A 285,692-nucleotide genomic window follows, 5' to 3' on the forward strand; every position below is an offset into this window, starting at 1 on the left:
TATTCCTAAGAGTTTGTGTCAATCTTGGAACTGAGAAAAGATATGAATATGGCAAGAAACAGATCTCTAAAGATCTCCCAAATGTAATCAACATATGTATTCCTTATTCAGTTATTGACAACTATGTACTTGATGTATATGTGTGCAAAGTGAACATGTCGTAACAATGCTTCTAAGCTGATCTTGCTGAATTTGGCAAGGTCAACTCAGTACACTAGCTACAAGAAGATGCAGAGGCATTGCAATGATCTTGTGTACTATTTCAGCCAGGATATCTGTATTAGTGATCACATTTCTGTTCTTTATTCATTCTCTATTTTTCCAAAAAGCTTATTAGCTGTATTTATACACATCCAACTAAATGCACTTCTGCACTTGCCAAACTTTGGGTTCAAGCCTCACTTTTAGCACAAAATCTAAGCTAATATTCCACTGTTAGACAGATAGAGAGTTACACTGTTGGAGCCAGGGAGGACATTACATTGAAATAATGCTTTTTGCAACAGTGAACATGAATTTCAGGGAAAGCAACTAGTACAAATAAGACACCAACAATGTTGATCATTTAAATAAGTAACTATTTAAATGCTCACTTAAAAGTACCAAGCAACAGAGCAGTGGGAAGGAAGCGTTATTGTGGTTACACCGCTGCAGTAATGATCTCACAACCTAACTTTGGGGATGTAGCTTCAAATTCCACTCTTGTAAACAACAACATTTGCATTTAATAAATCTGGCATTTAAACTAAAGATAGTCTAACGGCTAACTGATAAAAGCTTCTTGCTTGAGAAGAAGAGATATGTCTAGGCTCCAAGTCTTAATCACGAGCATTCAGTGATATTGGTGGAATCCAGATGAAAGCCACCCACATACACACATGCCTGGGAAATTTGGCTATTAGTGTTGTTGAGGAGAAGTATGGGATAGCTGAGACAGAGAGTGCAGTGGTAGTGCAGAAGGTCTAGTTTCGAATCCCATATCTCTCTGGGGTGTGTAACAACATGTCTGAACAGCTTGATTAAAAATATGCCTAACATGACCTTTCTCTTAACCAGTTTGACATCCCAGCTGTGCTGGTGCTGCTTCTCATGAAGGCTGTGCTCCCACCAGGCATTCTTCTTTCCCTCCTGGTCATTGTTGGACTCATGAGGTCTGTCTTCCCTACTTCTAGTCTGCTCTTTGTATTAAAAAAAAACACAATCCTTCTGGGCTGCAACTGGAAGGTTGCTCCTCACCCCTTGGAGTACCGATCGTCCATTGACAAAACGCTGAGAGCCTGGAGAAATCCCATTTATAAGAGATTTGAATGTTTAAATTACTACCGTGCGGCATAAGTCATGTTCAAAGTTGGGCCCACCATTGGCTGAATTCTGTTCTGTGTCTCAGCATAATTCTCCCCATCGCTCACCATCTGGGGAGAAGGACATTAAATAGCTCTCAAGTTTCAACTAATGTTGCTTTGCTAAGGCATTGTTTCGACTTGCATTTAGGGTTACACCACTCCACTACCCCCACTTCAACAAATCATGTTGGCTCGGCCACAATGGCTCAACTCACACTCTCAAATCCCAAGCTAGTATCTCTCCCAGTCCCCATCCCAAAGGTTCATCACCGCAAATTCAGGCCTTCAGCTGACCGAAAGCATTCATGTCGAATTGCTGCTCCAATGACAGACTGGTCCTCTGCCAGAATTGCTGCTAATAGGCACACAATTAAACCTTGGTCTCTAGGGCCTCACAGCACCAGGAACCCTGGTTCGATTCCAGCCTTGGGTGACTGTCTGCGTGGAGTTTGCACATTCTCCCCGTGTCTACGGTGGGTTTCCTCCGGGTGCTCCGGTTTCCTCCCACAGTCCAAAGATGTGCAGGTCAGGTGAATTGACCATGCTAAATTGCCCATAGTGTTAGGTGCATCAGTCAGAGGGAAATGGGTCTGGGTGGGTTACTCTTCAGAGGGTCAGTGTGCACTTGTTGGGCTGAAGGGCCTGTTTCCACACTGTAGGCAATCTAATCTAGTAAACATGGAAACAAACTGGCCTCTGATAGGTGGAGAGGATCCTTCCAAGATTTCAAACTCAGTTGCACTGACCTATATTTTGGGCAATGGTTGAGCAGGCTACAGACAGACCCTGAGCAGTGATTGCTGGGTGCTGTCTGTTGCACAAGCCTGCCTTAAGCGAACACCCTGTCCCTTTCTCAGATGACTGCTAAGAAGTCCCATGGGAATATTTTGAAGAAACACAAGGGAGGAGTTATCCCCAGTTCCCTGGGCAATATTTATAATCAATATCATTAAAAATATATGGTGTGCAGATGCTGGAGTTGGATTGGGGTGAACAAGGTCAAAAATCAAATGACACCAGGTTAGAGTCCAACAGGTTGATTTGAAATTGCAAGCTTTTAGAGATTGGCTCCTTCCTCAGGCATGGTATGACAGAGAGGTATGAGGCACTATTTATCAGCAAAAGGTTAACAACTTTAAAACTGACTGCCCTTGTTGAATCCTTGAATAAGTTAGGAGGGAGGTAGATTGCTCATTACGCTTTGTGTAACTTGCTGTGCACATTTGCTGTGATTCCTACATTGTAACAGTGGCTACATTTCAACACTGAACTGCTTTGTTATATTCTGATGTTAAGAAAGGCACAATATGAATGCATTTTTTTCTACTCCTAATTGACCCTAAACTTCACTGTGTCAACTACAGATTTATTAATGTATATCCCTGCCTGACGGGTGGTTAAGTGGACAATGTGGAATAAAATTTATTACAAATATAAGACTGATTTTCTGATGATTCCACACTCCTCTCAGAATAGTCAAAGCATCTGAAATGCATTAGCAAGGAGTCAAAGGTCCTCTCACTTGCACATAACGGAGTGGAATAATATTGCTGTGCTCTGCTGGAAGATCGGAGATCTGGAAATGAGGTCATTCACTCAGTCTTTAAACCATGCCCAAAAACTGTTAGAGAGAAAGAAAAACAGCATACATGCTTCATTCTACACAAATGCCTAATTACAAGTTTAGCCAAAGGTCATTTACTTATCCATGTTCTATGAGCCTTCTACTTCCAAATGTTTGGATAAAATGGAGTGGCTAACATGCAAACCAGACACAGAATTTCCCAAATTTGTTGAAATAATTTACATGTATGCAAACAATGGAATTAAAATAAGGAGGTCTATATTAAGGAGAGAGAGACAGAAAATATTGGAATCTCTTGGATGCTATGCCAAGATGTTGTATGAGGCTTCCAGACACATCCAATTAACAGGGAATGAAAAATTCCAGGATACTTTAAAACTAGTGTTTGGGAAACACAGCAGGTTGCATAGCTACTGCTCCTTCGGGATACATCATTACATGAGGAATTTATTTGAAACCAAGTTTAGACTCATTATCACGGATGAAACAATGGCAGAATGGGTTGCTGGCAGCAATTAAAGTATCCTGATAGTGATTCCCAAAAAGTGTACTTGGACTATCAGGATCTGTTGAAATCAGCCCTGAACTAACTGCACACTGAAAGAATGGAATGTCTTGTCATTCATTAAGGCTATAGTACTGAAGCCACATGCAAGCACTCTGCATTTTGTTAGATGGAAAGGAAAACTGCAATTGCTTTGAATTTCAGATCCCTATCTTACTGCTTCCAAGCTCCACAGGGAAAAACATAAAGCAACTTGCTACTGCAAATGAGATGCTGGTCACTTTCTTGACATCTGTGTAGATGGCAGATTGAAATGGAAAAATGATGAACAGTGATCATAATGGTTTGCACTGCAGCTTCTTTGAACAGACTTTCTGTCTGGAGAAGTGCAGGCCCTTAGGTTTTGTTCTTCAGTTGATTTCCTTGACACTCTGCACACATGGTTCAGAATGTAAACTTAAAATGCTGACGTGTCTGCTCCCAATTCTTTGCTCTCCAGAGATTTCTTCCTGTGCCTTGAAATTAACCAAATATGTCAGGAATCCAGGAGCTAGCACTATAGATCACTGAGTTTGGCTGATACTCAATGAGCAAACTATGATCACTTTGCAAAGCTCATTCTCCAGGAAGAATGTTTCTAATGTCACTAGCTGTGATGATAACAGTTTTAGAGCAGTTTGGTAAATTACTGCCCATGGGACTGTGTATATAAATTAACAAAATGAGCATGTCAATGTTACAGATTTCTGCTGACGTTTTGATGACATAACTTTGGCTGGAGTTACCTACTGAAAGACAATGCGTCATGTTTAAACCTGCACTGAACCTGAGGAGCATGCAGTGATAAAACCAAGCTCTGTACTTGTTCATTAGATGTATAACAAAGACATTGAATGTCAATAGCAAATCCTGGAAAAAGTGACCAAGTGTATTATTGTCAGGTCTTCTACGCTAACAACTTTAAGGTTCTTGTCTTTGCTTTCAAATCCACGGCTTTTCACGACCTTTTTATTTCAATCTCCTCCAGCTCAGAGCCCTTCAGGTTATCTTTGTCCCTTTAATTTTGAACTCCAGGGTATCACTGATTTTAACCTTCAGTTACCAATGGTATAGGATCTGGATTCTCTCATCCTTAATGCCTCTCTACCTCCCTTGTATAGTTTCTTTCAGATTTTTACAGAAGATTTCAGCTTATGCGACGTTAGAATGCTCACCATTTGCTATAATAACCAATTCCACCATAACAATAAAGTAGATGTATGGATCTGTTATAATATATCCACATTTGGTGATGATATGAAGATAGAGGTGAAAGTAAGATCTGAGGAGAGTTATCTAACATATCAAGCTGGAGTCTGAAGCTATATAGTTAAAATAAGGATGTAATCTTTAATCATCCACTTTAAGAAGAGTGGAAAAGCAGGAAATTTTTTAAATTGTGGATTATTAGCAAATGCTGGCAGTCGGACTCCTTGTATGCAGATCATAGATGGTTAATATGCAAGTGTAATAAGCAATTAGGAAGGCAAATAATATTTTAGTCTTTATAGCAAGTTGCTGGGAGTATAAAATTAATCAAGTAGTTACTTGGTGGGTGTGAGAATTGCTGAGAAAAGACATATGTTATCTAAACCTTTTGTCTTGCACTCATCAAGACAATTCACAAAAATACCAATTCAAAAAAAATTAAACATTTATCCTGCATGAGAGAGGAATGCTGATTGGTTGGCAAATGGACTCTGACTGGTACAGGTATTGCCATGGAGAGTACAACAATTAATGATGATTGACTTTTAACTGCAGGCTTTGTTTACCTTATAAACTAGGTTGGTTGACACTAAATGGTCAGGGATTGCCCTGAGAAATGAACAAGTGAATAGCTGTCCCCTGTTTTGTTTAGTTGAAACAAGTACAGAGTGTACAAATAAGTTCTTTTTGTCTGTAAACAGAAGAAGAGTTTGAATTAAAATAGATAGTTTCCAGTATAAGCAAGTGCACCAGACTGACTACCCTAAATTATATGCCAGTGTAGTTCTTTGCACTCTCAAGACTTTCAAGCAAATATCGTCCAATTGCCAAACGATATCCAATATTGGACATTGTGTTATGAGTTTTTCAAGAACAGCAAGGTTGGATGCAATCAATATCTTGCTTGTTGTGACCAGCTGAAGAGTTTGATATGACCCATTAGTCTTGGGATGTATGGCCTAAAGACCAAGTAGCACACTGGCACTGAAATTCATACATCATGTTACTTGTGTGTGATAGGTCGAACATTTCTTTGGCTTGATGCAGCATCTTGTTACTGGAGAATTCCAGTCATATTGCTACTGCATAGTAGCAGTATGAAACAGCTGGCTTCACCTGTTACTCAAACCTTTGAAATATTTAGATTTAGATTAGATTACAGTGTGGAAACAGGCCCTTCGGCCCAACAAGTCCACACCGACCCGCCGAAGCGAAACCCACCCATACCCCTACATTTACCCCTTACCTAACACTACAGGCAATTTAGTATGGCCAATTCACCTGACCCTGCACATCTTTGGATGGTGGGAGGAAACCGGAGCACCCGGAGGAAACCCACGCAGACACGGGGAGAACGTGCAAACTCCACACAGTCAGTCGCCTGAGGCAGGAATTGAACCCGGGTCTCTGGCACTGTGAGGCAGCAGTGCTAACCACTGTGCCACCGTGCCGCCCATCTGTGGTAATCTGTGGTATCTAATGCATTAAAACCTTGCTCTGATCAGCTATCCTGATCAGATCACTTCTTGCTTTATGTTGCACAAATTCTATGGCAGTCATTCTTAGTTCTGAAAAGTGGCCAGATTACCTCAGCATTTGGCAGTTATCTGCCAATCTTCATTAGTTGCTGCATTCTCCATGGCAATGTCTCTATCAATCAAAGTCTCTCTCCTTTCTTGCAGTACATATGTTGGTTATCCTCTTGAACTGATATTCCTATGAATTGACAAAAATATTTATCAAAATATGCCTTTTTCAGCAATAATTTAGCAATTATTATCTACCATGCCTTTATTGAATCCACATCCAGGATACTGTCTGCAGTTTTAGTTTCTTTCTGAAGGAATTGCCTTAGAGAGGAATGTTGACTTGATTGATTCTCTGCAATGAGAGGGATGTCCTTTAAAGAGAAACTGAAAAATGTATGTGGTATTCCAGAGTTTTTATTTTTCTAGAAATGTAGAAATAGACTCAATCATTATACATTTTTACAAGCATTTATTTGCAATTCCAAATTACAAGCATGGATATCCAAATTCAAAAAAAGCATTTCAATCTGCCTACATATGGTGACACGTGTAAATCTCCAGCTACTAAGTCTTCATCACCAACATGTAATTGAACACAATTCATATACATCTAACAGTATGAGTTAGATATTCTCTGATATCGAGGAGAACGAGAAGATCTGATTGAAATATTGAAAATTCCTTGAGGGCTTGACAGGACAGGATGTTGAGCGATTAATTACTGTTGGCTAGAATGACGAGAGCTAGAAATTATTGTGTCAAGGTAAACAGTTGGCTATTTATAACTGTGAAGAGGGAATGAACTTTAAAAGGGGTCCATTTCTCAAACCCCATGTCCAAAAATCAATCTGAAACATGCCAATTGGAAACTCAACTGGCCCACAGTGATAACATACTGGTGAGCATGGGACTTCCACCCTCAGGCACAGGAAGTCCTGGTCTTCAGATTTGCCAGTTGTTCTGATTAGCTGATAGCTCTGTATTATCAGCTGCATTGGAAAATATTAGTGAGCCCCTCCTAGGACTAAAAGGAAACAAGGTGGCCCAGGAACAATTACTGATGTCTCTTGGACTTAGGGTAAATCCAATATTTCAGGTGGGTGTATTTCTAGCAACGCGCAAGGCATTAGAATTTACCAGCCAGGCATGGAGATATGAAGGTAGGGAATACTTTAACAGCATTCCCCCAACAGCCATAAACGCTTCCACAAAGCTGCTAATTCCTTACCCTACCTGTCCAACTTTAGCCCACCCAGTGAATGTGGAGTTCAGGTAGAAGCTCATTCATGCTTAAATTCAACATGGAGCACCATGAGATGCTAAATGGCAAACTGCTGCTCACATTTGCTATGCTCTAAAAACCTACCTCCTTTACCAAGCTTTCAGTTAACTGTCTTAAAAACTCTCAACGTGGTTCTGTGTCAACTATTGCTTGATAACATTCCCGTGAAGCTCTTTGGGACATTTTACTACTTTAATATTTTATAGAAACACAAACATTTTCATTTTCTGTTTTTAATTCTCCTTCTCGCTCCACAGGTGCTGATATGCTCAGTAATTTTTGACATTTCTTGGTTTTTTTTTGGATTGTCAGCATCTGCAGTGTTTTGTTTTTGTGTTTTAATTGGCTTAATCAAAAAGGTTCTTGAAAATGAAGGAGCGCACAGGTATATCATTGAACTCCCCCACAAAATTAAAGGGGTGAGCCATTGGACAGAAATTCAGATTAGAGTGGTGCTGGAAGAGCACAAGCAGGTCAGGCAGCATCCGAGGAGCAGGAAAATCAATGTTTCGGGCAAAAAGCCCTTCATTAGGAATCCGTTCATTCTATGTTAACTCTAAATCAATAATTTCGATATTGCTGTTGCTTGTGAACTGCGTTCTGTTACGTTGTGAAGTAGCTGAGCCTTATCAGACTGATCTTGTAAAAAACTGCTATATTTTACATGATTCCAGGTGTCTACTCAACGTAAGGGGAACGGTCTTTTCTATATGCCATGTTTACCACTACTTTCAATGTATATATCGTGCTATCTTCCCAGTATTAATAAATTTAAAGATAATCCAAATTGCATCAAATCTGTCTATCAGGAATAGATTAAAAGGCTTCTAATGTCACAGCTAATAGCTTCTTAATTTTCTTTTCAGATATATTCCATTCCACTTTGTCTGGTGATCCATTTTGCATGTTGATTATTCAAGGGCTTCTTGATGCCAGACTCAAAGTTATATTTTACTAACTTGAAGCTGTATTTAATCCTTAACATTTTAAGCCTTATTTTTATGATCACAGTTTAATTTAAAGTCACATTCTAATTTAGTCTTCCTCACAACATTTAAATATACAAATTAAAGGCAGCACGAGGCCATTCAGCCCCTTGAACCCACTTTGCCATTCAGCACGACCATGGCTGATGTGATTCTGGCCTCAACTCCACATTCCTGTCTACCCTGATAATCTTAGACTCCCTTGTTCAGTTCTGACTCATTATTATCCAACACATGTATGTTTTCAATAGCTTCCTTCCAGCCTGAAAGGTGTGAATTTATTTGCTCCCATCCTCATAACTCAAATCCTTGACATGAGGGGCCAGTTCCCTAGCTCTCCTGTGCAGCCTGTCTAGTGATTGAATCCTTCCCCTGTTTCATGTTGACCAGATTTAGACATGACTGAGGGAGCAAGCTAATCGTACACTATATAGTTTGATTACAACTTGTTCACATTTGTATTCTGCTGTTCTAGCTATCTATTCAAGTTGGTTGACACGTTTGACATGTACCAATGTCTCTAAGTCTGTTTCAACTTCTCTTTAGCTATTTTAACATTGTTGAAAAAAATATACATTTTGCCCAAGTTTATGACGTGCACTCATCAGGACAATTCGCAAGGAACACAAAAGTAAAGGGAAAACAACATTTAGATTGTACGAGAGGAGAGTGCTGATTTTGTTGGCAAGGAACCTTTGATTGATGGTAGTGTTGCCATGGAGAATGCACCAGTTAATGATTATTGGCAGTTAACTTCAAGCTTTGCTAAAATTCTAAACCAGTCAGGTTGACTCTGATTAGGAAAGACCTTGCCCTGAGAAATGAACCAGAGAACATGTGCCAGATATTTTGTTGAGTTGAAATAGGTGCATTTTATGTATGCATTCATTCAGTCTGAAAACAAACAAGGCCTGCTTATTATATGCAACTTCCAGTACAGTTACTGCACCGCCCTATGAACCCAACTGTCAACTCCAATTCTTCACACAGTCAGGATTAATTAACAAATGCTGTCCAATCACGGAATCACCTCTAATGTTGGATGCTGTTTTGAGCTTTGCAAATACAGGCAAGTTGGATGCGGTTAATAACTTGCTTGTTACCAATAGACAAGGGGATGTGCCATTAATATCACCTGCACTATCTTTAAGTTGTATGGGTCTCATACCTGACATCACACCAGCACTGAAATTCAAATATTATATTATCAATTATGAAATTGGTAAAAACATATGTTTAGCTTGACAGCAGCAACCTGTTAATGGCGAACATCTATTGTTTTGCTATTACATGATAGAAGTGTGCAACAATTCATTTCACCTTTTCAGCCCATTGTAATTTGAGACTGACAGAGCACAGTTTAGGATCAAAACAGAAAGCCTTAGGCCCATTCATGAGTCTGCATGATATACAGTGAATAGTTAACTGAACAAAGTAACTATTATTCAGCAGGATGGCTTTGTTGTGACCTATTTCAGCAATAAGATTGTTTGATGAGCTAATACTTTGGGCCTTATTTCTGAAGTTGCTGATAAGGCCAATCTTAAAATGTATGGAAATGTAAAAATCTCAACGCATATATTGACTAATGAAGGTAGCGTTGTCATCGTGAAACTCCTGGCCATTTTTTCAACTGGGGCATAAAAAACAGGAAACTCATTTGTTACATCTTAAAGATAAATTTGAGTGCAGGATGGTGCCCATTAAGACATGTAAGGAAATTATTATATATTGCTGCAGGTTGAAATATAACAAAACTACCATTTACGTATTGGAAATTTATGCAAGGTAAGAAGTTGAGTGAAATCCCAGCAAAGACACATTTTCATGAATCCAACAAAGATGTCATGAGAACTGGGCCAAGTGGGATCCCATGGAAACAGTAACCATTTGGCCATAATATACCTTTAAAACTCAACTCAACTGTGTGAGTTGCTGAGCTCATAAGAAAAAAGAACAGTACAGCACAGGATCAGGCTCTTTCAGCCCCACCAAGCACGCATTGACACAATGATGCCTTTCTAAACTAAAAAACTTTTACCTGTACTCGGCCAAATCCCTCTATTCCCTGCTTTTTCATGTATCTGTCAAGATGCCTCTTAAATAGTAAAAACAATGACTGCAGATGCTGGAAACCAGATTCTCAATTAGTGGTGCTGGAAGAACACAACAGTTCAGGCAGCATCCGAGGAACAGTAAAATCGACGTTTCGGGCAAAAGCCCTTCATCAGGAATACAGGGGTCGGGTGGTGAGGGAGCGGCGGTGAAGGAGGCCCAGGACCTCCTTCTCGGCAGAGTGGGAGGGGGAGTTGAAATGTTGGGCCACAGGGTGGTGTAGTTGATTAGTGCGGGTGTCCCAGAGATATTCCCTAAAGCACTCTGCTAGGAGGCGTCCAGTCTCCCCAATGTAGAGGAGACCGCATCGAGAGCAACGGATACAATAAATGATATTGGTGGATGTGCAGGTAAAACTTTGATGGATGTGGAAGGCTCCTTTGGGGCCTTGGATGGAGGTGAGGGAGGAGGTGTGGCGCAGGTTTTGCAATTCCTGCGGTGGCAGGGGAAGGTGTCAGGGCGGGAGAGTGGGTTGTAGGGGGGTGTGGACCTGACTAGGTAGTCACGGAGGGAACGGTCTTTGCGGAAGACGGAAAGGGGTGGGGAGCGAAATATATCTCTGGTGGTGGGGTCCGTTTGGAGGTGGCGGAAATGTCGGCAGATGATTTGGTTTATGCGAAGGCGGATGACTTTGTTTATGGAGGTCCTGGGCCTCCTTCACCGCCGCTCCCTCACCACCAGACGCCTGGAGGAAGAACGCCTCATCTTCCGCCTTGGAACACTTCAAACCCAGGCCATTAATATGGACTTCAACAGTTTCCTCATTTCCCCTTCCCCCACCTCACCCCAGTTCCAAACTTCCAGCTCTGCACTGTCCCCATGACTTGTTCTACCTGCCTATCTTCTTTTCCACCTATCCACTCCGCCCTCCTCCTTGACCTATCACCTTCATCCCCTCCCCCACTCACCTATTGTACTCTATGATACTTTCTCCCCACCCCCACCCTCCTCTCATTTATCTCTCCACCCTTCAGGCACTCTGCCTGTATTCCTGATGAAGGGCTCTTGCCCGAAACGTGGATTTTACTGCTCCTTGGATGCTGCCTGAACTGCTGTGCTCTTCCAGCACTACTAATCCAGCCTCTTAAATAGTGCTCATGCATCTGCTTCTACCATCTCCTTTGGTAGTGCATTCTAGGCACTTATCACCCTCTGAATAAAAAACATTCCTCTCACATCTTCATTAGATTTTCCCCCTTTCGCCTTACAGTTATGTCCCCTAATAATTGCTATTTCTACCTTGGGAAAAAGATTCTAACTATCCATTTTATCGACGCTTCTCATAATTTTGTAAACCTCTATCAGATAGCCCCTGAGCCACCAATGTTCAAATGAAAGGAATACTGTTTCATGCAATGGAGAAGGATTTAGATCAACATATGAAGCTGCAATACAGATGTCTTCGGCTTCCTTGAGTGAATACACAGGCAATTTCAAATTAGCACATGCACATTGATGTACAAGTTCTGTTTGGATTTCACAAATGGAAAACGAGTTACATTGAAAACCTATTTAAAAATAATTGCAGCAGTCTGCCATAACATTTGGGCAGTTCATATTGTGCAGAACCAATGCTGCGTGTATGAATATTGCTTACTCTTTATTTTGGTACTTCTTACAAATTGCCCTGATGAATACAAAATAAAAAGCTTCAACAAAATATATCTTTTTTCCAGTTATATTCAAGTTTTGTGCAACTCTTTGCAAATGTTCTAGGTCAGTGCCTTCTTATTTCTCTGGCACCAAATAGGCAAATGAATTAGAGTCACAGAGATTTTATAGCACAGAAAAAAGGCCATTCGGTCCATCAAGTTAATTTTAGTCATCAAACATTTATCTATTTGTATCTATCCAGCACTTAGCCTGTATCCTGTATACTCTGGCATTTCAAATGCTCATCATTATACTGCTTTAATATTTTGAGGGTTCCTGCCTCTTACCAGCCTTTCAGACAGTGAGTTCCAGTTACACACCCACCCTTTGTGTGAAAAAAATGGTTCTTCAAATCTTTTCTAAATCTACTGTTCCTTAATTTAAAACTGTGGCCCTGGTTATTAACCCCTCTGCTGAAGGTAAATGTTTCTCGTCATCTACATTAGCTATTCCCCTGTAAACTTGTTATGAAAAAAACCTACTTACAGTGGATGATCATTGCTCACCTCTATTTAAAACAAATAAAACCCTTTGAGATCTCAACTCCTCTTCAATCAGCAGGTTGATTGTTAAATAATGAGAATTGATGGGGTATGAATTCCACAGGGGTATGGGTCTAGATTCTCAATAGATTATCCTATTATCCCCTTTCCCACCCTTGTAAAACATAATTTGGCTAAACATTGTTCTCAAAGAGCAGAAACACAGTTGAGAGCTGGCTCACTCATGGTACACCTTTTGATAGTTATCCTTAACCAAGCAAACCAAGTTGCCTTGCCAAACAGATCGTAACTGGTGTTTCCAGTTTCTCAGGCCTGAGATGCTTCCTGAATCCACCAAAGACACATTTCCTTGCACTGAAGGGGTTCACAGAGCCGATTACTTCCTTTTTCTTACTGTCCCTTCCTAACATCATCACCTGCTGCCCGGGTACCAGTGGACAGAACATCCTGGCAATTTGCAGGATGCTCAGAGAATGCCCTACATATGTACCCAGCCCCTTCTCAAAGTCAGAGCTCATATTCTGGGTTTAGCCTGACTCCCATGCCACACTTGCCATGTGTGACACTGTACATTTCTGATTTTTCAGTTATTTTGTCCATTCACAGTTTTTAGCTCTTTCAGTAATTTTTAGTGTCCTTGCTTTGATTCTACTATCACCTCTAAGTTGGTCCCAGTTTCACCAACTTGCTTTGATTACCTGAATGTAAAGCTTGCTGGTCACTACCACAAAATGGAGGAATTTGAAGGTTATCCCTTAGGGCACACAAAATGGTGATCACAACCTGACGTGAAAGCTCCTGTTGCCTTTTGTACAAAGAGCCTGGAATTTTCATTAACATCTTTAAATGCGCATTTGGGGGCCTGACTTGAATTGAATTATTCCTCAAAGCTTGGGAAATCTGGTTGTGAAATGGATGCATGAGCTGTCAGTTCCAGCAGGGGCAAACCATTTTAAATGAGCCTTTGAAGAAGCAGGAATGTTTCAGCAGCCCCTCACTGAGAACCTTGGGCCTCCACCCTGCCAATTGTAGTGTTGCTTCAGTCCTTCCCAGAATTGTGGACCTCTATTCCCAATCATTCTGCCCCTATCAAGCCCCAAAAAGGGAATTTGCAACAATTTCACCAGTTGAAAAATGAGGTGTTGAATGTGGAATTCACACATTATTGTGAAGACCGTGATAGTTATACTTAAGGGAAAATTAGGCATGTATATCAAAGAAGAAGGTATAGAAGATTATGTGGACAGTGTGGCATAAAAGGAAGCAGAATGAAGCTTGTGTGAAACATGAATGTTGCCATAGACTAGGTGGGCCAAATGGCCTTTTACTATGTTGAATTTTTAAAATTAATTCATGGGATGAAGGTGTTGCTAGCTCGGTCGACATTTATTGCACATCCCAGAGCGTAGTTAAAAGTTAAGCACATTGCTACGTGCCTGGTGTTACATATAGTCCAAACCAGGTAAGAATGGCAGTTTCCTCCCTAAAGGGAATTAGTGAACCAAATGGGCTTTTCTGAAAATTGACAATGGTTTCATGGTCATTATCAGACTCTTAATTCTAGAGTTGACTTTAATTACAATTTCATCTTTGTGGGATTTGAACCCAGGTCTCTGGATTAAAAGTCCAGCAATAATGCCACTAGGCTGTCACTTCCCCTAATCCTGTTTGTGACCTTTCAGCTTATTTGGAACTTCAAATCAAATATATTCTTTATCCTCTGTCTTCTTTCTGTACTCAATCCCTCAATATGGAAGTAATTGGCATTCTTTGTTTTCAATCATTGTCTGATCTTCCCAATAAATAATTATTCCCAACTGTCACAACTGTTTCTGAACTTGCCATCTTATTTTTAGTGTTCCCAGCATTGATAAATGAGCATTTTAATGTCGATGTCTCATTCTCTAGAGGAGGTGGTTCTGCAATCTATAGTTCCAGTGTGATGTGGGACTCTAGTACACTAGCACACTGCAGGAAACTGTGGGCCTATAGATTGTAATTTTTCCATTCATTGAAACAGGACACTTCTTCAAGATGTGCAAAATGGAAGTGATACTCCCTATTGGAATTCACTCCTAGCATTCACAGCAATCTGGAAAGTCAAATGAATAGATTAGCATATGACAAATGCAATTTTATTTCAAAAAATACAATACACAGTTACAGAGTCTTGGGGTATTTCAATCCCAAAATGGTGGGTTGGAGGTAGGGAAGTAACAATATAAATTTTAAAATTCTCCAACGCCTGCTTCCAACCTATTAGTTTCTGCTTTAAAGGAGACAGGTCAATGGTAGGTAACCAATTCACCCTCAGAATGCAATCATTGCATGCATTCAAAATAGAGGTATTTTTGTGTGAATTTAATGGATGTTGAAAATCCAGGGCTTCGGAAATCCCAATGGAGTAAAGGAGAAGAGAAGGGCCAGATCCGTGAATTAAGTGCCTTGATTACTGTTGGAAAGAAAGAGAAGAAAGAGTGATGCCTGCAGTCCCAACATGGTTATATCCTCATGATCAGGACTCTATGGTCAACAACCCAGACCAAGGAGAACCACATGGGCAGTGATGCCAAACTAATTATACACTGTATCACATGTTGGACTAACCTCCACATGATCAATGATTCCTGTGTAAAGTATACCTCCATTGCAATGTCTCATTCCTTGCATTGTCCCATTTTCTTGTACTGTCACACTCCCTCTAAATGCCCTAATGCTCACCATGTCACATTGCCTGACAATGTCATACTGCCTTAATAAGCCCCATTGCCTCATCCTGTCTCATTCCCTCATGATATCCCACCCCTTCATGATCTTCCACTCCCTTGCGACATTGCATTCCACTGAATTGTGTGACCCCACTTGTGATGTCCCACCAATGTTCCACTATGACATCAAACTCAGATGCACAGTTGCATCCGTGCCCAGCGTGCAGGAAACCTGTCAGCTTGGGCAGTATTGGATAGGAAACCTGGTGACAAAATGTAATTGCCGTTAATTTCAGTAAGATATCTGGGAACCCTATCTTTTCAAGTTTCCCATTTGAACATCCTCTCCCACTTCGCTCTCATCCAATCTCTCCACAGACTCAAGTAAACCTTGAAGCCAAAGCATTAGCTTCTTGAAGAATGAGTTAACTTTGACTGTTGCTCATTTACCAACACAACAGCAATGTGCTTTTATGTTTTGAGTTGGATTTGGCATAATCTGTTACAATTGTATTTGCACAAAAACAATTAGAAAGTTGTTTTGTGCAGCCGCCATTTACAGCGAACCAGTCCTTGATGAACACACTAAACAACTATGTATTTACTTGACCAATAAGTTCATCATTTGTAGAGGAGACACACAGGCCAGATTTTAATGCCCTCTTCTGAGGTAAGGTACTGGAAAAAAGTGTATTTAATCAGCACAGTTTCAGATGAGCAAAAATATTTTGAGCATGAAGCGTGGAGAATAGAAGTCTGGCCAGAAACTTAGATTAATTAAGTCTATTGATAAAAGACGCATAGATGGGACCTGAGGTTGTTGGGGAGGTACAAGCAGAAGACAGAAAATTTACAAGTAGAAACTTGATTTGCTGTGAACTAGCGTACTGAAGTTGAATATAGTTTTGTTCAACCTGAGGTAGCAATCAAGGAGAGGGGTGAAATTATCTGTTGGTTGATGTGACAAACAGGAAATGAATAGTCATCATTTGTTATATCATTTTAATCCTTGTGAAAGCAAATATGTGGAGGAAGTAACCAGTGAATGCAATGAGGAATTTCAGGCATTGTCAATACTTGCCAAGTATATTTAATTCTAGGACAAGAAATTATATTTCCTCATTATCATTGAATAAATTATGCTTGGAATGTTGCAAATAACTCACATTACCTTTCGTAGAATACAAATTCAGTCTTTTGGACCTTTCTCAGGATGGAAACCATTGCTTTTCTTGATCTGTATTGGAAACCTATAGGAGTTCTTGTCCCAGCTAGCATTACTGAGCAAGAAGCTCTCAGGTCAGGTCTCAGCTAGCAGTTCATGGCCAAGAAAGGTGTCTTCATAATGTGGCCAAACAGGCTCAGAATCAACTTGTAAATCCTTCCAACACATTCCTGATGAAGGGCTTATGCCTGAAACATTGATTCTCCTGCTGCTCGGATGCTGCCTGTGTCCTGCTGTGTTTTGCCAGTGCCACACTTTTCGACCCTTCCAACATATGTTAATGGCAGGTAAAAGCGAAGATCAAAGTGGCAATTAAAGTGGAGCCAGAAGACATTGCTGAAGTTTCTAGATGAATTGTAAATTTTAGCCCTATATTCATTGTAGAGGAGGATGATGCTAGTATATAGATCAGTGAGGGAGATTATGGTATTCTTGAATGAGTTAGTGGTTTCACCTGGCCCAGACTGCAGCCAAGATTGCTGTGGGAGGCAAAGGAGGAGATTGCAGGGTCTCTAACATTAATTTTCAATTCCTTGCTAGCTACAGGATGGTGCCAGTCGACTGGAGGGCAGCTAATATGGCACCATTATTCAAAAATGGTAAGGATAAACCAGGGAACTACAGACCGGTGAGTCTAACATCTATGGTAAGGAAACTATCAGAAAAGTTTCTATAGGATAGAATTAATCTCCACTTCGAAAGATAAGGATTAATCAAGTATAGTCAGCATGGCTTTGTCAGGGGAAGATCATGTCAAACACATTTTATTGAATTTTTAAGGAGGTAAGGAGGTCACAAGGTGAGAGTGGGGAGAATGTGGGGACCCTTTGAGGAGAGAGTGTGGAACCCCAAAGAGGGGGAGTGTGGGACTCTGACAGTGCCCGCTCCCTTGGCATTGACTCTCTGACAGTGCAGAGCTCCCTTGGTATTGACCCTCTGACAATACGGAACTCCCTCGACGCTGATCCTCCGACAATGCTGAGCTCCCACGGCATTGACCCTCCAACAGTGCAGAGCTCCCTCAGCGCTGACCCTCCCACAGTGTGGAGCTCCCTCAGCGCTGACCCTCCCACAGTGTGGAGCTCCCTCAGCGCTGACCCTCCCACAGTGCGGAGCTTCCTCTGCGCTGACCCTCCCACAGTGTGGAGAACTCGCAGCACTGACAGTCTGATAGTGCAGAGCTCCCTTGGCTAACCCTCCAACAGTGTGGATCTCCTTCAGGACTGACCCTCCGACAATGCGGAGCTCCCTCGGTTCTGACCCTTCGGTGTGCTGGTGAGGATAGTGCATTTGATGTAGTCTACATGGATTTCAGTTTATAATGACATCTCACATGGCAGACTGGTTACAAAACTCAGGGGATTCATGGCAATTTAACAAATTGAATGCAAAATTAGTGCAGAAAGCAGAGGATAATGGTTGAAAGGACTTTTTGTGTCTGGATGCCTATATCCAGTGATGGACCACAGTGTTCTGTGCTGGGTCACATGATCTTGTTGTGTATATTTATAATCTGGAAATGAATCTAGGAGGTATGATCATGATGCCATGACAATTAGCGGTGTCATAAATAATGAGGAGGAAAGCGTACAACGACAGGACGATATAGACAGACTGGTCAGATGGGCTGAACTGCGGCAAATAGAACTTATTTTAAAATGTATGAGATCATATATTTTGAGCTAATAAGGCCAGGGTGTGTACAGAATTCACAGTAGGATGATAGGAAGTGCAAAGTATTAGATGGACCTTGACATGCATGCCCATAGCAGCAGGACAGGTAGATAAGGTGGTTAAAAAGCTTGTGGGACATTTGCATTTATTAGTCAAGGCACTGAATACAAAAGCACGGAGATTATGAATACAAGAGCAAGGAGTTGTATAAGATATTAGTTAGGCCACAGCTGGAACACTGTGTGCAGGACTGGTTGCCACACTATAGGGAGGATGTGACTGCACTAGAAAGGGAGCAGAGGAGTTCCACCAGGATGTTGGGGGGCTGGAGCAATTCAGTTATGAAGAGAGACTTGATACGCTGAGTTTGTTTCCTTTGGAGCGGTGAAGACTGAGGAGGAATCTGATTGAGGTATACAAAGGTCTAAGGGGTACAAATAGGCTAGATAGAGAGAAACTTGTCCCCTTAATTGAGGAATCAATAACTAGGGGCAGAGTTTAAAGGGAAGGAGCAGGAGGTTTAGAGGGGATTTGAAGAAACATGATTTCCCCCAGAGGGTTTTGTGTAACTGGAACTTAATGCCTAAAAGGGCGGTAGAGGCAGCAACTCTCAAAATGTTTCAGAAATATTTAGATGAAAACTTGAAACACCATAGCACACAAGTCTATGGGTCAAATGCTGGAAAATGAGATGAGAAAAATGGCTGCTTGATGATTGGTGTGGACACAACAGGCCAAATTGCTTCTTACATTGCTATAAAAACTCCATGACTCTCTCGTAGCATGGAAGTTATGTTGACCCTGAACTGATTCAAACTTACCTGGAATATTAAGTCAAGATCTAAGCATTACATTTCAGAAAGGATTGTTTAAGAAAGGGTGCTGAGTCGGTTTATGGGAACGTTTCCAGCCATAAGACGGTCTGGTTACAAGGATGGATTGGAGAAGCTGGGGTTGTTGACTTGGAGAAAGAAAAGTTCAGGAGGAGAATTGGTGTGTGAGTTCAAAATCATCAACAGTTTCAACAGTGGATAAAAGGAAGCAGCATGCTATTAGTAGAAGAGCTGAGAACCAAAGAATTCAGTGGCAAGGGAGCCAAAGAGGATATGAGGATATGAGGAAAAATATTTTTTTACACTGTACATTGTTAGGAATTCACATGTACTTCCTGCTTATGTGGTGGAGGAAGATTCAATCACAGCTTTCAGAAAATAATTGCTCTGGGACTGGAAACAAAAGAAAGGTTGTAAGACTACTGAATAAAGGTGAGGAAGTGGAATGAACTAAGCTGCTCGTGCAGAGAGCCAACATGGTCACAATGGGATGTGCTGTAACCAATATATGATTCTCTTCTAATGTCAATCTTCCAAACTTTTAAAAACTAAACTCAGCAGCACATTTTTGTTTGACAAAAATACCTTCTGTTTTAAAGTACTTATCTCTTGTTGATTTGATGGTATGGACTAGAATCAAATCCAATTTATTTCGATTTTTAGCTTTCTGGGTATTATTGAACCAGTTGGGTTTGAAGATGTTGCAGCAATTTTCATGGGGCAGTATTTCATGATCTCCTGTGAGAATGTGACCATAGAATTAATCATTGGTCTTTCCACTATCTTCAGTGGACTAACCGATGAAGGTCTGTCATTGTCCCCAGTGGGCCATTCCTGCCTAGTCTTGCCATCACAACCACCAGCCCTCCCTTCCCTCACTGACCCATTGTGGATCAACTGACATAATTGGGCGTGTGTCTCCCATCAACACTTCCTTTAGCATGGCATGAAATCCCACTATATGAAACATCCTGCCTGTGGTTGTCTCTTTCTCGTATTGATCTAATTTATAAATGGCAAACATAACTTTGAACTCACAAACTCCAAAATGATAATCTAGTATCAAGAAAATTAATGATAGAATAGATCATGGAACCCCTACAGTGTGGGAGCAGGCCATTCTGCCCATTGAGTCCACAATAACCCTCCCATCTAAACCCAACCCCGACCCTACTGCCCTAACCCCACATGTCCCATTGGCTAATGCAGCTAAGCTGCACATCCCTGGACACCATGGGCAAGTTAACATGATCAATCCACCTAACCTGCACATCTTTGGACTGTGAGAGGAAACCATAGCACCCGGAGGAAACCCATGCAGACACAGGGAGAATGTACAAACTCCACACAGTTGTCTGAGGCTAGAATTGAACCCAGGTCCCTGTGAGGCAGCAGTGCTAACCCCTGAGCCATTGTGCCATCTTTGGCCTATGAACCCACACCCCACCCCCAATGCCGCATAGGATTCTCAGTCCATCCTCACTTGACAATATTCCCAGTCCTTGCTACTGAGCCTCAGCGCTGGAAGGAGTGGTCAAACCAAATTAGCACTCGCATGAACAACTTGGCACCAAGTCAGGAGAAATGTCGCCTGTGCACAACATATTTTCAGGTAAGTCAAGGAATATAACAGGTTGAATTTTATTTGTTCCTTCACATGTTATGGATACCATTGTCAATGTCAATATTTGTTGCCATCTCTAAATATAGGTAACAATTCCACTTGAAAGACGGTAGCCCATCTTTGCGGGTATGCTTCCAATGCTATTAGGTTGGAGATTCCATGATTTCAATGCAGTGACAATAAAAGAATGACAATGTAGCTCCAAGTCGGGATGGTGTGTTGGCTTGGAGTGGAGCCTGCAGGTTCTGGCGTTTGCATGATTCTGCTGCCCTTGTCCTTCTCAATGATAGAGTTTGAGTGTTTGTCAGGTGTTGTTGAAGGAGGCTTGGCACATTGCTGTGGTCCTTCTTGCAGATGGAACCAATTGCTCACCGTGCATTGGTTGTGAAGGTGATGGATAGGATAATATTAAAACAGGCCGCTTTGCCAAGCACAGTGTCAAGCCTCATGAATGATGATGGATTTACACTCATTCAGGCAAGTGAAAAACATTCCAGCACACTGCAGACTTACACCTTGTAGACAGAGGACAGTCTTTGGTCAGTCAGGAGGTAAATTCTTTGCTGAAAACTGATTGACTCTAACCTGTTCTGGTGGATCCAGTTAAGTTTCTGACTAATAGACAGATGCTGAGAGATTCAGTGACGGTAATGTGTTTGAACATCAAGGGGAGATGGTCTGATTCATTCTTCTTGGAGATTCTGTGTTGCAGCATAAATGGATGTGATCAAATTGAAGTCTAAACAAAAGTAAGAGTGGGGATAAGGAACTGAAAGTGAGAGGATATGGACAAAGTAAAATGAATTGTATTTACTTTCTGTTTTACTGTCATACCATGGGTATATTTTGGAATTGAGTGCAGTTCCAAGATATGACGAGGTTAAATAATCATGCCTTAAAATGTTTGAGAATTGGTACAAATGAAACTGAAAGAGCTGCACTGCAGCTTGATTTGGCTTTCTAAGTCACTTTGTGCAGTCTGTTAGTCCCCAGTAGAGTTGGACATAAAAACTCCAATAATAATGTCTCCATTAATTATTTCATGCCATAGACTCAGGCTGAAGATCAGGTACTGGCAACAGCATAATTGACATTTATGCAGTGCTTGGAAAGAGTGATTCAAGGGGAGGGGCATGGGCGAGCTCAATGAAATGGAATTTCATCTGTCATTTAACAGAAGAATTACATTTGCTTTTAGCAATATCCTCCAATGAGTAGGCTGATCCTCGAACTCATTACTTGTCTCCTCTGAAAGCATGAACAGGAATGAATAGTACACTGTACAGAAGAAGCGTTGCGTGAGAACACATTCTGTACATGATACGGACAGTTCCAATCTGCAGGCGCTTCCTCAGCTGTAAGTGATCAATTCATATCTTTGATTAGACAGCAGGAATTTAGTTCTCTTGGAAATAATTTGTGAGAATTACAGCGTTTGTTTTGAAACTTTCTTGTGGCATTTATTCCAAAACCTGTAAGTGTGTTCCACTGTAACTCCTTAATTTTACCAAGAAATGTTGAGAAAACAACAGCTTGTTAATAACTTGCAATTGGACCAAATTCACTTTCATTTCTTTAAAAAATCAGAAGTTTTCAGAAGATTTGATCATTTCGATGGGTTCTGAGTACTGGTCTTTTTAGAACTTGTGTTAAATAAAGAAAAGATTGGACAGCAGTGTGCAGAATTTAAATCTAAAAACATGTTTCACAAAGCTGTTCTGGGATAAGATACCACCCAGAGGCTAGTGGTTTCCTCTGCATGGTATTTGCAGCAAAAGTGTAAATGCATTTCATTACATACAGCAAGAAAAAAAGGAACTCTTTACTGTTCTGGTGCTTTTGTGCCATACAGTCTATGTTCTGTGCTGAGTTGGACAAATTCAGTTCGGGCTGCACTGCATTTGGCAGCAACAATCGGGACTGCACGAGGCGAAACAGAAGATGCCAGGCATATTTCTGACGCCTGATTTCCATTGATCCTGAAAACCGCAAATGCTGATGCTGTACAAAAGCAGAATTGTGCAACATGATGCACTCCATGGTTGAATATCCGACAAAGATTCACGCTGTCATGTTTGGATTAGCACCATTTGGGGTGAGATCCCTGAGGGTTACAGTTTCCTGTGGAACCACCCAGAGTCAGAATCATGTTGTCGCAGAGGATGGAAGCTATGAAGAATTTAATTGAAAGCACATTGGCAATACAGAGCTGTTGAATCATAAAGTGGCTACAATAAAAAGGACACTCTTCATTCCATTGTGTCCAAGCTGACTGTCTGCAGCAACAGGTTATCTCCCCACCTTCTCTGGTGGCCATGCACATTATAGCTTTTGAATAATTTTCCAATTCTCTTTTCTCAAGGAAGTACCAAAATTGTAGATTCCAACCATTCGCTACATTAGGAATATCTTCTTTATGTTGCTGTTGCTTCTTTATTAATTACTATAAATCAGGGTTCTCTGCTTCTTGACTCTTCCCCATTATTTTGAACACCTCTATTGAGTCTCCCATTTTCTCTCTCTCCCTCTCTAAGGAAAACAGTCCCAGTTCCTCCAACTTATCTACAGCACTGAAATCTCTGATTCCAGGAATGTGTCTCATAAATCTTTTATGTCCTCACATTCCTTGTAAAAGGAAAACACTTGTTCATTTTTAAAAAATGATTTCTTCTGAAATGTGCTCACGATTGTGTTGTAGTCAGAGCACAGCACACTCACACAAGTACCAAGCAACATGAATGTCCATGTTTGCTGATTGAATCAAATTGGATGGACCTTCTAAAATAAAACTACTTAGTCTTCTTCACATAGTGCCAAGGGATGTTGTACATCCACTTGAAGAATCAAATAGATGTCCTTAATTCTCATACAAAAAATAACGGTCTCGGCTATTGCAGTCTTTGAATGATGGAGTGTTCAAAATGTGGACCATACAGGTTCATCTGCTTTAGTACGTGTTTCATCAGCGTAAATTGGCTGTAAGGCAATAGACGATTGTGGATGTTGTTTGGATAACGCAAACTTTCTCCTGAATGGATATAGTGAATTTATATTAGCGAGCTTCTACAGTGCTATTTTCCATAACAGTTTTCAATAGCTCAATTTTCTATAGCGCGAGGTTGCAGAGGAACACAACTGTCACATTGTAGCAGAATGACCCTGTATTATCATCAATGGTTTTCCCCAATGACAGGCACAATAAAATGACTGAAAGGTTATACAACCTCTATCTGATTAAAAATCTGCAATTTCTTAGAAACTTCAGTGCCGTCTTTGTAAATAATATGTGAATAGATGCAGGCCGAAGCAATTTGGATTAGTAATGATGTGAATAAACAGCTGAAATAAAATACAAGTGAGAAAACAAGTAAAAAATTCATTGACAAATTAATTGGCACACTCCTACTGCATCTCTTGTTTTTTTCTATAATGAAGCTTCACTCAGCTGACTCTTTTGATGAAGAGTTTTCATACATTAATATATGTTTTAACATGTCTTTCCTGTTTTCAGTTGCTGGCTATCCTGTTGGTCTATTCCAGTATTTTCTGATCTTGTTTCATATTTTGAATATTGATATAAATAGTTTTAACTATTTGCCTTTGATATCTGCTTTGAGTTTAGTTGGCAATTCGACTTTTTTACTCATCAGTGATATGTCCTGAGCTAATGTCGATCTTTTCCTCTCTTTAGGAGGAGCTGTGCTTTAGTTAATATTTGAACAGAAATTTTAGCTTTGTGGTTAATGGTTAGTGCATTTTTTTTGTCTGTTTTTAATCAGTCACAAACAATGTTCATTCTTTTGATCAAGTTGGAGAAAACAATTGGAGTACAGTAGTTCAAGTTAAATCAACTTTTTGTGGCTAGTTGATGTTCATGTATCCTGGTGGCTAGTTTTCTACCTGTTTGCCCAATGTAGTGTAGAACATCAATGAGCCACAAAAATACATGATCCACTCTCACTAGTATCCTTACATATAGATGAGGAAAGACACTACTCGACTGAGACAACACATCTATCCTAGGACAAGCCGAACAGAGTCACACATGAGAGTTCCTAGAAGCATGGCATTCCAACCGGAACTCTATCAACAAACACATTGACTTGTATCCTGATGACCGCCCTCTGAGAAAAAGAACAGGAAATGACATTGCCAAAGGAAATGACATTACCAACCCAAGGAAACCCAAACACATAAATAGGGAAGTGAATCACTAAGACCAGTGCTTCACCGGACACTCTCATTGATGATGTTACCTAGTATGGTGACGAAAAGTCTGAAAACAAACCTTTCAGCTCAGGGAGCAAACTTACATCGTTGAGGAGTCTTTGAGGTGTAAGGATTTTATCTTGAGGCCATGTTTGTTTAATTGATCTCTTGCATCCTCAGCAAGTATAAATATTTAAGTTGTCCGTTGAGCTCTTAGTGTTCCAATAGTTCTTTTTAATCAGCTTTGTAACCAGGCACTCTTCGTTCCTGATAAGTTGAGAGAAAGAAAATTTAATCCAGCTGGTTCTAGTCACAAATTTCCCTCTCCTTCTCTGCCAAAAGCAGCTCCCTGAAATACATCTGGTTTGTATATTCCAATGTCCAAGTTCCTTTTTTCCAACTTTGATAATTGTACATGATGTTTTTAACTTCACTATGTGGCATGTATCAGACAGGTGAAAATTAGATTAGGAGCGGAGGGTTTCATCATGCCTGCCCATTTCTATTTTTCAAGATCATGCAATGGGATCATTTGTATCTACAGAAGAAGATAAACTGGGTCTCAGCTAAACATGCTATTAAGTTATAAGGGAAGATGATGGTCTAGTAGTATTATTATTGGCCTATTAATTCAGAGGATCCAAGTGTTGTTTCATGGACTAAAGCTCAAATCCTACCATAACAATTCAATAAAAATCTGGCATCGAGATTGATGACCATGAATCAATTATCAGGAAAAACCCATCTGGTTCACTAATAGCTTTTGGCGAAGGAAACTGCAATCCTTATCTGGTCTGACCTGTATATGACTCCAGACCCGCAGCAATGTGGTTGAGTCTTAACTGCCCTCTCTGTAGCTAGGGATGGGCAATAAATGTGGGCCTAGCCAGCAATGTCCACATCTCATAAATGAATAAAAGAATGTTATATTACGACCCTGGTTTGTAAATCAATTAAAGCTAATCTGTTCTACTTAAAGCCAAGCTGCACCCCATAAAGGGTTAGTTGTGTTCATTTTGGTGTAGAAGATACCTGATGTAGTCAATAAAACATTCAAAGTAGGAAGAATGAGCATTGCATAGTAGGGCAAAGGCCTAGTAATAATACCACAGGATGAAGAGAAATCAAATCTAACAAACTTCATGACTGATTGCCTCTTTCCTTACACTAATCATTACTCACATTGCAGGCAGAAATAATTGGGTGAGTTTACTATAAAGGGAAACTGTAATAATTCCTTTGAGTGGTCAATCTATCACCACACAAAGACCTCAAGACACCATTGCCCCAATCAGTTGCCTCCCTAGCGGGTGAAAAAGGTGGCGAGTTCTGGCACAGAAACCAAGGTGACATGCTTGCAAAGTTTAGGGAGATTGCCTCCAATTGCCCCAGATTGGGAGAAACCAGAGGCATGGATGGCGGGCAAAGGGATGGCCTCTGTCCTTGCCTCAGTACCCCCGTCCCCTACTTTTTCTGCAAACCCCACCCTGTGACAAAACGGAAATGAAGAAATCTTCCTTTCCATTTCCTGGATCTGTTCCACAGTAGGCCTCAATCGGTGATCCCCAGGACCCAGAAATTGCTGCACTTTAACTGGCTCACAATATCTAGCAACCTGATGCACCAGTATCGAGGCACCTGATAGGACAAGGAACTCACTTTGTGGTGCCTGTCAGTACTTCATAAGCTGATAGGCAGGCAACAGACAGGCTGAGTTACCATTGTGTTGGGTACAGTATATTTATTAGGAGAAAGTGAGGATTCCTGAAGAAGCATTTATGCCCGAAACATCGATTCTCCTCCTCCTTGGATGCTGCCTGACCTGCTGCACTTTTCCAGCAACATATTTTTCAGCACAGTATATTTATTGCCACCTAATGGATATCCCCATATCCATTCAAGTCATTAGTAATAGAAATCTATTGAGTTAAAAAGCACTAGCTTTCGGAGCACTGCTCCTTCATTAGGTGGTTCATCAACAGCGCTCCAAAAGCTAGTGCTTCCAAATAAACCTGTTGGACTATAACCTGGTGTTGTGTACTCTTTAACTTTGCCCACCCCAGTCCAACACCGATACCTCCAAATCAAATCTATCGAGGTCTGACTCAAACGTGCTCAAAAACCCAGCTTCTACCACATTATGGAGTAGAGAATTCTAAATGTTTTCCAGCCTCTGGGTGAAGAGGTTCATCAACATTTCATTCATAGATGGCCTGCTCCTTAGTTTGAGATTACGTTCTCTGGTTGTAGACCTGCCAGTATTTGCATCTACCCTGCTTATTCTTTTAAGAATATTGGTTCAGATATTCCGGTCGCCAGAAAGTCATTTCAATGGCATGGACTGGAATTGTGCACTGACACTGTGGAGAATCCCAGATACATCTGACCTTTTGGGAATTGCCCTGGGAATAGAAGATTCTGGTTGACAATCCCTTTAAATTGGACCCCCCCCCCCCCCCCCCCCCCCCCTCCCTCCCCCCCCTGCAAATGTACACATTATGTTTGGGGAATTTAGAGGGTTCTGATACAGTTAAGTTAATACTCATCCAGGAAAGGTTGGAGGATTGAAAAACTATTAAGAATCTGAGGTAGCCATTAAACTGAATGCTAGACTCACTGTTTACCCCCCTAGCATCATCACCTTGACCTTATACATTCCTTGGACACCTGCACACCAAATCCCTCTCTCCTATGCTCCCCATCTCTAACACAATTTAAACACACCCTCAAGACCTGGCGTACGTGGCTTTTCCCTAACCTCCCAGACTGGATGGCTGCTGGCTGGTGGTTGGAAAACCTGGATCTGACAACTACTCCTGCACCTGACACCGGTGCCCCAAAACCAATAGCCAGAGAGATACCCCCCCTCCACCTCAGACCTGATAACTGTCTATCACAGCCACAACACTTCCCCTCAACTTGAAATTTCCACTTCTCTCACGATACTTTGTAAACATCAAGAAAAGGGAAAACAAACATAATGTAAGTGGCAGCGCAAGAATGGACATATTGGAACATGAAGATTTTTAACTGGGATTTGCAGATGTTTCCTCGAAAAAAACTGTTTTCTAATATACGTGTTCAGAGATGTTTATACACACCTCTGGCATAGGTGAGATTTTGGGATATGGGGATAACACAGCAAGTGGTAATGAGGTAGAAGATTATCCATATTGTAGAAAGGCAGAGCAGGTGTGAGGTGTTAAAGGTCGATTCCTACTACTTATGTTCCTAAGTTTCTCTTTTCCTATTGACCCATTTTGTATGGGAATTCCGTGCTGCAACAGTTTAAATGAGCAGTTAAATAGCAATTTTGTTGCTTAGGGGAATTTGATAGGAACATTATTGTATAAAGGCTAATTTCTCTGTTGTTTGCAGTAATTCCATTTTCTCTTCAAAAGAGGGAATAATGGCTCACAGTCTAGGACTTAGAACTGCTCTTTCTAAAAGAGAAACTATCCATTTCTGGTACAATACACTGGACAATTTTCCATCAAAAAAAGTTTAGAACAAATGACTTTAAATCCAGTTGAGTGAGCAAAATTGTTTTGAAGCTAAGTCTGGTCAGTGTGATTAGATTACTTCATTATGTGGAATCGGCATTTTTTCAACATATGTTTTCAATAATTTCTGGGATATGATAAATAGTATTAACATATTCATGAAATGGCACAATCCAAACCATGTGCCATTTTTGCACCACAAAAGGACAGATCACACAAGATAAATGAGGGCCATATGATTACTTTTTTTAAAAACCACATCTCAACCAAATTGCCATTTATATACAAGATTAGATTATAAGTGGAGAAAAACATTTTTGCTGAAGACAAAAGGACACAAACCAACGAATGCTGATAGGGCATCCTTCCTGCCTGAATGTATCTTTAGTCAGAATTTGCACTGAGGTTTGTATTCATGTGATGAATGCTGAGACCAATGGTGGGTGTTAGTGTCCATTCTTGGAGGACTCCATTCATAAATTCATTATTCCTCATGCAACAAACATAAGTAGTTTTTAATAAAAGTTATAAGGATGCTAATCAGCTTCCAAATACTTTCTAACTTTGTTCAACAACAAGAGCAATTTAGTCATTGGGACATTGGACGCATCTTCCAGAACAACCAAATTTTTAAAGCACATGCAATGTGTCATGCCTCGGATGGGAAGCTAGCCCCATTAGTCCACAAATTGTCACATTCTGACCTATTTAGTCTCTTGGATCATAATCTACAATTAAAAAAACTCTAGGTTCCATCAATGAACATGGAATAAAAACTTAATTGTAACAAACTTGTCCACTAATATGTGGAAAAAAAGACTATTAATTATGAGCATGTAAATTAAGTTATACCATCTTTAAAACCAAACATGGGATGGCATGGTGGCTCAGTGGTTAGCACTGCTGCCTCGCAGCGCCAAAGACCCAGGTTTGATTCCCACCTTGAGCAACTGTCTGTGTGGAGTTTGCACACTCTCCCCGTGTCTGTGTGGGTTTCCGCCAGATGCTCCGGTTTCCTTCCACAATCCAAAGATTGCCAAATTGCCAATAGTATTAGGTGCATTAGTCAGGGATAAATGTAGGGGAATGTGTCTGGGTGGGTTACTCTTCAGAGGATCGGTGTGGACTTGTTGGGCCAAAGGGCCTGTTTCCATTGTGTAGGGAATCTAATCTAAGAAAAACACGAGCACATTCATTCACAGATAGGATTGACACGGTCATTGAGACAACCAGGATTTTAGGAATATCATGAGTAGAAAACGTAAGCTACAAGAAGCAAAGTCTGTGGACTGAGATTCTAAATCACAATGGGAAATAAGTGACTTTCTTACAATGTCATTTGATTTTTGGTAATGGTGTCACATTTACATCAACTGTGGTGATCCTGAATTGAACGCATGGCTTGTTTTGAGTTAGAAGTGTCTTCTTTTTGCAGAGTCTATGAGTGTTATCTCTTTTCCACCCATGGAGGGAGAGAGATGGATCGAGTTTGTTTGCAGACATTTGGAGGTTTGAGTGCCCACTGCTCTCTTCTTTCAGTTCTGTGACAACACTATCTCTTGCACCCAGTATAATACTACTCTTGAGCAGTTTCTCTTTTCAACATAAAGTTGCACAAACATATCAAATATTGTTTCAGTATAAGTTATATACCCTGTGTAAGCAATGAGTAATAACTATGCAGTTTCACTTTTATTTTGATTTTTAAAAGAAAATATGGCTCTTTCTCTATCATGAACCAATTTCCAGTTTATATTTCAAATAAGATATATGTTGTCCTTAAATACCTCCACCTTTGGAGAGATGATATATAACGTTAAACCTGTTTCCTCACTAGGTAAACGCATATACAGTAAATCACACAAAAGTGTTTCACTTCAATCAACCTTTATCCAGGATTTGGACAATTTCTTATTTTCTTTTCTTAAATTTTCAAACTATTCCAGCATCATTATACTTTTGATGATGTGTGTCTGTAGTTGCATTATCCTTTCAAGCAATATGAGCAATTCTTCCATTAAAGGGCTGAAATGATCTCACAGTTTGTTTTTAAATTTTCTATTAAAGCCAAGGGGCTATGATTCTTTGTGACTGTGATGGACATAAACTCCAAAATGTCTAAGGTCCAGTAACAATTCCAGTGTCTCCTATTCCACTGTAAAGTACTTCTTTTGAAACTGCTTCACTTTCTTAGAAAAGTGCAATACCAGCTTCTTTATTCCTGATTCATCATCTTGCAGTAAGATCACACCCATTCCTAAGTCTAGCGCCGATTGTTGTTTTAAAAGCTTTTGTGAAGTTAGGGAGAGCCAACACAAATTCATTTATTAAGAATGCCTTCAGCTTCTCAAAGGCTATTTGACACTCGACCATATTACCTTGACCTGATTTTGTTATAGATCTTTAGGTAACTAGATTCAATCGAGCAATTTTGAGCGTATATTGAATCTCCATTTCAAATGAGATTTTCCAGGCTTAAACTGTAAGGATGTTGTTTTATTGTGCTGATTCCTCTACATCCACATTATGCCTGACCAGCAATGTACACCTTGATGTATCTCTACAGATTTCCTTCAATTTCCTAAGTTAAAAATCACACAACACCAGGTTATAGTCCAACAGGTTTGATGAAGGAGCAGCGCTCTGAAAGCCAGTGCTTCCAAATAAACCTGTTGGACTATAACCTGGTGTTGTGTGATTCTTTTTAAGTTTGTACATCCTAGTCCAACACCGGCACCTCCAAATCTTAAATTCCCTAAGTTACTTTAATTGATCTTTGAAATATTTATGCGACATAACCAATCTTTCTTCCTATAATCTGGAGTATGTTCTAAGTAATTCACCTTATTAACCTTCTTAGTTACATGGATCACTGAATCTCATTTTCAGAGTTTCATATTGTTAAGGGAATAATACGAATACTTTGTCTCCTCTTTGAAATATTCTAGTGAGCGCATGTTTGTCTGCCTATTCCTTCATCTTTTACCTCTGAAGTTTGTAAATACTTCTGAACTCCATAGTATGCTCCCGTTAGTCTCTCTAGAAACACAAACACACAATCCAATATTAAGGATTCATCTTCCTCTCTTTAAAATACTTTCTTGATCAAATTCAATGAATCACTCATCTCATGACCTTAGATCAATTTTAATGGGGAGCTTCTGGTAACATTTAACAAAAAAAGGAATCATTGGCGTATTCGATATTAGTCATTGTATTGAGAGTCTGATGGTGTCTCTCCAAAGTTCTCTGTATTTGTGAATGATAGACAATGAAATTGTTTTGATACCAAAACCACTTAGTATGTTCTCAAAATCTTTGAACATAAAGTTGGAAGCTTGGGTTGAATGTAGTCCATAAATGATTAAAAAAAGAACTGAATTCGTTTTTGCATCACTAGTTTGGCTCTCACTGTCCACAAAGGAATAGTTTCTGGATATTGGGCTGTCCTATCCAAGATGGTAAGGACATACTGTGTACTGCTTTTGTCTTCAGTAATGATCTGACACTGCACACTTATACTTTACTGAATAGTTCTTCAAAACCTGATGTGAGTATTAAGGGTGTCAAGTTGATTACAAGTTGAGGTTTACCCACTTGCTGACATGTGTGGGTTTCTTTTACAGAACTGCACTTCATTCTTATGAAGTTTTGACCAAGTAAAATACCTGGTTATTGATGCTTGGGTTTTCCAAAAATCTACATGTTCTGCACAGGAATTTCAAGTTCTATTTGCAATACTTCTTTCGAGTATCTGGATGGTACTACTATCTGATGAACAACCACCCACTCCTCATCCATAGATCTATGAGAATGTTTCCACACCTCATCACTACTTTGAACATAACATAGTAAGCATTGGAATTCCTTCAGCCTCAGCTTCAGTGTGAACTGATTGTTAATTTGCTCAATTATGGATGGATTATCTGAACCTCAATTAATGAAGACATGCTATAACTTATTTTCTGAATCATTCCCAAGTCATACGAACACATGAACACATGAAATAGGTGCAGAAATGGTACATTTGGTTCCTCAAGCCTGCTCTTCCCATCAATTCATCAGAGCTGATCTGTTTGTGTTTCAAATTCCACATTCCCATCTAACACAACAATCCTTGATTCCCCTGCTCTATCTTAAAAATATTTCATGTCACTAACTCCACTGTCTTCTGAGGCAGAGAGTTCCAAAGCCACACAAACCCTGTCTGAGAGAAGAAAACAAAATCATCCTACCTCCGTTCTGAAAGCATGACCTCAAATTTGTAAACTCCTAGTTCAGGACTAACCCACAGGAGGAATTGTCCTTTCCTTGTCTACCTCAACAAGACCATTCAGAATCTTATACACTTCAATCAAGTCGCCCCATATTCATCTAAACTCCAGTGAAAACAAGCCCAGCCTGTTCAATCTATTTCTTCACAAGACAATCTATTCATTCCAGATATCAATCTGGTAAGCCTCCTTTGCGCTGCTACTGCACCATACAGCCTTCATTAAATAAGAAGACTTAATCTGCATAAATATTCGTTATGTGATTCTCACCAATAACCTGCATAACTGAAGCATGACATCCTTAGATTTATGTTCAATTCTTGCCATAATTAATGAGAGCATTGTATCCTTGATCAAGTGCTGTACATGCATCCTAACATTTTGTGGCTATTGTACCAGATACCTAAATACCTCTAGACCTTGGAATTTGGCAGTCAATTTCCATTTAAGTAATCATCTTATTCTTCCTGCCAAAATGAATAACTTCACGCACATTATACCCTATCTGCCAGAATTTTGCCCACTCATTCAAGCTGTCTATATCTATCTGCAACATCCTTATGTCTTCTTCACAACATATGTTCCTACCTATCTTGGTGCCTTCTGTGAATGTAGCTTCGATGTCGTCATTCTCTTTATCTAAGTTATTGTAAATTTCAAAATGTTTAAGTTCCAGCACAACCCCCAGTGGGACTGCATTTGTCATATCTTACCAGTCAGACAAATGCTCACTTATGAGCCAGCCAATCTTCTATCTATGCTAATGTTTTCCCCATACCGTGAAATCCTATTTCCTGCAATAACCATTAGTATGGCACCTTATCAAATGCAAATGAAATCCAAGTGTAATAATATCTGCAGGCTGTCCCTTATCCAAAGTGTATGTTATTCCGTTAAAGATTCCAATAAATTCATTCAAAATAATTTCCCTCATTCTCTCCAATTATCTTAATGTGTGCAACTATAATCTCATTCATGTTCAATTCTAACACCTTCCTCATAATAGACATCAAGTTAATTGACCTATAGTTTCCTGTTTTCTGCCTCCCTTTCTTCTTGAATAAAGGTGCTACATTTGCATCTTTCCAGTTTGGTGGAACCTTTCCTGAGTCTTGGGAATTTTGGAATATTAACACCAACACAGCTGATACCTCTTTGCTCAGTCCCATTTCCCTCATGATTGTAGTTTTGCCACGTTCCTCTCTTCCTTCCACCTCTTGATTTATGATTATTGTCAAGACAGTGTCTGTACTTACGAAGTTGTACAAAGCTTAAGTGGCTCTCCACATTCAGAGACTTTCAATTGATCTCCATATGCTCAGCACATGTCTGTGTCCAACTTATGTCCACCAGGGAAATGATGATATAATGATTAACTTATTGGAACAGTGATTCAGAGATCTGGACTAATGCTCTAACAGCATGAGTTCAAATCCCACTAAAGCAATTGGAGGAATTTAAATCCAAGTAATTAAGAAATCTGGAATAAAGCTATGCTCCCAGTAATGGTAATCATAAACCCACTGGATTGTCATAAAACAAATCTGTTTTATTAATGTGCCTTTGGAGAAGGGAACTTGCTCCCCGTTACACAGACTCGCTGACATGTGTCTTCAGATCCTCCATCATAACATTAACAATTAACTGTCTCAGAGGTGGTTCAGAATGCCACTCAGTTGTACTAAACTGCTATTTTTCAACTGATTTAGGCTTCCAGAAAGCATCTTAAGAACAAAGATTGATATTTTCATTCAATTATGTGCTTTTGGGGTTAAAGTTAATGTGAACTTGGTTGTACCTATTTGGCCATTTTGTTCAGCATTGTCAGCATGTCCATGCTTATAGACTCATAGGGTCATAGAGATGTACAGCATGGAATCAGACCCTTCGGTCCAACCCGTCCATGCCGACCAGGTATCCCAACCCAATCTAATCCCACCTGCCAGCACCCAGCCCATATCCCTCCAAACCCTTCCTATTCATATACCCATCCAAATGCCTCTTAAATGTTGCAATTGTATCAGCCTCCATCACATCCTCTGGCAGCTCATTCCATACACGTACCACCCTCTGCATGAAAAAGTTGCCCCTTAGGTCTTTTTTATATCTTTCCCCTCTCACCCTAAACCTATGCCCTCTAGTTCTGGACTCCCCAACCCCAGGGAAAAGACTTTGCCTATTTATCCTATCCATGCCCCTCATAATTTTGTAAACCTCTATAAGGTCACCCCTCAGTCTCCGACGCTCCAGGGAAAACAGCCTGGACTGTTCAGCCTCTCCCTGTAGCTCAGATCCTCCAACCCTGGCAACATCCTTGTAAATCTTTTCTGAACCCTTTCAAGTTTCACAACATCTTTCTGATAGGAAGGAGACCAGAATTGCACGCAATATTCCAATAGTGGCATAACCAATGTCCTGTACAGCTGCAACATGACCTCCCAGCTCCTGTACTCAATACTCTGACCAATAAAGGAAAACATACCAAACACCTCCTTCACTATCCTATCTACCTGCGACTCCAATTTCAAGGAGCTATGAACCTGCACTCCAAGGTCTCTTTGTTCAGCAACACTCCCTAGGACCTTACCATTAAGTGAATAAGTCCTGCTAAGATTTGCTTTCCCAAAATGCAGCACCTTGCATTTATCTGAATTAAACTCCATCTGCCACTTCTCAGCCCATTGGCCCATCTGGTCAAGATCCTGTTGTAATCTGAGGTAACCCTCTTCGCTGTCCACTACGCCTCCAATTTTGGTGTCATCTGCAAACTTAATAACTGTACCTCTTATGCTCGCATCCAAATCACTTATGTAAATGACAAAAAGTAGAGGGCCCAGCACCGATCCTTGTGGCACTCCACTGGTCACAGGCCTCCAGTCTGAAAAACAACCCTCCACCACCACCCTCTGTCTTCTACCTTTGAGCCAGTTCAGTATCCAAATGGCTAGTTATCCCTGTATTCCGTGAGATCTAACCTTGCTAATCAGTATCCCATGGGGAATCTTGTCGAACGCCTTACTGAAGTCCATATAGATCACATCTACTACTCTGCCCTCATCAATCTTCTTTGTTACTTCATTAAAAAACTCAATCAAGTTTGTGAGACATGATTTCCCACGCACAAAGCCATGTTGACTATGCCGAATCAGTCCTTGCCTTTCCAAATACATGTACATCCTGTCCCTCAAGATTCCCTCCAACAACTTGCCCACCACTGACATCAGGCTCACTCGTCTATTGTTCCTAGCTTGTCCTTACCACCCTTCTTAAACAGTTGCACCAGTTAGCCAACCTTCAGTCTTCATGCACCTCACCTGTGACTATCGATGAATTAAATATCTCAGCAAGAGGCCCAGCAATCACTTCTCTAGCTTCCCACAGAGTTCTAGGGTACACCCGATCAGGTCCTGAGGACTTATCCACTTTTATGCGTTTCACAACATCCAGCATTTCCTCCTCTGTAATCTGGACATTTTGCAAGATGTCACCATCTATTTCCCTACAGTCTATATCTTCCACATCCTTGTTCACAGTAAATATTGATGCAAAATACTCATTTAGTATCTCACCCATTTTCAGCGGCTGCACACAAAGGCCGCCTTGCTGATCTTTGAGGGACCCTATTCTCTCCCTAGTTACCCTTTGTCCTTAATGTATTTTTAAAAACCCTTTGGATTCTCCTTAATTCTATTTGCCAAAGCTATCTCATGTCCCCTTTTTGCCCTCCTGATTTCCCTCTTAAGTATACTCCTACTTTCTTTATACTCTTCTGAGGATTCACTCGATCTTTCCTGTCTATACCTTACATATGCTTCCTTCTTTTTCTTAACCAAACCCTCAATTTCTTTAGTCATCCAGCATTCCCTATATCTACCAGACTTTCCTTTCACCTTAACAGGAATATACTTTCTCCTGGATTCTTGTTATCTCATTTCTGAAGGCTTTCCATTTTCCAGCCGTCCCTTTGCCTGCGAACATCTGCCCCCAATCAGCTTTCGAAAGTTCTTGCCTGATATCATCAAAATTGGCCTTTCTCCAATTTAGAACTTCAAATTTTTGATCTGGTCTATCCTTTTCCATCATTATTTTAAATCTAATAGAATTATAGTCGCTGGCCCCTAAGTGCTCTCCCACTGACACCTCAGTCACCTGCTTTGCCATATTTCCCAAGAGTAAGTCAAGTTTTGCACCTTCCCTAGTAGGTACATCCACATACTGAATCAGAAAATTGTCTTGTACACACTTAAGTAATTCCTCTCCATCTAAACCCTTAACACTATGGCAGTCTTTGTTTCCAATGTGGGCAATGATCTCCTGCTGGCCTCTCCCCCATGAGAACATTCTCCACCCTCTCTAGACATCCTTGATCTTGGCACTAGGGAAGCAACACACCATTCTGATTTTTCTCTGCTGGCCACAGAAATGCCTGTCTGTACCTCGGAACTAGAGAATCCCCTAACACAATTGATCTCTTGGAACCCGACTTACCCCTCGTTGCATTAGAGCCAGTCTCCATACCCCCTATGAAACTTAGCTGTTCGTGCTACGTTCCCCTGAGAATCCATCACCCCCTACATTTTCCAAAACAGCGTACCTGTTTGAAATGGTTATATCCACAAAAGACTCCTGCACTCTCTTACCTTTCCTGGAGTTAACCCATCTATGTGACTGTATCTGAGACTTGCCCCCCCCCCCCTTCCTATAACTGCCATCCATCACATACTGTTGCTGTTGCAAATTCCTCATTGCTTCTAACTGTCTCTCCAACCGATCCATTCGATCTGATAAAATTTGCAGCCAGCAGCATTTATGGCAGATATAATCCGCAGTAACCCTTAAATTCCCACATCTGACAAGCAGTACATATCACTCTATTAAAGGCCAACTTTGGTCCTTCACAATCTATAGACCCAGAAAATAACACCGTCTTATTCCTCTACAAACACTGCCCCAGGTTAAATTAATAGTTATGGCTTATAGTTTAAGTTTAACCAAGAGACATATCTCCAAAAATATATAATCAAGAAAGAATCTACTCTACTCGCTACTGCAGATTCTCTGTAGGCCACACGTAAAACAACGATTAACTTATCTGATTCTGTGCTGTGAACTTTGCCCAACAGTTCCTCCAAGATTAGTTGTGAATTTCACTGTTTGATCATTTTCCCAGATGCACTCCGATGTCCAGCAATACACGAATTCAAACATCAAAGGCAGTAAACTGTGCAGGTTTTCTCTCTCTGTCTTTCTTTCTCTTCTGCACTGACCTCACCATGTGCTTCCTTTGTCTGTTCTTCTCCCTTTTAAAACTGCTGTTGTTTTGACTTTTTTTTCCAAAGTTCCAAAGCAATGCAACAGCATATGAAGCAGTAATTGCTGCTCCTGGAATTCGAGAAAATCACCTCCAACACCTAAAATACCTCAAAAAAATGAGCAGCTGTTACAGCCAGAAATTTTTCCCATCCTTCATCTTGGATTACCTTATCTGTGTACTTTTGACCTCTTTTTGCATTAAAACAGTATGATATTGTACAAAACCCACACATGCTCATGTAGAAAAATGATCTGTAGAAATATATAGATGAAAGTTTGCTCAGTTGATATTCATCCATGATAAAGTAAATGAATTCTAAGAGTTTGAGAGAAATTCAAATATTAGGGATAACTGCAAGGATCTCCTGGAAGGTAATCAACAATGGGCCAAAGACTTGCTTGAAAAAACTCTAAATAAGTGTAACTGATGTTGCCCATGAATTATTAACAATGAGGCCGCAATTTGAGACATTATAGTTGACACAGAAAATATACAAGAGAGAAATTGGATTTGTTGAATACCGTAGCAGAACCAGACTTGCTGAAGTCTAGAACCATAGAGTGATAGGAATGTACAGCATGAAAACAGGAAATCATTGCAGATGCCGGACCTATGATGGAATATTGCAAACATCTATTCTGGTGTTAAGATAAGATTTTCTTCCTGTGATTGCAATTATCTCTGTTGTAGAACAAATAAACTAGTTATTTTTAATCTTATGATAAGTTGCAGCTAAATTGTATGAATAAGAGACTTTGGAAGTATTGCTGGGTTTTTGTGATAATATTCCAACATGCTGAAGCCTTCAACCATTGAAATTTTGCTAATATTAAGTTAAACCTAATTTAATCAATTATTTACGATTACCTCCTAAAAGAAGCGAATGGCCAATGTATATTTTGATGCATCACCGACATTGAAAATTTTTGGTTAGGGTGAGTTAATCAGGAAATAATGGGCTAAATTAAATGCTGAAGACATGTCTTCTACTCACAAGGGCAAAGTCAGAGAACAGCAAACTGACAGGACTGGATCAAGTGGATGTGGAGAAGATGTTTCCATTAGATGGAGAGACTATGATCAGAGGGAACAGCCTCCGGGTGAAAGATGACCAATTAGAACTGAGATGAGGAAGGACTTCTTCAGCCAGAGTTTGGTGAAACTATGGAACTTATTGCAGAAAGTAACTGAGGTCAAATCATTGAATGTCTTTAAGACAGAGATAAATAGGTTCTTGATGAGTAAAGGGATCAAAGGTTAAGGGGAGAAGGCAGGAGAATGAGGCTGAGAAACATAGCAGCCATGATTGAACGGCAGAGCAGTCTCAATGGGCCAAATGGTCTAATTCTCCTTCTATATCTTTTGGTTTTATGAAACGAAACTCTTCTGAGTGAAATGAGCGGCACAGTTTTTAATTAAATAAAAACTGAAAGAACTGTGGCTGCTGGAAATAAAAAAAAAACAGAAATTGCTGGAGAAGCTCAGCAGGTCCCCCAGCAGCGGTGGAGAAAAAATCAGGGTTACTGTTTCAGGTGCAGTGACCCTTTCTCAGAACTGTGTTGAACACAAGGGCTTTACTGAAGTGAAGCTTAAGATGGTGGCCTACAGGGTGTATGCCTCAAGGGAGAGATCACATGACCCTGCCAGACTGAGACAGACATATGCAGGTAATTGTATATCAATCCAGAGTCCGACTTCTCTCCTGAGCACCTTCTCAGCTTTAATTTGTCAGCTGGCTGGCTTTTATTTATTATGAGCTGAAACATTTTTAAATTTGCTATAAATTCTGTGTCTTACAACTGTGTACTCCACGACCACCTGATGAAAGCACAGCGCTCCGAAAGCTAGTGCTTGCAATTAAACCTGTTGGACTATAACCAGTGTTGTGTGATTTTTAACAATGTATTGTTAAGTAATGTGGACTCTGGGAAAGACTCATTTGAGGTGAATCTTAATTTCAAAACAGTGAGAATCTTACTTGACTAAATAAATAAAATGTACATGTACATGTTAGGATCAGATGGTCTGTGAACGTGTTATGTAACCTGTGCAAAGTTTTTAAATACGATTGAAATTTTCTTTAATTCCAGCTAGAACAGCCAATGTTTTAACCCAACAATGAAAATGTACCGCACAATGCCCATGCTGGCTGTCTTTGGTCTGATCCTTTCATTCTTCATCATTGATTCCCTTCAGCAAGGTAAGAGATAAAAATGCAATGCAATATATTGAGGTATTGAAGGCAGAGATGTGAATATGTCTAATGTGGTAGACAGCTTCATAGATCTTGGGCTGAATTTTTAATCAATAAGGGCAGACATGTTTAGGCCACATAGGAGACTAACATCTTAGAAATCTGATTCCCAACTATAACGTACTCTGATGTGGTTCAAATGAAGCTGCAAACTGAGCTGGGTGAGTAATCCAATCCCAGGAGCTGGGTTACGGCTGTACGTCCCATTGTCCTTCTGCTTTCAAAATTTTACAAACACACAAAATCTGGTAGTTTCTCATTGTGGATTCAAGAAGTAAATGCCTATGAATTCCAGTATCAGATTGAGGAGCCTCCATAGTTGGGGGCCCATAACTACCTCACCCAAAAGGTGCCATTCCCGGCTTCGCCACTCATCTTTTCTTTCCAAAATGTCACCAGGCGCCAAACCCCTACAACATCATCACCAGGCCCCAAACTCCACACCATCACCAGGTCCCAAACCCCTACAACATCACCACCAGGCCTCAAACCCTGACAACATCACCAGGCCCCAAACCACTACAACATCACCACCAGGCCCCAAAAACCTACAACATCATCAGACCCCAAACGCCTACAACATCACTACCAAACCCCAAAAACCTATAACATCACCACCAGGCACCAAATCCCACAATACCACCAAGCCCCAAACCCCACAATATCAACAGTGCCCAAATCTTAGAACGCCACCAGGCCCCACATCGCACACCATCACCAGGCACCAACCCCGAGAACACCTCCAAGCCCCAAAGCCCACAACATGGTAGTAGTGATTGTCAGCTAGGTTGACCTCATAAAGTATGAAATCCCCCTTTTGGGACAATTAATCTGGTTGAATGTGGTGCCACTGTTTGAGAAGGGTGGTTAGGACAAGCCAGAGAACTAAAGACCAGTGGTGGGCAAGTTGTTGTAGGGAATCCTGAGGGACAGGATGTACATGTATTTGGAAAGGCAAGGACTGATTCGGCATAGTCAACATGGCTTTGTGCATGGGAAATCATGTCTCACAAACTTGATTGAGTTTTTTGAGGCAGTCACAAACAGGATTGATGAGGGCAGAGTGGTAGATGTGATCTATATGGGTTTCAGTAAGGCGTTCGACAAGGTTCCCCATGGGAGACTGATTAGCAAGGTTAGATCTCATGGAATACAGGGAGAACTAGCCATTTGGATGCAGAACTGGCTCAAAGGTAGAAGACAGAGGGTGGTGGTGGTGGAGGGTTGTTTTTCAGACTGGAGGCCTGTGACCAGTGGAGTGCCACAAGGATCGGTGCTGGGTCTTCTACTTTTTGTCATTTACATAAATGATTTGGATGCAAGTGTAAGAGGTAGAGTTAGTACGTTTGCAGATGACACCAAAATTGGAGGTATAGTGAACAGTGAAGAGGGTTACCTCAGATTACAACAGGATCTTGACCAGATGGGCCAATGGGCTGACAAGTGGCAGATGGAGTTTAATTCAGATAAATGCAAGTTGCTGCATTTTGGGAAAGCAAATTTTAGCAGGGCTTATACACTTAATGGTAAGGTCCTAGGAAGTGTTGCTGAACAAAGAGACCTTGGAGTGCAGGTTCATAGCTCCTTGAAAGTGGAGTCACAGGTAGATAGGAAAGTGAAGAAGGCGTGGTATGTTTTCCTTTATTGATCAGAGTATTGAGTATAGGAGTTGGGAGGTCATGTTGCAGCTGTACAGGACGTTGGTTAGGCCACTGTTGGAATATTGCATGCCTGGTCTCCTTCCTGTTGGAAAGATGTTGTGAAACTTGAAAGGGTTCAGAAAAGATTTACAAGGATGTTTCCACAGTTGGAGGATTTGAGCTATAGGGAGATGCTGAATAGGCTGGGGCTGTTTTCCCTGGAGCGTCGGAGGCTGAGGGGTGACCGTTTAGAGGTTTACAAAATTATGAGGGGCATGGATCGGGTAAATCGACAAAGTCTTTTCCCTGGGATCGGGGAGTCCAGAACTAGAGGGCATAGGTTTAGGATGAGAGGGGAAAGATATAAAAGAGACCTAAGGGGCAACTTTTTCACACAGAGATTGGTACATGTATGGAATGAGCTACCAGAGGAAGTGTTGGAGGCTGGTTCAATTGCAACATTTAAGAGGCATTTGGATGGGTATTTGAATAGGAAGGGTTTGGAAAGATCTGGGCTGGGTGCTGGCAGGTGAGACTAGATTGGGTTGGGATATCCGGTCAGCATGGATGGGTTAGACCAAATGGTCTGTTTCCATGCTGTACATCTCTATGACTCTATGAATCAGGGAGCCCTGACTGACAGATGCAAAGAAGCATGTCAGAGTTTCTGTTCATTCTGGAACCTGAAGTATCAGTGTCAAGGGAGGGTAAATAGAGGGTGACTTTGTGAAAAGATATCAGCCTCTGTAGCATTTTTTCAACCTCCGGGCCACAGTTCTCACAAAACCGTCAGGTCCCAAACATCGGAATACCACCAGGACACAAACTCCATATCACAGAACCTTGATTTTTACTCATTCATGGGGTGTGGACATCATTAGTTAGGCCAGCATTTATTGCCCATCCTCAATTGTCCAGAGGGCAGTTAAGGTCAACCATATTTCAGTGTGTCTGGAGTCACATGTAGGCCAGACCAGGTAAGAGATGACAGTTCACTTCCCGAAAGAACATTAGTGAATCAGATGGGGTCTTCTGACAATCAACAATGGTTTCATGGTCATCATTTGACTCTTAGTTCTAGGTTTTCTTTCATTGAATTCACATTCCAACTTCTACCATGGTGGTATTTGAATCCAGGTCCCCAGAATATTGCCTGAGTCTCTGGATTAAAAGTCCAGCAATAAAACCACCAGGCTACCACCTTCCCATAGGGTTATTCACACAACATTGCCAGTTTCTCTCCTGCTGAGAACACAGCTAGTCAAGGAAGTGATAGGATGAAGCCCTCAAGAGGTTGTTGACCAACCACTTAAGGACCTTAACTGATGGCATGTCAGGAAGGCTGACCATGGGCCTTCCCATCTAGAGGTTACTTTGTCTTGTGGTCAGAACAGAGCAGGTATCTCCCTGGTGCCAACCCACCCGATTATTGACTGTCTCGCTAACTGCCCCATTATCTCTTAGGAAAAGGAAGTGCTGGCTGTACTGCCCAATGCTGGCCCCGCATTTTAAGAAGAATGTCAAGGTTCAGGAGGAAGTGCAGAAGAGATTTGCCAGAATGTTATATGAGAGATTTCAGTTATGTGGAGAAATTGAAGAAGTTGGGTGTTCCGCTTGGAGTTAAGAAGGTTCAGATGAGAATTAAGGTATTCAAAATCATGAATGGTTGCAATTAGTAAAAAGAGAGAAACTGCTACCGGTAATAGGATTGTCAGTAACTGGGCAGTATAGACTCAACACAACAGAAAATCAGGAGAATCAGAGGAGAATTGAGAACATTTGTTTTACACAGTGAGTTGCAAAGATCTGGAATGTGGTATGTTAAAAGCTGGTGGGTACAGATTCACGATTAAGTTTCAACAGTGAATTGGACAACAAAAATAAAAGTTAACAGTACAATGGAAAAAGAACAGGGGAATTGGATTAATTGAATAGTGTTTTCAAACAGCTAGCACAGGTATGGATGGGCTGAAAGGTTCATTTTGTGTATGTATATATATTTAGTTGGATTTACAATAAAAAGTATTCTATTCCCTATATATATAAAATCTATATCTTTCTTTAACTGTCAAAAAATTATTTAAGATCAGATTTTTCAACTGCTCAAATTATACTTCTCTGAGTACATCATTTAAATTAATCATATTTGTTCGTAAATACAAGTCCTTTCAAGACTTGGCAACCATGCAAATAAGGAGCAGAAGTCTGAACATAACCTTTAAAAATTCAACCTTCAGCTTAATAGAAAATTATAAGCCCTCACAACATGAAAAAAGAGATGATTTCCATTCATTCTCCAATTAAAGCATGTGGTGCTGCTTGGGGATTCTTTAAAATCCACACACTCAGATTACAAACTGCAAATACTCACAACTCTCAGATGTATCTTAAACCTTTTTCCAATTGCTATAGAAAAGAAAAATTAGCCTCATTCTACTTTGTACTTGTTTGGAATGTGAGTGATTCCGAAACACAAACTTTATTGTTCTTTTCTGGTTTTAGTGAGGCAGCCCTCAGAGTTATATACGGACTGGACCGAATAAGGGTGTCAGGTTTTATAAAAATTCCACAGCTTTCATGCAAATGTTTCCAGTAGAAGCCACGTTGGGGTTTGAACTTGACAGCTGGATTGTGAAACCGGTATTATAACCACATAGTCAGAGTACAGTATCTTTGTCCTCAGACACAGTCTTGAAACTAAACCAAAGATTAACCTTTTAAAGGATATTCAAACAAATACACAAACTGATAAATGTAATTGAGTTAATATTAAAAAGAGTTTCAATTTTTTAAATAACTCACTTAAAACTTCAATTTTAATTTCTAAATACAGTAAAAACTGATATTTATTTGATTAGCATTGTAAGCATGGTCTATCAACAGCAGGTGATTACTTAAAATTAAAATGTCGATATTTTCCATTGCCTTCCCGGTCTATAACTGCAGGAATATCGATAATTTCCATTGTCCTCACTGTCTATAACCGAAAACTGCAACATCTATGTAAAATGTGCATGTTGCTCCAGCAACCTGAACTCTCTGATTAAATTGTAACACACCACCACCACCACTGTCATCTAGCCTGAAGCTACTGGGTTGGTGGGAATGGAACATTTGAAATTTAACATCACACTGTCAGATCCAACTATTCAATAGCCACAAGGATTCTACTTCGCTATGTTGCTGCCTATTCACTTGCTCACTGTTTATCCTGACCATGATATAATTCACTCTTCGCAACAGCTTCCTTGCATGCTCCATAATTAGTATCCTCTTCAATCCTTCATCAGCAAATCATCACATCATCATGCCTGCTTGCAGACCAACACCCCCCTGCACTCGACCTTCAACACTTTAGAGTTTAGGGACTATAACTATATCTTTCATGCTTCTGCTATATCACTTTGCATGCAGAGGTATACACATCTCCTGCATCTACAGAAGAAGCATCTTATGGCTCTTAGCTTGATTTCTTAGAGCTAACTGCATTGACTTTGAGACTGCCAGCCTCTGTATACTTCTCATTCCTTTCATGGCACACACTTACTGACATCACCGCTTTACAGACTGTCAGATTCTGTGTGGGTCACATTGCTTTCTTAGCACTCAGGGTCTTCAGTGCTCGGTTATGGCTTGCCTAGCCTCTGTGACTTCCATTGTTTCTTTAGCATAGACAGAGAGGTAGGTGGTCTGTCATGGTGGGGAGCACTAAACAGCTAAGTGGTATCAAAACCAGAAATTGTTGGAAAACCTTAGCAGATCTGTGGGCAGAAATCAGAGTTAACATCTGGTGATCCTTCTTCAGAACTCAGTCAAGTGATCATATCACTGCGCACATCAATGTTACTCATGCAGCTTGTACAGACAACTTATGCAAAAAATACTGCATGCATTCCAAACTAACAGCTAGGTGTAACAGTCAGAAAGTAATAATGCTTCCTGTGGTGAGGGGGGGGACTACAATCAGTCATTGAATGCTGACACAGTCAGTTGAGGGGCTCACCTTATTCCAATCCAGGGATATGGACTAATAGAGTCTGCAAACCCATGTCCTTGCAGTCTGGGGATTTGGCAATGAACAGGTATATCAGTCACAGAGTCTTAGAGTCATAGAGATGTACAGCATGGAAACAGACCTTTCGGTCCAACCCGTCCATGCCGACCAGATATCCCAACACAATCTAGTCCCACCTGCTAGCACCCGGCCCATATCCCTCCAAATCCTTCCTATTCATATACCTATCCAAATGCCTCTTAAATGTTGCAATTGTACCAGCCTCCATCACATCCTCTGGCAGCTCATTCCATACACGTACCACCCTCTGTGTGAAACGTTTGCCCCTTAGGTCTCTTTTATATCTTTCCCCTCTCACCCTAAACCTATGCCCTCTAGTTCTGGACTCCCCAACCCCAGGGAAAAGACTTTGTCTATTTATCCTATCCATGTCCCTCATAATTTTGTAAACCTCTATAAGGTCACCCCTCAGCCTCCGACGCTCCAGGGAAAACAGCCCCAGCCTGTTTAGGCTCTCCCTATAGCTCAAATCCTCCAACCCTGGAAACATCCTTGTAAATCTTTTCTGAATCCTTTCAAGTTTCACAACATCTTTCCGATAGGAAGGAAACCAGAATTGCATGCAATATTCCAACAATAACCAATGCCCTGTACAGCTGCAACATGACCTCCCAACTCCTGTACTCAATACTCTGACCAATAAAGGAAAGCATACCAAACACCTTCTTCACTATCCTATCTACCTGTGACTCCACTTTCAAGGAGTTATGAACCTGCACGCCAAGGTCTCTTTGTTCAGCAACACTCCCTAGGACCTTACCATTAAGTGTATAAGTCCTGCTAAGATTTGCTTTCCCAAAATGCATTTTTCTTAATTAAAATCCACCTGCCACTTCTCAGCCCATTGGCCCATCGGGTCCAGATCCTGTTGTAATCTGAGGAAACCCTCTTCGCTGTCCACTACACCTTCAATTTTGGTGTCATCTGCAAACTTAATAACTGTACCTCTTATGCTCGCATCCAAATCACTTATGTAAATGACAAAAAGTAGAGGACCCAGCACCCATCCTTGTGGCACTCCACTGGTCACAGGCCTCCGGTCTAAATAACAACCCTCCACCACCACCCTCTGTCTTCTACCTTTGAGCCAGTTCTGTGTCCAAATGGCTAGTTCTCCCTGTATTCCATGAGATCTAACCTTGCTAATCAGTCTCCCATGGGGAACCTTGTCAAACGTCTTACTGAAGTCCATATAGATCACATCTACTAAAACTCAATCAAGTTTGTGAGACATGATTTCCCACGCACAAAGCCATGTTGACTATCCCTAATCAGTCCTTGCCTTTCCAAATACATGTACATCCTGTCCCTCAGGATTCCCTCCAACAACTTGCCCACCACCAAGGTCAGGCTCACCGGTCTATAATTCCCTGGCTTATCTTTCCCGCCCTTCTCAAACAGTGGCACCACATTTACTAACCTCCAGTCTTCCAGCACCTCACCTGTGAATATCGATGATACAAATATCTCAGCAAGAGGCCCAGCAATCACTTCTCTAGCTTCCCACAGAGTTCTCAGGTACACCTGATCAGGTCCTGAGGATTTATCCACCTTTAGCCGTTTCAAGACATCCAGCACTTCCTCCTCTGTAATCTGGACATTTTGCAAGATGTCACCATCTATTTCCCTACAGTCTATATCTTCCATATCCTTTACCACAGTAAATACTAATGCAAAATATTCATTTAGTATCTCCCGGATTTTCTGTGGCTCCACACAAAGGCCGCCTTGCTGATCTTTGAGGGAGGAGAAAGTGAGGTCTGCAGATGCTGGAGATCAAAGTTGAAACTTTATTGCTGGAACAGCACAGCAGGTCAGGCAGCATCCAGGGAACAGGAGATTCGACGTTTCGGGCACAGGCCCTTCTTCAGGAATGGGACCCTATTCTCTCCCCAGTTACCCTTTTGTCCTTAATATATTTGTAAAAACCCTTTGGATTCTCCTTAATTCTATTTGCCAAAGCTATCTCATGTCCCCTTTTTGCCCTCCTGATTTCCCTCTTAAGTATACTCCTACTTCCTTTATACTCTTCTAAGGATTCACTCGATCTATCCTGTTTATACCTGACATATGCTTCCTTCTTTTTCTTAACCAATCCCTCAATCATTAGTCATCCAGCATTCCCTATACCTACCAGCCTTCCCTTTCACCCTGACAGGAATATACTTTCTCCTGGATTCTTGTTATCTCATTTCTGAAGGCTTCCCATTTTCCAGCCATCCCTTTACCTGCGAACATCTGCCTCCAATCAGCTTTTGAAAGTTCTTGCCTAATACTGTCAAAATTGGCCTTTCTCCAAATTAGAACTTCAACTTTTAGATCTGGTCTATCCTTTTCCATCACTACTTTAAAACGAATAGAATTATGGTCGCTGGCCCCAAAGTGCTCCCCCACTGACACCTCAGTCACCTGCCCTGCCTTATTTCCCAAGAGTAGGTCAAGTTTTGCACCTTCTCTAGTAGGTACATCCACATACTGAATCAGAAAATTGTCTTGTACACACTTAAGAAATTCCTCTCCATCTAAACCTTTAACACTATGGTAGCCCCAGTCGATGTTTGGAAGTTAAAATCCCCTATCATAACCATCCTATTATTCTTTCAGATAGCTGAGATCTCCTTACAAGTTTGTTTCTCAATTTCCCTCTTGGCTATAATGGGGTTCTATATTGCAATCCCAATAAGATGATCATCCCTTTCTTATTTCTCAGTTCCACCCAAATAACTTCCCTGGATGTATTTCCGGGAATATCCTCCCTCAGCACAGCTGTAATGCTATCCCTTATAAAAAACACCACTCCCCCTCCTTTCTTGCCTCCTTTTCTATCCTTCCTGTGACATTTGTATCCTGGAACATTAAGCTGCCAGTCCTGCCCATCCCTGAGCCATGTTTCTGTAATTGCTATGATATCCCAGTCCCATGTTCCTAACCATGCCCTGAGTTCATCTGTCTTCCCTGTTAGGCCCCTTGCATTGAAATAAATGCAATTTAATTTATTAGTCCTACCTTGTCCTTGCCTTCCCTGACTGTTTGACTTACTTCTGTTCTCTACTCTACCAGTCTCAGATTGATCCCTTTCCTCACTATCTCCATGTGTCCCTCCCCCCCACCTTACTAGTCTAAATCTTCCCAAGCGGTTCTAGCAAATTTCCCTGCCAGTATATTAGTCCCGTTCCAATTTAGGTGCAATCTGTCCTTCTTTACAGGTCACATCTACCCCAAAAGAGATTCCAATGATCCAAAAATGTGAATCCTTCTCCCATACACCAGCTCCTCAGCCATGTATTCATCTGCTTTATCCTTCTATTCCTGCCCTCACTAGCTCGTAACACTGGGAGTCATCCAGATATTACTACCCTTGAGGATCTCCTTTTTAAATTTCTGCCTAGCTCTCTGTAATCTCCTTTCAGAACCTCAACCTTTTCCTTTCCTATATCGTTGGTTCCAATGTGGACAATGACCTCCTGCTGGCCTCTCTCCCCCGTGAGAACATTCTGCACCCTCTCTGAGACAGTCAGGATGCTGAGGGCCAATATTTCTTGCAATGAGACAAAGGGTGGAATTGAATGTGGTAGAAATGGTTGGAAGAACAGTCAGTAATGATGTAAAACTGGAGAGGAGGTGAAGTGTCCCCACTGAGGGAGTAGGGAGTGCAGAGGGCTGGAAAAGTTAACGTTTTGAGGGGATGAAAAGGATGAGAGCCACTGAGAGGTCATGATACATGCAATATTGAGAGTCATCGTCGATGAGCCTTGGAGATCGATGTATGCAATGGCAGTGTTAGAATGAATGGGTGGTTTGTGACTGTGAGGTAAAGAGAGAAGATGTTGGCACTTATCCTTTCGGAGTGTGAGAGTTTGATCCAAGATGCAGCACTGACCCAGGCTGAAGCTCGTGTGCAGGTTGACTTGTTCTGTAGGTGAACCCTCCTGTGGTGGTCCACAGGTGAAAGGACTGCCCTCCTCTCCACCGCTCTGTCCACTTTGACATTAGGGAGGTCCCCAGAGTAGGAGGCTTGCTTGTGTGCTATGTCCTCTATGCTAAGGTCAAGCCCCACAGTGTGAAGGCCAGTCCCTGTCTTGCAACATCTGAGAAGATGGGCCTTAAACATGGTACTGGAATATCAGGGAGACCCAGGCAAGAGTGAACTTGTACCTCCCTGGCCACATGATTTGATGAGAAAGTGAGGTCTGCAGATGCTGGAGATCAGAGATGGAAATGTGTTGCTGGAAAAGCGCAGCAGGTCAGGCAGCATCTAGGGAACAGGAGAATCGACGTTTCGGGCATTAGCCCTTCTTCAGGAATGAAGAAGGGCTAATGCCCGAAACGTCGATTCTCCTGTTCCCTAGATGCTGCCTGACCTGCTGCGCTTTTCCAGCAACACATTTCCATCACATGATTTGATGGGAAGGGTAACCAAGATCCCAGTTGCCAAATATAGGAGGTGATGAGCAGAAAGCTCTCCAAGAAAAGTCCCTCGAGGCCATGACACCCTGAATCCCATTTGGCTAAACACTAACTCTAACTCAACATGAGAAAATGCTGCCCAAAGACTTTCATCTTATTAATATTCATTTGGAGGAACTTTCTGCTCACCCGGCCTCCATGTCAGCCAAACACTGATTGTATAGAAATAGCTGTGGAGTTGCTGGAGATGGTGGTATGTAAATGTGGGTGTTGTCAGTTCATTTATGAAAACTAATGCTTTGTTTCCAAAGATGCCACCCTAGGTCAGTAGCTAGATGAGATCTACAAAAATTATGAGGATACATCATTGGGGATACTTGTGGTTATAGGAGTAAAAAGAATCAGCAACTGAGAGGTAAATTTACAGCTATGATTAGATAGTTAATAACAGAACCAGAAAAATGTAATCAGATCTAACTTGACTACAGTGGAGATACAATTCAGGATGATGGTGTGCTCAACTGGATGGATGATTGCAGTTTGAGAAGGAGACTTTGTCATTGTAACAGAACATGAGAGAAAGCTGATGGGACTATCTCAATCCTGGAGAGAAATCTGTGAGCTTTGTTTATTTGGAGGTGAAGGTGGAAGAAACAAGAGAGAAGTGTTTCAGAAAATGATTTGCTGGGGTGAGGGGAAGCTGGGAGTTCTTTCTGCAGTCCAACATGATGTCAAAATAATGAGCGGCTTTGGAAGATCAGAGCAGGGCCATCGAGTTACTTTTGTAGTTGTGTCAGATATGGCAGTTAAGTAATTAAGTCTATTAACCACAATTTACAATGAAGTCCATGTCCCTTATATTAAGACAGTGAAGGCGAAGGGTTCTGCCTGAAAGATCAACCAGGATGAGGGAATACACCATTGACAGGGGAGGTGACACTGTGGTTGACCACTTACAGCAGAGATGTCTTGATGAAATAGGGCCAAATATTGCAGATACTGAAAACATAAAAATGTAAGAAATGAATGCAGGAGTAGAAAAAAAATTAAGCCTTTGAATTTGGGTTGCCATTTAATAAGGTTATCGCTAATCATTCACTCCATCTCTATCTTCCCACACCATCCCCAGATCTCATGAATCACTTTAGACTTAAAAATCCATTGATATTTGTTTTGAGTTTACCTAAAGACTGAGCATCCAAAGTTCTCCAAAATAGAGAATTCCAAAGACTCGGAATATCTTGAATGAAGACATTTCTTCAGAAGCTCACACTTGCTGGAATTGCGAAGCAATAGTTGAATTGCCATTCTTATATAACCCTGTTATAATCAGTCTATGTATATGATCAACTTGTCGTGTGGGTCTTGGCTTTTGTAACCAATTGCTTAAGATCCTTGAAAATGAAATCAAAAAATTCTTTGAAACTATTTATGGTGGAAAGCAATACTTTTTTTCCCCTCCCCAGCATATTTCCACTTGCATTAAATTTTCAACTGTTAAACTCTGCAAGTGATGCTCTCTGTCCTTTAAAGCCACAGTGGTGGACATGAATATACAATTAAATAAACTGAATGATAATGTTTATAAATAAGCTAATGAATTTATCTAATCGGAGTTCCTCAAATAATGTTCTTATTGAGCACCTTATCTTATCAATGTAACATATTTAATTTTGAACTTCTGCAGCCAAGAAGAGAGATATCGTTTTCCTAATCGATGGCTCTCCTGGGATGGGGAGATCATTTCTTCATGTTCGTGAGTTTCTCAGTAACATAATCCAGGAGCTCGATATCGGACCTGACAGAGATCAAGTGGCTGTGGTACAATACAGTTCCGGCCCAAGACTTGAATTTGCCCTCAACACTCATTCATCAAAAAGTGAGATTTTGATTGCAATTAAAAAGCTGAGACTGAAAACAGGGAGACCCCTCAACACCGGTGCTGCCCTGGACTATGTCACAAGGAATGTCTTCAGTCCATCCGCAGGGAGCAGAGGCATTGCTGGAGCTTCACAAATCCTGGTGCTCATCACTGCTGGGAAATCCAAAGATGATTTTAGACAGGCTGCAGATACAATGAAACAGGCTGGTATCGTGCCCATTGCTATTGGAGCCAAGCATGCAGATGCAGCAGAACTACAAGAGATAGTGTCTAATCCTGACTCTGCTTTGAAACTGGGAGAGTTTGATGAATTGAAAACTATTCAGACAGAGTTTTTGTCTAAAATCAGAGCAGTGTTTGTGGTTGATGAACCAACCCCCTCTGTTGAAGGTAAAGGTCTGTCTAATTTACTTGCACAGTGAGCACAAAACCTGTAAGACGTCGGTTTGATTTTAAATGATAGTAGATTAGAAAGTGCAGTCATGGACATTGGTAACAGATAGTAATAGTATCACTTGACGCTGAATCTCTTCATGGTTCCAAATTAAAAATCATAAAGACCGCTTTAAAAACAACAGAGGTTATAAGGATAGATATAAGGAGCAGATTTCAAATTACACATCTGGTTGGGAACCTTGCATATCAGAGTAGATACTGAAAATTCAGTCATGCACTTCACTTGATTTTCAATTATTTCCTATAGTAGATATAAAATTATGGACAGCCTGATCTATCCATATGCATTCAGGTGGTCTGGCTTCCCATTGGAACCTCAAAGACAGATCGATAGGCTCTGCATTATCAAACATGGATAATATGGATACAGGAAAGGTTTCTGATGGGAATGTTTGACTCTGGGTTTGCCTGCATGCTTTGTTGTTTTTATCTTTTGTCATTTGCTTTCCCCATCCCAGAATCAGCTTTATTAGGCTTGCCGTTAGATATAGCATATTCTTAAGTTACCTGGGGAAGGCCACAGATCTGATCAACAGGCTGGGCAAGGGGTCTGGTCCCCGCAAGGAGGTCAAACTACTGATCCTCTGGTGACTGAAGTTACTCTGATGCCCCATCCTGGAGTCAGAGTTGAGGGATTGTCAGATTGGATATTTTGTTTGGGGAGGGGGTTGGGAGTAGTGATGGTTCTTATGGGGGAAGAAGTGGCAGGAAAGTTTGAGAGTTGAGTACAAGCACTTATGTCACCCATTGCAAGAACTGAAAATCAGCTTAAATCAGAGAATGGTATCCTTTGTAAAGCATTCAAAGTGTTAACCTGCCTCTTGGGTGCAGTTTGGGTATCCAGCCTGTTTACTAGAATCAGGTAGGTTAAATGTGGGCTTGGGTCAGAGTTCAGATTGTTAATATTTTACTACATGCCTTTGCTATGCCTTACGCTGCGTCTGGATTTTGCATATTAGTGTAGTATCTCAGTAAACTCCCGTGCATGTAGATTTTAGTTCTCTACTGCTGGAGCAACCCATATTTGGGAGAGCTGGTTATATATGTCAGGGTTGACAAAAGACTTGAAAATGAATGGATAAACTGAAAATTTCCTTTCATAGCTAATGAAATTCAAGTCCTGAGATATTTATGAAGGACTGTCTCCTGGGTGATTAACTGGGGTAGTTATTAGTAATCATTTGTAAGCGTAGATGTGCTGGAAGGTTATCTTTCCTAATGAATGGCAGATATGCAGGGTAGGAGGCTCAGATGTGTTTGTACGGTAGTTACTTGAGTTACTGGGCAATGCACTTGGGGTGGAACGGTGGCTCAGTGGTCAGTACTGCTGCCTTACAGTGCCATGGATGTGGGTTCCATTCCACGGGCAACTGTCTCTGTGGAGTTTGCACATTCTCCCCGTGTCTGCATGGGTTTCCTCCGGGTGCTCCAGTTTCCTCCCACAGTCCAAAGATGTGTAGGTTAGGTGGATTGGCCATGCTAAATTGCCCATAGTGTCCAGGGATGTGTAAGTTGGGAGGGTTATCTTTGGTGAGTGCAGGTTTACCGGGACAGTGGGTAGGTCTGGGTGCGATGCTCTTCAGAGGGTTGGTATGGACTAAATGGGCCAAATGGCCTGATTCTGCACTGTAGGAATTGTGAGATATTTATGATAGACCTGTCTGAGGGCATCCAGGGTGGGGCTGGCCTCAAGCAATGGTCCTCTTGATGTGCCCACTGGATACCATCCCCAATACATCACAGAATCATACAAGTGTTACGGAACAGAGGAAGCCATTGAGCCCATTGTGTCTAGAGTAACTCTCAAAAAAATGAGCCTTGTGACTTAGTGACATTCTCCTGCATTGTCCCCAAACCCTTGCACAGCCTTTCCTTTAACATTTTCAACTGAAATAAGCATCCAATGGCCTTTTGAATGTCTCAACTGAACCTGCCTCCATGCTACAGCAGGGCAGTGTATTCCAGAACTGCACAGTCCTTGTGTGAAAATGACTTTCTTTTGTAAGTCTCTTTAAATCTATATTCTTTCATTCTTTATCCTATTACGACCAGAAATGTTCTTGCTGTATCGACTCTATCCAATCCCTCATCATTTTGGAAAGTTCTGTCAAGACTCTTTTCTTTCTTCCCTCCAAAGAAAACAGTCCAAACCTCAATCCATCTCTCATAACTGAAGTTTCTCATTCCTTCATCCAGTCTTATAAATTCCTTCTGCAGTCTCTCCAATGCATTCACATCCTTCCAATATTGTGACACTTAGAACTGTCCATAATACTTCAGCTAAGATCTAACTAGAGTCTTATATAAATATAAAATCACCTCCTTGCTCTTGTACTCCACACATCTACCAATCATGTCCAAGATACAATGTGTGTTATTCATTGCTTCTTTCTCATGTCCAGCCACCTATATTGATTTGTGTGCATGCACATCCTGGTCTTTTTGATCCTGCCCCTTCCTTTGTATTTTACCCTTATTTTCTATTGTCTGCCCATGTTCTTCCTACCAAAATGCATCAGGTAACATTTCTCTGCATTGAACTTCATCTGCCGCCCATCTGCATACTCAAGCTTTTTTTCTACTTTTGTTTTGAAGTTCAATCCTTTCCTCCTCACAGTTGATAATTCTTCCGAGTTTCACCTCATCGACAAACTTTGAAATTGCCTCTTGCACACCAAGATCCAGATCCTTGACACATATCAGCAAAAACAAGGCCGTAATACCGACAACTGGGGAACTCCACTGCAAACCTTCCTCCAGTCTGAAAAATATCCATTCACCACCACTTTCAGTTATCTACCACTCAGCCAATTTTGTATAATGTTGCAACTGTCCTTTTTATTCCATGAGTTATAACTTTTCTTACAAGTCTGTTGTGTATCAAATGCTTCCTGGAAGTTCATGAATACTACATTAACAGCACTACTCTTATTGACTCTCTCAGTTACCTCTTCAAAATAATCCAGCAATTATTTAAACACGATTTCCCTTTTATAATTTCATGTGGACTCTTCCAATCAAGCCACTTTTTTCCATGTGATTATTAATTCTATCGTGAATAATTGTTTTTAGAAGCTTTCCAAAGACTGAAGCTAAACTGTTCTGTAATTGCTGGACTTGGCCTAATATTTTTGAACAAGGCTATGATATTTGCAATTCTCAGGTTTTCTGACACCTTCCCTGAGTCCAGGGAAGACTGAAAAATCATGGCTAATGGCCTTGCAACTTCCACTCATTTTCTTCAATATCACTGGATGCATCTCATTGAGCCCTGGTGCCTTATCGACTTTTAAGTGCCCACAATCCATCCAATGCTGCTTTATCAATTTTAAACACTTCTAGTGACAGACTTTCTTCCTCTCTCACCATGCCTTGGATAACATCCTTGGTAAAGATAGATGCAATGTATTTATTAAATACCTTAACCATTACCCCAGCCTTTGTCTGTAAATTTAATTTTTGATCCCTAATCAGTTGTTCTTTCCATTTTCCACTCCTCTCTTATGTAAACCTGTGAAAGACTTTGGAATTCCCCTTTATGTTGCTGCCCTATATTTTTCATTTCTCTCTGTGTCCCCTTTATGTTGCATTCAGCAGTCGTTCAACAATTGCTTGCCTCTTTATTGCACATATGCAGTTTCTTCTCATCGTGAAGATATGATCCTTGATCATTGTGTGTCTACTCAGTCCAAATATTTTGCCCTGTACATGGGCAAGGTGGCCGCAAAATGAGTAGATTTCCCATCATCCATGCATGAGGACGAATGATCATGCATGTGTGGTGCATAACCTCCGTGTACAAGGGGAAGACTATATGAAGCAGACCTGCTTCCCAAGACTTTCATGGCACACGTGTCACCTGCTGCAGCACACCAGTATGCCACAACACAACAGCTGAATACCTCTGGTTACAGACAACACTGAGCAATGTCATTGCACCTTTTTTAATTCCTTAGCTCCAGATAAATTGATTCTGTACTAGAAACATCTGGGACATTCTCTTTCTTCAGCAATGCAATGCCTTGTTTATCCAATTTAGCTACCCCTCCTCCTTTCCTCTTGATCTTTTCTGATCTCCTTGTGGCCAGGAATGTTTAACTCCTTGTCCTGTACTTCCTTAAGCCGGGTCTCTGTTATTACCACAGCGTCATATTTCTATTTGCAATCTCCCCGTAACTCCCCAATCTTATTTACTGTACAGCTGGAGATATAATGGGAACCTAGTTGCAAAATGCATTAGAAAATAACGCACCATAGATGGTTGACATATATTCTTATCATTGGAACAACTTACCAATAGATTTTGAAATAATTTTACAAGATTTCTACAAATTTGTAATACCCAGTGTACCATTGGATATGCATTTCTTTCTAGTTACATCTGAAGCTGAGAACAGGAGAAATATTGTGCTTTTAATCAATGGATCAGATAATATTGGGAATTCAAATGCACCAGATGTGTGTGACTTTATCATAAGAATAATTGAGACCCTGGACATTGGGAGTGACAGAATGCAAGTTGGGTTATTACAGTAGTGATATTCCTGAAACTGAGTTTTACCTAAGCACCTACCCATGAAGGGATGAACTTCTGTCTCTCCTGAGACTGCTAAGATTTAAAGGGCATTGTATGGGCAAGCACATCATTATAATCATCAGTAATAACAGTTTGTATTTTTGGAGTATTTCAAATTAAGGCATTGTTCCTAGGTGTTTCTGAGCAGAAATACGGATAGATGATGCATGAATTGTAGTTCAGTAGCAGCAGTATGAAACATTAAATGGGATTAACATTGTGAGATGGGAAATCTTAAAGGATTTAACAACTTTAAATGTAAATAAATCAGTGGCTCCTTATGACAGATTTCCCCGTTGTTAAAAGGAATAAGCTGGGAAATAGAAGAGGCTTCAACCAACATTTTCCAATGTTCTCTGGCAGTGGGTCTAGTACTGGAGGGCTGGAGGACTGACAAGGTAGCATTGCTTGCATTGAGAGAAGGAAATAGACGGAATAATGTCCAGCTATTAAACCTAACCTTGGGGATGAGTAAATTATTGTGAGGAATACAGTTAATTTCTATTTAGAAAAAGCACTGATTAATCAGATACAGTGAACACAGATTTGTTAAGGGAACTTCATGTCTGACTATCTTGATTGAACTTCTGAAGAGGTAATAAGAAAATTCAATGAGGGTATTTTATAGTCCACACAAATTTTAGCAAAACTTTTGACAAGGCCCCATGTGGCAGATTAACCATTTAAATAAAAACAGATGAGATTCAAGGACAAATAGGTCAGTGACTAGAAGTAAAGTGGTCAATGATGTGTTTTGTGAGTATCAGCAGTTATTTGATTGAAAGGCTTTGTAACTCGGGTTTCAATTACACTTAAATGTAGGAGGGAGGATGAAGAAGTTTGTTGATCATACAAAATGCACCATGTTGTGATAATAAAGAGAATGCTACGTGCTGCAGCAAGATATCAATGGACTATTCAAGTGGGCAGGAAATGGCAAAGAGAGTTCAATTCAGAGAATTATGAGTTAATGCATTTGATGAATAAATTGTAGAAATCTGAAGTAAGTAGAGCATTAGAAGAACTTGGAATGCATGGGCACTGATCCCTGAATGTTGCTGGATAGGTGGATAGGATATATAAGACCGTATACAAGATACCTCCCTTTATTAACCATGACATAGAATGTAAGACCAGGGAGATTATTTTGGAAAACTAAACACTAGTGTGACAACAGTTGGAGTACTGTATACCATACAGTTTCTAATCACCACATTAAGGAAGGGGATGCAATCACACAGGAGCACAACCAAAAGAGTAAAGTACCACAATATACAGAATAGTTGAACACGTGAGTTTTAAGTAATTTAAAAAAAAAAACATATTGGGAGAAGAAGAAAGGGAGAATGGTCTAGAAATGGATTCCCAAGTAAATGGATTCCCATGGCAGAAAAATGTGTCAAAGGTGCAGGAGGGATGTGCTAGAACCCAAAGTCTGAGATCAAAGGGTTAGGGTGTAGGAGTGGTGAAGTTTGTCAACATAAAGCGGAATGTAGATGAGGTGGGTCATGGATTTTGAATTCAATTCGGTGAAACAAAAGAAAACAACTCGACACGATGATAGCACTTTTCATGTCTTTAGGGTATCCCTATACACCTCACAGATGCCAAAGTACTTCGAAATGTACTCTCTGTTGTAATGTGTCGAAAATCAATTGTCAACTTGTCCCCAAATAGCACAAGAAAACTGTCAAGACAATTTGACTTCCTAGTACTGGTTCAGAGATGAATGCTGGCTATGACATTGGGAAAACTCCCGTGTTATGTTCCAAACACTGCAATAGAATCCCATTCACCTTTAGAGGAAGACAATGCTAATTTACAATTTCAACTGAAAGACTGTGAATGCTGGTTTTGGAGTGGATCTTGAGCTCCCGCACTGTCTGATTTCGAGGTTTAGAACTTTGTCTCTGGACCACAATCAGAAAAAAGAGCTTAGGTCATCGAGAGTCAGTTGGAGAAACATTCCTTTAGGTTTGTTCAGAGACAAATTGCTGAAGAGGCTGCAAACAGAAACACAATAATGCAGACCTGCAAGCATAGGTGGGGTAGAAACAAAGAAACATAGAAAATAGGAGCAGGAATAGGTTGTTCAGTCCATTGAGCTACCTGATTCCTGAAGATGGGCTTATGCCCGAAACGTCGATTCTCCTGCTCCTTGGATGCTACCTGATCTGCTGCGCTTTTCCAGCAACACATTTTTCAGCTCTGATCTCCAGCATCTGCAGTCCTCACTTTCTCCCAGTCCATTGAGCTACTCTACCATTCAATATGATCATGGTTTGTCCTTTATCTTATCGCCATGCTTCCACTCACTCCTTATACCCCTTTAAACTGCTAGCCTTTAAAATCTGTATTTACATTCAATGAGTGGTCTGCACTTCCTTTCGTGGTAGAGAATTTTACAGGTGCACTTGCCTCTGAGTGAACAAATTTCTCATCATCCCAATCTAAATGGCCTATCATGTAACCTGATCTTATACCCCTTTTTCTGGACCATGCACCAGGGGAAAAATCAATCCTGTATCCATCCTGTTCAGCCCCAACAGAATGTTTCAATGAGATCCCCTCTCATTATTCTGAACTCCAGTGAGAGCAGGTCCAACTGACCAATCTCCCTACTCCCTCTGTGTTATGTATATATTTTCCTCGGTAAGGAAACCAAATCTGCACATAATACATCAGGTCTGGGTCTCATCAAGGCCCTATTCAGCTACAAAAAGGCTTCCATGCTTTTGGACTCAAACAAGGCCAACACACAATTTGTCTTTCTCACAGTTTGGTATGCATATATTTGCTTTCATTAACTGATGTACAAGGACACCCAAGTCTATTTGTGCATTAAATCTAGATTACAGTGTACAGTTTTAGTCTCCCTGTTACAGGAAGGATATTATTAAGCAGTTCAGAAAAGATTTACCAGGATGATGCCGGGAATGGAAAGTTTGAGTTATAAAGAGAGGCTGGATAGGCTGGGTCTTTTTTTCACTGTGCAGGTTAGATGGATTCTGGATCTTGGATTGCCCATCTTAAATTGCACATTGTGTCCAAGGATGTGCAGGCTAGGTAGATTGGCCATGGAAAATGCAGGGTTGCAGGAAAAAGATATCGAGGTGGGTCTGGGTAGGATGCTCTTCGGAGGGCTGATGTGGACTTGATGGGTTGAATGGCCTACATTCACACTGTAGAGATTCTATGGTTTCCATCAAGACTGGAGTGTAGGAGGTTGAGGGGTGACCTTATAGAAGTTTAATAAGTTATGAGAGATTTTAGTAAGTTGGATGGCAGGTGTCCTTTTCTTAGGGTGCAGGATTTTTAAGGTGCATATTTTTAAGGTGAGAGGAGAAATATTTTAAAAAGACATGTGGGGCAATTGATTTTTACACAGAAAGTGGTTTGTATATTCAATGAACTTTCAGAAGAGGTGATGGATGTGGATAAAATTACAACATTTACAAGACATGAATAGGAAACGTTTGGAGGGGTATGGGCCAGGAGCAGGCAGGTGGAATTAGTTTAGTTTGGGATTATGGACTTGTTAGACCAAAGGGTCCATTTCCATGCTGTATGGCTCCATGACTCCACAATATGTCTGACTATATCACCATAATACCTTACCATTCTGATTTCTCTCCTTAAGAGGTCAACTTCATATTTCAATGAGTTATACAACATCTGTCTTGCATTTCCCCACTCAATCAAGTCTTCTAAAGAGATCAACAAGACTCTTTATATCCTCAGTTGAAACTTTATTGCTGGAACAGCACAGCAGGTCAGGCAGCATCCAGGGAACAGGAGATTCGACGTTTCGGGCACAGGCCCTTCTTCAGGAATGAGGGCCTGAAGAAGGGCCTGTGCCCGAAACGTCGAATCTCCTGTTCCCTGGATGCTGCCTGACCTGCTGTGCTGTTCCAGCAATAAAGTTTCAACTTTGATCTCCAGCATCTGCAGACCTCACTTTTCCTCTTTATATCCTCATCATCACTCACATTTCCACCTAGTTTTGTAAAGTCAGGAATATTACACTTGATTCCCTTCTTCAAATTGTTGACGTATAGTATAAATAGCTAACGCCTGAGCACGAATCCCTGTGGTATTACACTCGTCACCGAGAGCAGGATTTTGGACAGAAGAAATATGATGAGGAGTGCAATGTCTATGACAGGTCAGAAACATGGCCAGGCCAAAAGGCTCTCAGATGCGCGAGGATGGGGGAGGGGAGGGGGGTGCTACGTGGAGTCAGCTGCCAAACAGCACATACATTAGGCAGCCGGAAATTAAATTGTCAACCTGGGGCCAAAACAGCAAGGAAGCTCAGAGAATAGGTTGCAGGCAACTGAAGAAATAGCCTCACACTAGCAGATTGACATTGTTGAGGCATTGAAAAAGAAATTTATGTTGTATGTTCATATTAGAAAGAAGCTTGTTAAAATATTTCTAGATGTTCCTCAAGGATGGTTTGCAGTTCCAGCTGAGACAGATGAACTAAAATTGCTACCATGAGATTAGATTAAATTCTTTTAGTCCATTTCTTAAGCATGTGTCTACAGTGCTACACTGCTTCAAGTATGGTGCAATTTGGCGTTTTAACATTGTAGCATCAGCTTTAGCTGTTGTGACAAATAATGGTGTAGAATTATCACTGAGATCGCAGAGTAGGAATGGAGTGTAAAAGAGAAATGATATCTGACGGGTTTCTAAATTCTGTGCAAGATTTTTAATAAATTTATTGATAACTTTTTATTGGTTTTGCTTTGTTCAGTTTCTGCATCAGTGAAGAGAGACATTGTCTTCCTAATTGATGGCTCTCCTGGGATGGGACGATCATTTGTTCAAGTCCGTGAGTTTCTCAGTAATGTAATCCAGGAGCTCGATATCGGACCTGACAAAGATCAAGTGGCTGTGGTACAATACAGTTCCGGCCCAAGACTTGAATTTGCCCTCAACACTCATTCAACTACAGATGCAATTTTAGATAGAATTAAAAAGCTGAGACTGAAAACAGGGAGACCCCTCAACACCGGTGCTGCACTGGACTATGTCACAAGGAATGTCTTCAGTCCATCCGCAGGGAGCAGAGGCATTGCTGGAGCTTCACAAATCCTGGTGCTCATCACTGCTGGGAAATCGAAAGATGATGTTGGACAGGCAGCAGATGCAATGAAACAGGCTGGTATCGTGTCCATTGCTATTGGAGCCAAGTATGCCGATACAACGGAACTACAACAGATAGTGTCTAATCCTGACAATGTTTTGAAACTGGGGGACTTCCAAGAATTACAAACCATTCAGGAAGAGCTCCTAACTAAAGTTACAGCAGTGTCTGCGATAGAGGAACCAATCCCTCCTACCGAAGGTATAATTGTTTGCTAAACATAGTAAGGTTTTGTCAAAATTGTGTGAAAGAATATAAAAGATTGTTTTTGATATTGCAAGAGTGACCTCACCAGGACTGAGATTGCACAAGCTGTACATTTTACAACTGAGTTATTCCACTAACTAAATTCTAAATATTTACTCCATAAATACTGTCAGCATATTGACACAGTTACGCTCACTGTACTCGAATATGCTATAATATGGCTGTTTCTCATAGACATGAGTAGCATAAAAATATGTAACCTCTGCCTTTTAGTAAATGGGGATGAGATTTAGCCATCGAGTTCTGACTTGGATTTGACACTGCTTAATCAATTTTTAATCGCTTTCCCATAATTATAAAGTTAATAATCAGAATGCTCTGGGCCCAGAAGTACAAAGTAACTTTAGTTGTCAGAATGGTAGTGGATCCAAACCTCAGCACCTTTGTAATTGCCCAAATTACCAAGATTAACAGGAAAGGCTTCCTACCCCACTGCCAATTGAAGTCCTTAAAATGGTCAACTAATGGCTACTTTTGGAGTGCCATTCCACTTGAGATTCAACTCATTCCACTTGGGCTTCAGAAAGAGTCAGATTAAAATCAACCAGGTGAAAGTAAGGACTGCAGAGGCTGGAGATTAGAGTTGAGTGTGTGGTGCTGGAAAAGCATGGCAAGTCAGTCAGCATCCGAGGAGCAGGAGAATCGACGTTTCGGGCAAAAGCCCTTCATGCCCAAAATGTCAATTCTCCTGCTCCTTGGGTGCTGCCTAACCTGCTGTGCTTTTCCAGCACTACACTCCGGACTTGAGAAAGGGTCACCTGCTTGACATTAACCAATGTGACTGCTTTATCAGTTATAAAAGGGGTGGGGTTGTCCCTCAATCTGCATTAATCTGTGCACAACGGAAAGACTGGTCCAAGAGCCATTGATAGTCCACCATTGCCTGACCCCACTGTCCCATCCTCTCCTCATGGACCCAATCCATGAGCCTCCACCAAACATATACTATCTTTCCTGAGGGCCATCCTCCACCCTGGGAGTCCTGGGCCACGTTGACCCAGCAATAGTCACAACCACCATCACGCTGACATCTTGGTCAAAGGTCCTGTTTCTAGCAGAAAGCCCGATGACAACCCAATGATCACTGGAGGATCCTGTGGACTTTCTCTTCTTTAAAGGCTGCAAGTTTCCATCTAGAAAACTCACTCGCTTTAGGGCAAAAATGGTCACAGTCTCACATGAGGCAAAAAGGAAGCAATTTGGCATTGTTGGATCTCTGCTGAGTTGTGATGGCACCATCAAATTAGTCCAATTCTCATGTTCTACCTGTGTATCACTGCAAGTTTATCGTCATCAATTCCTTCAGTATTCATCATTTCTGTCACTCTAGTGGGCTGGAAGTTCTGGATCATTACCACTTGCTGTATGAAAATATTTCGCCTTGCAACCCCCCAGCCCTTCCTTTTTTGCTCATGACCAGCGAATGAATTAAATTATCATTAGAATGGAAAACGTTAAGGGTAGCTATGCGCAAGAGATAGAAAACTCTTAAGACTTGAGAAGTGTCACTCTGTTACCTCAGGTAGCAAAGTCACCATAATCCCATCTCTCATTCGAGAGAAACAACTGGTGTTGGTTCAACCGAGGCATTACCACGCCTTAGTCAAGGAAAGAAATTGAGAAGGAGGGACCTTCTTGGTAACAGCAGTTAGTACAGGAGTTGAATCCATACTATTGACATCAGTCTGCATTGCAATCCAACTAAGGTAACTGATCCAAAGTACAAAACTGAGTGGCGCCCATTGCATTTGAACACTTACTGATCCAGAAACCTGTGACTATAGGATTGGTACTATTTTCCTTTTCAATATCTAATGTAAGTTTTCCTCAGGTCTGTAACTTAAAGCACATTCTCTTTGTGATCCATGGATTTAGTTTGATTTAGGTCTCCCTGGATCACTGGAGAAGTCGAGAGGAAATATCAATGATTAAAGTTCGATTTGTTGTAGAATTCAGGAAACTTTGCTGGATCACACATGGATAGGATGGTTAAGAAGGCATTTAGCAGGCTTACCTTCATTACTCAGATCTTTAAGTACAGGAGTTGGGATGCCATATCGAGATTGTAAAAGGACATTGGTGATGCTTCTTCAGGAAAATGGTGTGCAGTTCTGTTTGCTCACTTATAGGAAGGATATTATCAAATGGAAAGGGTTCAGAAAAGATTTACCAGGATATTGCTAGGAATAGTGGGTTTGCGGATAAAAATAGACTGGAAATGCTGGGACAGCTTTCACTAGAATATAGGAGGTCGAGGAATAACCATATTGAGGTTTATAAAATCATGAGGGGCATAGATAAGATAAATGACGAGGGTCTTTTCCCTAGGTGTGGGGGAGTTCAAAATTAGGGGACATATTTTTAAGGTGAGAGGAGAAAGATTTAGCAAGGACATGAGGGGCAACTGTTTTTACATAGACAATAGTTCGTACGTGGATTGAACTGATAGAGAAAGTGATAAATGCAGGTACAGTTGCAATGTTTAAATGACATTTGGATAAGGCTGTGAATAGGGAAGGTTTGTAAGGATATGAGTCAAACACAGGCAGATGCAACTGGGAACATGGTTGGCATGGACTGGTTGGAGCGAAGAGTCTGTTTCCTTGTTGTTGGACTCAATAGCAGCTTTTCTGGGTTTTATTTAATGTTTCGGGATTTTGTCTGACCTGGTGTCTATTTTTAGTTCCAGTCGTCCGAAGGGAAATGAGTGAAAGAGACGTTGTCTTCCTTATCGATGGATCAGACAATGTTGGAAACACCAATTTACCTTACGTCAAGGACTTCATCACAAGAATAATTCGGAACTTGGATGTTGGACGTGACAGGGTGCGAGTAGGTCTGGCACAGTACAGTGACGACACCGAAGCTGAATTCTATCTAAACACGTACACTTCAGAAGCTGACCTTCTGTCTCATATCAGAAGCCTTATATTGAGAGGAGGAACAACGGTCAACACTGGTTCAGCATTGGATTTTGCCACTAAATATTTTTTTTCCAGGGCTGCAGGAAGTCGAATAAAAGAAAACATCCCTCAGTTTTTGATACTTGTTACTAGTGGAAGGTCCGATGATGATGTGGAAGCACCATCAGATGCATTGAAACGAGCTGCAGTAATGACCTTTGCTGTTGGAGTCAGGCACACAGACCCAGCCCAGTTAGAAGAGATGGCAATTGACCCAAGTTTGATCTTCAGTGTAAATGATTTCCACTCTCTGCCAGACTTACTGAATCAGATGATAATACCACTGACCACATTGACAGTTCCAACAATAATAATTGAAGAACCAACAATAAAACCTGAGGAGGAACCTGTTTCTATTGTCAAAGGTACCTGAATTGATTTTGTGTTTTTTTATTATTATGATTGTAATACTAACCATTGTCATTTATTTCTAAGGAACTTCAAACAAGTGTCGAATTACTCCAGTACTGACAAACAATATCACACGTGACTAGTGATACTAGGCGGCTGTGAGTAATGGGTTCACTAATTTGTCCCTGACTCTTTGTTAACCAGATACTCACTGTCATATTGGTTTTCCGGGTCCACATTCCTGTGCAATTATGCACCAGACCACTTCACAATAACTCTCAAATCCTGTGTCCTGGGGAGTGTTGCTGAACAAAGAGACCTTGGCGTGCAGATTCATAGTTCCTTGAAAGGGGAATCACAGCTAGACAGGATAGCGAAGAAGATATTTGGTAGGTTTGCATTTATTGGTCAGTGCATTGAGTATCGGAGTTGCGGCTGTACAGGACATTGGTAAGGCCACTTTTGGAATACTGCATTCGATTCTGATCTCCCTGCTATAGGAAAGATGTTGTGAAACTTGAAAGGGTTCAGAAAAAATTTACAAGGATTTTGCCAGGGTTGGAGGGTTTGAGCTATAGGGAGAGGCTGAATAGGTTGGGGCTGTTTCCCTTGGAGCAACGGAGGCTGAGGGGTGACCTTATAGAGGTTTATAAAATCATGAGGGGCATGGACAGGGTAAATAGACAAGGTCTTTTCCCTGGGGTGGGGGAGTCCAAAACTAAAGGGCATAGGTTTAAGGTGAGAGTGGAAAAATTTAAAAGGGACCATTTTTCATGCAGAGGGTGTTGCAGATATGGAAATACCTGCAAGACGAAGTGATGGAGATGGGTACAATAATTACATTTACAAGGAATCTAGGTGGGTACATGAATAGGAAGTATTTAGAGAGATAAAGGCCAAATGCTGGTAAATGGGACCACATTAATTTTGGATATCTTTTCAGCATAGATGAGTTGGACTGAAGGGTTTGTTTCTGTGCTGTAAGTCTTTGTGACTCTTTGACAAACCATCTGAGGTCAAAGGGAGCGATCTTGTGATGTAGATTTATTTTGATACAGATCATCATATACCAGTGCAATTTGAATTGCAGACATGACTGAAATGAAATTCCTTCACTTGGTATTAATTGCAAGTCCAATATTCAACTCAATTTTCCTGTTGAATGTACGCTAACATGGAGAGCATCAACTGCAAGATCTCTCCCTGTGTCTCACCTCTTGTTTCTAGATGTACCCACTTTCTGATGATCAGCACCCTTTCCTTAGGGCATAAGCCAACACTTGGAGAAATATAATGTCCTCTCCATGTCTTGTTCTTGCCAATTATAAACAAACTACAAAGTTCTGCGGGATACACAAATCAAAATGCTTCATTCAAGTTATGGCTTGAAATGCTCCACATACACATGAAATGCATAATGTACCTGAATTTTGCTGCTTTCTGGAGTATTGCTGATTTATTTTAACTTCTATTGTCTTTTTTCATAAACTTGTAGCTGTGCAGAAATATCGTCATACATAATTTCAGCTTATTTTTAAACGGTTTCAATTTCAAAAACAATTTCCCTCCATTTCTAACTATACACCATATCTGGTTTTAAAAATATGCCAATTATATTCCTTTTGTCCCCAAGCACTCTATCACAATAATATATTCAATCAGACCACAAAAGATGTTTTGCAAGGTTTCATTTTGTCTGTAGAATTTGTGCTCTATTTATGCATTTCTCGCTCCAATAAAAGCACACACAAAGTGATGGAAATACACTGCAGGGCAGGCAGCAGAGAAACAAAGTTACTATTTGAGGTTGATGGTATCTCTTCATCAGAACTGAGAGAAATAGAATTGGAAAGGTAATGGCTAGGAAGAAGGAAGTAAAAGTTCTGTAAAATTACAGGAGCGATTAAATGACAAAAGGTTCAGTGTTAATAATCAATATTTTTTTAAAAAATGTGTCCAGATGAGGTGCAAATGACTAGATAGCAGCAAAGTGAAAGAATAAGAAGAGAAACGACAGGAAATGGGCCAGTTAAAAAAAAGATACAAGTTGGAGGTAGCGATTACGATTTCAAACTGCTGCACTCGGCATTGAATCCAGAAGGTTGTGGACAATATTTCCCAAGTTATTTCCCAATGCGACTGCTTTTACATGTTTGGAATTTAGTCAAGAACCCAGATGCCAATAAATACAAAGCAGCCATTAAGCAGCATAGTAAGATTTAATATGTCATTATTAATGTGTAGAAATTATAGTTCAAGTGGCATTTTTATATTTTATGTATTCCACTGTCTTTTACTGAGCCACTTTTGCTCATGAATCTTAGTTAAGAAATAGCAAGCGTTATTGAATTTTGTAGTAGTATTCAACATGTTGACGTACCCCAATATCACAACAAGGTTCCCCAAGTGAGGGGATGAGCAACAAAAGCTAGCCTCATCACTGATGGACACTTCCACCAAAAAGTGAAGAGAAATAAAATTAACTTCCCTGATTGTGAAGCCAGGTTCCTCTGACTGCCAGACTGGGTTTTATGAGGAAAGTGGAATGCTTCTGAATGGTGATATGAACCATTGATGACCCATGCACTCTAATCAGCCTTTTCTCCCTAACTCCCTGTACACTTTAATCAATCCCACTCCTCCCCACACACACTGTAATCCATCTTTCCCTGATACTGTGTAATCAACCCTTCTTCCCACTCCTCACCCATTGCAATCACTCCCTCTTCTCCCACACACTGTAATCCGCCACTGATCCAAATGCACTGTAATCAGTCTCCCTTCCCCACACACTGTAATCAGTCCGTCTCTCCCGCAACCAATGTCATGCCAGGTCAGCCAACAGGATGGTGTAGCAGCTCCGAAGGTGTCAGCCTAGGACATGTCGGTGAGCAACCATTTCTAAATTAGCTTGAGAAGAAAACAAAACTCTCGTGATAGTGAAATGAGGAAGGCAAGCATAGGGCAGGATGCTTCCTAGGCCTTGGTACCTATAAGGGATATAATCCTGGAGGAGGAGGTATACACAATTCCCTTCGGGAACCACTGCTGTAGAGTGTGAAGATGAACGATAAGGCTCTGTCCCCTCACGCCTGCAGCGAGTGTCATTGGAACAGTCCAGCAGGCCGAGGACAAGAGAGATCAGAGTGGGAGCAGGATGCAAAATAAAAATGACAAGCAATTGGAGGCTCAGGGTCATTCTTCAGTGGAAGTGTTCCACAAAGTAGTTGCAAAGTCTGAATTTGATCTACCCACTGTAGAGGAGATCACATTGTGAGCGGTGAATACACTCTATTACATTGAAAGAAGTACAACTAAGTCTCCAGTTCACCTGGAAGGAGTGTTTGGCACCTTGGATGGTGAGAAGGGACAAGCTGAAAAGGACAGTTATCATATTTCCTCTCTTTGCATGGAAAGAGGTCATTCGGAGTGGACTGGGACTGAGGAAGGGGCAACAGTCTCTTTGAAATGCTGAAAAGGGAAAAATGGTGGAATTGGTGAAGGAATACTGTGGCTGGAGGACTGAAGGGTGAGGACATGAGGAATCCTATTATTGTTCTGTGAGGGAGGGGAAGGGGTGAGATCAAAAGTGCATGAAATATGTTATTCATGCTGGAAAGAGTACCAAGAATCTATGGCAAAGGATAAGACTTGAAGAAGAGATGGCATAAGAGGGAGGGGAGAAAGGATCTGGAGGAGGTGGGGGGGAACCCATATGTTGGGGAATCTTCTGCCACTTAAAGCCTTAAAGGAAGATAACATGTTGTTTATTTTCAAAAATCTGATTGAGGTGAAGAATGAAATGGAACTGTGGGCAGGATATTTTTGAGCTAGGCAAAAGTGAGTACTGCAGATGCTGGAAACTAGAGTCAAGATTAGAGTGGTGCTAAAAAAGCACAGCAGGTAAGGCAGCATCTGAGGTTGCAGGAAAATCGATGTTTCAGGCAAAAGCCCTTCATCAGGAATCATTCTTGAGCTAGACCTAGTTAGTGCTCCTAAGACAGCACTCAAGGGTGTTCACTGTGCAGCCCTTTAACAAATAGGGAAGAAGAGTCAAGGATTCAAGAAGCCACTCCCCCCATCTGACTATTTACACTATCATTCATTGTGGGCATGGTGTGGGGTTACTCCCCACAGGACATGAAATGTCTGCTTTGCTGTCCCCGTTCTCTGACTCCATGATCTTCGATGTCACAAAAGTTTTGCTCGATTAAATAAAACCGTTCACATTATCTCAAAGCTGAGAAGGAACTGGTAAATGGAGAATGGACAGTCTGAACATATGTCATTTAATCAGTTATCAAACATCACCAATCCTCTGCAGATCAAGCAGTTCTGCTCAGTATTGCCAAAGATTGTTTGAAAAAAAAAACTAGAGAACAGGATGTGTGTGTGTGGAATCTTATAGAGGCCAGTTCCACATGACAGAAAAGTCCAACAAGACCTATAGTGACATTGGGAACAACTTGCTGCATATTTTATGTATTTTCTAAGAACAGTAGGGGGATGAAGTGTAATACTTCATAGACACTGGTGAGTTGCAAATCGAAGGGAATTATAATTTGTTAAGTACATTATTAATGGCTTGATTCTCATCATTAGTATTTAACTTCCTATCTTGCCAAACATGCTGAACAAGCTAGACATTGAGAATTCTCAACATCGAAGTCAGAGTGGGTACCTGGTGATTTCAGATTGCCACTTACTCCAATAGAGCTTTGTGTTGGGCACCAGGAATGAAAATCTCAAGGCATGTTCCATGGACATAGGCCACACATCCAATGCACATCCGCAGATGTTGGCACCAATGTGAGCCAGTATCTGAGAACCCCGACAGTACATCTCTGATCCACTTACAGCATGCTTCCGTATTTCAATGCTACACCTCAGGCTGTAACTATCACTATAATGTTAAGCAAAAACATTGCTCTCAGGGATATGTACCCAGATCTCCAGCTTGTGGGCTTCCTCTCATAGCATTGGCTCCCTCTGGGCCTACCTGGATGCACAAGGCATTCCTGCCTTGCCTTGCATTTTTGCACTTTGCACCCCTCAGCCAGAAATATCAGGCTCAATATACGAACTGTGTTGTACCTTCTCCCCAGGCCTGTCTGTGATGTACCTTCTCCCCAGGCCTGTCTGTGTTGTACCTTCTCCCCAGGCCTGTCTGTGATGTACCTTCTCCCCAGGCCTGTCTGTGTTGTAAATTCTCCCCAGGCCTGTCTGTGATGTACCTTCTCTCCAGGCACAGACATAAAGCCAAGAAATTTATTAGTGTTGTTAACAGTCTTCAGTTCACTCAAAAGAGAGTGCTTTTGGTCAGGGGTCCCAGCGCAGAAATTCAGGGCAGACTTTGTCAACAGTCTAGGGGTTTGGAAATAGTCAGTAAGTCACTTGGAACAAATGCAGTCATGGAGCTATCCAGAGATGGATGAGGAGGCAAATATTGGGCTCCAACCACCCATCTTGACTCTTTCTGCCCTATTCTGGACTGCTTCTATCTGGAATAAGGGAACAGCGTGTAGTATGGAAGATAGATATCAGTGGCACAGATGCAGGTAGTGGAGGTGCCTTGAATGAATGGGTGGCACAGAGCACACAGAGTATTAATGGTGTCAGGGGCTGGGTAGGTGACAGTAAGTGAGGGATGGTGTTGTAGATAGTTGTGAGAGTGATAGAGGATGAGCCTTGGTTGAAGGTTGGTGGAGCAGAGATAAAATGAGTGAAAAGTATCCAGTAGAGGTTAGTGATACTTACTATAGTGAAGTGCAGAAGGTTATAAACCTTCTTCCTACATAGCTATGCATTTTCCTGGATGGCAGAGACTGCACTGACCCTTGGACTAGACTGGCATGGTCTTGTGTTGTGGCCTCCTCTATGAGTCCTGAGGGAAGAGGAAGTTCCTTCTCTGCATTACCCCATCCAGCAGTTCTATCAGGTCCCTGCACCCAAAATGGGGCACATAATTTTCCTTGTTTGCATAACTGAGGCAACTTCAGGAACTTTACAGGGAAGCTCCAGACTAGCAATGCTCCTGGGTGCACAATGGTAGTTTAAAGGTGGCACTGGTGCTGGGAATGTTGATCAATTCCAAGATATCCCAACAGTAGCATGTTGTTCTGGTGTTGGCGCATAGTAAGATGGGACGAAAATCGGGTTTGAGGGGAACCATGGATGTGGGATAGGTCGTTAATAGGGTGTATTTGGTGAAATATGGCAAGGAAATTCACTCCAAAACACTTTTTGCAAATCACTCTGAGTCAAAGAATGTAAGATTTGACCTGTGTGGTTACGTCTGGTTGTAGAAGTAACAACAGAGAGAGAGAAATGTTAGTGCTCTGATTCTACTCCGATTGTACATTTACACATCTCTGGAAAGTTCAATCGTCTGACAGAAATAATGGTTGATCAGTGCTGTAATGGTCCCATTATGTTTTTGAGCAGGAACCCAATTCATTAATGGATGGGCCTTGTTTGTTTTTAATTCATCAACAGATGTTGTACATTCCTGGCTAGGCCAGCATTTATTGCCTATCTCTAATTGTCTTTGAGAGGTTAATGGTGGACTACCTTCTTTAACTACTATGATCTCTGATGTTGATAGGGAGGGATGTCAGTAACAGACAGCTGTTAGGGAAGGAATTCCAGGACTTTGACCCAATGACACTGAAATAATTGTGATATATTTCCAAGTCAGGATGGGGAGTGGCATGGAGGGGATCTTGCAGGTGGTGGTGTTCCGATGTAACTGCTACCTTTATCTTTCTAGCTGGTGGAGTTTTCAGGTTTAGAAGTTGCTGTCAAAGGAGCTTTTGTGAAATGTTGCAGTGCATCTTGTAAGATGACTGCAGCTCCAACAATACTCAACAACCTTGATACCACCCAGGGCAAAGCAACCTGCTTGCTAGGCAACCTGAAACATTCATTCCCTTGACCACTTGACGTACAGTGCCAGTGTAAGTACCATCAACAAGATGCACTGAGGCAATGTGCAAAGGCTTCTTTGACAGCAATCTCTACCACCTAGAAGGGCAAGAGCAGCATATGAATGGAAGCACCATCACCTCCAGAATACCCTCAAAGTCATTCACTTCCCTGGCTTGGAATATTGTCTCTGTATCATCAATGCCACTGGATCAAAACCCTGGAGCTCCCTTCCTTACAGCAATGTCAGTGCACCCACCCCCGTGGTCTGGATTGGTTCAAAAAGGGAACTCATCACCACCTTCTCAGGGACAACTAAGGATGGCAACAAGTGGTGGCCCTGCCAGGAGGACCACCTCCCATGTTTGAATAACAGAACATAAGGCAATATCCTCAAGCTGACCAGTTGTGGATGAATCTAGCCAAAGGAGTGTGCTGTCTTCAACTTGGAGACAACTCCTGAACCCAGGAGTTAGAGGGTATCACAGTGAGCGGTATAACAATGTTAGGACCAAACCCTATTCTTGCACTTCCCCAGAATTCTCCTGTGCAGCATTGCAGCCTCAAGTTCTGTTCATTCCTGTCTGTGCAGGCACCTCACATCTCCAGATCCGTCAATGGACAGACTTTCCCTCATCCTATTGTCCTCTTGCATACATTCCTCACATTCCAGCTCCACAAATGGTACTCATTTTTCCTCTTAGCACTGGCATGATGACTTCTGAGCTCTCTCTGCTTTCTCTCCTCCTGAGGAGAAGACAGCACACAATTGGCAAAAGTCAGAGACCCTGGGAAATGGTCTTCTATTGACAGGTACTTTATCAGCTACAGCCACTAAATGTCCAACTGCTCCACTGGGGAAGGAGCTGTTACTCCGGAAAACTGTGGTGATCTTCATGAACCATCAGAGGTACTAATGTTAAGAGATCTCAACAGAGCTGATCCTTTGACTAGAGACACTATGTTGGTGACCTTACTTCATTAAGCTGATACTCAAGGTTTCACCCATTTCCCCAATTGAAGGTATGCATCTGAAGAGATGTTGGTGTGGTCTGTGTTGCTGTTGCTGACATGGTTGACAGTGGTGTGGTCTATGCTCTTGCCCCTTAGCAGTTAGAACTGCAGAAATGGCTCCTATGCTGTGCTGAAGGCTAGCAGCAGTGAAATGAAAGTGAAAGTGAAAAAAGTCCTGGGCAGGTGCAGTGTCTTCCAAGAAGAAGGTGCTCTCGCCCGACAATCAATGATAGCACTACTTGGAGTATAAATGTATTAATATATGAACAGTTGTGGCAAGCACTCAAACTGTTGAGGCTAAAACATTGAAGACTTTCAAGAATGTTCTCAGGTGGAAGGATCTTGGGAGTGTTTTTGAACAAAGAGACCTTGAAGTGCAGGTCCATAGTTCCTTGAAAGTGGAGTTGCAGGTAAACAGGATAGCGAAGAAGACGTTTGGTATGCTTGCCTTTATTGGTCAGAGCACTGAGTATAGGAGTTGGGAGGTCATGTTGCTGCTACATAGAGCATTGGTTTGGCCACTTTTGGAATACTGTATGTAATTCTGGTCTCCCAGCTATCGGAAGGATATTATGAAACTTGAAACCGTTCAGAAAAGATTTACAAGGCTGTTGCCAGGGTAGGGGGGCTTGAGCTATAAGGAGAGACTGAATAGGCTGGGGCTGTTTTTCCTGGAGCATTGGAGGCTGAAGGGGTGACCTTAGAGGATTATAAAGTCATGAGGGGCATGGATAGGATAAATAGACAAGGTCTTTTTCCCGGGGTGGGGGAGAGCAGAACGAGATGGCAAAGGTTGAGGTTGCGAAGGGGAAAGATTTAAAAGGGACCTAAGGGGCTGCTTTTACACACAGAGTGTGGTGCATGTATGTATATAATGAGCTGCCAGAGGAAGTGGTGGAGGCTGGTACAATTACAACATTTAAAAGGCATCTGGATGGATACATGAATAGGAAGGGTTTACAGGGATATGGGCCAAGTGCTGGCAAATGAGACACAATAAATTTAAGATACCTGGTCAGCATGAAGAGTCTATTTCCATGCTGTACATCTCAATGACTCAATGAAAAGGTATAGAGAGAAATCAGGAACAGAGTACAGAGTTGGATAATCAGCCATGATCATATTGAATGGCAGAGCAGCCTTGAAAGACTAAATGACCTCTTCCTGCGTCAATATTCTATGTTCGTGTGTGTTTTTTAATGCAGCTGGTCAGAGCCTTCCCAACCTGTCAGTTCCACTGAAGATACTCTTTAAGGTGCACAAAGTGATGTTTGTGATCTTCACGTGCAAAGTTGAAGAAGCTGTGCATTGTTGGGAGTTAACTTATTCACGGTTCAAACGTTTATAAATTGCTTCTTAAATCACTTCAATTGCTTTCCCATCGGAATCACAGGGGCTTCCTGCAGTACTCATAAATTATTAATGGAAAAGCCAGACGAAGGCCAGGATGACATTGGGATTCTAACCTGAGTAGTTTTCTAAGATTTTCCCACCGCACAGACACCAGAAGTAGATCCCGCCTGATAGGGAAAACTCGAGCCAGTGTCTTAGCTCATCCAAAGTTGTGTCTATTTTTTTCAAAAAGTGCTGAATATTGAAGCAAACTCAACAATTCTAATTGTGTTTTGTTGAAAAGAAAACTTTCTAATTGCTGATGTTTCTTGCCTCTGACACCGAAAGAGTGAGAAAAGAGTCAGAGACGGAACCGTCAAATAACAGGGTGGCTCAGCGGTCAGCAATGTTGCCTCATAATGCCAGAGACCTGGGTTCGATTTCAGCCTCAGGTGACTGTCTGTGTGGAGTTTGCACATTCTCCTTGTGTCTGTATGGGTTTCCTCCCACAATCCAAAGATGTGCAGGTTAGGTGACTTGGCCGTGCTAACTTGCCCACAGTGTTCAAAGGTGTGTAGGTTGGATGAATGGGGAATGATTGGGTGGGGTACTCTTCAGAGGGTTGGTGTGGATTTGTTGGGCTGAAGGGCCTGTTTCGACACTGTAGGGATTCTATTAAAAAAAAGGAAGCTTTCTCCATCCTATTTTAAATGCCTCCCAAAGAAAAAGCAAGCTTTATTTTGTCAACATAATTCCTTTACAGGGAATTGGAAGAATGAGGGGAACAGGGGGATGAAATGAATGAGAAGGAAGCTTATCTTTTCCTACTTACCTGAAATAAAATGTTTCAACAGGGACACAGATTTTAGGTGGATTGGGCTGTCAGCAATATTGGAAATGAATGTAATGATTGAGTTGATAGACTAGAGATGAAGAGATGGGGTTAGGAAGGGAAGAGGCGAGGACAAGGATGAACATTAAAGAGATGGAGTAGGGTAAAGGATGCTGAGAAGGTAATGGCACAGATGTTATTATAGGAGCAAGGTAATGGTGAAAATAAGTGCTGAAATGGAAATAGAGAACAGGAAACCCATATGTACCCAGTTAAAAAAAAAGCATGTTATCGTTGGAAATTTCCATATGGACCGTGACATGATAAAGTTATAGATGCACACTGATCTTACATGTTTATATTTATATTCAGCTTCACCAATCATGAAGAGAGATATCGTTTTCCTAATCGATGGCTCTCCTGGGATGGGGAGATCACTTGTTCATGTTCGTGAGTTTCTCAGTAACATAATCCAGGAGCTCGATATCGGACCTGACAGAGATCAGGTTGCTGTGGTACAATACAGTTCCGGCCCAAGACTTGAATTTGGCCTCAATACTCATTCATCAAAAAATGCGATTTTGGATGTAGTAAAAAAGCTGAGACTGAAAACAGGGCGACCCCTCAATACCGGTGCTGCCCTGGACTATGTCACAAGGAATGTCTTCAGTCCATCCGCAGGGAGCAGAGGAGATGCTGGAGCTTCACAAATCCTGGTGCTCATCACTGCTGGGAAATCCAAAGATGATTTTAGACAGGCTGCAGATACAATGAAACAGGCTGGTATCGTGCCCATTGCTATTGGAGCCAAGCATGCAGATGCAGCAGAACTACAAGAGATAGTGTCTAATCCTGACTCTGCTTTGAAACTGGGAGAGTTTGATGAATTGAAAACTATTCAACAAGAGTTATTGTCTAAAGTTAGAGCAACATTTGTGGTTGATGAGCCAGCTCCTCCAACTGAAGGTAATTCTTTTTTGGCAAACGATGAATGGTTCAGTCTACACCCCCAACAGCAAGTTCCCGTCCAAGTCACTTTCCACCCTGACCTGGAAATATATCCCCACAGACCCCACTGTCACTATCCCCACCCCCCAGAACCCCGAGGGGAGCACTACCCCTGCTCATGCCTCCACCCCCATTCCCCCCACCATCACACCCACTCCAGGTACTGGCTCCGATTCCACTCCCAGCTCCACACCCACACCAGATCCCAGCTCTCAGCCCTGCCGAGTTTTCACCATCCCTCCAGACCTCCCACTCACTGAGGACGAACGATCAGTCCTCAGCAAAGGACTCACATTCATCCCCCTCCGTCCACACATCAATGAATTTAGTACACACCATGACATCGAACACTTCTTCCGTCACCTCCGCCTCCGAGCTTACTTTCACAATCAGGACTCCTGCCCACCTTCCAAGGACCCCTTCGCCCACCTCCAACACACTGCATCCACCTGGACACCCTGCGCTGGCCTATTACCTGCCCTCGACCTCTTCATTTCCAACTGCCGCCGGGACATTAACCGCCTCAACCTGTCGACTCCCCTCCCCCACTCCAACCTCTCACCCTCACAACACGCAGCCCTCCAATCCCTCTGCTCTAATCCCAACCTCACCATTAAGCCAGTGAATAAAGGGGGCGCAGTGGTAGTCTGGCGCACTGACCTCTACACCGCTGAAGCCAAACGCCAACTCGAGGACACCTCTTCCTACTGCCTCCTCGACCATGACCCCACCCCCCATCACCAAACCATCATCTCCCAGACCACACAGAACCTCATCACCTCAGGAGATCTCCCACCCACAGCTTCCAATCTCATAGTCCGGGAACCCCGCACTGCCCGGTTCTACCTCCTTCCCAAGATCCACAAGCCTGACCACCCTGGCCGACCCATTGTCTCAGCATGCTCCTGCCCCACTGAACTCATCTCTACATACCTCGACACTGTCCTATCCCCCCCAGTCCAGGAACTCCCCACATACATTCGAGACACCACCCACGCCCTCCACCTCCTCCAAGACTTCCGTTTCCCTGGCCCCCAATGCCTCATCTTCACCATGGATATCCAATCCCTCTACACCTCCATCCGCCATGACCAGGGTCTCCAAGCCCTCCGTTTTTTTCTCTCCAGACGTCCCCAACAGTACTCTTCCACCGACACTCTCATTCGTTTGGCCGAACTGGTCCTCACCCTTAACAATTTCTTCTTTGAATCCTCCCACTTCCTCCAGACCAAAGGGGTAGCCATGGGCACACGTATGGGCCCCAGCTATGCCTGTCTCTTTGTTGGCTACGTAGAACAGTTGATCTTCCGTAATTACACCGGCACCACCCCCCACCTCTTCCTCCGCTACATTGATGACTGCATTGGCGCCACCTCTTGCTCCCGCGAGGAGGTTGAGCAATTCATCAACTTCACCAACACATTCCACCCTGACCTTAAATTTACCTGGACCATCTCTGACACCTCCCTCCCCTTCCTGGACCTCTCCATCTCCATTAGTGACGACCGACTTGACACTGACATTTTTTACACACCCACCGATTCCCACAGCTACCTGGATTACACCTCTTCCCACCCTATCTCTTGCAAAAATGCCATCCCGTATTCCCAATTCCTCCGCCTCCGCCGTATCTGCTCCCAGGAGGACCAGTTCCACCATAGAACACACCAGATGGCCTCCTTCTTTAGAGACCGCAATTTCCCTTCCCACTTGGTTAAAGATGCCCTCCAGCGCATCTCGTCCACATCCCGCACCTCCGCCCTCAGACCCCACCCCTCCAACCGTAACAAGGACAGAACGCCCCTGGTGCTCACCTTCCACCCTACAAACCTTTGCATAAACCAAATCATCCGCCGACATTTCTGCCACCTCCAAAAAGACCCCACCACCAGGGATATATTTCCCTCCCCACCCCTTTCGCCTTCTGCAAAGACCGTTCCCTCTGTGACTACCTGGTCAGGTCCACGCCCTCCTACAACCCACCCTCCCATCCTGGCACCTTCCCCTGCCACCGCAGGAACTGCGCCCACACCTCCTCCCTCACCTCTATCCAAGGCCCTAAAGGAGCCTTCCACATCCATCAAAGTTTTACCTGCACATCCACTAATATCATTTATTGTATCCGTTGCTCCCGATGCGGTCTCCTCTACATTGGGGAGACTGGGCGCCTCCTAGCAGAGCGCTTTAGGGAACATCTCCGAGACACCCGCACCAATCAACCAAACCACCCCGTGGCCCAACATTTCAACTCCCCCTCCCACTCTGCCGAGGACATGGAGGTCCTGGGCCTCCTTCACCGCCACTCCCTCACCACCAGACGCCTGGAGGAAGAACGCCTCATCTTCCGCCTCGGAACACTTCAATCCCAGGGCATCAATGTGGACTTCAACAGCTTCCTCATTTCCCCTTCCCCCACCTCATCCTAGTTTCAAACTTCCAGCTCCGCACTGTCCCCTTGACTTGTCCGGACTTGTCCGACCTGCCTAGCTCCTTTTCCACCTATCCACTCCACCCTCTCCTCCCTGACCTATCACCTTCATCTCCTCCCCCACTCATCCATTGTACTCTATGCTACTTTCTCCCCACCCCCACCCTCCTCTAGCTTATCTCTCCACGCTTCAGGCTCTCTGCCTTTATTCCTGATGAAGGGCTTTTGCCCAAAACGTCAATTTTGCTGCCCGTCGGATGCTGCCTGAATTGCTGTGCTCTTCCAGCACCACTGATCCAGAATCTGGTTTCCAGCATCTGCAGTCATTGTTTTTACCTGGAAATATATCGCCAATCCTTCAGTGTTGCTGGTCCAAAATCTTGAAACTCCCTTTTTAACAACATGTGGGTCTACCTACAACACATGGAGTGCAGTGGTTCAAGTAGGTATCTCACCACCAGCTTCTCAAGGGCAAATAAATGAAGGCCCAGTCAGAGATGCCCACACACCATGAGTGAATTAAAACAAACTCAAAGCTACGGAAGAGAAACTAAAGAACATTTTTCTAATTGTTAGAGGGATGTCACAAAGACTAAGGTGATGCAATCTGCACTTTGTACTTTCAAATCACTTCATTGATTACATAATGAGTGCATACCCCACTGCCGTGTCAGTACATTAGTACAGGAATGCATCGTATACTCCCTAACATGGCATAATTTTGTTAATGATGATAGGCATGAATATAACTCTTTCATATTAGAACAAAGAGATGTGACTTAGCCGTTCACCTCTCTCTTTGTCTCAACATCTGCTTTTGCAAAATATTAATCTTTTTCCCACCATGGAGTCATTTCCACTACAGGTGAAGGCCATTCAGCCCATCAAGGATATGTCGACTCTCCATGCAGCAATCCAGTCAGTTTCATTCTCTTATTTTACTCCGTAGCTCTTTTAAGTTCATTTTGAAGTATGCAATTGCCTCCACCTCCATCATGCGAATGAGGAGAAAATTCCAAACCAAAATCATTCACTGGATAAAAACATTCCACCTCACATTTCCCTGTGACTTGAGTCAATTACTAAACTTTGCTTTTTCAGATTTAACCTATCCTGAAATTAGGAAAAAGGATGGTTATATCCAAGACATGACAGGTTTGAAGGTTTAAAGGCTGTTGGCTTAGCAAATACCATTCCAACAAATGCATATTTAATGTGAATATTAGACAGTCAGCAGGAGCATGTGCTGTTGTGAGGACACTCACAATCAGTGTTTAAGCAGTTTAAAAAATCTCAGAACACTTTATAGTTTGGACATGTGTGAAAATGTTTCTCATATTGAGCTTAGTTACATCTCATAGCTCCATTCTCTGGATTTTACCAGGCCTGTTTGGAAATATACCAGAAACCTGTGACTATAGCATTAGTCATAGTTTCCTTTTCAAAATGTAGTGTAAGTTTTCCTCAGGTCTGTAACTTAAAACACATTCTCTTTGTGATTAATGGATTTAGTTCGACACAGCTCTCCCCGGTATGCTGGAGAAGCCTACAGGGGACGTCAGTTATTAAAGTTCTATTAGTTGTAGAATTCAGGAAACTTTGTTAGGACAGATTTACCAGGTTTTATTTCACATTGAAATATTTTGTCTGACCTGGTGTCTATTTTTAGTTCCAGTTGTACGAAGGGAAATGAGTGAGAGAGATGTTGTCTTCCTTATCGATGGATCAGACAATGTTGGAAACACCAATTTACCTTACGTCAAGGACTTCATCACAAGAATAATTCGAAACTTGGACATTGGAAGTGACAGGGTGCGAGTAGGTCTGGCACAGTACAGTGACGACACCGAAGCTGAATTCTATCTAAACACATACCCTTCGGAAGCTGACCTTCTGTCTCATATCAGAAGCTTCACATTGAGAGGGGGGGCAACGGTCAACACTGGTTCAGCATTGGATTTTGCCAGTAAATACTATTTCACTAGTTCTGCAGGAAGTCGAATAAAAGAAAACATCCCTCAGTTTTTGATACTTGTTACTAGTGGAAGATCGGATGATGATGTGGAAGCACCATCAGATGCATTGAAACGAGCTGCAGTAATGACCTTTGCTGTTGGAGTCAGGCACACAGATCCAGCCCAGTTAGAAGAGATGGCAATTGACCCAAGTTTGATCTTCAGCGTAAATGATTTCCACTCTCTGCCAGACTTACTGAATCAGATGATAATACCACTGACCACATTGGCAGTTCCAACAATAATAATTGAAGAACAAACAATAAAACCTGAGGAGGAACCCATTCCTACTACAGAAGGTACCTAAATTATCCTTTTTTCATATACATCTGAAATATTATGGATTTTGTAAATGTATAACTGTTTTACATTCTTATTCCAATGTCTGTCAAAAGTAGCACAGAAGACTAGAGGGATAGTAGTAGGATATTGGGTCTAGGTTCAATGACTTGTTGTCTGACTCTAGGATGCTCAGAATTAAGGATGATCTCAATATGAAAGAAATGGAATACTGGCTCACCACCATGAACAGTGAGTCACTGACCATGATAACAGATATTTGAAAGTTTAATCCAATGCTGCTAGTTTGTGGCACGCTTTTCAGTAACTCTCCATCAATTCTCTTCACCAGAGGATTCATGATGAGTCCCTCTTGGTGAACAACTTCAAGGACAGTTGCAGTGAACTAATTCTCAGGCACACAGATTATTAGTAAAAGGTGTAATGGGTTCACTGGTCTTTATTATGGCTTGTTTGTATGTACAAAGGTCCAGTTGCATTATGTTCAAAAATATCAAGCACAACAGTTCTATAGTTTATATGTCATGGGTACAAAACCATTACATCCTCAAAGAAATGCATTGAATTGTATAAAGTGCATTTTACCAATCCACACTGGCTATCCTTTAGTATCTCCAAGAATGGAGTGTTCTATTGCCTACCTTATACAGGTACATAATACTTTATCCAAAATTCTGAAATCCGTAAGGTTCCAAAATCCAAAGTTATTTTGTGAAGTTTTTTTTCTGTATAACAAGGTTGTTTGGTGGGAGAACAGGTGACCCAACTCCACACACACTCAACCCATGTCACTCAGATGTGATGTGGCGGCATGGCCCAGCACTAGCAGGTGTCAATTGTGTCTCAGCACTTGTACTACTTACACTTGTAAGTAGTACAAGTGCTGCTGTTAAGTAATTTTTAAAAAATTTCACTGTGAAAATGTCATTTATTCTGAAATCTGAAAAATTCTGAAATCCAAACAATAACTGGCCCGAAGGATTTTGGATAAAGGAATGTGTATCTGTACTGAGATGTCAGGACAAACTTATTGGAAATTTAAGGCCAAGGCATCCACATTTGCATATATCATTCAATTAATATTTGACTCTTCCAAATCCACTTTGGAAATGATAGCAGAAAGATTGTGAACCTATACATGGGAAGTCACTCTCTCTTGTAGAACAAAGTGTGCAGAGGACACTGAATGTCTGCAGAGGGAGATAGATAGGTTAAGTGAGTAGGCAATGGGCTGGCAGATGAAGTACAATGTTGGTAAATGTGAGGTCATCCATTTTGATAGGAATAACAGCAAAACAGCCTATTACTAAATGGTGAAAAATTGCAGCACGCTGCTGTGCAGAAGGACCTGGGTGTCCTTGTGCACGAATCATAAAAAGTTGATTTGCAGGTGTAACAGGTAATTAAGAAGACAAATGGAGTTTTGTCCCCTTCATTGTGAGAGGGACAGAGTTTAAAAATAGGAAGGTTATGCTGCAGCTTTATAGGGCACTGGTAAGGCCATATCTGGAATACTGTGTACAGTTTTGGTCTTAGGTGAGAAAGGAAGTACTGGCATAGGACACAGAGGAGCTTCACTCAGTTGATTCTGGAGTTGAGGGGTTTGTCTTATGGGGAGCGATTGAGTAGACTGGGATCTTACACATTGGAATTTCGAAGAATGAGGGGGGATCTTACAAAAATATATACAATCATGAGGGAAATACATAAGATCGAAGCAGGGTTTCCTCTGGCTGATAAAATTAGAACTAAGCGGCATAGCCTCAAAATAAGGGGGAGCAGGTTTAGGACTGAGTTGAGGAAGAACTTCTTCAACCAAAGAATTGTGTATCTGTGGAATTCCCTGCCCAGTGAAGCAGTTGAGGCTACCTGGTTGAATGTTTTTAAGGCAAAGATAGATGGATTTTTGAACAGTAAAGGAAATAAGGGTTAAGGTGAGTGGATGGTAAGTGGGTCTGAGTCCACAAAAAGTTCAGTTATGATCTTATTGAATGGTAGAGCAGACTCGATGGGTCAGATGGCCTACTCCTGTTCCCATTTCTTATGTTCTTTAATGTTTTAAAATGGGCAGGAATCCACTGATTATTATTTACAGATTACTATCAATGCAAGGAACCACATAAATAGGTCAATACTTTAGTTACTCATAAGCAATTAATATTTGTATGATATAATGTTATGATCTCAAAATAACAGCCTAAGATTCTAATAAGGGTAAGGTGCAGATTATTATTCACCTAGTATTTCCTCAATGTACATCTCTATATTTTCCTTATATATACTAAACCTACTTTAAATTTATTCAGTTCCTGCAGTCAGAAAGAGAGATATCGTCTTCCTAATTGATGGCTCTCCTGGGATGGGAAGATCATTTGTTCAAGTCCGTGAGTTTCTCAGTAACATAATCCAGGAGCTCGATATCGGACCTGACAGAGATCAAGTGGCTGTGGTACAATACAGTTCCGGCCCAAGACTTGAATTTGCCCTCAACACTCATTCAACTAAAAATGCAGTTTTAGATATAATTAAAAAGCTGAGACTGAAAAGAGGGAGACCCCTCAACACCGGTGCTGCACTAGACTATGTCACGAGGAATGTCTTCAGTCCATCTGCAGGGAGCAGAGGCCTTGCTGGAGCTTCACAAATCCTGGTGCTCATCACTGCTGGGAAATCCAAAGATGATGTTGGACAGGCAGCAGATGCAATGAAACAGGCTGGTATCATGTCCATTGCTATTGGTGCCAAGTATGCCGATACAACAGAACTGCAACAGATAGTGTCTCATCCTGACTCTGCTTTCAGACTGGGAGACTTCAAAGAGTTGGAAACCATTCAACAAGGGTTATTCTCTAAAGTTGGAGTTGTGTCTGTGATTGAGGAACCAATCCCTCCTGCTGAGAAGGAACCAATCCCTCCTATTGAGGAGGAACCAATCCCTCCTATTGAGGAGGAACCAATCCCTCCTACTGAGGAGGAACCAATCCCTCCTACTGAAGAGGAACCAATCCCTCCTACTCAAGGTATAATTGTTTAGCAATTACATATGGTTTTGTCAAAATTATATAAGAAGAAGTAAAAGAGCATGTTTTATATTGCAGGGCTGATGTCACCAAAATTGGGGTTCCAAACTATGCATGTTTCCACCAAATTATTTTATGGTCTAAATTCTAAATACATGCTGCATTACCACTGCCAATGTCATTGCTTTAACAAAGCAGTGCATAGGATACTGTGTAGAGCACTGAAGTATACGTCCAACATGGAATAATTTAATCTATTCTGATGAGAATGAGGGCACTAAAAGTGTGTTTTTCAGAATTTTTGGATTGTATGCCATATTTCAACACAATACAACTGCTTGCCAAATCACTTATTTATCTTTTTACTCCCCTCTCACCAATAGCAACTGCAGCCTTTCTCTTAAGATTAACAACTAAGGTCAAATTCTGATTTCATTTCAAAATTGAATGATCACCAGAAATTACAAACAATAGAAAACACATGCCGTCTAAAGGTTAATACATTACCTGAGGAACCGATTCCTCTCATTGAAAGTCTTTGCTACATTTCCTCCACAGTCAGCAGAAAGTCATGAGATAGCATTTTTCAATTACGGTTTTGATCTGAAATTTTAAACAAAATATCTTTTTTACTAACCACATCTGTCACTAGACTAGTGGATATTAGGAATGCCCCCACCAACTTGAGGTCATTTCAACTCATGCCAAATACCTATATAGATGTTGTTATGCTTCTTCATCCTATATACCATGGCGTGCTGTTCATATGGAGTAGGTGGGGAATGGAGACCTGCATGGCCAATGTCTCAATGTGAGGTGGGTATCAATATTCTCCATAAACTCAACTGCCTAACATACAATACCTTGGTCTCTTTAATATCTTGTCATCACAGACCATGTCTCGTATCATATACTCATACATTGTTATTTGCCAATGAAATTGCACAGGAACTAATAGGACCTCACAAGAGCACTTTTTTTCTCACTCTATGAATGGAGAATTCCATGATCTTGTTTTTTACAAAAAAGCTGGATGCCAACTGTTAATTTGTTAAGAGAGAGAGAGGGATTGGGTGTTATGCCAATACTGCCAACTTGTTTGAAAATCTGATTTTTCTGTGAAGTTTTTGAGTTAATTGATTACTACATAATCTAAAATTGTTGTAAAAACAGGTTGATTTAGCATTTAATTGCAGTTTGCAAGCAATTTCTTGTGCAGTATTATATATTAGCTCTGCAAACCCACTCCCATTATGATGTCAACTGGGCTAACCCTTCAAAGATTGTATGCACAAGCATCTTATCAGGGTAAGACTATAATGAAATATATACTAATCAGTGCCAAAATTCCTGCTGTTGTTTGGAGGAAGCTTGCTGAGAAAGGAAAAGAATAAGTCACTTTACAAGTCCTGATAATGCCTCCTGTTGCTCCCTAGAGAATATATTAGGGACCAAGTCTTGACACAATTCATCATTGACATTTGTTTGGTGAGACGTGACCTTTTCACACACTGCTTCCTGGGAGGTCAAGCTTGTTTTGTCACCATACTGCACAAGGAAGCAATACAGTCCAGTGATTGTCCTTGTCTCTATGTTTTCTTTCCTTTAGATAGCTCTCCCTTCTGCAAAAATGTCACATGTTGTGTTGAAAATATATCAACAGTTCTTCTGCTCCTCCATTATTTGTTGGTCAGCTGACAATTCACTCTTAACTTTCCAGCACCTTAGCATCCCGAATTCTAATCCTAACCCTAAGCATCAACAACATTATGCAGCCTAGAAGAGAATGATATGATGCACATTTGCACAATCATTTATTGTTGAGTTGAACAAGCTTTTGAATAACACAAACATACTTAGTAGTATATGAGAGTTGAATTGCCCATTTGCTGTTGTAAGGAATTTTTGTTTTTCAACTTATCATTTCATGTAAAGTAGGTATTGCTGGCTTAGTCAGCATTTATTGCTGATCCCTAAGCTCTCGAGAAGGTGGTGCTGAGCCACCTCCCTGAACTGCTGCAGCCCGTATGGAGTAAGTTTACCCATGATGATGTTGTAGAAGGAGTTCCAGGATTTTGACCAAATAACAATGCAGGAATAGTAACAGGGTGTTTGGCTGAGAGGGAGTCTTGGAGGAGGTGATGCATCCACTGTCCTTAGCTCTCTAGATGTTATGCATTTCGAAGGTCCTGGGTGAGTTGCTGCTATGTATCTTGTCAATCATTCACACTGCAAATCTGAATAAAAAATGTTCTAATCTCAGTTTATTGTTGATGCAACAAATTATTGGAACATGTTCCCCACGTACAGTATTTTGATTCCAATTCTGGAGCAACTGGATACAGACACAATGGGATAGATGGCCTCACTTTGCACCAGAACAATTCTGTGAACTGACCATTCAGGTCACATTGGTAAATAGAAGTTGCTGTCATGTTAAAGGATTACAGCTGATAGTAGACTGCAATTCTCCTGTCTTTGGCTGTGTTTGCAAACAAATATAATTCACTCAACAACAGATATGAACATTTGAAACGCACAAAAATGTAGTCCGTGAAATGTTTAAATGGCTTTTATCCCATTCTCATGTATCTTTACAGCCTAACCAATTAAAACCATGCTCCTGAAATGGGATGTCCAGGATGCATTAAAGAGGCTTGGCTGACAATCTGCACATCCATTGGAGGGCTGCACCAGCACAGCCCCAGGGAAAATATTGTTTGATTGACATCTCTGGATCTTAGATTTACTCTGCCAATTACATACTGTATATACTTGTGTATAGGTTGAATTTTGAAGACTGTTTTTTTAAGCTGAAATGAGAGGGCCGACTTATATACGAGGTAATGTTTTCGAGGGGATGAAATTCATGCTTGGCATGAGTCAAAAACTGGACAAACAAAGCCAGAACTGTATATAAAATAATACACAACAAAAGGAAAAAGAATTATGGCCGTTATTGAATATTTATCTACAAAATAACTCCCCATTCTGCTTGCTATGGTAAAACAGTACTGTCGTACTGTATTCCAGTTACCAGCACCGTAAAGTACATGTAGGTCTACACGTATGTACAAAAGTTAATAAGCATATCAGCAGGTGGTCAGGCCATCTGCTGGAGGTATTTGTACAATACACAATTCATGGTAAGGAAGATACCCCTGAAAAACTAGGATTGACTTACACACGAGGTAAATGAAATATGCCAGATATTTTTGGCTAAAAATAAGGGGTTTACTTATACATGAGATTGACCCTTACATGAGTATATATGGTAATATTTCGCTCTGTTGTGCCTTTTCTCATGCCATGCTTTATCAACTCTGATTTCTCCAGCATCTGCAGTCCCTATTGTCTCCAAGGCTAATGGATCTCAAAACCTTGCAGTTTGTGATATTGTTATTTAAAAGGGACTTGATGATTGACACTGTTATTGGCTTGATGTGAAATGAGTTTCTTTTTAACGAAAGCAGAATGCTATAAATGAATGATTGAGGGTCCATGGGAAATTAGTGGGGAAGCATAGCTCAGAGGCATAGGTAAGACTTTTTGAAATTACTATTCAAATTGTAACCTCATCCATGCCATAGTCCCTGGCATCAAGACCTTATTAATCCTTTAAACATGAGCCTGACTCCATGAAAATTGTGGTGGACCAGGATATGCCAATCTCCAAATGGAGTGGACAAGGTTAGGAATGAAGGGAGCGCAGATTTACAACTCAAACCAGTCTACAGCCATAACCTGCATTGGTGAAAACTGGTTGCTCCTGGTTTAAGGGTCCTGGCGGCATTTTATCACATCTCCATAGAGTCTCTCTCACACGATGGAAATCCAGCACTAAAAGGCAGTATATTGCAGCTCAGCATTCATGACCACTATTATAGTAATTGTTTATGGTCCTTTCCAATACTCCAGGCAAATATCTGTATCAAAGTTCTGGAAGTGAACTTTAGAGTCAGAAGAGGAACCTAGTAGCCTGCAAGGATGCTCTTAGCTTATTACAGGAATTATAATGCACTTTGTGCTTATAGTTGTGCTTTACTGATGTGTGTAGTGGCAGGAGATCAGGGAATAAGAGAATGGGAAGAAAGTGCTCCCCCTGGTATTGTGAAGCAGCAAAATAGAAAAGCGCATGAGAGTCAAATAGCCATGATGATATCCTGAGTATGGGAGAGGTCCCCTTGTGGTGCAGCGATAATGACTGGGAGCTCAGGTTCAAGTCCTACCTGCTTCAGAGGTGTGTAATACCAAGTCTGAACAGATGATTGGGGAAAACGAAATAAAGGCTGCAAATAAACTTCCAGGGCAGCAACTTTAAAAAAGTTTATAAAAGCAAACTACTGTAGATGCTGAGTATCTGAAAAATGAAAAGAAAATACAGAACAAGTTCAACGGGTTTGACAGCATTTGTTGAGAAAGAAAAATGCATAACTTTTTTAAATCCAGAATAACTTCTTTCAGAATCCTTCTTAAACTAATTTTAGAAATGTAGGGTGCATCCATAATAGACAGCACTGTGTGAAGCAGAATTGATTAAATTCTCACAGTGCACTCTTCCAATGATGCATACTGTTGTTCTTGAATATCTAGCAATTTCATGTGAGCTAAATAATTACAATCTTTTATTCTTTCCAGTTGTGCCACAAGAAGTGAACAGGAGAGACATTGTCTTCCTTATCGATGGATCAATGTATGTTGGAAATATTAATTTTATTAATATCCGTGAATTCATCACAAGATTAATAGGCACCTTGGACATTGGAAGTGACACAGTGCAAGTAGCTGTGGTGCAGTACAGTGATGATGTGAAAACGGAATCCTACCTAAACAGCTACTCATCGAAAGCTGATCTCTTGTCTCATGTGAAAGGGCTAAGTGCGAAAGGTGGTCGAGTGGTTAACACTGGGGCAGCACTGGACTATGTCCTTAAAAACCACTTCACAAAATCTGCAGGAAGTAGGAAAGAGCAGGGTGTTCCTCAGATTTTGATGTTGTTCACTGGTGCTAAGTCCAGAGATGATATCAAACCATCGGCAGATGCCCTGAAGCGAGCTGCTGTACAGACCTTCACTGTAGGAGCCAAGAGAGCAAACCCAGCACAGTTAAAAGAAATTTCGAGTGACCCCAACTTGGCCTTCAATTTAAAGGAATTTCGCTCTCTATCAGACATACAGAGTCAGGTGCTGACACAATTATCTACACTGCCGGCCTTACCACAAACTACTGAAAAGCCAATGGTCACCATTAATGAAGGTATCTCAATTAATTTTCTCTAAGCACTTATTGTTGCCTTGTTAGTAATATTAGTGCATGATAAACATATTCATGTGACATTACCCAAAAGGTAATGATTTAAAACACAAATATTTTCATGCGAATGTAGTCTGTCAGAGATTTCTGGGGCCAATGTTGCAGGAAACCTTTACTCTATTATTGGTACATCTTCCAGCTGTTTCTCTTCGGGTTGTCACACTTTCGGCAAAACCACTGTCTTCATAATTAGCTTAATCTGACTTTTGACTTGTTGAAAGTCATGCTCAGTTCCTGCATTGCCATCCTATCAACCAACACTGTGTTCAGAACTCATAGACCTCCATGGAAACTTCAACCTATAAAGAACAGCCTAGTTTTGCTAAACATTAAAATGCTTTAAAGCTTCAGCATTTTGGGGGGGAGGGTTGATTCATGTCATCATGAGTAGGGGGATTAAACCTTTCTGCACCTCGGTTATTTAAATCGCAAGTAATTTGTTCAACAGTATTTCTTATTAGTATTTTAAACAGCAAGGCAGTGTTTTTAACACAGTTCAGGGTTGAAAGTAATTCTATGAGGGATCATGAGTGTTCTAGTGGTGTAGTGGGGGTGTTACTGCATGCATGTATCATGGGCTCAGTTTACATTTACCTAGGCACTCAGAAGGTAATAAATGTATGAATATGCCACATCAGGGAGAGACTGGAAACAGCCGATGTCAAGAAATGAAGGTGATTACCGGATTGGGCTTTTGCATGATTTAAATATTTGCATTTGCCAGAAGAACCCATGAACAATCTTAGCTTATATTGATATAATGCCTTTAAAATTCATGTGTCAAGATTATTCAAAGGATTGTCATAAAGCAAAAATCAATACAAATCCATAATAGGAAATATTAGATTAAACAGACATGGTTTCTCATGTTTTAAAATAGAAAAGAGGGATATACGAAATGCAGGATAGAATTCCTGAACACTGAGCCTTAGTTGCAGAAGGCATAGCTGCCAATGCTGGAACAATTAAAACTGACAGTGATTAAGAGACTAGAATTAGAAAAGGACAGATACCATAAAATTACAGAGATAAAGAAGATGAAGTCATGGAGGGATTAGATTTTGAAAATCTAAGTATGGTTATAACCAGAAGTGAATGTAAGTCAGCAGGATAATGGGTGAATAGGATTTGTCAGCAGAGATTTGAATGATCTAAAGTTTATTGAGGCTGGGTGCATTGGAATAGCAAAGTCTTGAAATAACAGAAACATGATTTAGAGTTTAAGTAGATGAGGTGGTGCAAGGCTGAAGTTGGGGTATATTATGGAAATGCAGATCGATGTCTTAGTAATAGCATGGATATGAAATGGGAGGTTAATGTGTCACTCCTCTTACAAGCACGCTGCTTCAACCTCAGAAAGTTGCAGGGACTCAGTAGACAGGAAATGGAGTTTGTGATGGCATCGGAAGACAATGCCTCCAATCTTCAGGATGTGGAGTTGCTTGTGTTGGACTGGGGTGCACAAAGTTAAAAATCACAGGTTAGAGTCCAACAGGTTTACTTCAAAGTACAAGCCTTTGGAGTGCTGCTTGCTTGTCAGGTAGCTAGTAATCTGATTTTTAACTTCAATCTTCAAAACATTAGCAAATCTCTGCTCATCTCAACTTGGATGTTGGATGAACAGTCTGATATCTGCGTGAGATGGAAGAGTAGAATGTGTTTGGTGGGATTTTGAAATGGGTGTCAGGATACATAGAGAAACATGACAAATCTCTTCATATTCTATACATACCATTATCATAAATAGTAGGAGAAAGTGAGGTCTGCAGATGCTGGAGATCAGAGATGGAAATGTGTTGCTGGAAAAGCGCAGCAGGTCAGGCAGCATCTAGGGAACAGGAGAATCGACGTTTCGGGCATTAGCCCTTCTTCAGGAATGAGGGAAGTTGGTCCAGCAGGCTAAGATAAAAGATAGGGAGGAGGGACTTGGGGGAGGGGCGTCGGAAATGTGATAGGTGGAAAGAGGTCAAGGTGAGGGTGATAGGTCAGACTGGGGTGGGGGCGGAGAGGTCGGGAAGAAGATTGCAGGTTAGGAAGGCGGTGCTGAATTTGATGGATTTGACTGAGACAGGCTGGGGGGAGGGGAAATGAGGAAACTGGTGAAATCCGAGTTCATCCCTTGTGGTTGGAGGGTTCCTAGCCGGAAGATGAGGCGTTCTTCCTCCAACCGTCGTTTCGCTGTGGTCTGACGATGGAGGAGTCCAAAGACCTGCATATCCTTGGTGGAGTGGGAGGGGGAATTGAAATGTTGAGCTACAGGGTGGTTGGGTTGGTTGGTCCGGGTGTCCCAGAGGTGTTCTCTGAAATGCTCCGCAAGTAGGCGGCCTGTCTCCCCAATATAGAGGAGGCCACATCGGGTGCAAAGGATGCAATAGATGATATGTGTGGAGGTACAGGTGAATCTGTGGCGGATATGGAAGTTTCCTTTGGGGCCTTGGAGGGAGGTGAGGGGGGAGGTGTGGGCGCAAGTCTTGCACCTCCTGCGGTTGCAGGGGAAGGTGCCGGGAGTGGAGGTTGGGTTGGTGGGGGGTGTGGATCTGACGAGGGAGTCACGGAGGGAGTGGTCTTTACGGAATGCTGATAGGGGAGGGGAGGGAAATATATCCTTGGTGGTGGGGTCCGTTTGGAGGTGGCGGAAATGGCGGCGGATGATGCGCTGTACATGGAGGTTAGTGGGGTGGTAGGTGAGGACCAGTGGGGTTCTGTCCTGGTGGCGGTTGGAGGGGCGGGGTTCAAGGGCGGAGGATCGGGAAGTGGAAGAGATGCGGTGGAGGGCATCGTCGACCACGTCGGGGGGAAATTGCGGTCCTTGAAGAAGGAGGCCATCTGGGATGTGCGTTTTTGGAACTGGTCCTCCTGGGAGCAGATGCGGCGGAGTCGAAGGAATTGGGAGAATGGGATGGCGTTTTTACAGGGGGCAGGATGGGAGGAGGTGTAGTCCAGGTAGCTGTGTGAGTCGGTTGGTTTGTAGTAGATGTCCGTGTTAATATCATAAATAGTAGACTGGTAGCCTGAACAGCCCGGCTGCATTAGGGAATGACTACACTTAATATTGATACACCTCAGTGGTGTACAGCTATGTCACTGCTACAATTATTTGAGTTTCCAGTTGATGAAATTAGAGTCTCTGTCAATACAGAATTTTTGGAGTTTTAGGCAACATCTTAAAGTGAAAAAGTATGCAAAATCTACAGTGAAAAAAACAAATCAGGAGGGGAAACGTTATTTAGAATGTGAGTAAAGTTTTTGATGTTTTAGAAACTTCTTTGCAACTCAAGGGTTCCTTTAAGATAGCTGCATACTTACAATCTTATTTAATACTTTGAAAAATCAGAGTTTCATGTCTATAGCGGTATAGAGTCCATTGACGGTTATTTACAACTAGGGAGAGAATAGGGCTTACTCAACGATCAGCAAGGCAGCCTTTGTGAGGACCTGCAGGAGATGGAGGAGATACTAAATGAGTATTTTGCCTCAGTGTTTACTGTGGAAAACGACATGGAAGATATAGAATGTAGGGAAATAGATGGTGATATATTGAAAAATGTCCATATTACAGAGGAGGAAATGTTGGTTGTCTTGAAAAATGGATAAATCCCCAAGACCTGATCAGGTGTACCCTAGAATTCTGTGGGATGCTAGGGAAGTGATTGTTGGGCCCCTTGCTGAGATATTTCTATCAGCGATAGTCACAGGTGAGGTGCCGAAAGACCGGAGTTTGGCTAATGCGGTGCCACTATCTAAGAAAGGTGGTAAGGACAAGCCAGGGAACCAGTGAGCCTGATGTCGCTGGTGGGCAAGATGTTGGAGGCAATCCTGAGGGACAGGATGTACATGTATTTGGAAAGGCAAGGAATGACTAGTGATAGTCAATATGGCTTTGTGTGTGGGAAATCATGTCTCACAGACGTGATTGAGGTTTTGAAGAAGTAACAAAGAGGATTGATGAGAGCAGAGCAGTGGACATGATCTATATGGACTTTAGGAAGGTGTTCGACAAGATTCCAAATGGGAGACTGATTAGCAAGGTTAGATCACAGGAACCACAAGGAGAACAAGCCATTTGGTACAGAACTGGCTCAAAGGTAAAAGACAGAAGGTGGTGGTGGTGGAGGGTTGTTTTTCAGACTGGAGGCCTGTGACCAGTCGAGTGCCACAAGAATCGGTGCTGGGCCCTCTACTTTTCATCATTTATATAAATGATTTGGATGTGAGCATAAGAGGAGTAGTTATGCCATAAGAGGTGTAGATGACACCAAAATTGGAGGTGTAGTGGACAGCAAAGATTACCTCGAATTATAATGGGATCTTGATCAAATGGGCCAATAGGCTGAGGAGTGGCAGATGGAGTTTAATTTAGAGAAATGTGAGGTGCTGTATTTTGGGAAAGCAAATCTTAGCAGGACTTATACACTTAATGGTAAGGTGCTAGAGAGTGTTGCTGATCAAAGAGACCTTGGAGTAAAGGTTCATTACTCCTTAAAAGTGGAGTCGCAGGTAGATAGGATAGTGAAGAAGGCATTTGGTATGCTTTCCTTTATTGGTCAGAGTATTGAGTACAGGAGTTGGGAGGTTATGTTGCAGCTGTACAGAACATTGGTTAGGCCACTTTTGGAATATTGCGTGCAATTCTGGTCTCCTTCCTATCGGAAGGATGTTATGAAACTTGAAAGGGTTCAGAAGAGATTTACAAGGATGTCGCCAGGGTTGGAGGATTTGAGCTATAGGGAGAGGCTGAACAGGCTGGGGCTGTTTTCCCTGGAGCATCAGAGGCTGCGGGGTGACCTTATAGAGGTTTATAAAATCATTAGGGGCATGGATAGTGTAAATAGAAAAGGTCATTTCCCTGGGGTAGGGAGTACAGAACTAGAGGGTATAGATTTATGGTGAGAGGGGAAAGATATAAAAGAGACCTAAGGGGCAACTTTTTCATGCAGAGGGTGGTGCGTGTGGAATGGGCTACCAGAGGAATTGCTGAAGGCTAGTACAATTGAAACATTTAAAAGGCATCTGGATTGGTATATGAATATAAAGGTTTCAAGAAATATGGGCCGGGTGCTGGCAGGTGGGACTAGATTAGGTTGGGATTTCTGGTCGGCATGGACGAGTTGGACCGAAGGGTCTATTTCCATGTCGTACATCTCTATGACTCTATGATTCTAATAGATTAAAATCTGTATTTCTTTGCAGTAAAGCCAAAATTAGCGAGCAAACGAGACATTGTTTTCCTTATTGATGGATCAGACTATGTTGGGAATGCAGATTTTACTTTCGTACGTGACTTTCTCTCAAGTATCATTGGAAACCTCGATATTGGAAGAGACAGAGTGCGAGTCGGTCTGGTACAGTTCAGTAATTACGCAGAAACTGAATTCTATCTGAACACTTATTCTTCTGAAGATGAAATTCTGCCTCATGTGAAAGGACTCCGATTGAGAGGTGGGACGCCATTAAACACTGGAGCAGCACTCGACTATGTTTATAGAAATCACTTCATCAGATCTTCAGGAAGTAGGAAAGAGGAAGGGGTTCCTCAGTTACTGGTGCTCATCACTGCTGGGAGATCCAGAGATTATATCAAACAATCTGTGGATGCACTGAAACGAGCTGAAGTAACAATGTTTGCTGTTGGAACCAGGAATGCAGACTCAGCACAACTCAGAGAGATTGCAAGTGACCCTAGTTTGCTTCTCAGTGTTGAAGAATTCCGCTCTCTGCCTCATACACAGGAGCAGCTGATGATTTCAATGTCAAATCCACCTGCAGCACCAGAATCGACAGACCGCCCAAGTGTTCCCGTAAACCCAGGTATTTTACTTCATTTTTCATTAACAGGAATGCTAATACAACTGCAGAGTTTTTTTTATCTGAAATTGTGCACTGTATTTGAAAACTTTTCAGATTTTAGACTAAGGGGAAGATACTTATTCTGATATCTCTGTTTCAAACAGGAAATTTCTGTTGTTGGTATGTTTTTAAAATATCTAGAAGACTATCCTTGGCTTGTGATGGGTTTTGTGAAGGCATGCAACTAATGCCTCCTTAGTGTTGTTGCCAATCAATAAAGCTGATGGGCTTTGATTATCTGGCAGATCTCAACTGGTGGGACTTTTGTCTTGGGATCCTGGATTGTGTGAAAGGCCCACTGCTGTCCAGTCAGAATGAGACATAATTTCATGGGCCTTCCCCAAAGGAGGTGATGTGCCAAGATCTTCATCACTTCCATTAAATCCAGTCTGGAAGTGCCACAAGTCCTTTGCTGCAAGTAAAATTGTGCATAGCAATCCAGTGTCCATCATCTCTCTTCTTTACAAAATCCTCAAACAGAAAAGCAAGAGATGCTAAACTATTCATTCTGCCCCCAATACATTTGGAAGCATTTGTTTCGAAAATACATAAACATCCATCACAATAACCACAAACATGAAGTGAGTTTATATTTTAAAATGGAGTTGCACTAACATTCTAAATTCAATTCGAAATAGAGCAATGGTAAGTAACATTAATAGATCTAACTTTGTTCAGAGATTGCAGAACATCAGAAAGGCTGGAGTGCACTTGCATTGTGTCCACAAGGCTTTAAACTTAGTGACTCATTCAAGTAGGTGGCTGAGAGGATACCCCCTATGGATAGAGGGAGGAGCAAATTGCCTTTGATGCTGAAATCTGTACTGAAAACAACAATTGCTGGAGTTCACAGCAGATCAGATAGCATCCACTGAGAGAGAGTAAGCTGATGCTTCGAGTCTAGATGCCTCTTCGTCAGAGCTATGGACATACATGGTCAAACATTGTATGTTACCCAGAATGAGTACTTAAATTGCCCTGTAATCTGTCTTTACTGATATTACACTTCGTTATAAAGTCATAGAGTCATAGAGATGTATAGCATGGAAACGGACTCTTCAGTCCAACTCGTCCTTGCCGACCAGATATCCTAGACTAATCTAGTCCCATTTGCCAGCATTTGGTCCATATTCCTCTCAACCCTGTCTATTCATATACCCACCCAGATACCTTTAAATGCTGTAATTGTACCAGCCTCCACCACTTCCTCTGGCAGCTCATTCCATACACGCACCACCCTTTACGTGAAAAAGTTGCCTCTTAGGTCCCTTTTAAATCTTTCCCCTCTCAACCTAAACCTATTTTGTCTACATTTGGACTCACCCATCCCAGGGAAAAGATCTTGTCTATTTACCCTATCCATGCCCCTCATGATTTTATAAGCCTCTCAACCTCCAACGCTCCAGGGAGGTGTAATGGAGAGTAAAGAAGGTTACTTCAGCGCACAACGGAACATTGATCAGATGGACCAACAGGCTGAGGAGGGGCAGGTGGAGCTTAATTTAGATAAATATGAGGTGTTGCCTTTTGGAAAGGCAAATCAGGACAACACTTATACACTTAATGGTAAGGGCCTGGGAAATGTTGCTGAACAAAGAGATCTTGGAGTGTAGGCTCATAGTTCCTTGAAAGCGGAGTCATAAGTAAAAGGATAGTGAAGAAGGCGTTTGGTATGCTTGCCTTTATTGGTCAGTGCATTGAGTACAGGAGTTGGGAGGTCATGTTGTGGCTGTACAGGACAATGGTTAGGCCACATTTGGAATTTTGCTTGCAATTCTGGTCTCCTTCCTATTGGAAGCATGTTGTGAAACTTGGAAGGGTTCAGAAAAGATTTATAAGGATGTTGCCGGAATTGGAGGGTTTGAGCTATAGGGAGAGGCTGAATAAGCTGGGGCTGCTTTCCTTGGAGTGTCAGAGGCTGAGGGGTGACCTTATAGAAGTTGATAAAATTATGAGGGGCATGAATAGGGTGAATCATGAAGGTCTTTTTCCAGAGTAGGGAAATCCAAACTAGAGGGCATAGGTTTAAGGTGAGAGGGGAAATATTTAAAAGGGACCTAAGGGACAACTTTTCCATGCAGAGGGTCTGTGGAGAATTGAGAAATCCTGAAGTTTGTTGAAGGTTTTATCTCCTCCGACATCGCTGGGTGTTCCTGCATCTGTGAAGGTATCTTCATCCAAGCATTCAGTAGTCACTTTTACACTGGTGATTTGCTAGGTCTGAAAAAGTGTACTCAGGATTATCCACCTCTAATAAAAGCAAAATATTGCAGATGCTGGAAATCTGACTTAATATCAGGAAGTGGTGGAGTAACTCAGCAAGTCTGGAGGCATGTGTGGGACAGAGCAACAGAATGAAAGAAGAGTCCTGCATGACGCTTCTTCGGAACTCTTTTGAGCTGATGTAAAGCATCTTGAATGTAAATGGGAAGAGACTGAACAGGGGAGGAAATGGTTGAATCAAGATTGGAAGTAAAGAATTCCACAGGCAGCAACTGGCTAAAATGCTGAGTCTACCAGGATAGTCCCGATTTGTGATTTCGGGAAGGAGGTAGAAGTGGGCGATGTAGCACTGGGGAACTATCAGGTGAGAAGCTGTGGAATAGAGCTCTCCAGAGGAGATGAAGTCAGTGACAGTCCTGTAAACAACAGGTTGATGTACAGCCGTGGGGGTCATGATCCTGGGAGACAACAGAAAATTCCAAAGAAGTTTCATAGTGTACTTGAAACAGTTATGCTATTTCTCTTTCCATAGATGTTGCCATACCTGCTGAGTTTTATTTAATTCATCCTTTCATCAACAATGTTCAATTTGACTTTTCGCTGTCACACCCTTCTGTCAGGATTGGTTTTGGGAGCTGATTTTCTGATGCACAGCAAACACAAGAAAGTAGTTTGGCTTTCCACAGACTTTGCTCTAAGGGGAAAGCACTGCCAAAACAGAAACAATGTTTGGATAAGTTGCAGCCCTCTTTGTGAGACTGGTGTTGTTACTCTGCAGGTTGATTCCTGGCACGTCAGCGATGCGTAGTGTTTACAGGAGTTGAACATGAAGTGTTGTGAATTACAGTTGGCAGCCTAAACTTCAGTAGCTCTAGGCTCTAAAAGTGATAGGGATCTTGCTAGCTCCAGCAACTCTGACTGGTTTTAACTTAGCTTGAGTGCTTTCAGCTTTATTGATTAGAGAGACCACCTGCAATTATTTATGTTTCATTTCCCACATGTCAAGTTTAACATTGTCAAAATCACATTTGATTAGATTAGATTAGATTACTTACAGTGTGGAAACAGGCCCTTCGGCCCAACAAGTCCACACCGACCCGCCGAAGCGTAACCCACCCAGACCCATTCTCCTACATTTACCCCTTCACCTAACACTATGGGCAATTTAGCATGGCCAATTCACCTAACCCCTGCACATTTTTGGATTGTGGGAGGAAACCGGAGCACCCGGAGGAAACCCACGCAGACACGGGGAGAATGTGCAAACTCCACACAGAGAGTCGCCTGAGGCGGGAATTGAACCCGGGTCTCTAGCGCTGTGAAGCAGCAGTGCTAACCACTGTGCTACCGTGCCGCCAATTTGGTTACTAATTGCCTCAATTGTATGTGAGGTTGCAACTGGCTTTTAAAAATATGTTTATTCATGGAATGTGCGCATCACTGGCTGGCCAGCATTTAATGCTCATCCCTAGTTGGCCTTGGGAAGACGATAGTGAGCTGCTTTTTTGAACAGCTACAGTCCACGTGCTGTAGGTAGACCCACAATGTCCATTGAGACCGAATTCCGGGATTTTGACCCAGTGACAGTGATGTAATGGCAATATGTTTCCAAATCAGGTTGATGAGTGGCTTGGAGGGGAATATCTCTGCAGGAGTTCTTCAGGGTAGTGTTCTAGACCTAACCATCTTGTACTGCTGCTACTGAGCACTGGTGATGGAGGGAGTGCTCCCAATCAGCATATTACTTTGTCTTGAATGGTGTCAAGCTTCTTGAGTGTTGTTGGATCTACATTCATTTAGTCAAATGTGGTGCAATTCCATTATACTCCTGACTTGTACCTTGTAGATGGTGGACAGGTTTTGAGAATCAGGAGATGGGTTTTTTTGCTGCAGACGTCCTAGCTTCTGACTTGCTCTTATTGCCACTGTATTTGTACGGAAAGTCCAGTTGAGTTTCTGATCAATGGTAACCCGTTGATAATGTGGAATTCAGTGATGGCAACGTTATTATCTGTCAAGGGGTGGTGATTGTCTCTTATTGGAGGTCGACATTGCCTGGATGTTGTCAAGATCTTGTTGCAGTTGAACATGGATGGCTTCAGTATCTGAGCAGTCATGAATGGTGCTGAACATTGTGCAATCATCAGCGAACATCCCACTTCTGACCTTATGATAGAAGGGAAATCATGAGTGAAGCAGCTGAAGATGGGTAGGTCTAGGACACTACCCTGAAGAACTCTTGCAGAGATATTCTGGAGCTGATATGACTGACCTCCAACAACTACAACCATCTTCCTATGTGCCAGATATGACAGTTACCAGCAGAGAGTTTGTCGCCTGATTCCCATTGATTCCAGTTTTGCTCGGGCTTCTTGATGTCACACTCGGACAAACGTCACCTTTTGCTTCTTGCTTAGTGTGTCAGAAGACAATTGTTTCATGGATTGTATTTGTCTTAGTCATGAACTAGATTGTTTCTGCATTTTTCGTGAGTTGTAGTCATTTTGTTCAGATCTTAGTGCCTCAAAAGTATCTTTCAATTCTTAAATGCAGCAGTGGAGAAGTCAACGCTTTAGAGTCATACAGCACAGAAACAGGTCCTTTGACCCAACCTCTTCACGCTGACCAGGTTTCCTAAACTGAACTAATCCCATTTGCCTGCGTTTGGCCTATGTCCCTCTAAACATTTCCTATCCATGTATCTGTCCAAATGTCTTTTTAAATGTTGCAATTATATAACACCTGTCACCTCCTCTGGCAGCTAATTCCATGTATTCACCACTCTTTTTATTTCATCGTTTGTGTTACAAAACTGTTCATCATGTCCTCAAAACTCTTCTTGCCAGTACGGGAATGTCTGAAGGTGCATCAAAGTGTGGTAGATTGGGCATAGACAACAGGAGAACATTGATGAAACACATCTCCTTGTTAAATCTGGGATTGTGTACATTTAATGCAGCCTGAAGACAGCTCAAAATGCTGTCTTGTCTACTGAAACTAGTAAAAACCCTTCAAAAATATTTCTAGTTGGAAGGATTGCTTCATATATTATGTCATACACCTTGTCAGTGTGAAGTTTTTGGGATGGCAAAACCAAAATTAAAACTGCACACAAACCATTTTTTGTTTTTGCTCATTTCTCCTGTTGCAGAATCCTCTAGTATGTGTAGTAACCTTAAATGAACAAAATATACTTTGCAGTTTTCAACATACAAAATAACACAATGGAAAAAAAACAGCAACAGTCCTGTTGTTTTCTCAGTTTGCCAGAACTGAAGTAAAACATGTATTTCCACCTTCAGGGCTATTATTGCTAACACTCTTACTAATTTAGCCCCATGATAATTGATACTGTTAACTTTGTAATATCCATGGCCAATATGAAGTCAGATGTCATTAATGTCTAGAGTTCAAAAAAGTTTTTACATTTAAGTCAATAAAATTAAACATAGAATTTCTGCCTAACCACAATTTATGGAAAATCTGGCATAGTAAAACAACAAATATGTTGTATGGTGGATAATTGATATGTTACTGATGATGGTGATGTACATGATGTTGCAACTTTGACATCAATAGTCCCGTGCTATCAAATCTGAAATGAAAAGAATGAAACAATAAGTGGAAGCCCAATCTGCGCCTCAAGTGGCACTATGATGCCATGGCAATGGTTCAAGGAACAGCAAGGGACTTTCCCTAGTGTTCCAACTAGTATTTAGCCCTCAATCAATATCTATAAGCAAATTCCAAGTCCAGATTTAGTAGTCAGTGGTGAATGAACGGTGTTTGTTGTTCATTTTACAAACACTTGCCAACAAACATTCTGTGTGCACTTAAACTGTGCAATTTGTGATGATCAGACAGTCAAAGCAGCACAGGGGATCCAAGGCCTGTTTGAACAGGCCAAAAGTAGTTAAGTCAAATGATTAGATCCTTATTGAGCATGCAATGCAAACCAGGAAATGTAAATAACAATATTTAACTCAATGTCAGATTGTGTACAGGAAATAGAGTTGTATAAACGAGATAGAGATATAAAGAGACAAAGAAAGTGTAAAATAAACAAAAATAATGAGTTGGGATTTTCTGAGGAATGCCAATCTAACACAGATTGCTATTTTGGTCTATTTTTCCAAAGAAAGGGAGCTGTACATTTCTAAGAGGAGATTTTGCTCATGACTCCCACAGAAGTGCAGAGCTGTACTCCCATTCGGACAGTTTTTCATAGTGCTGAAATGTCAGGTGGAAGGCAAACCATGTCACCTGTTCACAACAACCAGCTGCTGTATTCTGAAAAGTACAAGTCCTGACAGTTGCTGTCACAGCTGCTGCCAAAGGGTAAACACACAGTGGCATGGTGGCTCAGTGGTTAGCACTGCTGCCTCACAGCTCCAGAGACCCAGGTTTGATTCCAACCTCGGGTGACTGTGTGGAGTTTGCACATACCCCACGTCTGCATGGGTTTTCTCCAGGTGCTCTGGTTTCCTCCCACGATCCAAAAGATGTGCAGGTCAGGTGAATTGGCTGTGCTAAATTGCCTATAATGTTCAGGGATGTGTAGGTTAGGTGCATTAATAAGGGGTAAATACAGAGTAATAGGGTGGGGATTGGGTCGGGTGGGTTACTCTTCGGAGAGTCGGTGTGGACTTGTTGGGCTGAAGGGCCTGTTTCCACACTGGTAGGGGTTCTAGACATGAAATTTTGAAGTGGCACGGTGGCTCAGTGGTTAGCACTGCTGCGTCACAGCACCAGGGAGCTGGGTTCAATTCCAGCCTTGGGCAACTGGCTGTGTGAAGTTTGCACATTCTCCCTGTGTCTGCATGGGTTAACCTAACCTACACATCCCTGAACATTATAGGCAATTTAGCACAGCCAATTCACCTGACCTGCACATCTTTTGGATTGTGGGAGTAGGGGAGTGGGTCTGGGTGGGTTACTCTTCAGAGGATTGGTGTAGACTTGTTGGGCCAAATGACCTGTTTTCACACTGTAGTGATTCTAATTCATCTAGTAAGTGAGATGCCAGGGTGCTGAAAAGTTAGGGAACCAAATGGGTAGGGAGGAGAGGGTAGTTTAGCAGTTATTCAGGAGTTAGCTAATGTATATAACATAATATGTTAATAGTATGATTTAAATTAACACTTTTCGAAGGCTCTATGTGTACTGGAACTGCCCAGTGGACATCTCAATTTCCCAGGCAATTCCTTCACAGAGTGTTTCAATGGGGATTCTGCACTGTCCCCATACACAACTCTCATCTATGTCAACAATTATTAAAACCTGAAGGAATATCAAATGTACTTTTCAAAGTAAATTTTCAGGGTTAGAGATGTTATTTGACAGTAATTTAAACTGTTCACATCATTACGAATTTACTTACCCTTGAATGATGAAGCCTTTACTTTCTGCCATTGTCAACTTAATGGATATTGGTATATACATCTCCTGCTACGCAGTGGAATACTGAGTCTATCAGTGAGGTAGCAGTGTAATGAATCTTCTGAAGCAGCAAGGTAACACTGTTCAACTGCATGCTGAAAGTTGTTGTCTAATGTACCCCTTAATATCAGTAAGTGTTAATAGTCCCACCGTTACAGTTATCACAAAGCCTCAGCCAAAATTTGATTGTTGCTTTGGAATGATGATGTGCACAAATGTGGCCCTTTTGACATTATGACAGTGACCACACTTTTAAAACGTACTTCATTAAATACACTGCAGTTGTGTGCCCTAGGGACTTAAAAAGGCACTACACAACTGTGAGTATTTTCTTTTTTTTCATATTTAAGTCAAATGAACTGAACTCTTCACTTGAAAAGATAGGCTAAGGTAGTTTCTGAACTTGAAAGAAACATAGAAGTTACCAAAAGTTAATTGCTTTGCATCACAGTGCAAGTCAGGAACTGATCGACTGTTTCATATTTTGGGTGAAAATTTGAAACTTAAGTTAGTTCTACTAAGATGATTTATTATTTCAAAAAATAGAGAAAATTTTACAAAAGGAACAGAAATAAATACCAGGGTTCACTGTTCATGAAGCTGATCACTCTATGACTCTATCCAGATAAGGGTAAATCTCCTGAAAGTTAATGGGATTTGCCTACAACAGTGATTGAAGATATTGACTCAAATCTTCTGATCAGTTTTGGAATCCCTGTATCTGATGATAGCCAGGCAAAAAGCCTACCCACTTAAACTTCCTCCTGATTTTTCTGGCCACATTTCCAACGGAGGACCTAATTAAATTGCCTCAGTGCAGAAAGTCTCAAGTAGTGGGGGGAATTCCATACCTCCAATCCATGGAATGCAGCCAAATTGTGATAACTGAGCAGTTAAATATCCCAAAGCTTCTCATGGTGCTGGTGAATGAATGTCCAATGAAAAAGGTGAATCTGTAGCTCAGTTAATGGGTAGGATGGGTGAGGTAAAGGGATAGATTAGGTGAGGTTAAGCGGTTTATAGCAGTTCAGCTAAATGCATAAGGTAGGAGTTGGGTAGGATGGTTAGGTCAGGACTTCCCCAGTTCCTCATTGACATCTTAGATTGTATGTTCAATCAATGGCAATTCTGGAGGTTGGAAAATCTGGTCCATTACAATATTAACATTTGACCACAAACAATGCTCAGCTTAAACAATGGCAAGTAGCCAAAAATTCCATCTCATATGAAAAAAAGAATATGACTTTAACTTTGAGATCATCTCATAACTTACCAGTGACAGGTTTCCTTGATTAGATACAGCCAGATTAGTCAAAACATATTTCAACAAATTTTCGCTCAGTTAATCAGTGACACTATCTTTCTCTTCTACAGAAAAGATAAGCAAACGAGACATTGTGTTCCTCATCGATGGGTCAGACTATGTTGGGAACAGAGATTTTCCTTTTGTACGTGACTTTCTCTCAAGTATCATCGAAAACCTCGATATTGGAAGAGACAGAGTGCGAGTCGGTCTGGTACAGTTCAGTAATTACGCAGAAACTGAATTCTATCTGAACACTTATTCTTCTGAAGATGAAATTCTGCCTCATGTGCAAGGACTCCGAATGAGAGGTGGGACGCCATTAAACACTGGAGCAGCACTCGACTATGTTTATAGAAATCACTTCACCAGATCTTCAGGAAGTAGGAAAGAGGAAGGGGTTCCTCAGTTACTGGTGCTCATCACTGCTGGGAGATCCAGAGATTATATCAAACAATCTGTGGATGCACTGAAACGAGCTGAAGTAACAATGTTTGCTGTTGGAACCAGGAATGCAGACTCAGCACAACTCAGAGAGATTGCAAGTGACCCTAGTTTGCTTCTCAGTGTTGACGAATTCCGTTCTCTGCCTCATGCACAGGAACAGCTGATGATTTCAATGTCAAACCCACCTGCAGCACCAGAATCGACAGAACGCTCAAGTGTTCCCATAAACCCAGGTATGTTAATTCATTTACTGCTTTAGTCTCAATGTTAATACAGCAATGAAGGATTTTCAAGATTGTGCACTGTATTAAATATCCTTAATACTGGTTGCCAGCTTCATCGTAGGCTCAGTAAAAGTAATTAACAAATGTCTCACTGGCTAAAGGTTTTCCAAGATGAAAAATATAATTCAATTGGGGATTTAGTGATGTATTGGATAGTATACATTGAGAGGTATTAAGCGTCTCAGGAGTTGAACTTATAGTGAGGTGATGAAACAAATTGAAATTCTAAGAATATAGACACTTCTTTACAAAGTTTCCCAAATGAAACAACAATAAATGCTAAACTTTAAATGAGCTCCTATTGAGTGAGCAGCATCAGTTAAACATTGTAGGGGCTCCCAACATAATTACTGTTGTGGTCATTGCTACTTTGAATTTTGACTTTGAAGTGGTTGTGCAATACAATTTAACCAAATTGGTTTTGATTAATGTTCCTACGTTTTGTTTGTGGAGGTTGTGTGGAACATCCAAATGCCAGAATCCTCTTTAAATAGATTTCATTTGATTGCCACAAGGCTTTAACCTGCTGATGTGTCTTTTCCCAGTGAAGGAGACTGAGTATTAGCATATGGACATCTACCATCAAATACGAAGTATGATTAAGCTGTGAACAGAAGTGTGACTGTTTAAGAACAGATGCAAAGTCATCGGATCAGCTTTCTCTCTGCTGACTGATTTCATATACAGACCTGAAACTTCTTAGTATCTCTGAAAGGAGAGTATTGTTCTGAATCTTGGTTTTCAAATACCCATGCAGTGGAAGAGATCAGAACAAGCTCTTCCAATCAAAGTTGTCATGACAAACTTTCACCCATTGTTTCATTTGATCTGATAGGTTCCCTGGTGAATGTGACTGGACTAAAATATTCTAGTCTTGGAGTGAAAGCAGCTATGATAGAATGGCCACCAACTCTCTACTCTGTCAGTACGGATTCACTATCACTGATAACTTTCCCATTTCCTTTTGGGATTTGGCTTGTTGAAATGACTCGTTACTAGGGTCACAGGGAGCTTTCTAGTGGATACAATAGAATGAACCCTGTGTAAACATAATCAACTATCACCTCAATATTGTTGCTTAAAATAAATCAAATCTTTTCTCTGCTCTGGGTTGAAAGTCTTGCTCTGAGCCAATTAATTGTCCAACTGCCATCAAATCAGCTCAGATCATCTCAACCTTCTCCCCTGTGCTTATACCCAATGTTTGTGGTTTTGCAAATAAATATAAGGGCAAGTTTGAACTAAACCTTTATTTCAGAAATCTAGCACAATTTTGAGTTTGATTTGCATAAATATAACCAAAGCATAAACTATTCTGTGCATGTTTGTGATAGAATTTCCCTAGACCTCTTATTATCCTATTCATTGAATATGTACTGCAAGGAATAACACTCTGTATTTCTTCCAGGTGTGCCAGATGGAGGAAGCAAGAGAGACATTGTGTTCCTCATCGATGGGTCAGACTATGTTGGAAACAATGATTTTCCTTTTGTACGTGACTTTCTCTCAAGTATCATTGAAAACCTCGATATTGGAAATGACAGAGTGCGAGTCGGTCTGGTACAGTTCAGTAATTACGCAGAAACTGAATTCTATCTGAACACTTATTCTTCTGAAGATGAAATTCTGCCTCATGTGAAAGGACTCCGATTGAGAGGTGGGACGCCATTAAACACTGGAGCAGCACTCGACTATGTTTATAGAAATCACTTCACCAGATCTTCAGGAAGTAGGAAAGAGGAAGGGGTTCCTCAGTTACTGGTGCTCATCACTGCTGGGAGATCCAGAGATTATATCAAACAATCTGTGGATGCACTGAAACGAGCTGAAGTAACAATGTTTGCTGTTGGAACCAGGAATGCAGACTCAGCACAACTCAGAGAGATTGCAAGTGACCCCAGTTTGCTTCTCAGTGTTGACGAATTCCGCTCTCTGCCTCATGCACAGGAACAGCTGATGATTTCAATGTCAAACCCACCTTCAGCCCGAGAATTGACAGACCGCCTAAGTGTTCCCATAAACCCAGGTATTTTAATTCATTTACTGCTTTAGCCTCAATGTTAATACAGCAATGAAGGATTTTCAAGGTTGTGCACTTTACCAAAAATCCTTAATACTGGTTGCTAGCTTCATTGTCGTCTCAGTAAAAGTAATTAACTGAGACGACACTGGCTAAAGACCTGACAAGATTAAAAAAAAAGGGGGGGATATAGTGATGTATTGGATGGTATAAGTTGACAGGTATTAAGCATCTCAGGAGCTGAATTTATTGTGAAGTGAAGAAACAAATTGAAATTGTAAGAATGTAGAGACAGTTTCCCAAACTAAAGAAACAATAAATGCTAAACTTTAAATGAGCTCCTATAGAGTGAGCAGCATCAGTTAAACATTGTGTAGACTTCGAACATAATTACTGTTGTGGTCACCACTATATTGAAATTCTACTTTGAAATGATTGTGTAATTCACTTTAAGCAAATTGCTTTTGATTAATGTTGCCATGGTTTGTTGGCTGAGGGTGTGTGGAACATCCAAATGCCAGAATCCACTTTAAATAGTTTTTGTTAGATTGTCTGGAGGCTTTAACCTTGTGGCTGTTGATGTGTCTTTTCACAGCGAAGGAGACTGAGTATTAGCATATGGACATCCACCATCAAATACAAAAAATCTGTGAACAGAAGTGTGACTGTTTACGAACAGATACAGACTCATCAGATCAGCTTTCTCTGCTGACTGATCTCATATACAGACCTGAAACATCTCAATATCTCTGACTGATAAGAGAGTATTCTTCTGTACCTTGGAGGTCAGGCAGCATCTGTATAGAGAGAGCCATGGATGCTGCCTGACCTGCTGTGATTTCCAGCAGTTTTCACTTTCAGTACAAAATTTGGTATCTGCATTAATTTGCTCCTACTTGTTCTGTATCTTAGCTTTCAAATACCCATCCAGAGGAACAGAGTAAAACAATCTTTTCCAATCAAAGTTGTCATACAAACTCTCACCCATTGTTTCATTTGATCAAACAAGTTCCTTGGTGAGTGTGACTGGATTAAAATATTCTATCCTTGAGGTGAAAGCAGCCATGACAGAATGACTAACCCTCTACTCACTCAACAATGGTTCACTATCACATTGATAGCTTTCCCAATTTCCCTGTGGGATATAGTATATTGACTTAATTCATTAATAAGGTCACAGGAGCTTACTAGTGCATACAACAGAATGAACCCTTTGTAAGTTTAATCGAGTATCATCTCAATATTGTGATATAAAATAAATCATGTCTTTTCTCTGCTATGGGTTGGAAGTCTTACTTTGAGCCAATTAATTGCCCAACAGCCATCAAATCAGCTCAGATCATCTCAGCCTCTCCTCTGTGTGAACTTCTACTCAATCTTTGTGATTTTGCAAATAAAAATAGGTGTAAGCTAGATCTGAAACTTTGCTTCATAAATTTAATACAATTTCGAGTGTGCTTTGAATCAAGATAGCCAAAACAGAAACTACTTTGTGAACGTTTGTGAGAGAATTTCCCCAGACTTGTTAAAATTCCTATTACTGTATTTACTCGAGTAAAAGTTGATTTCATGTAAAAGTCAATTCCCTATTTTTGGCCAAAGAATTTGAATTTCCCATTTATCTTGTGTAAAAGTCAACCCTAATTATTCACAGATAACAGACCAACATTTGTGAGTCAGGTACTATCCTGTACATAAATGTTACAATGGGGAAATTAATACTTTTTCATGATATTGTATATTTTGATGTACAATTCACACCAATTTGGCATGAAAGCTTAAGACTCATCAGGTCAGACTCAGGTGACAACTTATTACTTTGGCAGAAAACTAAGATTGCACAAAAGCTGCCTGCTGAACTAGAAGATAAGATGTTACAGTTTCACCAGTTTGTAATCAGAAATTGGCAGAAGGAAGGCTACATATTATCACACATTTTCGTTTCTATTGTCTTTATCTGGTAATTATAATAGTTTGTTGTGTTTTGTTTTCTTTATTTGTTTAGAGATCAGTTGGGCTTCTGCTCATGATATGGGATTTTGGGCTGTAGCATTAGTTTCAGCCTTTCAAAAGTACTATCCATGTAATAGTTGACCCCATAAATTTAACTTTAAAAAAAGTCTAAAAATGTGTCTTTTACACGAGTATATACGGTAATTGTATATGTATTGCAAGCAATGATGCTGTATGTTTCCTCCAGGTGTGCCAGACGGAGGAAGCAAGAGAGACATTGTGTTCCTTATCGATGGATCTGACAATGTCGGGAAAAGAAATGTTCCCTTTGTCCGTGATTTTCTCACAAGTATTATAGGAAATCTCGATATTGACAGTGACAAAGTGCAAGTTGGACTGGTACAGTACAGCAATTTTGCAGAAACTGAATTCTATCTGAACACTTATTCTTCTGAAGATGAAATTCTTTCCCATGTGGAAGGACTAAGACTGAGAGGTAGGAATACTCTTAATACTGGAGCAGCACTGGATTATGTCCTTAAAAATCACTTTACCAGATCTTCAGGAAGTAGAAAAGAGGAAGGTGTTCCTCAGTTATTGGTGCTCATCACTGCTGGAAGATCCAGTGATGATTTTAAACTACCTGCGGATGCATTGAAGCAAGCTGCAGTCATAATCTTTGCCATAGGAACCAAAGATGCAGACCCAGCACAATTGAAAGAAATTGCAATTGACCCTAGTTTGGTCTTCAGCATTCAAGAATTCAGTTCTCTGCCAAATATACAGGAGCAATTAATGATGCCATTATCAACTCTGGCTGCCTCAAGAGTACCAACTCAAAGACCAACTGTTGCTGTTACACAAGGTACTTATGTTTTCTGTTCTTCTAAGTTGTGCCATATTTGCCAACAACAACTACAAATTAAGGTAAAGGCTCTTTATAAGTTTAAAATACTCTAAACTGTTTCGACATATAACAATGAGCCACTCAAAGAAAGATTTGGTCAGATGAAAAAATATTGATTAAAAAAAAAACAAGTTTTAAGAGGTTTCTTAGAGATGGAAAGCAAGGTAGAGAGATAGAAGCAAGTTTTTAGAGAGTGTTCCAGAGGTTAGGGCCTTGGAAGTGAAAGATAGAGCCATCAACATATAAGAATTAACGAGTACAGATGTCTTAGAGAGACGTGGAACAGAAAAAAATAGAGGCAAGACCACAGAGGAGTTTGCTTAACTGGGAGCTGATGTAGTGGAGGGCACAGTAAATACATGGATCAAAAATAATCACTATTACATGACAGGTCTGTTTACAAAGACCATGGAGCAAATTAACTTTTTAAGTAGTCAATTGTATGAAATTAAATGAATACGAAATTAAAAAATGAATGGATTGAAGACAATTGAGAGTAGGTTTGATAGATGAGACCCAATACTTGTAATCTGGTTTCATCAAATTTATCCTCCAATGCATTCAGCATTAAAATGTGAATATCATTATTTTGTGAAGGAAGCATGAAGGTAATTAGGGAGAACTAAGGGAGAATTGAATCATAAATTATCTTTGTAATGAAATGTTAACTTGAGGTCTAATCTGCTTGTTCAGTGGGGTACCAATAATCATGTTGTCCTTCCTAAAATAAGACACTGTCCTAACCGATATTCCTCTCTTGACTAATGCCATTTCACCTCATTTACTATTTTGGTAGCACATGGCTGCTGTGTTTGTCTAAGTTGCACAAAATTGCATTGTAAAAGTAATGTCTTAGTCCTGAAACACTTAGAAATGGCCCAAGGATGTTTTAAGATTCTCTGACAATGCTATTGAGTTTAGGAGTTGGGATGTCATCTTGCGGACATTCGTGAGGCCACATTTGGAATACAGTCTGCAATTCTGGTCTCCTTGCTATAGGAAAGGTATTGTGAAACTTGAAAGAGTGCAGAAAAGATTTACAAGGATGTTGCCGGGGTTACAGGGTTAGAACTATAGGGAGAGGCAGAATAGGCTGAGGATATTTTCTCTGAAGCATTGAAGGCTGAGGGGCAACCTTACAGAGGTTTGGAAAATCCTGAAAGACATGGGTAGAGTGAATAGACAAGGTATTTTTCCCCAAGTGGAGGATAGTGGAGTTCAAAACTAGAGGGCAAATGTTCAGGGTGAGAAGGGAAAGATATAAAAGGGCCTATGGGGCAACTTGTTCATGCAGAGCATAGTGCATACGTGGAATGAGCTGCCCAAGGAAGTGGTGGAGGCTGGTATATCGAAAAGGCATCTGGATGGGTACATGAATAGGAAGGCTTTAGAGAGATATGGGCCAAATGTTGGTACAGAAGAATAGATTAATTTAGGATATCTGGTCAGCATGGATGAGTTGGACTGAAGGGTCTGTTTCTGTGCTGTACATCTCTATCACTCTCTGACTCTATACATTTCTTCTTCTCACACCTCAACTATTACAGTTGTATTTAAATGGACAATTTGCATTTTTCCTTTCACATTGGTGGGTTTTAAAAGCACCAAATAATTTTATAAATCTAAGATATTCTTTTTCCCATTTAGAGATAAAAGCATTGAGTTGAACTTTTGTTTTTTTCGGCTCGGTCCAAGTTGCATCGAGTTTTTTGGAGGGCTTTTTGGCACATGGCCAATGAGTTTCCTCATGTATCTTTCCAAACTCAATGTGTATTAGCCCACAAGTCCCTATGGTGTCGCTCAAGTCCAATGTCTGTCCCATCTCACCATGCACCAACGTGGGGCCAACTTCCAATTCAGTGGCTATCTGCTGACTGGCAACTCTTGTGCCTGTGCCTTCTCTGAAAGACTGATGTGAGTATGGACAAGAGCCGGTAATCTGGCATTGCCTCTCCCCACCAGCACGCACTAAAGGCACGCTGACAGCATGGCTGATACTTCCTTGCACAGGCATCGCCATCTCCCACCCTTGTCACTGTTTAGCCACCATGCCACACCATCCAGCCGTCTGTCCCTACCTCCTATCTGAACATCCTCTAACCACCCGCTACCTTGTCCCTGATGCCAACTGTTAATCTGTATCGTGTCATTGTTCAGTAAGGTGACATCATGTACAGGCAAGCAACTGGACAAAAACAAACATGAGTATCTAACTACTGACAGCAAAAGGAAACACAAACAAATCTAACAGCGATTGAGGTTCACCTCAACAATATAAACCAGATTTCTGCATCATGACCAAAAATTAATTCACATTCTTCAATTGTCTGTTGCACCCAGCTCTCAACTAATGGAAGCAGATGTCAGTGAGGTTTGCTTTAATTTGTAGTTTCCAACCTAGCTGAGTTCTATCATGGGCAAAAACAGCTTCCTCTTCCCCCAGTGTTCCCATTCTTCACCTTGGAAGACTATTCCCATTTCTCCAGTTTCTCCATAGCCAGCACATTGCCTTGTTCCCTGCTCCGGTTACACACCAGGACAATGCGGCACACTCTGTCCGGACTATACTGGAGAATTGGTCGAAGAAAAGGAACCATATCTTCACTACCCCCAGAATCTGTTCCATCATGCTTCTGATCAAAGCATGAGCAGCACTGTGTCTGTGCATAGCATCAGTCAGGCAGTTACATGAGCAATAGTCACAGAGGGTAACTCTTGACCCCAATAACCAGCTGTGAGTCTGGGCCCTCAAATGCGACAGATATGTGAGAGTGCTCCAGGCTGGAGGAGTCATAGCAGTTGCTAGGGTAGTGGGCACAAACCTCCAGAAAGCGGTAATGGTGATCACTGCTCACCTAGACATTAATCAAATGGAACTCCTTCCTATTGGTGAAATCCGCAGTGTTGTGATACAGCCCTCTTAGTGTAACATGTGTACAGTCAATATCACCCTGCTGGATGTGCTTGCTACATTCCCGAATCCCACTGACCACGCTAAAGCACAAAACCCCTTCATTGGGAAATGCATTGCTTCTTGGAAGGAGCCAGTTGCATAGAGGTTCAGAGCAACAGTCACTTTCACAGCCTCCCACTCCTATGGCCTTCAGGTCCTGCTCCAGTATCCAGCACAGTTCCAGCACCATGTCCTGCAACGTACAGAGCCCCCATCAACACTACACATTGCTTGTTCCCAAGAAGTGGAGTTGGGCTCAGAAAGCCTTGGGCAAGATGTGCACCCTATCTGTCCCGAGAGGCCATGTGACTGCGAATTCTCCCTGAGCCGGGTATTACCCGTCCTCCATTCTGGCCTTCTGCTGCTGCTGCTTGGCCTTCTCTCATCCCTGGATCCTCCTACATCTGCCTTCGCCTTCCTAGGCAGGCAGCCATAGTGACCAGCATCCCAACAGCAGCTGGGAACAGGATGCTCTGTGGAAAGGACCTCAGTAGGGAAGAGAAGAAGTGACAAAGTTTAGATCTCAGTGCAGTCACTGATGGCTTACTGTGCAGATTTGGGCTGAGGATGTTTCACCTTACTGTGCAGATAGGGGCTGCGTATGCTTCCCCTTACTGAGGCACATATGAAGATAAATGACCCTATCATCCTTGCACATTCAGGCTCAGCCTGGGCGGTAACCTGGTGAAGATGTTGTGCCAGCTGAGTGACCACCCAATGTCATCAGGAAAGGAGTGCCTCCTGCACTCTCAGAGGCTACTAACCCAGTGCCTACATCACATACTCAGCTTCACACTGCTTTCATTACAGACCATTGTATCATTTACACAATAGATGAGGATGGAGTGTTGTGAGGCTCACAGAGGACATTTGGAAGTTGGATGAGTTGTCACTGACAGGATTGACATTTTTGTGGCATTGTTTGCTGCTTTCTTGAACATTATGGTGATGCCTACAGGCAATTTGCAAACACAAGCAATTTGCATGTTTCCTTCATTTGACCCCTAAATATCAACACTCTGTATGCACAGCAAAGAGACGATGAAATGATTGGGTGCCAGAGCTGGAAGGCTTAATATTGTACGAAACTGGGACAAGAGAAGACAGCTGGTCTTTTAACCAGCCCACTGAAGCACTCAGCAGCTCCTGTAGCTGCCTTTAATCTGCATCCAATGATGGTGGGCAAACTCTTTTCCATACCCACACTTCCAGAATGAAAGTAGCTCCATTTGGACAATTTTCCCAGGTGGGAGCACAGGGATGGGAAATTTCCCAACTCAAGTTACTTTCCATTGGGATGATAATTGCAGTTTTCAGATTCAAGAGTCAACAAGTCTTATTGATCTGAAATATCATCTACGTTTCTCTGGCTTATTTGAGGTCTTTCACATTTTCAGCATCAGCATTGTTTTTCCTCAGCTTCATTCAGTTTGTTTAATTCCTTCTTGATTCCGATTGTAGTTTACTTTTCTTGATACACTAGGTTTTGGGATGCGGTAACCTGGTACATGGTACATTACAGCTTGTTGAATATTTGCACTTTATTTCACCAAGCATAAAAGCTTTTTTTTTTCATTTTCATAAGGTTTGCTTTCTACTACATTTTCCTTCCCAGTCATCCCAATTCCACTCCGCACAAACTTGGATTAATTCAAAACTTTTCAGCTCATATCTCCTTTCCCATTACATAAGCCTATTACTCTTGTCCTTGTCATTTTTCAATGTGAGACAGTTGATCCAATTTAAGATCCTAAGTTTTCTTCAGCTCCCACCATACCATGACACAGTTTTTCTGATCTGCAGCTTAGTGCATATGTGATTTTCTGTTGTGGACACCCTTCACTCTGTCACGTCATGGGCAATTAGATTCCCTGTGTTGAAATGTAAGCTTTACAATTGTTTTTTAATGTATTGTACAAAATCCTGTTACTTTTGTCACACGTGCACTTTCCTCCTCCCTTATTTGCACAACTTGTGTCTCACACCACACAGTTTACCTCATCCTGAAAATTCCTCTCCTCATTCTTTATTACTTCCCATCTTCCAACCCTTCTACAAAATTGACCCTTTTGATCATGCCTACTGCAGCTGTTGCAAACTTGACTCCTGATAAATGTCCTTCTGCTTGCATTGAGATATTGTTGAGATATCTTGAGATATCTCTTGAGATATTGTTATATAATTAAGGCTGCATAAATGCAAATTAAACTACTTACAAATTGCACAAACATTATGTGATGTACTGTGAATTATAATGCATGTTTATTCCAGTTGCTTCTGAAGAAGGAATGAAGAGAGATATTGTGTTCCTTATCGATGGATCAGATAATGTTGGAAACACACATTTCGCTCTTGTCCGTGATTTTCTCATAAATATAATAGAGAATCTCGATGTTGGACTTGACAGAGTTCAAGTAGGTCTGATACAGTACAGCACATACGCAGATACTGAGTTCTACTTGAACACCTACTTATCCAAGGCTGATATTCTGTCTCATGTGAGAAGACTGAGGCTGAAAGGTGGGGCCAGACGGAATACCGGTGCAGCCATGGATCATGCCTATCGATACCATTTCATCAACTCTGCAGGAAGTAGGAAAAGCAATGGTGTTGCTCAGTTTTTGGTGCTCATCACTGGTGGAACATCTAGCGATGATGTTAATCGTGCTGCTGCTGCATTGAAACGAGCTGCTATAATGAGTTTTGCAGTCGGAGTCAAGAATGCAGCTTTAGCAGAGCTGAATGAGATTGCCATTGATCCCAGTTTAGTCTTCAGTGTAAGTGAATTCCGTTCTTTACCAAATATACAAGAGGACGTGACAACACTATTGTCAACTCTGCCTTCTCCACGGGTAATACCTGAAGAGCCAACTGTTGTCATTGAACCAGGTAATTGATATTTTGTTCCGTTCAAGGCAAGATGTATAGGATCTCACTGTCAGTGAAAATATATTCAGTACTAGCAAATCATCCATAATGCCAATCATGGTAGTTCAGAAAGTATAAGCTTTCATAACATGAAAGGTGACAGCGAAACTGTGAAAGGGTGGGTGAAAGGGGGGTGTGAGTTGTTTTTCTGACATTAAGTGTGTGAAATACAGCCACTTGGGGCAGGGTTTCTCATGCAAGTGCATTCAGCTCAGCTCAGCTAATTGGATGTCCATACATGGGTAAAACACAACAATTTATGGACAACAAGGCAGGAAAGTCTGCTCCCCATCCCCAGTGTCCAAAAGCAAGCAAAAGCTAGTGCCACCGTTCAGCAATGCCTTCTTAAAGGTTCTTCTGAAGGTTGTCCAGGAGAGAAGGGAAGTGCTCTTCCATAGGATTGGCAACAGAAGGTCATCCTAACTGACAAAGGCAGCCTGGACCAAGATGGTTTGTGTCCTTGAGCAGCTCAAGGGAACCTGGCTCCAGTTCCACATTAAGATGAATGATCCAGTTGCACTTCTGCAGGGTGTATACAGGGTATGTTGTCTGCTAACAGAGCAGCACATGCAAGAAGGGGTGGCAGTGGTGCCAGATGGCAGATCCAATTTAAAATCCAAATTTTTCTTCAACTCCCACCACACCGTGGCACAGTTTTTCTGATCTGCAGCTCAGTGCACATATGATTGTCTGTTGCACACGCCCTTCACTCTGCCATGTCATGGGCAATTACTTTCCCTGTGTTGAAACATGACCTTTACAGTTGTTTTGAATGTACTGTACAACCCCTGTCACTTTTGTCACATATGCACCTTCCTCCTCCCTTGTTTGTATAATTCGTGTCTCACACTATGCAGCTACCTCATCCTGAAACTTTCTTCCTAATTCTTTTTTACTTCCTATCTTCCAACTCTTCTACAAAATTGACCCTTTTGATCATGCCTACTGCCACTGTTGCAAACTTGATGCCTGATACCTGTCCTCCTGCTCATGTATAGGCTGAAGCAAACAGTAGAGAAGGCTACTCAATTCTGTCTGACAACATATCTCCAATACGCGAGCACACAGCCATTGGTCTGGGTCGAAGCTACAGTGCACACAGACAAATTAAAGACAGAAGTAGGCCATTGGCCTGGCTAGACTTTTTAAAACATTTTCGCTTGTGTGACATGCGTGTTGCTGGTGAAATAACTCCACAGAGATTAACAGCCCCAATCTGGGTAACTCATAATTTGGCTGACCTCGTTACAATCATTACATCCCTCCCCCCTCAGAGTCCAAGGACATAGGCCAGCTTTCTCTCTTGTAGCTCCCTCCTGGGGCATTTTCGCACGGAGTATGATTCACCCGACTCAGCCTTGTATCTGGGCGGCATGTACCGAATGATAGCCTGCCTCTTGCGGCTAGAGCATCTTGGAAGAAATTCATTCTCTTCTTCAGATGACAAGGCTGCAACATCCTCCATGTCCATCTCAAATTCCAAGGTTTGTAGGACTCAAGATGGAGGAGGAGAACCCATTAGTTCAGACAGACTTTACCTCTGTTCTGAACAGCTGGGTATGTTTTGCTCCCATCATGCTTGTAAGCTTGCAGCTTTCATGGGGTCCACATGCTTGTTCAGGACCACCTCATCTACCCAAACCTTTGTATATCATGTTGACCATACCTCCTACCCATGCAGGGCCATTTCATGCTTTCGGCACCAACCTTCATCCCTTTAAGTAAACTGTCTCACTTAAGGGAGTCTTGTGTCTGGCATTGGCATTCCCAACGTCACTTCACAACCTCTCACCCTGTTTAGGTCTGGGAAGATCAGATTTAACCTGTGCGGAATCTTCTCTCCATTAGCAACTTCATTGGAGCTATTGCTGTAGTTGCATGAGGGGTAGCATGATGGCTCAATGGTTAGCACTGCTGCCTCACAGCACCAGGGACCAGGGTTCGATTCCAGCCTCCGGCGACTGTCTGTGTGGAGTTTGCACATTCTCCCTGTGTCTGCATGGGTTTCCTCCGGGTGCTCCAGTTTTCTCCCACAATCCAAAGATGTGCAGGTTAGGTGAATTGGCCATGTTAAATCGCAATTCAGGCAGCATCCGAGGACAGGCAAAATCGACGTTTCGGGCAAAAGCCCTTCATCAGGAATACAGGCAGAGAGCCCGAAGAGTGGAGAGATAAGCTAGAGGAGGGTGGGGGTGGGGAGAAAGTAGCATAGAGTAAAATAGGTGAGTGGGGGAGGAGATGAAGGTGATAGGTCAGGGAGGAGGGTGGAGTTGATAGGTGGAAAGGAAGATAGGCAGGCAGGACAAGCCATGGGGACAATGCCGAGCCGGAAGTCCGGAACCGGGTTGAGGTGGGGGAAGGGGAAATGAGGAAACTGTCGAAGCCCAAACCGACGCCCCGGGGCCGAAGTGCCCCGAGGCGGAAGATGAAGCGCTCCCCCTCCAGGCGTCCGGCGGCGAGGGAGCGGCGCCGAAGGAGGCCCAGGACCCCCACGTCCCCAGCAGAGCGGGAGGGGGAGCCGAAATGCCGGGCCACAGGGCAGCGCGGCCGACCGGCGCGGGCGCCCCAGAGATGCTCCCCAAAGCGCTCCAGTCTCCCCAATGTAGAGGAGACCGCCCCGGGAGCAACAGACACAACAAATGATATCAGTGGATGCGCAGGCAAAACTCCGATGGATGTGGAAGGCTCCCCCAGGGCCCCGGATAGAGGTGAGGGAGGAGGTGTGGGTCATCATCCGACGACTTTCCGCCACCTCCAAACGGACACCACCACAGGGATATATTTCCATCCCCACCCCTTTCCTCCTTCCGCAAAGACCGTTCCCTCCGTGACTACCTGATCAGGTCCACGCCCCCCTACAACCCGCCCTCCCATCCTGGCACCTTTCCCTGCCGCTGCGGGAATTGCGGGGCCTGCGCCCACACCTCCTCCCTCACCTCTATCCGGGGCCCTGGGGGAGCCTTCCACATCCATCGGAGTTTTGCCTGCGCATCCACCGATATCATTTGTTGTGTCTGTTGCTCCCGGGGCGGTCTCCTCTACATTGGGGAGACTGGAGCGCTTTGGGGAGCATCTCTGGGGCGCCCGCGCCGGTCGGCTGCGCCGCCCTGTGGCCCGGCATTTCGGCTCCCCCTCCCGCTCTGCTGGGGACGTGGGAGTCCTGGGCCTCCTTCGGCGCCGCTCCCTCGCCGCCGGACGCCTGGAGGGGGAGCGCTTCATCTTCCGCCTCGGGGCACTTCAGCCCCGGGGCGTCGGTTTGAGCTTCGGCAGTTTCCTCATTTCCCCTTCCCCCACCTCACCCCGGTTCCGGACTTCCGGCTCGGCATTGTCCCCATGGCTTGTCCTGCCTGCCTATCTTCCTTTCCACCTATCCACTCCACCCTCCTCCCTGACCTATCACCTTCATCTCCTCCCCCACTCACCTATTTTACTCTATGCTACTTTCTCCCCACCCCCACCCTCCTCTAGCTTATCTCTCCACTCTTCGGGCTCTCTGCCTGTATTCCTGATGAAGGGCTTTTGCCCGAAACGTCGATTTTGCCTGTCCTCGGATGCTGCCTGAATTGCTGTGCTCTTCCAGCACCACTGATCCAGAATCTGGTTTCCAGCATCTGCAGTCATTGTTTTTACCATGTTAAATCGCCCCTAGTGTTAAGCGATGTGTAGGTTAGATGCATTAGGCAGGGGTAAATGTAGAATAATAGCATAGGGGAATGGGTCTGGGTGGGTTACTCTTCGAAGGGTCGGTGTGGACTCGTTGGGCTGAATGGCCTGTTTCCACAATGTAGGGATTCTATGAAATAATCAAATAGGTACTGGGCCTGTCTGGTTTCTAGGGAAGTTTAAGTTGTTTCTTAAACTTGCTTTCAAAGTTTGGACTGCTCTTTCTGCATGATAGCAGGATGGTAGAAGGTATGGAGCTGTCCTTATATGCCGAGTGCCATTCGTCTTTAGGAAATACTCAAGTTCCTTGCTGGGAAATGATGGCTCGTTGTCGTGACCAACCACTTGGGAGTCTGTGTATTGTAAAATTTGTTTGCAGCTCTTCTGTTGTCAGATGATTGAACTCTGTTCACGTCCAGCCACTTTGAGTGGGAGTTCACAATAATTTAGAATGCTTAGTCCATGAGAGGACCTACACAACGTGTAACCAAATCCAGGGTTTACTTGGACCATTCCCATAAATGTGGGGCACCTGCTGGCAGTAATGCTTTTGTCCTTCTTGGCACTATGGGTACTACCCACCAACGTGGCTATATCTGCATGTAATCCTGGCCTCCTGCCAAAACATCTTTATTTTGGACACAGTTGAATGACCTTGCTGGAGTCCAGCCATCATCCGGCGGTGAGCTTTGCTCAGAACAATCACTCTTGCTCCCCAGAATTAAATGCTGTCCTCTATAGGGATCTGGCCAAACTGGGACTATAAAAGGTTTCAATTCTGGTTGTGATGACCCTTTTGTTTCCCCCATCACCACCAGTTGTTTTAGTTTTGCTAAGATTGGATCTTCATGTGTCCACAGTTTATATTGTCAGCAGTGACCAGAAGAGTGTCCAGATAGTTTAAAATCAGAACAGAGTCTTCAAGCGGCCACCACTGATGTATCTGCCAGTAGGAGGCGGCTCAAGGCATCTGCATTTGCGACTTGACCTCCTGGACAGTGTTCTAAATGGCAATTGTACGCACCTAGAAATGAGAGCCCACCATTGAATTCGATCTGAAGCCGTAGGTGGCACAGCCCTGGCCTCTTTAAGTAGCCGTAGCGATGGTTTCTGGTGTGTTACTATTACAAATCTATGTTCATAAAGGTATCAGTGAAATGTTCTCACACCAAAGGTGAACGCCAAACCTTCCTTCTCTATCTGGGCATATTTGTGCTCTACATCTGCCAAAGTCTGGGAAGGCAACCCTATTGTGTGTTCCTCTTCATTGGGCCCTCTGTGAGCCAACACTACCCCAATACTGTACAGGGAGGTATCACCTGTCAGCACCAGATCAACACCTTAGTCAATGATAGCTGCTTTTTCACTTCCCTAAAGGCTATGTCTTAGCTATGAGACCATTTCTAAGGCTGACCTTTCTTCAATAGCAGATGTGAGGGGGTCACGATTGGGCCAGATTATGTAATAATGCACCAATCCACGGAAAGACCTAAGCTCCAATACAGACATGGGAGCTGGGGCACTTTTGATCTCCCCTACTTATTTTCAAACAGGTAGAACACAGTCTTATTGACTCTATGGCCCAAGTAGGGTCACTTGTGATGCCTGGAACTCATGTTTTTCCCTTCTAAGCCATACACCCACCTTGGAGAAATTTCTAAGGACTCTGTCTAAGTTGTCTAAGTGCTCATTATTTTTATTCACTGTTATTAGCATGTCTTCCAGATAAATGGTGACCTGGAGTTGACCTTGTAAAATGTTCTCCATTGTCTGCAGAAATATAACACAGGTTGATGATACATAAATAGTAGTCTCATATATTGGTACAAATGCTTATGGATATTAATTGTAGCATGCATCTGGGAATTCTCAGCTAACCATAATTACAGGGATGCATGGCTCATGTCCAGCTTTGTGAAGGACAGCTCCCCAGCCAGCTTTGCATATAAATCCTTTAGATGAAGGATTGGATATTTATCCAACTGTGAGGAGCAGTTTACCGTTTGTTTAAAATCCCCTTAAATACAAACCTCCCAGTGGGCTTCACAATTAGTACAACTGGTTCTATCCATTCCTCAAACTGCATGGTTTGATGATTCCTTTGCTTGCCAGCCTTCTGCTTTCTCCCTCGCATTTTGTCTGTAAGACAATTGACACTGGGTGGACCTTGCAAAATCATGGAAATGCTTCCTGGTTAACATGTAAGGTGTCTTTGGCTCCTTTGATAGTCCCTAGCCCTTTCTGAAAAGTTTCCGGATATTTCATTACGACTTCACTCAGGTGGCCATTCTCTAATGTTCAGCCAATCTCGGTGAATCTTTCTCAACCAATTCCACCCCATCGATCTTTTTGTACCACCAGTGGTAACTGAACCAGCTGCAAGACCCGAACCAAAGTTGTATCCTTAATCTGGAATGGTTCTTTGGGATAGGTTCTCAGTCTATTTGAGACCTTATGCAAATTTAAGAGTTGGAGTCCAAAGCGAATTTTGTTAAAGACTGGTTCTGTAATCACTGGTACAGTCACGCCAGTATCAACTTCCATTAGCACCGGGTGACCATTTAAGCAGACATTTATTTTGATTTGTTCTGATCTGGATGTTGCTGGGCATTTTAACTGTTCCAAGCCTGATGTAGGTGGGCTTCCCAGGGTGTGCACACTCCTGGATACCAGCCGATGAGCTCTCCTACTCAATTCAGGCCCAGTGGGATACTGTTGTTGGCTTGAGTCTGCTTATCTATAGCAACTACAATGGCTTGCCAGACCAGACATTGAAGAAAATGTTAACCATTTGGCCAATGCTTGGCTTTGTTTCGGGGGTTTGCTGTGGGCTGACATAGAGTCCCCCTGTTCAGGATATGTCCTGAGTGAGGCTGTGCAATTGCCTTCACTCAGTCAGTGTCCCCCGACCTCAGTTGGTCTGGTGAGGGTGTCCACTTTCAACAGCATACACTGTAACTCATAAGCTCCACTTGCTACATTTTCCAATGGTAAAGCCAGTTGAAGTGCCTGCTTGAAGACCAGTTGGCCTTCAGCTAGTAATAGGCACTTTTGCATTGTTACGTCATTAATCCCACATATCAAACAGTCTCTCAGCATCTCATTCAGGGTTAAACTAAAGTCACGTGCCTCTGCTAGTCATCATAACCTCACCAAAAATCCTGATACGGACTCCCCGGTTCTCAAACTGCTGAGTAAAACTGATAACATCTCAAAATTAAAGGAGGCTTGGGGTCACAATATTCCTGAACTAAATATGTCAACATCAGATACTTTAGTATTTGATGCCTCAGGAAACGTTAGACTTCTAATAACCGAAAAAGCTCTGGGTCCACTAGCTTTCAGGAAAATTAATTCATTGCTTTTCATCTGCCCCAGTGTCATTTGCCTGGAAAAAATAATGCATTCTTTCCACATACTGGGCCAGTCTCTGACTGCAGGATTGAATGAGTTGAGCTTCCCAAATAAAGGCATGATGCTGGAAACGCTTACCCCAACTGAGAGATGACAGTTGCGAACAAATTTCTTCAGCAGCGCAGTTTTGTCTCTCATCACCACTGAAATAAATCCTTGGTGGTTGGTATCCTGTCACCAAGTCACTTTTTATTTACACATGGAAAGTCCTTGATATTGATCCAGTTTCTTCAGAGCCAGCTCTCAGAGTGAATAGAACCCTGGACACTCCTGTTTACATCTGTTAGCTGGGGCTCCCTGATTTGTCCAGGTTAGCAGCCCCAATCAGGGAACTCATATTTTATGAGGTCCATCTGGCTGACCTTGTTACAATGACTACAGCTGGCTAGCCAGCATTTAAAGCCCTAGCTGCTTTTGAGAAGATGGTGGTGAGGTACCTTCTTGAACTGCTGAAGTCTGTATGTTTTACGTAGACCCATAATGCCCTTAGGGAAGGAATTGCAGGATATTGGCCCAGCGATACTGGAGGAACAATGATATATTTCCCAGTTAGGATGGTGAGTGGCTTTAAGAGGAAATTGCAAGTGGTAGTGTATCGGCCAATCTTGTCCTTTTCAATGGAAGTGGTGGTGAGTTTGGAAGGATCTTCGGTGAATTTCTGCAGTGCGTCCTATAGATAGTACACAGTACCACTGCTGAGCATCGATGTTGGAGGGAGTGGATGCTTGTGGACTGATCAAATGGACCGATTTATTCTGGATATTGTCAAGCTTCTTGAGTGTAGTTGGGACTGCACCCATCCAGACAAGTGGGGATTATTCCATCACACTCTTGACATATGTCTTATTGAAGATGGACAGGTTTTGGGATCCAAGAGGTAAGTTACTTGCAAAAGTATTCCTAACCTCTGACCTGCTCTTGTGGTCATTGTGTTTATGTGGCAAGTCCATTGAGTTTCTGGTCAATGTAACCTCAAGGATCTTGATTTATTGACGGAAAAACCATTGAATGTCAAGGAACTGCACCATAAGATTGAATTGTGCCACATTCCTATCTACCCATGATAATATTTCACCCCTTTCTTATTAAATTTATCTACCCATTCCTTGAAATATCCAAAGACAATGTTTCCAAGGCTTTTTGATTAAGAAAGTTCAAAAGATTCTCAACCTTCTGTAAGAAGTATATTTTCCTTGTCTCTGACTTAAATTTAGGGACCCTAGTAATAGATTCATTTTTTTTGATGATATGTCCTTTTCAAATTTACACTGCCAGAACCCATTAGGATCTGATGTGTTTCAACCAATCTTCCTCTTATTCTTCCAAACTGCATTGGATTCAAGCTTAGCCTGCCCAGTCATTCTGCATAAATCAGCCCAGACATTAGTCTAATAAAACTTCCCTGAAATGTTTCCACAGTGTTTACATTCCTCTTAAAGTAAGGTGACCAATACAGTCCAGAGTCACCCTAAACCTAGCCCTAACCCAAATCTGCTGCTCTCAGTGACCTATGTTACTAAAGCACAGTGTCCTTTCTTAAATATTAAAATACCCTAACATTAAATTACAGCATTCTATTAGCTTTACTAAATTACAAATTATTTACTGCATTTTAACCTTTACTGGTTCATGCACAAGTGTATGCAGATCTCTCTGTATCTCAGAGTGCTGCAATCTTTAACCATTCAGATAAAATGGTTTCCTTTTTATTTTTCCTGCCAAAATGGACAATTCCACATTTTCCAACACTGATCTCCATTTGCCAGCTCCTTGATCACTCATTTAATCTATCTACATTCCTTTGTAATCTCCTTCTGTGCTCTTCACAACTTCACAACTCCTCACCAATATCATTTACGTATTTTTATCTTTTATTTCTGCAAAACCATTTGATTTGTCACCTTATCGCATGCCTTCTGGAAATGTATTTACAATACATCCACTGGTTCCCAGTTATCCACAGCAAATGTTCCTTCCTCAAAGAACCTGAAATAAATTGGTTGAACATCATTTCTCTTTCACAAGACCATGTAATTTATGCTTGATTACCTTGAATTTTTCTGAGTGCTGTGCTATTACATATTCATTAATAACTTTAAACATGTTCTTTACAACAGGCATTCAACCAACGAGCCTGTAGTTTCTTGTTTTCTGTTTTCCCTCCCTTTTGAATAAAGGACTTACACTGACTATTTTCCAAACTGAAAGAATCTTCCACAAATATAGGAAAATTAAACACGTGCATCAAGCATCTTACAAGTAACTTGTTTTAAGATGCTAGGATGAAGTCCATCAGGACTTGGGGACCTATCAGCTCATAGCTTCAACAATTTGTTCTGATCCACTTTCCCGGTGACTGTAATCATATTGAGACCCTTCCATTTCCTGATTTACAAATATTTCGAGAATGTTGATTGGACATAGTGAAGACTGATGCAAAATAACTGGTCAACTCATCTATCATTGAAATCACTTGCTATTCAGGAACCTAACTGCATGATGCCAGAGAGCTCTCAGTACCACTTGCAAGCAGTCCATGGCCCTTTGTACCTGAAGGAACACATCCGTGGCTCCACAACAAATGGCTTGGACACCTTGACTCTCTGAGTCATTGACGAACTAAACGAAGTGAATTCCTTTCCTGGAAAGGGCATCTGTGAACTCATGAATGTGGGAGACCAATTGGGCAATGTCCCACATATCCCTGGTTGAGGTTGGAAAGTAACAGTTGACTTGGACTTTTGATACTGGAACTTCAGTTTCAAGTCCCAAGTCACAATGCTGCAGATGTGTCTGTAGAAGATGGAAGAGGGAGGTGATGGTGTCTCTGGTCTCACAAAGATGCCTCCAGTGTTGTCTTTCATTCGTCTGCACGTATAACATTCCTTGGTAAACTGTTTTACAGTGCTGAAGACACTGGTTCTTCTCTTCATTGACTGCTTGAGTGTCTGCGGCTTTAACCCCTGAGCATCATGTCGCTGTTCCACTCATGTTGTTAGTTCCTTCTTCTCCTTTCCCTTTTGACCTTAGTAAAGCTAATAAAGCTGCTGAGTTGAGTGGTCAAATGTTTGGCATGGGAGCACTGAGCTAAGGTGTAAATTTTCCATTTGTGAAATTGACAGAGTCAATCAGACCGTCCAGCCCTTATCAGACTGCTCATGTCTCGTGTGAAAGCTTGCCCTAGAGCCACTTTTACATAGTGAGGTACATTCTCCATAACTCATGACTGCTTTTCCCCTTCTCAATGCTGTCTTGTGGAGAATATTTGTAGCTTTGATCATTACTTTGCCTCCTATGTATACGACAGATAGCTCTGGTCTTCAACATCGCCTGGGCGATAGCATTATAACCTTCATAATGCTGACATCCCCATGTCCTTAGCTTTAATGTATATGGGCCTATGAATGCTCCTGAATGGCTGAATAACTCCCCCCAGCATCACTGTGAGGCACCGTTCTTGTCAAGGGTTATTGAATGATGGAACCTGGTTGGGATGTAGGAATTTGGGGCTCTGACAGTTTTATTGCCATTTATTCTGCAGTCAGTGTTTCCTGTCAGAGCAGAATCCTTAACTGAGCGCTGATGCAATAGTGTTTTTATGTTTCTATTTCCACTCCCTCAGCCAGGATTGAGCAGGAATACTTGCAAAGAGATCTGGAGCCCTTTCCATTTGCACTGCACTGCATTCTCCACGATGATGTGGAGGAGCCAGTGTTGGACTGGAGTGGACAAAGTTAAAAATCACACAACACCAGGTTATAGTCCAACAGGTTTATTTGGAAGCACTAGCTTTCGGAGCGCTGCTCCTTCATTAGGTAGCTGTGGAGCAGAACCATAAAACACAGAATTTATATCAAATCCCAGAACTTCTTTTAAGTTACATATTACATATTAATGAAAGGAAACCTGCAACACATTCTAAAAGATGAAAGACTTAATAGCAATCTAGGTTTGTTTAATATATCGTATCAGTTGCATGACCCTGTGATATTTTGCTATAAATGTTGAATTTAGACAAGACTTGGAGATGCCGGTGTTGGACTGGGGTGTACAAAGTTAAAAATCACACAACACCAGGTTATAGTCCAACAGGTTTAATTGGAAGCACACTAGCTTTCGGAGCGCCACTCCTACATCAGGTGATTGATAAGGCTGACAATCACCTGATGAAGGAGCGTCACTCCGAAAGCTAGTGTGCTTCCAATTAAACCTGTTGGACTATAACTTGGTGTTGTGTGATTTTTGACTTTAGACAACATTGTCAATTGTGTAACATAGGCTTGGTTACCCCTGAGGCACCTCTTGCAACTTTCAAACTAACAAGTTTCCTGTAAATAACATTGCAAAATAACTGAACAGAAACTATTGGACCCTTCAAAGAAATCCAGCGATTTGGCTGTCAATCACAAATAAATTATGTATCCACAACATTTCCTTTGGATATAAAATAGACAGTGCTGGCTATTCTGACCCTCTGGTCTTTTCTGCTATTCAAGATAGCTTTGGCAAATCGAGTTGAGGAGAATCCAAAGGGTTTTTACAAATACATTAAAACCAAAAGGGTAACTACAGAGAGAATAAGGCCCCTCAAAGATCATCAAGGTGGCTTTTGTGTGGAGCTGCAGGAGAAGGGGGAGATACTAAACGAGTATTTTGCATCACTATTTACTGTAGGAAAGGACATGGAAGATATAGAATGTAGGGAAACAGATGGTGACAGCTTGAAAAATGTCCGTGTTACAGAGGAGGAAGTGCTGGATGTCTTGAAATGCATTAAAGTGGATAAATCCCCAGGACCTGATCAGGTGTATCATAGAACTCTGTGGGAAGCAAGGGAAGTGATTGCTGGGCCTCTGACTGAGATATTTGTATCATCGATAGTCACAGGTGAGGTTCTGGAAGACTGGAGGTTGTCTAACGTGGTGCCACTGCTTAAGAAAAGTGGTAAGGACAAGCCAGGAAACTATAGACCAGTGAGCCTGACGTCAGTGGTGGGCAAGTTATTGGAAGGAATCCTGAGGGACAGAAACCAACCCTCCACCAGCACCCTGTGTCTTCTACCTTTGAGCCAGTTCTGTATCCAAATGGTTAGTTCTCCCTGCATTCCATGAGATCTAACCTTGCTAACCAGTCTCTCATGGGGAATCTTGTCGAATGCCTTACTGAAGTCCATATAGATCATGTCCACCATTCTGTCCTCATCAATCCTCTTTGTTACTTCTTCAAAAAACTCAATCAAGTTTGTGAGACATGATTTCCCATGCACAAAGCCATGTTGACTATCCCTAATCAGTCCTTGCCTTTGGCTCAAAGGTAGATGTTGTTTTTCAGACTGGAGGCCTGTGGCCAGTGGAGTGCCACAAGGATCGGTGCTGGGTCCACTAATTTTTATCATTTATATTAATGATTTAGATGTGAGCACAACAGGTATAGTTAGTAAGTTTGCAGATGACACCAAAATTGGAGGTGTAGTGGACAGTGAAGAAGATTATCTCAGATTACAACGGGACCTTGATCAGATGGGCCACTGGGCTAAGAGGTGTCAGATAGAGTTTAATTTAGATAAATGTGAGCTGCTGCATTTTGGGAAAGCAAATCTTAGCAGGACTTATACACTTAATGGTCAGGTCCTAGGGAGTGTTGCTGAACAAAGAGACCTTGGAGCGCAGGTTCAGAGCTCCTTGAAAGTGGAATCGGAGGTGATAGGATAGTGAAGAAGGTGTTTGGTATGCTTTCCTTTATTGGTCAGAGTATTGAGTGCAGGAGTTGGGAGGTCATGTTACAGCTGTACAGAACATTGGTTAGGCCACTGTTGGAATACTGCGTGCAATTCTGGTCTCCTTCCTATCGGAAAGATGTTGTGAAACTTGAAAGGGTTCAGGAAAGAATTACAAGGATGTTGCCAGGGTTGGAGGATTTGAGCTATAGAGTGAGGTTGAATAGGCGAGGTCTGTTTTCTCTGGAGCGTCGGAGGCTAAGGGGTGACCTTATAGCGGTTTACAAAATCATGAGGGGCATGGATAAGATAAATAGACAAGGTCTTTTCCCTGGGGTGGGGGAGTCCAGAACTAGTGGGCATAGGTTTAGGGTGAGAGGGGAAAGGTATAAAAGAGACCTAAGGGGCAACATTTTCACACAGAGGGTGGTACGTGTATGGAATGAGCTTCCAGAGGAAGTGGTGGAGGCTGGTACAATTGCAACATTTAAAAGGCATTTGGATGGGTATATGAATAGGAAGGGTTTGGAGGAATATATGCCAGGTGCTGGCAGGTGGGACTAGATTGCATTGGGATATCTGATCGGCATGGACGAGTTGGACTATCTCCATGACTCTAACTAAATTATGTCTCATTTATGTCATAACTCTATCTTTACACTTAGTTTCTCTTATTTACACTATGCTTGTCTAAAAAAATTTTTGCTAACCACAGCTTTGAACATTTCATTGACTGCCAAACCCCACCATACCAATCTCAGTAGGTTTGTTTGTGTGTGTGGGTGAGTTCTTGCTTTACCTTGCCCTTGTGTGAAGACAATCTTTCCTGACATCACCTTGGATTAACCTAGCTCTAATGCCCCTTTGTTGTGGACTCTCCTATCAATTCATTTAACTCTCATAATCACCCCCCAATTAGATCATACCTTAATTTTATAGGTAGAGAATTTTTATAATTTTATTCGATTTCTCCTAATTTTATGCATTTTACAAGAAATTATGCTATTTCTTCCAGTTGTACCAGAAGGAGGAATTAAGAGAGACATTGTGTTCCTTGTTGATGCATCAGACAACGTTGGAAGGACACATTTTCCTTTAGTCCGTGACTTTCTGTCGAGTATATTGGAACACCTCGATATTGGAAGTGACAGAGTGAGAATCGGTCTGGCACAGTATAGTAATTACGCAGAAACAGAATTCTATCTGAACACGTATTCTTCTGAAGATGAAATTCTAACGCATGTGAAAGGACTAAGACTAAGAGGTGGGAGGACCCTTAACACAGGAGCAGCATTGGACTCTGTCCTCCGCTATCATTTCACTAGATCTGCAGGAAGTAGGAAAGATGAAGGTGTTCCTCAGGTATTGGTACTCATCACTAGTGGAAGCTCTGGAGATGATGTTAAACCACCTGCAGATAAAATGAAGCAAGATGCTTTGGTAACCTTTGTTATAGGAGCCAAGAATGCTAACCCAGCCCAGATGAAAGAAATTGCAAGTAACCCAGGTCTGGTCTTCAGCGTACAGGAATTCCAATCCCTACCAGACATAAAGGAACAAGTGACATCCTCATTACTGACATTGGCTGCTCCACCAGTAACTCAGGACAAGACAAAAGTAATTGCTGAAAGAGTAACGGATACTGTTGCAGAAGGTAAAAGGATTCTGTTCTCTATTTTACTTCAACCTCATTCACAGAACATTCATTCTTAGCAAGGGAAGAACTAATACCTTTATCATCAGGGTAGGTGAGGATTTTGAAACGGTCCCAGGTGTTTGATATTTTCCAGATCATGCCCTGAAATAAAGACCTTACAATTTCCACCCATTTTCAAAGCAAATCAATGAAAATAAATCAACTCATCTCACGTCTTAAACTTGTCACCATTATCAGTTCACAATTAAATATGCGTCGACAATAATCTCAGGCAGTGCACATCTAACCACTTATTGCATTAAACAATAACATTTTCTGATATCACTTTTAGTTCTTTTGCCACTTACCTTCACCTGTGTGCTGTGCTGCTTGATCTTTTAGCGACAGATTCTGTCTGTCTACTCTGTCCAGACTCCTCATGATTTTGAATATTTCCGTCAAATTTCATCTCTTTGTTTCTCTTTTCCAAGGAGAATGAGACCAATCAACCCATAGAACTGAAGAATTTCATGTCTGTTAATATTTTCTGCACACTCTCGAAAGCCTGCATTTGCTTCCAAAAGCACAGTCCAAGAATTGAACACAATACTCAGTTGACATTGGAATACTTTGTCAGAGAGATTCATCATGACTTTTTAATATTTGTACTTGGTGTCTCTATAAACCCCACGATACCATATACCTTCTTAGCAGTTTGTCAACCTGTCACATCAGCTATAATGATCAGTGCACATTTAATCATGAGTTTCTGTTCCTGTAGTCCCTTCAATAGACAATAGACAATAGACAATAGGTGCAGGAGTAGGCCATTCAGCCCTTCGAGCCTGCACCGCCATTCAATATAATCATGGCTGATCATTCCTAATCAGTATCCTATTCCTACCTTATCTCCATAACCCTTGATTCCACTATCTTTGAGAGCTCTATCCAACTCCTTCTTCAATGAATCCAGAGAGTGGGCCTCCACTGCCCTCTGGGGCAGAGCATTCCACACAGCCACCACTCTCTGGGTGAAGAAGTTTCTCCTGAGCTCTGTCCTAAATGGTCTACCCCGTATTTTTAAGCTGTGTCCTCTGGTTCGGCACTCACCCATCAGTGGAAATATGTTTCCTACTGCCAGAGTGTCCAATCCTTTCATAATCTTATACGTCTCAATCAGATCCCCTCTCAATCTTCGAAACTCAAGGGTATATAAGCCCAGTCGCTTCAGTCTTTCAGTGTAAGGTAATCCTGCCATTCCAGGCAGGAATTGACCTCGTGAACCTGCGCTGTACTCCCTCAATAGCCAGAATGTCTTTTCTCAATTTTGGAGACCAGAACTGCACACAGTACTCCAGGTGTAGTCTCACCAGGGCCCTGTACAGCTGCAGAAGCACCTCTTTGCTTCTATACTCAATTCCTCTTGTTATGAAGGCCAGCATCCTATTAGCCTTCTTCACTACCTGCTGTACCTGCATGCTAGCCTTCATTGACTGGTGTACCAGATCGCTCTGTACTGCCCCTTTACATAAATTGATTCCATTTAGGTAGTAGTCTGCCTTCCTGTTCTTGCTACCAAAGTGGATAACCATACATTTATCCACATTAAACTGCATCTGCCATGCATCTGCCCACTCACCTAACTTGTCCAGGTCACCCTGTAATCTCCTAACATCCTCATCACCTTTCACCCTGCCACCCAGCTTTGTATCATCAGCAAATTTGCTAATGTTATTGCTGATACCATCTTCTATATCATTAACATATATTGTAAAAAGCTGTGGTCCCAGCACGGATCCCTGCGGTACCCCACTGGTCACTGCCTGCCATTCCGAAATGGAGCCGTTTATCACTACCCTTTGTTTCCTATTAGCCAACCAATTTTCAATCCAATCTAGTACTTTGCCCCCAATACCATGCACCCTAATTTTACTCACTAACCTCCTGTGTGGGACTTTATCAAAAGCTTTCTGAAAGTCCAGGTACACTACATCTACTGGATTTCCCTCGTCCAACTTCATAGTTACATCCTCAAAAAAATTCAAAAAGATTAGTCAAGCATGATTTCCCCTTCATAAATCCATGCTGACTCTGTCCTATCCTCTTACTACAATCCAGATGTGCAGTAATTTCATCCTTTATAATAGACTCCAGCATCTTTCCCACCACTGAGGTCAGACTAACTGGTCTATAATTACCTGCTTTCTCTCGCCCACCTTTCATAAAAAGTGGTATAACATTAGCCACCCTCCAATCCTCAGGAACCGACCCTGAATCTATTGAACTCTGGAAAATAATCACCAACGCATCCACGATTTCCCGAGCCACCTCCTTCAGTACCCTGGGATGCAGACCATCAGGCCCCGGAGACTTATCAACCTTCAGACCTAACAGCCTCTCCAACACCAAATCCTGGCAAATATAAATTCCCTTAAGTTCAGGTCCTTCAGCCACTGTTACCTCAGGGAGATTGCTTGTGTCTTCCCAAGTGAACACAAATCTGAAGTACCCATTTAATTCCTCTGCCATTTCTTTGTTCCTAGTAATATATTCCCCTGTTTCTGTCTTCAAGGGCCCAATTTTTGTCCTAACCATTTTTTTGCCTTGCACATACCTAAAAAAGCTTTTACTATCCTCCTTAATATTCTTGGCCAGTTTACCTTCGTACCTCATTTTTCCTCTGTGTATTTCCTTCTTAGTAATCCTCTGTTGCTCTTTAAAAGCTTCCCAGTCCTCAGTTTTCCCACTTATCTTAGCTATGTTATACTTTTTCTCTTTTAACTTTATATGTTTCTTTACTTCCCTCGTCAGCCACGGCCACCCATGCCTCCTCCTAGGATCTTTCTTCCTTTTAGGAATGAACTGATCCTGCAACTTCTGCATTATACACAGAAATATCTGCCATTGTTCCTCCACGGTCATCCCTGCTAAGGTATTGCACCATTGAACTTTGGCCAGCTCCTCCCTCTTAGCTCCATAATTCCCTTTATTCAACAGAAGTACTGTCACTTCCGACTGTACCCTCTCCCTCTCAAGTTGCAGATTGAAGCTTATTGTATTATGGTCACTACTTCCCAATGGCTCCTTCACTTCGAGGTCTCTGACCAATTCTGGTTCATTACACAATACCAGATCCAGAATTGCCTTCTCCCTGGTCGGCTCCAGCACCAGCTGCTCTAAGAATCCATCTCTGAGGCACTCCACAAAGTCTCTTTCTTGTGGCCCAAAACCATCCTGATTCTCCCAGTCTACCTGCATGTTAAAATCCCCCATCACAACTGTAGTGACATCTTTGCGACAGGCCAATTTCAGCTCCTGATTTAACTTACATCCGACATCCAGACTACTGTTTGGGGGCCTGTAGATGACTCCCAAGAGGGCCTTTTTACCCTTAGTATTTCGAAGCTCTATCCACACTGACTCTACATCTCCTGACTCTAGGTCCCCCCGTGCAAGGGACTGAATATCGTCCCTTACCAACATGGCCACCCCACCCCCCCCGGCCCGTCAGTCTGTCCTTACGATAACACGTGTATCCTTGAATATTCATTTCCCAGGCCCTGTCCACTTGAAGCCACGTCTCTGTTATCCCCACAATATCGTATCTGCGAATGTCCAAAAGAGCCTCAAGCTCATCCATCTTATGTCTAATGCTTCGTGCATTCATGTATAGTATTTTTAATTTGTTACTGCTCTCACCCTTCCCATCAACCCTTATTTCACTCAACCTTACAGCATGATGCCTTTCCGAGTTTTCTGCCTCATTAATACAGTTGTCTTTCTTGACTTCTCTTGTTCTAACTTTCCCTTCAATTTCCTTTTTAAACATCCAGCTTGTCCCCTCCCCCCCGCTACTTAGTTTAAATGTAGCGGTGTTGCAGTAGAAAACCTGCCTGCCAGAATACTGGTCCCTAACCTATTAAGGTGCAAGCCATCTCTCTTGTAGAATTTATGCTTACCACAAAATATACCCCAGTGATCCAAGAACTTAAATCCTTGCTTCCTGCACCAGTTCCCCAACCACACGTTCAAGTCCATTATCTCCCTGTTTCTGGCCACACTAGCCCGAGGAACTGGAAGCAAACCGGAGATAACCACCTTGGACATCCTGCTTTTCAGCCTTCTTCCTCGTTCTCCGAAGTCTCACTGTAGTATGTTCCTCCTCTTCTTCCCGACATCATTTGTGCCGACATGTACCACCACCTCTGGCTCTTCACCGTCATCCTCGAGGATTTCCTGCACTCTGTCCATGATGTCTTTCACTCTAGCAGCAGGAAAGCAACACACCATTCTTAAATCCCGTCTGCTGCCACAAAAACCCCGGTCAGTTCCTCTCACAATGGAGTCCCCTATTACCACGGCTCTGTGCGATGTCCCACTCTTCCGCTCTGCCTCTGCGGCAACTTTTGATTGACAAACTTGGCCGCCTTGCGAACTGGCAGTGTCATTAGTCTCTGCTTCCAAAAGCTTCAACTTGTTCCTGACAGGTACTTCTCCCGGGGTCTCTTGCACCTGTCTCCTCTCTGCCTTCCTCCTCATTTGCTCTCTTCTGCTCTCTTCTGGTACGATTGGTGTAATAACCAATCAGAATTGTATCCACATTTATTTTTCTTACCAAAGTGTACTACTTCATACTTCTCTGCATCAATGTGCATTTTTCATGTGTCTAACCATTCCACCAGCCTGTAAATATTCTCTTGAATTCTATCAACATCCTTCTCACAATTTACAAATCTTATAAATTCTCTTTCATCAGCAGAGTTTGAAATTGTGCTCTGTACGCACAAGTCATTTGCACTAACCTTTGGAGACCTTTGCTTCAGTATGAAAACTGTTTACTCGAATATTCTGTTTTTTTTGATACTCAACCAACATTGCTGCCATTATCGCTTTTATCCCAGTGGCTTTGACATTGATGACAAGTCTATTATGTACAATGAAATGTTTTTTGAAAAGTTGATATGTAACACATAAATCACATGACCCTCATCAAACATTTTAGTTTCTCAAAAATTCAATGAAGTTAGTTAAACAAGTTGTTTCTATTGAGCTAAGTGAATCTCACAAAGAACGTTGGATGGTATGAACAGAGCAACTTGTAATTTGTCATTCTCAGTACTTTGCTTGACAGTCTATCAATGGGGTCATGAAACAACTACAGAGGAACCTCAATTATCTGGCATTCCATTATTTGAATATTGAATTATCCAGCAAGATTACAAGGTCCCTAAGCTTGGCTAAACTATGTTATCCGGCATTCGATTATCCAGAATTCGATTAACTGAACAAAATACTCCCCGCCCATGTCCTTCGGATAATCGAGGTTCCTCTGTATATGAAAGAAACAGTCATTCATTTTATTTCATATGGGTTCCTGGATAATTGATATTGGTTAATGTGGCCCACGTTTAAGTTAAGGAGCAGCATTTTTCAAGAATTGCCATTTGCCATCGCTCTCCTTGTTTTGTTTTGTCCATACTGAAAGAATTCTGCATTGCTGACAGGAGGTTCCGATCATAGTCATAGAGTCAGAGAAAAATACAACATAGAAAAAGGGTCTTCAGCCCAACACTTCCCCATCTGTCAAAAACAAACACCTAACTCTTCCAACCTCACTTTCCAACATTTGGCACATAGCCTTGTATTCCGTAGCATCGAGTGAACATCTAAATACTTGTTAAATGTCATAAGGGTTTTTGTCTCTTCCACTCTAGTAGGCAGTGAGTTCCATATTCCCACCACCCTGAGTGAAAAACAAGTTTCCTCTCATCTCCTCTAAACAATCTGCCTTTATCTTAAACCAATGCCTCCTGATCATTGAATTCCCACAATCAAGAGGGAAAGTTTCTTCCTTTCTACCTAATCCATCTATATATATTTCAGTCTGTCCCCTCTCAATCTCCTTTCTTCTAAGTAGACTGTCCTACCCAGACTATCCTATCTCTCTTCATAATTGAAATTCTCCAGCCCAGGCAACATCCTGGTAAATCTGTAGTTCTGAATGGTCACTAGACTTTAAGCATTCAGTCTGCTTTCTCTCCACAGATGTTGCCAGACCTGCTGAGTTTCTCCAGGAATTTCTGTTTTTATTTGAGATTTCCAGCATCCGAAGTTCTTTGTTTTATTTTTGATTAAGAGGACATCTGGCATTGATGTAAATGACAGAATGACCTGAAACTCCTGTGGACAGAAAAGTAGATCTTGTGAAAAAAGCATTTGAAAGGACAAAATGCAATGATAGTTAAATCTTAAGCAAAGTAGAGCCTCCCATTCCTCACAACCTGCACATAGATTATCTGAAGCAAAACTTTGGCTACAACCTTTGTTTCTGAAGATTCATGCAAAAACAAATTGAACTTATCAAATACTCTTCCTTACCTTTTGCATTTGCAATAACAGAATTAAAACATTATGTTTGAACAATTTTGCTTACGTATTTCAATCCTTCACTCTCACTCTCTTCTGTTTAGCTGAATTTTGCCATTGCCCGACTATTGACTGACTATTGATCATTTTGACTGTTGTCTTTATACTTTTTTTCTGACAGCAACAGCCTTAAAACTGGTGCAAGAATCCTCTGCATTATTCCATATCTCTGATCTAATTCCGATAATTTTCTTTGTAAGTAATCATATTTCTTGGTTTATTATTTGTATTTTTTTCTAGTTACACCCGAAGCTGAGAACAAGAAAGATATTGTGTTTCTGATTGATGAATCAGATAATATTGGGAATTCAAATCTACCATATGTGCGTGACTTTATCATAAGAATAATTGAGAACCTGGACATTGGACGTGACAGAGTGCAAGCTGGGTTGGTACTGTACAGTAATAATCCTGAAACTGAGTTTTACCTTAACACTTACACAAGAAAGGATGAACTGCTGTCTCTACTGAGAATGCTCAGATTTAAAGGTGCCAGGACAGCCAACACTGGCAAAGCATTGGACTTTGTCCTCAAATACCACTTTACCAAGTCTTCAGGCAGCAGAAAAGAGGAGGGTGTTCCTCAGTTTTTAGTGCTGATCACTGGTGGGAAGTCTGGGGATGATATCAAAGCATCTGCAACTGCATTGAAACAAGCTGCTATAATGACCTTTGCCATTGGAGTCAGAAATACGGACACAGCTCAACTAAAAGAAATGGCATTTGAACCCAGTTTGGTTTACAATCTAAGGGATTTCTATTCACTATCAGACGTGGAAGAAAAAATATTGCCCCAACTACAAAGGCTGCGTGTTCCACAAATAATTATCGATGAGCTAAAAGTAGACATTCGACAACCAACTGTTACACCTACAGAAGGTATCTAACTAAAATGTTTTGTTGTTAAGAGCTCATTGTATTACTTTTAAGGTTGACATATCCATCAACTTACATGGAAATCTTTAATATTACCAACACATTGCCATGAGTCTGAATGCAATATGTCTGGTCCACAAAGTGGTCCAAAAACAGGGATTGAATAAGGCAACGTTTGAAAGTGGAAGACTGAAAATATTGTGGTGCAGTTTAGGGAATGAAAGCTGAGGAAATATCAACAGATGTTATGAAAATTAGATCATAAATGTCCTCCATTTTGCATGCTTGTTAGTACGGAATTTGTGGAAATCGTAACAGGAAAATTGTCATCATTTCTAAATTCTGGAAATAGTTTTTTCTTGAACTAATCAGAAATCTCATATATGCGAAACCAACCACAAAGATTAAAAATTACCCTGTAGATAGATATGCTCTTGAAATCCAAAGGATGTTCTTACTGTTCAGAAAAATGTCTCCATAGGTTTGCTGTGTGAGTTAAGAAAGAGGCTTGGAATGTTATTGTGGATTCCAGGAAATTGGAGTCAAAAGAGGGTAAGGAGTAAGTTTCAGGCGAGATTCTCATCCACTCAGAGGAATCCAGTTAACAAGAATTAGGAATTACTAAGACTATTAAAGGGAAAGAAGCAAGTTGTATTGACAATCCCCTCAATTTGTTTCTTATTGGACATGTACCAGTCGTATAAAACTGCTTTTAATGAAGTACTTGTTCAAAACGCTCATAAAGTGAGGGGTGGTGATTGGGACTTGTCTCCCACATGATAGACTTCACTATCATAGAATCCCCACAGTGTGAAAAGAGGCCATTCAACCCATCGGGTTTGCACCAACCCTCTGAAGAGCATCCCACCCAGTTACAGCCCCCTACCCTGTTCTCATAACCCTGCATGTTTCCATGGGTAATCCTGCACATCCTTTGACACTACAGGGAAATTTTAGCATGGCCAATCCACCTAACATCCGCATCGTTGGACTGAGCGAGGAAACTGGAGCACCCCATGCAGACATGGGGAGAATGTACAAACTTCTCACAGACAATTACAGGAATTGAACCTGAGTCCCTAGTGTTGTAAGGTAGCACTGCTAACACTGAGCTACCATACCACCTGTAAACCAAATCAAATAAGAAAATTCATTCAGATGGCAGCTTGATATGCAGCCTGCAAATCTGCAATGTGTTACTTGTGGTAGTGCTGTATAAACATTGTGACTATTATTCCCATTATTTTGGCATTTCTTTTTCCACTCCGCATTCTGTGGCAGCTTCTTGCTGATTGTGGGTAACATTTTATTAAACTTTACAGATAGATTGCAAATTTAATAAGGGAAATTGAGTGATTCAACGTTTAATTTCATTTAGCTATCAACAGGTAATTCCATGATGATCATATGTTCAGATGCAGGCTGAGCATCAGACTTTTCTTACTATTAACTTTTGGATTAAGCAGTGGGATAAAGTATAATAGAATGAAAGATCATGTCACTCTGTGAATATATGTGGAGATTTCTGATACCTAGTTTGAATTCTCATCCACTTACAAGATTAAAATGTGAGGACTTGCTGAATACGTCGGTGAACCTTGATTTGCCAGTTCCAGCATTCTTTTGCTATTTATGGGATTACTGAAGCATCATTCACTGCCCGTCACCTCCCCAATACTGCATGTTAAGAGACCACTGATTAGAGATACTAAAAAGCAAATCTAGTCTTGCCATATCTTGATTTCATAACAAATTTTTAATCACTGTTGACACTTTAAATACAGATTCTCCATTGCAACTAAACATGCTCTCTCCCTTCAATTCAGCAAATCCTGTTTTCAAAATTTGCTACAAGTTTTTAAACATTATTACCATACCTTAATCTCAGTGACAATGAATTTAATCAAAAGCAGTAATCAATTACTCAAATTATGTTTGAAATGAGACTCCCTCTAGAGAAGTGCTGTCGACTCCAAGTGTAATCATACAAGTGAGCTCAACCTAAAAAAAGAAATTCATACTTAATCTGGCAAAAGTAGGGAAGCATTTCATCTCCCGTGATCCCAATCTTGCATCTTAATAAACAAAACTTTAACAGGAAAGGACAAAAAAAAATTGTATCATTTCTAACAATACCCTAAAGATGCATTGATCCAATTTTGTTGAACTCACTTGAGGTATTTCCAAATAGAAAATATTAATGTTTCTTTAATGGAAGAACCGAGACACAACCAAGATTAGACAGAGTGATAATAGCAAACTGAAATCTTTCCTTCAGATTATTATAATGATCCTAATTCTATTCCAAAAATCACAGATTTATTTTCCATGAATTGTTTTAATGTTTTGATGTTGTATATTAATGTTTAGTTCCTACAGTCAGAAAAAGAGATATCGTCTTCCTAATTGCTGGATCGTCTGGGATGGGAAGATCATTTGTTCAAGTCCGAGAGTTTCTGAAGAAAATAATCCAGGAGCTCAATATTGGACCTGAGAAAGATCAAGTGGCTGTGGTACAATACAGTTTTGACCCAAAACTTGAATTTGACCTCACCACTCATTCAACTAGAGATACAGTTTCAGATGCAATTAAAAAGCTGAGATTGAAACCAGGGAGACCCCTCAATACCGGTGCTGCCCTGGACTATGTCACAAGGAATGTCTTCAGTCCATCCGCAGGGAGCAGAGGAGCTGATGGAGCTTCACAAATCCTGGTGCTCATCACTGTTGAGAAATCCAGCGATGATGTTGGACAGGCAGCGGATGCAATGAAAAAGGCTGGTATCGTGCCCATTGCTATTGGAGCCAAGAATGCAGATACAGCAGAACTTCAACAGATAGTGTCTAATCCTGACTCTGCTTTCAGACTGGGAGACTTCCAAGAATTGCCAACTATTCAACAAGAGTTATTGTCTAAAGTTAGAGCAGTGTTTGTGGTTGTGGAACCAACAGTTCCCACTGAAGGTAAAGCCCTTGTTAACTTGCTTACTGACTTCATATATGTTTAAAAAAACTTACTGAATGGGAGTAATTAATATTGAAAGAGGTAAACAAGATTACAGATTTATAACTTGCAAATAAAGTAAATTATTTATGAAGAATGTTAATGCAGGGTGATCCAAATTGTTTTTTACTTATACTGCTAACAAATCAGAGACTTTGCAACAATTTCCTTTGAGTATTGGTACTGATGCTTTTCATCTTGCACTCATCAGGATAGATGCAAGAACAAATATAATTTCAACAGAAATGACCATTTATACTGCAGACAGAAGATACTGCTGATTTCTTTGCAAGCTCACTATGATTACTGTGTTGCTGTGGAGAATTCACCAAAGAAATATTGTTCCAATATTTCTGCAAATTCAAAAAGAAAAGTTTTGTTTTAAGGGAGAGATCCCTAAATATCAATATACACAGTGTTTAACAAATATAAGCAAGCCACAATGCAAGCCTGATTGATAACTTTAAATATATTATTAGTGTAATCCTTACTGTACCTAGGATTGCTCAGCAAGTTTTGTCTAACCACATCTAACATTAAAACCTGTGTCAAACATTCACTGATGCTTGGTAATGTCTTGATCAGTCTTTCTCTACTTACAAATCGACAAACAATTTTTCTGCTTTTTGCGTAGGGTTATAGAGACATAGAGGTATATAGCACGGGGTAACAGACCCTTCGGTCCAACCTGTCCATGCTGACCAGATATCCTAAATTACTCTAGTTCCATTTGCCAGCGTTTGACCATTATCCCTCTAAACCCTTCCTATTCATATACCCATCCAGATGCCTTTTAAATGTTGTAATTGTAACAGCCTCCACCACTTCCTTCAGCAGATCATTTCATACACGTACCAACCTCTATGTGAAAAAATTGCCCCTTAGGTTCCTTTTCAGTCTTTCCCCTCTCACCTTAAATCTATGCCTTCTAGTTTTGGACTCCAACACCCTGGGGAAATGACCTTGTCTATTTTCCCTATCTGTATCCCTTATGATTTTATAAACCTCTATGAGGTCACCCCCTCAGCCTCCCACACTCCAGGGAAAGTAGTCCCAGTATATTCAGCCTCTCCCAATAGCTCAAACCCTCCAACCCCAGCAACATCCTTTTAAATCTTTTCTGAACCCTTTCAAGTTTCAGGGAGACCAGAATTGCATGCAATATTCCAATAGTGGCCTAACGGATGTCTTGTACGGCTGCAACATGACCTCCCAACCTCTATATTCAATGTACTGGCCAGTAAAGGCCAAACATCTTCTTCACTATCCTATCTACCTGTGATTCATGCAGTGTAAATAGTTGTTTCTTTTAAAAGTTTGCTTTCTTATGTCTGCTTTCGTCAGTGCAGGATGAATGACATCAACAGTTTTTTTTCAGCAATCCTTAAGCTCAGTTTGCTAAATAACTATTTCACATGTGTGGTGACATGTTAGCATTCTCAGTAAGTGTAGATTTAGATGGAATAATGTGAACATGTAAAATTTAGAATGGACTTTGTAACTTTTTTTAGTTCAACATATGTTTCAGCATCCATTTTAAAATCTTCTTGCTACCATTACCAGCCCATGACTTTGGTATTTTCCTTGAGCAAGAGTACATGGTGCAGTGGACACTGGGAAGCAGAGTGACAGCCAAATGGCAAAGATTCTGGAATGAGGCAACTGATCAATAAGTTTTTTTTGTCTTTTAAAACTGCTTTTGGAATAGGTGGTAGATAAGCCCAAGCTGGTTACAAGTCAAAGTCTGATCAGAAAAGCATATCTGAAGATAACACATAACGAATTGCTAATGCAATTTAATGCCAGAAACATAAAGATTAGTGTCGAAGAACCTATGACTGCACTTTAATAGTCCTTATCAATCAAACTGTTTGCATAGACGATCACAATGAGGTTTAATGCACCATTGCCCGTGTCCATAAAAGCCTCAGATAGTGCTGCCATGAACTCTTGCAAGTAGGAGAGTTTGATGAAGGACATGACTAAATTGCTGTGGTTCGATGATGAAGAGTCGAAAAAGGCTTGCTTGGAGTGAATCTTGCCTTTTGGGATGAATGATCTGCTTCAGGGTTACAAGTACTTTGTAAAACTCTCCAGATCATATGTGTGGTCTGTCTCCCAATGCTCTAATTAGTACATGTCCTCGCCAAGTCTTTTGCATTCCGCTTCTGTGTTTGCCAGCACTTTCATATTTTGTATTGCTACAAGTCTCTATAATGTAATTTCAAAGACCAAGTGCAAATCCTCCAGACATCAAAAGTTGACCTAACAATGACGCCTGACTTATTTACCCCAAATTTCAGCATCAACCATCAAATATAACTTTTTCTTTCTTGTTTATCAACCAACATTCTGTCTCATTTTTAGTTAAGCTCATTACACAATTTCTGTTGTTATTTATATAATGTTATTTATATAATCAAGCATCTGTCTTATTCATACTATAGAATTAGAATTAGGTTTATTGTCATTATGATTACAGTGAAAAGTTTACAAAGTTTCCACTTATGACGCCATCTTAGATACTAAGATACCTTGGGAATAAGTTAGAAAAATAAATAAATAAAATGTTCAGCATTACAGTCCATCAAGCAGACCTTATGATCACTGGACGTGATAACCACATCTGATGAAATGTTCACTCATTTTAAGTTTAATTATATATTCTAAAATGTTCTCTTTTCCAATATTTCATTGAAACTAACCATGCTGCTGTCACAATCTCTCCATTGTTCTGCTATATGCACAATAGTCATTTGCCAGACTTCATTTTCCAGAAGTAAACAAACATTGCTTCTTTACTTGCTCAATTAAAAAAATGACCTGGGAAACAGGTTTAGATTCAGATAATATATTCTTCAACATTAAGCATATTTTAGTTGCTATCATAAAATGTCCCATGGTGCTTCACAGGAGAAATATCAATCAAAATTTGATACCAGGTCATTTAAGGAGATAATAGCACAAATAAACAAAAAAACTTCTTGATCAATGAGCCAGGATTTCAGGGGTATTTTAAAAGTAGAGGGAGTGAGTGCAAGTGTCAAAGATATTTACGGAAGTAGTTACAGACCTTCGGGCCTAAACAGCTAAAGATGGCCAATAGTAGTGAGACAAAGGAAACTAGGTATGAGTGAAAATATCCTCCTCATCTCAATCCTGAAAGACTTCTGGTTTATTTTGTGACTGCACCCTCTGGCTTTCCACCCTTAGCCAGGGGAAACATCCTTCCTGCAACATGCCCTGTTCAGCCTGTAAGAGGTTTAATGCTTCAATGAGATCCCTCTTATTCTTCTAAACTATACATAGTATAAAAAAGCTAGTTAACCACAGTTGATAATTGTGGAAACCTAAATGGTTCACTATATCGTTTAGGGAAGGAAATCTCCCATCCTTAGAGAAAAAGTGAGGATTGCAGATGCTGGAGATCAAAGTCAAAAAATGTGGTGCTGGAAAAGCACAGCCGGTCAGGCAGCATCCGAGGAGCAGGAGAGACGACATTCCTGATGAAGGGCTTACGCTGGAAACGTCAACTCTCCTGCTCCTCAGATGTTGCCTGACCGGCTGTGCTTTTCCAGCACCACACCTTTTGAATCTGCCACCTTTACCAGGATTGGCTGACAGGCAATTAAGGATGGCCAATGAATGCTGGCCTAGCTAGTGGCACCCACATCCCATGAATGAAAAGTAGGAAAACTCCCCTTGTAGGACAATCCTTTTATCTCAGAGACCACTCTGGTAAAGGTTTCTTGCATATCCTCAAACGGAAAGAAGACTTTAACTGTACAAAATATTCCAATCGGTTTCAGTAAGACTTTATATAATTGCAGCAAGACATCTTTATTTGTGTAGTCACCTCCTCTTGCAATATTAGCCAATATACCATTTGCATTCCTAATTTCTTACTGCACCTGGATGCTTGCTTTCACTGACTTGTGAACAAGGATACCCAGGTCTCTTTGGACATCAGCACTTCTCAAACTCTCACCATTTAATAAATACTCTGCATTTCTGTTTTTCTATTAAAAAGGATAACTTTATATTTTTCCACGTTATCCAATATCTACCTTGTTCTTTCTCACTTACATGGTCTGGCTTAACCTGCCTGAACCTTTTTACTTTCTCTACACAACTATATTCCCACCCAGTGTTGTGTCATAGGAAAATTTTGAAATATTAAATTTCATCACAATGTCCAAAACATTGATGCAGTTTGTGAACAACTGGGGGACTGAAATACTGCTCTGCTCCTATTTTCTATGTTCCTATGTTTACTGAGCCTTATAATTCCCCACTGGTCATAACATCGATTCTACTGCTCACCTCCTTATCTATTCTGCCAGTTACTCTTTCAAAATCCCTAACAGGTTTGTCAAACGTGTTATTTCTCTTTTATAAATCCATGTTGATTTTTTTGTAATCCTACCATTACCTTCCAAGTGACTAGTTTTCACATCCTTTATAATAGGTTCTAGCATTGTCTCCACTACACATGACAGGCTCACTAGTCTGTCATTCCCTTTTTTCTCCCTCACTCTGTTGTAAAGTAGTGGGGTTACATTTGCTCCCTTCCAATCTGTAGGAAGCATTCCAAAATCTATATAATTGTGGGAGATGACAGTTGCTCATTTTCAATTGTTCCTAGGTTTTGCAGTATTCCTGGCATAATCTTTGACCATAAAGGCAGACAGAAAGCTTTTGTATTGTTTATCTGCTATTTCCTTATTCCCCATTACTGATTCTTCTGCATCTGCCTACATTTGTTCTTGCTCATATTTTCCTTTTTATATATCTACAAAAACTTGCACAGTCCAATTCACAATTCCTTGTTATTGATTTTTTTTCTCTTTTTAAATTATTGGCCCTCCTTTGTTGAATTCTAAAAGCTCCCATTTTCAAACTGACTACTTAATTTGGAAACTTGATAAGCTTTCCTTTAATATGGGACAATCTTTAACTTATCCTGTTAGCCATGTTTGCATCAGCTTTCCTTCTATATTTTTATGCTTCAATAGAATGTGGTTAAGTGCTTACTTTTTAAATACAAATCATTACCTGTCTGTTATCATACCTTTTAATGTAATTTCCCAATCCATTAAAGACCATTCATCTCCCACACCTTCAATGCTTCCATTGTTTCCATTGGAAACTCTATTTTCAGGTTAATTTACATCCCTTTCAAATATAGTACAAATTTCTATTTTATTACTATCACTCTTTCCGAAAAGCTATTTTAAGATTATTACCGATCCCCTTCTTAGTTATTAATACTAGATATTTAATAGATTTCCTCAACACATTGTTCTAGAAAACCATCACATATACATTCTAGCAGCTTGTCCTCTATGGCATTATTATGAATTAGATTTACTTAGTCAGATTGAAGACCTCCATGATTGCTCCATTAATCTTGTTGTACGGACCTCTAATTCCCTGATTTATACTGTGCTTTATATTACCATAACTGTTTAATGGCCTAAACAACACCCACCATTTTTTGTTGAATCTTGCTATTTCTTACCTGCACCCAAATTGAATCTACACCTTGATCTTCTTATTTAGGATTGTGTGCCACTAATGTAGTGATCACATACATTATTTACACCACAACCACAACTCCTTTCTCTTTTTGCCATTCAGTTCCTAATATTGGTCATCCCACATTTACGTACCCTCAATGACAATTTATTTTATCCATTGTGAACAATACCTGAATTCAAATAAAGTGCCATTATTTCTTCCTTTGCATTATTTCCACCACTCCGAGCCTTATTGGCTGGTATCGGTTCCCATTGCTTCCTTGCTCTCTTGCATTCTCTCTTTAATTTTATCACATCTTCTCTCACTTTCTCCCTCCTTCCCACAACATAGTTTAAAACCTTCTCCACTGTCCTCATTATACAAAGTTAAAAATCACACAACACCAGGTATAGTCCAACAGGTTTATTTGCAAGTCCCAGCTTTTGGAGTGCTGCTCCTTCATCAGGTAGCTGTGGAGCAGGATCATAAGACATAGAATTTATAGCAAAAGATCTCAGTGTCCTGCAACTGAAACAATATATTAAACAAACCTAGATTGCTGTTAAGTCTTTCATCTTTTAGAATAAGTTGAAGGTTTCAGTTTATTAATATGTCAATCCAGAACTTAATTCCAGTCATATTCTCGAGATAACTTAAGGTTTTATAAAATAAAGTGGCATCTCAGCTCAGACAATGTATTAGAGATGTGAGGTTAGAGTCTGTCTGTATCACAGTCTTGAGCCAGACTGGTTCTATTTCCAAAGTAGGAATTTATAAATGTTACACGGACAGATTGTTTGCTCTTTGAACAAAATAGAATGTATCTGCAATTACAATTCTGCCAATGCAAATTCACCCCATAGACTTATATGTGTGTGTGTGCGCATACTTGTGAGGGAGTTAGAGAGACCGTGTGTGTTTGTGTGTGGGAGAGAGTGTGAGGGTATGCATATGAGAGAGTGTGTGTATGAGAGAGGATCTGTTGAGTGTATGAGTATATAAAAGAGTGTGTGTGTGTGTGTGTGAGAGAGTGTATAGTGTAGTGGAGTCACCTGTAGTGTGACATGAACCCAAGGTCCCGGTTGAGGCCATCCTAATGCCCTGAGGCTGGTACATTGGCAAGACCAAACAGATGCTACGACAACGGATGAATGCACAGCACACAACAATCGCCAGACATGGATGTTCCCTCCCAGTCGGAGAACACGTCAGAGGTCAGGGACATTCAGCCTCGGATCTTCGGGTGAGCATCCTCCAAGATGGACTTCGGGATACACAACAACACAAAGTGGCAAAGCAGAGGCTGATAGCCAAGTTCGGTACCCATGAGGAGGGCCTCAACCGGGACCTTGGGTTCATGTCACACTACAGGTGACCACACTACACTGCACAGTCTCATACCCGCGCACACACCTTCTCACAGGCTTATACTCCATCACACACATGCACACACTCTACTAAGCATGCACACAATCTCACACTCACTCACACTCATATGAGCGCACACACAGACATGTGCACGCTCACAAACACACACACCCTCTCTCTCACACACACACATACGTCTATGGGATGAATTTGCATTTGCAGAATTGTAATTGCAGATAATTTTATTTTGTTCAAAAACCACTCAGGCTGCAAGCAGTCAATAGCTAGTGCTTCCAAATAAACCTGTTGGTCCATAACCTGATATTGTGTGATTTTTAACTTTCTTCATCCCAGTCCAACACCGGCACCTCTACTTCATTACACAATTCACCAGTATATGTTTCTTAGCATGGTTCAGGTGAAGTGTCTCCAAAATGCACAGCTCCCACTTTTCTAGCATTGGAACCAGTGTACTATGAACTGAAGCCCAATTCTCATTAATTTCATTCACTCCACTGCAATTTGCTTTTGGCTCATTTAATGATCCTGAAATTATTCCCTTTGAGGTTCCACTGAGGTAGCCTTTCATTAATTATTGTTAATTGACAAATATATCTGGACAGTGTAGCCTCCCTTGAGTCTTGGGAAGCACAAATAATGCAAAGCTGATTAAAGTGTCCGGTAGAATTTAGAATATTTTGTGGGAACTTATCGCATTACAATCTGGCAGCTTTAACAGATTTTTCAGAGACTTTGTCTGACCTGGTGTCTATTTTTATTTCCAGTTGTACGAAGGGAAATGAGTGAGAGAGATGTTGTCTTCCTGATCGATGGATCAGACAATGTTGGAAACACCAATTTACCTTACGTCAAGGACTTCATCACAAGAATAATTCAGAACTTGGACATTGGAAGTGACAGGGTGCGAGTAGGTCTGGCACAGTACAGTGACGACACCGAAGCTGAATTCTATCTAAACACATACTCTTCGGAAGCTGACCTTCTGTCTCATATCAGAAGCTTCACATTGAGAGGGGGGGCAACGGTCAACACTGGTTCAGCATTGGATTTTGCCAGTAAATACTATTTCACTAATTCTGCAGGAAGTCGAATAAAAGAAAACATCCCTCAGTTTTTGATACTTGTTACTAGTGGAAGATCGGATGATGATGTGGAAGCACCATCAGATGCATTGAAACGAGCTGCAGTAATGACCTTTGCTGTTGGAGTCAGGCACACAGATCCAGCCCAGTTAGAAGAGATGGCAATTGACCCAAGTTTGATCTTCAGTGTAAATGATTTCCACTCTCTGCCAGGCTTACTGAATCAGATGATAATACCACTGACCACATTGGCAGTTCCAACTGTTATCGAAGAACCAATAACTATTGAAGACAAAGTGGTTACAACAGAAGGTACACAAATCAAGTTTTATCCTTTTTTTGCAGATATCAATGCATTCCCAGTAGAGTTACCAAAAGGGAGAAAATTTGGATGAATTCCAACAATGGCATGAGGGTCACAACACATGATTAATCTGTGGAATGTTCATCATCATACAGATCGATTTTAGGCTGCTTGTAAATTTAAAAAAAAAAGATGATTGTGTAGACCTCTGCTAAACACATTGCTCTGCAGGGGCCCTTGTTCATGTGAGATGAGCACCACTCATAGTTAGCATGTCCAACTTAAAGGCAGCTTGTACCATTAAAGGGAAGTATAAAGAGAAAATGCTGAAATAACCGTTCCAGCAGCATCTAAAGAATGTTCACCCAAAATGTTAACTGTGTTTCCCTTCTCACAGATGTTACCTGGCCTGCTTAGTTTTTCCAGCATTTTTGCTTTTTATTATCTTAGATTTCTGGCATCCACAGTATTTTGCTTTCCTCTTAAGGATGAAGTACTTCCTGACTGCAACCGATGCTGGAAGTGGCTGAGGAAGACTGTATTACCTGCAGGGAAAGTGAAAATGATATGGCTGGACAAAAAGAGTGAGCATAAGAGACTCTGGCACAAGAGATGGACAGGAAGACAGACAAATCCTTGACCTATACCTTGATCTCCAACTAGACATTACAAAGATACTGGGAGGAGACAGCCACTACTGTCAATTTCAGCGGTGCACCTATATAGAGTGTATGAAGGAGTTTAATGATCCCACACAGGTGGTCATGATCAATGAATGCTTCTTTAAATGTATAAATATTCTTATAAAGAAACTAACTGCCTCTTACACACAGCTTAATTCATCACTTCACCTTGACTCAACTACAGATATTCTCTATGAACCACAACACACACATAATATTCAATCCTACTTTTTAAAAATCCTTTTACAGGATGGAGGGCTCACAGGTTAGGCCAGAATTTGTTGCCCATTCCTGATTGACCTTGAGGTGGTGAGTTTTGTGAGCAGGTATACCTCAGTGTTATTAAGGAGGGAGATCCAGGGTTTTGACACAGTGACAATGAAGGAGAGGTGATGTATTTCCAAGTCAGGATATTATTTGACTTGGAGGGGAACTTCCAAGTGGGGGTGTTCCCATGAAGCTGCTGCTTGTGTTATTCTAGATAGTAGAAGTTGCAGATTTAGAAAATGCTGTTTGCTTTATGTCTGCTGGCAAAAATGTGCCTTCAGTGTGGCGAGTAATATATTGTAGACCACAGTGATTTTTGACACACACTTTGAGGACTGCAAAGTTGTTCCACAATTCTATAACCAATGAATGTATTACTTGAGAATTTTGAAGGTTTGTTCAATGATGTTTCATGTGGGAGCTTGACTCTCATTATATACATACTGACCATGTAGTTGTTAGGTTATACATCAGTGTCATTGGCCAGGTAGCCAGCAGATAGCCCTTGTCACCCAACAACCACAATCTGACTTGACCTGGTGCCTCAAATATGAAGAGACAGAAAGCAGAGCAATGACATTGTGACCACTGCCAGGACATTGGCCACTGACTTGCATGGTGTGATTAGCATCAACTGCACATTCTGGGAGTGGAACCCTTTGTGGCTATGAAACATCTCTTCATTTAGATGTGACATAAAGAAGAATCGGGTGTGTGAAGTTTAATGGAAGCCTGGCCTGTGTAGAAGCTGACTATCCTGCAAAAGCCCCATGTATGCTTTGTCTATTCAGAGAGGACAACAATGTACTCAGCTCTCCTGGAGTAACGAATGTTTCTTAAGCCATAGTGGAATACAAACAAGCTGATGTTAGCAATGTATCTGTATCCTATACATTGCTATAATGATTTTTGACAGCATTGCACTTGTTCTGCTCTGACACTGCAGATTTGCTTGTGAGAGATGGCAGATTTTACTGAGCACTTCCTTGCTTAGACTGAAGTGAGAGAAAAGCTCGACTGAAGACATTGGTGAGAAAAGGCTGCTGCTAAGAGGCTTTCTGCCCTTCCTTTTCCTCACTCAGCTCCATGCCCTCTTCTGAAATGTCGCTGCTCAATCTCCCTCTCATGTGCAGGCAAAAGCTGATAGTCATTACAGCACCCATGATTGAAAGTAAGGAGTCAGTTCATGCATATCAACTGAAGTCACAATCAAAGGCTTCCTCACATACATCACCATCTCAGATCAACTTTATGAACTTCAAACAGTGTTAGAAAACTCATAGCAGTTCTACAAAATTTTAAAATGCACGTAAAATTCAATCAGCAAATGACATGAATGTAGTTAACGATCTCTTTTTTAAAAAACTGCTGGTTGGTGTGGACCTCTTTTCTTGCTGGTGAGCACAGATGAAGCTGTTTGAAGTTAAGAGAGAAATCTGGAGCTCTAAGGAGAGAAAAACATAACTGGTCTCAAAAATCACCGTTGCATGTTGCCTGACATCACAATCTGTCTGCTCTGGACATTCCTAATGTCAATGTTAATGCCCTTACTAAAATGGAATCCAGACCGGGCTGTGCCCGATGTTTGTGCACGCAACATGACACCATTTTGGTACTGCAAAAGCATTTGTAGCTTTAACACTATAAGGCGTTATGGAGACAAATTTTGTGCTCATGTATTTCAAATAGATTTTTCTTCCCTATGATCACTGCCCACGATAGTGAGGTAGGAACACAGGTAAAGAACTCTCAGCTGGACTCCAAGATGAAAGAAACGTCTTGAGGTTGATAAGCTGAAATGACCTATAGCAAGAGAAAGTGAAGACTGCAGATGCTGGAGATCACAATCAAGAGTGTGATACTGGAAAAGCACAGCAGGTCAGGCAGCATCCGAGGAGCAGGAAAATCAATGTTTCGGGCATGAGCCCTTCATCAGGAACAAGGATTGTGGAACCCTGCTCCTCGGATGCTGCCTGACTTGCTGTGCTTTTCCATGCCCTATAGCAGGGCTGGTACGTCACTGATCCCTGAGGGTGCACATGTATCAAAATTGGGCAGGCACTCCAGTTTGAATCTCATCAATCAAAATACTCAACCCAGCATACAGGTCCTCTAAAGAGTATTCCTCAAAAACTGTATACTTTAATGTTCACATCAGATTCCTGATTACTTAGCTGACTCTGTAAGATAACTACCTAAATAATATTTATGTAAATCTCTGCTCAATTTCTGCAGCCAGGAAGAGAGATATTGTCTTCCTAATTGATGGGTCTCCTGGAGTGGGAAGATCCTTTCCTCTAGTCCGTGATTTTGTTAAGAAAGTAGTTCAGGAGCTTGAAATTGGACCTGACAAAGACCAAGTTGCTGTGGTACAATACAGTTCTGACTCAAGAGTTGAATTTGGCCTCAATACTCATTCCACCAAAGATGAGGTATTCAATGCAGTACAAAAGCTGAGACTGAAAACAGGGAGACCTCTCAACACCGGTGCTGCATTGAACTATGTCACAAGGAATGTCTTCAGTCCATCCGCAGGGAGCAGAGGCATTGCTGAAGCTACGCAAATCCTGGTGCTCATCACCGCTGGGAAATCCAAAGATGATGTTGGACAGGCAGCAGATGCAATGAAGCAGGCTGGTATCGTGCCAATTGCTATTGGAGCCAAGATGGCCAACACAGCAGAGCTTCATAAGATCGTTTATGAACCGAATTTTGTTTTGAAACTGGGAGATTTCAAGGAATTACAAAGTATTCAAAAGGAGCTGGTAGCTAAAGTTAAAACCGTTTTCATAATTGAGGAAATAACTACTGTTAATACTGAAGGTAAGAAGCCTTTGACCAATTATGTTTAATCTGTGCCATCAATTTACACAACGTACTCTAAATTTAAGTTAATAGAAGTTGAACCTGTGAAACCATAGATTCATAGAAACCTGAAACCCTGAGTGAAGCCAGAAATCCTGTGTGCCTGTATTGGCACTTTAAAAGAACAAGCCATGCTGAGTCTCATTTCACCATTTGTTGTCTGAAATCCTCTGAGTTAAATTTCCTCAAATACCTTATCAACTCCTTTTTTAAGAGTCATTCGTGCATTTAGTTTTCACCACCTGTTCATGTACAATGGTTCCCATCTTGATAATTCTCAGTGAAATATCTCCTTTAGGTTTTTTCCAAAGATTTAACATTTATGACTTCTGTTTCCAAGCCTCACACCGGAGAGAAATATTTCTCTCTTATTACACTATTGAACAGATCAATATTTTGGAAATGTCCAAGTCTTAACCTTTTTTTTGGGGAGAAATCTTCCAACTTTTCTGATATCTCCTCAACTGAAATATTGACTGTTTCTCTCCACAGATGCATTAGTTATTATTAGTATTATCAATATTAGCTCTCCTAAAGTGCATCGCCTGAAATCCAGATACTAGCCATTATCTGCTGCATTGTCGAAAGTGATGTCTCTTGGGGCAAAATGTTAAACCTTTCTCATTCTAAGGCACTTTCTAAGATAGACATAAGAAGACTCGGTATAACTGTTTCAAAGAAAAACAAGGAAGTTATTACTGGTGTCCAGGTCAAGATTTAGATTTCAATCAACATCACAAAAGCAGATTGGTCATTATCACATTTCTATTTGTGGGAGCTTCCTGTGTACCAAATGGCTGCTCGATGGGGTCCTAAATTACAAAAGGAGTTAGACTTCAAACAATACTTCATTGGTGACAAAGCACTTTAGCAGATCACAAGGATAAGAAAAGCACTTTATAAAGGTAAAGGTTGAATTAAACTTTCTTAACACTGATTGGCATCTGGAATATATTTGGCAATTTCATTACAAATTCTGTAACTATCCTCATAATTATTCAGTACATTGCAAACTTTTGAATCATCTGGAAGTATTGTAATTCTGCTCCCTATGCCCAAGTCTATGCTGTGCTTAAAAATCAAGGACAGCAATGGACCCAAATGACTTTCAGGAAATTACTCTGCAATCCACCTCCCCGTCTGTAATAATTAAACCTCTATGTTCTATGTGGGCACTGCACTAAATTTTTATCCATGCCCCAGCGGACTCCTTAATTTCATGAACTTTGAACTTAACACATCGCCTGTGTAACACTTGTTCAAATGCTTTCTGAATATCAAAGTATAAAACATCCACGACATGGCCTTGAGGAACTCTCAAGGACAACTAGGGACGGGCAATAAATGCTGGTCAGCCCACATTCCACAAATAAATTTAAAAGATCGACATTCTTTGATATTCGTTATGATCAACACAGAAAACAATAACTTGAAGTAAAATGAATTTCTAGTTAATTCTTGGAAGAATGACACTTCAAGATATCACTTTTTAAAACATTTATTGTTAGAAAAAAGGACTAAGAACAATATGAACTCAACCTTTCTTTCTGTAGGCAACTTATACTTTAAGTTACGGAAAGGAACATTCTCCCTTCATATTGATCATGCATCAGTCTCTCGGTGGGGCCAGTCAGTTTAGTTGGCTGGTGTGCATTGCAGAGTGACACTAACAGTATGGGTTCAGTTCCTGCTCAGCCCTTATAATGAAGGGCTCTCCCTCTCGACCTCTCCCCCTCGCTTGAGGTGTTGTGACTCTCAGGTTAAACCACCACTAGCCATCTGTCTCTAATGAAAGAGGTAACCTATGGTGACTTCTTATCACTCTCTCTGCAGATTTACAGTCAGTATTGCAAACAGTTCACAGTTTCTACCAGCTACCAATGGTTTGCTAGTGTTTTGCATTGTCTTTCACAGTGGTACAGTAGAGGCTAAATATTGTAGAATGTATTCAAGGCTGAGTTAGCCAGATTTTTATTGGTAAAAAGCTGGCTGGAAAATGCAGTTAAAGCACAGTCAGATTAGCCTTGACCTTATTTGAATGACAGAGCACAGTTGAGGGGCCAAATTAATTCTGTTATTTTTAATGATTCCCCATTTCAGTGAATGATTCACTTCAGGTGTTTCCCTTGATTTTCAAAGAATTTCCTAAATTCGCGAGCATAGTAAAGACTGTCCCGATGATTCTTCCCCTCTGACCAAAAGTATAAATCTCTTGGATGCCTTAGATGCCTGTGGGATGTATTTCTTTGACTAGAGATTATTTCTCTCCCACATCTGGCTATGGTAGTTCACTAAGCCAAGCAGTGACAACTTGTTAACAACTTAAAAATAGCTGCTTATTTGTGATATGCAGTGAAATTCTCAGAAATACTGTAACCTAATCTCAAAAAGGGCCAGCTCTGCATTCATCCCTATGAGCATCACATTAGATTTGTTTCTAGGTAGGAATGCCAATTAGTTAATCTTGATCCCCAAAACCTTAAGCAGCTTTCCAGAAGTTTGAGAAGCAGACACGAGCATAATAAACTCAACCTGAACACCAGACAGCATCGAAAACAGAAGTTGCTGGAAAAGCTCAGCAGGTCTGGCAGCATCTGTGGAAAGAAAGATAGTCACAGGTGAGGTGCCGGAAGACTGGAGGTTGGCAAACGTGGTGCCACTGTTTAAGAAGGGCGGTAAAGACAAGCCAGGGAACTATAGACCGGTGAGCCTGACCTCGGTGGTGGGCAAGTTGTTGGAGGGAATCCTGAGGGACAGGATGTACATGTATTTGGAAAGGCAAGGACTGATTATGGATAGTCAACATGGCTTTGCGCGTGGGAAATCATGTCTCACAAACATGATTGAGTTTTTTGAAAAAGTAACAAAGAAGATTGATGAGGGCAGAGCAATAGATTTGATCTATATGGACTTCAGTAAAGCATTTGACAAGGTTCCCCATGGGAGACTGATTAGCAAGGTTAGGTCTCATGGAATACAGGGAGAACTAGCCATTTGGATATAGAACTGGCTCAAAGGTAGAAGACAGAGGGTGGGGTTGTTTTTCAGTCTGGAGGCCTGTGACTAGTGGAATGCCACAAGGATTGGTGCAGGGCCCTCTACTTTTTGTCATTTACATAAGTGATTTGGATGCGAGCATAAGAGGTACAGTTAGTAAGTTTGCAGATGCCACCAAAATTGGAGGTGTAGTAGACAGTGAAGAGGGTTACCTCAGATTACAACAGGATCTGGACCAGATGGGCCAATGGGCTGAGAAGTAGCAGATGGAGTTTAATTCAGATAAATGTAAGGTGCTGCATTTTGGGAAAGCAAATCTTAGAAGGACTTTTACACTTAATGGCAAGATCCTAGGGAGTGTTGCTGAACAAAGAGACCTTGGAGTGCAGGTTCATACCTCCTTGAAAGTGGAGTCACAGGTAAATAGAATAGTGAAGAAGGTGTTTGGTATGCTTTCCTTTATTGGTCAGGGTATTAAGTACATGAGTTGGGAGGTCATGTTGCAACTGTATAGGACATTGGTTAGGCCACTGTTGGAATATTGCATGCAATTCTGGTCTCCTTCCTATTGGAAAGATGTTGTGAAACTTGAAAGGGTTCAGAAAAGATTTACAAGGATGTTGCCAGGGTTGGAGGATTTGAGCTACAGGGAGAAGCTGAACAGGCTGGGGCTGTTTTCCCTGGAGCATCGGAGACTGAGGGGTAACGTCATAGAGGTTTACAAAATTATGAGGGGCATGGATAGGATAAATAGGCAAAGTCTTTTCCCTGGGGTCAGGGAGTCCAGAACTAGAGGGCATAGGTTTATGATGAAAGGGGAAAGATGTAAAAGAGGCCTAAGGGACAACATTTTCACACAGAGGGTGGTACGTGTATGGAATGAGCTGCCAGAGGAAGTTGTGAAGGCTGGTACAATTGCAACATTTAAGAGGCATTTGGATGGGTATATGACTAGGAAGGGCTCGGAGGGATATGGGCCGGGTGCCGGCAGGTGGGACTAGATTGGGTTGGGATATCTGGTCGGCATGGACAGGTTGGACTGAAGGGTCTGTTTCCATGCTGTACATCTCTATGACTCTATGACTCTAAATCAGAGTTGACATTTCTGGTCCGGTTACCCTTCCTCAGAAAAACCCAATATGTCAACTCTGATTTCTCTTCACAGATACCACCTGAACCTCTGAGCTTTTCCAGCAACTTCTGTTTTTGTTTCTGATTTACAGCATCTGCAGTTCTTTCAGTTTTTATTACTGTACAGCATCACCACGCAACACTGTCTGAGCCTGTCTTTGTTAATTAACTATCTGGATGAAGTAGCCCCCAGAAAAGTTCATGTGACCTCCGCCATTTTACCCTGAATTAAAAAGACATGTGTCCAAAATATCTCATTATTATTATATACCTCCTGCAGAATTCAATCACTAAATAATTCCGAATTGTCTTTAGGAAATCCATATTGGATCTCTTTGACTAATGTATGCCTTTTCAAATTAAAGTTTATTATGTCTTTGAGAATGGTTTCGGTAATTTCCCCATCACTAATGTTAAGCTGACAGTAGCCTGTAGTTTCTGCTCTTTTCTCCTGACTCTTTCTTGATTAATAATATCACATTTGCAATCCTCCAGTCCTCTGACATTATTCATACACCAACAAATGTTGAACAAGTTTTTGGCTGATGGCTCTGAAATTTCTACATTCTGCATCTTTCAGCAACTTAGAATGTGTTCCATCTAGACCAGATGATTTCCCAATTTTCAGCAATGCTAATTCAGATAGCAAATCTTTCCTTCACACCTTTTCCACTTTTAGTGTTAATTTTACAACATCCACTTCCTTTCTGTAGATGAATCCAAAATGCTTATGTAATACTTTAATTAAATCCTCAGTTTTATCAAATCACTCATATGTCTGGAAAAATGCTTTAACTTGCTCAGTTATACAAATCTTGTCAGTTAAGGTCTTTGCTTGTCATCACACTGGTTTCAAATATCAATTTAGATAGAGACGGTGAAAGTCTAATCTTTGCTGAATGATCTTAAGTTAAATGTATTCAGTGAAATGGTTATCGGCCGCAAACATTTTATTTTGTGGGAGTTGGAATGGTTACAATTATGCTATGAAGATAATGTTATGACTATCTTGATCTCAAAGTTGCTGGAATGAGAAAGCATTAACCTCACAAAACATGAATGTACTGATCTGAGAAGGGTTTCTTTCAGATTGAAAATACATCAACAACACTTTTCTCATGACACCAGTATGCTATGATCTGCATAGGTTAGAGTCCAATTGAAAAGCTTTTGAGGAAGCCTTTTAAATTAAAGTCCACGCACGTTTCCTTGATCCACTATGTTTCCCTCCTGGAGTACTTGCTCTGTATCTAATTTTGTTGATCGATTTCAGTTTTCCTTTTACAAATGAGAAATGATAGAGACAGATATAGATTGTCAAATTTCGTATAGGTTGTGAATGACAAAGAATGGAACAAAGATGATGATAATGTGATTGATGTGGACTTCCAAAAGCTTTTGATAGAATAGACTGTCAGCTAAATTACATGTGCATACAAAGTGGTCTGAGTTACAGAGATAGAGTGGAGGTGAATTTTTTTTCAAGCTGGAGGAACATATACAATGTTGTTCCCATTAGAGTCAGTATTCAATGCACTGCTTTTCATCATATTTACTCATGACTTTGGCTTGAATGTGCAGGTTACAGTATCAAAACTTGCAGATAACAGAACTTTGAAATAATTGAGAGTTGTGAGGAGCTAATGATAGACTTCTAGACTTCAAAAAAAAAGCCTAGTGGAATGGGCAGACTTGTGGCAAATACAATTTAACAGAGAGTTGTGAAATGACTGGGGTAAGGAATTATAAACTAAAGGATATAATTGCGAAGGAGAGGTAGGGAGGAGGGGATGCTCCAGAACAGAGACTGTCTGTTAAAGAATTGTTGAAAATGGCAATAAAGTTTTAAAAAGATGTTAAGATGGTGTATGGTTGCTGTGATTTATAAACAGTAGTACAGATTACAAAGAAGCTTACTGACTAACCTCAGCCAGAGTAATGTGTATAATTCTGAGTGCCACACTGTCAGAAGGATGCAAAGACTTTAAGGAACATGCAGATAAGATTTCTGAGAATGGATACGTGAATGAGGGACTTTGGTTTTGTAGATAAATTGAAGAAGCTGGGATTGTCCTTTATTCGGATTTAAAAAAAAACAAGTTGAGAAATGATATGATTGAGGTGTTGAAATTGTGAGGCATCTAGTTACATAGATAGGGAGAAACTTGCGTCAGAAAATTTGAGAGTAAGGAGTCTCAGGTTTCAAGAACCAAAGATGACCTGAGGAAAATGTTTTGTGCAGCAAGTGGTTAGGATCCAGATGCATTGTTTAAGAATAACAGAGGCAAATTCAACATGGCTTTTCAAATGAAATTGACTGGCTGTCCAAAGGAATGTAAAAGTAGGACTAGAGAGAAAAGATTGGGTAAGGCATCTGGCAAAACGGCTGTTAAAGGGAACCCTCCATGCTTGATGGGACAAATGGTCTCCTTCTGTCTGCAAGCATTCTGTGATTCTATGGTTTCATTTATTGTCACTCTGTCTATTGCACAATTCCTAAAATTTGTTGAATTAATGGCACCTGAGGTGATATGTATCTATCATAATAAGAACAAAATATTCAACTCATTGTATATAATGGCTATCTGTTCTTATATGATTTGCTGCTAATTGCACTTATATTCTTTTTTTCAGTCTCACCTGAAGAAGTGAACAAGAGAGATATTGTGTTCCTTATTGACGGATCAGAGAATGTTGGAAACACAAATTTACATCTTGTCCATGATTTCATCAGAAATACAATTGAGAATCTAAATATTGGCAGTGACCGAGTGCGAGTGGGTCTAGCACAGTTCAGTCACAATGCAGAAACTGAATTCTATCTTAACACCTACTCATCAAAAGCTGACATTCTGCGTCATGTCAAAGGACTCCAGTTAAAAGGTGGCACAATGCTCAATACTGGCACAGCACTGGACTTTGTCTTTAGGAACCACTTCACTAGTCGTGCTGGAAGCAGAAAAGAGCAAGGGGTTCCTCAATTTCTGGTGTTGTTCACTGGTGGTACATCAATGGATGCTGTTAAACCATATGCAGATAAACTAAAGCAAGCTGCCGTAACGACGTTTGCCGTTGGAGTACGACACGCAGATTCAGCTGAGTTACAAGAAATTGCAACTGACCCCAATTTAGTTTTCAGTGTCAAGGAATTCCAAAATCTACCCCATGTACAGGAAAGGGTGATGACACCATTGTCGATACTAACTGCTCCAACAGTAACAACTAAAGAGTCAAATGTAATTGCTGGCGAATCAGTGGTTACGAGTGAAGAAGGTACACAAACTGGGTTTTGTGCTTTACTTATCGGTGCATTTCTCTAATACTTAGGATGTTTAATCTTCTAGAAAGAAGATTATACAAGATTAGTTGGACATTTGTTGGTATTTATAAACCCTGAAACATCAAGAGTATTCTCTTCTAGGCAGGCCACCATACTCTCATAGAGTGGCAGTGCAACATTCAACTATACCCTCCTGACACATAATGTGTGCTTCTCATGGTGTAGCGTTGTCTGCCTTGTTGCCTGTAAATCACTTTATTTCCCTTCAGCAATCAATATTTTAGCTCACTTCTGTCTCTCAGTGAATGTTTAACCCTGGAAGCCATTTTTCCTTTGAGGCAGTTAACTTCAGGGTTCCTTGTTTTAGCAGGGTAAAAACCGAGACTGTCAGCACTGTTATCTGTCATCAGTAATCATTGGCCTACTGTAGAGCAACATTGTTCTCTTGAATTTGCTGAATAACAGAGAACATTTTCTCTGAGGCATTGTTAGGCTCTTTTCTTTCCTGTTCTATTGCTTTATGATCGTGCTGTAGGAATGTCAAGGGTGGTGCCATCTGCTATTCGGCCTGCTGTGTTGCGATCTCTCATTACGGAGATGCTGATTGGATGTGCCAATGCTTTGACATGCACACATGATTATGGATTGCACACCAGGATCACCATGAGTGTCATCAACTCGACTGTCACCCAGTTTGAGCTTTGTCTTGGTTGGCCAAACAGAGCTGGTGTGGAAGACTTCATGACTACTGCCAGGCACTGACCTGCGTAATTCACTGACTGTGCTCAGAAATCAGTTGGAGATTGAGGGAGTGGAATCACATCCAATTTTGGCACAGGACAAAGTTAATAGGTAGCGCCTACAGAGCGATACGCATGTAGTCAATGCCACTCTACTTCACGGGGAGATCAGCATTCCTTGTGAAACACTGTGCATTCTCTGCTGATAAGCGAGAGTGAAATCTAGTTAGTTGTCTTCCAGAGAAGAGAGGGGCACATTGACCTCCCTTACACAACAATGGATGAAATACTACAAAAAATGATGTGCATATCTTCAGCTCCAAACTGCCGGGCACCTAAATGTATATTGCCACACACAGTTCATTGCAATTACAGTTGTTGCTGCAATTTCCGTGAAGACACCCTTACCGAAGTGCAGATGTCTCAAACTTTGTTAGCCTGAGAGCTTCATGTAGGGAAATTAATCCGTCAACATCCTTGGCTGGATACAGCATACAGCTTAGAATCTCCCCTCCTCTTACTGCTCCTTCCTTTCCCAGCAGAGTGTCAGACTCTAATGGCCCCTTTCAATTCTCGCAATTATGCTGAATTTCAAGGGGACTACTTATTAATGAAGCCAGATGTGATTTGTTCCGAAGTCTTGAAGTCAGCAAAAAAACTTAAGTAAAAACTGAAAGAACTGCGGATGCTGGAAATCAGAAACGAAAACAAATTGCTGGAAAAGCTCAGTAGGTCTGGCAGCACCTGTGGAGAGAAATCAGAGGTAACGTTTCAGGTCCAGTTTCCCTTCCTCAGAACTAATGGTAGCTGGAAAAATATCAATTTATATGCAGGAGGCTTGAGAACTTCAATGTCCTTACCCCTTGCTTTGTTAGCACACTGTCTGCTATTACACACAATGCATTGTTAACCACTATCAGTCCCCATTAATAACTATTCACCTTCCTAGCCAGACCAATATCCACCCCTTTGTCTGTCTGGCTGTTCTCCCTCTCTTTGGGCCCTATCCACATCGAACGTTTACTCCTTAATCTCTTCCCCCCACCGTATCTTCTGTGTATAACCCAACATTTTCCTGGCTACCATCAGTTCTAAGGAAGGGTCACTCAGCCTAAAACATTAACTCTGATTTTTCTCCACAGATGCTGCCAGTTCTCCTGAGCTTTTAGAGCATTTTCTGCTTTTGCTTCTAAATAAACCTTAAGTGCCTGCTGCCCGAGTCTATTCTGTGCAGACATTTGCAGTTAGAAACATTTGCAATTAGAAACACTAAACATTTGTAGGACTTGTGAAGAAACATGAAAATGGCTTAAGAACACCACTACTTTCTCCAGGACCATCAGGGATGAACAATAAGTGCTGGACTAGCTAATATCACTGTGAATGAGTAACAAAAAATTATAGAAAAGGTAGAATAAACGGTAATTCAACTGTAAGTAGTTAACAGCAAGAATTACTCAAATTATTCAAGAACTCGATGTTGGATCAAAGATCAGATTGTTGTGTTATTATATAATTTCAATTCAATAATTGAATTTGGTTTTAGTATATTCTTAATTGAAGATTGGACTTTGAACACAATTTTGTTTTCAAAAAGGTGCAACTATAACAAGAATATCCCAAAATATAGATGGTGCATGGAACTATATGATAAATATATTGATCACAGATGCAGCTTCATTAATTTTGCTCTCATCGCTCCTGGGAAAATCAGTGAATCTTCCTTGGAGTTTAGCTGATACAATCAGGATAATATAAAGCCCATTGTTTTTGTAGCCAAGAAAGTGTACCAACCTCAAAGTCACAATAGATTCCATATGATTCTAAATTTGTTTCAACACTGAAAGACGTCCACAAATTACTAATTACTATTAGCTGTAATTAAATAATTGAACAGTTAATTATTTAAGAATGTATATTTCCCATTTCACTGTGCACTCTTGTAATCAGTTCCTGAGTCTAAATATGTCCCCCCAGCAATTTCATCCAAACATATAGATTACCATTATATTAGGAACTTACTACTGTACATGGAATTGTATGTTAAATTTGTGAAGAAAGCTTTCAGCATTGGTAACCTGTCTAACTGGTAATTGAATAATAATGGTTTAGATTCTAAGAGTTGGTTTATTCTTCTCTATGTTATGTGTATATTCAATATGATGGTGAAGTGACAAGTAGTGGCAATTAACAAACTAATTAGCAAATTGTTGGGGTAGAAAGAGAAATGCTTTGAATTTTAGCAACCATTAAATTAACCTCCATGCTCTATAACCTTGAGTTAATTCATCACCCTTTGTTCACAGTTATGCTCACTGTAAAATTCTAACTTTGCTGTTGAAATCCCTTTATAATGTCATACCCCTCCCCCCCACATTTGGAACCTTCTCCAGATCTAGAATCCTCTAAGAGCCCTGTGCTTCTCTAAATCTGGCCTTATGCATTGAGTACATCCTTTGTTGCTCTATTTTCAGCCTTGCCTCCAGGAATTGAGGCAGAACCTCTGGAATTTCCTGCCTAGACCTTTCCACGTCTCACAGAACCTTTGAAAAAGACCTTGTTCAATATATTTCTGTTCCGGTTATGCTCTGGTGAAATGCGTTGGGATGTTTTGTGGTGTTAAAGTTGCTATATTAGTATAAAATCTTTTGCTGTATTATATAAATTATGATTTTCTGCTCTTTCCTTACATTTCTATTTAGCTCCTGCAGCCAGGCAAACAGATATTGTCTTCCTTATTGATGGCACACTTGGAATGGGTAAAGCATTTCCCCTAGTTCGTGCATTTCTGCTTAAAGTAATCCAGGAACTCGACATTGGCCCTGACAAAGATCAAGTTGCTATGGTGCAATATAGTCATGACTCAAAAACTGAATTTGGACTTAATACTTACGCAAGTAAAGATGAAATATTGGCTGCAACAACAATGGTCAGACGGAAAACAGGAAGAGTCCTCAACACTGGCGCAGCACTGAACTATGTTACAGGAAATGTCTTTATCGCATCTGCTGGGAGCAGAAAAGATATGGGAGCTACACAGATTCTGGTGCTGATCACTGCTGGCAAGTCCAGGGATGATGTTGGACAGGCAGCACATGCTTTAAAGAGAGCTGGTATAGTGCCCATTGTTATTGGAGCCAAGGCTGTCCATTCTGCAGAGCTACAACAGATAGTTTATTCTCCTGATTTCATCTTTATACAAAATACCTTTCAGACTATAGCACAAATCCAACAACAGTTGATATCGATACTGAAATCAGTTTCTCTTGAACCACTTGACGGTAAGGATCATTTAACAATACATTACAATTTGCTGTTAGCAACAGAAAAGAATTTTCAAAATATCAAATAAGCAAGAATGTTTGTTTAAAGCTGATGGAAAAGACAGAATCAAGTACATGGTGCATTTGCAAATTCATTCTCAAGTTTTAGCACAAAAGATGAGAATGTAGTATTTTGCAGGTAGAAATTGGTCATTCTTGAGTTGTACAATAATTGTCACCAATACAAAACTAACCTAATATCCATAGTACACATCATCAACAAAAGTGGAACGTACTAAAGTACAAACCTATGAATTAGGAGCATCACTAAACCATTCTGCTTCTCTAGCCTGATCCATCACTCAATAATACCATGGCTGATCGGATTGTGATTTCAATTACACTTTTCTCCATACTCTCAATAACCTATGTGTAAGCAAAAGTTAGAGAAAGAAGAAGAAAAGAAGTCAAAGAAAATATTACCAAAAATCTTCACTTAACAACATTAGTTGGTTACTCGAAAAGAAACATGATGCAAAACATAGATGAGATGTTATAAGCAAGGTAACATTCCTGGGGGGGAAAGGCTTTTGGAATGTCCTTTTATAAAGTATTTTCATGGCATGTTGAGGGCGTTGACAATGCCAGCATTTGTTTGTCCATCACTGAATTCTCTTGAACTGAGTGGCTTGCTGCACCCTTTCAAAGAACAATCAAGAGTCGCCTCAAGTATGTCAATCTGGATCACATGTAGGCCAGACAAAGCAGGCAGATTTTCTGCACAAATAAAGGAGATCAGTGCAACAGATGGGTTTTTCAAATGGTGAGACTAGCTTTCAATTCCAGATTTAATTAATTGAATTTAAATTCCACCCTCTGCCATGCAGTCAGAACTATAGGGCACAAGAACTAGGAGTGGGAGTAGACAATCCAGCTCCTCAAGCCTGCTCCATCTTCTAATGTGATCTCATCTTGACCTTAACTCTACTTTCCTGCAGCTCCCCACAACCCTTCAACCCATCACTGTTTAAAGATCTGTCTATCTCCTCCTTAAAGTTATCCTATGTCTGGACTTCCACCACTATCTGGAGTAGAGACTTCCACAGATCAAAGTCCTATGAGAGAAGTAATTTCTCCTCATGTCTGTTTTAAATTTGCCACCGCTTAATCTAAAACCAGGATCTCTTGCTCAAAATTGTCTCACCACAAGAAACGTCCGTGTTACGTCTACATTGTCAGTCCCTTTTAGCATCTATATAGCCTGAACCTTAAAAACTCATTAGACCAGGCTTTTAGGTTACTGGTGCGCTGACATGACCTGCACTACTGTCGGCCTCACAACTTCCATCAGAACATACACATTCTGCTTGTCAATCTTTTTTCCTGTCATTGTTTATGAGAGTCGTACCCTAGACTTCCATGATATACCCAATGTACTGCAGCTGTTTACCTCCTGGAGTAGGCCAAGCTAGCTGACCAGCAGTCTCTCTGCTATTGCCACCTGCCATCAAGCATATTAGAAGGATTTACAGGCTAATAATAAACCTGTTGGACCACACTGTCCATGGCCAACAAATCCTGGCATGGGATTCAAATCCAGAACTTTTGACCCAGAAATAGATTCTATGCCACACATCCACAGTTACATTGTAATGTTAAGAAAACTTAGAAAACATCAATAATAAATTAATGCTAATGTGGGAAATCTAAGAAAACACAAGGTTTGGATCTCACCAAATATGAAGCCTCACATTCTCCTCACACAAGGACGAGAGGTTGTGGTTTACTGGAGATTGGGAGGAACGTTTGGAGGGCTACTGGAAAGGGTACTATGAGGAGAGCTTCGAGACTCTTTGCAGCATCCTTTGAAAGGTTCTTTGCAGTAGAATTTTAAATGAATCTTTCTAGCAGCTATTTCTTCTTCCTATTCTCTGGAGAACTCCGTAGGACAATTGACTTCATTGCTGGCCTTACTGTTCATTCTTAAACTGTCCTGTGTGCTGGGATCTTCATCATAGAGGATGGCTGTTGCATCTTGAAGCTTTTTCATGACATCATCATGTGATCATGTTTGCTGATTGTTCAACTTCTCTTCATTCCCCTATTCTTAGCTCCTTAGTAGACAAACCTCTACAAAAACCTTACACAATTCTGTAACATTCTCATTGTTTAGCTCATCCAATTTACTTGTCCATTTCTACAGTCCCCTGTTGGATTTCCTTAACCCAGAGAGCTGTCATCTGTAACGCAGTCTGACCACAACTTCCATCACACACCATTTGTAGTGGATGAGGTAATCTCATTTCATACCATAGAGATGATCAATGTTCTTAACAATATTATATTTGTTCAAAGCTCCTTTGGGCTAAGAGCATGATCACCTTCAGTTTAATTGATGGCTCAATAAAAATTCTCCATTGATAATGGACCTTGCAATCAAGTCTTGATCCACAGAATTAAAAAAAAACAAACAAGAAGTTAGTAGTGTAAATCACCTTGTTATTTTCACTGACACCATTCAAAAGCCATCGGGTGTCCAAGGAGCATTGTCCAGGTAGGTCAGAGTTTTTTTTGGTAAAATTATTAACTAAAAGAATTATCCTTGACAATAAGCTGTAGGCAAATTTAGGATATAGACCAATGTCAAAATTGATTGGGTTACCCTTACCTTGTTGTTTGCCCTCCACACAATAGCTTAATCCTTGACTAACCCTTCATTGCCCTGAATGAGAGACAACCATTGGCTTCACTGTAGAATCATCTGCTGTACTTCCAACAAGCAGGAATGTTAGATTGCACTACTCTGAAGAGATGGACTATTACCAGTGTGTGTGTCATTTCTTGATTGACCATCATCAGTTGTGGCTGTAGAAGCCAAATTAAGTGGTGATTCCTTTCACAGTTGGCACAAATGAGTAGCATTGACCAGAGATTGCCCGATTATTTTCCTATTCTGCTGGGCTTTTCTTTTTGCTATCTGGTCATTTGCTGTATTGTCTGCTTTATCTACCTATTTCCTAACTGCTGAGTTCAATTGGTCAAAGAACTTTCCATTCATTGACCCCAATCATTTTTTACTTTGATACCTGGCGTACTCTCTTGATTAAATCATTGCAAAAGGAAGACTAGACTTTTGAATGCAACAGGAAGAAAACAATTATACAGCTCATGAAAGAGAATCAATCAAATTTGGAGGCATGACATCCGATTTTCATTTCAATACATTGTGATTATAGGAAGACTTGCATTTATATAATAATAATTTTTGTGACCAGCAGATGCCTCAATGTGCTTCACAAGCAATGTAGTGTTCTTGAACTGTGATCATGACAGCTACTGCATTCACTAAACTCCCCAAATTCGAAATCGTAGTAATGATCAGATAAGCTGCTGTGTGCCATTGACTGAGGGATAAACATCTGTCAGTTCTCTGTGGGGTAATGTCCCTGCTTTGGTTTGAGATAATTCCCTTTAACATTCACCAGGCAAGTAGATGTGGTTGAGGTTGAATATTTCATCTGTAAAATTGCACTTCTCCAAGAACCTTATGATTTAGAGGCAATTGGTTGACTAAATGGGCCATGACTGACTCAGTTGCAGAAAGGGATTCTACTTTAGAAAACAGGAATAATAACCTGACAGTAAATACTTCTAAACTTGTGTAGGTACCAAAACGAGCCCTTTGTTTTAGCCATTATCTTGCAACCACATGTTAGGTGACACAGGGTCATTCTGCCAATGCCAGTAATTTTTGACTTTGACTTAAAACAGCTGGTTTTCCAGCTGCTGTTCTCCTAAAAGAAAAGTCACACATAACTGGGTGAATGTATATTTATGTCAAGAAATTGATTTGTGGCTTGCACTGCACAGATTCAAAGCTGAAATCTGCAATATACCAGCTATTCTGAAAAAGTGTTCCTTGAAAGCACTCATTTCATATTATACAATGTAGCTTGCTTCAAACACATTTGTAACATTTCTAAACCATCACATACCTCAAAATACAATGAGTTTTAGATGCTGTAGTGGGTTGGCTGGATTTAGAGCTTAGAACTCCATAACGTGATATGTGAAAACATTTGTAATTAGTTCATTAATTTCAGTTCCTAGGACAGGTACAACAGTGATTATCTTACCTTTTGGCAATTCAATGACTTTATAGGTTAGTTAAGTAACTTATTCGAGATTGCTACTATGTTTTACTTAGGCTGTTGATCTGATTATATGCTTCAAGTTGAAAACCTTTGGCACAATAACTGGCCCTGATACAAAGCCAAGTTTATTTTAAGAGGGAATGAGATTGATATTTCCATTCAAATTGGTGGGGGGTGGTGATGAAAGCCTGATCTCTGGAACCAGCCAGTTGGACCACACACACATGCAGTTGTGCTGGCACATACACACACACATCCCTTTTGTCTCTGGGCTGAATTAATATAAAAACTAAAACAACAAGACCCTGGTGATCATACTAAACACAGCTAACTCCTAATAAAAGGTAAAGAACATGACAAATCCTTCATATAGCTTTCCTTTCAATAAAAAGTATTTTATCTCCAAGTCACATAACCCACTGGCAGCTATTTAAGTACAGGGCCAACAGTGTTAATGACTGACAGGTTTCTCAGTGTTCATTTGCTAATTATGATGTGGAAGAAACTTGAAAGTAAAGACAGTTTGCTGTGCTAGTAACTTTGATTCAAAAACAAAATGAAAAAATCTAATGTCTGATACTCAAAATTCTGCTCCAAGATTCCACTTCTGTGACAGATAACTTCAGGACAACAGGTTTCTCATTCAATTCAATTGTATGATTTATCTTTCTGGCAGGACTCACCAGATCTTTCTTTTTTTTTGTTGTTTTACATAAATGCAAAATTTATTGAGAGTGTGATAAACAGCAGGAAACACTCTTGGATTGTTGTGTGTATATCATGGCTGTTTTTTTGAGTTGTCAAAGGAAAAAGTGAGTCATAAAAAGAAATCCCATTTTTTTTAAAAAAGGCAAAAAAAAAAAGCATTTCACTCGGACCAAAATCTCAGACTGATAATATACAGTGTATTTATTGAACATAATACAATCTTCATTTTGGCACCAGTATCTAATTATCTTATAATTTATAACATTCCCATTACCAATGATCTCACCCAGAACATTTCTGCTATGTGCGATTCAATAATTCATATAAATCTACTTATTGAATCATAACTTTTCCTTAAATGTACATCTCAGGACTCGTTCAGCTGGATTTTCTTCGAAGGCCAAGGAAAAGCATTGGCTATGTAAAAACTGAGCCCTCCTCTGAATCTACTTCCTGTCAAATCTTTGTCTCTGAGAGACATGGACAAGGCAAACTGATGCTTTATGAGCTGTATTATAGTTTGGATGTGGAGTTGAACTATTCAGAAAGCTGCCTTCACTCTAAAGGACTGCAGCAGAGCTCTCAATATTATTCTTAATGCCCTATAAACCTCACTCCTCATTCCCTTACACAACCTATGCCACCTTAAATCACCCTGCTACATGCCCTCCAATAACTCCTGAGTCACTGGGTAGCCCCTCCTTGTATCACTGTATCTACTATTGGCATGTAAAGAATCTCTTTGATATGGACAGTAAAATGATAAACTTTAACGAGTCAGAAGGGCTTTCACTCAAATGCTTCATAATGAAAAGAACTCCCATTTCAAATAGCCATTCAAAACAACATAAATGCTGTCAAAGTGTCAATTTGTTGCAAACATGGACAACGTCAAAGAACTCTAATTCTTTAACAACAACGTAAAACTTTCAGTTAAACCGTGAACACAGTGACTTGCTGAGATAAGTGGCTCTGGAACATTGGAAAGATAGTAAATCATTCATGTTATATTCCACTATAATAACAGAACTCTGGTAAATCGAAACAATGGAGCTTGTTGCAATTCCACCATTTTTTCAGATAAGGTGGCATTCCATTTCCATTTCAATCAATGGAGTGGAGCATGTGCTTATTTGGAACAGCTGAGCTATTTTATTTGAAGACAAAGTTCTCCTGGCATTTAAACTGACAGCCAAAAACAAAATAGGAATCATGGAAACATATTGTTCTGTTATTTTGAATATATTGAGTCACTTTCTACACAAGGAATGGTACTGTAATGCATCTGAACTCTTAGGAAAACACTAATCAATGTAATGGCCAACATAGCTTTTTCAGCACAGAGGCCTATGATGAATTACTGCAGTTAAAAGACATTTGCAATGCAATACAACATATAATAGCAACATTTGTCATTCCCAATACATGTCTGTATATTTTTGACTCACCTGCAGGTGCTGTCTCATTGTTACAGACTCCCCAATGGGATAAGGTTTTTAAGCCTTCAAAATCTGGAAGGAGCAAGTTCAAATTTGCTGTACGACTCACAATGGCAACCCTGACCTCAGGAGAGACATATGTGATCAGAATCCAAGGCCTTCCCGACTCATGAAATGGCATGATGTCAGGAAGGAAGAGGAAAACCCATTTTTGTAGTAAAAATGAAAGATTGCAACTTTCCTGACTCTATTCTCCAAATATCTGGCTGTCCCTGTCTAATAATAATGATACAGTATCAGTAACATAAGCGTTTGTAGACCTGGAGCAGTCTCAAATGTTACAACCTGCTTATAATGTTTCGCCATTTGTGAATTGAGAAACCTGTTGCCTCTAAAGACCTTATCCACTCTTAATGGCATTGGTAAATAATGGATTTCCCCTTTACCAATTTAAGCAGTTCTTCCAAATGAATTCAAAACTCAGCCAATAAAACCACTTGACATACTTCGTCTGTTAATTTGTCCTCAAGATTGATTTCACTCAAACGTTTGTACGCTGCCTGATATCAAATGAAAAATAATATGTCCTGCATTGAGAGTCATAATTATTCCATTTGTATCCAATATTAATTTCTCTGAATTTCTCTATTAGCTTTTCTATCCTTATTGGTATACCTCACAAAGTTAGGCTGATTACTTTCATATCTATTGTTGAAAAAGTATAGGAACCAATTAATAGGGCAGTAATAGCAGAACGTTTTGAAAATCATAATCTGATCAAGCTGATTCAGCATGGCTTCATGAAAGGAAAATCACATTTGACAAATTTATTAGAGATTTTCAGGGAAATTTTAACCAGAGTGGAACCAGAAGATGTCATAGAATCCCTACAGTATGGAAGCAGCCCATTTGGCCCAACAAATCCACACCGATCCTCCGAAGAGTATTCCACCCAGACCTATTCCCCTACCCTAACCATACATTTCCCCTGAATGATGCACCGAGCTTACACACCCTTGAACACTATGGGCAATTTAGCATGTTTAATTCACCTAACCTGCACATTTTTGGACTGTGGGAGGAAACCCATGCAGACATGGGGAGAATGTGCAAACTCCATGCAGACAGTTGCCCGAGGCTGGAATCAAACCTGGGTCCCTAGCGCTGTGAGGCAACAGTGCTAACCACTGAGCCACCGTGTTGTGCTGTATTGGGACTTCAAAAAGATGTTTGACAAAGTACCTGATGAAAGGTTATGTCATAAGAGCCCACAGAGTTGGAGGTAGTATATTGGCATGGAGTTAACTGACTGGGGATAAAGAGTTCTTTTTCAACTTGACAGCTTGTGACTAATGGGATTCCATATAGGTTAATGCTGACATTGCAGCTGTTTACAACATATAATAATAACTTAGAGGAAGTAAACAAATGTACAGTAGCCAAATTTACAAATGGCACAAAAACAAAAGGTAGGTTGTGAGAGGGATACAAACACTTTCTAGAGAGATTTTGATAGGTTGAGAAAATGGGCGAAACATTAGCCAATGGAGTATAATGTGAGTAAATGTGAAGTTGTTCATTTTCTCTATGAATGTGTGTGTTAAGCTCAAAGGTCATTTTAGATCATTGCCTTGATTAGTTATAAGCTACTGACTTTGAAGTTGGCAGTGCGCTATTATTTAAACAACAACAAAAACGCAATCCATCCCTGATGCCTTTGAAGGAATGCATAGAGTCATACAGCACAAGACAGACTCTTCGGTCCAACCAGTCCATGCTGAACATAATCCCAAACTAAACTAGTCCCATCTGCCTGCTCCTGGCCCATATCCCTCCAAACATTTCCTATTAATGTATCTATCCAAATGTCTTTTAAATGATGTAATTGTACTCACATCCACCATTTCCTCAGGACATTCATTCCATACAAGAACCACCCCCATGTAAAAAGGTTGCCTGATGTCTTTTTTAAAATCTCACTCCTCTCACCTTAAAAATGCACCCCCTAGTCTTGAAATTCTCCATCCTTGGGAAAAGACAACTACCATTAATTCTATCTATACCTCTCCTTATTTTATACATTTCTATCAGATTGCCTCTCAACTTCCTACATTCCAGTGAAAAAAAGTCCCAACCTGTCCAGCCTTTCTTTATAACTCAAACTTTCCATACCCAGCAGCATGCTGATAAATCTCTTCTGAACACTCTCTAGCTGATAATATCCTTCCGATAACTGGGTGACCAGAACTGGACACAGTATTCAAGAAGAGGTGTCACCAATGTTCTATACAACCTCAATGTGACTTCCCAACTCCTATACTCAACGGACCAAGCAATGAAGGTGAGTATGTCAAATGCCTTTTTAACCACCCTGTCTCTTTGTGACACAAACTTCAATGAATTATGTACCTGCATCTCTGTCCTACAACACTACTCAAGGCCCTACCATTAATTGTATAAGCCCTACCGTTATACTGAGGATACTGTCCTATCCCCTCTTGTCCAGGAACTCCCTACATGCATTTGGGATACCACCCACATCCTCCACCTCGTCCAAGACTTCCATTTCCCCAGCCCCCAACTACTCATTTTCACCATGGACATCCAATCCCTCTACACCTCCATCCATCATGACAGGGCCTCCAAGTCCTCCATTTCTTCCTCTCCCAATGCCCTCACCAGTACTCTTCCACTGACACACTTATTCATTTGGCTGAACTGGTCCTCACCCTCAACAATTTCTCTTTTGCATCCTCCCACTTCCTACAGACAAAAGGGGTAGCCCTGGGCACTCACAGAGGCTCCAGCTATGTCTATCTCTTTGTCAGCTACATAGAACAGTCCATCTTCCGTAGTTACACCAACACTACTCCCCACCTCTTCCTCCGCTACATTGATGACTGCATCGGCGCCACCTTGTGCTCCCACAGGGAGGTTGAGCAGTTCATCAATTTCACCAACACATTCCACCCTGACCTTAAATTCACATAGACCATCTCGGACACCTCCCTCTCCTTCCTGGACCTCTCCATCTCCATCAATGACGACTGACTCAACACCAACATTTTTTACAAACCCACCGACTCCCAGACCAAACTGGATTACTCCTTCTCCCACCCTACCTCCTGCAAAAATGCTATCCCATATTCCCAATTCCTTTGCCTCCACTGTATCTGCTCCCAGGAGGACCAGTTCCACCACAGAACACACCAGATGGCCTCCTTCTTTAAAGACTGTAATTTCCCTTTCCACATGGTTGAAGATGCCCTCCAATATGTCTCATTCACATCCTGCAGCTCTGACCTCAAACCCCATCCCTCCAACCGCAACAAGGACCAAGTTCCCCGGTCCTCACCTACCATCCCACCAACTTCCGCATAAACTGCATCATCAGCCGATATTTCCATCACCTACAAACAGACCCCCTCACCACCAGGGATATATTTCCCTCCCCACACCTATCCACTTTCCGCAAAGACCGTTCCCTCCGTGACTACCTGGTCAGGTCCACCCCGTGGCTAAACATTTCAACTCCCCCTCCCACTCTGCCAAGGACATGTGGGTCCTGGGCCTCCTCCATTGCCACTCCCTCACCACCCAATGCCTGGAGGAAGAATGCCTCACCTTTCATCTGGGAACCCTTCAACCCCAGGGCATCAATGTGGACTTCACCAGTTTCCTCATTTCCCCTTCCCCCACCTTACCCCAGTTCCAAACTTCCAGCTCAGCACCACCCTCCTGATCTGTCCCACCTGCCAATCTTCCTTCCCACCTATCTGCTCCACCCTCCTCTCCGACCTATCACCTTTACCCCTTCCTTCATCCACCTATTACACTCTCAACTGCCTTCTCTCCAGCCCCACCCCCTCCCATTTATCTCTCCACCCCCGAGGCTCCCAGCCTCATTCTTGATGAAGGGCTCCTGCCTGAAACGTCGATTTACCTGCTCCTTGGATGCTGCCTGACCTGTTGTACTTTTCCAGCACCACTCTAATCTTGACTCTAATCTCCAGCATCTGCAGTCCTCATTTTCGCCTAAGCCCTACCCTTGTTTATTGTACCAAATGAAATGCCTCACATTTATCCAGATTGTTTCCATCTGCCATCATTTCAGCAAGCTGAGCAATCCTTATTTAAGGATAGGTGCCATGTCATTGGAGGCAGTTCAGTGAAGGTTCACTGGGATGATACCTTAGTATGGAGAGATGGTGTTATGAGCAAAGGTTAAACAGATTGGGACCCTACTCAGCAGAGCTCAGAAAACTGAGAGGTGATCTCATTGAAAAGTCCCTCTGAAGGGACTTGACAGAATAAGCACTGAGAGGATGCTTCCATTTATGGGAGAGTCTCAGACTATAGAGCATAGTCTCAGAATAAAGGGATGTGAATTTAAGACTGACATGAGGAGGAATTTCTTTTCTCGAGGGTTATGAGTCTTTAGAACCCGTTGCCACAGAAAGCTGATGTGGCAGAATCTTCGTATATATTTAAAGCTGAGATGGATTCTTGATTAGTAAAGGATTCAAGGGTTCTGGGGAATGAGCAAGAAATTGGACATGAGGAGTGTTGGATCAGCCATGGTCATGTTGAATGTTGGAGCAGGCTTAAGGGACCAAATAGCCTACTCATGTTCCTATTTCTTGCAGATTTTGATTTTATAAAGTTACGGACTAATCCCTCTGTAAGGATACAACTAGGATAGATGAGGAACTGTGCACTGCGGTACCTATACAGACAGAGCAATCTTTAGTTAGAAGCACTTCATTTATCCTGTCAAGTGTTGAAACGCTTGAGAGAAAGCAAGGACAAGAGAGAAAGAGATAAGGCAGGACCAGTGGATGTGGTGTATTTGGATTTTCAGAAGGCTTTTGATAAAGTTGCATACAGTAAGTTAGAAAACAAGATTAAAGTGCACAGAGTTCAGGCTAATTTATGTTACCTCTATACTTTAGCTAATTAAGGCAATTATCCCCTGGTTGTCTTGATACCTCTTTTTGTTCATAAGTGGGTGACACATCTTCAGCAACAGCTGATATAGATTCTCATAGTTTTTTGTCATGAGAGAAAGTTGTGAGGGTGTGAATTGGTTAAAAACACAATTGTCATTGCCAGCAGTAAAGAACCACAGCTGGTCTTTTGCTATCCGCGGGGGTTTTATATAATAGTATTAATAATGTTCCTTTAAAACTCTTGCCCATAGTTATACAGTATTGGAATGACTGTAACAGGCCAGTCCCTTTAATTAAAGCCAGTGAAAGGGCCTCTCACTGAATTGGAGATGTATTCTTGAAAGGAATGGGGGAGGGGATACTGTTTTGATTTTACTTAAATAATAGCACACTGCCAACTTCAAAGCCAGCAGCTATAACTCATCCAGACTATGAACTAAAATAACCCACCAGCTTAACACGCACATTTATGGAGAAAAGACAAATGCTAATGTCAAGAAATGAGAACGGGAACTTCATGGAAATCTTTATAAGCAGGAAAATGCCCTTTGATAGTTTAACGACACCTGCCACCTTGTTACAATATTGCTCATGATATCTCCCTCCAGAAACACACTTAACTGTCCCAAATTCCTTTGGAAAAATATTTCAGGGGATGGTCAGACTTTCTTGCGGGGGCTGAAAGTATGATCCAACTCTGCGCCAGAGGGCAGTGGGTTTCTTGACCGCTATTTTGTTGGCAGTGGCAATGTAACTGGCTGCTGCTATTGCAGGGCTGCCATTCAATTGAGACGAGCCTGCAATCCTAACAGTCACCTGGCAGTCTCAACTATGCTAGCAGTGGATGGTGCCAAGGCCTCATTGTCAAGGGGCAGCACTTCAGAGCTGAGCATTACGATGGTATGAACAAGGATCAGCTACTCAGCACTTCCAGCCTGCTCCATGGCTGATTCGATTTTAACCTCAATCCCACAATGTCACATATTCCCAATAATCTGTCATTGCCTTGGTAATCAAAGTTCTATCTATCTCCATATTAAAAATATATAAAGATTCTGCACCCACTGCCTTTTTAGGAAGGGAATTCACAATATTTTGGGAGAAAACAAAGTTTCCACATCCTTTCAATATCCACCCTGTCAAGTTCTCTCAGGATCTTATTATTTTCATCCTTGACTTCTAAATTCCTAAGGGTGCAGGCCTAGCCTTTCCAGCCTTTCTTCATAAGCCAATTTATTAATTTATACCTTCTCTGAACTGCTTCCAAGGCATTAACATCCTTCAATAAGTACAGTGACCACTGCTGTACATCATATCCCAGATGAGGTCTCACCAATGCTCTGTAAAACTGAAGCTTAAGCTCTCTACTCTTGCTTTCAATTCCTTTCACAATTAACATGCCATTTAATTAACTTTCCTGATTACTTGCTGTACCTACATACTAACCTGCTGTGATCCATGCACTGGGACACCCAGAGTTTCCTGCATCTCAGAGCTCTGCAACCCTTCACCATTTAGACAACATTTTTTTTTCTGCCAAAATGGACAATTTCCTATGTTTCACATTGTGTTCTATTTGGCAGATCACTTAACCCAGCTATACCCTCTTGCAGGCTCTTAACTCTGCTTCACAACTCATTTTCCCACCCATTTTATTTCATCAGCAAATTTACCCCTCATACCTTTGATCCTTCATCCAAATCATTTATATAATTTGGAAAGAGTTGAGGGTCCAGTACTGACCCCTGTGGCCCTCCATTCGTGACCTCCTATCAGCCTGAAAAAGGTCCACTTTATTCCTACTCTCTGCTTCCTATTAGCAAGCCAATCTTCTATCCATGCCCATGTTATTCCCAACACCATGAACTTTTATTTTCCACAATGACCGTGAATATGGACCTTATCAAATGCTTTTGGAAATTTAAACCAAATTCATCCGCTGGTTCCCCTTTATCTACAGCTCAAGTTTTTCTTCAAAAGAACTCCAATAAATTTGTGGGCGGCACGGTGGCACAGTGGTTAGCACTGCTGCCTCACAGCGCCTGAGACCCGGGTTCAATTCCCGCCTCAGGCGACTGACTGTGTGGAGTTTGCACATTCTCCCCGTGTCTGTGTGGGTTTCCTCCGGGTGCTCCGGTTTCCTCCCACAATCCAAAGATGTGCAGGTTAGGTGAATTGGCCATACTAAATTGCCCGTAGTGTTAGGTAATGGGTAAATGTAGGGGTGTGGGTGGGTTGCGCTTCAGCGGGTTGGTGTGGACTTGTTGGGCCGAAGGGCCTGTTTCCACACTGTAATGTAATCCAATCTAAAAAATTAGTTAAATATGATTTGCCTTTGACATAGCCATGCTGGCTCTGTCTGATTACATTGAACATTTCCAAGTTTCTAACATCTTTCCCATGGCAAATGCTCAGCCCATAATTTCCTGATTTCTGCCTCTCTCCCTTTTTGATGAAAGGGATTGCATTAGCTGTTTCCCCATCCAAAGGAATTTTCCCTGAAGTTTGGAAAATTAAAACCAATGCATCAACTATTCTTCTGGCTATTTCTTTTAAGACACTAGGATCAAATCCATCAGGACCTGGGGACTTGTCAACTCATAGTTCTAACTATTAACTCAGTACCATTTCCCTAGTAATTGTAATTTTCTCAAGTTAATTTTCTCTTTCAATTCCTGATTTACAATTCTAGTGATGACCTACGCAAAAATCTGTTCAATTCATCTGTCATCTGTTTTACCGTTATCTTTGTCTTAATTCCCCAGACACATTTTCTATTGGACTAAGACTTGGTTTGTGAACTCTTATTTTAAAATGTCTGAAGAAACTTCTCCCGTCTGTTTTCATACTTTTGCCATACTTTCTGTCATATTCTAATTCCCCCTCCTTATTAACCTTTTAGTAATTCTTTGCAGTTTTTCAGACCATGTCCAATCCTCTGACCATGTAGTCATGTAGTCAGAATTATATGTCTTTGAGTTTGATACCATCTTTGACTTTTTTAGTTAACCTTAGGCCTGTCCCTTAGAAATGTTCTTATTTGTTGGAAAATAGCCTCTCTGTGATTCTCTGGAATATCCCCTTAAATGTTTGTCACTGTACCTCTATTGACCTATCCCATAACTTTAATTGCCAGTTCAGTTTTGCTAGCTCAGTTTTCACATCCTCATGGATTCCCTTCTTTAAGTTCAAAATAGTAGTCCTGGACTCTCACTTATCTCGCTTAAGCTGTATGTAAAAGGAATGCAAAACCATTGGTTAGTTAGTTAGTTTGTTTGACTGGGGCAGGCCGTGGCTCAGCCAGCTGGCTGAATGAGCTGGTAGGTGACGAGGGGATTATTTCAATCATGGCGAATGAAGCACTGTGTGTCAGTTGCTGCCTGAGGAGCTCCCTCTGTGGAAATAACCATCTAAAAGATTCTCAGCTAAAAACCTGTTGGGAGGCCTCCAGGATTTACTTGGCATCTCCCCCTGGATTTTCTGACATAGAGCAATTGTCTGTGGAAATGGCAAATGATTGGCTGCTCAAATGGCTGAACTGGCAAATCGACACCCAGATTGCTACTTCTGTCAATTTGTCATAACAAGGGTAAACTACTTAGAAGTCTACACCTACCATATTGCTAGCCTTCTTGTCTCTCAACCCATTGCTGAAATGGCTCAGAACATTCACCCTATTAACCCTACCCCAAATTCTGATGCCTTGCCTAATAACACTTTTGACAAATCCAATAATATTATTAAGGTGATTGTTGTTGATTCATGTTTCTTTGCAAATCTTATACAAAATTCTTGCAGTGGAATTCAGATTTTTTGTTTTAAAAAGTGAACTGTTGTTTCATGTTTCTCTATTTAGCAAGGTAACATCAACAGATTTTTGTTGATGGACAGCAATGTTATATGTGATCAGCGGTACATCAATGTTTCAGCTAGTTGAAGTTCCAATGCATCACAAGTTTGAGGTGGTTTTAGTTGCAGTAATGCCAAAGTTATCACCTTATTTGACTCCAGAACAAAGGACACTGGAATTTCAACAAGGATTTTGTCTGACTTTGCTCCGACTGTTTCTTTCGGAGTGATACAGGAACTTGAGTGACTTTGAACTATGGTTTTTAAGATGCAATTCTCTAGCCTGAAACGACAACAATGAAAATCATCCTCGGCTGAACCCTTTCGAAGGCCATCATAACCTGTTAAAATTCCCAGCTTTGGTTACAACACTCCAATTCTAGAAGGATCCATTGTGACGTATTTTGCCTTTGAACACTTAAATTCTATATAAGCCTTGGTTCCCTTTTTTAAAAATCTTTTTCCTCTTGTCCTGTTAACTTCAATAATTTATGCACACATACTGCCAGGCCGCTCTACTTGTAAACCAATGAGTAGAATTACAGAGTTTAAATTGCTTCTTCTCATTTTTCAAACTTTCCTTTCTCAAATTTCCTTTGTCAAATGTTAACCCATTCTGCCAGTCTGCATCTTAGTGATGTCTATCACTATACTTTTCATAGTTCACTACCCTTCCGAATTTTGAAATTATGCCCTGTACACTCATATCCAAACCATTAAGAGATATCACAAATGATGACAGCAATGTTCCCAGTACTGACCCCTATAGAACATTCACATAAAACTTGATCCAATCTGAAAACCAGTTGTTCTCTACTCTCCTCTGCTCCCTGTCAAATTATCATTTTTGCATTCTTACCACAATAGAGATAAGTATAAATTCTCAAATAGACAGAAGATGACATAAAGACAAAATGGACCAAAGGAGGTTTTATTTTGTTATTTGTTGCAAAATCACTACTTTGAATATAGAAATGTATTCATGAATTTGTTATTGATTTTGAAAAGATTGCCAGTACAGAAAAATGTTACTTTTAATTGTGTACATATCACAATTTGTAATATACCATTGTGAATTTAAATTTGTTGTGAAGGACATTAAAGATTTAAGCATTTATTCTTTTGTTTTCCCACAGATCAGCCTCAATGAATGATATAATTGTTGTGCTTATGGATTTTTGTATAGCACTATTCAAGTTGCTCTCCATAGATTAAAACTACAGAACAATAAGAAAGAACAATGGTCATGAATAAATCACTGCAATCAGAGCAACATGAAGACTGACTATCTTTGGAAGCCATCCTTTGGACAATAACTTTCTGATTTATCTTAGTGTGTTCAACTATCAGTGTAAAATTATATCTATATATCTGGCATATTTTATAAAATTATTTACAAATTATAGTCAACAGAATTATCTGGGATAAACATGAGCAGAATATAAAGGAACTAGACAGCACTGTTTACTCAATTGCATTGCTCACACTCCAGCACCTTTTAGCAGTTTGAGAGATTATGGTTGAACAGGACCAGGGCATGATTGAATGTTAAGTTATCTCTATCATGAGCAATTTTTTTTTGTTACACTCATTTTTTGTTTTGTTTGGGTTGCATATATACACCAACTCTGATCAGCTACTGCTTAGTATGTATGTATATTTCCAAATCCAATTTTCTCAGCTATCTGTCTACTCAAGAAATGATCAGAATTTCTTGTTCCCACCAAATTATCTCTTTCTAACTGCATGGCTGCCAAAGTTCCATCAAAATTTGAAAGTAGCTCTCACAAACCAACCTGGGTTTAAATCCTCTATATTCCATCAGGAATTTCTAAAGTAACAAATAAAAGTTGATTTTAAAATGGAATAGTTCTGACTTTTATTAATTAATCATTTCAGTGCTCTGTTGCTTGTGCGTTTTCGGTGGAGAATATGAATATGGAATTGTGAGAGCATAATGTTGGATTATATCCGAATCATCTACAAGCCTCTGGAAACCCACTAAGGTTAAAGGTCGTAGTTCGCCTTCTTATCAGGAGAAAGTAGGCTATATAAACTGTCAGACTGGCAGGAAAAACACAGGTTGTAATACATGCAGGCAAGAAACAACAGAGAAGTAAAATGCTACAGGTGCTAGAAACCTGAAATAAAAACAGAAGATACCTGAAATACTCAACGGGGCAGACCGGAGAGGTGGAAAAGTGAATGTTTCATCAAATGACTTGTAACATTAACACTGTTTCTTCTGTACTGATGCTGCTTGGCATTTATTTAACATCTTTAATTTTGCAAAACATGAGGATTAAAACACCAGTTTTAACTAGTTGAAGAGGTTGGTTTCAAAAAGTGACTTAACGGAGGAGACGGAGAGATAGATGGAGAGGCAGGAATACAAGAATGGAATTCCAGAGCTTGGGGTCTTGACAACTGAAGATACAAGCACCCAATGGGAGAGCAATTTAATTGAATGACACAACGAGGCAGAATTGGCAATATTAGAGTCAATTTTAGATCAGAAAACACTATACCTATGGATGTACAGAACTCAATTATTCAAGTTGGAAGGGTGTTGTGAAACTTGAAAGGGTTCAGAAAAGATTTACAAGGATGTTGCCAGGGTTGCAGGATTTGAGCTATAGGGAGAGGCTGAACAGGCTAGGACTGTTTTCCCTGGAGCGTTGGAGGCTGAAGGGTGACCTCATAGAGGTTTATAAAATCATGAGTGGCATGGATAGGGTAAATAGACAAGGTCTTTTCCCTAGGGTGGGGGAGTCCAGAACTAGAGGGCATAGGTTTAGGTGAGAGGGGAAAACTCTAAAAGGAACCTAAGAGGTAACTTTTTCACACAGAGGGTGGTGCATGTATAAAATGAGCTGTCAGAGGAAGTGGTGGAGGCTGGTACAATTACAACATTTATAAGGCATCTGAATGGGTGTATGAATAGGAAGAGTTTGGAGGGATATGGACAAGTGCTGGCAAACAGGACTAGAATGGGTTAGGATATCTGGTCAGCATGGATGAGTTGGACCAAGAGGTCTGTTTCCGTGCTGTACATCTCTATGACTCTATGGCTCTATAAGTCCGGTTAATTGAGTAGCATTTCCTAAGAAGGTCACAGTTATATTGGACAGGAGAATAACTATGGATGTTGTCTATCACGTAGTGTTAACAGCATCATTTTGTCCAAAATGTGTTTATGATTCACACGACCCTCCATCCACCCTTCTTTCTCTAATCCCATCACTTCACTATGCTTCACCCCCAAGTATTTATTTAACATCTGTAAATGTGTCTATGTTAGCCCCCTGTGTTACATTTTGTGGGGTCCTTATACTGAACACTCTGAGTAGAGATGTTCCAACTAAATTTTCAATTGGAAAACGTATTTCCTACACTGTGATAACACTATGTAGACTTCTAGAATTCAGTTGTAATGGTCTCACACAAAACAAAGTTAACAAAAATGAGAGCGTACAGTATTGGATATAACTTTGCAATCTGAGTGGTTAATTGATTGGCAATAAGTGTATAGAAAACATTTTTACTTTGCAGGATATGACAAGGGCAATGTACTTCAACACATATTTTCACACATATTTGGATGAGGGAATACAGATTTGGATTTCACATTTTGCATGATGCGCTACACCAGGAGAGTCAGAGTGCTAGATTTTATTAGGCAGGCGCATTAGAAAGTGAGAATGCCAGCAATTCTACACAGATGTGAGGTGTGATGGATTCACAATGCGCACTACCTTTTAGCAATTTTTCACAAAATGATTTGTGAAAGGAGGGGAACATCAACTGGTTTGATTTCTTTTTCACTCATGGGATATGGATGTCACTGGCTGGACCAATATTTATTTCCCATCTTTAGTAAATCTTGAGAAGGTGGTGATGGGCTCCCTTCTTGAACTGCTGCAGTCCACATGCTGCAGTTTGTCCCACAATGGCCTGAGGAAGGCAATTCCAGGATTTTGACCCAGCAACGTTGAAGGAGTGGCGATATATTTCCAAGTCTGAAAGGTGAGTGGCATGGAGTGGAACTTGCAGATTATGGTGTTTCCATGTACCTTCTGGTCTTGTCCTTCAAATGGAAATTGTCACAGGTTTTGAAAATGCTGTCGAAGGATATTTGGTGAATTTCTGCACTGCAGCTTGTAAATAGTACACACTGCTGCTATTGAGTGTCGATGGATGGAGGGAGTGGATGTTTGTGGATTTGGTTTCAATAAAGCGGTTGTTTGTTAGATGGTGTCAAGCTTCTTGGGTGTTGTTGGAGCTGCACTAAGCTAGGTGAGTGGGGGGTATTCCATCACACTCCTGACTTATACCTTATAGATTGTGGACAGGCTTTGGGGAGGCGAGTTACTCACTGCAGTATTCCTACCCTCCGACCTGCTCTTTAGCCACTGTGTTTGTGTGGTAAGTTCAGTTGAGTTTCTGGTCAATGATAGCCCTCAGAATGTTAATAGTGGGGGATTCAGTGATGGTAACACTATTGTATTTCAAGGAGCGATAATTAGATTGTCTCTTATTGGTGATAGTCATAGTCTGATGTTTGTGTCGTGTGAGTATTACTTGCCACTTGTCAGCCCAAGCCTGGATATTGTCCAGAGCTTGTTGCATTTGGACATGGGTGGCTTCAGTAATGAATGGTGCTGAACATTGTGCAAACATTGACAGACATTCCCACTTCTGACCTCATGATGGAGGGAAGGTCATTGATGAAGCAGCTGAAGATGAGGAACTCCTGCAGAGATGTCCTAGAGCTGCGATGACTGACATCTAATAACCACAACCATCTCCCTATGTGTCAGGTATGACTCAAATCAGTGAAGAGTTTGTCCCCTGATACCCAATGATGCCAGTTTTGCTAGGGTCCACGATGCCACACTTGGTGGAATGCAGTCTTGACATCAAGGGCTGTCACTCTCACATCACCTCTGGAATGCAGCTCTTTTGTCCATGTTTGAACCAAGGCTGTAAAGAGATCAGGAGCTGAGTGGTCCTGGAAGAACCAAACTGGGTGTCACTGAACAGGTTGTCGCTGAGCAGGTCCTGCTTGATAGCCCGTTGGTAACACCTTCCCTTACTGTACTGATGATTGAGAGTGGACTAATGGTAACTGACTGGATTGGTTTTGTCTTGATTTTTATGTACAGGACGTACCTGGACAATTTTTCACAGGTAGATGCCAGTAACTGTACTGGAAGACCTTGGTTCTGACAACTACAAGTTCTAGAGCACAAGTCTTCAATACTATTGCGAGAATGTTACCAGAGCCCATAACCTTTGCAGTATCCAGTGCCTCAAACCGATATCACATGGAGTGAATCAAATTGGCTAAAGACTGGCATCTGTGATGCTGGGGGCCATTGGAGGAGACCGAGATGGATCATTTACTTGGCACTTCTGACCGAAGATTGTTGCAAATGCTTCAGCCTTATCTTTTGCACTGATGTGTGGGACTCTTCCAACATTGAGAATGGGTGGATATGCAGAGCCCGCTCCTCCAGTGAATTGTTTAATTGTCCACCACTACTCATGACTGGATATGGCAGGACTGCAGAGCTTAGATCTGTCTATCACTTGTTGCCTATGCTGTTTGTATTATAAATAGTCCTGTTTGGTAGCTTCACCAGGTTGACACTCATTTTTAGGCGTACCTGTTGCTCCCCCTGGCATGTCCTCCAGCAGACCCCATTAAAACAGGGTTGAAGCTGGGAGATGCTGGGTCATGAGATTGCAGATTGTGCTGGAGTGTGATTCTGCTGCTGTTGCTCACTTGAATAAAAAAATTATAGAGGAATGAAAGAGTGCTTCTAATTTGAAGGATCCACATAATCTCTAACCTACATTAGTAGTGACCACCTCGCCTGGTGCTCCGATTAGCCCTGCCACTTGTGGGTGGTTTGTTAATAGCTACTGTTAAGAAAATTACATAAAATTCCCTCTGTTCCTGCCCACCCAAAACAAAATCCAGGTCAATATGTTGCGTAAATGGAACAGAAAGTGACAAGACAACGTAGGGCTGAATGGACAAGGTTGAAATGGATGAAGTTCAATCTGGGAAAGGGTGGAGCCATTTAATTTAGTTCTGACAAATTCCCAAAACAAGTATTTGCAGGATCAAGGAGATTTTGATGTATGTACCACTAAAAGCTGTGCGCAGATGAAAAGAAAAAAGCTCTTGCCATGTTAATTTTCACCTCAAAGGATTTGAAGTGATGCTTTGGTTTGATTGAAGTTGCTTTATTTTTGTGAATGATTGGCAAAAGATCAACCTAGGGAGAAGTGGTACTGCAGATGCTGGAGGTTAGAGTAAAGATTAGAGTGGTATTGGAAAAGCACAACAGGTAAAACGGCATCCGAGGAGCAGGAAAATTCTTCGATAGAGTAACCTGATAGATATTGTCTGCCTGGACCCTCTAGAAACCTTTCATACAAAGGATTTTCTACAGGACAGAAGCTTGAGGTATTAATGGCAACCTATGTTGAGAGGGGAGTTAATAGTAATCACTGATTAATTGAGAATTGACTAAATAATCATTGGTAGAAAGTTGCTGCCAACCAATTTGGATATGCTGATAGACTGGTTACCAAGAGGAATTGGTGTTTTAACATTTGCTATCCACTACTTTCATTGTGCATCTGAACAGAGGTATAATTGGAATGACCAACAAGATTTCTGTCTGATACCAAAGCAAGTGTGAAAATATGAACCTTTAAGAACATTCAACATCTCCCGGCAGATGTGGATGTGCAGTGGGATTGGGCGTGTGTTAACAAAATGCTTTTAACATCAAAAAGTTGTGGGTGGGCCAAAAATACTAAAAATATATTCACCCAACAGGGAAAAGAAAATATTAAATATTAATACTGAGCCAGAGAGAACAGCTTGTTTAGTTCTGCAACTTTGAAAAGCAGTAACTAAATTGAACAGGGATCTAGGACAATTCTCTGAAAGTAAAACATAATTTCCTCCATGTGTGCAACCTTAGACTTCAGTCACAGTATTGGGTCAAGTTTGTTTCCATTCTATTGTGGTGAGGGATAGCACATCTTTGAAATGGTGGAATGGGAAGCAGAGGATTGATTCCGTGGCCTAGATGTTTTTTTCCTGGTTTGGGAACATAGGGTTGGGACATTTCTTAGCTACATAAATCTGACACGGGAAAACCGAGCTCATAGAGGTTGGAATTTTACTCCAGGGTGGCAGGGTATCCTGCGAGGTGATTTGGGCAGCTCCAGAATGAGGCAGGCCGCAGAATGGGCTCATGGTAAGCTCCTCACACTGTCATTATGTGTAATCATAGAATCCCTACAGTGTGGAAACAGACCATTCAGCCCATTGAGTCTACATTGACCCTCCAAAGAACATCCTACCCAGACCACCCCTTCCCTATTCCTATGACCCCATACTTAGAATCATAGAGTCATAGAGATGTACAGCATGGAAACAGACCTCTCAGTCCAACACGTACATGCTGAGAGATATTATAAATTAATCTTGTTCCATTTGCCAGCACTTGGCCCATATCCCTCTAAATCCTTCCAATTCATATACCCATCCAGATGCATTTTAAATGCCGCAATTGTACCAACGTCCATCACTTCCTCTGGCAGCTCATTCCATACGCGCACCAACCTCTCCGTGAAAAAGTTGCCCCATAGGTCGCTTTTTAATCTTTCTCCTCTCACCCTAAACCTGTGCACTCTAGTTTTGGACTCCCCCAACCTGGGGAAAAGACCGAGCTTATGCTCGAAACGTTGATTCTCCTGCTCCTCGGATGCTGCCTGACCGGCTGTGCTTTTCCAGCACCACATTTTTTGACTCTGATCTCCAGCATCTGCAGGCCTCACTTTCTCCTGGGGAAAAGACCTTGACTATTTATCCTATCCATGCCCCTCATGATTTTATAAACCTCCATAAAGTAAACCCTCAGCCTCCGATGCACCAGGGAAAACAGCCCCAGTCCATTCAGCCTCTCCTTATAGGTCAAACCCTCCAACCCTGGCAACATCCTTGTAAATCTTTTCTGAGCCCTTTCAAGTTTCACAACAACCTTCCTATAGCAGGAAGACTAGATTTGAATGTAGTATTCCAAATATGTACTGGTGAGCTGGTATTTTTCGTCACACTGTGGATCTAGAGATGGCCACATTGCAGACTGCCAGTGGTAATATTATTCCCCTCCACAGCTCCAAGTCCTTAATTTTTGTGAGAGATTTCACAACGAGCAGGCTAATCTCGCCTATACACCTCCCAACAAACATATAGAGCAGATTCAGCAAATACTCAACCAAGACTCCGTTGAGAAAGTGGCCAGGAGTTTAGTTGTTTTCAGGCAGATCAAGAAGGTATACTTTATAAATAAATGCTTGGTCAGAGAAAATTACTCAAAGGAAACTAGACATTGAAGTTTTTCACCCTGCACTCATCAGAACTCACGTGCAAGGAAGAGATTTGAAGGAAGAGACGCCATTTTATTTTATTTTATGGTTTTCTATTTTTTTTTCTTATTACCCCCACACTACCACCTAACCGCGGTAGTGCTTATTTCTTTCCCCAGCACCCATGGTGTGTATGTGCAGGTGTGCGACACAGTGAGAGACACAAGGTGCACGAATCTTTATTCAAATTTCCACCACCAGGAAGAAAAGAAATACCCGAGTGGCCAGTGACAAGCAGTGCCCTTCATATCAAAGGGCAATGCTGTGTGATCAAATAGTGAAGGGGAGGGTAGGGACTAAATCAATATAGAGTTGGAGGGGGAAATAATGCACTCCACTCCCTGCGGCTCCTACCTCTCCCTGAACCAAGGTGCTCAAGGGTGTTGGTGGAAGAAGCCATTTTATTTTTTTTTACATTTTTTAACCCCCACACTACCGCCTAACTGCGGTAGTTCTTTTTTTTTCCCCAGCACCCATGGTGTGTGTGTGTGTGTGTTCGCGCAGGTGTGAGACACAGTGAGAGACACAAGGTGCACAAATCTTTATTCAATTTCCACCACCAGGAAGATAGGAAAACACCCAAGTGGCCAGTGACAATCAGTGCCCTTCATATCAAAGGGCAATGCAGTGTGATCAAATAGTGAAGGGGAGGGGAGGGTAGGGACTAAATCAAAATGGAGTTGGAGGGGGAAATAATACACTCCACTCCCTGCGGCGCCCACCTCCCCCTGAACAACTCCAGGGTGTTGGTGGACACCGCGTGCTCCTTCTCCAAGGACACCCAGGCTCTAACGTAAAGAAGCCATTTTATAGAGAATGAGAAGAGGGTGCTGATTGGTTGAACCACAACTGGAATGGAGATGCAACACAAACAGTTAACTGTCAATCTTAATTCTCAGACCAGGCACAGAGATTCTGATTGGTCAGGATGTTGCCATGGGGATGCAGCAACGATTGGTTGTCTTCATGATCCCTTTTTTCGTAAGACATGTAATATATGCACAATTTCCTTTTGCCCACATAAAACAAGGTCCTGCCGGTGGAGATCCCTACTGAAGGGCTCTCTACATGGGAGTCCTCCCCTTTTCTCTCAGGGATCTGGGGTGGAGGGTGCCACATGTGGCGGTCCCCTGCAACCGCAGATTGCGGTGGTTCACGGATTCACAGCCCAACTGCTTGTTCTGTGGTGCTATGGAGTCTGTGGACCATGTAGATATTGGGTGTGGGTGCCTGAACTCCCCTTTTGATTTTCTTAAAAATCTTATTCTCTGTTTTTGGCCGATTGCCTGCCTCTCTTCTAAGTCCGAGCCCAGGCGTCCCTGGAGAAGGATCACACAGTATCTACCAAATCCCTCAAGCTGTTCAGGGAGAGGTGGGCACCGCAGGGAGCAGAGCGTTTTATTTCCCCTTCCAACTCTATTCTGATTTAATCCCTGTCCTTCCCTTCACGTTTTTGTTCACACAGCATTGCCCTTTGATGTGAAGGGCACTGCTTGTCACTGGCCACTCGGGTGTTTCCTTTCTTCCTGGTGGTGGAAATTTGAATAAAGATTTGTACACATGTCTTTCACTGTGTCTCACACTTACACACACACAACACACACACAAACACACAACATGGGCGCTGGGGAAAATATAGGCACTACTGCAGTAGGCGGTAGAAAAAAAAGAGAAAAAGAAAGAAAACAAGGTCCTGATGATTTAAGTATGCGGCTTTGAGCACTCAGAAATACACCACACTGTCAGCACATGGGCTACAATGAAATGCCTCACTGAGTTTTGTTTTCTCAAAATGAGTATTTTTAAACTCGAGAGAGGCATAAAAAAAGTGAAAGGCAATGTTTATCAGACATCCTGCAGTCCTAACCATTATCGAGGAACAGGGTAGAAGTTAGATGATAGCAAGTGGTGATGCATGAATGTGGAGGTGATAGCAAATGAATAATAATCAAATGGAAAACTGCAGTGGGATCCATGATTCAGGATTGGTGAAGTTTTTGTTGCTCTTCCATAGGCAATAAAATGGCCCATTTGGAAAGGCTCACTACTATAAAAAACAAACTAAAGCTTTCAACAAGCTTCATGGTTCAAACTGAAATGATATTTCTGAAGTGCCCACTGGTCACAGAAGGCCTCCACATATTAACAGACACCGCATCCTCCCACACCAGCCACACCCTGGTGCACACCAGCAACCTGGATCTGTTAATGACCACCTTGACTGTGCCCAGAAACCACATATGAAGCTGAAGTACCAGTTCACAACATTGGTAAGTTTGGTAAGTTACTACAAGAAAATCTACTCAGGCTCACAGCGAGAATTACTCCACCAAACCTGACTGACACTACGCTCGATAACCTAAGATCCAGCCTAACAGGCCTGCAATGAAAGAGACTGAGATTCTTAAAATCTATAATAGGTTAAATCCTTCATCTGTATCTCATCTTTGTGTGTGAGAATATGAACAGTGAATGAGTTGTTTTTTTTTCTGTTGGGAAACTGAATTGGAATGAATAATGTTCTTTATTTTTATTTTCGCAAAATTCCCCTGCTCAAAAAATTTAATTGCATCACACATGCTGAGATGAAGGAAATGTACACCTCTCTCATCACAAAACACTCGAGTCACGGGCAGTGAAGGAACAGGTAAATTCAGTCTGTGACAACAGTGAAATGTTCTACTCATTGAACAAGCGAGCCTGATCATAACTGTTGCAGTTGCATTCATCTGTATCTTGAGACATAAAGGCAACTTACTTTTTTAGATATAATGAAACAAAGAACTGCAGCTGCTGGAGATCTGAAACACACAAAGCCAGAAAATGCTCAGTAAATCCAACGGCATCCATAGTGGTCAAACAGAGTTACCATTTCCGAATCCAGTGACTCTTCCTCACAGCTCTGTTCAGAATGAGTTCCGAAGAAGGGACGCTGGACTTGCAAGGTTATCTCTGTTTCTCTCCCCACGGATGCAGTCAGATCTGCTGAGTTTCTCCAGCAGCTTCTGTTTTGCATATTTTTTCTTTTTTTGCCAATTTTGTGTCAATGAGTAATCAAACGACTGGGAGAAACACACATAGACTGATATGATAGGCACAATACCTCGGGCATTTGATTCAGTTTGGGGCAGCTACTACATCTATACAGCACTACATAGTAGACTAACCAACTTCCATGGATACTCCAGACCGAGCTATCTGGAGAATCTCCTCTGAATCTCCTGTTCCAAAGCTATAAATAGACAGCCAAGATCATAGAAATTGCAGGAGCTGCATGCAAGCATATCCCAAATCATTCAACTGGTGCTCAGGACAATTTTAGCACCAGAGCAGTTAAAGTGATCTGAATTCATTTTGTTTGAGATCAGATTAACATCAACCAAAAGCCACAACATTACAGCCACATTGCTTTTTCCAGAGCTCTGCCATGGACCTTCCTTCTTACAGTGTAGGAGGACATGAACAGAAAACTGTACATTCCCTCAGAAGAAGTAAAGGAAAAAGACAGCTGCACTATGTACTCAGAGGATTAATATAGGGCTGCTGGGCTGATGCTGGAATGTATCCTTTGACAGGAAACATATTAAGTTTGTTGGTGGAAAATGTTGTCCTTTTCAAGGGAATTGATGTACAACTGGGTCCTCTGGAGACAATATTTTAACTTGGCATTATAAGAACACTTAAAGTCTTGACTGATGTCATTGCATTTATCTGGAAGATTGAACTACTTATTGTACAGCCACTTGCTCCCTCTTGTGGTCAGCCATGTTATCACCTTCTACTTTCTGCTGATGATTTCTTCTCCCTTTCTCTCCATTAAGAGGAATTCCACATTGCACGCAGCAGTACCAAAACTTTGGAACTTTTGGCTGGGCTACATTGCAACATTTCTTCAATTTATTCAAGTGGTTGAATCACTGATTTGAGGATGCCTAAAAAGATTTCCAGTGTAACCTTGTTGTGAGCCAAGGGTCATTTTTAAACAAAAACCTATCAGATGTTGTCCCTGGTTGATATTGGTCAGGATTGGGAGTTTTAGCTTCTGAGTAAATCCTTTACCTCTAATGTCATCTTTGGAATCGTCTTAATCTTTTAATTCAAATGTTAATTCTATTGATCAGTGCAGGATGAGAAATTTTTTATCATTGGCATGCGCAGCTCTGCTGTTATGGTTGCAATCTGCCTGTACATTCAAGTCATAGTAACACACTGTGCTTGAGGGAGATGGAAGAGAGAAATAGAAGGTGACCTCAAAACCTATATGTGGGTGGACAGACCCAATAGCACCTCACAATGTCAATGGCAACAAGCCCACTTTACTCATAACACTAAGTAAACATTTCCAACGGAAACTTTTCTTTGCATGTTAATGGGATTTGTACTTTGATGGCCATCTCTAATTTCCCTTGAGAAGGTGGTGATGAGCTGTCTTCTTGAAGTGCTGCAGTATTTCAGAGGTAAGAATACCCAGAGTGCTGTCAGTAACAGTGTTCACAATTCTGACCCAGTTATGGTGGAATGTAGGGATATATTTCCAAGCCAGTTCGGTTGTGATACTTGTCAAGGGAGTAAACGTTAAAGATTGAGATTGGGCTGCTTATCAAGTGGGCTGTTTTGTTCTCGCTGATGTCAAATTTCTTAAGATGATAAGGTTATAGGAGCTAGAGATACAAACAGAAGTTAGCAATTTGACTCATTGGATCTGCTCAGCTATTCAATGAAAATTATGTCTGATCAGGTAACCCTCAGCTCCACTTTCCTGCCTTCTCTCTATAACCCATGATTCCCTTAATGATTCAAACTCTATCTCAGCCTTGAATATACTTTATAACACAGCCTTGATAACTCTCTGCAGCACAGACTCATTACACTGACTTGAGGTTCCTCCTTATCTCACACTTAAATGTATGACCCCTTTTTCTGAGATTATGCCCCCTGGTCCTAGACACTTCCATGAGGGGAAACAACCATTCTGCATCTACCTAGTCACATCCTCTAAGAACCTCGTATGCTTCAAATAGGTCACCTCTCATTCTTTTAAATTCCAAAGAGTACAGGCCCTATATACTCAACCACTCAAAGCGGTTCCTCCATACATAATATTGGCCAGTGAGCCTTTTACAGACGACCTGGAATTCTAGTATAGTTTTCCTTAGACTAGGGGCCCAAAACAGTTTACAGCCATGATCATGTAAATGTGGACAGGCTTTGGCAAACTAGGTGATCAGTTACTCACAGCAGAATATCTAACCTCTCCGACCTTTGTATCCACAGCTATTTATATGGCTGGTCCAGTTTACTTTCTAGGCAATGGCAAGCCCCTAATATTGATAGGAAGGGTATTCAGCAATGGGAGTGCCATTGCTTGTCAATGGGAGATGACTACATTCTCTCCTGTTGGAGACACTTCAGATCCTTTGTTCATGTTTAGACCAGGGCTATAATGGGGTCAGGAGCTGAACGGTCCTGAAAGAAGGTAGTGAGCATTTTATTGTTGATGAAATGCTGTTTAATAGCTTTGTCAATGACCCCTTACATCATGTGAATTTACTAATGATCAAGAGTAAACTGATGTGCCAGAGAAAGACAGCATAAGTGATTAGGCAGCAAGAAACTCATTCACCTTCTTATTCACTTGGAATAAGACGGCAAAGACCCTGCGTGCCAATTTCTTCAATCCAAGCAGAGCCCTGTAATGCAGGGAGGGTAAAGACTTAGAATTATCTGGTGAGTTTCACAGCCTCAGGAAGTTTCTATAGTTAATGATTTACTTTTCATGCTTTATTTATGTTGTAATGAAGGAAAGTTGATTGCCAATTGCTGACAGTGAGCTCCCACAAATAGAAATGTATTAGCCACCGGATAATCTGTTTTACTGAGGATGTTTAAGGACTATGTATTGGTCAAGACGGTGGATAAATCATTCATTGCTCTTTGATTGGTGTCTTAGAAACTTTGATTTCTACCTAGGAGGAAGATAGACTCTCAGTTTCACATTTCACCCAATGAGGAGACTGTGGATGTATACATGCATTCTACAAAATCTGAAGATCTTTGCCTATTTCCTACCCCAGTCCAAATGACATTACTGGATTAGGTTGGAACTTAATGTATCTGTACTATTAACACTTTCACAACCACAACTCATACACCTCTGCTGAGTTTTTATTTATCTCCAATAGCTATTAATGCAGTCAATGATATTTATCACTGCCCCACTGTCTCTTGAATGTGCGAACATTGGTCATCTTACGGATTTCTTTGCATTTCGTTTTCAATCTCTGTCAGCAAATTTTTATGCTCATTCTGCTGATACATCTCTATTGATGCACAGTATAATGAGCAGAGGGTGAATAAAAGCTATTGAATGATTTCATCAGCCATGATCATTTTGAATAGTGGAGCAAGCTGGGCAGCCTTACTGGTCTATTCCTGTCCTATGTAGTTTCAGCTCTGCAGGCTGTAATGTCTGATTCAGCACCCATGGCAAATGATCTCATAGGATAGTGACACACCCGCTCCATCAGGCTTAACATGAATGAGATGTCCATTGACAAATACAGGTTCTATCAAACCGAGATCATTTGTCATCACCAATTTCCACTCAGAAGCATAGTGTATTTTTTTCCTAAATAGCAGTGATTCTACCACATTATCATCTTCGTATGAGTAGCCATTTGACATATTGTTGCTCTGTAATTATGTCCTACTTCGACAGCTTTTCTGGAAAGTTGAAGTTCTAAATTGGAGGAAGGCCAATTTTGATGGTATTAGGCAAGAACTTTCAAAATCTGATTAGGGACATGTGTTCGCAGGTAAAGGGACGGCTGGAAAATGGGAAGTCTTCAGGAATTAGATAACGAAAGTTCAGAGACAGTATATTCCTGTTAGGGTGAAAGAAAAGGCTAGTAGGTATAGGGAATGCTGGATGACAAAAGAAATTGAGGGTTTGGTTAAGAAAAAGAAAGGAAGCATATGTCAGGTATAGACAGGATAGATCAAGTGAATCCTTAGAAGAGTATAAAGAAAGTAGGAATATACTTAAGAGGGAAATCAGGAGGGCAAAAAGGGGACATGAGATAGCTTTGGCAAATAGAATTAAGGAGAATCCAAAGAGTTTTTTGCAAATTAAAACTCTTTGGCAAAGTTTTTGGCAAATTAAGGACAAAAGAATAACTAGGGAGAGAAAAGGGCCCCTCAAAGATCAGCAAGACAGCCATTGTGTGGAGCTACAGGAGATGGGCCAGATACTAAACGAGTATTTTGCATCAGTATTTACTGTGGAAAAGGACATGGAAGATATAGAATGTTGGGAAATAGAGGGCAACATCTTGAAAAATGTCCATATTACAGAGGAGGAAGTGCTGGATGTCTTGAAACGCATAAAAGTGGATAGACCCCCAGGACCTGATCAGGTGTACCCCAGAATTCTGTGGGAAGTTGGGGCAGTGATTGCTGGGCCTCTTGCTGAGATATTTGTATCCTTGATAGTCACAGGTGAGGTGCCAGAAAACTGGAGGTTGTCTAATGTGGTGTCACTGTTTAAGAAAGGTGGTAAGGACAAGCCAGGGAACTATAGACCAGTGAGCCTAATGTCGGTGGTAGGCAATTTGTTGGAGGGAATCCTAAGGGACAGGATGTACATGTATTTGGAAAGGCAAGAACTGATTAGGAATAGTCAACATGGCTTTGTGCGTGGAAAATCATGTCTCACAAACTTGATTGAGATTTTGAAGAAATAACAAAGAGGATTGATGAGGGCAGAGCGGAAGATGTGATCTATATGGATTTCAGAAAGGCGCTCGACAAGGTTCCCCATGGGAGACTGGTGAGCAAGATTAGATCTCATGTATTACTGGGAGAAGTAGCCATTTGGATACAGAACTAGCTCAAAGGTAGAAAACAGAAGGTGGTGGTGGAGAGTTGTTTTTCAGACTGGAGGCCTGTGACCAGTGGAGTACCACAAGGATCAGTGCTGGGTCCACTACTTTTCATCATTTATATAAATGATTTGGATGTGAGCATAAGAGATAAGTTTATGATGACGCCAAAATTGGAGGTGGAGTGGAAAGCGAAGAAGGTTACAACGGGATCTTGTTCAGATGGGCCAATGGGCTGAGAAGTGGCAGTTGGAGTTTAATTTAGATAAATATGAGGTGCTGCATATTGGGAAAGCAAGTCTTAGATGGACTTATACACTTAATGGTAAGGTCCTAGGGAATGTTGCTGAATGAAGAGACATTCAAATGTAGATTCATAGCTCCTTAAAAGTGGAGTCACAGATAGATAGGATAGTGAAGTAGGCATTTGGTATGCTTTCCTTTATTGGTCAGAGTATTGAGTACAGGAGTTAGGAGGTCATGTTGTGGCTGTACAGGACATTGGATAGGCCACTGCTGGAATATTGTGTGCAATTCTGGTTTCCTTCCTATCAGAAAGATAGCGTCATAGAGATGTACAGCATGAAAACAGACCCTTCGGTCCAACCTGTCCATACCGACCAGATATCCCAATCCAATCGAGTCCCACCTACCAGCACCCGGCCCATATCCCTCCAAACCCTTCCTATTCATATATCCATCCAAATGCCTCTTAAATGTTGTAATTGTACCAGCCTCCACCACATCCTCTGGCAGCTCATTTCATATACGTACCACCCTCTGCATGAAAAAGTTGCCCCTTAGGTCTCTTTTATATCTTTCCCCTCTCACCCTAAGCCTCTCCCGATAGCTCAAATCCTCCAACCTTGGCAACATCCTTGTAAATATTTTCTGAACCCTTTCAAGTTTCACAACATCTTTCCAGTAGGAAGGAGACCAGAATTGCACACAATATTCCAACAGTGGCCTAACCAATGTCCTGTACAGCCGCAACATGACCTCCCAACTCCTGTACTCAATACTCTGACCAATAAAGGATGTGAAATTTGAAAGGGTTCAGAAAAGATTTATAAGGATGTTGCTAGGGTTGGAAGATTTGACCTATAGGGAGAAGTTGAATAGGCTAGGGCTGTTTTCCCTAGAGCTTTGGAGGGTGTGGGGTGACCTTATAGAGGTTTATAAAATCATGAGGGGCATGGATAGGATAAATAGACAAAGTTTTTTTCCCTGGGGGAGCCCAGAACTAGAGGGCAAAAATTTAGGCTGAGAGGGGAAAGATATAAAAGAGACCTAAGGGGAAGCTTTTTCCCTCAGAGGGTGGTGCGTGTATGGAATGAGCTGCCAGAGGAAGTGATGGATGCTAGTAGAATTGCAACATTTAAAAGACATCTGGATGGGTATATGAATTGGAAGGGTTTGGAGGGATATGGGCCAGGTGCTGGCAAGTGGGATTAGATTGGGTTGGGATATCTGGTCGGCATAGACAAGTTGGACTGAAGGATCAGTTTCTGTGCTGTACATCTCTATGACTCTATGACTCTAAGTTACCTACAGGTTTGCAGATATAGCAGACTTTTTTAATAGTTGGGCACTGATTAGGCCTGTGAGGTTTCTTTGTTCCACAGCATAAATACTGACTGCTATTAGTTGGTCTCCGGCCTGCTCTTCTTGTTGCCTGTTATGTATGCCTTTAGGGTTTTTAATACTTTATAAGCCAATATGTTCTGTCGCTCTTGTGATACAATTGACCTTCTCCTAAGTGATTTATCCTGATTTCTACTTCCAGAACATTTTGAATACAGAACAACCTCGGTTAACAAAACATCAATTATCCAAACAAAATCTCAAGGTCCTTAAAACCGTTACATCAAAGAGGTGATACCGACATCTCCTCCAGTCCCCAATAACGAAGCTATTGATGGTTTGCAACTTCTCATGGAGTGGGATGAAGCAGGGGGAAAGAGCAGTTTGGGGCTGAGAGGAGTGACAGATATATAATAATACTAACAATATTCACCTCGGTGCTGTTGTTGTGAGCAGTTATTGGTGAGTTACAGTCGCCAGGACTACTCCACTTTATTTACAAGGCAACAGTTGCTATAACTAAAGCCGGCTGCTCGTGTGCACACTCTCCCTCCCACACTCTGGGTCTTAAGCCCTCCACCCGCCTGATGGCAGGAAGTGGGATGTCAATGTGGGCGGCACGGTGGCACAGTGGTTAGCACTGCTGCCTCACAGCGCCAGAGACCCGGGTTCAATTCCCGCCTCAGGCGACTGTCTGTGTGGAGTTTGCACGTTCTCCCCGTGTCTGCGTGGCTTTCCTCCGGGTGCTCCGGTTTCCTCCCACAGTCCAAAGATGTGCAGGTTAGATGAATTGGCCATGCTAAATTGCCCGTAGTGTTAGGTAAGGGGTAAATGCAGGGGTATGGGTGGGTTGCGCTTTGGCAGGGCGGTGTGGACTTGTTGGGCTGAAGGGCCTGTTTCCACACTGTAAGTAATCTAATCTAATCAATGTCATCACACACAGCACTGCGGCTGCACGGTTCTCTGATCATCTTTTGATCCTTGCACGATTTAAGGAAACATTGTATGTGAATCCTGCCTGGTGCCTGCTTTTTGTTTTGTTTCCTGACATGAATTATCCTGATCTGTATGCAGCGTGGACCTCTCTCTTCTCAACCTTTCTCTGTCTTCTATCTCTACCTTTGCAGCACAATCAGTTGTCCGAACAATCAGTTACCCACACAAAATACTCCCCGCCCGTCTCGTTTGGCTAATCAAGGTTGTCCTGTACTTTTGTTTCCCCCCAAGTCAACTCTTCTTTAATAAAAACCAAAAGAACTGAGGATGCTGGAAATCATGAACAAAACCAGAAATTATTGAAAAAACTCAGCCAGTCTGGCAACATCTGTAAAAGAGAAATCAAAGTTAACGTTTCAGATCCAGTGGCCCTTCCTCAGAACTGATGGTAGCAAGGAAAAAGCTGTTTTTTTTATGCAGAAGATAGGGTGGGGGAGGGAGTAAGGAGTAAATGATAGGTGGAGAGAGAGCCTAAAAACAGAGAAGAATAGTTGGACAGACAAAGGAGTGGATAAAAATCAGCTTTAGAGAATGAATAGCTACTAATGGGGTCAATTAATCGTTAACAATGAGCTGTGTGTAATAGGAAACCTTGTGAATACAAGGCCTGGTGTGTGGGAGTTGGGGTAAGGACATGGGAAAAGGTACCTCAAACCCTAAAACTGTTGAACTCTATCCTGAGTCCAAAAGGCTGTACTTCACTCTAGCTAGCTTACTGTATTCACTGCTCAAAATGTGCTCTTGACATTGGGGAAATGAAACCTAGACTGGGTGATGGCCTCACAGAACACCTACAGTCTCCAAAAAGGACCCTGAGCTTCCAGTTCCCTGCCACTTCAACACAGCACCCTGTTCCCTGGCCAACATCTCTGTCTCAGGCTTGCAGCAGTGCTCCAGGGAAGCTCAGTGCAAGCTGGAAGAACGACACCTCATTTTCTGTTTGGGAATTCTAAGGCTCCTGATTTCCAGCAACTCTTTCAACTCTCTTTTGAACTGGAACCTACTTGACCAGCACGCATCAACCGTTCTGCCTCTTACGAATTCTGATTTAAAGCTCCGTAGTCACAGTTTTCCACCAATCAGTGGAGACTGTGAGTGAAATTATTTGTAGATTCCCCTGCATGCTGAAATCTTCAGTTAAATCCAGCTCAGTTAAGAAAGTAATTGTCAAAAGCTTACAGAACCTAATTAAAAATATCGGTCCACTTTATGTTTTGAGAAGCTGTAGTGTCATCAGCCACGGATAAATGTTGAATATAGCAGTGTAGCTGATTTACTGTCTTAGCTTGGAAATAATTCTGTATCTTAAGAACCATTTTCTCCAAGATGTTCAAAACTATAGTCTATTTGGTCTTTTTGACCCACATCTGAAATTATATCTGCCAAGAAGCACTCTTTCTCCTTCCTTTTCTCCCTAATGTAATTACTCATTCCACTTAGTTCCAAAGTTGTTAATTCTTCAGTATGTTGCTTTTATTCTTAGCTTTAAAAGCTTGTAAACTACAGTACAGCAATGCTGCTTCATTTTATTTGTCTTAAAGTCTTTGAAACACTGTGACATAGCATTGTAGCACCTTTGTACTACTTAAAGGTGTTTTGTGCATTGATGTATTCAAAATGGAGGTCTCCCAATCTTGCATGTGTAAAATGAAGGTTTCCAACTTATATAGACAAAGGCATTTGGGCAAATCAGATCATTTAACTAATGGTCTAATAAACAGTCCCCATTCTTTTCCAGGACTTCAGTGAATAAAGCCTCATGATGACAACCTTAATAGATTCTTCCTGCCTGAGACACAGCTTCAGCTATGGATTTCACTCTTATCATAGCCCCAATATTCTTCATAGTATCTTCTTCTGTTAGACTCTGTTTAGTTTAAAACTCTGAAGTATTTTTCATCATTGTTAACCATGTAAGCCAATTTTCATGTCATCCATGAATGACATGGCAAATCATTTGCTACTTGCAAACCCAAAACATCAGTATCTGCTGCAAATTGTAAGCCACCCAGTACTGAGGGGTGTAAACCCCCACTTTCAGTCATAAAAACATCACTGGCTTTGGTTCATTTGCATTTCAACCCAATGGCACCAACTCAGCATCCCATTGAGACTATCATCCCACCCGGAATCAGCTTTCCATAGACTGGCCATTTCGGCAGCTCCTTCTCATTGTTGCTCTCAGTAACTATTGTGCTGCAAAGTATAAAGACACAATTTCAGTGTTTGGATGAAACTATCTCTAATTCTGTTGAAGACTTGATGTATTCATGTGGTTGCTGCCCTCTGGAGTCGTAATATGGTATCACAGGATTTGAAAACATCAACATTAATTCTGAATCCTCATTTCTAATGGCCCTGATCTTCTGCAAAGAAACAATCACTGTTGGATTGCCACTTTGCTCTTACTTTTCTCTATCCTGAAGGTTCTCCATATTTCTGGCTTGGCCCTCCGATCTTGGCTTCTTCAGGAACAGGGAGCAATCACTCTCATGGACAGTCCATTGTAATATGAAACAGTACTGGGGGAAAAGACAAATTACGCTCTTGTTTTAGTCTGCATCCTGATATAAGTTATATTTAAATGTCCAATATGGATGTTCATGAAGGGGTAATGCAGTGGGTGACTAGGCAGTTGAAGTAAGTGGCTAAATGGCAGGGATAGATGAGGGGAGTGAGTAGGGTGAGAGTTGGTGACATGAGTAGGTGTGTGAAGTGAATGGGGGAGAAGCACGTAGATAGATTAGGGGATAGTCAGGTCAAGGATGGTTGGATTGAGTAGGCCGGGTAATTTTGTCAGTTTGGGGGAGTTAGGTGTTTAGGGTTCAGTGAGGCAGCCAGAAAATCAAGTGGGAAGTTCTGGTTGGTCAGTGTGAGTGATTGGGATTGGTGTCCCCATATTCTTTTAAAAGTACTCATGGGGACATGGGCATTGCTGGATGGAACAGTATTTATTGCCCATCGTTAGTTGCCCTTGCGAATATGTGGTGAACTGCCTTCTTGTACCATTGTAGTCCACATGCTCTGGGTTGACCAACAGTGCTCTTAGGGAAGGAATGCCAAGATTTTGACCCAGTGATAGTGAAGGAATAGCAATATATTTCCACGTCAGGATGGTGAGTGGTTTGGAGGGAACTTGCAGGCCATGGCATTCACATGTATGTGCTGTCTTTTTCCTTCTAAGTGGAAGTAGTTGTGTATTGATGCCACATTCGGTTGAATGTAGCCTTGATGTCAAGGGCTGAAAGAGGCTGCCTGAGATTCTTAAGTGAATTGCTGCAGTGCATCTTGTAAATAAGCACATTACTGCTACTGAGAGTCAGTGTGGAGGGACTGGATGCTTGTGAATGTGGTGCGAATCAGGTAGGCTGCTTTTTCCTGGATGGTGTCCAACTTCTTGAGTGTTGTTTGAGTTGCACCTATCCAAACAACTGGGGAGTATTCCACCACACTCCAGACTTGTGCCTTGTAGATGGTAGATAGGCTTTGGGCATCATGAGGTGAGTTGCTTGCTGCAGAATGTCTTGCCTCAGACCTGCTCTTGTTGCCCTTGTGCTTATATGGTGAGTCCAGGTGAGTTTCTGGTCAATGGCAATCCCCAGGATGTTGATAGTGGGGAATCAGTGATGGTAACACCACTGAATGTCAAGGAATAGTGGTTCTTATTGGAGATGGTCATGGTCTGGTGTTTGTGTAGCATGAATGTAGCATACCACTTGACAGCCCAAGCCTGAATGTTGTCCAGATCTTGTTGCAATTGAATATGGGCTGCTTCAGTGTCTGAGAAGTTGTGAATGTGCTGAACATTGTACAATCATCAGTGAAAATTCTCACTTCTAACCTTATCATTGAGGGAAGGTCATTGTTGAGTATGGTTGGGCCTAGGACACTACCCCGAGGAACTCCTGCAGAGATGTCCTGGAGCTGAGATGACTGACCTTCAGCAACCACAACCATCTTCCAATGTGTTCAGGTATGACTCCAACCAGTGGACAATTTCCCCCCAATACCCATTGATTACAGTTTTGCTAGGGCTCCTTGATGCCACACTGAGTCAAATGCAGCCTTGATGCCAAGGACTATCACTCTCCCCTCACCTCTGGAATTCAGCTCTTTAATCTGTGTTGAACCAAGGCTGTAATGAGGTCAGGAGTTGAGTGGCCCTGGTGGAACCCAAACTGGGTGTTACTGAGCAGTTTATTGCTAAGCGGTGCTGCTTGATAGCACTGTTAATGACACCTTCCATCACTTCACTAATAATTGAGAGTAGACTGAGGGGGCAATATTTGGCCAGGTTGGATTTCATAGAAATCATAGACTTCCAACAGTTTGGAAACAGATCATTTGGCCCAACAAGTCCACACTGACCATCCGAAGAATAACCCACCCAGACCCATTCCCCTACCCTATTACTCTGCATTTACATCTGACTAATGGACCTAACCTACACATCCCTGAACACTATGAGCAATTTAGCATGGCCAGTTCACCTAACCTGCACCTCTTTGGATTGTGGAAGGAATCCGGAGCACCTGGAGGAAACCCACGCAGACACGAGGAGAATGTGCAAACTTCACACAGACAGTCACCCGAGGCTGGAATAAAACTTGGATCCCTGGGGCTGTGAGGCAGCAGTGCTAACCACTGAGCCACCAATCCACCCAGCATTTGTCCTTCATTTTCTGTACAGGACATATGTGGGCAATTTTCCACATTGTCAATGTTGCAACAGTACAGGAACAGCTTGGCTTTGGGAAAGGTGAGTTCCATAGCACAAGTCTTCAGTATTATTGCCAGAATACTGCATTTGCAGTATCCAGTGTCTCCAATTGTTTGATATCAAGTGGAGTGGATTGAATTGACTGAAGACTGGTATCTGTAATACTGGGGATTATTGGAGGAGGTTGAGATAGATCATTCACTTGGTACTTGCGGCAGAAGATTGCTGTAAATGCTTCAGCCATATCTTTTGCACTGATATGTTGGGCTTTTCCATCAATGAGGATGGGGATAATTGTGGAGCTTCCTCCTCCAATGAATTGTTTAATTGTTTGGTGTCACAACTGGATGTAATAGGACTGCATAGCTTAGATCTGATCCATTTGTTGTGGGATCACTTAGCTCTGTTTATCTCTTGCTGCTCATGCCATTTGGCACACACATAGTTCTGTTTGGTGGTTTCACAAGGTTGGCACCACATCTTCAGGTATGCCTGGTGCTACTCCTGGCACGCCCTCCAGCCCTCTCCATTGAACCAGAGTTGATCCCCTGGCTTGATAGATATGCCAGGCCATGAGGTTACAGTTTGCGCTAGAATATAATTCTGCTGCTGTTGGTGGCCCATGGCACCACATGGATGCCCAGCCTTGAGTTGCTAGAACTGTTTGAATTCTGTCCCATTTAGCACAGTGATAGTGCCACACAACACAGTGGAGGTTATTCTCAATGTGAAGATAGAACTGCGTGGACCACAAGGAATGCGTGGTGGTCACTCTGACTGATACTGTCATGGGCAGATGCATCTGCAGCCGGCAGATTGGTGAGGATGAGGTAAAATATGTTTGTTCTTCTTGTTGGTTCCCTCACCACCTGCCCAGACCCAGTCTAGGAGGTATGTCCTTCAGGACCCAACCAACTCATCAGTAGTGCCGCAGCTGCATTGCTCACTATACTTACGTAAGAGTTCAACTAGGTTTCTTCTGTCTAACATTTCATGAGTAACTATCATGGTATGTTGGAACTGTCCAATACCTGCTTTTTACCTTAGATTTATAGACTTTTTCAGAGGTCCCTGGGAACAGAGGAACAATCGGAAGTTCAAACTTTGCAGTTTCTGTTGATCTGGATTTCTGATGATGTGGACTCAGGGATAGAGTTGACCCATTGCATGCTTACAAAACCATTCCTTGCTGCAATTAGAATCCCCCACCTCAAAGGTCACTTGTCACTTTGGGAAGACACTTGTCTCCAGAGCATTTCTGTTAGGGAAGTAAACAAGTCAACCTCCTAACTCCACTAGACAATCTAGCAGTACACCTAGTGGGTGTTAAAGCTTTCCTAGGATTAGGCAGTAGGAAATCCAAAACAAGAAGACTAATTGTTGACCAAGTCTTCAAAAATATGAAAGGCTTGGTAGAATAATCCTGGAGAACACGTTTTAACTCATGGGGACAATCAAAACAAGGATTTGCACATTTAAAATAATTGCAAACAATTTGAATAAGGAATTCAACACAAATTTCTTTGCCCACACAATGGATCACATTATTACCTCAGGGAATAGTTATGGTGAATGGCATTGATGCACTGAAGAGAATGTTGGAGAATCACCTGATAGAAAAAGATTAGATTAGATTCCCTATAGTGTGGAGACAGGCCCTTCGGCCCAAGAAGTCCACACTGACCCTCCGAAGAGTAACCCACCCAGGCCCACTTCCTTCTAACTAATGTATCTAACACTATGGGCAATTTAGCATGGCCAATTCACCTGACCTGCACATCTTTGGACTGTGGGAGGAAACCGGAGCACCCAGAGAAAACCCACGCAGACACGGGGAGAATGTGCAAACTCCACATAAACAGTCGCCTGAGACTGGAATCGAACCCAGATCCTTGGCGCTGTGAGCCACTGTGCCGCCCCGCGAAAGAATACATTATGGTAATAAAGTTATCTGAAATCTGTATGGAATATAAATACCAATATGAGCCAATCAGGTGTATGTTCTCTGTAATTTGATGTAAGCCAGCTCACACAGGTTGAAGTCAATGGAGCAAAGTGTAATGTCTAATATGTTACAAAACATTGACAAGTAAGCATTGAATGAGAAAGCTTTGCTTCTCCTTTTATGAAAGTGTCAGTTTTTAAAGAATCTAAATGTCTGTCAGGCTATAAAATTTAAAAACAGGCTTTGCTTCTTCCTTTAGGCAAGACTAGTTTTTAAACTCAGGAATGTGTATCAGAATTTAAAATCTGTGATAATGGAGTTGGAAGGCGACATGTGGGGAATATGGAAATTATGACCATTACAAAGTCTTCACTGTGAGCTTGTTGAGCCACTTCTCAACCTGCCTGAGCACAAAACTGACATTGCAAATTGATGGCTAATGTAAAAACTGCCAGGTTTCCATTTCCAGTTTTGATTTCCATTGAACTGTTAATCTGTAATGCTTGTTTCATGCTTGGACAGAAGGTTAAAACGTTATCCACTTTATTTGGGTCTGATCCATACGCCATCAAAAAAAACACCCCTGTGAAAAGCAGACACTTGTTGCCTCACTTTAAACAAACTTTCGCATTAAAACAAACGACATAAACACGTATTTTTAAAATATTTTAAAAAGTCCTATTGTAATGCTTGAGCCACAGAGGTGTGAGGGAAGCTGTCATGAGATCCAGTTTTCCCATTGCGTAGTCTGAATTGGCTAGAGCATGGGTTTGGCATCCAGCTAGTAGTGATGAGTGTGAGAATGAGGTGGGAGGCGAATGGATATGGACCCGGTACAAACACATGCTGTTCAATCCTTATTGTGGCTGCTGCATTGGAAGGCTTCAGCCAGAAGAAGGAAGGAGTGTGAAAGGCAGAGGCTAGGCATCCATTGCAAGGCAGCTCTAACGTTCAGTGATGCCGGCTCTGAGATGATGCAAAAGATAGTGAGAGAGAGAGAGAGAGAGAGAGCGTGAAGCATGTTCTTCTGAAGGAATGGCAGGAAAGGGTCACCCAATCAAAGCAAGCAGTTCTACGGCTGGTGATGGCAGAACAAATGCGTGGAGGACCTGAGTGCAGAGGTGTCAGAAGTTCAACCTCCTTGTTTCTAGCAAGGTGGGTCCAATTTGACGCTCAGATGAGATCCCTGTTGTGCTGTACAGTCAGTTCTTCTGTAATATGATGGTTGGGTTCTTGTGCAACCCCTCCATTGTAGAAAAATTATGCTTTAGAAACAGTTCTTAAAGTGTTGGTGATGTAATCATGTTACAGCCAACACATTTTATAAGTTTATGCTACAGAAACAGTGTCCGCAATTAGTCAATCACCTTACAGTGAATTTGCATTGATGAAACGCATGTTATAAAAGAATGAACTGTGTGACAAATCACTACCAGCTAATGGTTGGGGTAGAGTGCTGACACTAATTCTCCTTTCCCCTCTTCTCTGGATGACAGTTTAATGGTTGCCATTATTGTGACTATCTTTCAATTACAGTTTCACATATCCTCTATTCAACCTATTCAGAGATGTTATCACACACTTCTAGAGCAGTTGGGACTTGAACCCAATTCTCCTGCCTCAGAGCTAGGGATACTACCAGTGCACCACATGAGTTCCCAATCCTCCTTTCTCTACTGGCTCTGAGGCTTGTTGGGGTTAACAGTAGTAGAGGATGAACCACAGGTGACTCTTAAGAGACAACATAAGCAGAATAACAGGACATAGCTTATTACATACGATAACAAGTTGCATTGGCTAATTGTGCATAATTACAGCCACAGATATCACATCTAACCCCACTGGGATTTAAACTGGACTCCTTGTATCTCCACCCATGACTATATGATATCTTCAGATTGGTTGTTGTTTAATGTAGGCTCTAACATTAACCATTTCAGAACCATGACCTAGTTCAACATCTAAATCTGCAGACACCAGCAGCCAGAGCAGATGAGTAACCAGAGGGTGCATACAATGGTTTGTTGTATAAAAAAATGTATGCCCATTGTATGCAACCACAATCTATAACTTCCCAGCTTGGTATAAGCCAGCAGAGGCAGTGTGTAACAGTCAGAGCAAAGGGATCCCACAACCAATGGTTGAGACCAACACTCTGCAGTTCTTCCACAACACGATGTGAATGATGATTGACTATTCAACAACTTAATGGGAAGAGTAGGCTCCACAGATATCCCCATCCTCAAAGGTGGGCAAGTCAGCACATCAGTGGAAAGAAAACTAAGGCATTTGCAAACAGCTTAGGGCAAAAGTGAAAAGTTGAGGATCCATCTAAGATCCCCTGATAGTTCTCACCCAATTCAATTCACTCTACTAGATATCAAGGAATAGTTGAAGATGCCAGACATTACAAGGGCTCTGGGATATGTCAACATCCCAGCAATAGTGCTGAAGGTTTGTGCCCTGAGATGAGTTGTTCCAGTGCAGCTACAACACCAGCGTTTACATGACAATATGGAAAATTGCACAGATATGTCCTTTAAAGACCCAGTCAAAAAAAATCCAATTGCACACCATCTGCTCTTAATTATATGTTCTTGCAGCACACTGGTAGTGTCCCTACCTCTGGGCCAGAAGACCAAGTTTTAAATGCTACTTGTTCTAGAGGTGTGCAGTAACATCTCTACTCTTAATCAATAGCAAAGTGATGGATATCAACATGTGATAAAGCAATACTTAACATTGACAGATCATTTCCAACGATGCTTGGTTTGGGTTCTGTCAGGATCACTCATTCCTCATGAATGCATTACATCCTTTGTGAAAAGATGAATAAAACAGGTAAACTCAATTGATGAGGTATGAGTGATTGCCTCTGGTATCAAGCAGCATCTGTCTGAATGTCACATCAAGGATTGGAAGCAAAATTGAAGTTATTGTGACTTGGGAGTAAGAACTCCACAGTTGGTGTCACAAAGAAAGATGGTCATGGTTGTTAGAGGCCAATCATCCCAGTCCCAAGATATCACATTTCCTTAGAATACATATGGTCTAATCAGTCTGTTCAGAGATGTTATTACCCAGACCTCCTGGTGCAGAGTTGTAGACACTAACACCATATCAAAAGAGCACCTTCATTTCCTCAGGACAGTATTCCAGGCCTGAACACCTTCAGCTGCTTCATGATCTACCTCCAGTATTGAACATAGAACATAGAACATAGAACAGTACAGCACAGAACAGGCCCTTCAGCCCACGATGTTGTGCCGACCACTGATCCTCATGTATGCACCCTCAAATGTCTGTGACCATATGTATGTCGAGGAGTCTCTTAAATGTCCCCAATGACCCTGCCTCCAAACTGCTGCTGGCAACGCATTCCATGCTCTCACAACTCTCTGTGTAAAGAACCCGCCTCTGACATCCCCTCTATACTTTCCTCCAACCAGCTTAAAACTATGATCCCTCGTGTTAGTCATTTCTGCCCTGGGAAATAGTCTCTGGCTATCGACTCTATCTATGCCTCTCATTATCTTGTATACCTCAATTAGGTCCCCTCTTCTCCTCCTTTTCTCCAATGAAAAAAGTCCGAGCTCAGTCAACCTCTCCTTATAAGATAAGCCCTCCAGTCCAGGCAGCATCCTGGTAAACCTCCTCTGAACCCGCTCCAAAGCATCCACATCTTTCTTATAATAGGGCGACCAGAACTGGACGCAGTATTCCAAGTATTGGTTAGACTGTTTCCTGATAGTGATCAGTACCATTCAGGAGCCCTCAGAAGAAACTTGTATCCATATGCAGCAAACTATGAAAACATTCAGACTTGAATTGATGGGCCATAAGTAACCGTAGCTGGGCCCAGGTATAAATGTAGGTTTTCTTTCCTGCACATAATTTTCTATCCACCTGCATAATTTGGAGGCACAGAACTGAGTTTCTGTACCTTTCATGCTCCAAGTACAATATTTATATGGTTGTTATGTTTTGAGGTTATCTTTTGAATTTAGTATAAATTGAAGGAATGAAGGGACTCATCAAAGCTGTACTAATTTCTGCCTGGCAACAAGCCTGGGAACTTGGTTCCTTTGTTCACAAGAGAGGCTCAAGTCAAGAAACTTGCTGAGAAGGTACAAATTCTTTATACCTGTAAATAATGTGAACAGCATCATTACTGACAAAGGGTAGATGAGAAAATTCCCAGTATCACAAGGACGTTTTAGCAATGTCATATTTTATAAACAGTTATACTTTAAATTATCTGTTTAATTCCAAGATTGAATGGGACTGAGAGAATCACAGAAAGAAGCCATTCAGCCCAATGTGGCTGCACCAGCTCTCCATATGAGCATTGTGCTTTACTGTCATTCTCCCCATACCCTTGGATGTTATTTAAACAGAAACAATTATCCAATGCCTTCTTGAATGCTTCAATTGAACCTGTCTCCACCACGATTCCAGGCAGTGTATTCCAGACCTGAATCACTCACTGTGTTTGCAGGGTACAAAATTGGCCTTTACACCTGGGTACAAGGCCCAGCTATTCACATTGCATGGACTTTGAGAAGAAGAGTTCATAGTTAGCCAATGCATATTTCAGATACAAAGGTTTCGAAGGTTTCACTGAACCTAACAGACCTGAGCCAGTCTGCAAGAATCTGACAGAAAGAGAGACAGTAGGATATACACACAGTCAGTCCTATATTTGAAACACAGAAATACCACTCTTATGCTCGCGATTGCAAGATACAGTTTTTACTTGAAGTGAGAGGTGGCACAGGGCAGGGTGACACAAGGCACACGGACACATAAGATGGCTGACAGATCACAATATGGAGAGAGGACTCGAAGCTGACCACTGTGCTGTTGGTGTCGTTCTCTCTCCAGTGCTCCGGTATTTCCATGTACAATAAACTCTGTTGTTGAACCCCGACTCTGACTCTGAGGCTGGTGATTTTCCTCACAATTGGCATTGCGAGCAGGGTTCTTATTACTGGTGCCCTGGTCAAAGGCCGCGAACAGGGAGCCGGGGTAAGAACCAGTGGGCCTCCTCCACTCCGCTCCCTCACCATCCAACGCCTGGAGGAAGAAAGCCTCTTCTTCCGCTTCAGAACGCTTCAACCCCAGGGCATCAATGTGGACTTCACCAGTTTCCTCATCTCCCCTCCCCCCCACCTTACCCCAGTTCCAACCTTCCAGCTCAGCACTGTCCCCATGACCTGTCCTATCTGTCAATCTCCCTTCCTATCTAACCGCTCCACCCTCCTCTCTGACCTATCACCTTCATTCCCACCCTCATGGGGTAGCATTGTACTCTTTGCTACCTTCCCCCACCCTCTTCTCTGACCTATCATCTTCATCCCCACCCCCATCCACCTATTGTACCCTTTGTTACCTTCTCCCCAGCCCCACCCTCCTCCCATTTATCTCTCCTATCTGGAGGCTCCCTGCCTTTAATCCTGATGAAGGGCTTTTGCCCGAAACATCGATTTTCCCGTTCCTTGGATGCTACCTGACCTGCTGTGCTTTTCCAGCACCACTCTAATCTAGACTCTGCAAATGGGAAGAGTCAGACTGGGCCAAAGAAACAGTTTAAAAGCTATACTGACTAATGTCTAACTTGCTACAGTACTGAGTTAAAAAGATTTTGTTGCATGTCTGTGGAGGATAAGTGTTAACTGCATTAACTATTGTAGGAACCTACTGCTTGTGCTGAAACAGCCAGAGGACAAGGTAGCGCCTGTCTCTCAAACCCTGCCCTAAACCGGTTGTTAAGAAGGTTAGCCCCCCAATGCGGTGGTTGAGGATTTAAGTGGGAATTGAGGCCCTATGGGCACTAGGATCTGTGAAGCACAAGTAACAAAGTCAGGTAACACTGGACTCTGTAAGGCTGGAGAAAGTGAGGTCTGCAGATGCTGGAGATCAAAGTTGAAACTTTATTGCTGGAACAGCACAGCAGGTCAGGCAGCATCCAGGGAACAGGAGATTTGACGTTTCGGGCACAGGCCCTTCTTCAGGAATGAGCAGAGAGTGTTCAGCAGGAGAAGATAAAAGGTAGGGAGGAGGGACTTGGAGGAGGGGCGTTGGAAATGTGATAGGTGGAAAGAGGTCAAGGTGAGGGTGATAGGTCGGAGTAGGATGGAGGCGGAGAGGTCAAGAAGAAGACTGCAGGTCAGGAAGGCGGTGCCGGGCTGGAGGGATTCGGCTGAGACAAGGTGGGGGGAGGGGGGATGAAGAAACTGGTGAAGTCTCCCCACCTACGTTCGTGACACCACCCACGCCCTCCATCTCCTCCAGGATTTCCGCTTCCCCGGTCCCCAACGCCTCATCTTCACCATGGACATCCAGTCCCTGTATACCTCCATCCCCCATCACGAAGGACTCAAAGCACTCCGCTTCTTCCTTTCCCGCCGTACCACCCAGTACCCTTCCACCGACACCCTCCTTCGACTGACCGAACTGGTCCTCACCCTGAACAACTTTTCTTTCCAATCCTCCCACTTTCTCCAAACAAAAGGAGTAGCCATGGGCACCCGCATGGGCCCCAGCTATGCCTGCCTCTTCGTAGGGTATGTGGAACAATCCATCTTCCGCAACTACACTGGCCCCACCCCCCACCTTTTCCTTCGCTACATTGATGACTGTATCGGCGCTATCTCGTGCTCCCACGAGGAGGTTGAACAGTTCATCCACTACACTAACACCTTCCACCCCGACCTCAAATTCACCTGGACAGTCTCGGACTCCTCCCTCCCCTTCCTAGACCTTTCTGTTTCTATCTCAGGCGACCGAATCAACACGGACATCTACTACAAACCAACCGACTCCCACAGCTACCTGGACTACACCTCCTCCCATCCTGCCCCCTGTAAAAACACCATCCTATTCTCCCAATTCCTTCGTCTCCGCTGCATCTGCTCCCAGGAGGACCAGTTCAAAATACGTACAACACAGCTGGCCTCCTTCTTCAAGGACCGCAATTTCCCCCCCGACGTGGTCGACGGTGCCCTCCACCGCATCTCCTCCACTTCCCGCTCCTCCGCCCTTGAGCCCCGCCCCTCCAACCGCCACCAGGACAGAACCCCACTGGTCCTCACCTACCACCCCACCAATCTCCATGTACAGCGCATCATCCGCCGTCACTTCCGCCACCTCCAAACAGACCCCAGCACCAAGGATATATTTCCCTCCTCTCCCCTATCAGCTTTCCGTAGAGACCACTCCCTCCGCGACTCCCTTGTCAGATCCACACCCCTAACCGACCCAACCTCCACTCCCGGCACCTTCCCCTGCAACCGCAGGAGGTGCAACACTTGCGCCCACACCTCCCCCCTCACTTCTCTCCAAGGCCCCAAAGGAAACTTCCATATCCGCCACAGATTCACCTGCACCTCCACCCACATCATCTACTGCATCCGCTGCAGCCGGTGTGGCCTCCTCTATATTGGGGAGACAGGCCGCCTACTTGCGGAGTGATTCAGAGAGCACCTCTGGGCCACCCGGACGAACCAACCCAACCACCCTGTAGCACAGCATTTCAACTCCCCCTCCCACTCCACCGAGGATATGCAGGTCATTGGACTCATCCACCGCCAAACCACAACAACGCGACGGTCGGAGGAGGAGCGTCTTATCTTCCGACTGGGAACCCTCCAACCACAGGGGATGAACTTGGACTTCACCAGTTTCTTCATCCCCCCTCCCCCCACCTTGTCTCAGCCGAATCCCTCCAGCCCGGCACCGCCTTCCTGACCTGCAGTCTTCTTCTTGACCTCTCCGCCTCCATCCTACTCCGACCTATCACCCTCACCTTGACCTCTTTCTACCTATCACATTTCCAACGCCCCTCCTCCAAGTCCCTCCTCCCTACCTTTTATCTTCTCCTGCTGAACACTCTCTGCTCATTCCTGAAGAAGGGCCTGTGCCCGAAACGTTGAATCTCCTGTTCCCTGGATGCTGCCTGACCTGCTGTGCTGTTCCAGCAATAAAGTTTCAACTCTGTAGGGCTGAACAACGCAGAGTCCAATTAGAGTTTAGTTAAAAGTCGGGTGCTGTTTGTATTTGTAATTTCCAATGCGATGAGGAAGAGGTGCTGATCACTCTGACCAAGAGCCAAACCTCAGCGGAGTGCATGTTAACAAGGTGGTGAGCATGGACACTGTGAGTAACTGTGATACCCTGTGGGAGAATGACGGAGCTTGAATAGTGGCGGTGGCCGGGAGGGTAAAGTCCCCCCTGGTACAGAGCACACCAGCTAGAGGTGTGCCTACTGGGAGGTGTTGGGTCAGTAGAGGTGCCCGGGAGGGTAGAGGAGTCCCGGTAGAATGCGCACCCTGCTGAGCCAGCATTCCAAGTCAACCAGTAGGTAGCAACTAGTGGTGTGGCCGGGAGGGTAGAGAAGTCCCACCAGTAGAGAGCACACCTTGCTCAGAGGCTGCTACGGCCTACGGACGGTGCTGCAACAGTATTATTGTCCGGAGGGACAGAAGTCCCCACTGTTTAGGAACACTTTACTGTTGGTGGTATCCAGGAGTACACAATCTGCTAAATGGCAGATCAAGTTTTATGGGGGATACTGAGGGTTCCCTTATTGAGAAATACAAGACAGACAGACAAGGGTTGACAGAGCAAATGAAGACAAGTAGTTGGGATCCATCCCAGACATTAGCACAACAGAAAGAGTGGATAGATAAACAGAAATGCAATAAAACTAAAAAGATAGGGGTAATGTTAGTGCACCAATTAGCAGGCTGAATTGAACAAGTGAGTGCCTCCACGTATAGATGGAGAAATGACCAGGGTTAAGTTAAAGAGCTGGAAGTGAGTATACAAGAGTTGGAGAAGGAGCTGGGAAGGGTGCACAAAAATTCAAACGTGGATTCGCTTCGTCCTTACGAGACCGTCCAGCAGCAACCCACTGCTCCCTCTGTTGGACAAACTGTGCAAGAGTATAACTTAATGCCCATTGCCAGAAAATGAACAGACTTACAGCCCAAAGCAATTTATAAACCCTTCGCCCCAGGGGAGAGGAAGTGAATTATGGCTTCCCTGGGCAAATTATTGACCTGGAGCGCAAACACCAGGTGCTGGGAAGAGCTGGATAGTGTATGGGTAAAGCACCAACTACACCTGAGGGATGTACACCAGCTGGTCCGGGCAGCTAGCCCAGCAGACAAGTGGAGGCAGGTTGCTGGCAGACCTGATGCCACAACAGCCCGAGACTTTAGGGGAGGATGTTGGACACATGCCATTGTCCTTACAGCCAAGATAGATGCCCAGCAGGTCCCCTTCGCCCATTTTAAAGAGGAAATTCAGGGAGTGCTAGAAAATGCTCCCATGAACTGGAGCAAGATCATGACCACTAAGCAACTTAAAGGGGAAGGAGCCTCTGAGTATGGGGAATGATTATTTAAGGTCTATCCAGATTGCTCAGGGCAAGCGACCCCAGATTGGGAGGATGGGCATTCATCCAAGCTTTTAGAGATGGGCTCTATAGCGCCCACCAAGCCATCCTGAAAATGGGAGTAATAATGTCCCAGGATTATGATGATCTAGTTGAGTGGGCTAGAAGAGTGCAGGAGGCAGAAGCTCCTGCAATAAAGTCAAGACCTGACAAAGCAGCCTACCGGAATGGAGGTGAAAATAGAATAAAAATATCCTGCCACAACTGTGGCCGACAGGGACACTTTGCTAGGGAATGTAGGGCCCTACGAGCGGGAAATAGAGCAGGGAATAAAGTAAATACTGCAGTCATTGCAACAGAATAGGGCACATAGAAGCAGAGTGGTGGGAAAAGCATGGGACACCCCCAAACACCACCTGAAACACCGCAGAACCGCGAGAGTCCCGAGGTCAGCAGAGCTGACAGCCAGCTGCCCCCATTCGTGAGGGTAAGGGAGAGGGAGAATTTATGTACCCGCAGTAATAGGAGGAAATGTGAAATGCTAGTGGACACAGGAGCAGCTGTATCCATCACAAACTTACCCTTACCCCACACAAATAAAATGATTCACTTAACCAGGGTAGGTGGGGATATAATACCACCTTACATAAGTGAAACTAGCCTCATAGAAATAAGCAATATATATATATATATCCCCATAAAATTCTACGTTTGCCAAAATAATGAGGGCACCATAATGGGCAATGACTTCATGAGAGAATATAATGTTCTAATTGATGGTGCAAAATGGAAATTGATTTGGCCCAGGCAGGACGGTTGAAAGACCGAGATATGGAAACTTACACATCACCTTGAAACTATTAAAGTGGCTACAGTCACCAATAGGGACTGGAACCTCAAAAAGGGGGGATTTGAAGCCATCTGCACCTCTGTCCCTGGAGCCTGGGCAGGAATGAAGTAAGGTACAGGTTTAGTTAACATAGACCCCATAAGGGTTCCCGGACCGCAGCATAAGCCCCATCGGCAATACACAATAAAACCTGAATCAGAAAAAGCAGTTGTGGAGATAGTGAAAGGACTAGTGAGACAGGAAAACCACATGTACAACTAATAGCCAACATGGCCCTGCATTCCTGAAGAAGGGCTTATGCCCGAAACGTCGATTCTCCTGTTCCCTGGATGCTGCCTGACCTGCTGCGCTTTTCCAGCAACACATTTTCAGCTCTGATCTCCAGCATCTGCAGTCCTCACTTTCTCCCCAACATGGCCAGTACTAAAGCCTGATGGGAGCTACATGCTCTCCATTGATTATACAGGCCTAAATAAGGTCACTCCCAAATTGCATCCCATTGTAGCAGACCCCTCCACCATTTTAAACGGCTTGGCCCTGAACACAAGATTTTTACTGTTTTAGACATAGCCAATGGTTTCTGGTCTATGCCATTACACCCTGAGTCCCGGAATAAATTCACTTTTACGGTAAGGGGCAGACAATACACGTGGACTCACCTGCTACAAGGGTTCCATAACAGCCCCACTAGTTTTCATATTGCAATGAGTGACATTCTGAAGAGAATAGGTAGCACTGCCCTCCAATGTGTAGATGATATCCTAATTGCCTCAGAGTCCGAGTCAGGACACCAGGAAGCTTTATATCTAATACTACAGGAATTGGCAACCGCAGGATTAAAAGTTAGCCCCACAAAGGCATAAATTGGCAAAACACAAGTCTTATACCTGGGACACCTCATATCCCAGGGACTCAAAGAAACATCCAATGACCATGAGAAGGCAATCCAACAGATGCCACGACCTGCCACTGTCAGGGGAATCAGAAATGTCATGGGGCTATTCAACTACAGTCGGAGCTTTATACCCGAGTTCGCAAAATTGGCTGAACCGATCCAGAGGTTAACTAAAGGAGGCAAGCCCACCTTGGAACCTGTAAACTGGGGGCCAGAACCGGAGGAGGCATACTGTCAGCTTAAAACTCGGCTCATATCGGCCCCTGGGCTAGGGCTGCCAGATCCCAACAAGCATTTTCACATCCACTGTAATAATGAGGGAGGATTTTACTCTGCAGTGGTCACCCAAGACCACAATAGCAGGAGAAGGCCCGTAGGGTACTATTCAACTACAGAAGGGCCAGTCGTCACTGGGTTGCCCAGGTGCATTTCAGCCTTCAACTGTGCTGCTTAAGGCCGATAGGGTCAGCAAGCCCATAGTAATGACAGGGAATATCATCCCCCAGACTAGACACACCCAAGGAGAGATGCTAAACACAGGGAAACTGAGGGCCATCTCCAATATGAGTAGGGCGAAGTGGGAGGCAGTTCTTTTACCCCCAAGTCGGTTTGTGGTAATAGTTAGGGATACGGGAGAAACCCAGCTGAGGGAATTCTAGATACTGGGGTACCACACAACTGGAAGAAAGAGAGAAATGGAACTGCAGGGGGTATTCGAAGAGGAGAATGATGTCTGGAGGTGAGCAGACAAGGTGGTAGCACCACCGTGTATACAGAACACATTGCTTGAACTGCACCATGGGCTCTCCCATACAGGTAGAGAGGCCATGATAGCAAGCCTCGGCAGCGAGTGGTGGTGGAAAGGAAATGGGAAAAGATGTGACCATGTAAAGATGTGACCATGTACTGCTGCAGATGCATGGTTTGTGCACAACATAACCCAGGAGACCTATAAACGTTAAGATGGGACACCAGCCCAGACCTAGGGGACCCTGGGAACACCTTCAGATAGACTTTACAGGGTCACTACCACCTTCCCGTGGGAAAACATACTGCCTGGTCATCATAGACCGATTCACCCGATGGGTAGAGGCATTCCCAACCAAAAGCTGCACTGTGACCACTGTAGCCAGAATATTAGCCGAGGAGGTAATCCCGACGTGGGGGGATTACCCCTCCAGATCGACTCCGACCAAGGGACGCATTTTACAGGCAAGCTCATGAAGATTGTCTGCTAATTGCTTGGCATTAGACAAAAATTTCACATTCCCTATCATCCCCAGAGCTCAGGGATGGTAGAAAGAATGAATAGAACGCTCAAAAATACTTCAGCTAAGGCTATGCAAACCTCAGGCAGAACGTGGGCTGAGGTGCAGCCAACCATACTAATGAAATTACAAGCCACCGTGAATCAGGCAACTGGGCTAACACCATATGAATTAATGACCGGGCGAGCAATGCAATTGCCAGAGACAATGATCACAGATGTGGGTCCACTAAAAGGTAAAATTCAGCGATATGTCATAGAATTAAGCGCCCAATTGAAAGGGATGCAGAAATCTGTAATTGATAAACAGGACAAAAAGGGCAAGGCAGGGAAGCTCCACCTTCTCTGAGGTCTGAGCGGCAGGAAGCCGTGTCCTGGTGCGCGCATTGCCTGCCAAACCAGGCTTTGGCCCGAAATGGAATGGGCCATATGACATGGTAATAAGTGGGGACACCTGTGCCTACATAGGTAGTAAAGGAAAAGGCACGTGGAAGTACTGGACCCAACTAAAACCGTTTAAAGACTCCTGTGGCCAAACTAATGTAATTGACCATTCCCCAGGTGCAGACAGGAAAGGCGGACAAGATGGTCATCCTGGGGAGAGCACTGACAACACACAGAACAAACCACACAGAAGCACAACTGCACCTCCTGACAAAAACAAAGACTTTGATAACTTTATTTAATAGCAAAAAATGTACATACCTGAGTGTATTTTCTTTTGTTCTTTTATTTTCGGTATCCCATCATCCTGTATTTATATGTGCATAGTACATGAAACTGACCCAAATCCCTCAGAGCCAGCTCTCAGAGTGACCAAACTCTCTGACACTCCTGCTTTTTCTTTTCTCCTTCTTTTGCTTTTTTTTGTTTTTTTGTGAGACACAGTGAAAGACAACAGGTGTATAAATCTTTATTCACTTTCCACCACCAGGAAGAAAGAAAACACCCGAGTGGCCAGTGACAAGCAGTGCCCTTCACATCAAAAGGCAGTGCTGTGTGATCAAACAGTGAAGGGGAGGGCAGGGATTAAATCAAAATAGAGTTGGAGGGGCAAATAATACACGCCACTCCCTGCAGCGCCCACCTCTCCCTGAACAGCTCAAAGGTATTGGTGGCTTGTATGTATTTCACTGTGCTTAAGTGTCGCGACTGTCAGGAACATGTCAGGATTTGAAGATAACCTCTTCTCTAAAACCCACCTAAGCTACCCACGGGCGTGATCAGTAGAATCCCTATTAGTGGCCATCCCGGTGTGGACCCCTCGCAACCTGTATACAGTAAACACCTCGGGAGTAAGGGGCAGATAGGAAAATACAAACAGGGACTCCAGCATAGATGTGTGCAGCTGGGCAGGACCACTGGTCCATGTGGCTGGGTCCCCCAGCCCAGTGAAGGGAAGACCCATTTCAACCCAGTAATTACCCACTCTGTTTCACAGGGCAGGAATCGGGATGCATTTATGCCCTGGTTCCCAAGAAATGACTCATGCGTCCAGACACAATGCACTTATCAGCACTGTACAGTCACCAGGGGACAGTTTATCTGCACTTGCAGCGAGCAAGCATGCTTGAATGTGACCGTGGACAGACAATTCATATGTGGTCAGTGCAATGGCACTTACGTCAGCTCTGCCACATGGACATACCTGTTCGATACTTACCAGCTGAGGGGAACACCCAAGGGATCTGGGTGGACAGACAGACAGAAGGACACGACAATGTATGTTACCAAGCGGTGAAGGGATTTGATTTCCTATTTAAGGGGACTTATGCAACAGACACCCCAGACCTCCCAAACCTGTTTGCAGTAAGGACAATTGCATCCCTTACTGTACCATTCCCCAACGGGGGACATGTCTGGAGAAGGATAGTGACCTGCTGCATCAGCCAGGAATTCTGTGCTAACTGGCAGATCCTCACCACTTTGGGGTCATCATTGGGATATGGATTCTTGGGATTTCTATCTTTGTGGGTTCATCAGTGCTAAAAACCAAAATTACATTGTATGTGGCCTGACTTAGGCAATAATACCTCAAAAGCTCTGGAAGCAATTAATACAGAGCTGGCTGAACTCAGAGTCTACACACAGCAGACACGTTACGCAGTGGATTATCAATGAGCACAGCAAAGGGGAGTTTGTACAATTATTGGTGACAATTGTATCACCCATGTTATTGATGACTCTTGTAACATTACAGAAGCCATCAAGAATATCCGAAACCAGCTAGATTATTTTCAACAGGGAGCCACAATTACAGACAGCTGGCTAAAATGGTTGATAGGTAAATCTTGAAGACCTTATTTGGCACACGGGATCATTCTCATCACACTCATGCTGGTATTCTGTATAGGACGTGGGTGTTTAAAGCTTTGCTGTAAGGCGTTAATGATGAGAACTGTGCCAGCAGCGAGTGTCACCACGGAAGAGCCTCCAACGAAATTGGCAGTCCATGATACCCCTTGGGAGGAGGACCTCCTAGAAATTACTTATCTCGATATGCAAATTGGGTGGTCTGCGGGAAATCTCTGAGATTGTCTCCTTGACCACAAAGGGGGGATTTTAAGTGGAAGATGGCACGGGGCAGGGTGACACTAGGCACACAGACACACAAGATGGCCGCCGCACCACAATATGGAGAAAGGACTCACAGATGACCACTGTGCTGTTGGTATCTTTCTCTCTCCGGAGCTCTGGTACTTCCATATACAATAAACTCTGTTGTTGAACTCTGACTCTGTCTCCAAGGTTGGTGATTTTCCCCACAACATACTCATAGAATCTCTACAGTGTGGTAGCCAGCATTTTGGCCCATCGAATCTACACTGACCCTCCAAAGAACATCCCATGGCTAATCCACCTAGCCTGCACATCCCTGCACACTATGGGCAATTTAGCATGACCAATCCACCCAACCTCCACAGCTTTGGACTGTGGGTGGAAACCTGAACACCTAGAGGAAACTCCGCAGGCAGAAGGAGGATGTTCAAACTCCACACAGACAGTGGCCTGAGGGTAGAATCGAACCCAGGTCCATGGTGCTGTGAGGTGGCAGTGCTAACCTATGTGCCAATCAGATTGAAGAGATCAAGTTTGTGAGGATTTTCACTCCAATCATTCTTGGGCACATATGAGTGATGGTGTCATTGTTGGCATTTTCCATTTTTGAAGTGCAGACCGTGAATTTTATTAGTTCATGGAACTAAATGCATTCATTCAATTAATTTGGAATGTTTAGAGCCAGATTAAATATTTGTTCCATGTCAGGAATACTCTTAATCCCTGGTCAGATGCATGAAGTTACCGTGTGACTCATGACATTATTCATTCCATTTTCATTTTTCCAGTGTTCCACTGTTGTGGTTCAGGATATTTAGTTGCAGTTTTTGTTGATCATACACTGTCTTGATCTCTTTACCTTGAGAAGGACGTCCTTGCCATAGTGGAAGCACAATGAATGTTCATTCGGATTTGTCCCTGGGATGGTGAGATTGTCTTATGAGGGAAAAACTGACCAAGCTAGCCCTCCATTCTAGAATTCAGAAGGATGAGAGACAATCTTATCAAAGCACATGGAATTCTTACAGGGCTCAACAGGATAGTTGCAGGAAGGCCATTTCCCCTTGGATGAGCAAGTGTAGAATCAGGGCTTTCATTCTCAGCCTAAGAGGTAGATCATTGTTGACTGAGATGAAGGCGAATTCCTTCATTCAGGGGGTGGTGAATCTTTTGAATTCTTTACCTCAGAAGTTGTGGAGGTTCAGTCATTGAATATATTCAAGACAGAGATCGATGGATTTGAAAAATTGAATCCCTGCACCACCTACTGGTGATTAATGAAATATCATGAACATTTTGTAGTTGTCAAACATTGAGACAAAACGATCTGGAGGTGAAATTCTGGAAGAAAGTAAGTGTTACTTTGAAATGAATTTTCTTCAGATTTATAACACTTTTTTTTGTCTACTCTGGACTTGCAAACACAAACTAATGATTGGAGAGAGCCCAAAAATACATGTAACTATCTCTGGGTTAATAGAAGTAGCATTTGCTTCAACGCATTGAAGTAGTAGCTAATAATTGGGCCGAAGTCCTGAAGTGAGTGCAGTGCTTGTATGTGCCTGTTAGTAATGCACATGGCATATGTAGGGAAGAATTTAATCCCCACGCCATGATTCCCTTATGGGCAGGGAGTCATTTGATTGACTGAGAGAGTTACGAATGGGGACCATGTGTCTTCCCTGATTAAATCCAGGGCAGAAAAGCTCTATTTGGCCTTCCTGTCCCAACATCAAAGAAAGATTTTAGTTGGCAGTAAAAGTTCAGCTAAGGGCCTAATCCTGTCACCTCTGGTATTCACTCACTGGCGAGTGGGGGAATCAGGAAATGCTGAAGAGCTGAATAACAAACACTGATTAGGGTTACTTGTGGGCTTCTGAGGAGAAGGGGTATGTGGGTGTGTGCCTCCTTCAAAGATGCGACCCCACCCCCACCTCACCATTGAAAAGGAGAGGGGTGACTCAGTAACAACCAGCCCCTGCTGCTGATCTCCTTTCATTCCACCTCCCCCTCCCCAAGACATTCACCCTACCTTCTGCAGTCCTGGACAGAGAGACGGCAGCAGTGGCGATGGTATATGGAGGGAAGCATGGCAGTGATATTGGCTGGAGGTTGAGTGCGTGGAAGCGGCTATGGGCCTGAGCTCGACATGGACAGAATGAGTCTAAAGTATCAGTGAGGGAGCTCCCCCCAGCATCTGCAACATTGAGAGCAGGAAGCCTGAAGTTTCCCGAGAGCAGGCCAAAGCGGAGGAGACTGAGCCCTTGCACTTAGGAAAGACTGTTGAACTTTTACCTTTATTCTTTCAATTAATAATAAAAGGACTGTAACATGAACTTTCAACTTTTTTTAAATTTTTTGACTCATAGAAAGAAGAACAGTACTTTCCTTTTAACTTTGTTTCTCTATTTTACTACTTGTACCTAGGTACCTTCATACTTAAAATGGCACCGTGTGTGGTGACATTTTACACTTTTCACTGTACTCCTGTACATCTGTTCTTGAGTACATGTCACAGTAAAGGTTAAATCAAATGATTCCATGGAATTTGAAACATAAACAGATCAGCCATGGCTTGATGAATGGTGGAGCAGGTTTGAGAGGGTGTACGTCTACTTCTGGTTCTGTTTTGGAAGTTCCCCTGAAGTTCCCAAATTTCCAGATTACCTTCTAGATGCTATGATTTTACTAGATCGCCGTTTAGAATTGTGTCTGCTCTAGAAATGTTTTGCAGATGGTGCATTGTCCTTAGATAACAAGCTTATTGCACGATAGCTCTAAGTATGTCTATATTTCCATCAGGCATAATTACTAGCAACTCTTAATAGTAATAATAAAATAAAACAAAGAATTGTAGATCTGAACTTGCTGGAGAAACTGAGCAGATCTGGCAGCATCTATGGAAAGAAAGCAGAATTAATGTTTCTTTAGTTCTGAAGAAGGGTCACTGGGCTGAAAACATTATTTTTTTATTTCAAAAACATACTTTATTCATAAAATTATTTTGATATCTATACAATTGGTGATGCCATACATATGTATACATCCTATTTCTTTACATACAGAGATCAGAATTAATCATTCGCATATACATGTCTGTACATTGACCACCCAGATATTCTGTTGAGGTGTCAGTGGGACCCAATTTCTGAGTGGGCCCCCTGTTCTTCTTAAGCAGGCAGACCTTACACAATGTTCTTTCCCCACTGTGCCTTGGCGGCAGCTGCCCCAAGCTTCAGCACGTCCATTCTGTCACTCTCCATGAAGGCTAGGCAACAACATACAATCTGCACCCAAATAATGTATGATGTTATCAAATTGGGACGTCCTTAAGGTAAGAAGAACATTAACTCCTTCCAAACCATCACCTTTTAAAAATCAGAAGGAGACTAAAAGAGGAAAGAGACACATTGAGACACAACCAGCTGAAATCATAAAAAGGTTGATACAGACCATTTTAGCACAATAAGAAACTGTAATATTTTAATATCCTTAAACAGAAGGCCAATAGAAACATGGACTTACAACCCAGAAAAAGAAGAAAGTATAACAGCGAGTCCAACAGCCACTTGGGATGAAGGGCATGATGACACACAGATGGTGTGAATATGCTCAACCAGCCTTCACCTCAAAAAGAAAAGAAGATTGCTCAAGGCACTGCAAAGATCATACCTGTGAGGTCTGAGGCTTTCAGGGATATATATAGAATATAATTATCATAAGGGCAAAAGACTTTGGGATACATTGAGAATTGGAGTTAATATCAGGAACCTATATGATGATGATGAAAAAACAGTCAGGATCAGCTGATTATTTAGAGAGGTAATACCTCTAACCTTCTAGTCTATCTTCATTTGGAAAATACAGTTTTCTTGGATAAAAGAACAGTGACTCAAGTAGAAGACTTTTTGGGAGTCTAAATAGCTCCAAACTTCAAACACACAACAAAACAGGCATCCATTTTGTGTTCTGAGCAGAACAAGCAGTTATAGACATTCTTTGAAAGCCATCTGTTGACAGTAAAATTCTGCATGGAACTCATTAGAATAACATTAGTGGTTAAATTGGGATTAAAATACTCTGTAACATTCTTGGAGTTCAGTCACATCTAGTTAAATCTGACACTTGAATTTTTCATCCCACTACCAGTGAGGGTCGGTACAAACTGGCAAATTTTCAGTAAGGTCACATGATCACTGCAGGCTGTGATTATCAAAAGCACCTTTGACTGGCAGCACTTTGTACATAACCACACAGGCAATAAAGTTAATGGGGAGGTGAAACTCCCAGATTGTTCATCAAACCGAACCCACACATTATAATAGTTAGGGTGTTCCTATTTGCTCTGTAAAAGTGATAATGGGGAGGCCATTTTAGAGGGAAATTACAAAGCAACAACTTACAGCTAAATTTCCTTCTTGAAAGCTCATAATAGTTCAACTGTCGTTTTTTAAATTCACTAGATTGTGGGTGCCGCTGGCAAAGATATCATTTCTTGTCCATCCTGATTGTCTAGAGGGCAGTTGAAAGTCAACCACATTGCTATGGATCTGGAGTCACATGTAGGCCACATCAAGTAAGGTTGGCAGACTTCCTTCCCTGAAGGACATTAATGAAGCAGGTGGGTTCTTCCTGAGAATTGGTAGTGTTTTCATGATCACCATTAATTCCAGCTTTTTAATTGAATTCAACTTTGACCATATACCACGGTTGGAATCAAACTGCATCCCAAAACATTACCTGGGTCTCTGGATTAATAGATTAGCAATCATACAAGGCTGTCACTTCCCCATTGGTCACTCGTCCTATCAATCATGTCACTAGCTCAGCTACTAGTCAATGCATCACACTCTCATGGTTCACCTTTTAACAATCTTTTAATCGTGACTTGTACTTTATCGTCAGAGTTCCATCTTATCCTCACACTGCTACAAACTTCACTCCCAGATTTCACATCTTACACAAGTTGCCAGTTGCTCAACTATGACAGGTAACTCACCTAAGTAGATCGCATTACACTCACTGGGCTATTTCTATCTCCTGGCAGGATAAATTGGAGCATAAGTGAAGCATCTAATCACTGTTGGATGGACAGAGCTGTCCAGCCTAATCCGAAGATTAGGCTAATTCTTCCCTCAGAAATGAAGCTGGGAAAATTGTAGATGACAGTACATTCACTCTTTATCCCCCCTCCTCACATTCTACCGCTTTGGCATTCCAAAATCTCTTCTGATGTATGTACTGCAGATGATATGAGGATGCATTACTTTCTTTTTAACCATCCTCTCACCTCAAGCTTAGCCTTTTGCCTTTCTCCTTTCAGATACGTGTTAACTCCAACATGATCTGGCAGTGTAGAAAAGTAAGAAATGAATTTACAGTCACAGATTTACAGTTACAGCTCAGAATCAGACCCTTTGGACTAACTTTCCGTGCTGACCAGATATCCAAGTCTGACCTGGTCCTATTTACCATTTGACCCATATCCCTCTAAACCCCTCCTATTCATGAACTCATCCACATATTTTTTAAATGTTGTAATTGTACCCACCAATACCATCTCCCCTCTGGCAGGTCATTCCATACACGCACCACTCTCTGCATGAAAAAGTTACCCTCAGGTCCTTTTTAAATCTTTCTCCTCGCACCTTAGGCCTATGTCATCGATAATTGGTCACTAGTCCACAGCTCTGTAAACAGCCCTGCAGGGTTGGCACAATGATTAGCACTGCTGTCTCACAGCGTTGGGGATCCGGGTTTGATGCCAGCCTCAGGTGACTGTGTATGTTCTCCCTATGTCTGTGTGGGTTTCTGACAGGTTCTCTGGTTTCCACCTACGGTCTAAAGGTGTGCAGGTTAGGTAGATTGGCCGTGCTAAATGGACTGTGATGTGCAGGTTAGATGGGTTAACCATGGGGAATGCAGGGTTATGGAGGTGGGTCAGGGTGGGATGGTCTTCAGAAGGTCAGTGTGGACTCGATAGGCTGAGTGGCCTGCTTCCACACTGTAGGGATTTTCCAATTCTAACCCATGGCTCCAGCTTGCCTGCAAATTATCTTTATTGCTTAAACCAGCAGCTGTGGAAACTGTTCTTACACTGAATTTCAGGTTGCTTGCTTTCAAAAGCTACAGTAATCCTTCTGCAATTGTTGGTTTCTAAAAATTATTTTTTATTCCAATTGAGTCCATAATCAAAAATACAGAAAAATAGAAAGATATTGTCTTCACACCAACTATGAATGCAGTGTCAGATGGCCTGCACTCAGCCCAATCCATGAAATTGGGTACCTATTCCTGCCCATAAAGTGTCCTGATGTCAACACTGCAAGAAAAGGTGCTGGTACACTCCAAGGTACAGCACTGAGCTGCAGAAGCATATTGTAAATGGATCAGAAATGTGCCATGATGATAGATGAGGCAAGTACTTGTCCAACAGCCTCTTAAAGATGGCACAGGCATCAGGTATGTCAATCTATTCTGAGATGTCCTGGCAGCAACAAGTTCTTCTGGGTATGGTGAATGGTTGAATTGGGCTAGCATCGGACATGAGGGTGTGTGCCATAGTAGTGGGTTACACAGTTAATGAGCTCAGTTTGAGACGATGGTGTAAGAAAACATACTGAACCTCACAGGGAGAAACCCTTCTTGAAACATTTTGAATGTGACACTTAGTCCAAAACAAAAATCAAGATTCAACCCTTAGATGGAAAAGGGGAATTTTTACTCAAGACACTGAAAATCTCTTTGCTACAGACCTTAACTAATTGTCCCAACTTTCTCATTGATCTCGACTTTATTTAGAGACTAGGAAGATTCCATCCATAATACTTAGTTCATTTTAGCAAACTGCCTTTTGTAAGGATAGACATTAAAAGCCAAATATTCCGCATTGAGTGTGTTTTGATATGGACAACACCAAAATTTTGCATGTAGATTGCCTGAAATTCAAAGTACTTAGCTAAAAAAATGTTAGCTTTAGGTGTTTTGGTTAGTAACCTTCAATCTTTTGCATTTATATGTTTTGTTTCTTCGAAGTGCCGCCCAAGTTACCTCAAGCCCATGGTACCTTTGTATCCTATTCCATGTCTCATTGCTGACTTCTTGCTTCCTTCATTTTCATCCACAATAACCAACATCAAAATGTTTTATTCTTTTCACCAAAACTATCTCCTTAAAAACACCTCTATATAGATGCTTAACCCTGTCACTGGCAATTCCACACTGCTGACTGGAGACTTAGCATGTTGAGTTGTTTAATGATGTATTCCCAGGTATGAAACATTGGTACTCACAGAATGAATTGGTATTTATCTCTCCTGTAACTCCTTCTCCAGATCACTCCTTTTTAACTTGTCTCAGTGAAATCAAAATCACAAAATAATTCCAATCATAGGGTGGCACGGTGGCTCAGTGGTGAGCATTGCTGCCTCACAGTGCCAGGGACCCAGATTCGATTCCAGCCTCAGGCGACTGTCTGTGTGGAGTTTGCATGTTCTTCCTGTGTCTGCGTGGGCTTCCTCTGGCTGCTCCAGTTTCTTTCCATTGTCCAAAGATGTACAGGTTAGGTGAATTCACCATGCTAAATTGCCCATAGTGTTCAGGGATGTGTTGGCTAGGTGTATTAGTCACGGGTAAATGTAGAGTGACAGGGGAATGGATCTGGTAGGACATTCTTTGGAGGGTCAGTGTGAATGTGTTGGGCAAAAAGGCTTGTTTCCACATTGTAGGGATTATTAAAAAAATGATTTCCTGGGAATATTGCATGTTCTTCCTCTCGATCCTTTATGAAGCATTTGATACAACTAAGATGTTCACCCTCCCTTCAAGGAACTGCCTTGCATGCCTCCAATCTTTCCAACTCAAATACAGTGCATTTCAACTCTTGACTGTGCTCTTTCTAATGTTCAGCTCCTGACTCAGCCTTGAGAAGATAAGAACATAAGGAAACGGAGCAGGAGGAAGCCATCTAGCTCTTCAAGCCTGCTCTATCATTCAATAAGGTCATGGCTGATCTTTGCGTGAACTCAGCTCCACTTATCTGCCTGCTCACCATAACCCTTACTGTTCAAAAATGTATCTTTATCTTAAAAACATTTAACAAAGTAGCCTCAACTGCTTCACTGGACAGGGAATTCCACAGATTCATAGAGTCATAGAGATGTACAGCATGGAAACAGACCCTTCGGTCCAACCCGTCCATGCCGACCAGATATCCCAACCCAATCTAGTCCCACCTGCCAGCACCCGGCCCATATCCCTCCAAACCCTTCCTATTCATATACCCATCCAAATGCCTCTTAAATGTTGCAATTGTACCTCTTCAACTCATTCCTAAATATGCTGCCCCTTATTTTGATTCTATGCCCCCTCATTCTATTTCACCCACAGTGGAAACAACCTCCCTGCATCTACCTTATGTAATTCCTTCATAATTTTATATATTCCTATAAGATCCACTTCATTCTTCTAAATTCCAATAAATATAATCGCAGTCTACTCAGTGTCTTCTCAGAAGCCAACCCCCTCAACTCCAGAAACAACCTAGTGAACCTCCTCTGCACCCCCTTTCTCAAGTACGGAGAACAAAACCATACACACAGTACTCCAGGTGTGGCCTCACCAGCACCCTGTACAGCGGCAATATAACCTTCCTATTTTTAAACTTCATCCCTCCAACAATGAAGGACAATGTTCTCTTTTCCTTCTTAATTATCTGGCATGCCTGCAAACCAACGTTTTGTGATTCATGCACAAGGATACCCAGGTCCCTCTGCACAGCAGCATGCTGCAATTTCTCACCATTTAAATAATAGTCCGTTCTGTTGTCATTCCTACTAACATTGTATTCCATCTGCCGGACCCTTGCCCACTCACCTAACCTTCGAGGAGAAAGTGAGGACTGCAGATGCTGGAGATCAAAGCTGAAAATGTGCTGCTGGAAAAGCGCAGCAGGTCAGGCAGCATCCAAGGAACAGGAGAATCGATGTTTCGGGCATAAGCCCTTCTTCAGGAATCTGATTCCTGAAGAAGGGCTTATGCCCGAAACGTCGATTCTCCTGTTCCTTGGATGCTGCCTGACCTGCTGCGCTTTTCCAGCAACACATTTTCAGCACTCACGTAACCTATCTATATCCCTCTGCAGACGTTTAGTGTCCTCTGCACACTTTGCTCTACCACTCATTTTAGTGTAATCTGTGAATTTTGACACATTACTCTTTGTCCACTACTCTAAATCACTTATGTAAATTGTAAACAATTGCAGTCCCAACACTGATCCATGAGGCACACCACCAGTGAGTAATTGTCAACTTGAAAAGCACTAATTTATCCCCAATCCTCGCTTTCTGTTAATTTACCAATCTTCTATTCATGCTAATACATTACCCATTACACCTTGCACTTTTATCGAATGTAGCAGCCTTGTCGAATGCCTTCTGGAAATCCAGATACACCACCTCCACTAGTTACCCATTGTCCACCATGTTTGTAATGTCCTCAAAGAATTCCAGAAAATGAGTTAAACATGACTTGCCTTGCATAAACCCTTGATGCATCTGCCCAATGGGACAATTTCTATCCAGATGTCTCGCTATTTCTTTCTTGATTACAGTATCAAGCATTTTCCCCACTACAGAATTTAAGCTAATGGGCCTACAGTTACCCGCCTTTTGTCAACCTCCTTTTTAAAACAGTGGCATCACACTTGCTGTTATACAATCTCTCAGGAACACCTCAGAGTCCACTGCATTTTGGTAAATTACCAAGAAAGAGTCCAACAAGAAACTTCCTTCCTCCCTTTCCAAGAAGCAAGGTCTTTAAATTAATATACAGGATGAGGGGAAAACTTGAATTAGTTTTAAAGTAGTCATTGTTCATGGTAAGAAATGCAACAGTCAATTTTGCATCGATCCCACAATATGTGATCAGAATCATATCTTTTACAAAAAGCAAACTATTAATGGGACATAAATATTGACCAGGATTGAAGATCTTGTGGTTTACAGAATAAACAGCATATAAATCGGGATGTAGAACTTTTAAGAAGTCAATGGCTGGCAAGAAGAAAGTTTTCAGAAACAACAGTGGAATGATTCTTTTGCCATTCTGTATGAACTTTTGGATCACTGCAAATCCGGTTGTGGAGATACAATAACTCATTCTCTTAATCCAAATACGAACATTTGGTTCCAATTTATCAAATTGAGATGAGGTTGATCCTTTCAGAGTCCTCTCCACAGCTTTTCATTATGCTGGGTCTGGGATCAAGACATCAGAGTTCTTTGCCACTTGTTCATCAAAGCAAAATACTCCTGACATTGAATGGGTGATGGGGTCATCTCTTAGGAAACAATGTATTTCCATTTTACACGTACATTATTCAACGTGGTGTATTCAGAGCTCAATGAGGCCATGTGGCTTTTGTTGAAATCAAGGGAAATTTTCCCCAATTACCAGCTAATTAATGACCTTAAACCAACAAGAGAAGATTCCTAATATCTTGAATGCAGCTTTGTATAAGAAAAGTGGCTGGAATCTTGCTCACAACACAAGTTGATTCCATGATTCCTTACAGAGGTAATGGAGAAAGTCCTTGAATATTTTTAAGACTGGATTAGGTTCTTAATATGCAATGGGATGAAAGATGATTAAGGTAAGTAGAAATATGCTGAGTTGATTGTAGCTTTTGAAACTCAGTCAAGTTTTCTTAGTAACATAATAGTGGCTTTGGGGAAATATTTAAAATGCAAAGCAGAAGCTATTAACATTTCCTAAGCTACAACACATGGTCTGTCAATCAAAGCAGTCCAGCAGGATTGGTTTTTAACTCCCATGACAGCTGAAATGTGAATTTTGCTTAGGTTCAATGAGCTGTAGTTTAAAGAAAAGCCTTAAGATCATGATAGAATTGCGTCTATGCCTTGGCTTTAAAATAATTCATTTTACTCCTTGTGCCTTGATTACTGTGTATTATAGCAACTCTTCCTGATAATTAATCTGTTGTGGATTTACAAGCTGCATACACAGACATCAGTTGGTTGTTATAATACCTGCTTCAGAACTTGTAATGTGTTTCGCTGTTTAAAATAGACAAACCCATGGAATTAATCAGCCTCCAAGCAATTGATTGTGACGTTATTTTCAGTAATGTGACAACAGTTCTGAACAATTGCAGAACCTATCCACTCTTCAAGGTCATCTCCATCTACTCTTTCAATTTGTGACTTCCAAACTGTAGCTTACAGTTCTTGGACCAGCTAAAGTAGGATGTGTTTTAATTGAGCACTAAACGTCCAACTAGCAAAAAACTCTAAATCTGAATCCTATCCACCACTTTTAATGGTTTGCAGAGTCTTGTAATCTGTAAGGCCAATAAAAGCCCTCAAAACAATATATCAAAAGTAGGATTGCTAAGTATCCTTTCATCCTGCCCATTTTGAAAGAAAAGGCAGGCTCTGGAGTTTTAAGTTTTCGAGGTTCTTGCAGCCTTGATTTCAAAGTCCTATCCCGGTAACCATCACAACTGCTTAAAAAACTGGTTCACTTTGTGTGTTTGCCATGTGCATAAAGTATTAGTAAAAAAAATACATCTCACATTTTGAGCATTGATTTTGTTCCTAGCCTTGAGCATCACATACCTCCGATAAAAATATCCTCCACAGTTTGAACTTTGGTATTTACATGCTCTAAAATTTGATAATTTATTGCGTGCAGGAGTCAAAGAGAAATCTGATCACTAATCTGCCTGAATATCGTTACCAAATTGTACTTTAGCTGTTAAACTGTCAGAAGGGGTGAACAGCAGACAAATAAGTTAACTGAATTGTGACAAAAAAGTAATAATGATAGATTTATGGTATCTGAGGATATAGAACAAGGGGAAAAGAAATTGAAACAATATCATATTGAACTCCAGAAAGTTCTTGTTTCATCTCACTCTCCATTCCCCATTACTTTTCCCGGTATAACCTGCATTTATTTTTCTTTGAAAGTGTACATCCAATGTGCTTAGAAAGGGTTAACTGTTATATTTTTCTCAAATGAGTAAACATGTTTCATGATTTTTTCCAAAATGTTTTCAACAGATTAATCTGCCTTACTGGCTTGGCACCAATCCTTTCAAGCCAAAAGCCAGAATCCTCTGGGATTTTCTCTCATTTATTGGCCATATTTAAGATACATTTTTGAGAAAGCTAACTGGATTGCACTTTCAAAGAGCTGGCACAGGCAAGTGGCCCAAAATGGCCATAGTTGATGTCATAAGATTCTGTTACAATTTTAAGAAAAAGTTACTTCTCAGTGCTGTTCTGAACTCCACTGCACTTCACGGGAGTGTATGCATTAGATAGAACAGGCCTTCTCTGGAACTCCGCTTAATTTTAATCCTACATCTACTTTCACCAGCAAGCAGAAGTTTGAAGATGTAATCCAAAACAAAAAGCACTTAATTGTGGGTCACCATTACATCTTGATAGTTTGAGATGTACATGTTTCTTCCGAGGAGCTGCATATGCCATTCAGGATTATGCCCGTTCTTTGTTAATGTAAACCAAAATTTATCTCATCCTTTCTCAATAGTCCTCATCGACTTAAAATATTTATCCGATTTTTCCCTAGAAGATCAAAGCTGCAGCCACTCAACATAGCAGAGCATTCCATGTTCCATCTGTTCCCCTGATATAGAACTTCCTCGACACTTAGTCTTCTGACTGGTTAGAGAGTCTGTGGCAATTTAAGGAGGAGATAGATTTTTCATTAGTAATGGATTGAAGGGTTACAGAGCGTGGGCAGGAAAGTGGAGGTTTGGCCAAGGTGAGATCAGCCATGATTGTATTAAATGGCAGAGCAGACTTGATGGGCTGAATTGTCTACTTCTGCTCCTATTTTCTACATTTCTATTTTTCTATGTCAGAGGACAACAACTTTTTCTTAAAGGAAATAATTCCATTCACTAATGAAGCTCAGCACAAATTGTGGCAATCTTTGGCTCTTGTTTTAGTTATTAAATAAACATTGCCGGACAATAAATAGGATAATCAGATGGCAGCAATAACATAACTCTTACAGTATTTAGGACTAACCCTTTGTCATAATATAATTTCGCTTAGTTAAAAATCACACAACACCAGGTTATAGTCCAACAGGTTTATTTGGAAGCACTAACTTTCAGAATGCTGCTCCTCCATCAACCACCTGATGAAGGAGCAGTGCTCTGAAAGTTAGTGCTTCCAAATAAACTTGTTGGACTATAGCCTGGTATTGTATGATTTTTAACTTTGTACACCCCAGTCCAACATGGCATCTCTAAATCATAATTTCACTTACCATACTAATGAATGCAGCAAGTCCTGCCTAATAATCCCATATCAACCCAATTTTTTCTTACCAACTATAGATGTTATCTGATTTAAGTAACATTTGAGGTTCTGAACACAGCAAAATATAATGCCCGTGCTCAAATAAAATGGTTTAATTCCTGAACGTTAGACCTTTACACCATGTCAACTAGTCTGAGTTGAAACTTTATTGCTGGAACAGCACAGCAGGTCAGGCAGCATCCAGGGAACAGGAGATTCGACGTTTCGGGCACAGGCCCTTCTTCAGGAATGAGCAGAGAATTTCAACTCCCCCTCCCACTCCACCGAGGATATGCAGGTCATTGGACTCATCCACCGCCAAACCACAACAACCCGACGGTCGGAGGAGGAGCGTCTTATCTTCCGACTGGGAACCCTCCAACCGCAGGGGATGAACTTGGACTTCACCAGTTTCTTCATCCCCCCTCCCCCCACCTTGTCTCAGCCGGATCCTTCCAGCCCGGCACCGCCTTCCTGACCTGCAGTCTTCTTCTTGACCTCTCCTCCTCCATCCTACTCCGACCTATCACCCTCACCTTGACCTCTTTCCACCTATCACATTTCCAACTCCCCTCCTCCAAGTCCCTCCTCCCTACCTTTTATCTTCTCCTGCTGAACTCTCTGCTCATTCCTGAAGAAGGGCCTGTGCCCGAAACGTCGAATCTCCTGTTCCCTGGATGCTGCCTGACCTGCTGTGCTGTTCCAGCAATAAAGTTTCAACTTTGATCTCCAGCATCTGCAGACCTCACTTTCTCCTCCAACTAGTCTGAGTTGTCCAGCAGAATTAGTTTCTATCTAGTCAATCCCTGCAGGATGAAAGGAGATTGATTTCTGACCCACCAATTCCAGGAAGAGGAGGTGTTGTGCACATACCCCCTCTAACCACACCCACCCATTTAACTGGTATTTTTGTACATGGGCAGCTGTTATCTGAATGATGCAAGTAGCCACTTTATCAGATAATGTCAGGAAAATCGTGATCCCTCATCTGCTCAGCTCATGTTCATGTTGCTGTGAATAGAGTTGGATTCCTGTCCAGTTATGATCATAAAACCATAAGACATAGGAGTTGAAATTAGATTATTCAGCCCATCAAGTCTGCTCCGCCATTCAATCATGGCTGATAAATTTCTCAAACCCTTTCTCCCACTTTCTCCCCATAACCTTGATCTCCTTGATACTCAAGAACCTATCTATCTCAGTCTTAAATATATTTAATGATCTAGTCTCCACAGTCTTCTGTGGCAATTAATTCCATAGATTCACTACTCTCTGGCAGAAGACGTTTCTCCTTATCTCTGCTCTAAAAGGTCTTCCCTTTATTTAAGACTGCGTCCTCGAGTACTAGTCTCTCCTACCAATGGAAACATCTCCCAACATCTACCCTGTCCAGGCCATTCAGCATTCTATATGTTTCAATTAGATCCCCCCTCATTCTGGTGAACCTCCTCTGAACACGCTCCAGGACCAATACACCCTTCCTGAGGTGGGCCCAAAACTGCTCACAATATTCCAGATGTGGTCTGACCAAACCTCATAGAGCTTCAGAAGTACACCCCTGCTTTTATATTCAAGTCCTCTCAAAATAAATGCCGTCATTGTATTTGTTATCCATTGCTAGCACCTTACCTCTGATACCATGGGTCCTTACCTCACTCAGTAGCCTCCTGTGCTGCACCTTGTCAAAGGCCTTCTTGAAGTCCAGGTAGATAACATCCATTGACTCTCCTTGGTCTAACCTGCTTGTTACTTCCTCAAAGAATTCTAGCAGATTTGTCAGGCATGACCTCCCCTTGGTGAAATCATGCTTACTTTGCCATATACTTCCAAGTATTCAGAAATCTCATCCTTCACAATGGATTCCAGGATCTTACCCACAACTGATGTTAGGCTAATCGGTCTGTAATTTTCTGTTCTTTGACTTACTCCCTTTTTAAACAGGGATGTCGCATTAGCGATTTTCCAGTCATAGAGTCATAGAGATATACAGCACGGAAACAGACCCTTTGGTCCACCTCACCCATGCCAACCAGATATCCCAACCTAATCTAGTCCCACCTGCCAGCACTTGGTCCATATTCCCCTGAACACTTCCTATTCATATACCCATCCAGATGTCCTCTAAATGCTGCAAATGTACCAGCCTCCACCACTTCCTCTGGCAGCTCATTTCATACACACACTACCCTCTGCGTGAAAAAATTGCCCCTTAGGTCCCTTTTATATCTTTCCCCTCTCACCCTAAACCTATGCCCTCGAGTTCAAAACTCCCCCATCCCAGGGAAAAGACTTTGTCTTTTTATCATATCCATGCCCCTCATAATATTATAAACCTCTATAAGAACACCCCTCAGCCACCGACGCTCCAGGGAAAACAGCCCCAACCTTACAGGAGGCACGGTGGCTCAGTGGTTTGCACTGCTGCCTCACAGCACCAGGGTCCCAGGTTCGATTCCAGCCTTGGGCGACTGTGGAGTTTGCACACTCTCCCTGTGTCTGTGGGTTTCCTCCGGGTACTCTGGTTTCCTCCCACAATCCAAAGATGTGCAGGTCAGGTGAATTGACCATGCTAAATTGCCCATAGTGTTAGGTGCATTAGTCAGAGGGAAATTGGTCTCAGTGGGTTACTCTTCAGCGGGTCGGTGTGGACTGGTTGGGCCGAAGAGCTTGTTTCCACAATGTAGGGAATCTAATCTAATCTATTCAGCCTCTCCCTATAGCTCAAACCCCCAACCGTGGCAATATTCTTGTAAATCTTTTTTCAACATTTTTAAGTTTCACAACATCCTTCCATTAGAAAGGAGACCAGAATTTCATTCCATATTCCAAAAGTCTCCTCATCAATGTCCTGTAGAGCTACAACATGGGCTCCCAACTCCTATACTCAATACTCTGACCAATAAAGGAAAGCATACCAATGGCTTCTTCACTATCTTATCTGCTTGTGACTCTACTTTCAAGGAATTATTAACCTGCACTCCAAGGTCTCTTTGTTAAGCAACACTCTCCAGGACCTTACTGTTAAGTATAGATCCTGCTTTGATTTGCTTTCTCAAAATGCAGCACCTCACATTTATCTAAATTAAACTCCATCTGCCACTTCTCAGCCCATCGGCCCATCTGATCACTATCCACTACACCTCCAATTTTAGTGTCATCTGCAAACTTACTAACTATACCTCCTACGTTCCCAATCAAATCATTTATATACAGAGGAACCTCGATTAGCTGAAGAGATGGGCGGGCACTATTTTGTTCAGATAATTGATTATTCGGTTAATTGATTTCCTCTGGGGCTAGGATTTTCTGTGAAGTCTGCTCCCTGTTCAGGAGACTAGGCAGCAGCACACCGCGTGTGAGCCCTGCCCCCCAATCCCGCCCCCACCCACCTCCCAAATCCACTCCCACCCTCTGCCCACCTCCCATCCCATGTCCACCCCGCCCTCCCGTCCACCCCCACCCACTGTCTGACCCCATCCACGCCCCCGCTCCCCACCTCTGGGGTAGCTGGACTGTACACCAACAGTAAGACTGCTGCTGCCTTTGTGGGGTAAGTCTCTAAATAGCACACACGCACTGAACATTTTACTGCAACTTTTTGACAGCTTCCACCTTTGCCCTGTACAGAACAATGTTGGAGAGATTATCTGGGGAAGCGGGGTTTAGGGTTCACCCCTGTGTAGAACTCCAGGGAAAGTGTGGAGGGAGAGAGAGGGCAGGAGGTCAGTCATATAGCGACGGTGCCTGGACTGTCCAGGACTGCTCTCGGCAGCATTTCAGTGAGCCAAGTTCATTTTTAATCATTGTACCTGTAAACAAAAGGTGCGATCAGGGTTGAAACAGCTCTTTGACGTAATGTTTCTATTGGGACCTTGAGATCCCCTTCGAACAATCCAATATTCAGATATTTGATATTTGGATAATTGAGGTTCCTCTGTAAATGACAAAAAGTAGTGGACCCAGCATCAATCCTTGCGGTACTCCACTGGTCACAGGCCTCCTGTCTGAAAAGCAACCCTCCACCACCATCCTGTTTTCTGCCTTTGAGCCAGTTCTGTATCCAAGTGGTTAGTTCTCCCTGTATTCCATGAGATCTAACCTTGCTAATTAGTCTCCCATGGGGAACCTTGTCGAACGCCTCACTGAGTCCTCTGGGACTCTTGTTGATTCTAGCGATTCCTGAAAGATCACTGCTAACACCTCCACTATCTCTTCAGCTGTTTCACTATCTCTTAGAACTCTGGGGTATAGTCCATCTGATGGTGTTAGCTACCATCAGGCCATTCAGTTTTTCAGTTCTTCTCTCCAGTGATAGCTACCATACTCAGCTCTGTCCCTGTACTCTCTTGAATATTTGGAATATGACTCGTGTCTTCCACCATGAAGACTGATGCAAAGTAAACATTCAGTTCCTCAGCCATTTCCTTATTCCCTACTATTATCTCTCCAGTGTCATTTTCCAGCATCCTAATGCCCACTTTTGCCCCTTCCATATCTAAATCCTTTCCTTTAGTGTACGCAGCACTCAGACTACTCAGCAAGAGTTTCCTCTATGCCATTGACCTCAAGACAGAGTTACCTACCTATCAGCATAGGATCAATTTCTTCAGCTCCTTCTGGTCACTTCTCTGGTGCTGGCCCCCATCCAGGCCACATTTTACCTGTGGTTGGATTTTTTTCTCCAGATACCACAAACACTATACCTTGCCTTTCAGTCACTAGGAGTCATTGTAGCAGCTTTGTGTCTTTCATGGATCTCTGCCTATGGTAGCACTGGACTTCCTGTTGCTTCATTGTATTAGCTTAGTCATACTACCACTTGCCTTTCCAAAGCCCTGAAGGTTACTGTGCCTCCAGACCACTCCCAGTGCTACTAACTCACTTCTTGGTTAATTAAGGACTTCACCTCTGAGAGTAGGTGATGGCAGAGCAGCTCAAATCTGTTACCTTCCAACTTTTGTTACTGACAAAGATGTGCTGCAGCTCCATGGAATGCCCTATGATATGCTTTACTCCAGACCATCATCATAGACAATGGCTGTTTCCATTCAGGTCAAGGTATAAATTCATCATCATCTAAGGTTGTGATACAATCTATGGTCTCTGGTGATATTGTACAATTGAATAATTGGATAAAGGATAGTCTGAGAACTGGTATATCAAAGTGGAGAATGTTTGAACAATCTGTCACGGGCAAAGGGGAAAAGGGGTGAATTTAAATTATGATTACTTTCCCCCCTTAAGCCTACCACAGTAAGGTTTCGTTTGATTTACTCTTTTCCCTTTTTACTACAATCCCATGCTAAAGTAGGTCTAAGCGTGTTCCCCAAATCTATTTTTGGATTTCAATATTTGAAATGAATTCTCAACAAAATTCTTTAAGATGAAATCAGTGATAGGGTTTATGAAAATTTAACATTCAAAACATCGTGAAAGTGCTTTACCACTCCATATAAACACTTAGGAAGTTAAGGAAGACAGGATGGGAGAGATTGTAAATTCCAAGTTTGGTAAATCCAGATGTATGAAAACAAATCGGTTTATGGGTCACAACTTCCTGGAGGTCAGTGTTCAATCGTAGATTATTTTGCCAGCTGGGTGCAGGAGGTTTCATTCTTGCAAAGAAAACATCCCAACAGAAATGTGGAGATAGCTACAGAGTCCAAGGTAGGCTGCAATCAACCTGGTATCCTGCTTTCCCTCTGGTGGTCAAACAGCAACTAACTCAGATTCCCAGAATTTATATATAAGTAGCTGTGGTTCTGTTCGCCGAGCTGGAAGTTTTTGTTGCAAACGTTTCGTCCCCTGGCTAGGCGACATCATCAGTGCTTGGGAGCCTCCTGCGAAGCGCTTCTTTGATGTTTCCTCCAGTGTTTATAGTGGCCTGTCCCTGCCGCTTCCGGTTGTCAGTTTCAGCTGTCCGGTATATTGGGTCCAGGTCGATGTGTTTGTTGATGGAGTTTGTGGATGAATGCCATGCCTCTAGGAATTTGACTGGGACAACACTACTATCATAGGGCAAGTCAGACAGAGAACAGCCAGGGAATTCCTAGAGGCATGGCATTCATCCACAAACTCCATCAACAAACACATCGACCTGGACCCAATATACCGGACAGCTGAAACTGACAACCGGAGGCGGCAGGGACAGACCACTATAAACACCGGAGGAAACATCAAAGAAGCGCTTCGCAGGAGGCTCCCAAACACTGATGATGTCGCCTAGCCAGGGGACGAAACGTTTGCAACAAAAACTTCCAGCTCGGCGAACAGAACCACAGCAACGAGCACCCGAGCTACAAATCTTCGCACAAACTTATATATAAGTAATTCAACCGGTTCCAAGCCCTCCTAATGAAGGGCTTTTGCCTGAAATGTCGATTCTCCTGCTCCTCAGACATTGCCTGACCTGCTGTGTTTTTCCCACGCCTCACTCTTGACTCTAATCTCCAGCATCTGCAGTCCTCACTTTTGCCCAGTTCCAGTTTCAGTCATGTGACAAGGCCAGGCACAGAGTGCTGATAACTCATTTTAGTGGCTAATTGTAAAGTAATTGAGCTAAATTAGCATTACATCCCCCATTTAGAGGTTCCATTGCAAGGTGATGTGGTAACTACAAAAGCATATAGCACCCATTCTGCCATAACGAATCTTGATATTTTCCTTTGTTGAGAGCTGGCTGGAAGCAGCTGGCTCATTTCCTGGTTATTTATGTCAATGCCTTCATGTGTACTCCTTTAGGTGGAATGTCTATACAATGCAGGGGGTTCAAAAGCTTTTGGAAATATGATTATGTGATCATCTTTGTCCATTTTATGAGTCCAGTAAGATTGTCCACTTTTAAAATTAACAGAATTTAGTTGCAAAAATAGAGAAGGGTTGAAAGATGTTTAATTTTGGAATTTGTCTGTATATTCTTCTGGCCTAGGCAAATCCATTAATTTCCCATTGCACAATCAATCCATACCGCACTCTCTGACTGGAAAGACACTAGCTCAATTAGGATTGGTCATAACTTCACATGCTACAGACCATTCCCAAGCCACCAACATCAATTAAAGCAAAATATAAAATTGAGAAGTGACCAGGTAAAATCAAAGCATACTATGACAAATGAGCTGTGATTTGGTGCTGGTGATCAGATTTGCATCAGGCAGCAAATTCTCCAGCCACAAGCTTGCATTATCCATGTCTGGAACAGCATTAGGTCAAAACCAATTCTTATTTCTTGGAAGACAACACTAAGTGACAAGTGTGACATTTGATCATGAGCAGACAAAAACATTTCACAATGATGATTATGAGGATATATTTCCTTTTCTAATGAAAGACTGTGATGTTGATCATTCGCCCCATCGAGTTGATCACACAGACCCGACCTCCAGTTCTTCGACCTCAGGAGACTTTGGTACTATGTCTCAAGAATATTTATGAACTTAGAGTGAATGGACAAGCTGAATGCTTCATATTTACTTTCTTTTTGTGTGACTTAACTTAAAGTATGGCTTTTAGTTTTATAAGGAGGAAATATGGAAGCCATCATTTTGTCTCCCAGTTTGGAATCACATTTCTTGACTCAGCAAAACCAATTCTGGGCAGAAAGGGTTTAGAACTTTGGATTTTTGATCTGGGGATCTGGTAGTCTTGGAGTCATGAACAGCAACTCCAAAAACTTTACAGAGGTGCTCTGAGCAGAAGGCTTGCCTAAGTGCACAAGCACTTTGTCCAAGCTTTGCACAACATTAAAAGAAAAAGCTCTTTAGCTCTCACTACACATCATAATTTATACAGTCCTCAACCCTTGTCCATGCCGACACATGCCAACTTATTGTTCCAAAGACCTCCATGGGCTTTCATTGCTTGGATGCCAACTTCTGTCCCTCTGTTTGTCTGCAATTACTCTTTACAGCATCTATGCCAATTTATGTCAACCTGTACATCCTCCTATACATCATCTTTTGCACTTAGATCTACCATGTCAACTCACTCCATATCCACTATGAATGGATCTCAGGGTCTCTCTTCCTCAGAAAGTATTTGATGGAGAATCACTGAATAATTTTAAGGCCGATGTAGAAAGATTCCTGACCATCAAGGCAGCCAATGTTTAATGGGGTTAGGCAGTAAAGTGGAATCAAGACCAAGGTCTTATTGAATGGCAGAGTGGGTTAGGGAGCTACACATGCTCTGAATCATTTGCATGTTCATGTCCATAGAACCCTTTCAAGTTTCACAACATCTTTCTGATAGGAAGGAGACCAGAGTTGCATGCAATTCGGAAAGATGTTGTAAAACTTGAAAGGATTCAGAAAAGAATTTCCAAGGATGTTGCCAGGGTTGGAGGATTTGAGCTTATGGGAGAGGCTGAACAGGCTGGGGCTGTTTTTCGTGGAGCATCGAAGGCTGACGGGTGACCTTATAGAGATCTACAAAATTATGAGGGGCATTGATAGGATAAATAGGCAAAGTCTTTTCCCTGGGGTCAGGGAGTCCAGAACTAGAGGACATAAGTTTAGGGTGACAGGGGAAAGATATAAAAGAGACCTAAGCGACAACTTTTTCATGCAGAGGGGGGTACGTGTATGGAATGAGCTGCCAAAGGAAGTGGTGGAAGCTGGTACAATTGCAACATTTAAGAGGCATTTGGATGGGTATATGAATAGGAAGGGTTTGGAGGGATATGGGCCAGGTGCTAGCAGGTGGGACTAGAGTGGGCTGGGATATCTGGTCGGCATGGACGGGTTTGACTGAAAGGTCTGTTTCTATGCTGTACATCTCTATGACTCTGCCATCATTTTCCCAATGAGAAAGATGCAGAAATTCAGGCTGCTGTGTTCAATTGTTCTGTGTTTGATTATATGAATCTTTTTTACTATTGATATCACTGTGTTTGACTTGTTAAGCCTGGCATGGTGACTTAGAGATAAGTAAACAAACTATAAAACATACTGGAATCTAAGCTTTAAGCATGGATTAGACATCTTGAGCTGCAGACATCTTTGAGAAATTCTTGTAAATAAATTTCTGTCACATATGCAGAACTGATCTACATCTTTATGCAGCTGTATGATACAGTATGTTCTCAGTCACATGAAACCCATTCTGAATCTGTACCTCTCTGTGATACAAGTATGACTTATGTCCAGAGAAAATGCACAGAAACTGCTCATTCTCCCTTTGAGTTGGACTGTTTCCAATATGCACGCCAGTTGAATGACTCTGACTCTGAGTGAGACTGACTAGACAATATCATTGAATCACTAGGGACAAACTTGCTGGCAGAAATTTATAAATACTAAAGACTAAGACATATGCACTTCATATACAATTAAATAATTTTAAAGGCATTGCCTTAGGGAAGCCAACTTGAGTTTCCTCATTAAGTCAAAAGCACACAATATCTGAGCTCCATTAATGCTACTGTTTCTTTCAGAAAACATATTCTCACCAGGTTGAGTTCTTGGTATATGTGTTACTTTTGCTTTTCTTCACTGGTAATCTATTCCCTAATGAATCCACATTTCTGACTACAGTCTGAAATTCTTTATTTTTAGGAATTAACATAGAATTCTAATTTAATTCCAAATTTAATTTCTAATCTGATTTTTTTCAGTAATACCACATTATAATTATTTCAAAATGTTGCCATTTATTTCACAAAATAAACTTTCAAATTTTATGTTATGCTTCCTGTAATGGCCTGGTCAACATTAATTTTCTGGGAATTCTGCCACAGACTATAGACTTTATTACAATTTTTGTAGAATTCCATAACAAATTGTAACAATTTCTTATAATCCCAGACCAATGCTACTGATTAGTGCTCCTGTTTTGCCAGACTTAATAGTATGTGTTTCTCTCCTTACACTATTCTGTTTTATTTTAAATGGCATCATTATTTCAGTCTTGGTAATTGTCTCTACATGACATTAAGAAACAGCTGAAGGCGCTGCAGGTACTGCAAAGGCTATGGATTCTAATAGCATTCTAGCAGCAGTGAAGAAGACTTGAGCTCCAGAATTAGTTCTGTCCACAGCCAAGTTTTTCCTGTACAGTTACAATCCTGGCAATTACCTGACAATGTGAAAAATTTCCCAGGTATGTCCTGTACTCAAAAACCCGGACAAATTCAACTCACCGATTACTGCCCCATCAGTCTACTCTCAACTATCGAATAAAGTGATGGACGAGATAGTCAATAGTGCTATCAAGCAGCACTTGCTTCATAATAAACTGGACACTGCTGCTCTATTTTGATTTTTCCAAAACTATTCAGCTCTTGATCTTATTATAACCTTCATTCAAGCATGGACAAAAGATCTGAACTATAGAGGGGAGTCGAGAGTGACTGCCTTTAACATCAAGGCAGCATTTGTTTGATGTCTCTTGAAATACTAAGTTATAAGAGAGAAACTGGTTTTAATATTTACTTTCAAATGATTCACATCAACTTACAAGCAATGCTCTTAGCAGTGCCCATTATTAACTGCTTCATTCATCAACTATATTTACTCAGTTACAGCATTGCACATTTAATCATTTTAAAAGGGGCATTTATCATTAAAGATGGCCAATCTTCTTCCAGCTGCATTATTTACTTTGTCACACTTTTCTGACTATAGTTTAGAAGTGATTACCAAGCTTCAGTGTTGAATCTTTGTAAATGAAATGAGTTTTCTTCCCTTAGATAGGAAAGAGTGCATTTGAAAATCTCCATGAATCATCTCTTTGAGGAAAGAAGTGAAAACTGGAAGGAAAAAATGTATAAAAATACTCTAGTTTCAATACCTTTATGTGACACATTTAAACCTATTACTTATAACTTCCAGCATCAATGTTTATGTTCACATTGCCATTTCCACAGCAACTACACCTCAAACAGTCAGAACCAAGGAATGGATTAGCTTTCAATAAAATCCACAAATATGCACAAGGATTATAATTTCGATTTAACCAATAATTTCCAGACATACTTCCAAAAGTAAAGGAGACCGGTAATAAATGCTCCAAATATATATTTCAGGATTCTTGCGAGGGAAACCACTTCATTTTCTATTTTCAGTCACTTATTAAGGGGATGAAAAGGGAGAATTAACAGGATGATTTCCAATCTGCAACCTGGTCATAGCAGGATCAAGCACCCTTTTGATCTCAGCAGATCAAATGGGGCAGCACAGTGGCTCAGTGGTTAGTGCTGTTGCCTTACAGTGCCAGGGACCTGGGTTCAATTCCAGCCTTGGGTGGCTGTCTGTGTGGAATTTGCTGTTCTCCCTGTGTCTGTGTGGGTTTCCACCCACTGACCAAAGATGTGTAGGTTAACCAGGTTGGCCATGTTAAATTGTCTATAGTGTCCAGGGATATGTAAGTAGGTGAATTAACCATGGAGAATGCAGGATTAGAATGGGTCTGGATGAGATATTCTTTAAAGATCCAGTGTGGACTTGGTGGGCTGAATAGCCTGCTTTCATACTAGAGTGATTCTATCTACTCAGTTTCCCAAGGCCACAGACAGTTTGGATTTCTTGACATAAGTTGATCCCTTACGTATCCATTGAACGTCCACTTGTTATAGAAATGTACAGCACAGAAATAGACCCTTCAGTCAACTCGTCCATACTGACCAGATATCCGAATCTAATCTAGTCCCATTTGTCAGCACTTGGCCCATATCCCTCTAAACCCTTTCTATTCATTTACCCATCCAGATGCCTTTTAAATGTTGTAATTGTACCAGCCTCCACCACTTCCTCTGGCAGCTCATTCCATAACCGTATCACCATCTGCGTGAAAAAGTTGCCCCTTAGGTTCTTTTAAAATATTTCCCCTCTGACCTTTAACCTATGTCTTCTGAACTCACCCACCACAGGGAAATGATTTTGTCTATTTACCCTACCCATGCCCCTGATGATTTTATAAACCTCTATAAGGTCACCCCTCAGCCTCCGATGGTCCAGGGAAAACAGCCTATTCAGCCTCACCCTGTAGCTTAAACCTTCCAACTCTGGCAACATCCTTGTAAATCTTTTCTGAACCCTTTAAAGTTTAACAACACCATTCCGATAAGAGGTAGACCAGAATTGCATGCAATATTCCAAAAGTGCCTACCCAATGTCCTTTTCTATGTCTGCATTGGCTCCTTTCAGAACATGCAATTCTCTCTGTTGGTGGGTTTATGGTATGCTTCAGAAAAGCTTTCGCTTCAATGATTGATGCCTTCTCTGTTGAATACCTCTCAACCAATCTTTTTTGAAAATTCCACCTTTACCAAACACAGGTCATTCTACTATAATATGAATTTCATTAAGGCAAATTCGCTATAATGTGTTTGACAGACTAGGGCTGCTGTTTCCAAAGCTCAAACTCTTAAAACATGTTTTGGTTACAATGTCTACATGACCAATCATGTACCCATCAACTAGAACAACTAAACCGTTCCTATTTGGAATATGTTCCAGAATGAAGTATAAGCGAACCATGGAATTGATCCATGTCTGGGATGTTGGCATACAACATTGGTATGTAAGTACACACAATGGTCTTACCAATTGATATATACAAAAAGATGAAGTATGCCTCAGTTGATTGCACGACTGTGAAGCTGACACCAATTTCATAATAGTCACCTGTGCTCTTGGCACACCAACAGAAGTATAGCTGGCTTGATGCATGAAGTCTACATTGGTTAATTTGGTTTCCTGCATAGCAGGAATGTCAACATCAACCTAGAGTATCTCATGGTCAATCAGGCTTGCCTTGTGTATACTGAGTTGAAAGTGGATGACTTTTCATGCCAGAGCACTGAAACTTGATGTTTCTAAACCAGAAAATTTGTATTTTCATTTTTGTCTTTGCTGCACAGCCTAGGCATTGGTTTAGGATTTTTAGGCTTACCTAGAATTGAATTTCCATCTTGACTTAGTAAGCTGATACATAGACAGAACATACAAACCTATTTCTGAGCCTGGTCAGATGTCGGATTGACAGAAGCTGCTTGCTTGAAGGAATGAACAACTGTGTAATCAACTCCCCTGGAATTTTATTTCAGATTTAATCCTTCAGCCTTAATCTCTCATCTTTGTCATTAACATTAAAGGTGCCATCTAGCAAGATCCCAATCACCAATCTGGCATCTCCAAGAAGGTTGAGCAAAGTTTGTGAAGAAAAGCAATTGAACAATGTTTCCAGGTGACTTTGGGCAGCAGTTATGAGGTTTCTGGAAATGAAAGAACAAGTGTTAAGATCTTATCTGGAAGTAGGTGTTTTTGAAAGTCTTGAGTTAACAACTCCAACCCATCTTTCTGGCAAAGCACAGCAATAAAGATATTGCTATATCATATCATTATTTTCTACTCTAGTCCTTTCTCTGCCTTTGTTGGAATTTGCAATGGAAGGCATTCTCAATACGGGGACAAGATAACCACTGATATAAGAGGAGAGTTGATACTCAGCTAAGATAATTAAATACTTCCCCACATATCTGTTATTGGCCCAAATCTTTAAAAGCCAGCACCATCTAAAAACTGAATTCTGATTACTCAGTACTACATACACAATGCTCCTATTTTATATAGGATTTCAGTGGAAAAACCTCAAGGGACATTTAAATGACATAAATGATGACAAATTAGTAAATTCACTTCTCCAGGACATTGGTCAATGGAAAATTCAGGTCTGTTAGTACAAAGTCCAACCCAAATCAATGTGTAGAATTTTATGATTATTATATAAAGATTCTTAGGCTTTTGAATGACATTGATTCCAGATTTGTTGCAGATACCATTAAAAAATACAATTTTAGTTGGAGCAATTGAATCGTTTGAATACTCAAGATATTTCATGAGAAAATCTGTTTATCTATTATTTTGCTCTTGCCATTTTATGTGAATTGGAAACTTCTTTAGGTTGCAGTTTTCCTGGCAACTCTGAGGTTTCTTGTACTTGATTCGGTACACTAGTAGTCATACTAATCAAACTTGTACTCAAGAGACATAAACTCAGATTGCCAATTTTGTGTGGAATTAATGCCAACTGTACAGTAAAAGCTCCATTGTCCACTGATGTAACTGCTTTATAACTGTTATCCAGTGTTAAGGCCAACTGAAACTGTGGTTGAGGAAGATGATTTCTAGCAGTGGCAGAATGCTAAAATGTCTTGTTGAAATCGACTAATATGCCAGAAAGGAATCTGTGAAAAGTAAAAAATAAAACATGATCATTTACAAGCAGCATTTGTGTACACAAGCGTCAGGCAGTGACCATCTTCAATAAGAGAGTGAGTCTAACCATCACCTCTTGATGTTCACTGGCATTGCGATCACTGCGACCCCAGTGTCAAAATCCTGGGGTTACCACAGACAAAAAACTGACTGGGACCAGCCATATAAATACAAGAGCAGGTCAGAGGCTTATCAATTCTGTGGTGAGTAACTCACCACAAAGTCCTGTCCAGCATCCAAAGGCACAAATCAGGAAGGAATACTTCCCACTTGTCTGGTGAGTCCAATTTCTACAACATGCAAGAAGCCTGGTTTCATCCAGGATAAAGCAGTCCCTTTATTGGTATCCATACACCACTTTCGAAGTTCACACTCTTCACCACTGGCATACAGTACTGTCTTAAATACTACCTACATATGGACAACAACACCTTATCAAATATCTCAACAGCATCTTTCAAGTCTAAAATCTCCACCACCTAGAAGGATGAAGGCAGCTGATATGTGGGAACATCATGACCTGCAAGTTCCTCACCAAGCCACACACCAACACGATTTGAAGCTATTGACTGGAAAAGGAGCCTAGCAGGAATACAGCAATGATGGGAGAATCTGGGGGTAATTCAGGAGACACAGCAGAGACTCATCCCAAAGAAGACGAAGCATGGCACAGGGAGGATGAGGCAATCATGGCTGACTAGGGAAGTCAGGGATAGCATAAACTCAAAAGAGAAGGCACATAATGTGGCAAAGGGCAGTGGGAAAACAGGGGATTGGGAAGCTTACAAAAACATACAGAGGGCAACAAAAAAAGAAATAAGGTGGGAGAAGATTAAATATGAGGATAAGCTAGCCAGTAATATAAAGGAAGACTGTAAGAGTTTCTTTAGATATACAAAGGGCAAAAGAGAGGCAAAAGTGGACAATGGGCCACTGGAAAATGATGCTGGAGACATAGTTGTGGGGAACAAGGAAAGAGCTGAGGAACTAAATAATTACTTTGCTTCAGTCTTCACAGTGGAAGGTATGTGTAATATCCCAAACATTCAGGAGAGTAACGGGGCAGAGCTGAGTATGGTGGCCATAACCAAGGTGAAGGTGCGGGAAAATCTGAATGGCATGAAGGTGGATAAATCACCTGGACCAGATGGACTACACCCCAGTGTTTTAAAGGAGATAGTGGAGGCATTAGTGGTGATCTTTCAGGAATTGCCATAATCAAGCCGGGTCCCAGAGGACTGGAAAATGGCTAACATGACATCCCTATTTAAAATGGGATAAGGCAAAAGATGGAAAATTACAGACCAATTAGCCTAACCTCAGTTGTGGGTAAGATCCTGGAATCCATTGTGAAGGATGAGATTTCTGAATATTTGGAAGTGTATGGGGAAAAAAAGGGCAAAGTCAGCATGGTTTCATCAAGGGGAGTTCATGCGTGAGAAATCTGCTAGAATTCTTTGAGGAAGTAACGAGCAGGTTAGACCAAGGAGAGCCAATGGATGTTATCTACCTGGGCGTCAAGAAGGCCATTGACAAGGGGCTGCACAGAAGACTGCTGAGTAAGATAAGGATCCATGATGTTAGAGGCAAGGTGCTAGCATGGACAGAAGCTTGGCTGTCTGGCAGAAAGCAAAGAGTGGGATTAAAGGGTCCTTCTCAGGATGGCAACCAGTGACAAGTGGTGTTCCACAAGGCTCAGTGTTGGGACCACAACTTTTCACTTTATACATTAACAATAAAGATGAAGGAACTGAAGACATTCTGGTTATGTTTGCAGATAATACAATGATAGGTAGAGAAATAGGTAGCATTGAGGAAGTGGGGAGGCTGCAGAAGGGTTTGTACAGGTTATGAGAGTGGGCCAAGAAGTGACTGATGGAGTACAACATAGCAAAGTGTGAGGTCATGCACTTTGGTAGGAAGAGTAGAGGGGTTGATGCCTTGTTTAGATTAGATTAGATTAGATTAGATTAGATTACTTACAGTGTGGAAACAGGCCCTTCGGCCCAACAAGTCCACACCACCCCGCCGAAGCGCAACCCACCCATACTCCTACATTGCTTCAGTCTTCACAGTGGAAGATATGTGTAATATCCCAAAAATTCCGAAGAGTAACAGGGCAGAGCTGAGCATGGTAGCCATAACCAAGGTGAAGGTTACCCCGACAATGCCCATTCTGAGAATCCTTACAGAGAGTAGGCAGGAAAGTGGAGTTGAGGCCGAGATGAGATCAGCCATGATCATATTGAATGCCAGAGCAGCCTCAACGTGCTGAATTGCCTACTCCTGCTACTAGTTCTTATGTTCTTATACAAGGCCGAAGATGATAAGTAAGTTGTGTTTAGAGGATGTGGGGTTGGCATAATACTAAAGGTGGTAAGAAAGATATCAAACCAGCAGAGAAATATAAATTATAAAAGCAGACGTCACAATCTAAAATTATTCAGCTCAACAATGGATTGAGAAAAGCTGCAAAACATTCAGTAGAAAGACGAGTGACTGTTTCTTGTACTTGTAATGAATGTTAAGCAAACACAGCATGAGGTCAAGGACAGAAAGATTGGAGTGGGAGCAAGGTGGAAAATTAAAATGACATGCAACTGAGTGCGCAACTTTGTGGGGCTAGGCAAGTTTGTGGTACTGCGAGGCAGTCAGCAACATGGCATGTCATTTCTCAGATTAAACCTGAATGTTTTCCACATTTTATTGCATATGGACATGGACTGCTTCAATACCTGATAAGTTGTGAATGGTACTGGGTATTTTGTAATCATCATCAAATGCCCCCAATTCTGACCTTATGTTGTGATGCAGTGCGAGTGTGACATGTGGGCTGGCTACCAATATTTTATGCAACCTCTTGCACACCTCTCATTCTCGTAATTCAGGTACATGCTGTTAAATTTAAGCATTTGAAGTGAAATCATGCATCAGGTATTTAGGGGAAGGTCAGTTCAGCTGGCACTCTGGCTGATGGGTCTACCTGCTTGGCCATTTGGAACTAACAGTTGGTATTTTGTATATGGGCTGAATGTTTCCAATGTCCCATATGACAAACTGAAATTTGATTTTGGGAAAATACCTTTTTAATTTTCATCTCTTCTGCCACTAAAAAGAGACAATTACTCTTTTTACACTACCTTTCTTTCAAGGTCATGTCAACATTTGGACTTGATGTTTTTCAAGTGTAGAACTGAAAGAAATGCTATAAGACTTAAAATCCAACAGGTATGAAATGTGTTTACCTGTAACTGATAGTACTCCTGCAAGGAGAAAGTGAGAACTGCAGATGCTGGAGGTCAGAGCTGAAAAATGTGTTGCTGGAAAAGCGCAGAAGGTCAGGCAGCATCCAAGGAGCAGGAGAATCGATGTTTCGGGCATAAGCCCTTCTTCAGGAATGAGGAGGTTGCGCCAAGCAGGCTAAGATAAAAGGTAGGGAGGAGGGACTTGGGGGAGGGGCGTTGGCAATGCAATAGGTGGAAGGAGGTTAAAGTGAGGGTGATAGGCCGGAGAGGGGGTGGGCGCGGAGAGGTCGGGAAGATGATTGCAGTCAAGAAGGCGGTGCTGAGTCCAAGGGTTGGGACTGAGATAAGGTGGGGGGAGGGGAAATGAGAAAGCTGGAGAAATATGCATTCATCCCTTGTGGTTGGAGGATTCCTAGGCGGAAGATGAGGCGCTTTTCCTCCAGGCGTCATTTTGCCATGGTCTGGTGATGGAAGAGGCCAAGGACCTGCATGTCCTTGGCGGAGGGGGAGTTAAAGTGTTCAGCCACAGGGCGGTTGGGTTGGTTGGTACGGGTGTCCCAGAGGTGTTCTCTGAAACGTTTCGCGAGTAGGCGGCCTGTCTCCTCAATGTAGCGGAGGCCACACGGGTGCAGCGGATGCAGTAAATGATGTGTGTGGAGGTGCAGGTGAATTTGTGACGGATATGGAAGGATCCCTTGGGGCCTTGGAGGGAAGTGAGGGGGTAGGGGTGGGCGCAAATTTTGCATTTCTTGCGGTTGAAGGGGAAGGTGCTGGGAATGGAGGTTGGGTTGGTGGGGGGTGTGGACCTGACGAGGGAGTCGGGGAGGGAGTGGTCTTTCCAGAATGCTGACTGTATCGGCGCTACCTCGTGCTCCCACGAGGAGGTTGAACAGTTCATCCACTTTACTAACACCTTCCACACCGACCTCAAATTTACCTGGACCATCTCAAACTCCTCCCTCCCCTTCCTTGGCCTCTCCATTTCTATCTTGGGCATTTACTATAAAGCGACCGACTCCCACAGCTACCTAGATTACACCTCCACCCACTCTGCCCCCTGTAAAAACGCCATCCCATATTCCCAATTCCTTTGCCTCCACCACATCTGCTCCCAGGAGGGTTCCAATACTGAACAACCCAAACGGCCTCCTTCTTCAAAGACCGCAATTTCCCCTCAGACGTGGTTGACAATGCTCTCCACCGCACCTCCTCCACTTCCCGCTCCTCTGCCCTTGAACCCCGCCCCTCCACCAGGACAGAACCCCACTGGTCCTCGCCTACCACCCCACCAACCTCCAGATACATTGTATCATCCTTCGTCATTTCCGCCACCTCCAAACAGACCCCACCACCAAGGATATATTTCCCTCCCCTCTCCTATCAGCATTCTGGAAAGACCACTCACTCCGCGACTCCCTCGTCAGGTCCACACCCCCCACCAACCCAACCTCCATTCCCAGCACCTTCCCCTTAACCCGCAAGAAAGGAAAAACTTGCGCCCACACCTCCCCCCTCACTTCCCTCCAAGGCCCCAAGGGATCCTTCCATATCCGTCACAAATTCACCTGCACCTCCACACACATCATTTACTGCATACGCTGCACCCGTGTGGCCTTCTCTACATTGAGGAGACAGGCCGCCTACTTGCGAAACGTTTCAGAGAACACCTCTGGGACACCCGCACCAACCAACCCAACCGCCCTGTGGTTGAACACTTTAACTCCCCCTCCCACTCCACCAAGGACATGCAGGTCCTTGTCCTCCTCCATCACCGGACCATGGCAACACGACGCCTGGAGGAAAAGCGCCTCATCTTCCGCCTAGAAACCACAAGGGATGAATGCAGATTTCTCCAGCTTCCTCATTTCCCCTCTCCCCACCTTATCTCAGTCCCAACCCTCGGACTCAGCACCGCCTTCTTGACCTGCAATCTTCTTCCTGACCTCTCCGCCCCCAACCCATCTCCGGCCTATCACCCTCACCTTAACCTCCTTCCACCTACCGCATTCCCAACGCCCCTCCCCCAAGTCCCTCCTCCCTACCTTTTGTCTTAGCCTGCTTGGCACAACCTCCTCATTCCTGAAGAAGGGCTTATGCCTGAAACATCGATTTTCCTGCTCCTTGGATGCTGCCTGACCTGCTGCGCTTTTCCAGCAACACATTTTTCAGCTCAGTACTCCTGCAGTACTGTTAGTGTGCCTACCACACAATGACCACAGCAGTTCAGGAAGGCAGGTCACCACCATCTTCTCAATTCGTGCCTTGCCAGCACTACCTATTTCATCCAATCAGCTTTTATTTCACGCTATAATTGGCTTGGACAGATTTATAAAAAGCCTCTTTTATGGACTTTTGTCCATGCATGATTATGAACTATGTACAAATTAAAACAATGGACACATATCAACTGGACTTCCATAGCATGTGAAGTGTGCAAGACTGTCTTTGAATGTCATGTCTATCAGTTCTACATAGTGCTCAGAATTTGCCTCAGACAAGTATGTAAAAGTTGAGTTTGGATATTTTTAGAATATGTTATACAACTCGAATGATATTTCATATTTAAATACTTCTTCATCCCTCTCAGTCTCTTGTTTCACAATGAATGGCCTTTGTACATTTGGTATGCCAGTCTGTGCCTTCTGATTGATTCTACTTTCAGTGGGGTCCTTGACTTCTTTCAGTCTTCCTATTCCCCCACCCATTTCCCTTTCTATCATATCTCTTTCTTTCTCTCCAGCACTGCTTTTCCTTTATCACAAAACTTTCCATTTCCCTTCCTGCATCTCCTGACTCTCATTCACTTTCTGGCTCCACAGTGAAGACTGTGAATGGTTTCTTTGTCTGGCAATGTGATGGTTTGGCATTGCACTGGAATGACTAAGAGAGAAAGGAGGGGAAAAAAGCCGAAAACTTGGCCCTATTTAAGTGTCTGTTACTCATTACTCTGAGAAGTGGGTGTTGGAATTCAGACTAATTGCATCCCAGTGCAGGATTGTCAACATAATGGAATCAGTGTCATCTGTATTTTCGTTAATTTAATCAGATCTTCGTAGATTCATGTTTTAAGGCAAGAGTGGTTGATAATTGTATGAGAAGCATTTGGATTGAATTGAAATTATGGCAAATTATTCATTTTGCTGCTCCAAATTCCACCCAAAAAGTTTTATCTATTAATTTTCAACACACTAACCATTAGGTCCATTTTTTTATTTTAGTCAGCCTGGCCAGCGAGTGGACCATGCAGCCAAGTCATTCCATATTGGCACTCTAGGTTTGAACATACACATACACACTCCTAATCTTCTCCAAGGGGCTTCTGACCTCTCCCCACAGTGTTCCTACAAAGCCTACAACATTCCTATGATGACACTTTGCCTACCCCAACAGCAGGTTTCCATTTGACATCTTAGAGCTTGCTCTATTGCCCAGATCCACAATTCACCACCCTCAAGCTTTTCAACATTCACCCTGACATTTCCCAATAAAGCTTTCAATTTCTTCCTTTACTAAGGTCTCTGATTTCCTAGCCCAACCCCCACCAGAATGCGTCTTGGGGCCTCAGATTTGGAATCCCTACTCCTCTGTCTATCCTCCCAGGCAAGAGTCAGCCCATCAACAGCTGATACGTACCCCAACCCCACTACCATGACTTTAGATTTATGTTGTGCTATATGTAACCCCATCGCACTGCTCTGTATCTGTAAAATCTTCATTAATTTCCACTTAATCAGTGATGACACCATCACTTTGATAGCTTGTTATGATATCTCTACCTTAATCAGATTGTACAGTTTTGGATTACTTGTTACTTTGGTTAGACCCTCGGCATGTGACTCATACACTGAGCATGTTATTCTAGCTGTTTGGTTTGTCTTAAGCAACATCTTATTATGATTTTTATGCAATTATCTCTCTGCTTCAATTAATCAGATTGTAGGCCATCCTTTCACTAGATATTCAATTGTTGATGCTTTACTCACACCATTTGACACTTTTGATCACCTGCAAAGACTTATTAGTCAGCCTGTCAACACTCCACACACACTATTTGTACAATCTTTTGATCTCTTTGCCTATAAATTCTGTGCCTGTGTGCTTCTCTTCACCTCACCTGACAAAGAAGTAGTGCTCCAATAGTTTGTGATTAAAATAAACCTGCTGGACTATAACTTGGTGTTGTGTGACTTCTGACCTTAACTTGAGATTAGTGCTACCACACCTCAGCATGGACATTCCCTTGGGTTGAATCTTCACTCTACTCATACATACCAAGCACATGACATGAATCTATTTGGTCTTGCAACTCTTCTGGACTGCCCCTTATATGATTGGACTTCAAGCAGGGAAACCTGTAGCTGATGTTGCTCTCGCATGCACAGAAATATGCAGACACATTAAAGTCAAAACATTCCAGTTTCTGAGGAAATTCTGGACTCTAGGTTTCCAGTGCTCTACTGACCCCAACATTGAGTGAGTCAAAGAACTGGAAATTTAGGTTAGCTGATGTTGCAGGAATTAATTCCACATTTCAACCCCTCAGGAAACCTTCTTGTGCTGCTGATATTGAGAGGAAAAAAACAAAGCATTATGATCTCCAAACTGAGCATTGCAAAGTATAGTGTGGCGTTAATGAAGTAGAACAGCAGGATGACTCCAGCAATTAATGTTTAAAAATGGATCTTTTGACAATATTTACATTCATCACATCAAAGCATTTCACACAAAAAATTACTTTAATAGTGCAGTGAAGATTTTAACATAAACTCTGTGCTTTCATATTTCACCCAGTAGCATATTGTCAGATCAGAATAAAAGTTAACAGTTTGGTTTGCATATAAATCTGATTATCATTCTATTTCCTGCTGATTTCCAACTTGAGGATGATGAACAAGACTTCAGAATCTGCAGCGTTAAACTTCTCAGACTCCTACTGCAGTCTTGTTCAACAGTCATTGTCTAATAAAGATTAAACTGATCTACCATGTGACACATCTTGCTTTGCATCAGCTATTCACTCAGGTACATTGACAGGAATGGTATTCTTTATTTCCTTCCAGAAAATGTCTGTGGTCTTTGCAAAATCAGATAATCTAATTTAGAACAAGTTCATTTTTCTTATAAAAAACAGATTAGATACAAGAGAATCTGTTGCATTAAAACTCATTCAGCTCTTAGTGCTTGTCTGCCTGACATCTCAGTTGGTAATGACAGTACCAGCTGTGCTCCTATACCCTTAGAAAAAGACATTTCCAGATTCAGCTCCTGTAATGCTGAGCCAATTGTTTTTGGCTGGAATTATGGTTGGGATAATGCAAGCAGGCAAGAAAAATTCAGTTAGGGTTCCCCTCAAAGCCTCTACAGGAGCTGTAAGAACTCCTGCTTAAATGTTTCAATGTGCATGTGTGACCTTCAGTTCAGGAAAGAAATAAGCACAGTTATGATGCTGCCTTTGGCTAATTAATGTGCTAACAGAATCCCAACATTCTAATGGCCAGGTTTCAGAGAGCAGCTGATATAATTGGTATATTATCCCATTCAAAGTCAAAATCTCTGCTGTTGCAATTTTGGCTAAATTATTTTTGGAATCCAAGTCGTTTTGACTATTCATTAATCTTGAGTCCAGTTATATCATTCAAATGTGTTCAAACTGAAACAGAAACATCAAATATAAGTAACTTAGTGTTAATGTACACTGGTCAATGCAATCTCCTAGACTGGCTTCAGTCATCTGAGAGGTCATGACGTGCATGTGTGAAAAAGACAGCAAACAATTGATCTATCAAGCTCTCCACTCGTGATTTAACACCACTAATCTCCGTCATCTACTTAATCCTTTTCAAGGGGACAAGGTCAAAAATCAAACAACACCAGGTTAGAGTCCAACAGGCATATTTGAAATTGTAAGATTAGATTAGATTAGATTGGATTACAGTGTGGAAACAGGCCCTTCGGCCCAACAAGTCCACACCGACCCGCCGAAGCGCAACCCACCCATACCCCTACATTTACCCCTTACCTAACACTACGGGCAATTTAGTATGGCCAATTCACCTGACCCTGCACATCTTTGGACTGTGGGAGGAAACCGGAGCACCCGGAGGAAACCCACGCAGACACGGGGAGAATGTGCAAACTCCACACAGTCAGTCGCCTGAGGCGGGAATTGAACCCAGGTCTCTGGCGCTGTGAGGCAGCAGTGCTAACCACTGTGCCACCGTGCCGCCCACGGAAGGAGCTCAGCTCCTTCCTCAGACGTAGTATGATAGGGAGGTAGAAGACACGTATTTATAAGCAAAACATTAACAAGTTCAAAACTAGCTGCCCTTGTTTAATCTTTTAATCAGTAAGGGGGCATCCTGCTGATTAATATGCAAAATCCAGATTGCTTTCAAATTCCTTGTCCCTCAATAATTAAAGGTTTTATCAAGGTACAAGAGGTGACATCTCAGTTTAGACAATGCACTTTAGGTGTGAGGTCCCGCTTTGAATCTGTCAATGCTTTAAACTGAGGTCAGGTTTTATTTCTTTGACAGAAAAGGATCTTGATTTAAATAACTCCTCCCCCCCCCCCCCCAACCCCAGCATGTGGTTTGTGAATGTGTGTATGAGTGATTTTAATCAGCAGTCTATCTCCTAACTGATTAAAGGATTCAACAAGGGCAGCTAATTTTAAAGTTGTTAACTTCAGAGCAGGACTTGGACGCTGAATGGTAAGGTCCTGGGGAGTGTTGCTGAACAAAGGGACCTTGGAGAGCAGGAAAGTAGAGTCGCAGGTAGATAGGATAATGAAGAAGGCATTTGTTATGCTTTCCTTTATTGGTCAGTGCACTGAATATAGGAGTTGGGAGTTTATGTTGAGACTGTACATGATATTGGTTAGGCCATGTTTGGAATACTGTGTGCAATTCTGGTCTCCCTGCTATAGGAAGGATGCTGTGAAATTTGAAAGGGTTGAGAAAAGATTTGCAAGGATGTTGCCAGGGTTGGAGGATTTGAGCTCTAGGGAGAGGTTGAATAGACTGGGGCTGTTTTCCCTGGAGCCTCGAGGCTGAGGGGTGACCTTATAGAGTTTGTAAAATCATGAGGGGCATGGATTGGATAAACAGACAAGGTCTTTTCCCTGGGATGGGGGAGTCCAGAACTGGAGGGTGTAGGTTTAGTGTGAGAGGGGAAAGATATAAAAGGGACCTAAGGGACATTTTTTTTTACACAGAGAGTAGTGCATGAATGGAATGAGCTGTCAGAGGAAGTGGTGGAGGCTGGTACAATAACAACATTTAAAAGGCATCTGGGTCTATAAATAGGAAGAGTTTCGAGGGATATGGGCCAAGTGCTGGCAAATGGGGCTAGAATAATTTAGAACATTTGGTCAGCATGGATGAGTGGGACCGAAAGGTCCTTGTCCATCCTGTACATCTCTATGACTCTAAATACTATATCTTATACCCAACTATTATACCACACCTGAGGAAGGAGCTGAGCTCTGAATGCTTGCAATTTCAAATAAACCTGTTGGACTACAACCTGGTGTTGTTTGATTTTTGACCTTGTCCTCCCCAGTCCAACTCCAACATCTCCACGTCATTTTCAAGGGAAGGCAGTGGTACATTCGTTATGTCACTGGACTAGCAATCCAGAACTGTTGGGGATGTGGGTTTGAATCTCACATCTGCCATAGTAGATTTAAACTCAGTAAAATCTGGAATAAAGAGCTGCCCTAATGGTGACCATTGCCAATTGCTGAAAAAAATCTATTTGACTCTCAAATGTTCTTCAGGGAAGGAAATTTGTCATCTTTATTTGGCCTGACCTTCTTGGGACTCAGGACACAATGTAACATGGTTGATGCTGGGCAATTAGAGAAGGCCAACAAATGGTGACCCAGCCAGCAATGCACACATTCTGTGAATGAATTTACTTAAAAAAAACTACAGATGCAAAAGAAAAAATCAGGGCAAAGAAAAATCTGGAGAATTCCTCTGGAGGTCTGCCAAAAGTGACAGTGGAAGCAGGAAAACGGCAAGGCTGGAACACCCACCTCTATTTAATACTCTATTTACATCACATTTACATATGAGTGTCAAATGGGGCAGTCAAGCCGCATACATGCCCATATATGATTCCAAATCCCACCCAACCACCCCTCCACCATATATATCCTCCATAGCTAGTCACCTAGTATATTGTATGGGAAATCCTCAGGTAATCTTCTGAATGGAAATTGCAAAGGATTAAAACTTCAAAAAAATAGTGCTATCATTCATATATGCCATATTGAACAAAGACATGTCTTCTTCAAAACCAATTAAGAGTATTTAAATCTCCTCACTGGTAATCTGACTGTAAAAAAGAAGAAAATTTATTTCACTAACCTTAAAGGTAGTTAATGATTTAATAACTTCTTAAAATAGTCAAACTGTTTACATAATCCTTTTTGAGATGTGGTTCTTGAGCTTTTGAAACCCAGCCAAGCATTCAGAAGGGGTCAGCAATCAAATAAACCTTTCCAGCTCTCAGACAATGTAGCCTACTGAAATTGGAAACACACCACTAGGCCTGTGAATCTATGCATTCCAATAGCGAGTGTCCTTTTTTTTAAAAAACAGTGCTACAACGGATTTTTTTCTCCACAAATTTGTATTACATAAGAGAAGAAGTAGACCATTCAGCCCATCGAGACTGCTCCACCATTCAATGAGTTAAATCTGATTGGATACTCTTCAAATTTACTATCCTGATTTTTCCCTAAGCATTTAATTCCATTGTTGATTTAAATTTGTCTATCTCAGCGTCGAATATATTTAATGACACAGCCTTAAAAGATCCTCTGTGGTCGAGAATTCCACAGATTCACTCCTCTCTGAAAGATGTAATTCCTGCCCATTTGTCTCATATGGGTGACCCCCTTACTCTGAGATTCTTTCTGCATCTACCCTGGCAAGTACCCTAAGAAGCAGTATGTTTCAAAGACATTGAAGGTGGGCAAGTTGTTGGAGGGAATCCTGAGTGACAGGATGTGCATGTATTTGGTAAGGCAAGGACCAATTGGGGTAGTCAACATGGCTTTGTGCATGGGAAGTTATGTCTCACAAACTTGATTAGGTTTTTTGAAGAAGTACCCAAGAGGATGATGAGGGCAGAGTGGTTAATGTGATCTATATGGACTTCAGTAAGGCGTTCGATAAGGTTCCCCATGGGAGACAGATTAGCAAGACTAGATCTCATGAAATAGGGAGAACTAGCCATTTGGATACAGAACTGGCTCAAAGGTAGAAGACAGAGGGTGGTGGTGGAGGCCTGTGACCAGTGGAGTGCCACAAGGATCGGTGCTAGGTCCACTACTTTTCATTGTTTATATAAATGATTTGGATGTGAACATAGGAGGTATAGTTAGTAAATTTGCAGATGACACCAAAATTGGAGGTGTAGTGGACAGCGAAGAGGGTTACCTCAGATTACAACAGGATCTTGACCAGATGGGCCAATGGGCTGAGAAGTGGCAGATGGAGTTTAATTCAGATAAGTGTGAGGTACTGCATTTTGGGAAAGCAAATCTTAGCAGGACTTATACACTTAATGCTAAGGTCCTAGGGAGTGTTGCTGAACAAAGAGACCTTGGAGTGCAGGTTCATAGCTCCTTGAAAGTGGAGTCGCAGGTAGATAGGATAGTGAAGAAGGCATTTGGTATGCTTTCCTTTATTGGTCAGAGTATTGAGTACAGGAGTTGGGAGGACACGTTGTGCCTGTACAGGACATTGGTTAGGCCACTATTGGAATACTGCATGCAATTCTGGTCTCCTTCCTATTGGAAGAATGTTGCAAAACTTGAAAAGGGTTCAGAAAAGATTTAGAAGGATGTTGCCAGGGTTGGTGGATTTGAGCTATAAGGAGATGCTGAACAGGCTGGAGCTGTTTACCCTCGAGCGTCAAAGGCTGAGCGGTGATCTTACAGAGGTTTATAAAATCATGAGGGGCATAGATAGGATAAATAGACAAAGTCATTTCCCTGGGTGGGGGAGACCAGAACTAGAGGGCATAGGTTTATGGTGAGAGGGGAAAGATATAAAAGAGACCTAAGGGGAAACCTTTTCACACAGAGGGTGGTACATGTATGGAATGAGCTGCCAGAGGAAGTTTATATTACTTACAGTGTGGAAACAGGCCCTTTGGCCCAACATGTCCACACCGACCCTCCGAAGAGCAACCCACCCAGATCCATTCCCCCACATTTACCCTTCACCTAACACCACGGGCAATTTAGCATGGCCAATTCACCTAACCTGCACATTTATTTGGACTGTGGGAGGAAACCGGAGCACCCGGAGGAAACCCACGCAGACACGGGGAGAATGTGCAAACTCCACACAGACAGTTACCTGAGGTGGGAATTAAACCCGGGTCTCTGGCGCTATGAGGCAGCAGTGCTAACCACTGTGCAACCGTGCTGCCCATAAAGTAATGGAAGCTGGTACAATTGCAGCATTTAAAAGGTATCTGGATGGGTACATGAATAGAAAAGTTTTAGAGGGATATGGACAAAGTGCTGGCAAATGGGACTAGATTAATTTAGGATACCTGCTTGACATGAACGAGTTGGACCGAAGGGTCTGTTTCCGTGCTGTACATCTCTATGGCTCTATGACTGTATAACTAGGTTGCCTCTCAGACTTCTAAATTCCAATGCATACAGGCCGAAACTACTCAATATCTCATCATTAACGAATTCCTCTATATCTGGTATCAGCCCAGTGAACCTTTTTAGAACTGCCACCAATGCTAATATATCTTGTATTATTCAACCTAAAAGGACTTTTTGCTTTTTCCGAGCCTTTCTGATGAGTAGGTGACGTTTTTGCCATTTGGGACAATGTTCAAGGCTCCACGAAGAGGAAATGAACTTATGACTCATGTAAAGGCCTGCAGGGGTCAAGAGAAATGTTCAACTGTTCATAACTACAATGAACAAGCAAGAGTGTTGCGTGGAAACTGACTGTCCACCGCAGAACACATGCTGGCAAACAATTACCCAAAACAGGAATGTTGAGACAAATTACAGCAATCTGCTACTTTTAAAGGGCTTCTATGGCAGTGGATTTTAAGCTTGTAATTGTATAATAATGACAGCCTATAGTAAATTTTTATGTGGTAGACAAGTTTTGTTTCTAAACCCCCTGTTCGGACCTTGCAGTTCCTTTAGCAGCTGTCAGTCTTGTGAAAAGATGGGTTGCTCCTCAGTACCTCAGTTATGTGCTAAGTGTCTCCTGGCATTAGGAGTCTAATTCTGACAATCACTATCTCTGAGGAAGACACTTGACTCAGAGGTTGAAAGGTTTGCTGGCCTCTGTTTTCTTCAAAACCTCCTCTCTGCCAGCAGGACTATTCATTTTTGCTGGCCTCTTTCAATGTCCCTCCCAAATAGCACGCCCCCAGAGATTATGGCTGTTGGCAGTTGTCTCCCAGTTGTCAGTGCTAATTATGTTACCTTCGTCATTTAACATGTCATCTTGTAGTGGAGACATGCACGTCTTGCAGGTCATCACCAGTGGCCCTTTCACCATAAAGGAAATTTTGAGTATACAACCTTCATCCATCTGTTGAACATGACCAAGCCAGTTTAGATATCATTGGTTTTGTTCTGGCCTTGAAATGCTACAGTACTCAATACTGCTTACTTGATTCATCTATTACATTCACCTTTATTGTGTTTAATTGAGGATGAAGCATTTGATTACAAAATAAGCATGAAAAATATCATCTGTTTTACATTAGGGCTCAGGATAATTCTATTAATCATTGCTTAATACAGTTTAAATCAATTGAAGTCCACATAAACAGAGCAATAAATGGAATTTTTAAAATATTGAGCAACTGGTTTTTAAAGTAAAAGTTAGAAATATCTGTCTTTTATTAAGACTACAGAAAGAAAGGCCCATGATGTATAGAATAAAAAAATTCTGCTTTGCATTAGAACGCTAAGCAGACCAAATCTTCAGACAACTTTAACTTGCAGTTGATTAGAGACTGAGACTTAATCAGACTCAGCCCACAATACGAAGCTGCTTACATTTACATAAAAAGAATTGAGAACACTTCACAAACTGATTTGTGGCCATCTTTTTCTGCATCATACTTTAAAATATAAACTACAATTATATCGGGAAAGGTTCGTGTTTTATTTGCATGCTTGAAAGCTCTAATGAAAGATAACTGTTGGTCACTTCCTGAAACCTCTATTTGAAGTAGAGTCAAACAATTTAAAGTAATTTTGAATTTCCGGACATGTGGATTGAAATCCTGTAAATTTATTGCAGAGAATTCCTGCGAAACTCCACCAGGCAGCTCTTAACTTCATAAGAAATGGTAATTAGTACACTCATTTTTAGTTTGTTTTATTTATTGTCAGATTTGTGTCTTTTTCCTGAATACACAACACAGCTCAAAGGGAAGAGAAGAGAACCAATGGGTTTTTTCATCCTCATCGATTTTTGATAAACTTCTGTTCTTTTGGGTCTGACCACCCACTCAATAATGTCTCGCCATATAGTCATTGTAAAATAATCAGAAGCAAAAGCTGTTGACTTTCCTTCTTGCTAGTGTTGGTATTGAGCATGGGTTTCAGATGACTCACTGCAGTCTGGGGATCAAGCTGAGGATTATGCAGCAGATAGGCAATTTTCAAAAGAGGGAATTAAGTGATTTTATTTCTTCCCAGTCCTGTCAGTTTCTCTTGATGATTAGATAGAGCACATTGTAGACATTTACTAAACAGCTCTGTAACACAGAGCCTTGTTGGCAATGTTATTTGAATCTGTTTTTCCAAGAATGTCAGAATATCCAAAGGATTAACTCTGTTTCCCAGTCTCCAGTCCACTATGTGGACTGCTCAGTCTATCAATCAATGGGAATTGATTTCAAATGAACCATTTGCATAGTAACTGTGTGGAGCCAATTGCTCACCATATCTAAAACCTACTGGATTTGTGTTTCACTGCACCCAAAAGATGATAAGATATAGAAGCAGAATTAGGTTATTCAGCCCTCAAGTCTCATCCAACAGTCTGTCATGTCTAACAAGTTTCTCAACCCCATTCTCCTGATTTCTCCCTGTAACCTTTGATCCCCTTACCAGTCAAGAACCTATCTACCTCTGTCTTATATACACTCAATGATTTGGCTTCCACACCCTTCTGCAGCAATGAGTTCCACAGATTCACTGCTCTCTGGTTGAAGAAATTCTTCTTCATCTCAGTTCTAAAGGGTCATTCCTTCTCTTTAAGGCTGTGCCATCAGCTTATTGTCTCTAATAATTGTGGGAACATATTCTCCAAGTCCACTCTTTCTATAATCTTTCAGTATTCCACACGTTTCATGCAATCTCCCCATATCTTTCTAAACTCCATCGGATACAAACCAAGAGTCCTCAGCTGCTCCTCATTTGGCTAGCCCTTCATCCCCAGAATCATTCCCTGGACCCCCTCCAATGGCAGCACATCTTTCCTTAGATACAGGTCCCAAAACTTCTCACAATATTCCAAACGCAGTCTGACCAAAGACTTAAACAGCTTCAGCAGTACAATTCTACTCTTGTATTCTGGCCCTCTGAAATGAATGCTAACATTGCATTTGACCTCCTAGTTGCCAATTGAACCAACATGTTAACTTTACGAGAACCCTGATCTAGGACTCCCAATTCCATTTGTGCTTCAGATTTCCAATGCTTTCCCCTTTTGAGAAAATAGGTTACACCTCTGTTCTTCCTGCCAAAGTGTATAACTTCACACTTTCCCACAGTATATTCCATCTGCCACTTATTTGCGCTCTCTCCTGCCCTGTCCAAGTCCTTCTGCAGCTTTCCCACTTCCTCAACACTACCTGCCTCCCCACCTATCTTTGATGTCATCTGCAACCTTAGCAATAATGCCCTCAGTTCCTTTGTCCAGTCCATTCATGTATAACGTGAATAATATATAAACTCTTGTATAGGTCGATCTCATGTATAAGCTAACTCCTTATCTTTGGTCAACAAATGTTGTATGTTCCATATATCTCATGTATAAGTCGACCCTCTTTCTTCACAGTTACAGACTATCATTTATGAGTCAATGTACCTGCCCATGGCGCTCCACTCCGGATTTCCAGTCTGCTGGATGTGCTACTCAATTCTGGGTCTTCCAGTCCTCCAGCCGTCATGCTCTACTGCAGGTTTTCAGACTTACTGTAATAGTATGATAGTACAGTACCATACTACTATAGCAGGCAGAATCAAGACAGTTGTTTTGTTGATAAATATTTAATAATGACCATAATTCTTTTTCTTTTTGTTGTTTACTATTTTATATAGAGATCTGGCTCCTGTTTGTTCATTTTTTGACTCATGCCAAGCATGAATTTCATTCCCTCAAAAACAATACCTCATGTATTAGTTAACCCCCTAATTTCAGCTTTAAAAAACCATCTTCAAAATTTGACCTATGCATGAGTATATACTGTAGTTATGGTCCTAACACTGACTCCTGCAGAACTTCATCACTCACTGTCTGCCATTTTGAAAAAGATCTCTTTATCCCTACTCTCCGCCTTCTTCCAGTCAGACAATCCTCTATCCATGTCAATACTTTACCCCTAACACCATGGGCTCTTTTTTTTATTTAGCAGTCTCCTGTGTAGCACTTTGTCAAAGGCCTTCTGGAAATCCAAATAGATCACCTGCACTGGCTCTCCTTAGTCTAACTTGCTTTTTACTTCCTCAAAGATTCTAAAAGATCTGGCAGACATGACTTCCCCTGATTAAGCCATGCTGGCTCCACCTTATTTTACAAGCACTCTGCAACTTCATCCTTAATAATGGAGTCTTACCAATGACCAAGATCAGACTAACTGGCCTGTAATTTCCTGTCTTCTGTCCCACTCCTTCCTTAAACAGGGATGTTACATGAGCCATTTTCAATCCTCTGGAAGCCTCCCTGACTGCAGTGATCCTGGAAGATCATCATCAATGTGTCTACAATATCCTGAGCTGTCTCCTTCAGAACTATGGGGTGTAGTCCATCTCTTACTAGTGATTATCCATCTTCAGACCTTTCAGCTTCCCCAGCTCCTTATCCTTAGTGATGGTCACTACACTTACCTCTGCCCTTGACTCTCTTGATATTCTGGTATGCTGCTGGTGTCTTCCACCATAAAAACTAATTTGTTCCTAATTTGTTTCTCTGTCATTTCTTTGTTCCCCATTATTACTTCTCCAGCCTCATTTTCCGGTGGTCCAATGTCCACTCTTGCCTCTCTCTTACCTTTTAGATATCTAAGAAAACTCGTGCATTTAAGTACAGCACACTCAGTCTTGCATTGATTGTCCTCTTATTGCTGTGCTAAAAGTTAGATTCCTGGCACATTCTATACTCTCCATACCCTTTCCATATTTTCTATGCTATTAACAGTTCTGGAAACGTTAATGTCCTCTGCTGAATCCTCTCCCCTTTAACTTTTTCCCTAATTTTCCATGCAACTGAAACTCTCCCCCCATTATTTATTGTAAAGCCCTACCAAAAACCCTAGTTACACAGATAATGGAGCTAATGTTGGTGAGTGCAATGTAGGTGGGTGAGCAATCCCATAAAGTATTCCCATGCCAAGTACATTACAGTCTGGATCCAGGCATGATCTCCTGCTACTCTGCCCCAGCAATGTTTTAATTCTGATATCTATGGGTAGCTGCTATCTTATTCTGATATCCACTGTCTTAGTAATCTTCGATCTAACCTCAACCCCATTATGAACTGGTTTGAAATATCCAAGCTCCTTCATGTAGAATCATCAGGTAAGACAGACTTCTTGGACAAGTTGGACTTAAATGTGGTTCTGGAATGAAATGCTATGACACTAACCAATGTACCATCGAGTCTGTCTGTTTCTGAGAAATTCCAATGCTGCACATTTCATGAAATTATTAATGGCCTATGAATTTGGTGTTATTTCGATTGTTCCAATCAGGCATCTAACATCCTGGTTCATGATGCCTATCAAATAATGTAACCCAAAAATTAAGCCAAATATTATTATCATGTAGAATCACAAAATCCCTACAGTGTGGAAGCAGGCCATTCAGCTCATCGAGTCCACACTGATCCGCTGAAGAGAATCTGCTTTTTCATCTTGAAACAATGAAAGGGCTTGAATTAATCCAACAGGCTAAACTGTCCCTTTTCTCCAGTGTGCTGCAAATGGATCAGTATGCATCCACAGCACTTAGCATGATAGGAAGGAAAATACAATTTGGAAATATTCAGTAATTATTTCCATTCAATGTTAAATGCCAAAGAAAGCACTTGGCTCAGTGAAATGAGTGGCAAAACATATTTTATGATATGGAAATGTTTTGGCCATACATACAGTTGTACTTTTCCATTTTTATCCCTCCTACACTGGATTGTTCATAAATTAGCCTTGCTACCAAGCATGACTCCCAATAGCAGTAAATGGCTGTTTGTTCTATTATAAGGTTTGCATAGCAACAAGCATTCCTTTCCATTTCCAATGCAAACAATCCAACGGTATTCCAATTTAAGAATACCCTGCAACTTCTCAGAAGGAAAGATCAGATGAAAATTGCTAACTGAATTCTAAATGGGATTTCTAATTTGTGCTGGGAAGAACCAGAAATTAATTTGCTCCCAATTCCAACAGCTGACTTCTCATGTAAACAGTTACAGAGTTATAGAGATGTTCAGCAACTTGTCCATTTCATCAGATATCCTAAACTAATTTAGTCCCATTTGTCACCACTTGGCCCATATCCCTGTAAATCCTTCCTATTCATTTACTCATCCAGATATATTTTAACCATCATAATTATACCAGCCTCCAACACTTCCTTTGGCAGCTCATTCCATACATGCACCACCCTCTGTGTGAGAAAGTTGCCCCTTAGGTCCCTTTTAACTCTTTCCCCTCTCAACCTAAATCTATGCCTTCTAGTTTAGGACTCACCTACCACAGGGAAAAGACCTTGTCTATTTAACCTATCTATGTCCCTCGTGATTTTATACACCTCTATAAGGTCACTCCTCAATCTCTGATGCTCCAGGGAAAACAGCCCCAGCCTATTCAGCATCTCCCTGTAGCTCAAATCCTCCAACCATGGAAACATCCTTCTAAACCTTTTCTGAACCCTTTCAAGTTTCACAACATCCTCCTGATATTCCAAAGGTGGCCAAACCAATGTCCTGTACAGCCGCAACATGACCTCCCAACTCCTATACACAATGTTGTGATTTTCTGGTGATTATTTATCTGTGAACTAGGACTAACCTAATGAGGGCCCACGACAGCCCTTCTGGGAATTGTAACTAAGTGTGGCTGCTTTGCTTTGTTTGTGGTACTAGCATTGACTATCAATTAATTTTGTCAGAACAAGCTTTGACTCTTATGTCACGAGGTGTTTAATTTGCAGTATTCCAAAGATATAGTCTATGGGCAGGTAAAACAGCTTTTACCAACATGAAAATCTATTTGAGGTGCCGACATGTTCATTGTTTCATTTTGTTACTTCTTGCATAAAACAAAATTACACAGACAGCATCACTGAAAACACATTGAAATCCTGACATGTTGAATTGTACTCACAGATGCATGAGAGAAGGAATGCAGCTGAGGCCATGGATGCCAAGAACCCTAGCACTTGTGCACATTTGGTAAAAGATGCCTGTGCTGACATATGTGTTTATACTGTAGGTTTTCCTTCCTGTCCTGTCAGTCTATTTCTGCTCTGAAACAGGCTTGTTAAAGGCAGTAGCACTGGGAAACCAGCAATCTACACTGCCGCCTGACCTTACAGAGCAGTGTCATTGAAACGTGGAGCATGTGTAGAAACAGGTGAACAGCGATGGGGAGAATGAGAAGGAGCAAGAGGCCCAAAATAAAGCCAGAACAGTAGGCCCACAGCACCGAGCTGGAGGATTGGGGTAAGTAATGGGGGAATTGACTCAATGTGGAGCAAAGGGTTAATGAAGACTTTACTCCAAGAATAGCTACTGAGCATTGAATGGGTAATGTGCCAAAGAGGCAATGTCAAAGTGACGACAATCACAGAGAACTCGAATCTCTGACTGTGAGGTTCCTGAAGATATCCTCACTTTGACTGAGGAAGTTCTGAGGAAAGGTCACTGGACCCAAAACGTTAACTCTGATTTCTCTCCACATATGCTGCCAGACCTACTGAGATTTTCCAGCAATATCTGTTCTTGTATCTCACTTTGACTGAGGTAGGTTCGAGTGGGCAAGGAATTCTATGATAACTCACCAAAATAATCCTTCCAGATGATAGAGAGTCCCAGAGTAGCTGAACAAGGGCAAAGCTCATGGAGGGTGCATAAAATGAAAGCATGTCATGTCAGCAACAGGGGAACGGCACAGAAATGGCAGCAATCATAATTTTACAAGTTACCCAAGCCATGACCTCTTTCATCCTGTGAAGGATGGTGGGGAGGAAGACCAACCCATACGTCACAAAGTCATGGTTAGAGTAACAGCACTCCCATTTCCTTACAGAAGTCCATATTCAGAAAACATTGACAACTACCTTTAAAGGCAAAGTCAAGCAATGACTCCTTTCACTTTCCAGAGTCATAAACAAGAGGAGCAGAAACATTGCCATCAGTGGGTACCATACACACATCAAATTGAACAAGAGCTGCAGTCACTGTTCTTAAATGTCTGATACAGTTCACCCTGCAACTTTCATCCATCCAACTATAAAACCCAGGAAGAACCAACTTCACATTCAAAGGCTTCCACAATAATCCAGTGTCCAGCAAGGTTGCATACTCACTCTCTACTATATTCCTGAGAAATTCATGACTGTGCAGCCAAATTCTGCCCCAACTTCTTTTACAAGTTTGCTGACAAGATTTTAAAAAGACATGAGGGGCAAATATTTTATACAGAGGGTGGTTTGAGTGTGGAATGAACTTCCAGAGAAAATGTTGGGTGCGAGCACAGTTACAACTTTTAAAAGACACTTAGATAAGTCAATGAATAGGAAATGTTTGGAGGGATGTGGACCAGGAGCAGGCAGTTGGGACTAGTTCATTATGGGATTATGTTCAGCATGGACTGGTTGGACTGAAGGGTCTGTTTCTGTGCTGTATGACTCTATGACTCTTTGAGGATTCCAAAGAGCAGACGATGTTCATAACACTAATAACTTGATTTTTAAAATTATTATTATTATTTTAAAATTGCCTGCCTTTAGCATCACGTCTGCTCCTGAGATTGCCTAGTGGACAATGTCCAACAAATAGAAGGCACAGAAGCTACCATATAGCCATCCATGATTCCCCTAAAGCCCTATATAACATCAGTAAGGAGAATCTTGACAAACTTCCAGGATGCAAGCTTGACACTTAATGACAAGCATGAATTCTCAAAACCAATGTTTACATTTTTGTCATATATTGTTCAGATACTGAATCACAAATGACAGAAGCAATCTGGAGCCTTCCACCACCCAGCAATATCACAGCACTCCAACAGCTCATGGGAATAGTAAGCCAGATGGAGAACTTCTAAAACCATTTAACCAGAGTGAATGAACTCTCAGGCAATGTTTGCGACAAGGGAAGGCATGATAATTGTCTTGACATTGTCATCAATCATTTGACTGATTTGTCCCAGATCCTTGTACATTACAAGCCTGACTTTCCAACCATAATAACACCAAATGCGTCATCCTCAGATGTGGAAGCAGTCTTATCATAGAATAACACAATTCCTACATTATGGAAAGAGGCCATTTAGCCCATTAAGTCCTCACCGACACTCCAAAGAGTATCTTATTCAGACCTATTACTTAACCTATTACTTTACATTTCCCCTGACTTGTGCAACTAATTGACACATCCCTGATCACTATGAGCAATTTAGCATGACCAATTTGCCTAACCTGCACATCTTTGGACTGTGGGAGGAATTTCACACAGAGACGGGGCAAATGTGCAAACTCCACACAGACAGTCACCTGAGGCTGGAATCAAACCTGGGTCCCTGGCACTGTGAGGCAGCAGTGCTAACCGCCATGCTGCCCATAACTTCCCTTTCGGTTTTATCCACTAGTTATCCACAATGGCAGACATTGTCATGCTGACCTCAAGACCTTAATTCCTCAAAGGTGGGTTCAATAATCTGCTTTTCTATAAATTGGGCTGTTTGGGGATAAGCGGGAAAAAAAGGGTGACAACTTTTTCACCAGCTGGCTAAAGCAGGCTGGAACTGATTGTTTCCAACCGGGTAATAGCTGACTGATCAATAGTGAGGATAAACTGCTTCCAATTGGGAAGTATCATAAATACCCAAGAACTGGAATCAACTATTTCTGACTGGTGTCTCATACCGTTGGTGACTCCTTTAACCATTTTGGTTCTGCTGCATTGTTTTCTTGGCCACCATGTAAGATTAGGAAACATTATGGAGCCATATTCCACAGAGCGCCATCGTTATCTCTCTTCATTAATGAGAAACAATTGGTTATGTATATATTGAGGACAATCATCCACAAGCATGGAGTAGGATGGGGAAACGAACCTCTCAAACCCATGCTGTTGGCTTATTAGGCACATTCTCTGACCACCTCACCAACTGAGCTAACTGAGGCGGCAATCTTGGAAATAAGATTTCTTTAAAAATAGAAGAGAAAAGGATGCTAGAACTCCTCGTTGTGTTTACTACACACAATGAGCTGCCATATATTATTACAGTAACACTGACTGCAGTCCTAGACGATTGCTGTTTGTCCAGTCCAGTGAGGAAGAGACATCTGGAAATTTTGTATTTGCAGTTCATGATTTTCCATCTGTTAAACTGAGTGATTGAAAATTTATGGGCAGCATGTGTGTTACTTCAAAATATCTGTTACCAGAAAATTCATTCTGATGAGCAGCAGGCATGATCAAGTGTACGCTAAATTGTGGTGCATTTAAAATGATTCTGTAGCCTTCCAGATTAATTTGTTCTTATGTGTATTGATTCAATGATAAATAACCACCTCACAGTCTGACAACTACACAGCTTGCAGTAACCTTGATATCTGTAAGCATTCTTCATAAATCAAGCAGTAACTTAGAGGGATGACAATGTTGCGTCATGCTGGAAACTATTTGAATTTTCTAGTCTGTACAGCACTTCTTAAATGTCAGTATGTGAGGAGAGACTCAAGTAGCCTGGACTGGTCTCCTGAGAGCAGAGATGTTTGTGATGAGGTAGAGTAGCCCTGTTCAAAATCGGGAGGTGTTTTGATACAGTAAGAATAAACTGTTGCCACTGGAGGAATACTTGGGAGCACAGATTTAAGAGACAAGAAGGAGAAATTTATTTATGCAGCAAGTTACAACTGAAATATGTTACTTGAAGGGTTGGTTGAAGCAGATTAAAAAGTGACTTTCAAAGGGGAATTGGATGAATACTGAGAAAAAAGTAAGTTCTACAAGTCCATGGGGGAATGAAAGACAGCAAAGCAGATAAATCGAATACCGATTTCAGAACCAACAAAGGAAGATTGGACTAAACAGCCTCCTGTTGCATGTTAGAATTCTATGAATCCTTCAAAATTGATGTCCTGCAGCTGACCAGGAATGGGAGGCATTGGCTAAAAAGCGAGGAGTTGGGGCCAATTGAGATTTAATAGACCATTTTCAAGGAGACAGGTGATGCACACCAAACACAGCCGCAGCCTTATTTAAGTAGAAATCATGGACTCAGGCACTAAGCGGACATCATGATGCAACACACCAGTTGGAACCTGACAGATTCCTGGCCCACAGATTAGGTCCCATTGATGAGGGACAGTGAGGCTAAAGTCACCTGGAGTAACTTTGTAAAGCTCGTGGAAGCAGACATGCTCATTGCAGCCATTTTCTCTTTAACCTGTTCAGAGCTATCATTACATGCCACTGGAGCAGGCAGAGCCTTGAACCTGGACTCCCTGGCTTAGGTAGGGACACTACATTGCACCCTCATTAGTTCTTCCTGCTCTTTGTATTCTCTGAAAACCAAGAGCAAAATTGCAACTGTTCTACACTTATGCAGTGGACAAGGAAGACAGTAGGTTGGGAAGTTGAATGTTTGTGGAGCACATTTTGCAGTGACTCAACTGTGGAATTAGTGCCTGCTTCCAGCTTTCCAAACCAATTGTATGGTTGCTGTGCAGAACGTCAAGCCAACATGCTTGTTCAACCCTCACTATTTGAAGGGAGCACAATTGGGTAAGGAACGGATCCAGTCTACAACTGTCAGATCAGGGAAAGCGACTGACCAGAATCATGCAGTCGAAGAGACTTTACGGTACAGCAGGAGGTCACTCAACACATTAAGTTCAATATGATTTTCTGGAGAGCAACATCCTTTTTCCACTCTATTTCCAAAGACCTCTAAATGCATTTTCCTGAAGTGCTCATCCAATTTCCACTTGAAGTCATTGTCTTTTTCCAATTCCACTGTTTTTGTATGAACTGAGCTCTGGGTCATTAGCACTCACTGCAAAAAAAAACTCCTGCTGCATCTCATGCTCAAAACATTAAACATCTGTTATCTAGACCTGTAATTAGATATTGGGAACAGATTTCCTCTGTTAACCTTCGCTAAATCTGACATAATTTGCACACCTATCAAAGTATCCCTCAACCTCTCCTTTGTATCTAAGAAGAGAAACTCTCACCTCTGCTATTTAGTCTTGTAACTAAAATCCGTGGACCCCTTCTGGTAAATATCCACTACAACATCTGAAGGAGCCTCACATCCTCCTTAAACTTGTGCTGACAAGAAGTGGGAGCAATCCTCGAAGTTGTGGCCGAACAATTAACTTTATGAAGTCTTAACTTATCTTTTCTACTTTTGAGCGCAGGACTTTTTAACATGTTTTGCTATTGGGTCTCTCAAAATGTTATTATAAGATCAGCACATACAAAAGATGAACTTACAGGTCTCTGATCCACAGTAATCTTTATAAGTATGCTCTTAAGTCTATGTTGCCTCTCCTTACGTCTTCTGTCAAACTGCATCACCGCACACACACCTCTCTGTATTAAAAGTAATCTACCCATTCTGCTGGTTTACCGCTATACTGTTGTTGTTAATCAGTATGATCCCATTCCTCCAAGTTTGGTATCATCTGCAAATATTGTAATTTTACTAGGTATTGCAATATTCCATATTACTTATATATAACAAAAACTACACTGATCATTGGGATTTAGAACTGTCAAGCATCCTGCAAACTGAAGAACAACAATTTACTTGCTGTCTTCTATCCTCAAACCATTTAGTTTATCCAAACTGACACTAATATCCTCTAATTTGGACTTGAATTTGTTAACCAACATTTTATGTGGTGCTTTGTTAGGTGCTTGCTTTAAAAGCACTTCCTTGCTATCTGTATAGATAACATTCATTGCATTCCTTTTGCCAGCGTTCTGTGTTACTTTGTCAAAATAAATCAATTAACCAAGCATGATCTTTATTACAAATCTGTTCTGGTTCTCTTTAATTACCACAAACCTCTCTGAGCTCCTGTTCATTTGTACCCAATTTTAGTTTCGAAAAATTACCGAGCCTTGATGCTAAACTGACTACTTCTATTTATTAGAAATACCCTCATACCGTTCACCTTGGAAAGTTGTTGTAAGCTTTCTGCTATCTCCATCCGAAAGTCTTTGGCACCCTGGAATTTAAGCCACTTGGCCTAGGTGGCTTATCCCACTTTAAGCATAGCAAGCATTTCCCTGTATATCCTGCCTATCATCATTATCATTCCTACTCATTCCCTTGACCATCTCTGCTTCAACTGATACTTTGTCAGCATTCTCTTTATCAGTTAGCACTGACTGTGTTAGACTTGTCCAGCATCTCTCAGCATAGAATAGGGTTCAAGTCCCACCTACTCCAGAGGTGTGTCACAACATCTGTGAATAGGACGTGCCGGTGTTGGACTGGAGTGGACAAGATCAGAAGTCACTTGACACCAGGTTATAGTCCAATAGGTTAAATTGAGATCACAAGCTTTTGGAGCACTGCTCATTTATCAGGTGTAGTGAAGAGAAGCACACAGGCACCTAATTTATAGGCAGGGAGATCAAAAGATTGTACAAATGGTGTGAATGGGGTGTCGACAGGTTGAATAGTAGGTTTCTGTAGGTGATCAAAAGTGTCAGATGGTGTGAGTAAATTATCAATAACTGAATAGCAAGTGAAGAGATGATCAATAGTCTGATTAATTGAGGCTGAGAGATAATTAGAAAAAATCAAAAATAAGGTGGTGCTGGAGACAAACCAAATGGCTGGAATAACATGATGGGTGTAAGAGTCGGATGCCAAGGTTCTAACTGAGTAACAAGTAATCCAAAACTGTACAAACTAATTAAGGTAGAAAGATCATAATGATTTATCAGGGTGATGGTGTCAAAACAAGACAGTAAGAAAGATTTTACAGACACAGAACAGTGTGGCATGGTCACATGTAGCACAACATGAACCCAAGATCATGGTTGAGGCCATCTTCATGGGTACAGAACTTGGTTTCGCCTCGGCAATTCTGTGTTACTGTGTATCTCGAAGGCCACCCTGGAGGACACTTATCCAAAGATCAGAGGTTGAATGTCCTTGACCGCTGAAGTGTTCCCCGACTGGGAAGGATTGTTGCTGCCTGGTGATTGTTGTGTGGTGTCTATTCATCCTTTGCCGTAGCATCTGCATGGTCTTGCTGATATACCATGCCTCCGGGCATCCTTCCCTGCAACGTATGAGGTACGCAAAATAGGCCAAGTCACATGAGAATCTGCTGTGTACATGGTGAGTGATGTTCACTTGTGTGACAGTAGTGTCTATGTCGATGATCTAGTATGTCTTGCAGAGGTTGCTGTGACAGGGTTGTGTGGTGTTGTGGTCGCTGTTGTCCTGAAGGCTGAGTAGTTTGCGAACAATGTCTGTTTGACGTCAGGTGAGTGTTTGAAGGGAAGAAGTGGAGGTGTAGGGATGATTCACATGTTGATGGTTGCAGTGAACACGATAAAGTTTCTCCGCTCCGAGGAGGTACTGGAAAATGAAGAGTACTCTATTGAGTTCTGTGTCTGTCTTCTGAGGAGGTCATTGCAGTTTTTTACTGTGGCATGCCTGAATTGACATTTGATGAGTTAAGCATCATATGCTGTGCTCATGAGGGTCTTCTAGCATCTGTAGGTGTCCATTGCATTCCTCCTCATCTGAGCAGATCCTGCATATGTGCAGGGCTTGGCCACAGGGGATGGATTCTTTAACATGTTTAGGGTGGAAGCTAGAGAAATGCAGCACCATGACATTATCCATGGGCTTGCGATAGAGTGAGGTACTGAGGTGTCTATCCTTGATGGAGGTGAGTGTGTCCAAGAATGAAACTGATTCAAAAGAATATTTCATGGTAACTGATGGTGGGGTGAAACTTATTGATCTTGTTGTGTACTCATCCACTTCAACCTTGACCCACAACACCTTCACCTTTGACAACAAGCTCTTCATTCAGACACATGGAACAGCCATGGAGACTAAATGTGCTTCTCTTAATTCTATTAGACAAAGGAACAGCGCTCCAATAACATCTCTGAACTCAATGGTAAGCAAATACCTTGAATAGAACCCACCTCACATCTAATTTCCCGTTTCCTATTTGCACCAGAAAGATCATGATTGGGTTCCTTTTAATGTCCACTGTCGTTCTATCCTCACACTCCCTTTTTGACAGTTTTACTTATTTCTTCTTCAGTTCCCCACTTGATTTATTGTATTTTGCTGGAATTTACTTCACATCCGTCATATGTTCTCTTTTTGTTTCATCAGGCTCTCCTTCTCCCTTGTGATCAAAACAGATGGCTTTGATTTCCCTCTCCTTTATTCTGATTGCAATGTACCCAGTCTGAACCTCAAACATCTCCTCCTTTAAGGTCGCACTGGTTCACGAGTTGAAGGTTTTCTTATCAATACAGTATTTAGCTCTATTTGATTCTGGCTCGAACCCCTCTCATATCATTGAAATTAGTGCTCTTCCAATTTAGAAGTTCTACTTTAATTTGTTTGTTAGTGTGTTGCTGTTTTCATTTCAAATGTAAGTTAGATGATAAATGATCACTGTTACCCACTGCCCAGTTGGCCCTAGTTCTAGACCCAACATTGCCTACTTCCTAGGTGGACTGAAAATATATAGATCAATGATGTCCTCTTAAATACATTTTAAAATATTGTCTCCTTCTCTTCCTTTCTCTTTACTCTAATGTAATCCCAATTGATTCTTGGATAATTAAAGTGCCTCCAACTACACACCACTGTAGTTCTTACACATCTGTGATCCTTGCAAATTTCCTGCTATCTTATTATCTCTATCTCACCTGTTAGAGGCCTACAAAATACCCTGAGTTAATTGGTCATGCTTTTCTTGTTTCTCAGCTCGAATCAAATGTTTTTTATCCTTGTCTCCTGAAAAATATTAAAAGTTTCGACATGAGAGTCTTCCCTAATCAGACCTGCCACCCCAACATCCATTTAATTTTTCCTTATTTTTTCTGATCATTTTATTTGCTTGAACGCTCCCTACAAAATGAGATCATTCTGGATCACATTGGTGTCCAGCAGCTCCAACATGCTGTAGCTGCAGCACATCAACCATTATGTCATTATAATCATAATCACTCAAACCAAGCTCTTCTGGACAGATCATGTTCAGATGTCTGCCACCAGACTTGCAAAGCAACTAGTCCACTCCAAATTCAGTTGGAACAGAAGGTTTCCAGGAGGACTGTGGAAACTATTTAGGGATGAGAAAGTAAAACATCACCACATGGATATCCCTGGCTTGTGACCAACAAACATAGAGAAGGCTTCACAATACCCAAAAGTAAATTTGAGGCAGTGGGGGATTGCACCAGTCTCATATCAAGCGACATATCTACTCAACCCTTTAGCACCACCTACCTCACAAGCAACTGCAGCATTGACAGATCCAAACTGGACTTTTCAGCCACCTCAGACCCCATTTGCATTACAGGGTTTAGACTTAACTCCTCCAAGGTGTTGTCACTCCCTGCAGTCACTAATGCTGATTATCAGTTGAGTGCACATACTGTGGATGTCTGCACCCCTCCTGATGGTCACCTATCTACCAACCTGAACTCTCTCTGCCTGAGAGGGAATTGATGGGAACTGATAGTCCAGTGATTCCAGCTACCCTTCAAACTCAGAGACTCAGAGACCAAACTGAAGCAACTGGAAATCCTTTAGATGTGAACATCCTGGTCAAGTGAAATTCCATATGGCGCTGGAATTGCAAGCAACAGGTATCCCTGATTCAGCAAAATTTCTATTCATTCTGTCAGAATGAGGTTTACACTTTCTTCAGCTATCAATTTGAATGAATGCCTCTAGATCTGCTGTGTGCTCATACACTTTATTATTAATCCATTTACTGTTATACTTAGCCTTCTATAGAGGATGATGATTTTCAATTTTTATTGCCTTGTTTCTTGACCCTCACACTCACTTTGCTCTGCTGTTAGCTCCCAGGGTTTTTCCAGTTTTACGTTCCACTGAGTTCTCACCTACTGCTGTCCTTTGGCTTCCCTCATGTTTTTTTTTTTCTTTTGCTGGTTTATTCTCACAGCTCTCTGTTCTGTCTGACTCCCACAGGCCCATTTTTTCTCTCTGAGTCCTGCTGATACAGTGCAGCTGTAGCTGTGGGTCTCTGGCACTGTTTTCCATCAGGTCTACATCCTCTGATGGTTGTACGTCCAGCCATAATATCACTGAACTTGGAGCAATTTGAGTAGACTTTTGCAATCTAAAAGAGGAAGCATTCTACTCCAAAGCATTAACATTCTTGTGATTAAATATTACTATCGGTATAAAGGGATTAAATCATTTTAAAGTTCATCTTCTGAATTATATGGGATGATCTGTTAATGATTTAATCATGACTTTGTCATCATCACAATTTGTTTGGATCTGATGGGAATTTCTGAGGGTGAGCTTTCTTGATCTTTGAAGGTAGATCTTTGCTGGGAGTTCCCAAAATGGTAGCCACAATCAAATGCATTTGAATCTCAAACATATGTTGAAAAAGCCATAAAACTATTTAACAGAAATATTTTAAAAATAGCCAGTCACAATTGCTATATTAAAGCAATCTGCCACTGCTTACATCCACAACCATAACATGAAAATAAGACAAGAACTGCACTGCCTGTCCCTGTTAGGTTGACTGTACCTTTAAATTTATATATAACTCTTTTGAAAGCTGCATTCCAAAAGATTGGATTGCTTATTTTGTGAAAATACCTTCCCCTTATATCTTTTTCTTATAATAAAGTCCTATAACCAAATCCCCAAATTAATATTGTTTCCTCACCAGAAGTGGATTTCTAGCACTCCATTTACTTGCACAGAAAGGATAAATGAAACTCCTTGACATCTAATAGGTCAACTTTCTCACCTCCAGTTTCCTTCAATCCATTCATTCACTCTCTTTTGCCTCATGTTTCACTGTTTATAGATGTCAATGATCTGTACTCCCCCCAGTTTTCTTCTCTTCTCATCCTCCTTCTATTGAGTTCCGAGTTTATTGTAACTTCTCTTTCCCTCTTTGACCTGCCAAATCCAATATCCTACATTTCTCAGGATTAAAATCTATCTGTCACTTTCTCATCCACCTGATGTCTGCCTGCAGTTTGCAGTTTTGTTGTTTTTTAGCAGCCCCATATGCAGTTTTCCTAACCATGCCTCCTACATTTTAAGTCTAAATTATTGGATTTGTGTGAGGTTATCCATTTTGGAAGGAGGAATGGAGATGCAGAGTATTTTTTAAATGGTGAGAGATTGCAAAATGTTGCTGTTCGAAAAATACCTTGGTTTCCTCATTTTAACTTCAGAAAAAGATAACCATTTACTTCACTTCGATCTAAAGACTGCAAACCTTTCATAGGAGTAATGTGTATCATTTATAAAATCATGGAAGGTACAGCGCAAAGGGTCATTCACCAGCATATCTGTGCTTCCTCTTTCTCAAAGGTAACCAATTCATCCCGTATTGCTGTTGTTTCCCCAAACCCATGCAATTTATTGCCTTCAAGTATTTATTTAATTCTTTTTCATGATTCATATTGAAGCTGCTTCCACTAACCTTCAGGAAAGCATTCACAATCATAACAACTTGTTACATAAAACATGTCCTCTTTTTTAGCCAATTGACTTCAAGTTATGTCCTCTGTTTACTGATCTCTGTCTCACTAGAAGGAATTTATCCATGTATACATTATTAAAATCATGATTTTGAATCCCTCCCAATCAAATCTCTGATCTGCCTAATGATGTCAGCCTGTAGTTTACAGCTTTGTCACTCATTGCTAGCCACAAAGGCAGTTTTCCAATCATCTACCAATTTCATAATCATGTTTGCTATATTTTAAGCCTAAAATATTGGATTAGTTTGAAGTTATCCACTTTAATAAGAGGAATGGAGGTACAGAGTATTTCTTTAAATGATGAGAGATTGAAACATTTTGCTGTTCTAAGACACCTTAGTTTCCTTGTTCATGTCAATGAAAACTAGTATTTAGGTGCAACAAGCAATCGAAAGATAAATAGTATGTTAGCCATTATTGCAAGATCATTTAAGTAAAGAGCAAAGACCTCTTGCCTCTATAGTATAGAACACTGATGGGACTGTACACGGAATATTGCATGTAATTCTGATTCTCTTGCTCAAGGATGGATATACTGAGAAAATGCAACAGAGGTTCACCATACTGAATCCTGGAATGGTGGGATTAACTATTGGGGAAATTGGAACTGCATTTTCTGCATTTAGAAGAATGAGAGAAGGTGTCTTAAAAACCTAGAAAATTCTTAAAGCGATTGACAGAGTAAATGCAGAAAGGAAGTTTCCCCTGGCAGTCGAGTCAAAACCAGGACACAAATTCTCAGAACAAAAGGCAAGCCATTTATGACTGAGATGAAAAGGAACTTCTTCACTCAGAAGTGATGAATCTTTGAATTTGTTCCCCAAAATACTGTGGAAGACCAGACATAAGTAAATTCAAGGCTGGGATTTATAGATCTCTAGGTATTAATGATGGCAAGGACTGTGAAACTCCTCTGAAAAGAACCTAATCGACCCATCAATCATAAATTTGCATTTCCTGCCACTGTGTCAATTTTGAAGTAGACTTAACAGAGTGTCTTAAAGGAGGAGAGAGTGATAACAAAGCTCACAGATTTAGAGAGGGAGTTCTGATGTTTAGAGGACTGAGGCACAGTGACCAATACTAGGGAGAAGCCAATTTGGTTAGTGCAAAAGACCAAAATTGGAGAAGCACAAAGAACATAAAGGCGGTAGAGTCAAAAGGTCAAAGTAGACCCCTTGCATGACCCTTCCGTAATTTTTTTTCCTTTACATTCTGAAAGGTGTTGTTAATATTGTAATACAGTGCAATTCAACTTTTCTAATTCTCAGTAACAATTTGTTCAGTTGTGGCAGTGTCAAGTCTCACATATTGTGAAGATTTGTAAGTGGATTATATCCAAGAACATTAAAATTTCTCAGAAATAAAATTTCCCATCAGGAATGCATTTGGTTAGTGCACTGAAACATCAGATACATTATACTATAAAACCATACTGTCTGCAAATATTTGTGTGCTGTGTGGTTGGTCCAAATGATAGAGTTAAAGATTTTCCTATATTGAAACAAAAACTGCAGTGAAATATGTACATTATGGAATTGAAATTGGAATCGGCTACAGATTGGCAACCCATGTACACGTATATATATGCCTATGTCTCAAACTCTACAAGGCACACCAGGTTTGTTGGATCCTGCAAATGAAACTTTCCTCCAGATATTGAAGGACATTAGATTTGAAGTATTCCTAATTCACTTATACATTCTGGAAAAAAGAAGCACTGGTTTAATTTACATTAGGAAACAAAGACACTATTATTTATTGCACTTCCAACTTGGTATCCACAGCACTCAAATTTTAGACAAAAGTGACCAGTTACTTCACTTTGATCTAAAGATTACTAACCATTCATGAGAGCTCACAAACTGTAGCGTGTATCATTTATAGAATCATAGAAGATTCAGTGCAATGGACTATTCATCCAACATATAGAGTCATAGAGTCATAGAGATGTACAGCATAGAAATAGACCCTTTGGTCCAACTTGTCCATGTCGGCCAGATATCCCACCCCAATCTAGTCCCACCTGCCAGCACCTGGCTCATATCCCTCCAAACCATTCCTATTCATACACCCACCCAGATGACTTTTAAATATTGCGATTGTACCCACCTCCACCACACCCTCTGGCAGCCCATTCCATACACGCACCACCCTCTGCATGAAAAAAGTTGCCTCTTAGGTCTCTTTTCCCCTCTCATCCTAAAACTATGCCCTCTGGTTCTGGACTCCCTCACCCCAGGGAAAATACCTTGTCTACGCTATCCATACCCCTCATGGTTTTCAAAACAAATATGAGATCACCCATCAGCCTCCAACGTTCCAGGGAAAACAGCCCTAGCCTATTCAACCTCTCCCTATAGCTCAAATCCTTCAATCCTGGCAACATCCTTGTAAATATTTTCAGAACCCTTTTAAGTTTCACAACATCCTTCTGATAGGAAGGAGGCCAGATTTGCACGCAATATTCCAACAGTGGCCTATCTAATGTGTGGTACAACTGCAACATGACCTCCCAACTCCTGTTCTCAATACTCTGACCAATAAAGGAAAGCATACCAAACGCCTTCTTCACTATCCTATCTACCTGCGACTCCACTTTCAAGGAGCTATGAACCTGCACTCCAAGGTCTCTTTGTTCAGCAATACTCCCTCAGACCTGACCATTAAGTGTATAAGTCCTACTAAGATTTGCTTTCCCAAAATGCACTGTTTAATTGAAGACTAACATCCTTATTTTTATGTGTTATAGCTTTCCGTGACTCTTGCACTAGCACACCTAAATCTCTCTGCACCTCAAACTCTCACAGTCTATCATCACTTAAGTAATACTCAACTTTCTCATTCTTCCTGCCAAAGTGAACAATTTCACATTATTATCCAACTGCCAAATTTTTAGCCGTTTACTCAACATATCAATATCCATCTGTAGCCTCATTATATCTTCTTCACGACACATTTGCCCACTTATCATGTTGTCATCTATGAATTTTGCTACCATGTATTTGCTCCCCTCATCTAAAGCATTGATGTAAATTGTAAAGAATTGAGGCCCAAGCACAGACCACTGCGGAACTCTGCTTGTCACATTCTTCCAATCAAAGACTTATTAGTACATACTGTCTAATTTCTGCTAGGCAGCCAATCTTATATCCATGCTAATACATGACTTCCTTTACCAGAATTTTTATTTTCTACATTATTCTTTGGTGTGTCACTTTATCAAATACCTTCTTGAAATCCAGTCTGTCAGAACTTTTACTTAATCAAGCAAATTTTGGAAAACCAACACAATGCATCTACTACCCAATTGGTACCTCATTTAAGACTCTAAGTCCATCAGGCTTGGAGACCTGTTGGCCCACAGTTTGCCTGGTACCATTAATTTCAGAGTTCTAATTTCACAAAATTTCTCCCTCTCTTCCACCTTCTGATTTACTTCTATTACTGGAATGTTTTATATATCCATAATCTCTTTATTATCTACTATTAACCTGGTCATTCTAAAAGAAGAGAGACTTAACAAACAATCCAGGTCTTTTTCAATATATAATTTCAGTTACATCACACTGTGAATTTTTGCTATAAATTCTGTGGCTTACGATCCGAAAGCTCGTGCTTCCAAATAAACCTGTTGGATAATAACCTGGTGTTGTGTGATTTTTTTTTACTGATTATTGTTGATTATCACATCTTTTTTTCTTCCATACACTCTCCTATCTTGTGGATACTGTGAAGCCTGCAGACCACTAATATTAGTGACTTCTCTTATTATTCTTCATCTCCAACAAAGCCAATTCTACATCAGAATCTCCTGAATCGAGGTTATTTCTAGCTATTTCATAAATGTTGTCCTTGATTTAACATTATTACTGCTCCTCTTTCACCTTTATTTCACTTCCTATTCATCTTGTATGTCGTACACCTCTCAATATTCAGTACCCAATCCTTTTCATCCTGCATCTACAACTCCATAATGGCTATCCAATTATATTTATTTACATCATTATGTAGTGTTGAATTATCCACTTTGCTGTGAATGCTACATACATTCAGGGACATTTCCTTTTAGCTTTTATTTTTGCTTCATTCATGAGACGTGGGTATCATTGGCTATCTTGTTTATCCCTCGTTGCCTTGAGAAGGTGGTGATGAGCTGCCTTCTTGAACTGCAGCAGTATATTTACTGTAGGTACATCCATAATGCCCTTAGAGGGGGAATTCCAGGATTTTGACCCAACAACAGGGAAGGAAGGGCGATATAGTTAGGATAGTGAGTGGCTTGGAGGGGAAGTTGCAGGTGGTGGTGCTCTCATGTATCTACTGCCCATGTTCTTCTAAATGGTGGTGGTCATTGGTTTGGAAAGTGCTGTCTAAGGAGCCTTGGTGAATGTCTGCAGCGCATCTTGTAGACAGTAAAGAGTGCTGCTATTGAGTCTTGGTGGTGGAGGGTCTGATTCTTTATGTCTGTGGTGGCAATTAAATTGGCTGTTTTGACTTCAATTATATCAAGCTTCGTGAGTGTTGTTGTTATTAGTAATGTTATTGTTATTTTTATCTTTGTAACATGTAGTCGTAATAGTGCAATCCTCGGTTTTTGTTCTTTCTGCCTCTTTCTGCCATTCTCTGATCTTAATTTTCTTTATTACTCTTTTTCTGACTTACCTTATCTCTATTCATTGATATACCACATCATTCCATATTATATCTCTTGCTCTAACTGTTTAGTTTAAAGCCCTTGTTACTTCCTTAGTTATGTGGTTGATAAGAAGACTGACTGGTAATGGGCTGTCCCAACAATACAGCTCACATTTTCCTCAGTAGTGGTGAACTATATTGTTGGGATGGCTCATGAGCTAGAACACACCTCTCCCCTGTCTGTCTTTGATCCACGTATTTATTTCTGTCATTTTCTGTAATATCGCTGTTCCTTCCCTGTTGTTGGGTCAAAATCCTGGAATTCCCTCCCTAAGGGCATTATGGATGTACCTACAGCAAATGTACTGCTGGCGTTCAAGAAGGCAGCTCACCACCACCTTCTCAAAGGACAACGAGGGATAAACAAGATAGCCAATGATACCCACATCTCATGA

General features: G+C 41.7%; 1 protein-coding gene across 4 annotated transcripts; it reads left to right on the plus strand.

Annotated features, from left to right (window-relative positions):
- The first annotated feature begins 22,030 nt into the window (after positions 1-22,030).
- Positions 22,031-182,313, plus strand: LOC122551336 (uncharacterized). 4 transcript variants are annotated; one of them, XM_087988748.1, is made up of 22 exons: positions 22,031-22,170; positions 40,204-40,313; positions 52,177-52,761; positions 62,166-62,759; positions 65,509-66,153; positions 76,614-77,207; positions 81,347-81,991; positions 84,299-85,012; positions 89,651-90,268; positions 95,516-96,133; positions 105,209-105,817; positions 107,277-107,894; positions 110,089-110,706; positions 115,973-116,590; positions 130,438-131,076; positions 137,725-138,363; positions 140,731-141,324; positions 149,038-149,667; positions 152,845-153,432; positions 160,237-160,875; positions 164,325-164,903; positions 181,121-182,313. In XM_087988748.1, exons 2-22 carry the CDS (start codon positions 40,232-40,234, stop codon positions 181,132-181,134), a joined length of 11,880 nt encoding a protein of 3,959 aa, XP_087844874.1. In that variant the 5' UTR covers positions 22,031-22,170; positions 40,204-40,231; the 3' UTR covers positions 181,135-182,313. The 4 variants fall into 4 exon arrangements, with proteins under 4 accessions (XP_087844874.1, XP_087844876.1, XP_087844875.1 ...); XM_087988750.1 differs by lacking the exon at positions 115,973-116,590; XM_087988749.1 differs by lacking the exon at positions 76,614-77,207.
- Positions 182,314-285,692: the final 103,379 nt, after the last annotated feature.

Source organism: Chiloscyllium plagiosum, unplaced genomic scaffold, assembly GCF_037043375.1.
Source record: "Chiloscyllium plagiosum isolate Xiang-an unplaced genomic scaffold, Cpla_swu_hap1 HiC_scaffold_7, whole genome shotgun sequence".
NCBI classification, from domain to species: domain Eukaryota; kingdom Metazoa; phylum Chordata; class Chondrichthyes; order Orectolobiformes; family Hemiscylliidae; genus Chiloscyllium; species Chiloscyllium plagiosum.

Coding starts and splice junctions, on each gene's coding strand:
- LOC122551336 (XM_087988748.1), top strand. CDS start 40,232: ATGAAAATGTACCGCACAATGCCCATGCTGGCTGTCTTTGGTCTGATC. Junction 116,591..130,437: donor AACTGTTGTCATTGAACCAG/GTAATTGATATT, acceptor TATTTCTTCCAG/TTGTACCAGAAGGAGGAATT. Junction 160,876..164,324: donor AGTGGTTACGAGTGAAGAAG/GTACACAAACTG, acceptor ATTTCTATTTAG/CTCCTGCAGCCAGGCAAACA.